This window comes from Cinclus cinclus, chromosome 2 (genome assembly GCF_963662255.1).
Source record: "Cinclus cinclus chromosome 2, bCinCin1.1, whole genome shotgun sequence".
NCBI lineage: Eukaryota > Metazoa > Chordata > Aves > Passeriformes > Cinclidae > Cinclus > Cinclus cinclus.
In genome coordinates, this window is record NC_085047.1 from 52,214,086 (window position 1) to 52,493,395 (window position 279,310).

Genomic DNA, 279,310 nt, shown 5'->3' on the forward strand with positions numbered 1-279,310 from the left:
ATTTGCAGTTATACTGTAAAGTGTGCTGTGTACACTTTAATTTGTGTGACAGTAGTACCTGGGATTTTTCCCTTTGTCAACAAATTCTTGGTATTCCTGTAAGGACACAGAACTAGGTAGGACGTTTGTGAAAATAGAAATTGCCACTACAGCAGGTCAGCATCCTGATGCTTCATCTTGTGCCAACAAGAGGAGCCAGTTCCAGAAGGTGAGACTTCTTGTCTTCATGCATGGAATGTGTTTTGCATACTGCAAGGGTCAGACAGAGTGAGACTTCCAAGATGATAGGGGGAGGTTTCCAAGAAACCAGTAATCACTGGGCAGAGGTGGCAGCAACAGAGAAAGCCCAAGGGATGGCTGAAAATGAGCCATGAGGAAATAAACCCAGGACAAAAGGGACAGTTGCCTACACATCTTTGTTATTTCTGTTTGTGTCACTCTATCACTAGGAGTTGTATTACTTGGGAAAGCAGTTAATTAGCATGGCCCAGATGTGAACAAAACCTGACTCTTCAGCATTCAAGAACTTTTCAATCTCTCAGAAGCATTCACTAATAAAAAGCCTTACAAAGCATCTTTGGTTAACTGATCACTGGTCACAACTTGCTGCTGTCATGAACTTGTGAGACAAATAAAGCACTTTGAGGTACTCACCCATGAGGCTGCTTCTCCAAAAGTCCTGTACATGCACTAGTGGCTTGGTGAATGTACAAAGATATGAAGCATGTGTTTCTCCCCCCACACTTAAAATAACCTTTACACATGTTAATTAATTACTGCTTCTGGATGCCTTAGATCTTTGCAATAGAAATTTAATATAAAATGTAGCAGAGGATAAAGGAAAGACACAGAGATATAAGGCAGTGCCCTAAAGTTGTTACCTTCAATTATCCCTAAAATTTGTTCTATGGCATTATACAAGCAAAAGTTTTTTAATGGGAAGCTAAACAATTAGTATCGGAAAAAGATTTTTTCATCAAGCATCTAGGCAAACATCCATCTCCACTAAAAGATCTATTCTCATTTAGAATGAGATGTCAAAAACCTCATTGTTCATGGAGCTGTAGGTTTTGGGCCTCTGGAAATCCTAACCATCACCGTTAAAGGAATTTTGGGCCTGAGGCTGAGGTACCCAGGAACATGGGAGGCCAAGGTTAGAAAGGTCTGGAGAGAGCAGTACTGGCACAGTGCATTGCCCCACTCAGCATCCCGTACCAGTCATAGAGCACAAGCCTTGCAAAATGGCCCACCCATGGAGCTGGGAAGCTCAGCCCCAGCTGCCATTAGGGTTTGGATTTGGGTTCAGAGAGCCACAAAGCCCACAGCTCCAAGAACCCGGGGGGTGGGAAGAGGTGCACAATTAACACTGTTCACCCCTTTTGAATCTGGGCCACCCATGATCCTGGGAACCTCAGCCTCAGCCCTGAGCTGTCATTGGGGTTAAGGTTAGAGATCACAAAGCTACAGAGGCTGCAGTTCCAAGAACATTGGGACTGGAAAAGACATGAGAGAGGGAGCATGCCACTGCACAAAATCATTGCCTCCACATTTTACCAAACAGGAAAACCAATGCTGCTGGAGACCTCAACCTCAGCTCCCAGCTGCCTTCAGGGTTAGGCTTCAGGAAGCCACAAAGACTATAGCTCCAGAGACTCTGGGGCTGGAAAAAGTACGCCAAGAGGAGCATGGCACTGTACCTACAGCATTCATCCTAACCATTTTTCCAATTTGGCACATACATGGTGCTGAGTCCACCGTCTCCAGCTGCCATGAGTGTTCGCCTTAGGTTCCAGAGTTCCACAAAGGCTAGAGCTCCGGGGACACCAGTGATGCAAACAGCACACCATGGGAGCACCGACACTGCTGTTCCAATGTTGCACTTCTGGATGCAGTGAGAAAGACAGAGGAGAGACAGACCATCTGTCTAGGGTTGGGGCTGACCCTGCCACAGGCCAGGGAGAGGGATGTCTGAACTTCCTTCAGCTCAGGCTAAGCAAAAACACAAGCATGCATTTATTCATAATATTCAAAGCAGACAACATAACCACAAATGTTTATGAAAGATGTAGGCAGAAAAAATAAAAGCAAAAATATGCTTGATCTGCTTAGACTAAGGTAACATGAGAAAGTTCCCTCATTCCATTATTCAGTGGATTTGCTGTTTGCTTCCTAATGACAGTTTCTGCCTTCACCCATGAATCCTTTTTGAACTGATAGCACAGCTTTTGTAGCCAATGGGTCCTTTGAAACTTCCAAAAGGATAAATTCTGGCTTCATCTGTCACTCCCAAATGCTTTTCTTTTTCTGTCTGAACTAGGAGACAGGGTGTTCATCCTTAAGAGCAGACTGAGCCATAGAATTATAGAATGGTTTGTGTTGGAAGGGACCTAGAAGACCATCTAGTTTCAAACACCCTGGGCAGGGAGCCTTCCACTAGACCAGGTTGCTCAGGGCCCTGCCCAGCCTGATCCTGAACACTGCCAGGGATGGAGCATCCACCACTTCTCTGGGCAACCTGTTCCAATGTCTTGCCATTCTCACAGTAAATAATTTCTTTCTAGTATCTGACCTAAACCTACCCACTTTAAAGTCATTGGTCTTTGTCAAATGTCCCTTCTTGTCTTACCCCAGAAGGCTGCTATAAAGCTGCTCTCCAACTGTAGCAGTGTTATGGCAACCACCATCTACTATGCTGCTTTATTAGTAATTTCTTGGATTAGTTCTATTCCATTAGTAACTATAGTACTAATTTTAATAATATTAAAATATTAGTTGAATATCCGTTGCTAATATAAAAATGAATTCTATTTGTCTATGAATAATTTCCTAGAGAGTACTCCATTAGGAGTCACCTGTTGCTCATAACTAGTGAGCACAGTACTGTGGCTAAATGAGGTCTCATTCCTTTGTCCTCTCCCTTTGGCAGCTTTGTGCTGGGACTCAGTGGGGAATGCATCTTTTATTGAACCCTGCATTCTAAACCACTTTGTTCTCAAGAACCTGTGTGATTGTAGCATACTGGCTGCAGATAATTCATTACTAATATTTGTCTAGAGGAGACAGCAATCAACCACTGAGGCAGCAAAACCACATTTTGGGTGGCTGGTCCTGAACCTCCACAGAGAAAGATATGACACATAATCATAAAACTGAACGTGGATCTGCAAAAGGAAGATGGGAATGGGGAACTTAATCTCTGTGTTCTCTGTTTTGTAGGTCCTTGTGGATCTAGAAGAAAAAAAAAATATTTCATTGGTTGTCTGTTTGCTTTTACACAGAAAACTTTAACTACTTCAATTATTATGCTTCCCTTTGTAACAAAGGCATGTTTTGTTGACACACTCATTTAATTACGAGAGTGAAGTTGGTGCTCTGACCTGTTGAACACCAGGATACAACAAGACAGTGACTGAGGGTCCTTTCCTATTAAAGAGTCTTAGTGAAGGACAGAAATAATTTGCTCAAATTGAGGGCCAAAATAACTTTTGTCTACTGGTTCATATTAGCTTCGTGGACCACCCGCCACCTTACAGAAGGTGGAATTCTTGTCTAGTTAGTCTATCAACTGATCAAAAGGGTAATTAAAAAAAAAAAAAAAGGAGGGCAAGAGAGGTAAAAGATACACTAAGCAAACACACAAACAAGAAAACATTTAAACTAGAAGTCACCAAATTAGCATGACTAATGGCAAGATGAAGTGATGGCAACCTACTGGCAGGAATGATTTCAAAGACTTGGATGTTGTCAGTCTATCATTCTGCAGATAAAAAAGCAGAATCATTAATATTTAAGAATTTGCTTTTGAAGCTCTGGATCATTCACATCCCCGACACAGTTTTTCTGTATAAACCACTGGAGAAGGATTGAATTACATAGCAGGTTATATAGATGATGAAGTGGGAAAAGGAATAGTGAACGTAACAAAACTTCTTAAATTTTAGTTCTTGTACACGAATGAAAGAGAAACATACTGCTTAAATTAGCAGAACAAACAAAGCAAAGAATGGATAGAAACCTCAAGTAGGAATGATTCAGCCTGTAAACCTGAGGGCTCAGCAGGAAAAACTGACAATGAGAAGAGGAGCTTTAAACTGGATTACGGCAAAAAAAGAAAATCTGACTCAAAAGGTTATTGGGCTAAAGACAGGCTGCCAAGAGAAATAGTTAAAGGTACAATTATTAAATAATTTAACACGGTAAGCAAAGAGCATTGACAAGCTTGTAACATGTCTGTATGGGATATATTCACCCTGCTAAAGTCAGTGGCCCAGACTAGACAGAGCTGTGATTTTTTTAATGCCATATTTCTCTCCAAAAAAACAGGAGTGGAATTCCTTTTACTCACTTTCAGTAAATTAAAGCACATCAAACAATCTTTTTTATACTTAAATGCTGCAATGTGTTTGTCCCCAGAGTGTTTTGTGCTGGTCCCAGGTTTACAAGGTTACAGCATTGTTGTCTGACACAAGCACAGCTTTAATGATCAGGGCTGAAGAACTGCTTCTGCCAACAGCAGTGGGCTTGGGCAAAAGACCTTCCAGGTCCAAGTGCCAGTGCGAGCTTCTGCTGCCTTATGGCATGGAGATAAGCAGCAGGGTCAGCATTTCACAGTGTGTTGCCTGGTTTCCTTCCTCGGGTTGATGAGCATTAGCCAAGGAACCATTTGTATAGGCTTGCAAAGCAGTATCACTTGTGTAGTCAGCCAGTGTGAATTTTTTATAAAAATTAAAATAATCTAAATGTATTGGTATTCAGGGGTTCTGTTTTCTGGGTTTCCCCTTCCTGATATTTTTCTTTTCTTTGTTAGGGCTGAGTGGTAGCTTCTAGGGAAAGCTAGATGGAAAATCAATGTTTCTTTCAAGAAGAAAATTAAAATCAGGAAAAAGGGAATGTTTTTATCATAAAAATACTCACAGAACACAAATATTGAAGAGATCTATCAACAAGAGTTGCATTCATGGTCAAAAAAAAAATCAGAACAGCACATTCTGTGCTGGAAAGATCAAAATTATACAATTCAACCAAGACAGAAAGTCCAGTAGCAGCTATTTTCACCTCTAATTTCAGCGCATCAAGATAGAAAAAAGGAAGGCATAAGAAAGGGTACTTCTCTCTTGCTGAAAAAGAGGAAGAATAATAACAGTGTTTCACACTCGGGGATGAAGCGGAAGTAGGAGAAGGACAAGGAAAAGATGAGTGAGTTGTTGCTTCCTCTCAGGCTTTTATTCAGTTATGTTGCAGAACAGTGAGACCAAGTCCTCCATCTGCAAGTGGGAAAAGGCTCCCGAAGGTCCATTGTACTGCCTGCTGCTCAAAGCAGCATCAAGCCAGCTTTCCACTCATCCCTTCAGCCACCAGAGCCCTGAAAGAAAGGCCCTTACAGAAATCCAGGTACAACCACACAGCTGTCCTTTTGGGCAGGAGCACTGCAGGCTCCCATGCGCCCCTCTTTGGCACAATAGCCAACAGCTAATTTAGGCTTTTCTCAGTACTGAGTTACTGGTTTTCAGAAATTTTTTATGTCCTTAACTATTTTTGAGAATCTTGCCTCTTCTCTCCAGATTGATTGAAATCAGCCAACAGACTCAGAAGTTGTGAGGCGAGGAGTGGGCGAGGATGACAGTAGGACATGAAGAGAGGAAAAGAGGTAAGAGTTAGACTAATAGTATTCTGGCACTAAAAATAGTGATTTTTTTTCCACAGATACAGGCAAGTGGTGGTACGTTGACAGCTCTGGAACAAAGGAGCCTCACTGGAGTGTAATTTAAGATACATGAAAGACAGCACACATGAGACTGAATGAAAGTCCTATGGGAGATTTTTCTTCCACATTTGGACTCCAAGTGGGTAAGTAAGTAGCAAAGAGTTTAATATTTGATTTCTAGCTATCCTGTTCAATTTTCTGACAAACCTAAATCTCCATTACCTTCAAACTCACTGGAGGGGTAAACATGCAGCCCTGGTGTCCCAGGGAAACAGCTACATGAGAGAGCTCTCTGCTTTTTGTGGGCTCACATTGAAATGCATGGCCATTGTACTGCTGTTTCACATGGTCTTGTATCAGTTCACTCCCTATTACCTTTTCCCTGTAATAGGTTCTGAAGAAGTACTTTGAATTTTTCTGGTCTCTAGGAATTTCAGTGCTACATGGTTATGTGTGCTTTGGCTTTCTCAATCTATCATATATATATTTCTATCTATTCACATCAGTCTCCATTTCATTCAGTCTCCAGTGACCAACTGAGTTCCTCTCTCAGGATCTTATAAGTGGCCTCAGGGCTGAACAAGCCACTTTTTGCCAGTCTGTGTTCCCACACAGGCACACAGTCTGGTCACTAAACCTTTCCAAAGGCCTCAGAAAATTTCCACCTATGGCAATTGTGATACCTTCAACCTTGAGTCCAAGGAGGAACCCACATTTTCCTTCCAAGTATAGCTGCTACAAGGAACACAGGCTGACACTTTAATGGCAGCCAGTGCATACTTCACACAAATTAGGCTGCTGAGCACATTAATACACTCAGTCAGTGATTATGATACTTAACAAAGCCTTCTGCGTTAAATGGGAAAGACCGCAGGGAACAAAGAACAGATTCCCCTGACAGAGGAAAAGGGAAGAATACTATACTTTCTCATTTGCTACAGACAAATTAGAGGAAAATACTGTAATTAATTACTAAAGGTGTTTTCTTAGCAACAATAAAAACATAATCCACAGTTTCCAAAAACTGAATGCAAAAACCATCAAAGTTTTCTGTCACACACAAGTGAGAGAAGGTTTGTGTTTTTGCCACTGATGCACAGAAAATTATGCAATTTTGGGGAAAATAGAAAAAAAAATCTGGGTTCTCTTCCCTGCTTCAGTCAATAGAAGGGATCACTGCTGCAGGAATGTGATGGGACATCTCTAGTGCCACTTCAACCCATCATTTCAGTAAAGAATCAAATTGCTGTGCCCCAGCAGTGGGACTGTGGCCCATAGCACGCTTTCTCTCTCCTGTTGTGGCTCTCAGTGCAGGGGGGACAGCTTGTCTCTGCAAAGCTGTGCTTTGCTTCCAGCTCTGCAAGGTCTACAGGCAGAGAGGGCCTGTGGGGCTCTGCAGCCTCTGCTGCCTCTTCCTCAGTTGCAGTTAAATTTAGTATTGCCTGGTCAAAAATGAGATATTTTATATTCTTAAGGAAAAAACTGGGAATGATGAATTCATTACTTAATCAGGCTAATGTAGTAAATTAAGAGATAATTCTGAAGAAATAATGAAAACACCCTAGTGGCATATTAATTATGGCTTTCATGTATTAATAATGGAGGATTATGGATGTGCCCAAGAATAAAAAGATATATTTTCAGGGTCAGTGAATTTATATTTTCAGGCATCTAACAGAAAAGAATAAATTGATCACACTCAGTGCAGGTAATTTGAGTAGTCTTGGACCAGATATGTCAGTTTTTTACTATATGGCAAAATTAAACTTGCTATATTTCAAACTTCATTATCTGCTCAAACCAATATAGGCAAATGCATGCTTTTGATTAAAAATAAGCAACCTCTGATAACAGACAACCATCCCAGTGCTAGAAGTTTACCATTGTAATTGTAATGTCATTTATTAATTTATTACCTTGGATTTTGTTTCTCCTACCTAGAGCTGGCATAAAAAGGTTGCAGTCTGGGGAGTATCCTGAAACATTATGGTATGTATACATGGTAATTGTACGTAAAATAGCAAGAACAAACTCCATGTTATATTAACGGAAATAAAGAATGAATTACTGATTTCCGTTCAGATGATTTCTCTGCCTGGAGTGCAACCTGTCTGCAGTTCAGAATGAGCAGCTGGACATATCTTCCTTATCTACCTGTTGCCCAAACAGGGGAACCATTATAAGACTTGGATAGTTCTTTGATGTAATACTACTAATTTCCTCCTCCCCTTACCCTGATTTCCAAGGTCCCATTTCCCTGAACATAATTGAAACAAGTAACAGGAGGCAAGTTGCAGTTTTAAACATGTTTCCTGTTTAGAAAAACGAAAGTAAAAGCCCAACATTCAATCCATCTGCTTTCCAGGGAAGACTTGGTTATGACTATGTACTGCTGATTTGCAAGCTGTCCACAGGGTTTCCATTTACTTCCTGATGCCTGCTGCCCCATCTGCTGCCTGGCAGCTGCTCATAGCCAGTACCCAGGCAACAAACCAGCACCAAGAGCTGCACTTTTTAGTCCTTTTGCAAAAGCACATCTTTTAAGATTATCTTGGATTCAAGTATCTTTCAAAAAGAGGATTTCACTGGCCCTCATTTAGCAAATGGTAAATGGTATTTCGGGCATCAGCAGAAGCTGCTGCTGACTCTGCAGGGCAGAGGAGCCTCATGACTGCTGCTGTTTTCTGCCAGAGACCAGCAGTGAAAATGCTGGCACACAGCAGGTCAGAGTTTCATCTCTACCTACACCGTAAGTGGAAAACATAGCCCAACCAGTGCAGCTTTGGGGCAGAGCAAGGAACTACAACCAGGACAGCATTTAGATTTAGAGTTTTAAGCAACTGTCTTTTCCCATATTGAAGGTTAAGTGGCAACATATAATAAAGCCATATGTCATCTACCACCTGGGGACAAGTGACTGCGAGATCAAGTCTGTGCATGACTTCCACTGTTGTCCTGTAGAAAGCCTTGCAAAAACCTAAAGCATGGTTGTAATTTGAAGATAACACATGATGCCTCCTCTCCACGTACTTCCCTTTTCACTGGGTGTATTCAATATTTAAAAATATTGTTCTCCAACTTCCTCCAGGTCTTTCTTCTTTTGTAATTGTTATATTTTTCACAGCACCCTACTCTTTCAGTTTATTCGAAACAAATTCTTTCAAATTCTTTGAAAGACCAAATATAAAGAATAACAGTGTAGAACTTAATCCCAAAAGACACAACACACAATTTTCTGTCCTTACCCCTTACTGTCATTTACTATTTAAGCCAACACTGCTGTTGAAAGCAGTCCCATCTTCCCACTGCAGTAGTCATTTTCTTTATACTGCACTTCCTTGCACGCTGGTGCATGGGAACAATCAACAGAAACAGGTAATTAATGCAGGGCAAAGTTTTTTATTCCCCTGGAGCAGTTTCCCTGCTCTGTTTTACACACAGATGTACAATATTTGCACCACACAAGAGAAGTGGAGTGTAGGAAAGGAGAAAGAAACAAGTGGCCTGGAGAGGCTGGAGATGTGTGGAAGGGAGCAGAGGAGTAAAGGGTTGACAATGAAGGTTCATGAAGGATTATGGTGTTCACAAATTATTAGCCTTCATTCTGGCATGCCAAAATCTTGTGCTACCAGTAAGATGGAGGACAAAATCTTTGGGATGACAAAATCCAAAAGGGAAAGTACCACATGCCTATAACCCTGCTGTCAATTAATAATCCTTGTGGAAAAAATATTCTAGACAGACAGACATCTAACAGACTCTCTAGTTCTGCAGCAATGTCCTGCATCAAGAATCATTCGATGAACTAGTGGTTAAATAGCAACTATTACCTTGTAAATGAAAGTAGGGTTAAATACTTTTATCAACATAGATAAAATAGCACTTGTCCTGCCTTTCATCAAAAATAATCAGAGGGCCCTGATGGGATCTCATATGATTTGTGATTTTTAAACTCCAGCACACTTGCTGATAACAAAAATACAAAATTAAAATTGAATTACATTTCAGAACAGATGAAAGAGTACACTACTCAATGCATTATCCTCTGGTCCTTTACTGTATTTCTTAGTTCACCTGCTAATTCCTAAAATCCAGCCATTTACAATCAAACTTCCAATCATTAGTGGGATTTAGCAGGCTTCCACTGTAAAATAGCATTCACATTTCGCGTGAGAGTTGGTATGTATCATGCCGAAGGGCACTAGATACAAAGCCTGTCCATCCACAACTGAACTGTATTTGATTTCCATACCTCTATACAAACTCACCTCCTGTGCTGGGATATTAATACATGAAGTGGGAATTTTTCTGACTAGCTGTATCTTTTTTTTATAATCATGTTCATCAAGACTCACTGTGGTACAGAGGTTTATGTTGGAAACCTAGGATGAGGCTGCGTGACTAATTTTTAAATCTTGTGCTCAGCTTCTCAGGATTGCATCTGAATCCAACTCCTTGGTGGCTTGCTTGTGATGACTGAATTTAAATATATTGTAATGATTCTCTGATCAAGAAACAAGAACTCATTAGAAGCTGAGGGTAGAGCTGAAGTATTAAGAGACTTTTCCTTTTCTACTTTTTATTACCTACTTGGAACAAATATTTTACATAAGAGTAAGCAGCAACTTTAAAACTTATCTCATAAATTAAGATGATAATATCAGATATAATTTCTGTTCACTCAAATTTTGAAAAATTTGTCTTTCCTCCTTACTTTTGCAGGAATATGTAGTGTATGGAACTTATTTATTTGGTACCTTAAAGATTACTTTATGCCAATAAAATACATAGCAATTTGATTTAAAAAAATTCTAAATTTAAATAACTTAGAAACTTGTTTGAAGGCCGCCACTTCCTTAGATGGCTTTTTAGCAGGCATGAGAAAAGTGTTATTTAATTTCACACTCCAGTAGTCCTTTAACAATTTCCTTTCAGGCAGAATATAAAATCTTCTTATTAATTCCTTAATAAAATAAAAAATAAGTTATAGTGGATATGTCTTTTACCTTGGGCCAGTTTGAGGAATTTTTTTCCCCCTCAGATAATACACCAAAGATCAGCACAAATGGCAAGTGATAAACTGGCCTTTGGGAAATACTCAAGAGTCCTCCTCCTCCCTTTTTTTTTCACATCAACTCTCTGGAAATGTCTCTTTGGAACTGCTTGTTTTAGTATCAGTCAGTCAATGTGAGTCCTCCCACCCCTTAATTGGCAATGGCAAAAGTTGCCAAGATCCAATGTTACCCACGTTAATTTCAGCTTCCCTATTACCATGAAGCAATGTCACAAAAATTACACCTTGCTAAGATTAACAATAAACACCAAATTATCAGAAGTTCATATCTCAAGGGCTTATTTGCATTTTCCTACGTGCTTGATGATGAAGACAAAAAAAAATCTATCACACTCTTTTGCAAGATACAGCACCAGGAATTCCCTTAGACATTGTATTTACACTTTATAAATAATCCTCTCCTTCAACATACCAATATCTCTCTTTCCAAATCTTAAACTCTCACTATATGATGGAACCCAGTTTTGATAACTGTGGGCATTCTGTTTGAAAAGAAAACAAATTTATGAATGCTCTTGTAAGACCTTGCTGGTCTTACTGGCAGGTTTGAAGCATTCCAGGAATCTAATGGAGATGCACAGGTCAAATAAAATAATTACCTCTGAAGGCCAATGGTGGTAGTAGTAAAATAGAATAGTAATAGCACCAGCAATAACCAGCAGTTACTAACCAGCAGTTCCTAACTACCAGCAGTTGTGGTAATAATGTTAGCTCTTCCTGAGAGTAACTCTAGACGAGTAAGATAAGCTTCTTTTTCATCACTGCTTTTTTTTTTTTTTTCTCCAAGACACCTAAAATTATATGTGTAGGAATAACTCATCATTGGCATTAAAATCTGTTAGACACACAGAAATAAAGCTGTATTCTGGCTTTTTGAGTCCAGAGTCTTCCTACATCAGGAAACACATATGAGGATGTATCAGAAACACCTCAAGAAGAAAGTTTTTCATGAACAGATCAAGTATCACTTAACAATCATTTGGAGTTTCTCGGTTCCAATGGTTCTATTGGAAAAATTCTCAAAAATCTGACTGATCAGTTGATCAGAAACTATCTTCCAGATGTCAGTCTAGCCTTGTCATGGCTAATCACTACCTATGTGCTTTTTCTGGATCTATCATTTGGTGCAAATAGTTATTTTCCCAATCTGATATTTACATGTGGCTTGACAAAATGTGCAGCACTGTAGCTGGGTGCCAAGAAAGTGGGTGCCAAGCTCTATCTACTGTCCCCTTCCCACTCACTTAGGTAGCGAGAATACTTCCTGACATGAGTGAGCACTGTGGATTATCAACCCAGTTGATCACTAAGAGAAAAATTAGGAAGACATCTTCATTACAGGTGGATCAATAGAAGTCTTCATTTTATAGAAACTTTGTCTCTTCCTGTGGTCCCTGTTTCAGAATACTTCAGTCAACATGAAACTTCAATATAGCAACTCAATTCTTACTGAAGTCATTTGGCATGGGTTATTCAAGTATATATGCACACTAATATAAAATGCATAGACATCACTTTTTAAAAGCTGTCATTTCCCAAAAGGACCCAGTGAGGTAGAATTGCTATTAAAAACAATTAATTTGCAGCCATATTTTAAACACCTAATTTCCCCACTAGCCTGTATGCAACACTACTTCAAACAGCTACACACGGTCTCATTTAGTGAATATATGAGGAAAAGGTCTGCATTATGTTTGCTAAAAGGACTAGGATTTCAATTCCATCTGCTGCTGGGTGTGTTTGATTTGTGTATTAATTATGCCTGTTTGTAGCTGTAAATTTGCTCCAGATTAGTAGGTGATTGGTTCCACGCATGGATTCACTACACTGCATGGCTCCCTTGTACTTTTGTAGCTTTCACATGGTTCCATACTTATGCTTTTTAAATTGCTTTTGATACCTATCTTACCTATCTTTTGATACCTATCTTACCTATCTTAGACAGAGCTTTCAACTCTGTCTTATTCAGACAATTTTTTTCCTCTTAAGAGAAAAGGGGGCATGTCTTTTTGATTTTTCTCTTCCTGGACCCCTTTCACTGGTGTATTGTCAGCTTCGTCCATGGTGCTACTATAAAACACAAGACACAACTTCTTTTCCCAGGCTTACAGGGAAATTCAGTACTTTCACATTTAGCATTTTCTTAATGGATTGACTCCAACTAGGAATGACTTAAATTAGGGTTTAGGAATTACATGAGCACTCAGCAGGGTGTATACATACCCATTAGTGTGCAAACTTTAAATGTCTGTCACGTCAAAATAAAACTCTCCTGCATGTGGAACATTTTCGCTCTTGATCACTGAGTTTTCTTCCTGGTCTTCAAAATGCCCAAAAATTCTGAGCTGTCACCTTCGTAGTTAAGACCTGTGAGATACGCTTGAAAACGTGACACATCTGAAATGAGCTGCATAAAAACCGCCTTTGTGTCTACGAATGTTTGTGTACACTTAGAAAATAAATGTTGAATAGGTCAAGCTGATTTCTCTCATATTTTAGGAAAAGAACCGCTCTGAGCTGAAAAATTGTATGCCAAGTTTCTGCCTGAAGCAAATTTTTACAATCAAATTAAAAACCTTTGAGACTAAGAGTTTATAATGGAAATACTAACACAGCCTTAACCATGGCAGCACTAGCAGGCACTGCAATAATATTGAGAAAGCTCTCCCTGCCCACAATCTAAACTAAATAAAAAAGATGCCATTTTCATATACCCCAGGCTAGCAAATAACAATGATTTAATGTACATGCCCTGTGGTAATATAGTACCACTGCAAACCTCTGAGCCAATTTTTCTTTTTTCTTTTCTTTATTTTTTCTTTTCAAACATATATGCCCCATAGGGAAAGGATTGCAATTTAGCTCTTATTTGTGGATATATCGCTTTCATTTCAACAATTCTTGAAAGCCTTCCTGCTGTCACATGCTACTGTGTGCGAGCACCCAACTGAATAAAGACCCACCAGGCTTTTTCAGGAGTTTATTCACAGGTTTGGCTCTGCTTATTGTAGTATGCACCACATTTAAATTAGATGAGGGCTACTGTAAAGCAATAACATTGTCAATGACTGGAATCTCACTTTCCCCTCTAACAGTCTGAAGCAAATTAATGTATTGGTTGTTCATTAACAAGTAAACAGTTTCTGCTACAATGTCAAGGAAAAAAGAATGTGTTCATTAATATGAACAATCTTCATCTACAAAGATGATTTACACAATGCATGTAATGAGATAGCTTTCCCCTAACTAGTACACTACCAAACTGAAAAGCTGATTCTTAGGACTTTCTTGAAATTACAATATTGTTTGTTTACCAATAAGAAAGACAGTCTCAGTCACCTATGCCACCATTGTAAGCTCTATAATAAGTACTTAAAAAAAGAGAGATTTCTGGAATCACTTGTGGAATTAATAAAATTGGTAACTACAGACTTACACTGCATCAATGATACATATTATTCCTGTGATAACTTGAGCTAAAAATAAGATTAATTTGGTTATAGAAATTCCTTAAACAACAACACTTAAATTATTTCAAACTTGAATTTTTTCAAGAATTTTCTGAAAAAATCAGCAAACACTGGCTAAAAAAGCAAAGCAGTTTGGATACACCAATGTAATCAGCATGCCTAGTGCTTTTCTGTTAACCCTCTGAGTAGAACCATAGTATTCTGGATTTTTTGTACATTAATGCTGTGAAAATTATAACTCACAGAAATACTAATTTATGCGTCATGACTTAATAAATCATGTTCTAAATATATTTGGGCTAGACACCTCATCTCATGAGTGATTAATCCATCCTAGAATTTTAATTAGAGAAGCCAGATTCTAGGACCTATATTGGATGCTTATATTACTGCCCTATATTAGATGCTTAACTCTTAGACAGATACATCTAGATGAGGCAATTTCCAGCTCACTACCTTTTAGCTCACCCTGTGCTATCCAGTACTACATTTTCACATCAAAGTGTGCTTACTGCACATAAGCTCAAAAGAATATCACACTTAGGTTAGAATCCATGTTATCCCCACTTATATTTAATTGAGAGGAATGAAACTGGAAGTGACCCTGTTCCACTTTCCTGCTAATACTAAGATCAGGCTCTCAGGCATCTCCAGAGACCAAACATTAGATGACCTGAGTCACCCTTCGGAAGTCCTCATCTCCATCTTCTTAGTGATAGATGGTGCCTACCACAACTGCCATCCATCTCTGCTAACTAAAACAATTGTTGTCACATTTAGCAGCAATACCAGCCAGTGATTCAAAAGGGAAATGAAGAAAGAAGTCAGAAGGACTGGTCTGTATTACAGTAAAATGACCATGGTGTGCTTTGTGCTCTCCAAGATGATCACATTAGAAATAGTCTAGTATGCTTGATTTCTTTTCTTCATTGTTTTTTCAAACATTTATAGGGCCACATATTCTGTCTTCACTGACTCCCAAGAATTCAGAGGTTAGACTAAAAAAATGGCAGTCACTGCCAAACAAGCCTAAACCATTATAACATTCATGAAACCATAAATATATATACATATATATGGATATACTAAAACATATATCTATGGGTATATGGATATATTTTGAATCATCATTGGAAACTCTTTTGAAACTGTTCAGATATTCAGATATCTTTCCTTGAAACCTAAAATAGGATATTAGCAATTCGAAACCCAGTCTCTCACAAACCTAAAAATAACTTAAAGAAATATTTTTATAGTTATGTTCATAAAACATGAACCAACGATCAGAAACATGAGGCGTTGAGGGTGAGTAGGATTTTCAGGATCTAGGATTATTTTTACATACAGTTTAAGTAATACAATATGGTCTAAGATGAAGGAGCCAAACATCTTATTTTAATGATAACCCTGTATTCCGAAGCAAAGAAAAGGTGATAGGAAAATCCCAGATGGGTTTTTGAATAATATTTCTCATGCATAAATTGAAACATATTTTTTTTTCTCCTGACTTCCCTCTCTAATTAAGAAGAATGAACATTGGCCTTTGCTTTAAGACTGCCAAATTTTCACAATAGTCAAGGAGCATGTGGATTAATGGTCACTTTTTTATTACCACATGTATGTCTTGCATTTACATGGCTGAGCTGTATCTCTTCCAAAGGGAAGGCTGTGATAAAATATGGGAAGGTCAGTGCTGGTCAGACTTGTGCCAGATTCTGACCTACTGTAAATTAGGGTAGGTAAGTGGCAAGGAAGGCTTTATCTTGACTAAGGTTTTGTTCCTACAGAAAAATAATCCTTGTCCCATCCAAGAGTTACAAATGTACAACCATTAAGGTGGCAGTGGTTGTTCCCTATCTACTGAGCATCTTCTGTCCACAATGAGACAAGAGCTGGATGGTTATAGTCAAGGGTCTGACACACAGATACACCTGTTTCCCAAAACCTAAAATCTGAGACTTTTCTTTTGTCCCTTCACTTCCAGCCCCAGTGGAGTTCTCTTACTTGCTTCACTTGCTTTAAAATGTTGTCACTCAGGTTCCAGACAGAGCAACTGAGGCCATACACAGGCTTCTGCAGATGGACATGCATTCAGAGATCAGTTTCCTGATGACTTAGATGACTTTCTAGTAAACTCATAATCTGAAGTTGGTGTCTGATGTAAGCTTCCACCAGCAGCTCCTTCTACAGTGGATAGAGTGAGACCAATAGGTTAGTCAAAACATGAGTCCTGCCTAAAATGTGTGCCCACGTCAGGTGAGATGAATCAAACCTGGAATGCTCATCTCTCTGTATTACTCAGGAAGTCTGGAGAACTAGTTTCTACTAAATATTTAACTTCTAGATTATCAATATTGGGTAGATTATAAAAATTCTATATGAAATACTTGTGTGAAGATCCACAAGGTTAAATTCTTGTGTTTAAAGTCTTCATATCTTTCAATATATAAATTTTCATGTCTTAGGCAATGAAAGGTGCGCTTCGTAGGATGGAGAAACAGAATTCTAATGTTTCTTGAACGACAGTTCAAATGATACTTCCACCTAGAAGTGCAAAAGAGCTTTACACTAGCCCCCACCAGCTCCAGGTATACATTGGCTGCCACAGCTGCTCAAAGGGACAGTTCCATGAACGAACACCGCTCAGAATGGGAATGATACCGTGCACAACTTGCCCTGTTTCTGAAAAATGTATTTATGCTTCCTGGAAAGCTGAGAAAATCTGCATGTCATTTTGGGTAGTACTGATACTTCTGGCTGTATAATAGAAAAGAAAAAGGAAGGAAGAAAGAGATAAAGGGCAAAGGTGGAAGGAGATAGAAAGAGCGAGAAAGACTGAAAGAGATGAAACCACATGTGACTTTTAAAAAACACTGTGAGAAAACTTTAACTTTCGAGAAGAAAACTTCCATTTTATATAAGCAATAAGAGAAACTATAAATTTCACAATGTTTTTTATTTTAGAACAGGATTTTGAAAGTTTCTTCTTTAATTCAAGTGAAATTCTGAGCCATCTTTTTTTTTTTTCAAATTATCACATCTGAAGCAAAAGTCTACACAGTGTAATATTTCTGTGGAAGTCAACTTCATGATAATGGTCAAATAAAAAGCTATAATGTTGTCTTGAGGTTTTAACAAACCAGTAATATATATATATATATATATATATATATATATATATATATATATATATATATATATATATACTCAGTGTAAATGCCCATTTTATTAAATATTACAAATAAAACTGGTGAATCATTTTTAGTTTCTCCATTCTAAAGACAAAACCTTTGCTATTTCAATTTAGGCTTTACATATATATTAAATGACTTGTATTTTCCCCGGGTTTAGAAGTACTCTATCTATTTAAAGGATAATGCTCATCAGTGTTAATCTTTTTAAATGGCTCTGCCAGAATAACCAGGTCATGCTGAGAGGATGCCTGTACATTCCTGAATGTGATGCAAAGGAACCAGGAACCTCTCAACAAGATCATTATATACTATTACATGGCAGAACATGTCCTCAAGCAATTTCCCAAAACTCGACATTATCATTAGCAGCAAACTACATGGAAGCAATCTTTTGTGGCCATAATCATGTCATCTTCTGCAAACCATGAGAATGCCCTAAACTGAATTCCCCATTTAGCCCTGCATCATATCCTCCAATAACAGTCACTCCGTGTAGAGGTATGATGCAGGTTTGGAATGAGCTGCTGCAGAAGATACAATTTGTTTGATTTTATTTTCATTTTTAAGCCTATATTTATAATTCCTAAGCAATAGTACATTTGATATATTTTTGTCCAGAAACAGGCAAGGAACTTCAGGATACTATAAAAGATATGTGCGTATAAAAGCAAAAAAGCCAGAATAAAACCCTAATATGGGTTGTCAAGATTCAAGGTGATCATTTACTCAGAGGGTTAACATGTGCTAAAATTACATACTGCAGTTCCTAGCTCCACTGATGAAAACATTCGCTGCTTCTATCTTTAAATAAAAAAAGCAAAATAGCCTTAACCCTTTGAGGATCTTATTAGCAGCAAGTTGCAATCGAAACAGAACAAGTACTTCAATCAATTAGGAAATTATTCTTACAACAATTCTGTGAGCACCCTTTTGTGTTCCACCATCCCAGCCTTTACGGCTGGATAGATCAGCTGTATTCACTCCACACAGGCCTGAAGTAGTTTCAGGGTCTCAAAGGGTTAAAGCCAAGACTTTTGAGAAAAAGTGTTTTATTAAAAGGGTGAGTTAGGTGAGCGAACAGTCTCGGATGAACTTGGTGAATAGTCTTCCGATTCGGAGTTGAGTTCGGGTGGAGCTTGCTGAGCCTTATAACGTCCCCTCACATCCTGGTTGCGTCTTCGTCGGAAAACCTGCCTCTCCTTATCAAGAGCGGTGGTCTGGCAGGGGCATAAAATAAGAATAAATGAAATTAGGCTGTGTGTGAAATGCAAAGGTAATGAAAACCATGAGGTTTTATGTGGCCTGCAAATACCAGGGATAATAAATGTTCAGACCAAATTAAGCCTGCTCTGTCTCAGTCAGGTCTGAAAGGTTGAGCCCACAACATAGCTAAACACTTTAAAAAGTGCATTTCCCAAACCTTCAGAGGTAGCGTGACATCATCAAGCAGATACAGTGCCATATATATGGATGCCATATGTTCTACTTCTGGATGTTATTAATTTCATCCTTTAAAAGGATCAAATTTCAAGCTAAACACCAAGTGACCTTCCCCCCACCCTTCTCAAAGTATAAATCTGTTTCTACAGGCAAGGCAGAGATGTACACTTGTCTCTGATTTGACCTAATGAAGGCTGATACACACTCACCCGTGTTCAAGTCAGTGCAATCAGCTAACAAAGATGGATTGTGATGAAGTTGTCAGACAAGAGAGAAAAACAAACACCAAAGGGAGCTAGCCTAGCTCCCTGACACATCATGCCGCTCAATGGATGTTCTTAGGGAGAAGGCTGAAGAGCTCTGACGGAAAGACCTGTTTAGCCTGACCACACTGTCTCTTCCTGTTAACCAAGGTCTGCTGAATTCAATACTCTGCCAATTTTATCCACATCTAGCTAAGGTATCCAGGAGTGGGAAAGAGCAATATTTACTTGATAGGCATTATTTTTTGATCATTCTGCATTACTGAGAATGCAATTCTTAATAAGATGGCTGCAACTTCTAGCCAGATTCTTTCTTCTGCTTTTCTTGCACATTTATGGGGTGAAACTTTAACCCAAGTAAGGGTAGCCTTAAGTTTGACTATCAGTTTCAAGCACAGGACTCGGTTTTGTTGTCTTCTTGATTATAGGATCTTAGACTGCAGTCCCTGAAATCACTGTTAAATTGTAAGTTCAACAGGATGGCCTTGATTCAGCAAGAGCACTTTGACACATGGTTAGCTGCTTCTGAAGCAGGGCTGCCCCCTTAAATACCCACCCATGACTGTTTTGGAAAAAGTGAAATGGGAAAAGGCAGGTTACCAGTAAGATGACATACAAAATGCAACCAAGTATCTGATCATGGCACTGGAAGCAAAGATAACTTTGAGAACTTAATAGGTTTCACTCTTAAGGCTTGTAAAATTTGTCCTTATAACAAAAAGATCTATTTAAAGGAATGCAGCCAAAAGGTTATTCTGCTTCAATGGATTTATTGTGTTCTCTTAAGATATGCATGACTGATTTATCTAGAAAATTTACCAGTTACAGTGTGAGCCTCATGGGAGAGCAGAGATGTATTTATAGTCAACATATTTTTGAGACTAAAATGAAAACTAAATCCGTCATACTGGTGCAAAATGGCACTACAAGAATCCATGCTTTCAAATAATGCAACCAGCATTCAATAATGATGTAACAGAGACAGAAAGATGGACGGGAGTACAGAACAATTATAGCAAATGGATTTAGTTAGGCTATATTGCTGAACTAGTATTTTTGTATCTAGAACCTATATAGCACTATTTTAAAAGGGTAAAATGATCCCTTTTTTGATAAGTTCATCCCTATTTTTTAGATAATAATTGCTACAAAATGCAACACTTTTCATCTGTCAATTTTTTTTTTGTTTACCGCTATCTTTTGGTTAAGAGCTCTAATTAGTATTTTCAATGCCTTCTATGCTTCTTAGCCTTGAACCAATTCAGTTTTTGATTATTTTTAATGTGGAAAAGAAGAATACCTATATATTGTGCACACAGTGAATATACTGCTTTCACAATGCAATTTTGTGTGAAAATTGAAAAGAATGGCATATATTACCCCTCTATAAAATACAGATTTCCATTTAAAGGGTATTTTTTATGCTTACAGGAAATAAGTATTTATTTAAAGTTTAAACCACATCACATCATCCTGTGGTAATAGATACTCTCCCCTGAGAAATTTAAACATTTCTTGTTGAATAAATAAAAATGCTTGTATTAAATTCAGAATTTATTTTTAAACCAAACTGCATGAGAATGGAAAATGTATCTGTAAAATCTGAAGGTATTTAAATGTATATAACTTACACATAAGGGAATGTATAAGAAAATTGGATTTTTAGGATATTGCTTTTTATAAAGAACAAAGATAACTAGGTATCAGGACATCTTTCCAAAGATGTCTTTAAAACTAAATCCCAAGATATTTTCTTTCTATGATTGTTGGAAAAGCTTTAGAGGCCCTTCTTTAAATAGATTTATTTAAATACACATAAAAGCACTCCCTCCCTCAATAATAAAAGACATCAAGCAAAAACTCCCTGACAGTCTCACCTAATCTAGCACCTTACGCTGCTGTAGTGTGAAGGGCCAAATATTTATGGCTTCCTAATCCTTCAGAAACTTCCTGAGATATTTTGTGACTTTTCTTCTTTACATTTTTATCCAGTGTTTCCCTTGGATTTGATCTAATCAGTCTTTGTAAAGACATACTTCTAGAGTCCGGGGCATTTTTGTGGTTACTTTCCTGGGCTGAGAGACAACCAGAGCCTTTCTCACCCAAAGAACTTATTGAATGGAAAGTTACAAAGTCACACAGAGTCAAAGAGGTCAGTATTTATCTAGTGAAAACAAAAATACACATGTTTAGTATTTACCATGTCAGAACTACGAACTGGGGCTCTTCTGGCCACAAACAGAGTGCTCAGGCCTTATAGAACTCATAGGAACAGGCTAATTTTGCCCTATGTTCCAATTATATTTGACACTTCCAGTGCGTAATACACTGCTGACAGTATTGTGGTTCTGCAGTATGAAAAGATGTGATTTTTTTTTTTAATTTAATTATGTCGTGGTTACTTTATACCTTGAAAGGATTTCAAAATATGACAGATTCATCCTTTGGAACACAAAGAAGATGGTAATATAGATACATATGATTATTGACTGCATGTGTTTTTTAAGTGCGGTTTTCACCTACTGTACTTTCTTGTGCACAGGGACATATTAAAAAAAACCCCTAGCTTTTTCATTATTAGTGATGTTTTTGCAACAAAATGCAGGTTATATGTGTATTATATACATTGCCTTGGTTCAACAGATGCATTCTTTCACCTGCTGTTCTTGGTGGTTCGCCAGTGCATGAACCAGTCCATTATGGATTTCCAGGGCATTTCTACTTCAAGCTGCTCTTTCAATAAGTATATAGAAGGATCTGAACTGCACTTATGCTTCACAGGGCTGCAAATCCCCGATTTTCATTATCACGTTTGGACATTTTATTTTTCCAGGCCCTAGTTTAGAGACTGAGAACTTTGAGAACTATATCGGAGTAATGGCAACTAAAATGTAAAGACAGCATTCTCATTTAAGATATGCAGCTGCCCTCCTGCAATCCATATGAGAAAATGCAGAGCTTCTTATCCAGCAGAAGATAAGTGGATTGCTTTTAATAAGGTGGTGATGGTGGTGGTGATGGGTCTGAAGTACTTCATTAAGCACTAACATATTTTGCATCAATATTTAATAATCCTGACACCCAGTGCCAAATGGTTACCAAGCCATTTTTGGAAATGCATTTAATTTGTAGTAACAGAGCATTATTTTAAAATCATTGTTTCTGTCATTGGCATATTAAGGTGCAGACAGCATTTTCCAGGATTTTTCCTTAAAGGGTGTCTTCATCCTGTTTTCTACCACTTGAAGTTACAGGACTCCCAGCCATGTACATTTATTTTTTATCTTGGAAAACACTGCACTTTATGCACTTTGTGTATTTATTAACAGATTTTCAAAAACTGCAACTGCTTTCATATATGTGGTGGATTTGCAATGGGAATAACCTTATTTTAGTTATGGGCTGGTATTTTTTGTCAGGTCAGTAATTACTGGATTAAAGTAACTGAATTTTATGCAAGTGAGCAGTGACTGTTATTCTTTTCACTTGTCTTAATTTACTGCTGGCCACCAAATATAGATATATATTAGTTTCATTAATAAAAGAACATTAATGTGCATTTTGCCTCTTAGTCCATACATTATTCATACCAGCCAGGAGACTAAACTTGGGATGCAGCTGTTCATGCATTAATCTAAGAAACCCTTCCCTTTGCTCGCTTTTTGTTTGCAGGAGCATACTTGCAGTTTGTCAGCAATTTTTGTGAAGCTTTGTTTAGCGTGTGGAGTTAGATGAATTTACACATTGAAACACTGGTATTTTTCTTCCAGTACATTCTTTTAAATCCACAGTTTTATACACACATTTAAATTCTCACACCTAGATAAGTTTATCTTATTTCCTTAAAATTCTGGCTAATGACCTTTATGTATTGACAGGTTTCCTCGCTGTAAAAATTACCATTAAACATTGGTTGTAGCACAAGCCAGGCAGCCCTTCAGTCTCATCTTTTTTTAAACTTCTTTTCCATGGGTTTCTCAGGTTATATATATGTATATATTTTTATATATGCACGATATATATATACTTATATATACATATATATGTAAGTGTGATTGATTTGTTAATCAAGACACTTTTTGAGAGAACTTCAAACTTAGCACCTCAGTCCAGGAGCAAGACACTCATGGGATTTTTAGTCCCTCAGGCACAAGGCATAACTAAGTCAAGTTACAAGGTGATTTGGAGTGCGCAAATGACCACATCGAGGGGACAAATTAATCGAGTGGATTTGAACCCAGACCTCCAAATACAAAAGCCCAATGCTTTAGCACACCATGTAACTTCTGGCATGAAATTTAGCTAAAATGAAAGTAAAAAAGAAAGAAAACCAAATCAATTTGATATATGCTTTGTACTGTATTGGTGAGTGAACACAAAGACAATTCATTCTATACACATAACTGTTGAATTCATGTTACTGTATTTAAGTTTGTATTTACTCTTTGACATCCCCCTTTTTAGAGACAGGATTCCTCAGCTGGTTTCAATTACACGTGGAAGAGAGTTAGTGCCAAATTGTTTGCATGAGTGAATTTTATTTATAGTTTGTAAATCAGTTGTGGGTTTTTTACTCAGAGATCAGGAGAAGAGATTTTAAATTATTTTAGTTATCTGCCTGTATTTACCAATATTCAGTTTACGGAGGGTTTTCTGTTATTAAAAATGGCACTTGACAGATTGCAAGCCTTATTCCCAGCTTCCTTGTCCCATCATCAATATGCCTGGCTGTAACTTTTGACTTTAAAGTGTGTTGTATCCACTTGGGACAGGTGTAAGTTATTCGACAGATGCAAAGTAATGTGAACTAGGAACCAAACGCAGAGGATGGAATTATGGGTTTTCAAATTAGCTATTTAGATATAGTTTTAACTGTAATAGTGAGAACTGTGTTTTAAAAATCTAGTATTTATTAATTTAATATTGACTAGATTGATAATTCTGTTAAGTATTTAATGTAACTCATCCCCTTTCTATTGTCATTATATAGATATATCATTATACCACACATACTGATATTTTATACTATTATTCTGTTGGATGCAACCACTCTGGTGCTCCTTTGATATTCTGAATCAATCTTCAGTCTGAACCAATCTTCAGGGTTTTATTTGGGGCCTCCAAGACTTGTCCCCTCCTGATGCGGCTTTGGCCTTTACTGCATCTCTTATTGCAGGGCTGATGTTCCAACGTTTGGTGGATTGGTTTTAAAACATATATTAATCTGGTGATGATTTTACTGTTTTGGTCCCTATGTTTTCCCTGATACTCATATTCAAGGAACTGTGAAAGATTTTCCAGGCATTGTAGCTCATGCCAGCTATAACAACTCCTGCTGTATCTAAAAATTCATGTCACTTCTGCATGCATTATCCCTCTGAAAGGGAATGAAAGAGGATGCAGAATACACTTAGAAAAATTAGGTTTTTGAAGGACTTTGAAAAAGAAGTCTTTTAGGCAGGAAAAGGACAAGGTTTTCTGGTTGTTGAAGGAGGAAATAGTGCAATTCAAAAAGTATTTTAAAGACTTCTAGAAACTACAGACAAAAACAAAAAGAGGAGCGCAGAAGAAACGAGTAGTTTAACACTAACAAAGGGAGCATTACATTTTCCCCGAGACATGGTTTCATTTTTCGCTCTACTTGTGAATTCAGATTAATTTTCACGTGCCCGTGATAAATTATTCGTTTTATAAACATGAATTTATGAACCTTTTCATATGCTTTGCATCTGCGCTACTGAAAACTAAACACTTACTACATCAAAATGTTTTTATTTAGACCAAAACGCTGGTCACCACAACAGCTGCATGTTTCTGGGAGATGAGAGGGGCCCAAACACACGGCAGTGCTTGGTCCACTGTACCCTCTCACAGAGGATTTCCTAATTAAGCATCCACGCCCAGGAGCCCTCATCTCCCAATTTGCCTTTCCACACTAGGTGCACAGTTTAGAAAACCCTAATTATAAACATTGTTGTTACTGCCCCCAGCTGGAAATCAGAGCAGTTTATGTATGAATAAGAGAGATTATCGCCCATCTGCTCCAGCCCATTATTCAGGGATGTGTCATTTTGTATGCTGATGGCAGCCATTACCAGTGCTTTAGTCAAATGACCTTTTTTTTTTTTTTTTTTAAATCTTTATAGCTTTATTTATTTACCGAGCTGCAGACTTAGAGCCTTCCTCCCAACCTCTTCAAAATGCATATTGTTTGTTTCAAAGCCTGGGCTATGCAGTTAAACTGAGTCAAGGCCAATCTGAGGAGATGTTCACTTTTCTCACAGCTTCCTGTTTCTGGTGACCTCCTGAGGCAGGGATTTTAAAAGATCCAAATACTATAGCAATATTTATATCCATATCAAAATATGTATAGCCAATGGAAAGACTTATTTTGCTTGCTTTTTTTGTTTGTTTGCTTTTGTTTAATATAAAATAAAAAATGTAAATCAGAAGAAGAGTGTAATTAATTAATTGCCATGGATAACAATTAAACTCAAGGAAGATAAATAAAGCTCACGTGATCTTCCCCACCATTTTATAGAGCAGGCATTAAAATTGCAGCTCTTCGTCCAAGTTCTGCTCTGCAGAAAATGCCATCTTTCCATCTTCAGCAGAAAATTCCTCTAATACTATCAAACCCACAGTCATCTAAAGCTGGGCAATGAAGTCCCATTCCCCTTTCTCTAAAACCAAGGGGCACAAAGAAGGTTGCCAAGTGACAAGACAGATAGGCAGGTTTTGCTCTCCCCTTGCAGGTCACAGTGGGTTTGTAGCCACCACCACAAGTGCAATAGGGTGGAATTAGATGAATTACAGGCACTGCTGCACACTCCAGCACTTGGAGTGAGAGTCTTTCTCAATTTTTGCTAGCCAGCGTTCAGCTTGTGAATTGGATTGACTTTTCTACTTTTTGCCTGAAAAACAGGCTTACTTTTGGGTTTGGGTTTGTTTTGTTTTTCTTTCCCCAGAACATCCATATCAGAAACTACTTAGCCCTCAGTGTGCACTCAGGGGGTGCGTTGGGTTTTATGGGAAGCGTGCTGTAGCCCGATCCATGCACTTGGTGAAATGATCCAGGGTGGGAGTTTGACTTTACTGGAAACACTCACAGTGACCATCTCTGCTGTTTTGCTAAGGTGGTTACTTTGCTGAGATTTTACAAACCCCTCACAGACAAGTTTTTAAAGCCGGTGTTAGAAAACACGGGTCTCGCGGTAAACTTACAAAAATTTCTCCAGCTATCAAAATATATGTCTTGCGAGTAATAAGGAAAGAGACAGCAAGTAACCACTTGATGGAAATTCCAGCACTCTGGATTTATTGAAGAGGTGTGTGGGCCTCTCGTGGGCTATCAGACCTGGAACCCCCCTTGCCCCTGCTCCAGAGTAAGCCCCCCCACCCAGAGCCCCATTTTATCATACAGGTTAAGCCGGCTAACAACAACCCTGGCACAGTTACACAATGAAGGAAAATATATTCAAGAGACTCATGCAATATTAAAAAAAAATCAAATCAAAATAAATAGGTATCAGAAGGGTTTTAAAAAGAAAGGAGAAGGAATGCATTGTTAGAAACACAAGCTTACCAGCACATACAATGCATTGTATTTCAGTGAACTTGGGAGAGTTTCTATGCCCGCGTTATGCAAATGCATTGTTCAATCTAAGGTAAGGATTGTGTTTGGTGGGTTTAAAATGACAGTATATAGCTCCATATCTTGCATGGAAAAAGGAAAATATATGCTGAGAGCCTGTTGCTGCTCCGTGTGTTTTGAAACAGGAGCACAGGGGAAGCAGATGCCTTAACAAGCAGAAGGGAGGGGGAGGGTGCGTACTTCAGCATATCTGTAGATTTTCTATATACACTGTCCTTTTAACTACAGGGGAGGTTGGTACTGAGCATGTGCGATGAAGAGAAAGCTGGCGATGTGGGTGTGAGGGATGGGTGAAGAAAGGGAATGAGGGGGTGTGGCATCTCAATCAAGATTAAAACGAAACTGATAAAGCAGCATATGGACCGGATAACAAATCAAAAAGCATGTTTATCCACTGAAGGAACTGGTTAATGGAGACTGCCAGCACGTTGCCATGGAAACACTGACTGTTGGCGCTGCACCATCTCATACCTTATCCAATACATTCCTGGTTGTTGGTAGTAGTCCAAAGACCCTGATCTCTTGATGGTAAACCCGTGGTCCAGCTGAGCAGAGAGAAATGGGGCAACTCAGTGGATCAGCATAAGGCTAGAGAATTCAGACTCCAGAGCAAGCTGTTCCTTATTTAGTGCATATTTACTGTATTCACTTTCACTCTTATCTAACATCCTAAAGCTATGTACCACAGAAGAAAAAGAAAACAAAAAGGTAAAGAAATAAAAGAAAAATATACTAAATCTAGATTTGGGCTTGCCAAATTGGAAGCCGATTTATTCAAACTAAAATGGAGTTTGCGAATAGGTTAGTTAGTGCATAACGCATCCATTTAAAAGTCTGAAATATCTCGTTACCTCCAAAGACAGTAGTGCCCTTTTAAGTTGCACATACCAGTAATAGAATATTATCTTCTGCAATTAAACTGAGAAGTTTAATAAGAATACTTAAAAAACCCTAAATGCAGTGCAACCATTACAAGGAGCAGGCTAGACAGACTACACAAGGCTTAAATTAGACTGCTTCATAATCATGGAACGTGTAAAGATGAAAAGAATCAGGTTTTGATACCCCATCAATCATGGTAATTCATTTAAAAAAATGCGTTAACCTTGGAGAGTAGGACTACTCAGAGCCATGAATAACATTGTTTATCATTTCAGCTTACACCTCATGCTCAAAAAGATAACAGAACAAAACTATTTGGTTTAAAATTGCACCAATTAAAGTCAAAATGGAAATGAACTTTACATTGTGTCCAGGAAATTGTGCTGGTGATATTTCTTAAGGAATACAGATCTTTCAAGTTTAGCTTATCATTAGCAAATCATGTGCATAGGAACAAAGAAAATGTGTTCTTCTCCCTAGCCCTTCTATGCTACACTAACAGACGGTAGAAACGTAATTTAGCTGAATCACATAAGTATTTTTTGGGAAAAAAAAATTCACAGAGACACTCTGACTGCTCTAAAACTGTTACGATGATTTTCAGATTTTTGCTCTATGAAGGGAAAAGGCCATTTTGTGCTTCAGTAAGAGTGTGGCCTATATATATTTCAATACTGATGACAGCTTCTAATTCTAAATTCAGAAAAGCAGTTCAACACATTTCCAGGTACCAACCACTCAAGGGGACTTAAGAACTAACTGCTAATTTAACTTTTTCTTGATGAGTCCCCTGTAAGTGTAGAATTTAATAATTTATTCCATTTTGTTAAAACAATGCCTCTTTCATCTTATTTAGAATTATTTAAAGGATGTTTCCGGTTTAAAACCATGAGAACCTTGTACCTAGAGTTAAATTTGTGTTGGCTTAACTACACCGGTCTGCTATTGCCATCTACTGGCTTCCTTGTATGCTGCACATAAAACACACAAAAGGGATGTTTTCCTAAAAAGCAGATCAAAAAATATTGCCCTAAAATTGAATGGCCAAAAATTAATTCAGAGAAAACGGGGAGAGTCGCTCCCTAACAAGAGTTGAAACAATTTTGGTGGTGTGGAAATCCTGCCACGAGAAACCCAACTGTGGACAATGACCACAGGACAACACAGACAATAGATGTGAAGGGATAGCCGAGACACAGATTCAGCTTTAAGACTCTAAGCAAAACTTACAGGCTAGGCTTGGCTTCTCCTCCACACCACCCAAGAAATCCCATGGCTAAAAATTCCACTTTGCATTGGTAATTTTACTGTAAAATCGGCAGAATGCAGGGCAATGACCCTCACACTGCCTGCCCATTGCCAGGGTCCCCAACCCAGGACCCTGTAAGCAAGAAGAGAGCTGCACCAACTTTCTAAGCAGCTTTTCTCCTTCTCTGTTCTACTTGTTTACTCTGCATCTCCAGATGGAGTTTACTCCCATTGCCAAGACAGAGACCTCATTCAACCTTAACAGCAGATTAGCATTAGTCTTTTTCTCCGTCTTAACAATGGCAAAAGTACAAGCGCCAAAGTGATGACATACAGGCTAAGATTTAACACTTCAGACACGGACATATATTAAACGATGCTCAGTTCATACAAGGAATTACAGCACACCTTTGGATTGCAGAAGCATTCTCAGAAAGTGATTTGCGCTCTAAGTCACTCTAGCTGCTGTCACTGAAGCTCAGAGGGTACAGCCACAAGGGTGTTGGTTTGTGGCCAAACCAAAATAAATGGAATTGACAACCTTGAAGAACTGAAGAATAAAATCTGCCCCCAAGTTTTAAAAAGGCCAGTTAATAAAAGTCTGGTTTTATGTTTTTACTGCGGTACCTTTTATAAACACCATCACTGGACTAAAAAATACTGCTCCTATTGAAAAGCTGTGTGAGAAACGTGATCCTGCAAATATTTTGGCACACACTTAACAGTAATGTGGCCATTCTGACACAGACTGTGGGCACTAGCCCAAACCGTCTCCCACAGAGACTGGTAGTCATCACCTGTGACAAGACTTTAAGATCAGGGCAAGTAAAGTGATATTTCTCCTACACACTCTCTCATCAGCAAGCAGTGCTTTTTAGGGACTTGCTAATTCTCTTGCTGTTTTAAAATCTAGCTCTCCAATTAAAATTTTGCTGGCTAAGTTGGTTCAGGGGAATTTTTTCCCAGCTGACATAGTTACTCTGGCAGAAGTTTTAATGATGTATTATTGCATCGACAGAAAAGTCTCTTTGCATGTATAGGTAATTTTGTTTGAGAAATCATTCTACTACATCAGCAAAGGATCTACTTTGCTAGGCATGCACATGTTCGTTAGGGTAGTTTGTCCAACTGGCAAATCGTTCCAAATGTGGACAAACTTGAAGTCTGGACACATGCACGAGAAGTAGGATGTCTCTGCCTTGGCAGACAGAGACAGCTTTTACTGAGATTACCACATCAATAAAGCAGACATAAGTCTGAACCAAAGGAATCAATGCAATTTGGACATCGCTGAAGGAAGCAGCAGACACAGAAGTTGTGCACAAAACACATGTGGCTTCAAACTTCCTTTCAGTCAAGCTGACCAAAGACACATCTTTAGGAACTTAATTTTCATATTATCGTTTTAATTGGTGCATATGGTAAATACTCCTTGAGATCTTTGAGGTGTGTTACTTTTTACCACTGGAGAAAACAGGCATATAATATCATATCATACCAATGTGAGGACAAACTAAGAACTAAATACCACATAATAGCAAGCTCTGTACATAAACAGAGTTATAATACTAAAAATAATTATAATATTTATCTTTCATACTATTAAGTAAGCTATAGAAATATAAGCACATATTAACACATTTTCACAAACACAGACACAGATGTGTTATATAATATATAGAAGGCAACTCTACATATTATATACACAAGCACTTTCTCAAAAAGTATGTAAACATACAGGCAGGCACAAACCCCCAGTATTTTTATAGCAAGTATAGTTAGTGCATGTCGTTAGTGCCAAACAATATGTTACAGCATCTATACATACTTTGAAAGTTCTAAATCTAGAGCAGTCTTTGTTAATAGGATTTAATTTTAGCTTATTTGAGATTTCACAGTTAAAGGGAGATTCCCAAACATAAAACTCTGGTGGCATGCATATCAAATGTGTATTAAATAGACTTCCCAATGCAGAAACAACATTTAAAGACATTGTTGTTTTGCTTTTGGCTTTCTTTTACATATTAAATTACTTTTGTAGAAAAAAAAAACCCCTAATTTATTCATAAAATGAAAATTATCTATCATTCTTAAACATTACCAAAACACTAAAGAGGTCTACACTTCACCATCTCTTCCCATAATCAAACCATTTTCTGAATTATGTAAAAGTATTCTAAACATTTCTACTTTATAGGCCAAGTTGCAGGATCAATCATGTCAGGATATGAAGTTTTCCCACAGAGATGATCACTAAAAATAATCTCTTAAATTTCCAAACACTAAAAAATAAAAAAAAAGCCATAAAGAATATGAGTAATCATACACTTTTTTTTTCCTGATGTTTTTCAGTGGACAGATTCACTACAGTGCCTTTTTCATTACTCAGGTGTTAAACTGCTGCAAACAATTCCTTGGCAAAGCAACTGGGGCAAAAAAAAAAAAAAATAAAAAAGGAGGGCGGGGAAATTAAAAACATAAAGGAGGCAAGGGATGGGTGAGGACAGAGGTACCATTTCTTGCTTTTAAGCTTTGAGGTCATTAGCATGGAGGATCTGAGCAGTAATTCTCATGGACAAGCGTGCTGGCAGTCCATTCAATAGGAACACGGTTTCAGCTAGTCTATAAAGAACATACCTGCAGTTCAGATGAGCAATGGGTATGTGATGTTTTAGTTGTGGGAGAGTTGCTGCAGTATTATTGCTCAAAAATGAAAATAAATAAACGCTGACTATGTTAGCTGATGACTGAGAAAACCTAGGAAAAGCATGAGGAACAACTTGCTTCCATGTTGAGGACATTCAGGGTAGGAAAGAATAAAGAAAAAATATGAGAGAGGCACAGCTTGAAATTTTAAGTACTTATACCAAGTAACTTTGAGAGAGTATCCATTTTGCTGCACAAGCACTTCACACCTGTGAGCCAGATTGCATGTGCTGAGCTGAATTTATTTCATGCTGATTTAACTCAACACTGGAGGGGCTGAGCTGAGAAACATGAAAGTGGAAACAGTACAAGAAAGTGTACATGTGCAGTCACACCACCTGCAATTTATGGAAGCTGGGAATGAACACTGAGTAATCTGATATGGGAATGGTTACGTTTAACATGTCACATTTTTAGTGACTCTTTGGAGTGTTCACAGTACTATGAGCAATAAAGGCAAGCTTACAAACACAAGCAGATGTATCAAAAATGTGAAGGATGTGCATGTTACTATTCAATGGTATTAGTATGAATAATCTTTTCATATGCTGAATATACCCCGTGTCCATGTATATGTAATACACATGTTCATCTGTGAGGAAAAAATACAATCATATGTGATGTATGCTCCCCTGAGGATGCCATTGAAACCTCACTAAAGCTTGGTCAAAATTTTGGCCAAGCTTTGTTTCAGACACTCCAACATGTTCAAACCTAGAATGGCTCCACTGGAATTACTACGTGACAGAAGGCAGCAAGAAGTTCCATTCAGTCTTCACCCCATTAAGTATATTAAATACAGGGAAGAAGGTTGTGTGTGGCACTACAATAAAATGCTGCTGCCCAGCTAAATCTGAAGTGGCTAGACTCATGTTAACCATGAAGGCAGCAGTGAGGCATCACAGCTTTCTTTCATGTCTTCGAGGAGGAAAGGCTAAGGCTGCCATAGAGATTTTCAGTTAAATTTTGAAGCAATTTCTATTTTTAAGTGGTGCTGCCCTGCTACAGTCTCTGTGTGACCTAAATCCATATGATGAGTCTGCTGCCAAGTAAAATGTCATGATCCCACAGTTCAAATTGTTGAATTTACATTTGAGTTAGGCCCACTGATCTTCTGGTAAAATGTGGAACTGTGTACTGTGTGTACGGTTATATCTCCTAGGGCTGTTAAATAACAATGTGACTCACAAGGAGAATCAAAGGAGAAGCTGTGCAGGATACCAGTCTAACTGTGCTTATATTAATTAAATGCTACAATTATCTAAAGATTAACCCTCTCTGGTTTCTTTTGGTGTCCTAAACACAAAGCAGTCTGGTGGCACATAAATATGTTTCATCTGTGTATTTCAGATGCTTACTGCTATGACAGAAACTCCAGCTGCTGTGCTGTTCGGCTTAGGGCCTGTGTTGAAATGCTTCTTTATCTTCCCAGCTACTGAGAGCTGATGTTCATTCTCTGGAAGCCCATCATCCTGCAGATAAATAAAGCAAAATAAAACTTCAGAGAGGAAAGATGAAAAAAGAAGGAATCGTGAGGTGATTCTGATGGCTCCCATTGATACAGAAAAGTTTACAAAATGTGGGCATTTAAATATGGGTCAATCATTGTCTCCATCAATATATTTAAGGTACTTACAAGATGAGAATCTTATGGCACCAAGAAGTCTCTCTCTTCTTCTTTACTCAAAATTTTCTTCTCAATATTTTCTTCTTACCAATATATAGGTAATGCTCATTAATAATAATTGTTAAATATTTCATTTTTATTTCTATCATATCTTAATTACCACTACCCCATTATATTTATGCCCATTAATATTTCAAAGCTTGGGGATTTCAGATGCGTTTAAGATTCTGTTTACTCATTACATAAGTTTAATGATAATGACCTCAAAATAAAAAGGATCCATGATACTACAGAAAACAAAAGATTGGGCTGGGACATTCCTCCCTCCAGCTGACATCCTATTTTCAGAGCAAACCTGGATACCTGCACCTAGACACGCTGGCATCCTCCATGTTCAAGAGAAACCCCAGCAGAAGGAAGGGAGTTTGTGGTTTAACATAAGTCCTCAGACTGAATTCCAGCCCAGGAAAAGAGGAGATATTTTTAGAAATTGTAGAAAAGATCCTTATGCCTGAACAACATGCAAAAAGCCACTGCTCAGTGAGACTTCCCCACTAGCAGAATATGCAGAATTTCAGGCAACAAATATGCAGAATAGGAAACAAAATGTAGAACAGGCAAAATATACCAGGTATCAGGTCACTGGCCATGTCATAGTCATACCTAACTGGTGCTACATGGTGTGTGTATAGGTATAAACAGCTGAAATAATTATTAAATTCCACTTAGGCAAAATCCTAGCAGAATTAAGGCAAACGAGACAAGATCAGAATAGTGAGAGATGACAGGCACTTTTTAAATTTTTATTTTTCAGACATTATGAGTGCCCTTAAAGAGTTACAGAGCTCCTGCAGTAAATCATGAGTTCAGTGAACATATGGGAATTGTAGGGAGGTTGGTAGGGTTTGTTATTTATTTAGCTTAGGGAGTTTGTGTTTAGAGATCCCTTACTCACCCCTTAACAAAATGTCTCAGCTGGCAAAATATGGTCAAGTGCACACAGCTGCAAAAAACAAAACAAAACAATACAACCAAGTAGCTGATTATTGTCTAGCACTGGGGAGTCCTGGCTCGATGGTATATGATCCCTAAAAATAACCTGCTTCCCACTGACCTCGGCTTTCCCAGAAGAAAGCTAGTCTGTAAAGTGAACTCCTCTTCACGAGAGGAGGGAAGAAAAATAAAATCATTCTCTTGGCTTTCTTGACATGAAAGTCTGCCAAGCGTTCATGTCATCTTGTCAAAAGACTAAATTACAGAGAAGACAATAGTTACCAAGACTGTGGGCATATTTTATTGGTGAAACACCACACCCACAGTTCCACTGGCAACACACCACAGACACATAATTTGGGCTCCAGCTTTTAGATTAAATATTTTCCAGCTCAATTTAAGATGCAGAATAGGGATATATCAGAATTCCTCTATTGTTACTGCTTTTATTACTACTGTTGGTGCCACCTGATGTTTAGTAGTTCTCTTTTATTCAAACACACTTTATAAACAAATCAATATGGATTAAACTAGCCTCCAGATTTACTTCAGTCAACAACAACATAGATAGCTAGAGGGTGAGAGATGACAGCTGTTTAAGTACAAAACAAGCTGCTCTGCAGTTTTAAAAGGCAAGAAGTGAGAAAAACACCCATCAAATATCACATTGATCAGAACCAGCAGGTTAAGTTGTAGAAGTAGAGAATAGAGTAAACACTGCCAACAAGAATTTCATTGCTGAAATTGGAGGGATGTCAAACCCTGAAGAGGTTAACTGTTCCTTTCCCTTATTTTAACTCTTTGATTTTGGCAGTGGGTTAGGATCACACAATTTCATCTCAGCTTTAGCATTAATCACAAGATTTTTTTTAAAGGTGACCAGTGATTTTTGCTGCTCCATCTGGGAACTTTAAAGAATAATGAGCTTCAGAAGATGTTGACTGCTAATAGCCTGAAAGAGGAGCTCTACTTTGCACACCTCAGAAGCTGAGCAGTGAAAAGAGTTCGAGAACTTCTGGCCCAGAATTTGGGTTTTCACATGGACAGTATAAACTGCTTGGAATGTTAACACATTTTATTTTTTTGTTTTGGGGTGTTTTGGTCTTGTGAGGGTTTTTTTGTGGTTTTTGTTTTTTGTTTGTTTGGGTTTTTTTGTTTTTTTTTGGTTTTTTTTAATCAGCCTCTACAAATTACCTTTCATGGTCTATTTGCAAGAATTCAAAATAAAACAATAAAAAAGAGGCACAAGTTCTTGGAGTAATTCCAGTAATTGATAAAAACTGTTTTCATATTTGCATTGTTCTCTGTAGCAGAAGACATTGCCACTCAAGTTAAAAAGAAGTGCTATAAAGATGCAATGAAGTTCAGGATTCCCAGACTCCTACTGCCCTGAAGCACTTAGATCCATTTCACAAGATGGTCACTACAGCTTTATTTTCCAGGTCTAAAGGCATCAGATGAATAGAACATTATACAAGTAACAGCAGGAAAGTAGAGTAAACAGAAGAGCTGGAAAAAGCTTTTGGACACTGTTTCCTTTAAGGATTCTAAAGATTTTTTTTTTTTTTTTTTGTGCAGCGTCCTAGGGTGTAACCAAAAGTAGTGCAGTTGCAAAATAAAGAATGTCTTTTAAAATTAATTTTCTTACAAATGTTTAGCTTATTGATGCCTATTGCTTGGTTATTAATTTCTTTTGTACACAAATTTCCAAGGAAGACATAGTGAGGGAAAAATATAAAAGCTTCAGATTCTCTAATTTTTTTTAGGCTGATGTGTGCCATCTTCCTCCTCCAGCTACAACACACATTTTCTATTGATTATTTTAACAGAGAAGGATTTACTGAATGCAAACCATCCCTTACAGCATTCACTGCTCAGTGATGTATTAGGGAACATTTCCTACTTTTAGAAAAAAGAATGAGTTTGTCCTGTAACTTTTTTCAGGTTATCAATACCATTAAAGTTTAAAATGCTAGACCTCAAGGTTCCTGCCTCTTTTATAATTCTTCAGCTCTGCAAAAAAAATTGAGCAGATAAAGTAAAGATTTGGGGTCCCTGTAGGGGAAGTATAAACGGATGGATTTGTTTCCAGGTCTAAGCGTACGGTATAGGAGAGATGACTCGAAATAAATGACATGGAAGGGGCAAAGAACTGCTGCTGAATTGCATTTAGAATTCAAGATCTCCATCTGTGGCAGTGGCATGTAGCCAACATCTTTTCAGGTTTTGTTTTTATGAATTGAAAACAGCTGGGATATTATTCACATCGAAACTGCTTTGCTAGTCTGACTCTGACCATACCAAGTTTTGCAGTTTCCAAGAGGATTACAGATATTTTTATAGCAAAAATTTAAACTGAAATGAGGGTTTGCTCCTACTGAAACTGTCAAAGCACATTCCAGGAATCTCAGCAATTTACCAAGTAATCACATGGTAAGCAGCTATAAAGTAGAATGGTTATTTACAATCTACAAAGTGGTTTTATACAGTGTAAGCAGTTACAACACTTCTATCAAAGGTTTGATCAAAGAGAGAAAATGTTCCTTAAAATTGTCAAAGAAAACACATGCCTGCGTTTCAAGCCAGCTGCTCTATCTAGTATTTTAGCTGCAGATTTAACACTCTATGAATAGGTTCAAAACTGAAACAAGGGAAATGTTGCAGTGAGCTCTATCCCAGCTGAAACTAATAGAGAAAATAAACTCCAGCATTTGACACCATGGAAAAGTAAGCATTTACCTGTGAAAATTCCATGTGCTATTTCTTCTCAGAAAGACAGTATACACATAACTGCTCAGGTAATTACAACACATTGATTGCAGAGCCTTTTGTAAAAAGGAATGAGTGCCTTAAGTCCCTGTCCTGAAGCTGGGAAAATGAGGTCCAGGGAGGTTGTGTGACAGACTTGCAGCTGATCCAGGGAGTGATGGCAGAGGGATGTGTAGCTGGATCTGACACTGTACGTTGTGCCTCTGTGCATCAGCGAGCTGCCACTGCTAGCTTATCTAGTGATACTGCCCAGACACACTTCAGGGAAGTGCTCTTTCTCATGGAACCATTTAAGCACCTGTTGCAAGTCAGCCATGTCCTTATTTCTTCCGATGTGAACTAGGATTGTAGTGCCATCTAGTTAATTTGATGCCCAGTATTAAGTGCTTCCATGTGTGATGCCTTGAAATGGGAGCAATGTTTGGAATGTGTTAAAACACTTTCCTGAACTGGTCCCAGTGCTAACCTTCGTCCTCCCAGAAAAAATATATGGAGGACATAAGAGAATAAAAAGCAGTTTTGATCTGCATTATGAACTATCTTTAGTGTAATGCTGAAGAGAAAATACTGACTTGTTTCAGTTGTTAAAAGCAGTAGAAAAAAAGGAATTACAGAATTGTCATGGAATACTTGTTTCACTTATAGACAGAACTGCTGCAGGTTTTGATTACAGAGGATTATTGCCAGCATAAAACTACAAGTGCAGCAGAGCTAGACCAAAGATGAATTGATATCACCACATGTTGTTTCTAACAGTGCATCACAGTCACTCCCTAAGAAGTAGTGTATTTAGTAGAAGGAAGCAGGTCTTGAAGTTTCCCTGGTATATCCTCTAGTTCATGCCAACCAAGTACTTAAGAATTTTGTGAGCCAGGAGTTAAATTCAGACCACTATATTTAATAAGCACCAATGGGATCATCCTCCAAAAATGTATTAAATTTTCTTTTGAGTCCATTTATACCAGTTCTCCGCATCGCCTTCTAGCAAAGGGTTCCTCACAGTAACTTATTGCACAGAAATTCAGGAATTTGCCAACATGCTTCAGTAACCAGAGCTCAGGTTTTTCTAGCAGAATTCTGGAGGGTTAAAAGTCTTTAGGTCCAAGCCCCTCTCCCCTGCTATCCTCACCAGCAGGCATTATTGAGGGCAGGGAAGCAGGTCCTCATGTCACTTGCCCACCACCACCATTAGGTTACTGCCAGAGAGCTGCAGTTCTTTTTATACATCACACTAAAATGGTTTTCTAAAACACATTATGATGTAACAATTAAAAAAAAAAAAAAAAGAAGTATCTGGGGGTAGCATTAACATTACAAATATATTTTTCAGAAAAAAATGGAATAGTGACCACTTCCTTATGTGGTGTAAGCAAGTGACATTTCAGTAATCTCAGCAGCAGTGACTCGGCCTCTCCATGGCTTCTGATCAGTCACTTCCATCTCTTCCTCCTCAACACTCCAGAAATCCCCACATGTCCTCCTCCCATGGAGATTGAGAGACCCCTCCATCACCACAAGGCGATTATAAATCACCTCAATTGCCACAAGGCATTATAAACTGTGACAGAACACTGTGTCCATGGACAGCCCCTGGCACCAAGGAAAATTAATATTGCAGCTGCTTGAATGTCATCTTCAAAATGAAAAGATTTTCATCAGACATTGTCCTGGATCCTTGCACTCTTCGTACACCACAGAAGGGCTCTGCATGTTAATAGCATTTACAGTTTTAAAAAGGAGGGGGTTGGGTAATAAGAGAGCCCTCCATGTACTTGGTATGTACTTAACTGATCACTATTACTCTGACTATGTGGAGGACACTTTCATAAAAAAATAATATCTGATGTGACTGTATATTTGAATTTTTAGAATAGTTTTTTAGGGTGAAAGGGATTTTGGATACAGAAGCTTAGGGACCAAAGAGTATTGCAGGGAGGACTGCACACTCAAACTTGCAACAAACAAAATGAAGCATTATTTCATCTTTCAATTTCTTGAATTGGAATATAGATTATACCAAATTTTTATTTCTTGTCATCCAAATATTGTAAAACATGTTAAATAGTCTGGAATAATTAACAAATCATAAATATCATAAGAAGCTAAATATCATCCTAAATGTTTCGCTGTTCCATTCTGGATCAAGTAGGCTTAACAGTATGGACTGCATTTCAGTAACTCTTAATCATGACTGTGAGGTTTTTGAGTCCACTTAATCTCAGGAGAACAAAATGTGTCACTGAACATGCAAGATGAGTGTTAGAGATATACATTTATCAAGTAGGATTGAGATTTGTTGAAAGTCCATTTCAGAGAAAATGTAGCTGAGCACACACAAAATAATGAAAACTCCAAGGTAGAAAATACACTAAATCAGCCTTATTTCCAGTTAAATCTTTGGAATGTGCTGTCTTCCAAAAGGGCGTGACAGAAAAGAGCTCAAAGGTGCCAAATTGCAAGAAGCATCTACAAATGTGAAAATACTTACATTAACCCATGGATGCTCAAGAACTTGCAAGGCTGAGAATCGCAGATCTACATCTACTTGAAGCATCATTGTGATAAGTTCCTGAGAGATTGAATACAGGGTCAAATTTAAAGAACACTTTTAAAGAACAAATCAATATTTCATTCACTTAAGAACTCTTTAACTGATTTTGTAAGAGTTGTCAAAGAGAGAGTGAACTACTGACTGCAGAAATATACTAGATTATCCACAAAATGGAAAAACTATGAACTGATGAACTCTCAGCTGAACTTTCAAATCAATATCTGACAGTACCTTAAGAAGCTAGAAGACAGTTCTGAGTTACAGTTCTGAAGTCACTGTTTAAGAGAAAAGCGCTTAATACATAATGTGCCAAACAAAGCTCCCCATGTAATTAGGTTAGCTTCCCACTATGAAAAAGCCAATTCCTCCATAGGAAAAAAAAAAAAGCCAGCAAATACAGTTTTACTTTAAACTCTTGTATAAATGATGTAGAAGATACTAAAAAAACCCCAACACTAAAACCATTCTTTTTCATCCTCTGATTTTCTCTGCAATTACCTAGATAATTTCATTCATGGAGTGCAGTGCATGGATACAGGATGGCAATATAAAGGTGCATCAACAAAGACTAATATTAGTAATTCTTAATTACAAGAATAAGTTAAATGGACAGACTAAGTCTTCAAACCAGAAATTTTAGACACAATTATTTGGCAGAAGGAGTTTCACAGAAAAACCCACTGGCAAAGGAATTGGAGGGTTCCCACTAGTGGTGCCATGAAATAATGCCTGCTACAACACTATGATTTGCTTTAGAGGACTTCCAACTCTATGACTGTATCTCATTCATTAACCTCATTAGTTAGCAGGCTAAAATGCTAGTCCTGATTACCCTTCACATACCTGTAAAAGCAGTATGTAACGCTCCAAAGAATGGAGATTCAGAGCTACTCTCATTACCCGCATCCACCTCTAAATTTCACTATTTGTTTTTCTTGTGATTAATCAGATACTGTCACATTGAAGGAAACAGAAAGACAGTTTTCCATAGATTTGTCTTACAGACTTACTTAGAGACTTAAAAGTCTCTACAGTCTTACAGACTTTACTTAGAGAAGTAAACAAACTGAAAGTAAGCACTTATCCATCTACAGAATGACCATATGATTTTTTTTTCTTTCACATATGTGTTATGGTTCTGTCCACATAAATTTATACATATGACTATAGTGAAAGTCAGATTCCTAGAAAAATCTTTGAGTTAAACTGTTGCCCTAATGCACTGGTGAGAGTTAAAAATCTGATCTGCTCTGCATGTGTAATGAGCTCTGTCAAGGTCTGTATCTGTAAATCATTATATCTGCCTTAGCACACCAAAGACTGTAGGTCAAGAGCTGTGACCAGAATAAGTCTGCATTTCATACCACTCTACAACAATAAGGCAATGGGAGGCCTGGTTCTTTGACAGAAAGAAACAAGAGACATAAAACCTAATGGGGTTAACAAGGGAAATCAGCCTCCCCATAATATTATTAAATAACATTCAAGGGCTCCAGGTTGGTACCTGGTCCCCTGCACAAGAACATTGTCCAAGAGATCTTTTGAGCTAAGAACTGAATTACTCAAATTTTTTCTTAATCAATAAGGGTTGCTGGTGTCTCTGTTGTGTGAGAAATCATATAAGATATGATGTCCATTTTAGAATGGGGTCCATTTCAAAACCACTTGGAATCTAAGAGACAGTAACCAAATGAAACATAGCTAGTGACCCTGAGGAATTTACAGGTGCAGCAGGAGATGCACAAGACATGACAAATACAACACTGTGAAAGGACAACATGCATTAGGCACCCCCACTGGAAATAATATTGTAGAAGAAAATACCATCAACTATAAAACTCACTTTTGCAGAGTCAGAAATGTTGTCCCAATATGGAGATGGAAAATCCATCTGTCCCATCAAAATCTGATCAAAAAGCACTTCTTGGTCATCTCCACTTCTGTAAAGTAAAAACCAAAGAAAGCCAACAACAAAACCCAAAGAGAAATTACTTTTGGATGTCGTTTCAATAGATTTATTAAAAGTGCTTTTAATTGCTTGTGCCTTAGTATGCTTTTGGAGGCTGTTGATTGCCCCAAACATGCAGCCATGGGCGTTAATGGTGAGATCATGAAACACAGTGCATTTGGTACACTCTTTCTTTCTGCTTATCTTTAGGCTTGTCCACAACTTTGCAATTGCTTTGAGGGGATAAAATATCTGACATGTCCTTATTAACTGGCTTCCATTTTAATTACCTATTACAAACCACAAACATGTTTCATTTTGTCCGTGAAAGAAGACAGTTTTAAATACATTGTATTTAAAACTTCAGGCAAAGAACTTCAGAACCTGTAATGAAGGCTCCTGTCTTGCAACGCAATGAGGTTTAGACTACAATAAACAAACATGAGACAGAGATTTTACCATAAAATCACAGACATTTATGGAGTTTGTGTAGAACACTATGCAGAGCACAGGAAAAACAAATAATCAAACCCTATGAGCAGAGAACTTCTACCAGTGGGAATCTCTGTGCTTAATGTGAAAGGAGCACAGGGACCAATTCACATAACAAGGATGGTTGAATGGATCAGTCCATACCCACGGAATGGAGGAAAACCACAGAGCAGGATATAAGTAATCACACCCGCTGCCCAGATGTCCACCTTCAAGCCATATCTAGAAGTGTGAGAGACATGGTTAGAGACATCTGATTCTAACAGACTACAATGCAAGAACAGAGGAAACGTTCAGAATCATTAATAATTTCTTACAAATTCTTATCTGAACTTTACCTACCAATCCTCATTCTGCTATCAAATATTTTTTACCTTTACATGTTAAAATTACATTAGATTTGAATGTATGAATGCACAGAATACATTGAGCTGTAATCTTCAGTTAATTAACTCATTCAAGTTGAGTTAACTTGAGTTAGTGATGCCTGTCAACATGAAGTCTGCAAAGGTGACATAGGCTGCTCAAGACAGCAGCCATTTACTATGTGGAACATATCAGAAGAGAACAGTGTGTGATAATAAAATAGAATTAAGTGAATGGTAGTTTGCAGTCTCTAGAGAGCAGAATTACTTCCATAGCATCTGCAAGTGGCTAGCTAGTAACTCAGTGTAAAGCTGAAGTTTAAAGCCAACAACTGGCAGAGGTTGACTGATAAAACTCCAAAGCCAGCTCACTCTGAACTGGTTTGGGTAAGATAACCTCCAGAGGTCCCTTCCATGTGAATTTTTTATTGAGCCATGACCATGACTCTGCATCATAGCCAACCAAAGGCAGCAAAAAGATCTTAATTGAAAGAACTCCAGTCTGGCACAATGGCAAGAATGTGCTCTGCTGAGTACACTTCAATGTATCAACACTACAAGTGATTTACCCAGTTTCAGCGATGATTTCTGGAGCTACATATGTTGGGGTCCCACAGACAGTATATAGAGGTCCATCCACAATTGTTGCTAGGCCAAAGTCTCCCAACTTCAGGGACTTGCTTCCATCTTGGTGTTCATAAACCTAAATTGGGAGGAAAATTGAAAACTTTACCAGAAAACCAAAAGGCAACTACTACAATCACTTGCTAACTGCCCAAAATAGTCCTTCTTATTTACAGTTTTTTTCTCCTCCTTACCTTTAACATATTTCGCTGCATGCTTTGAAAATTCACAGGTAATTTGGACAACTTCCCTCAAATACAGTCAGGATGTTTGGGAAAGATTTATCTCACTGCCTGTTGGACAAAAGATGAACCACTTGCTAGGTGCTAAAGGCCAGAAGCAAATCATGACCTTCCAACAGTGGCTTTCCTACGTCAACTCCCCACTGAATTCACAGTATAGGAGCGCTGAGTTTATTCATTACACTTGCAGAGAGCTTCAAGGTTTGCACAGGAACTACAACTACTTAGATAATACAAAAGTGGTTGTGCTGATAGCAGTTCCAGGCTCCGAGTGCTGAAGCCACAAGACACAAACCTAGCTGGAGTATTTCGCCTAGAAATGCTGTCCTGTCCTTGGATGACTCTTACACACCAATCAATGTCCTACTGGGATGGTAGTGTCACAATCAACAGGACATAAGCAGTTAGGGCTGCTAGTGGGCATACGTGAAAATCCTATCTTAAAACCCAGTCTTCAGAGCAGCAGCACAATCTTTCATGGGGTTTTATGAGTGCAAAGGGAGTTTAATATGTAGTCACATAAAAAAAAAACCAAAAAACAAAGCAGCTAGAAACATCAGAAAAAAAATGAAATATAAAAATTTTAAATGCTGGCTCAGAGTAAAAGAATGGCCTCAAACCTGCAAACACTGAGAAATAATGTCCTAGGGTGATCTTGCTGTATTGTATCCCCCACCATCTACTTATGCCAGATATTAGGTTCTGTGCCTTTAAGACTATATCCAATTAAAAATGTTTAAAATAAACACTACAAAAACGTATCTAAATTAAACACTAGACTATAAATCTATATTTACTCTATCAAGGTGCTGGTTTGAATTCTTTCTTCCATTTCTTTCTTTCTGTTCTCGAATGTTTTCTACAACAGCATCTTAAAAAATGGAAACAGTCTACAGGAGGCCCTGTTATAATACATATGCATAACTTTATTATTTTGCAACCCAAACCAAAGCTCTATGCAGTCTGGATCACCACTAGTGATATCATGTAAACAATTTGCAGCAAACCTGTGCAAAAATAATAGATATCATACTCCCTAATCAAAATCAAACTAATCCTTCATGTGCATATCTTGACCAGTTACTCCTACATCCAAAATCACATTTATTTACAACTGTTTTAAGAAGAAAATCCTAGATTTTTTTTTTGTTATAAAAATACAATAAAATCTACGTGGGACCCTTCAAGAGTTCACTTGGAGCAAAAATAAATTTTTGAAGTCTCTAACCACAGTTTCCTACAGATTTGCTATAGCTCATAATCATTAGTTATATTATACAGCTCCCATCCCCCAGTTTCTTATTTGCCAATGTAAGTTATGTCTAGAGAGAAAACCCCTCTCTGTCCTGAATCCCTGCTTACCAGGTGATACAGCAACAAGCAGACATTCAGAATACACAAAATTCTTCTCCTCTCCTTATGTTATTTTAAGAATTCAACTGGATCTTTAAGAGGACCAGCAATTTATAATGGATTCACATTTCTCTTCTACTAAGCCAGAAAAAAATATGTTTATAGGAAAGCACTGGGAAAAAAAAAAAGCAATTACAGTTTTATTCAAAACACAGATTGTTAAATACATCTGGTTCCTGAAACTAAAGAAAGTGCTCTCTGAAATGGCAGTAATAAATCTAATTTCAACAACAGTTTTAATTAAAGTCTAGAGACTAGGGCTTTAAATATTCACTTTCTGAAATATGTAAAGTGTACACTTAGACATCAAGAGCTGAATCTGGCCTAATTCGTATTTTATATTCTGTTTCATGCAGTTATTATTTACAAAGCCCTCTCTGGGCTGTGCTAACCTAGCATACATTTGTAACTTCCTTCCTTCAAGAGACCACACCTTGTGTGATTCATCCATACTAGAAGTTAATTACAGAAGAGGTTTGTTTGGCAGTATTTACCTATGCAGAAGGTTAGATACAGTGTATTTTCTAGTATTCTGCCTCATCTGTTTTCAGGAATTAGTTTGCTTGGAAAACTACTTCAAATGACTTATAAAAATGAAGAAAGTAACTTTTCCTCACCCTGTTATAACTCCATATAAAAAAGAACCCAATGTGAAGCTGTGGTATGTTACTTGCCAGTCAAGGAATGGGAAAGATAATTTAATGCTCATGTTATTCAGAATAAATGCTATATATGTTCCTGCATTTAAATACTGAAGGGCAATTAAAGAAATGGGGATTAGTGCAAATTGCCTACTACGTAGTGCTTTCACTGTTTTAACTAAGCTATAAAACTGTGTAATTGTACTACACTAATTGAATGCAGCCACACAAAATTGTATGCCACCATATGCATCCTATTAGTATAAAGACTGTCAGTATTTTCGAAGCTGCTCTTGTGATCAGTGCAGATGGCAACAGTCAGAGAAGTTGTTCTCTAGGGTTTATTGTATGGCTATAAAGACATCCCATGACTTGACAAAATAAACGTTCTAAATAGCAACAATTATGAAAATTGTTCCAATTAAAACATGGAAGACTCTCTAGAGAATAAAAAAAACAACCAAACGAAAATGCTAAAACATCACAGGTATTCAGCACACCCTAAACTCTTGGACAGTTGACCATTAGGTGGACTTTACATGCCGTGAGGATAATATGGAATATTTAAGCAGTTAAAAATAATGGGTGCTGCACACAGGACAGGTTAACATACACAGAGATTCATTAGCAGGATCAAGAGCAGGCCTCACACATCAACTCTAAGCCTGAAAGTTACTTTTGGGAAGAAGGAAAAATGAAAAGAGACAGAGGAGGTGAAAGGAAAGGCTCTACCAGGGGCTGCTAAGAGATGAAATAAAGTAGCTCCAGGTGAACATCCTCTTCTTATCTCCCTCTCCAGAGCAGCATGCTCCCCTTCACTCCCCACGTTTTCCTGTAGCAACTCTACAGCCTTGCTCATCCTTCCTGTTGTTTCTTTCCTGCTGATGAGGTTGTTTAGCCCCCGGACATGCTCTTCTAAACCTAAAGTTACAATCCGATGAGTAGGAAAAGGGTGGGGGGGACAGGGCTGATTCTCACACTAGTGGCCAGGAGAACCAGCTATAGCAACACAACCAGGGTTTGCATGTGCAACACCGTGGCAGTAAGAGGGAAAGCCACAGCACAAGAACAACAAGGGAAAAATACTGCCATGGCCACTTAGCTGAAGGGTTAAAGAGCTGCAAGGAAAAGGGTAGGCTACAAAAGGCAAGTAGAAGGTACCTAGCAAAGGAAATGCTGAGGCGCATGTTGCATTTTTTCAAGTGTTTTTTAAATGCCATGAAAATAACACTAGTTGCAGTTTTGTGACATAAGGCACCATGCATCCCATTTGACAGCTAAGATAAAAGCAGAAAGGTTCAGAGACACTGAGGCCACAGGCAGACATGTCAGAACTAGGGTCAGAGCTCAGGTAAGGCTGGTTCAAAAGCAGCACGTGTTTCTTTCAAGGACCTGATAAACCTTAGAGAATTAATGCAATTTAATCAAATGCTGGCTTTTGAGAATTAGGGTGCTGCAAGAGATTAAAAGCCGCATCCTTACAGCTCACTCTCAAAATCAATGGAAGTTTCCAGCACAACTCTGGAAAAGTGACTTGGAAATAGTTCGGCTACAATGTAAACACTGTGATCATTCCCAGTAGTGGGCTACTACCAGAAAAGCGGAGCAGGCAAATCTTATCCCTGCCCTGCTGCCTTCACCTCCTGCCCACACCTCCTGCCCACCTCTTTTCCCCCAGAATTTTAACTCTGACAATAGAGTTTAGGCATTTACAGACAAGTCAAGACAGCCAGCAAAGCTTGTCCCAGACCAAGACCCTCCTGCACACTCCAGGAACAGCATTAATGAATCCCTGTACCTGGGACTGGTACAACACCTGTATGCAGCCACCTATCAACACCGGTGCCAGAAATTAAAATGGAGCAAAAGGGCCAAGAAAGATGTATTGATCAGTGTCTAGTGAAACTTCCACCCAGTGTGTTTGCACAGTTTCTGGAAAATGAGGGCAGGTTACTTCCTCACCCAGAACCTGCCACTAGAGGAACTTCAGCTGTAAAAATCCCACTGCCTGGAAGTTTAGTAATATCTGCTGGAGTCAACTTTCCCATAAAACCTCTTCATTATCAAGCAGGACTAAATGCATTAAGTCATGGCTGAGACCACACAACTGAGAGAACGGATATTCTATGATTCTATGAACATTGTCTTACGGTTGCAGAATCTATGGAGAATTGGGACATCTTGATATTGGAACATGTCAGCAAATTTGTGAAAACTCAGAACAGTAAAATAATCTGGAGAAGCTAATTTCTCAGAAGAAATAAAATTATGTGGAGGATGTAACTGCTGCACTCAAGTGTGCAAAATTCTCATCAGAAAGACTAATTGCCAGGGTATGTTTTTCACTGTCTTCAGTGGATAAGGCTCATACAGATTTAGTCAGAGAAACAAAGATTTAGACTGTCTGTGAAAGTGGCTAAATAAAAAGTGCTGTATGGTTATTTGGGAGATGCAGTAGGGGAAGGACAATGAAGTCTCTTCCTGACTCTGCTCTGATGCATGACATGATTAGGGCAGAGCATTTACATGCACCATACTTGTAAAACTTATGGGTTGATAATTATTTAGACAGACAGAAGGACAGAATAGTCTGCTGAGGAAAGAAACACTTATGAGAAGCTTGAGATTATCAAGTTTTACTAGTTTACTAGTTTGCTAGCTTTACTTCTAGTTTACTAGAAATTTACTTCTAGTGATCCCAGGAATATCTTAGCTGTTGTGTCCCATGGAACAGTCTAGACATACCACCTTATGTTACTGTACTTCCTGTGACAGCTGTTATTCTTAGGAGAGCTTTACAATGCAAAGGTTAACATTAAAAGATCAGTGATTTAAAAGACTGAAATAAACTTGGCAGGCATATGGAAGGAGGAAGTGCAGACTTTTTCTCACATACTCCTAAGTTATCAGCAATACTGAAAGATGAATCTTCACTTACCAGTAGATTCTCCGGCTTGATATCCCTGTGGACAATGTTCAGGCTGTGAAGATACTTGATGGCACTGGCCAGATTGTAAAGCATCCCACTGGCATCCCGCTCTGTGTATTTGTTGGTGGAAGTAATAGCATCAAAAAGATCTCCTCCCTGGAGCAAAATTACCATGGGATATGAGCAACATTGTTTGTGAAATGACTGAAAAATTTAGGGAACATGAAGGAACATTTTTAGAGAAGGAGAAGGAGGAGGGGAAGGGGAAAGGAGCAGCAGAGTCTCCTGGCAGCTATGAACTATGGATACTGTGATGACATACCCCATAATGACAGGTAAACAGACCAAAAACTCAGAACCATTTGTCCTGGCTGAATTGGTCAGCCAAGAGAATGGAGTTTCTACTGCAAACCATTCCCCCCTGCTGCTGCTTTTTTAACATGTCCAGCACCTGCCAACCTGTGCGTTCAGAGCCTGCTACACATTTCTCACAAGACTACATACTTGCCTGTCATGATGCCATTTACCAATCCTTGGCACCCTTCATAATAATCACAAACAGACTGACATCAAACTTTTGCCCAGTACCTAACTGAACCCCAGACAGATGAAGGAACTCTGAGTAAAACTCAAAACTCAAAGTTACCTGTCCTCTCTGCTATTGTATTTTAAAAGTCTGTTTCCATCTCATAAAGCTTTGAAAATATGTATTTTAGAAACCACTTTCCCTACACAAGATGTGAAGTTTTTGGTAGTGTGATGGCTCCTGCAGTTAGTACTGAAGAACTTTACAACATGTATGTCAGGCAATCATACTGGCAGACAGGGGTGGTTACTCGTGCCATTTCCAGCCTATCTTGCTCCTAAATTCAGCTAAAAGCTGCAGTCAGTGAAAGAAAAAAAAAGAAAACAATAGAGAAAGAAGGAAAGAAGAAAAGAAGGAAAACTAAGTGGAAGTCTGCAAAGTTGAAATGATCTTCATCAGTGTCTGAGGTGGCCATGACTCTGTTTCCAGAGGTGAGCTGGCAAGTGGGAGGAAGGAACATGGAAGTGCTTGGAGATGGAAAAGTAATTTTAAAGATGAGATTAAGAAGAGAGTTTGACAGATTGAAGGAAAAACCAATGATGTTTTGAGAGATTCTACTCAGAGGTATTGAGTCCTTGGGGGGAAAAAAAAGAAAGCAAAAAAAAAAAAAGCAAAGGATTACTGCAAAAAAAAGAAAATAAAAAACGCAAAAATTCCCTGCTGCAGTCAAAACATCAAGAAAAAAGTCACAGAAGACTGCATTTAAAAGAAGAAATCAGGTATTTTCTGAAGGCAACAGAGGAGACCCAGCTTTGCCAGCTCTCACAGTTCTATCAATAGCTTCAAGATATTTTCTGTGGTTATTTAAAGGCTCAACTCCAGAGTAAACACTTTTTCTACTGTCCAGAGAAAGGAGGAGGGGGGGAAACAAAAAAAAATAAAAATTCCAGGAATCATGGCTACAGAGAAAAGTGTAGGAAAAGAGAACCACCAAAAGAGACTCAAGCCTGATAAAACAGACTTTAGTTGCCATAAAAAAAACAAACAAACTATTAAAATTTTTGCATTGCTGAGGTGCAGCTGAAGTATGCCAGGGCAGGTTTATTACCACTGTAGATGCAAAATCCCAGCTCTTTGGAAATTGCTTACAGCCCACCATTTTCAAATCTGGACCACATCGAATCTCTTGCCGTGGCTGGTGACTGTTCAAGACACATCAAGATACATAGTGTCAAGGAAAAGGAAGAACAAAAGGCCAAACTATACCAGATAGAGGATTAGAGAGAATGAGGCCAAATATCTGGCAAAAGTACAATACCATGTACTTCATGGCATTATCTGATCCCTAAGTATTAGATATCAGCATGTGGCAAAGTATGTGAGATAAATAATCTATCTTCCCTAAGCTCCTTCCTGTGAAACCCCTGTACCAGCTGCTTTTTAACATGAGGCACTGGATTAGACAGATCTTTGGTCTTATCTAATATGTTCCAGATGCTCAGAAGAAGTGTCAATAACATCAGCAAAGCATCTGCCTCCAAACAAAGAGAATAGTCTGAGCTGAGATATGAGGAGCAAAAATGAAAGAAGCTGAGCCTTAAAAACAGAAGGAAAAATTTTGGCTGGAAGTCAGAAGAAAAGGAACAAATGTTCATGCATAGGAGAAACATAAACTCCAAAAAAAAGATAGAGGCTGCAGAGCAATTTAACAGACAGCCAAGCCAATCTGAAGCAGAATAATTTTCTCCATTTAAGCATCTACTGTAGTCGGAAAAGTTTCTTACCAGGTATCCTGCTAAGAAAAGAGAGCATATATTTAGTCTGTGGGATTCTCTGCGGTTAAAAGAGAGGTGATATCCTGGAAAGAGTTAACAGACCTGACAGCTATATCAGGCAGAATTGCTTTCAGATTTTCCTCTCCCCAAAGAGCACTTTAACCTGCAAGGTTCTGCTAAGCCGATTCACACACCAGGTCACTATCATTTATTCAGGCACCAGGGGTGAGTTCAGGATGACATTTCAGCCTTAAATCCCCTGTTCTGGAGTGAAACAGGACCAGCAACATCTGACTGCAGTTTTATCATCTGTGCACATGAGGAAGTATACTTGGAACTACAGTAACCAATTATTTATTTATTACCTTGTTATGTAAATTATATGATCTCCTTTTTCTTCTGCAAAAGTGAAATCATATCCTGGAGCAGTAAAGGAAACTTAGCAATAAATCTGGCTTCCTAAATTGGCCAAACCCCTGTTAGGTTCAAATAACAATTTTGTTTCACTGTGTAAAAAGGCAGTGTGCCAGAAACCAGGTCTTTGCTTCCTTTTACAAGCACCACTTGCAATGTGTTTATATTTGTATTTATGAAGTGCTTTTTCTTACACTTTACAAAGCAATGAATGGCCTATCTGCCATGAGGTGAGGGCAGGAATTGCAGCAGTCACTTATGTCAAACATGTTACTGCCAATTAATGCAGGGTGGTATTAACTGAAACCGGGCTATGCACTATCAAGCCTTTTCTCCTTGCCTCTCTTTCCTGTCTGTGAGTTTGATTTAAAGTCAGGTCTTCAAAAGTCAGTCAATAACAGATGGTTAATCAATTCTAACAGTGCACACTATGAAATGGTAACAGTCAGCAGTTGGTGAATTAACAATTAATGTCTTTCCAGAAATGCCTTCCCTAGTCCCCAGAGAGTGCAACAAGGCTTTTCTTACAGCTATGTATTAAGGAATAGATGTTTGCTTCAGTGAAACAAAGCTGACTTCCTCAGATCAGGATATTATTTCTACATTTCCTCTATTATTCTACATAAAAGTAAAGACTATTAGAATAGTGTTGTCTAGGATATGAGAAGTACAGGGTTTCCTATAGAGCCCTTCCATAACATATCTAAAAAGAATATGTGCAGCAATCTTAAAGAGTAAAGAAGAAAGCGTACAAGAAAACAGATTTCTCCAGAAAGTGAATACAATGCATGTTTTTCTTATATTCATTTTTCAGGCTAGTTATTTTCTAACAGTTTTTGGTCCCCTCCTCTCTCATTTAGCTGAGCAGGACTTCAATTAAAAATCCATTGGACACTATAGTTTACACATTTTTCAATCATGAATAGCACAGCAGGTTTCACCCATAAAACCAGCTCTGTGCTTACATCTTGGCAGGTTAAACAAGGCACAGCTTTTAGTTCTCAGCACACCTCATGGGGCCAAGATGAAGGATTTGTCAATGCAGGCTAAAGCTGTGGCTATATGTGATTACAGTGCTGTGCAAGGGGATTGAGGTACCTTTGAACAAGCTCTTGCAGACACTGAGGAAAACCGACAGTCGCATGGATCTCATAGTGAGCTCACTTAGAATAGAATAGAGCAGTAATTATGATTAAAATAGGGTTAGATGGCTAATGGTATCTGATCTCAAGCTGTGCTATTTCACACTGCACACCTAAGAGAGAGGGCTGTGATTGTCAAGGGAGTGGGGAAATTATTCTGGGACTGGTTACACAAAGAGATTCATGGCATGAAAGAGTGTCAGTACTTTTGTCTTAGGATTTAACTTTTTCATCAGAGAAAATATGTCAGCTCCTTGCTACAAGCATCTCCCAGTGTGCTTCCTGAGAGCTTGGGGGTGGTGGACAGTGGGGTTAGGGAGACCATAACCTCCAAAGCACTACTTGAGCCAAATAGGGCATCTGTCAGGTGCAAACCTAGTAGGACAATGTTGCCATCTCCTAAGATGTGGGGCATGGCCTGAGCTTCTCATAGATAACAAGACTTCCCCAGACTGCTATGAGGACAGGGAAAATCTGTGTGCATCCACCCATGAGCCACACAGAGCCTTCCAGTTTTGGATTTGGAACATGGCTTGTGTCATTAGTGCTGCCACAGAGCATAGGGGATAATGGAACAAACAAAAAACCCTTTTTTTTCCTGCTTGCTCTTGTATTCCAGACCCAAGAGAGATTGAGAGGGTATTTAAGAAACATTCGACATAGTATTGCCCTATTTAACATCTCAATGAGGTGCCTCCATTAAGAGTACCCTCTAACCTCTACCTACAATCAGAGCAAAACAGATTAACAATCCTGTTTGCCAAAAAGAGCTTTCTCTAAGTCACTGTGAAGAAATAAATAGGGTCCAAAATAAAGATCACTGCTTTTGCAAATTTACTTTTTAGAATAGAACCATGCTTTAAATAGCAGGCTTTTCTTTTTTACTTTCCCTTTCCTTCAGCTTCAATTTAGATTGCTATTGAGGAGGCAGGTTTGAGACTGTTAATGTGTATAGAGAAAAAACACATCTAATATTGTTTAGACTTAACACCAATTAATAAAAACCCTTTCATCTTCTTGTATTTTGAAGGCTAGTATTTATGGCTATTCAGACTGGGTATATTTTCAATTCACCTCAAGGCGGATTATAACTTTTTAATGAGTCTTCTTTTGAGGAAGCAAACAAACCTGGTGGTATACAAAGTACTGTCAACAGAACAAGTGTGGACTACTGGAAGTTAGACAAATATTTGAAAGCAACTAAAAAAAATCTGACAGTGGGTTACACATCTTTCAGTAGGATGCTAGATCACTTCAGAGACCCCTTATGCTCTACATTATTCTGTGATCCCATGTGTTTTAATAAGCCTAAATGGGAATGGAATTTTTCAATATGGTTGATACAGCAAGCAGCTTGACTCCAAAACACTTACCTTTACAAGTTCCATGACAAGGTACAACTCAGTTGGCATGTCCATCTCCTCGATCAGAAGTACAATATTGGGATGCTTGACTCGTCTTAAAATAGATACCTCATTCTGGATCATGTGTTCCTGACACACAAAAAAAAATCTTCAATGAATATGGGTTAGTGGGAAAAAGATTCACAGTGGAAAAAACAGAGAAAATTGGGAGCTGCATGGATTCTCTGGGGAGCTTCATGGATTCTGTGCAGGTTTTGAAAAAACTAATAGATGTTGCCTCCAGCAACAGAGAAGGAACACATCTAGAAACATCAATGTGGAAACTGAAAGAGGAGAGAGTGGAACACACAAAAAGAAATGGAGGAAAAGATGCGTTTCTAATGCAGAGAAAAATGAAAGCTTTTTAATTTTTCTCTGATGCAGAGTCTTTAGATTTAACATGATAGCATCTTCTCACAGAACCTTTTGTTACTGATTTTAAAAGCTGTCACTTGGTGGAAAATTGGCATCAATTTAATTTACCTGTGCCTCACACATAGTAAATGGTGTTCTTATAATTATTTGTACTATTGTCTGCTTCCTATAACACCTGAAATTATGAAAATTAGAGGACAAAATTACATGTGTAAAGGGAAAGGAGTCACACGCAACCAACCAACTGGAGAATCATCACGCAGGTCTAGAACAGCACATGACAGCCTTTCCTCCTGAAACTCCAAGAGTCTCCAGAGGGCTGGCAAAGACTTCAACCAAAGAGATTCTAACACTTGTCAGGAAGGACCCAAATACCAACAGATTCTCAAAATGATCTCTCACAAAATATTTATTGGGAAAAAAAAATCTTTTTGGTCTCACAATATTTTTTGTACTTACTTTTCCTCTACATTTACTTTTCTTGATTATTTTCAGAGCATATTCTCTACCAGTTGATCTGAGGAAAGAGAAGAAAAAATTGTATGTTCAATCACATTGAATATTTTCCTCAGTTGAGTTCATATTTTTTACATGAGTACAATAAGTGTAGTGAAGAGTTCTAGTACAATATTCATATTTTTCATGAAAAAAAGTTGATTTGACTAGTTTGAGCCAAAGTTATTAAATATGCATGCCTGAGGAAAAAACATAAAATGTATTTATTTTAAAATAGAAGAAGTTTAATGTTTTCAAAACAAAAAAGAAAAAAGCTTGACTTCTTCTTTCATTTTGTGCTGAGAATTGTTATTACTTTTTCATTTTTGTGTAAAAACAATGTACAGTGTTCGAAGGTTCAAACATTTTCAAAACAAAGAAGTTTTGTTTTATAATCTACAAAAAAATACAACCCACGGAAAATACATTTTACTTAATATGAAAAATCATTTGTTTGCATATCTGCAGTCACAACTGCTGTCATAAAAAGGTCAGCCCTTGGAATAATTTTTAATGTATTCAGTAATTATATGATATTTAGCAGAGTTACATATGTCGGCTTTTAGGCAGAATGTGGAAGGTTCTGGAGACAGTAAGAGAAATTAATTCAGGATGAGAACATATTTCCTTTTATCTACTCTGTTGTTTTGAATCCTTATAGTATTTATCACTACTACATATATGTAGTTATCTATTACCTAGAATGCTAACACAGAAAAATTAGCCTGTAGACAAATTAACAGTACCAACTTCCATTCCTTAATTAAGTTACAAAACCAAAAGATGGCTGTAAGGATGAAAACAAGAAACTCTGCTTATAAGCCCCAGTTTCCCTTTAAGATTAAGTGGAAAATGGGTAATTTAAGAAAAAGATCCTACTGATATATTTTCATTTTGTAATACATACCTAAGCAGGTTACAAATGTCTATTACATTGCCTTTAGGCATGCTTGGTTAAAAATGAAGAAAAAAATAACCTTTGAAGAATACAGGGTCATTTTTTCATTCTTCATTTCACAAAAAACAGTAGTTAAACTGATACATTAAACTCATACAGAGTTATCTTCAACAGAGACATTAATGTGTCTAAAAATGTGTTCAGTGTCAAACAGGACATGCAAATTGAGTAATACACTGAAAGCATTGTATCAATATGTAACTGGGCATTTTCATTGCCAGATTAAAACATGGAGAACACCTCTGGCAATGATGTACCACGAATTTTTAATTTAAGGAAAAATAGGTAATTCAATAAAAACAAAAATATTCATTCTGTTTATGTTCCCAGGCAAAGAGCTAAGACGGCCTCTATTAGGACATCAATTTAAAAAAAAAAAATCACACAGGATAAAAAGGTTTATGAATTGGGGGCAAAATTTACAGCATATCTGTTCAAGATTTATGCAAATAAAAATTAAAGCTTCTCCTATGTGTACTCCCCCGCACAAGGGTTTAATGCTGAACTCCATGTGGGGTGCCCCTTCCCAGTGCTGCTCTTCAGTGGCTACAGTCCAAGCTCAGTGAGGGGACAGGAAGAGATTTGAACACTATTTTTGGGACTAGAAGGAGGAGATTGAACATGAAATATTAGAAATTAAGATATCTGGGGTTCAAACTCAGACAAAATATAGCCTCTTTCAATAGCAGTCTCTTTCAAGTTGCTTGGTTGCCCTAGGAATGCTTCCTTTCTGTCATGAGAAAGGAAATTGATGGTTTTTGTTGGCTATGGGAGACTCCATGTACTCCAAGACACTGGGAAATCTGAGCTAGTGAGGAAATGTCAGAATTTGGAACTATCTGAAAGTTAAAAATGAACACATACAAAAACACCGCAGGACAAATTGTGCATACGATGGAGCAGATATGTAACAAGCAGATGACAACTCTGACTGCTCTTTGTTTTGGTAAAAAGAAAATTAAAGCTAAGATAATGTAAATCCTTTCCCCTGAAAAGCTGCAGAACTGCGGGCTGTCAGCAGCACTGCAACTTACACACCACCAAAAAATATGCATGGCCATGTCAGAAACTCACTGTGAAACAGGCATCTCACCTCTCACCTATTGCTCACTCCAAACAATAAAAAAGGACCACAAAAAGAAGGCAACATGTAATAGCTGGACAGAGGTCTGGACCCACTGCACTACCACAGAGTTAGATCTCTGGCTCATAACAGGGCTTGGTGCCATGTTCCCTGGCTCTTTTAAACCTTCGCAAACTTCACAGAGATTTAGACTGCCCTGGAGACAAAAATCTGTCTTTGTTGTATTTGTGCATGCATTAAATATATTTAAGAGTGTGTGCCTGTGCATTTAGAGATGCTCAAAACAGGATTTAGAAGTCCTCATGTGAAAATATTGGAGACGGTTTTTGGTTTCTATTTGGACTGTTCATTGTCAGAGGAAAACGCCTGTGAATGTACTGAAGTGCTCATAGACCTGTATTATCCAGTGCTCACAGACTGTGCTCACAGCCAGGGAGAAGGACTATCCATGTGACCAGTGAATTTGGGTAGCAAGACCCATTCCTATTTGTTTAACACCTTATGGTGCTATTCCTTTGAAGTCTCATGCACACAGGAATTGTACTTCACAAGAATATGGAAAAGTCCTCTGTCCCAAGTATCACCCCATTAATTCTGGCTCTGCAGATGATAGACATATCAGACTTTGAAGTGAGGTGTTAAAGAGGCTTAAAAAGACTGAAAAGAATATTTTTGAAGGAGTTTCACAGGTGCTGGTTTAATTTGCCCTCTGAGTCTTTAATTTCTCCTTCAACACTTGTGATGGCAAGGGTATGATGCTTTAGAAGCTGAAACTAACAGAAATAGTTCCACTTTAATTTTAAAGATCTCCCAAAGTAGTAGCTCTCTGATAGAAATGGGATTTTTGGAATGGTATAGCTCAGAGACCACGTGACTCTATATCTGGGTAATCATGCTATTTGAGTACATTAGACACACCATGTTACTGGAGACTTCTGGGACCAGTGGGATAGACAAGAGGACAGGAAACAGTTTTCATTCAAGCTCTCAAGGATATTGTAATAAGCATTACTTTTAGGAGCAATGGGAGCTATATTTGATTTGGTTAATGTATTTTCTCTCAGACAGGGAAAGAATTGTGACACAAACACACAAGCACATTTATACTGTCTCTCAGCACAAATCGCTTTTTCAGCTGAATGAGTTTATTAAAAACCACAACTTTTCTTTATTTCAGTTTCTAATCTGCTTTTCCCAGACACTATTCACTTTACCTTAAGATGCTTTTTTCTCCTTTCTCAGTTATGTGTTTTCACCCATTTCTTTCATCAGTCATGCCCCTCCATAGGGTTTTACATTGCTTCCTTTCTTTCATACTGTTTTGCTTTGCTTCCTTTAGGTTTCCATACAGTTCAGTTTTCAGACCCTGAGGTTTGATCTGAACAGCTATCGCCCTCTGCATGACCAACTCCACCAAGAACTCACTCTGGCAGATCACTAAAGGCCTCACCAGGGCTTTGGTCAAGTCCTACAAGCACACTGTCAGCTGATACAAAATCCACTCTCACCCTTTTCCCTAACAGCTGTCTTCATGATCTCCAAGTTGCACTTTTGGATTCAGAGGTGAACCTGTATTTTTTCCAAGGAGACTAGTTTAAAACCAGCCAAGCTAATTTATCATTGTCTGTCAGGAGATTTAGTCTCAGTCTCCAGGGTTTATATCATATTCTTACAGGCTAATGAGCAGTTTTTTTCTTTGAGCCCAAAGGTGAGGTTATAGACTTCTGTAAGAGTCTCCTCTCCAGGATATGGTAATAGGGGATAGAAAATATAACTGATGAAATTTCATTCTCAAACCTTGACATCTCTATTGTCCTCTCTTTTGGACATCTTGAGCTCCAGCAGCTTTTTGTTTTGTCTGTACTGCTACTATCTAACATGAGGAATCCTACAATCGTTTCACATACAGGTGAAATACCTTCTGCCTTGTATATCCTATAGTCTCCTCCATTTTTAACAATACCATCAAAAGGCAACCACAGTTCTGCTTAGAACCCTTCTGCTCGGTTCCCTATTTTTTACACTTTTAAGGTAGGGTAGAGCCAGTTCAAGCCTGAACAGATTTAGAAACAGACACATGAACTAGTCAACCTGGACATTTTCAGCAACAGACACTTGAGGTGACTTGTGACTAATATGGAGTAGACATCTAAAATCAGTACTGCTTTCAACTCTTAATAGTAAAGGTCACTGAAGAAGTTAGGTTTTGGTGTCTGCAGTGAGGCTCATAAAGTTGGAAGGAGCAAATATAATGGCACAAAGCAGGAAAGCAGGAGTTAGACATCCATAAAATTAAAAATAAATATGGAAAAGACTACACCTCAGTGTCAGATGGCAGAATAGATGCATCCAAAATTACCTCTTTGCACTGACCATTGCCACTACACTTCAAACAGAGAACTTCCTTACATCTTTACAGAGTGCTCCTACATGTGAAATGGTCTAATGTAAAAGAAGAATTGCAAGAACATACTGCAAGAAAAGATGTTATTTCAGTGCAACAAGAAAGATTTAACACAAAGAACTGGTAAAATCATGTGGAGTGTAGCAGAAAAAAAACATATAAACCCCACGAAGAACAAATTCATAGATTACCACTTGAACTCACTCATTTTTAATTTGAGAGGACATTAGTTTTTCCATCTGGCATTGAGACATTACCTTATTACATTTCTGTATTCTACAAATAAAGATATGATCTGGAAAAAGCATGACATTAATGAGTATTTTTTATGGTAATAAGCATATTATCCTCCTCACCTTTCTATACACTCCTTCACAATAGCAAAATTTCCGTCTCCTATAGTCCTTCCAACTTTATATCGCTCTGCTATCGATGCTGGAACCTGGAAACCTTCCTCCAACACTTCTGAAAGAATCATTAGTACATTTTTATTGTTAGTGAAGGAAACACAGATGTTGCACATAACATGCATTTTAAGTCCATGGTTTAGGAGCCTGGAAACCATTCAGTCAGTATCTCACTTACTGTACAGTGAAACCATGCTGCTGACATTGTATATACTCAACAGGTTTCATGCAGATACACTAATGAAAAATAAGACTTCTGGGGGCTCAAACATACCACCATTTGAGTGTTATATAATTGCCATTGCAATATGCCCCAAGACAAAACCAAAATTGTATTTTTTTAATTACAAAAAGGCCTCTGTGATCTGCACAAGCGCAGACCAGCCTCCAAAAAGGGCTGGAACTCCTTGACACAGCATGATTAAATATATGTACCAAAGAAGTCCAACACTCAAGCACTTATTTTATTACATCCTGTAAACTGAGACATCCATAAAACTCCTCATGTGCTAAGTGCTAGTTCTCCCCATCCCCCAATATTAAATATTTAGTTTTTAAACAAATGTTCTCAATAATACTACCTCGCATGCAACCTGGGCACCAGATGTTTAGGTAAAATTGCATTATGCAGTGTCTAAGCATACAAGAAGCTTGTAGTTTAATGTGCTTTAGTGCTCATTCCTGTACTGTTATTTTTAAATGCATTTGAAATAGTGTTACAAATACCTAATATGCCTCTAAAAGCTGTAAACTGCAGCTGATACAAACTACTATATAAACACTGTAATGTAAAAAAAATAAAAAACCTCTGAGAAATGTGATTTGTGCTTACACTCTTTAAGACAGTGCATTTAACTGTGTATTTCTCTGACCTTTGTTCCAGTTTAGTATTAAAAGTGAATGCTAGAACACAGGGAGGCTGGGGTTTGTCTGAATTCACAGACAGCATGAAGAGCTATTCTTCAACAGGAGCACGTACATAGATGTGCATGTGAGCCGGCAGTGTTCGAGCAGACCCTGTCCCTTTGACAACTTGCTCAAAGCCTTAGTGTGGAGTAAGATTATCCATTCCTGAGTAAAGACCCAGGACTACAGCGTGTTCTTTAGTACTGTGGCATATAAGACAAAAATTCTGAAATAAGCCAGTCAGCACTGTGTTGCTTGCAGAAATAAAACCTCAAGTATTCCACAATAAAAATACCTCTGAAGAGCGATGTCCAGATCAACTCCGATCCGGAGTGAACCTAGCTGGTTTGCTAAGGCTGAGGAGCTTCCTCACGGAAAATTATCCGGCCTGTAATGCTCCCACCTTCTCTGGCAGGAAGAATGACTCATTTCCTACACAGCTGCTGTTATCACTACACTGACTGCTTTGAAACGTCAGCCTCCAAATGTTACCTTCTGCAGGGCCATCATTTTCATCCATAGAGCTGCAAACTTTGGTGGATGCTAATGAGGTAGAGGAGCCACTGTGTTGGGAGCTCTGGAAATGGAGACACAAATGAAAACAGACGATTTTTAAGAAGCACGAGAACCCACAGCATGTTCCTGCTGGACACATGTCCCGGAGAGGCTTCAGTGTTCCCTGTGTAAAGTATTTATTTACTTTAGTGGATGGATACATGGATGCTTGGGAAGAGTCCAAATTCTTCCACTGAAATTACACTTTTGGTAACCTCACATTACTGGAGAGTTCCTTGATCCATCGAGTGCAGCAATGTGCATGCAAAAATACTTTGAAGTATGCTCCAACAGTTTCTCCCTATTCCACACACATTTTGGCAGGGAAAACTGAGGAGCCATATGCCCTCTGCAGGCCAGAGACCATGCTTTCAGAGATCCTATTAACTCAGCAGGCTACTAGAGGAGCCCAAGTCTATAGCTGGCTGTGTTATGGGCAGAATTCCTCAATTTTACAAACATACCTCTGTTGAAAGCCTCCCCAGTTTTGTTCTAAAAGGGAAAAATCACTATGGCAATGTACGGACAAAGTAGAATATCAGGGTGAATAATGGCTGCTGTTTCATAAGAGTGTTTGATTGGAGGTAACCCACTTGAGGAAGTGACTCTGTTCTTGTGCTCTTTTTCAAGTACTTGTCCTGCAATTGCCTGAGCTTGTCTGTACAGCTAACGGGGGGAGGCAGTGGCTCTGTGGTCCCCCGAAGGGAACACCCAGCCACCCACCTTGGATGACAGAAGTATAAGAGGCAGGATCTCACATCCTGCTTCCAAAGCTCCTATCAATGCCTATCAGTTACCTACAGTGTGACTTTAGGCATGGACTTTAGGAAAACTGCTTCATCATGCATCTAGATGGATGGAGCTGCAGAGACATTTGAGATGGATTGGATTTCACCCAAAACCTTTATCCTGTGGTGCATAAAAATTACATAAAGTCATCTTCAGGATTCTCCTATCTTCAAAGAAAGCCAGAAGTTATAAATGTAATGGTGGCCCTTCAAACTTTAAGCCAAACTGAGCATTTCCTCAAGTCCTCCTATTATAACTTATGTGAAAAATATTCAGAGGGTTTTCAAAACAAAAACTTTATTGGGTTCGCATCATTCAGATGCTGAAAGTGCTGCAGTATTTCATTATCTTCTTCAGTCTATATATTACATAGATTTCAGGTTGTACTTCACGTAACAAGCACTGTCACTTCCCTATCAGTTTTAAAGCTGATAAAACCCTGAAACTTTAAAATCCTAAAGTTTTTAGATGCCCACAGTCACGGTGCCAATCCATTTTACAAATTAAATTCTACTACTTTGGAATGATTTCTTTCATCTGACACTGCAGAACACAGCTGCTGACTGGAGTAAGACTAACTAAAGGTGCAGCAGTTTGGTTATTTGCTAAGTACTGAGCCAGGGAAAAGGCAGTCAGCAGACTTAAAATCTGGCCAATATGCTCAGTTCATTTGAACATAATGACTTTTAATTTCTTCCACAACAGACTAAGGTCAGATGACTTAGACAAAGTCTGAACTTGGCACATTTTTCACTAAATAATTCTGAGAGCTTGCGCATCCCATCTACCATGAGATTCTTTGCCCTTGCTTCCTTTAATCAGCCCCAGCTCCCTCTTTTCATCCAGGCAAGTATTTCTTCTGAGCTTTGACCAGAGTTGAAGAATGCATTAATCAGTTTTTAGACTGGTTTTGTTTCCTCTTGACAAAAGAAGTCAGCACTGAGTGATTTTATGCAGTTTGCTAAGATATTGCTGCCCTTGTTTCATGGTCAGGACGTGTTTATATATGTGCTATTCCTGTGCTAAACTCTGCATGACATCCTAGTAAAAACTTACCTCTGGTTCATTTTTGAACAAATGAGCAGATGTGGATCAAGGTAACTGGAAAATGCTAGGAGTTCTCATGCCTGGAGAAGTCTGTCTCAAAGCCTATTTTTATTCTCATGTAATAAGAGACTTGTTTCCTTTACAGTCTGCTTGTAAAATAAGCAGAAAAACATGTTCTCTCTACTCATTCTGCTGTGTTTGTTTATTTTCCTAGAACAGACATCCAATTTCATACTTATTTTTCCACTTCATAGTACTTTCTGAAAGGAATTGCAATTTAAATATGTTCAATATTTGTTACTTTTATGACCAGGAATGAATCATTACAACATTTAAAGAGTACAATCACAAAAAGGTTAGTGCTAGATTTTCAACAGATTATTAAACAACTACTTTTTTTTCATTTTTTGTACATTAGATAGTGAGATTACACTTTTAAGTAGATGTTAGGTCAAGGCTGCTGACTGCACAGCACTGCAGCTCCCTTTAGCAGCCCAATGGTTTCTTTACAGTCTTGCAGTCACTGCTGTCATCTGTGAGAATGGGAGATGTGAAAATAGAGACCTAACTCAGTGGCCACATCTTCTCAGAATGGGTGCTTAGAGACACTCAAATTTCTATTTGAGGACTTAATTTTCAAGGACCTTAAAATAAGGCTTAGCTGAGAAGTGCAGTTGCTCTGTTCTTATAATATTAGATGTCTCCAAAGACCCATTTAAGCAAAGCGTTTTAGCAAATGCTAAAATAAATAAATAAATATGTATTTAACCTAGGCTTAATCTAATAGACTGAAAAAGAAGTGGCCTGTAGAAAGTTTAAAGGAAAAAATTGACCTCACACTGATGTTTTAAGTGGCTCTTCTTTTCTTATTGGCACTATTAAAGATGGGAAAGTTAAAATTATATTTTTTAGCAGAAGAACTGAAATAATGCATTAGTAGCATATCCCATACCAGACCAGTGGTCTGCAAACAAAGCATACAGCCCCTTTGGTGACATCAGCCTGTGAAGCACTGGCACGGAGGCAGAGGCAGAACTTGCCAGTGACAAGGAAGCAGTAGCTAGGAATATGTGCTAAAAATACACACTGAGACTATTAAAACTTTAAATAATTATTGAAAAATATATAAAAAACATACTCTTCATTACCTTTCCTGAAGACCTCCTATTAAAACAACAGACTGAAAATAAATCAGGCACTGGACATTTGCACACATTCACCAAGTCTGCTGGCAGCCTCCCTTTCACAATTAAAGAGATGTTACTGGATAAACATGACACAAATAGTTTTGTCTTTATTCAGTCCTCTCCAACAACACGCAGGCATTTATTTATTTATCTTTACTTCAGCTAGAAAGAGATTCCATTTGTTTAGGCTTTAATTAGCTCACTGCTCTCACAAGCTGAGAGCCCTGCGGGTCCAGCAATCCTTGTGGGTCTCAGTGTTCCTTCCAGTTGGCTTGCCAATCGCGAGGCAGTCTGTCATGTGCTCTGTTGCTCTCACAGATGTGGATCCCATCAGGGATCTTGCAGATGGGGAAGGGGGAAAACAAACCCTAAGCAAGAGCATAATCCCTTCAACACACAGACTTTAATGCAATTAGCTGTTTTAATTTTAAGAGATGCTGAGGTGCTTGGAATGTCATCACTTTTACACAGATTTAAAGGGGTCCAGTTGCACAGGTTGCCAGCACATGGCCAGTTTTATGGCACACCTTCATAAAAGCAATGGCATAAAAAAATCAGGTCTTTGGTGTAAGGATTTCAGATCCTATTCAGTTTTATATAACAGATGGCCAGCACAACATACATCTCACTTATGTGAATGGAAACATTAGTGCTATAGAGTTTCAGCCATGTCTCACCTGGAGATTTATTTAGCAACTGTTTGGTAAATAGTTTGTATCTCAGAGGAAACTGTGCTAAATCCACAAAAAAAAAAAAAGGCAGAAAAAGAAAAATTACTGTAATGTCTGTCTCCTGATACTCACCTTTGTCCTAAATTAATCTTAAAATCCCATTCCAGCTAAACAGCAGGAAGTATTCTTGTGGACTGCTGGTGCCAGCAGTTATGAAAAAAAGACTGAAGCAAGTATGACTGGGAAGTTTGTTAGTGCAATTCAGATTCCTGAATCTTAAGCTCCAAACACTGCATTCTGTTTTCCAAACCTCTCAAAACCTTTCTTAGTGCACGTGGAGTCTACAATGTCTCTCAACAATAGATTCCTTTGTTTTTTTCCAGTATGAAGGAAGCATCTGGATGAAATGTGAGTAACAGAAAAGCACACAGGTGTAACGCTAAGTTTGGATCTTATGCAGAGCTCTCCTCTTTTAGAAATTGGCTTAATGAAGTGAGGATTAAAATTAGTAAACAAAGTGTAAGTTCAGGAAGGAGGCTTGGGAGAAGGGAATTATTAATGTCTTTAAATTGTGCCTCTTAAGATATTGCTATTTCAAAGAACTCTGCAGAATTAAAATAAAAAATTAAAAAAAAGATACATCAGTAATGTGTGTAAGATGAAGTTCAACTCAGTAAGGAAAAATAGCTTTAAACCAAAACTAAGCATTTAAGCCCCCATGCTCACCTCTTTTGGAACCCATACTTCAGTATGGTTATAAAACAACCTTTGCAAGGTAGCTGTCATGACTTCTGACAGGCTCAGTTCCTTTGCCTAAAGATGATCATGAAAAATGGGAAAATAAAGACAACCATCCAGTGCAGGTATTAGCTTTGAAAGACTTTGAAGGAGATAAAAAAATTCCTATAACATGTAACAGTGTTGAGCAAGAAATAAGTGAGTCAGTGAACAGCAAAATGGTACATCAACAGAGAACCAAAGAAGAGAACTGCTGATTTAAAACAATAAAGTAATACAATTTGATGTAACTTTTAAGAAGATAAACTAATTTTTTTTATTATTCTACTTAGAGAGAGGAAAAGGGTCACACTGAAACTCCCTCTCCCAACTATATTCAGTGGAAACTTTTCTGATTTTCTTTTGTTTAATCTTACTTTTTTTTTTTTTTTTTTTTTTTTTTTGCCCAGCCAGCTGAGACAGTGAAAAAGCTTTCATGTAAACAGTACAGAGTTGGCAAAAAAATTTCTTCATGACGAAACATTAAATCCACAATCTTCATGCTGAAAGAATGGAAACTAATGGAGTTCAATGTATAGAAAGAGAAATAATGCAATTGTTTTCTTTTCCAGTTTGGATATTGCACTAAACCAGCACATCAGATTCAAATTTATTTATAAACGGTTTCATCTGGAAAGGAACAGTAAAAAAATGTATGCAAACCTGCTTACAAACTTATTCACAATTGTACATCCTGTACTCTTTTGTTACACACTTGACTTCAGAGAGGCCCTACACAGGGAACTGATTTTGTTGTTGTTGTTCATTTATGCCATTCAGGATTTACACAGCTTGGAGAAGAAAAGTTCAAATAACATAAGCAATTATCTGGCATATTATCAGGGTCTTGTGTTGGTTTTCTTCTTTGAGGGACAGAGGGACAAATGGGAGAGTTTGCAAGGCAATGGAGCTGACAGACTGAAGTTAAATTTGCAAGTTTGAAGCACTCTGTTTTATTAAGATACCCTCACTAAGCTGCAGCATTGGATGCTTATACACTCATTTGATTTGTGCAACAAGACAATTCAGAAAGACCAACATAGTTTCCTACGTGGTATTTAACAATAAATTTAACCTCCACTAGTTCCTAACAGCTGCTTCCAAAGTTGAGCCATAATTCACTCGAGGCTCACTCAGCCTTTGGCATCATTCAGAAAAGATTGATGATATAAAAAGTGAAGTATCAGACTCATGGTATCGGAAGTTATTACTGTCATTTCTGTATCCTTATTGTGGTTAACATAAAAAGTTACATGTGCGGTGATGCAATGGGAAGGTTTCCTTTTACCTCTTCTGAAGTTATATAAACAGGTAAAATTTTCTACTCAACTACAGAATAAAAATTGAACCACAGAATAAAAATTGAAAAGCTACCGACCAAAAGGAGGTTCATATTTCTTCACCTAATTAAGAGCGCAGCAAAATAACCATTTTATATTTATTTAGTTGCATTTATAAGCTCTCCTGGTATTTTTAACTGTTTCTCAGTAGAGACAGAAACCTCAGTTACTTTGTTTCTACTTTCCCCATTTCTATCATATTGTTTCCTTTCCCTGTGTGTACGCTTTTTAGGCAGACCTATTTACCGGTAACCAAGAGTACTTCATAACTAGAATTTTTATCAGGCCCACGGTTCCTTCTAGTAAAGTATAAACATCAGCTGAAGCATCAGGCTGGCAGATGACATGTCAGAATTTGTAACATCTCTCTTCCCCCATCCCTGCCAAACAAGAAATAAAACTAGGCTATGGATATGTAGATATGCATTTTTAGAGTGGAAAGATGTATCAGAAAGTTAGGTACTTATTTTAAAACACACCAGGTATGTTTCAGTACCATTAGCTTTTCACAAGCATATTTTCCTAATACTTTTCTTATGAGAAGTGCTGCTGGGGCTCAGCTCTTGGCAGGGAGCTGGTACCTTGCTTTGGATATTCTACTCATTCCCCGCTTCACACTTCAAATCTATCCCATCATGTGCCCACAAAGTTACCCATAAGCAATCCAAGGCAGTTATACTTACTGTCTTCACAACACCCACTAGAAATCAAATTCCTCCTTGATGCATTTTTTTTGTATCTACACACAAAATCTCTGCTTTTATTTCTTAAAAAAAGGACACTAAATGCATCTACTGTTTAAAGGAACCTATTAGGATGCATGAATCCCATATGCTTACACTAAGGTTAGATGGACAATATTGATCCAAAATGAACAAGCAATACCAACTGCAAGAATTTTGTTAAAGCCTGTTAATCATGTTTCCAAAATAAATTCTCTGAACAGTGTGTATTTTTAATATATATTTATTACATCACTTACATTAATCTACATTAATGTTAAATCTAGCAAAAATAACAAATTGCAACCAGGATGACACGGTCAAATATGAAACACGAGTACAATACAGTATGATGAAACAATGGCACAAAAATGAAGGTGATTTTTGTCAGCTGATTATAAGAAATAAAACATTCATCAGTGTTTATTTTCCAAGTTTTACATGTTTTGTTGATAAATCAACAGCTTTCTTTTTGGTTTCCTGCATCACATTAATACAAAAATGGTATACTTTTAAACGCAAATATCCAAGCACTTTTCATTAAAAAAAATAAGTGTACGCATAACTTTGTAAAATCTTAAACTTATGTTGTAAATGTGCCAATATTTACAATATCATAGTGCAACTAAGAAAATTAAGAGGCCTTAGCACATTAAGCTTAACATTGTTAGCTCCTCTTTCACTAGAGCCCAAATTCCAAAACACTGTATTGCAGGGCAAACCACAACCTAATTACCCCATATAACATCAGACAACAAGTACACGCTGAATCTAGTACGGCTTTCTTCACACTTCACTGCCGAGGGTTAACTGAAGCGAACTGGAGCACGATCACCGGCACAGAGCCGCACAGGAGCGCGTGTGCCCCACGTGTGCGCGCTCCGCTCAGCCCCGCGCTCGCTGCGCTGCGCGGACACGACGCGGCCGTGGCACCTACAGACCCACTGCCTGCCACGGGGACTCGGGGTGCCCTGCCAGCCTGGGGGAAAAGGCCAACTCAGCTGGCCAAAATTGTCGTGGCAGCAAGCACTGCTTTGCTCTGCTCAGCAGACCCTGCTCTCTGGATGGAAGGGCTTTCCGGGGGGAAGCATACCCATTTCCAAAGAGGGTGACAACCACTTGCTTGCTTTGCTCTGCACATAAAGGTATTGCTCTCTGTGCTTCGTAAAGTTACTTTTCATCACTCATAGTTACAAGCTCTTGTCACTAGCAGATAGAACTGAAAGTGAAGATTAAATACAAACTGATCTTGTATAATGGTTGCATACCATTAATTGGATGCAAGAAAAAGCACAGACATCAATCTATGCATAAATCAAGTGGTGAGGTTATTAGCACCATAAAGGTTTTCTGTCTGTTCGTTTCTCTACATTTTTGACAGAAACAGTAAACTTGAATTGATCAGAGGTTCTTTTCTATATTATTGTTAATTCATTTTACATTCAGAGTGTGGCTTTTGTAAAAGATGCACTATATAAAATTCGCACTGCAGTGTGAATTATGAAACTGCAGAAAAAAACACTATTATTTAATCTCAATTTTTACTACACACAATTTCAATCCAATTGCTCTTCTAGGGTGCTGAACATTATACATCCTTTCTTGTAATATAAATTTATAGCCACAATATTAATACCCCAGAATTTTTATCTTTCAGCCAAATATGCTCTGTAAAAATGAATTAAAGAGAAAAATAATTAAATGTAATGTGCTGTCTCTGAATTATTTTACAAATTGGAAAGCCATTTTCACATTGCATAATGAATGTTAAAGATTTTACCGATTTCAACAAAAGATCTAATTTGGTATGACTTAATGTATTGCAGAACAATAACATTCAAGAGGAGGCTTAAGACTGAGCATGTCAAAAGAATACCATTTCAAATATTCAAATTTCAATTTAGGATTAATGTTTTGTCTGTTTGTATGTATTTGTGCGTAAGGTTCTATCCTTCCCACCTTGGAGTCAATGGTGGGTTTGCCACCAACTTGTGGTCAGTTTGAACTTAGCCCTTGCTTGTAGAGATGTGATCTCTTAAAACTGTACAGAACTCCTTGGGGTAGCTGCTCAGCAAGGTATGGTTGGTGCAGCTCCACCGACTTTAACAGAGCTGTAGTGAATACCACCAGACGAGCGTCCTCCTGTCAAAACATTTTTCCCACTTATTTGTTTAAAGTCACAAATGTGACGTAACAGCGCATGGGTTCCAAAGCCATTTAATCTATGTACGTGTGCATGTGTGTGTAAATATAAGCATATGTGTTCTGTGCTTCACATGTGAACTGCTTGTTGCACAAAAGAAGAAAAGAGATTTAAAAAACAAAACAAAACAGTTGCAGAAAGCATTAGGGAAATAATCACAAGTATTCATAAAGCTCAAAGGCAAAAAAAGCTTTCACAATCTATACAAGACTAGCTACATCATAATCACCTTGGAGTAGGCACAAATAATGCAGCATACAGGGAACTATCAGAGGTTCAAACACTATAATGTTGCTTAAGCTATTCTATTATTTAATGCAGTTGATGAAATCTAGGAACAAACTAAAAACTGTGCTGTTGCAAGTGGAACTACAGCATCAAGGGACTCAATTTCAGTTTCACCCACAAACTGAAACCTTCTGGTCTTGCTCAAAAGAAACATTTAATTCTGCTCATGTATAATGGGAATTACATTCCACACAAAAAAGGATCTCAAAGTCTATAAACAGTGTACCTTTTCAATCTCTAAGGGACTTTCATTCCTAAAATGAAATATTAATGATGCATCTTGCCCCTGAATAGCCCCTTAATACAAGTCATATGTTGAAATGATTAAATGTTATGGACTAGCATATTCTTTTTTAAAACAGTCTTGATGGAGAACTCACTATGATAACAATTACTGATATTAGGTCCATTTTTCTTTTCCACAGCTAAGCAAAGCTGTGGGATTCAGGTTTGCTGGCAATCTGTGCTCTCTGCACAGAACATTCTTAATAAATTGCCTAAAGCAGCAGTAGCCTATATGGGAGAAGGGAGGGAAAATACAATTCCTGGAATTTATTCTCTTTACAGGAAAAAAAAAAATTCGAAATGTCAGTACATATTTCGCTCAATCTGGTCAAGTTGCCTGAATTTTTGGAAACTGATCCCAACTGATCCAACCTTTATATAATATTTATTTCTTAGGATCAAGTAATAAATTTTGCAAAGACATTTCCTCACAACAGCTGAAAATGCAAGTAACTTCACAGCTGTGAACTTTTTCAGTAGAACAGGGCAGCCTATGCATTATGGTATGGGGTAAGGGATGGACTGTTCTTATGGCTGGGAAAAGTTTTAGATTGAAGTCTAAAGCCAGAATGACAAAACATACATTGCAAAAGAGAATAACCTGACTGCTTCAGCAAACCTGCCAGATCAATGACTTTCTCTCCAGGTGATACTGGAACCAGGTATTGGAAACAGAGAAGGTAAGTTTTGTGTTCTGCTGCCCTTTCATTTCTTTTTGCAAATATCCTCTGAAAAGAAAAAATATGTTGATACAGTAAAGCCATAACATCACATGCCAACATTTTCCATCTGCTGAATTTTATTACGGACAAATTAGTTTAACGAAATTATTACACTACATTTAGAAGTTGGCATGTGGCAGCTAAACCTCTTCTTCAATTAAGCAAATTTTCCTGGTTTCAAAATATATTAAATCATCACTAAATACCTCAAAAATATAACCTCTATAGATTTTTGCTGAGAATCAGAACCACACTGAGTTCTAATTCTTAAATTATTAGTATTTAAGAAAATGAAGGGAAAGGTATAAGATTTCAAAAGTGTGTGTTCACTATGGACTTAAATATAACATATGATAGGAAATGTTGCTATTATGTAAATTAAGTAGACTAAGATTCTCACAATAAAGCAGCAGAAAACAAACAAAAATTAGTAGATATTTGTTAAGCAACTGGTTATAATGCATGACCTACTTTTACACTAAAGGAGTTTTGCATATTCATGCTGTACAAAAAGAGCACCTCTAGATACTGCGAAAACAGAAAAATTAGGTCAATAGGAGGATGATTTACAGTATCAGCATTTCTGTAGGTTTTCTTTTTAAAATGCAAAAGAAGTCTTCTTATAAGAAATAAAAAAATATGTTCCCATTCTTAACATAAGTGAAAATAATAATTATTTTTATTTTTCCAAAAGATGTCATCATATGTATGTCAGATGACACTGCTAGCCAGCAGGCCCTCATATTTCCTCGGTCAGAAATCTGTCCCTGTTCACTTGCAACACATGGATGATCAGCATTAACAGCTTTTGCCAGGTAAAACATTAATAATGCCTGTGAAACACCCTGCTGTTTACAGTCATCAGATGGCAATGCAGTGAAGAGAATTTGAACACTGCTTTGAAAGAATTACTTTTGCCCTGTGACTGCACAGGATTTCTTCACTTTCTTTTCATTTGGATAAAAAGACTAAACTTAGAGTGTTTCAAATGTGCGTGTTGGGATCTCACAGTGTGGTGCAAGCAGTTTAATATGGCAGTTTTTTTCTTCTTTGCATTTTACCTATTCGTTGGTAAAAGCAAAGTACCCATTAACTGTTCATATCAAAATGAATAAAGACACATATGGTAAAAACAGAACATATAATCAGTACCTTAGATGATAAAAATAGTGCTATTCATAAATGTGCCCACTATGGATTTGTGCGTTATATTCACCTTATCCAATCTTTGTGCCTTTAAGTATGCACAATGCTGTTCTGGATTTGATGGACATATTCAATGGCTCATTCATTACAAATTCTTGCATTAAAATGCAGTGATAAAGCCAAAAAAATACCCCCACACACTAGAATTAATTTGGACCCATGTTGTTAATATTAAATATGCAAAACTCTTTTGTGCGATTCACTATTACTGTAAATTAGTAGCTATTTTCTTTAAAAATGTTAAACCTTCATCAAATCACAAACCATAAACATTGTTCCATTTTCTCTTTTACACTGAGTCTCCTACTGAATCCATATCATCCGAAGAGAGTGGGCGATACAGGTCCTGTAAGATGAAGTGCAGTATAGATTTGTTTATTCTGTTTGATTTGTTGCACTGCAACTGTCTTATATTCATTTTGTTACTGTGGACCGGAAGACATTGTTTAACACAAAATATACATGTTCTATATAGTCATATTGTTGTCTTAATGTCACATTATTATTTTTTAATCTAAAAAATAGATGGTTAGGAAATAAAGTTAAGTTTCAATGTACAACATATTCTCAGAAGCAATTATATTTTATTTGAGTCCTTCCTATTAAACACTGTGCAAACAATATTTGTCTGTTCTGGAGAGTCTCCTAACGGTTTGGAAATCTGGAAACATTAATTTAATCCCAAAGGGAATGTATTTTCTTTTTGGCTGTTTCACAGTGGCAGAGTGAGTGCTTACCTTATATAATGCAATAAAAACTTGTCGCCCAATAGTGATACAGCATGGATCCAGCAACATTTGACCCCTGGACTGCTGACATTGAATACTGCTGTTGCCTATGTCGTACTGACAATGGTATTCCTCTCCCACAGCTCCTCTGTGCCCGTGTGTGTGTGTATAAAAAGACAGCATGTTTTACACTTGTCCCCCCACCTCTGTCTCTTTCTGTCGGTAGCCAAGCAACCAGCTCATGACAGCAGAGGGAGAGTCTGAGTGGATCTGTACACTTCATTCTTTCAGCACTCTGTTCCTCTGATGGATCAGACAATCCTCGAGTGCCAGAGGTGTTATGGGCTGATACATTGCCCTATCCCACCTACACAGTACAGCAACCCTCATCGAGACACACAATCGCACGGAATGAAAGTTCAAAAAAGAGAAGTGGTAGAGGACAGGGCATGGTCTTCTTAAGGTGAACTAAGCATAACTGATGGTTCAGAGGAGTTCTGATTGGGCATGTGCCCAGCATATCTCATAGTCATTCTCTGATATCTTAAAGGTGTTTTGGGGGGGTCCTTTCCATATAGAGCATTTGAATAAATTGCAACAAAAAATCCCTATAAGGCAAAGTACAAGAAAACATGAGAATGGGGAAGTTGATGGGGCTAGCTTTTGGATTGACCTTGAATGGATTTGTTTTGATTTTTTTTAATCCCAGTAAAATAACCGAGACAAGATATGAACAAATTGGAAAGATATATTACAAAAAAGGACCAGATCAAATGAATGCTTCACAAATTTCAAACTGTGATCTCAATAAACAATGCAGGTTTATATTTAACCTGTAGGCATGATGTAAAAGGGATTTAAGTACCTTAAAGGAGTGTTGATTCCCTAGAATGCTTCTTCTGTCTGTATTGTGACAAAGGGCATGCATACACACAGTAGAAAACATTCGACTGGCAGAGTGAAAAATCAGATCTTAAATACATTTCTATTATGTTGTAAACAATCTAGATAAGAGAACAATATTAAACAGACAAGAAAATCTTATTCTGAATACTAACTAGTTAGTTAATTATTAAAATTTATTTTGAGAATATCTGGTTTGGGAATTTCTAATACATACTATGGGAGAAAAGAATATTTTGATTTGCTAGAGAGGGCAACACCCCAAAATTTTGAATAGTATCTCCCAGGTGACTGCTCTTGCTTCTGAATATAAAAAAGATATATGCATTTGGAACTGAAAAACAAGACGTTTCTGAATTTTAATATTTAGAGAATATTTTTGTGTTTATTTTCATAACTCTGTGATTGCTTCAAAGCAAAATCCTTCACCAGATTTCAGTGTCTTTTTCTCTGCTTTTTCGCCTGCCTTTAAATACTTGCAAGTCTTAGAAAAGTTTCCTTTCTGAAAGAATTTTTCTTGCCTATAATTAGCCAGAGGCCTGGTTTCTTGAAATTTTGAGGTGAATCTATTTATTATTTTGCATAGATTTATAAGAAGACAAAAATTGCTGAATGAATTAGACTTCTTGGATAAATACAGCTCAAAAAATCCTTATATACATAGAATTCAGCCTGTCTAATCAGTCAAGAGGTACCTTAAATCTAATTTTTCTTTATTCTATAGGTTGCAACATCTAGGAACATAGAAAAAATATTTAATTTTTTTTCTAAATGCCATGGCACCTTTTCTGAGTCTGCATAGTTAACTGCACTCTGTTGCAGTAGGAACAACATTTGTGGCAACACAGTAACTCTACTTCAATCTTCAATTTCAAACCTGAATTTCAAATGTGTTAATCCTCCGGGGAAAAATAACACCAAAATTTAATGACGTTCATAACAATTTAAAAACTAGAATCTTATTTTCCTATTTAAAAATAAAGAAATAATTAAACTGCAAGAAAGAGTAACTATAGCACACAGCCTGCTAGTTAAAATATTCAGAAGCTGAAAATTGGTTGACAGTTAGCTAAGATAGCTGATAAATTGTTCCTAGCTCACTTTCTACTTCGTGAATTACACCCATGAAATTAATCTTTCAAATCTTACTTTCTTCAAATATAGACTGAGTTTCGCACAAGATTATAAAAATATAACTTTCACTGACTTCTGAATTTCTGGAAACAACTCAGCCACATACATAGCAAATGAGAAAGGATACATTTCGTCATTTATATTTTGGCTTTTGAGGGTACAAAATTTTATCTACAGGGTTACATGACTACTGTTTTCCTGAGTATGTACCACAGCAGCATTTTTGGCCTTATTTATATCAATGGAAAGCCATCCTTCAAAGGCCAGAATTTATTTTTTTAAAAAGATGAGTGATGAAATGGCAGTAAGTAAGATGATTAATCCCTAATTTAAGATGCCTAATGCATTTTGCAGGTCTTCACTATTCCCAGGAAGAAATCTCTCCCTTGTGGAAGTACCTTGCTTTGGTGCTTCTGTATTCAAAAGCGTGACCTCCTCTCAGCCGTACTTCCCAGGAAAAACAGTGGCAGCCTGCCTGGACCCCTTGGCATTGTGATGTCCCAAGCCTACAACTCCCTCATAGCACTTGATGGGGATGCTGAAGAGCTGATTGATTCATTAACTAAAGGAGAACCAGGCTAGGATAGAGGAAGTGTTCCTATCACCTTCCAGACCCAGTAGCTACCACTGGAATTCCATGTACCTGATGGCATGAGAGAACAGGAACTCCTGTAACTCTAAGTGCAGAGAGGGATGCACAAAATACCACAAATTACAGAAATGAGCTGGTCTTCCCAGGACCCAGCATCTTATTTCAGTTCTAAACCAGTAGCTCCCTCAAAGTGCAGGTAAAGAGAGAAAGGCAGAGTAGTCAGAATACCAGCCATCACCTTCAACTCCAGATCATGGCTACAGCAGCCAACACTCTTCTTTCAGGGCAGGAACACTTCACCTCTCAACAGTGGGGACAAGATGGGCACTTAAATCCATCTCTTCTCCCTTCTATGTCTATCACATGATACCAGCACTTCAGCAACCTCCTAGGGAACAAACTTCATCCTGCAGCTGGCTTGTCAGTGCTGTAGCTGAAGCCATTGAAGACAAAAACAAAACCCTTTAGGTCTAACTTTGGTTCATTATGGTACATAAAATAACCTAAGTAAAATTACAATGAAAAGACACAAAAAACTGTACTAAAACTAAACAGAACACCATTCATACTGCTAACAAGGAAATTACGATTTTCAAGCACTGCTTAATGCCTTATTTACTCATTGGAATGCACATTATAACCTTTAATGACACAATCATATGTTTTTACACTGAACTTCTAACTCATTCATTTCACAAGCTAAACATGGAAGCAGATGAAATAAATTCTCAGACTGAGTGTTAGGTTTCCATCTCTGAACTTCTGAGTTGATTTTGTAACCTAAATAATGTTATTGCAATGCATTTTACATGATTGCAATCTATTTTTACATGAACATATTTCATGTTTCATCAGGTAATAAAAATAAATCTGTCTAAAATAAAGTCAGACAAGCATAAAGGTCCCCTACCAAGGTCAGAATACAAATACTGGAGAAGAGAATTCAACTTCCTAACAATGTCTTATCTCTCTTGTACATTTCAATATTTATTTTCTCTACAGTTAGCAGTCTGATTTTGTTACTGCTACATAGCACTTTACATCCATGGTACTGCCACTCGGTGATCCTATTGCACTTACACTTAAAAAGAAGCCCATCTGCTCTCCTCTTCACATTTGAAAGTCAGAAATCTTGTGCCTAGAAACCCCTTGTGTCTAATGGTGCTGATCACATGTTTCCCACTCACCCATCCACAAACGTTAGCAGAAAAACATTTCTTCACTGTGAAGAGCGAAGCATCAGTGGTGAGAAAGAAAGTTTAGGAAAGTTACCAATGAAAAGAGACAGCCTTCCAGCAAATGCAAATCCAATAGAAACTGGTATCATCCATCTAAACAGACGCCCTCACATCACCAATGTATAATTCATTTGGAAGACTCTTTGTTCCCTCTCCAGTGACTTATTAATGATTCATTAAGAAGCCTTGAGAGCAAGAACAAACAGGTGGGGAAGACACTGCATTTAAGAAGTTTTTAGCACCAGCTTACCCACTGGAACTTACATCTTTACTCTCTGTGTGTTGGATGATGAAAACCATGACACTACTCTGAGGCCCCAAAGCTGCTGCTCACTGGCTGTCCCTACACTGCAAGATCACAGTCAGCTCCCACGTCTGTAAACAAGTCACAGCAGAAACCCATAGCTGTATCCCAGATAGAGGTAAGACTTGGACATGCACAATTCCTCAGCTCCCTGGCATGCCTCAGATATGAAGAAGGGTATGCAGGCTAGAAGGGAGCCATGTCATGCTACAGCTATTCCTGATCTGGGTATCTGGGGAATCAGGTCTTCACCAGCTCCTAAAATCAAGCAATGTCAATTGTGTATATAATCCCCTTATTTTGAGAGACACGAGTTATGTCTTTGTTTAAAAACTGAAAAGGCAGAAAAATCATGTGTTCAAACTCTCTTTATAAACAAGTTTGAGATACAGAGTACTGCCTCAGGGATGCTTTCATTGAGAACTTACCACAGTTTAGAAAACAGCAGAAAATACACGGACATCTGCTCTTATTTCTTTTAAACAGATAAAATTAATTAAATCAGTATATGGAGCTTGTGGGTTGAACAAGTAATATTTTATCAGAGGGTTGCCGCAGTAACATAGGTATTAGCTTAGTTCTGGATACTTTGGAATATTGTAGCTTACTCCATACAGGATAAGTAGGGGGAACCTACAGCTGCTATCAACTCTCCTCCAGGAAAGTGACTGGCAGGTCTCATATTGCCTTGGTGCTGATAATACCTTCACTGCACAAGGGTGTGATAAAACAGCTAAATTCCACAGTGCGTTCTTTCACCTTGCTTCAAAATCAAAGCAGTCTGTAGGTTTTGCAAGTGACACAATGCCCACAGTGAGCTAGGAACAAAAGAGATTTCTCTGACATTTTCTTTCAGTTGTGAAATATTTGGAAAAAGAAAGTAAAACAAACAAAGTTTTGTGAAAAAGGAGAGAAGCCCCCGTGTTTTCCCCTCCAAGGATAAACCAGTTCTCAGTATACTTAGCATTTGAGAGACACAGAACAGTTCAATTCCATTTCAGGATGTTTTACAAACACAAGGATTGTAGCTGGGCTCTTCTACCCTATGGCTCTACACACACACAAGGGATCAGAAGGGAGAAGGCTATCGGACAATGGCTATGCTGGATTCTCCCCAGCCATGCTCAGAAATCTGTTTCCTTATTTCCTTACCCTCTGTTTCCGTAGGCTTCCTGGGCTGGTGGGAGATGGGCTTGGAGACTTCCCAGAGCGGGGAGTAGAAAGTTGGCTACCAGGGGTTCCATTCACTAAAAGGACAAGGAATGGAAAAAAATAAATACGAGACATTATTAAAAGAAAGAAATAGTTAAATCAACTTTTTTCCCCCAGTCTTTGTTGAACAGATTAATTTTATTTTGTTTTATGTTTTAAACATTAAATAAGGTAATTAAAAATAATTATTAATAAGATTTTTGGCTCATGAAGATGATCTTAATACAGAGTGAAGGCAAATAATGAAAAAACCTGAAAAGAGTTTAGTCAAAGGCAGATAATATGATCATTTTTTTTAAACTTCATTGTTTCTGTACTTGAAAGTAATGGGGAGCAAGGTGCTTTGTTTTCCTGAAAGGACATATATATAAACCTTTTCATTCCATTTAACTATGGCTTGAAGTGCTGTCCACTAAAAACAAAGCACAGTATTGCTTGCAAGAACAAATCAGCTGTCTGCTTTTCCTCACTCAACAATTTGAAGAAATATTTGCAACGCTATCTGCCCCAAACATCACCTCAGACTTAACCCAGAAGGGCTTTCTGGAGGCAAATAAATTGGATATAACTCCTCCAGTCTGACTTATAGAAAAGCATCACTTTCTCAAATAAGCAAGTTTCTTCCCATATGTCAGTGCCTATATCTGTCCCTATCTTTATAGAAGCATCTTCACAAGCACATGACATTATCCAACAAATTACCAAAACAATGCCAGCAGAGGACAGAATTCTACTACAAAGTAATCACACAAGAAGATATCAATAATGTTCACATTGAAGCACTGACAGAAACACTGTGAAGCGTGTATCACAGATACATGTAAATATTCTGAAACAAGCAACTGTTCTATCACAGTCTGCATTTGTAAGTGCTAGGATAAAAAGAACAGACAATTAGATTCCCAGATTCTGAATCTTAGGAGAATATTTACATACTAAGGATATCAACAAGCCATTTGACTTACCTTCTATGAGTTCTAACATGGACAAAATCTGACTGTTTAACCTGATAGGAGCAAGCAGCAAAATTCCTGCTCTGTACTAAGCCAAGCTGCAGCCAAACTGAGAAGCAATGGGATTAGTTAAGGATAGCTGGGGCTGCTCACAGAGTGAGCTGAACGCGATGCAGGATTCATAAGCAGAAGCCTTTTCTGCGTAAGGCTGACGTCTTCAGAGCAGCAGTGGGAGGTGCAGGTGCTGTCTTAGGGCTACATCAAAGGTGTCAATTAAGCATAATGCTACTGCTTCACAACGCTGAGCCACCGCAACCCCCACTCACTTTCCATGGAGCCCCGAAAGCCCAAGCAATTTTATATGCTGTGCACTGAATCATAATGAGGTGCCTTTGGGGGCAATGTACCAAATGACTCATCTGAAAATCAAAATGACAATAACTCTTGTAAAACCTTGGCTGACTGGCAATCTAGCAGATGCTAATTCCTTTGGATAATACAGTAGGCATTTTTAAAAGATTCTTCTTACTTTTTACATACTACATTGTTATTGCAGGTTAATACTGGGCCCACGCATTATAATGAAGAAATATGTATACATACCACCTCATACACATCAATAAAATACATTATACTGCATGATAACGGATGATCACTTAGTAGTGTTTAAGTGCTATGAGTGATCCAATCCCAACATCACTTTGTGCAGGGCATTGTTTAGAGTAAAGGTGCAATATATTTGCATAACTGTAGAAACAACAAGATGCTCTAATTGGATTTGAATAGGCTGTTTTTATAGAAAAACATTCCACTCATCCAGGCTTCAATATATCTTTATACAGAGGACGATGATTTGCATATGTCAGCACTCATTTAAATATCGTACTAAGTAGGTGAATGCACATGCATATCTACCTACATATGTTCATATTCAGCATATACATATTCTACATATACATATGTTCGCATTCAGCAAATCAGCCACAGATCTGTCCAACAGTGACTAAAATCAAATTTATTACCAATATCACCAAAATAATTTAGGAAAAGCGCAAGATGAGGACATAGAAAATTAGCTTTCTGGAATCACAAACTTGTCAAGTTGTAAAATGTATCTTCTAAACATCGATGGCATAATTTAGAAACAAACACTAAACTCCTACTATTCACACAGAGCTAGTCCTCGAGACTGCTGAGAAACAGGACTAGTGCTTGGCCTCCTCTTTAAATCAAGCAGGTACTCTTAGGTCTTATTATCGTAAGTAAATCTAAGATAACAGATACATCTCAATATACCTTGTAGCACTAGGCATGGGTTCCTGTTCTTTATAGGTTGATCCCTTCCCCATAACTTTCAACAATGGCTCTTTTCAAAATTACTGTAGCAATCACTCCATTCTGAAGACAAAAACTTGAGGCTACCCAGTGGAACCAGACAAATAGATACAATGGTGTATTTAACAATTGACATATTTCCATATTGATGCTTATTATGTCAATTAGTATCTCTTTAGGATGAGAAAACTAAGTATTATTATAAATTCTAAAAATTACTTGCTTGGCACCACCAAAGTGTCCAGAGTGTTTAAGCTAAGTTTGAATGGTCTCTTCAACCATTCTCTTTGTGTTATTAAAAAGGAAAATTATGATAGTTGTGCTTATGTTGGCCATCTGTAATATGTGAAATCGAGAGCATAATTAATGAATTGAGCCCTCAGCAGATTTAAGTGAAGTTTTCTCACCTCTTTACTCATATCCATAATATAAAGGTGCCAGTACATAAAGCATGTGCCAGGATTTTTGAGAGCTTACATGGACTTCCTATAGAGAGCTGAATAGGAAACTCTAGAGATGGCAATTAGCTCTGGAGATGGGATTCCTTTTATCAACCTTTATGTACCTGTTGTATTGGCTTCTACATCTGAAGTAGTTTTCTAGAATTTATTTTAACCAAGCTGTTGTCATAACACAAGCTGTATCATCCCACAGGAACCATCTAAACTTGACCTGATAAATAATCTACTAGGAGCATCCATTGCAATGTAAAACTTCCAAAGAAAATTATTCCTTCTGGATGCTCTTCATACCTGGAGATATATATTGCTATAATTGTTATTACATTATTCTTACTACTGATATTATTAATATAATCCTTAAGATAGATATCACAACAGCACACAAGTGGTATTTTCTGATATTTTCCCCGTACATTCCAGGAGCCCTCATTTATTACCTTTTTTGTTTATGGCTTCCTGTGCTTGTGAGTCATTATACAGAATTTGCAAATAGAGGTGATATTAGGTGCTGTGTAGCAGGAAAAGACTGCAGTGATACTGACCCCCTTCCTGAACTCTATTTACACTCATTACACCTTTCTTACATAAGCTGTTCATAACCAGAAAACGTGACAAAAAATATGAGAATAAAAGCTACAAGATTTAATAATAATACTACATTCCTGATCACTAAATTGCCCTAAAATCCATTTCTAGGTGGAATGCAGTTTTGTTGGAAACTGCATTTCTATCCAGTATCTGCACTGCATTTCTCACTGAGTGATACAGCACATGTTCCTAGAGGGAGCCTTGATGTAGATAAAGACATATGAAATTGGTAAATCACTGTTGTGACCGATCATTTTATTGAGCGAGGCAAGAGGTTTTTTGTCACTTCTATTCATAAAGTGGCAGGGGTCACAGACTTCAGCTTAACACACAGTGCCCTCCCATCATCTTAAGAAAAAAGATTTATCAGTTCAAAATTTCACCAGTGAAGTATGTATTAAAAAGCTGCAACAATAACAATATAATTGTGACTGCTCAGAGCAGATGTATGCAACTGCTAGGCTGAGAACTCCTTTCCTTACTGTCCTCTCTTCATGAGGATGTGCAACAGGACAAGGACCTGTCTTTGTATTTTCTTTTCCAGCACCTGGCACACACATGAAGGTGGGAAAACCCATAAAATAGAACACTAAAGCTGGATACCAGCATCTACTGAAATAAATGCAAAAGAGGTTTTAATATGATAATATGAACAATGAATATGATAATATTTATGAATAGCATTATTATAATAAACCAGCAAAAATGGTTTTGGCATTCTAATAAATAAATTTTGATAGGGCATATGTTCATTAAGTCATAGAAAAAAAAACAAGAAAAAAATGAATTAAAGCATCAAGTGCTAGTCTGAGAAGCCACCAATACCACAGCAGTGTATTAAAATCACAGGCTCCTATAGAGTTGCCTCTTGATGTGCAAGTGCACTGTACTCTATATAACACATAGAGATGACTTGGTGTATTTAAAAAAGTGGTTTGCCAAACACAAAAGTGTGTGTGTAGAAGAAAGGGAAGACTAAGGCAATGGAACAGTGAGGGCTTTTTTTTTTTGCAGCCACAACTTATGTATGGGAAAGTTAAGCTAAAAAATTATTTACACAAGTCATAACATGTGTAGGTCATATTCAGCAACTGTTAGCAGAAAATATGAGATTACTATTTGACCTTGCCTCAATTACTTCTACAGTTTTTCACTGTCCTTTCCAAAACAACATTTTTGTCTCAGTAAGATTATGTAGTTACAAAATAGTTTGTAAATAAACCATATTTTGCCCTCTTTTTTTCATTCTGCTTTGGTATTTTTTCATTTTTGTCTTAGCACCAAAAGACAGAGTGTGTACAGAGCACCACATTAGGCAAGAGCCCTCAATATGATTCCCCAGCAGAGACAAGGCTTTAGAGGTTCCACCTTGGCATGCAACTGGTTGAGAAAAAAAAGCCCAGATACCAATACTGCATTCATTTTAACTGGTGCTGAACTGTCCTTTTTATATTCAATCTTTTGTAGAGTTTATGCCAAGAAGTTAAGGAGATAAAAGAATGTCCCTTGGGCACTGAAGACAAGGCCTGACAGACCCACACAGAATTTTCACCTGATCAACAGATCAATAGATTAAAAATGTCAGCAGAAAGGATCACCTACAGGTCAGGTGTACCTTGCCACCAATACACGAGTCCCTGTTAGTCACTGGTACCTGTGGTAGCCACACAGTCTAACCCAAGCCTTGCAGTGCTCAGCAGGGACTGTAAACCCCACACAGGCTCTTCCACCTCAACCCAAGTCACCTACATCTGCACTGTCAAGCAGAGAAGTGCTGCAAAGACACAGATATTGCAGACATTTCTTGTATCTCAGACGAAAGGCGACTGCCTGGAAAATGCAGCTCCCTGGTATCCACGACTATTTGTTTTTTTCCCATAGTCTCAGAAGGTAAGTGCCTCTTGGGTTTTTCTTTCCTCTGCACTTCAGCTGATATCTATGATGCTGTCTGCTAATTTCATGTAGTACCTAATCAAGAGAACATTTATATGTATGTAAGATTTAATGAAAATCTCTCTTTTGGACTGTTTTGCCTTACTAGAAAGACTAGGATTCTCAAATCAGTGTCTGAATAGAGTACAATTTCTGAGCATATTTCTTCATCCAGCATTTAACTTTTCATCCTTTAAAAAGGTTGAACTACTCAATATAACCAAATCTACTTCTCTTACCTACTCTTGTTTTTTTACAGGGTATAAAATCATGAAAATTATTTTTGTACTGATTAGTATGAAAGACAAACATCATAAATAAAAAATTAAAAAGAAGCCAAGATCAAAGCAAAAATCATCTGGAAATCCCTGGGTCCACAAGATGACTCCATCACGCCCATGGGTGTATGCTCTTGGCTTTAGGAAAATTTTGCTTCAGTATATTTATTACAAAATCTGTCAGCAGAGTATCTGTAACAGTGTGAATAAAGACAGGCAACCTCACCAAAGACAGTATGATAACATCATAGTTTTTTCTCTAGGATACAAAAGACCTTCTTGAGCCAGTAGTTGAAGGGGTGCTGTTTCTGGATAATAGCTTAAGGATGAACCATCAGACTAAATGGAAACATATCCTACTGCAGAGGAATACCGATACTTGTTTCGTTTTGTTTGTTTGTTTGTTTTTTGTTTGTTTGCTTGTTGTTTTTTTTTTTTTAACTAGCAGAGAAAAACACAAGCATCTGACCTAACTGCTGTAAGATCTTATTTGCATATCCACTTTTTTCTTTAGGGAACATCTAGAGTTTTGATCAGGCTTTAGTTTAACAATATGCAGTTTCACAATATCTTTGCCCAGGTACAATTTAAAAAAGAACCCTCACATAGTCTTTGGTAATATGACCTATTCTATCTATTCTTCACATATGTTCCCTTTGTCATTTGGAATAGGTACATATCAACCCAGGTATTCTTGAAACAGTCACTTATCACACTGAATAACCCAAACTCATAAATAACTCTTTTTAAAGCCAAATTTTAACACCTGAATTGATACTACAAATAAGATTTCAAACATCTGACATATTCTGAGCAATAACTTGAGGGAAATTAGATTCTTTACAAGGGAGAAAAATATTCTAATTTTGAAGAAGGTGCTCAAACTGGAAAAAAAATTAAAAATAAAGTAGCTACTTTTGTTGAGAGTGAGTCTTGAAAATTAGAGTTGGAATTTCAGAAGGTAAACCAGAGTTCACCCAAATGCAGCCTCTTTCCTTAATTGAATGGACCAAGGCTACAGTAATTCCAGTCATCTCATGATGCTCTTGATTAGATTAAAAATAACGATGATGAAGATGTGTTGCCGCTTTCTTTGAATTTACTACCCCTTCACCCACACTGAAGCTGCCACCAATGGTGTTAAATGGCAGCTGGACAGAAGCCCCCAGCTACTGAATAGCCATCAGACATTCATAATTTTCAGTCACCAGCAATGGGCTGATACCCATTCTCACCAAAATTAAATGTGTCTTTTATTATGCCCTTTCCCAAATATTATTTGATGCCAACAAAAACACATCAAAGTGGTTTACAGGCTCTAGGAAGACATCAGATAAATTGAGGTAGGATTATCTATTGCACTTGGAATCAGACTTCTGCCTTCTGCCTACCAAGAGGTCACACTATCTTTTCTCTGCTTCTCTTCCTTGCCTTGTTCCATGCTTCTCTTCTCTATTTAGACTGAAAGCCTTTTGAAGCAGACAATACCTCAAATACATTTGAAAAAAGCCAGGAATCAATCCTCCTGCAGTGAGATTTCTCTCCGGTGGTACTGTTTTGAAACAGTGTCAGATGTAAATAACAAACTGAAGAAAACATAATAATGGAGAAGTCAGCCCTTACACAGTTCTTTCTAGCTTACTTGTACTCTTGGAAGAAAAAAATTATTCTGTGTTTTTATATAAAAATAGGATGCATCTGCTCTCAGGAGCCAGGAAGGTTATCAGGAAAATATAAGTACATTAAACATATGCTCTATTATGAAAAAAAAATGAAGTGAAAAAAGGTGAACACCACCTATGTATAGGCATATGTGCATTTGAAATATGCCAAGAAATTATGTAAAGGCAGATGCAGTCCTTATTCTCACTGCAAACTGTATAGCTCAAGAAGCAACAGGGAGTGTCTGTTTCTCACAGGCTGATGCATTTTACTTTGTCCTCAGCTAACCAGAGCACAGATTTGAATCTTTGTGGCCCTGAGCACTTCTTTAGCCTCAGGTTTCATTAAGGGTCTTTCCCTGCTACCCTGCAGCCTGATTTCCACTCACAGGTTCCCCACTGAGCCCTGTGTTGCCATAGCAGTGTGTCCTAGAGCTTGTGGGACAGTGTTTTTCATCCCGTTGTTCCCATGGCCATGTATCTGCAAAGCCTGACAATATTGTTATGGTAGGTTCTGTAAAGGACTTTCAGGCTTGCCAAGGAGGATGCTTTTAGAGGCAACAGAGGGCAAAAGGCACCTACAAAGTGTGGAAGTAATCTAAGAGCATTGGAATTGTCATTAAGAGTCCTTTTCCCCCAGTAGAAGATGAGACAATGAGGGAAATGGCTCTCCAGGACAGTGGCTGGTTGCTCCCCAGGGAGAGGGAACATTCAGGGTCCTTTATCTGCTCCTCACCGAGTCAGGGGTCACCATAACAAGGTGAGACTGAAATGGAAAGCAAGGGCCTTCAAGCAGAATTTACTCAAAAATAATTTAACACTACTGAGTTTATCTTCAAAGCACAGGTTTTGGTAAAATATTATTGTTCCAGGCTTATAGACGCAAAAACAAGACACAGAAAAACAACAAATTACCAACCCCTCAAAATAACCTCTTTGATTTCTGTAAACAACTTCAGAAGCTATTGGGATGAATTTGGGAAAGTTTATCACCCTGAACCACCATTTGTTCAGAAAAAGGAACTCAGGAACTTTTTGCTTAATACATTGACCGCTTGAAATTCTGTGTGAAAGAAGGGAAAGAGTTGTTGAGGATTGCATTTAAGTGCTTAAACCAGAATAGACAGCCTACGTGTCTTAGCCTCATTTATACATATATTTCTCTAACAATGGGAAAATGGCCCAAGACTTTGCCTTCATTAACTCTAAAAATGATTAATCAAAAACAGCTCTCCTGTTGAATACCTGCATTAAAGACTTTACCATACTACAGATGCTCACACAAGACAACAAAACAATAAAAATTAACTCAAGGATATATCTTCATTCTACAATTTTATCAGTTTTAATACCCAACTTTTGAGATTTTGTTAACATAGTCTTTGTCTGTGGAATTTTCTTTTTTTGGCCTATGCAATTATCCATGTGTATTTTCTTGATATGAACATTAATTCAATATGATCCTTTTGTGCAGTTAGAATGTGCAGACTTCTTAAAGTGCAGAAAGAGTCAAAAAGAAACAAAAGGAATCAAATTCTTTCTAATTAGCAACACACCCTTTTTCATTCACTACTCTCAGCTTTTTATCAAGGGTACAGTATCAAGAATGCTTTCTGCTTCCCTTTATCCTCCCTTCTTTTAACTTTGCTCTATGATAAAGCTCTTCAGAAAATTATACACCTTTAACTTTTTTTGTAATATGTATGCCTTGTCTTTGATCAGAGCAAAGAATCTATTCTTTTTCTTATTTTCCATGTTTATTGCTAATGAAAGAAAAATCCCTAAAAGTAGTTTAAAGGTTATCTGAAAGAAGTTTAAAAACACACGATAAAAATACACGTACATACACTTAGCAGTAACAACATGACAACAAAAGTATAACTTCCAGCTATGCACAAGTCATTCAGGAAATTCTCTAGTACTGAGATATTTAATGTAGACATCATGGAAAAACTTATCTGCTCATATGTGTGCTAGCTGGCAAATTCTCTATTCTGCATCTGTCACAGGTACATGAATCTAAGAAACAAGCAGCATTTTTATGCTTGCTGGGGGGCGGAAAAGTGAAATCTGTACATACTGTTTGCATTTCATGGGAGAACTTTGCATTTTGTGTAAAACCATCTAGGAGTCAATGCTTCTCTCTTTCTACTGCTGTTTTTTTTAAATGCAAAGTCTCATGAAAAACGTGATTTAAAAAAACACTGACTGGTTTTAGCTTTATGTGATTTAAAAACAATTCTTGTTAGCAAGTGCTTAGTACAATATTGTTTCCTAGTTTAAAAATAATATTGATCTAAATACTCATGCATGTGTATTAGAAATAGGCTTAGTGTAACATTTACACAATTTGACCTCTTTGCAAAAAGGAAACACCAGAGATACAGACAGCCAAATCAGAGCCATTCCCCTCACTAAAAAGAAATGCTACAGAAACGCTTTCAATTTTTTATCCTTTTAAAAGTTAATAAATTTAGAATAGAATAGAACAGAATAGAATAGAATAGTTCAGTTGGAAAGGTCCTACAACCATCTAGTCCAGCTGCCTGACCAGTTCAGGGCCGACCAAAACTTCAGCATGCTCAGATGAGAAGTGGAGCAATTGAATGGCTTTGGTGAGCACCTGGCATCCAACCAACCACACAGTATTTCCTGGTGAAGGAATCTTCCTAACTGTAGAATCACTGAGTTGTTTAGACCAGAGAAGACCTTAAGGATCATCAAATCCAACTGTTAATCCAGCATTGCTAAGTCTACCACTAAACCAGGTCCCTCAGTGCCATGTCTACACATCTTCCAAATATCTCCATGGATGCTGACTCAACCATTTCCTTGGGCAGCCTGTTCCTATGCTTGATAAACTCAGAAAGAAATGCTTCCCAATGTCCTGTCTAAGCCTTCCCTGGTGCAGCTTTAAACCATTCCAATATGCCTTGTCACTGGATACCAGAGAGAAGAGCTCAGCACCTTTGTCTCCACATGCCCACCTCAGGAAGCCATAGAGAGGTCATTCAATCAGGTTGTTCCTCAGTCCTTCCTTTTCTCACAACAAGACAAGCCCAAAGTTTTTAGCTGCTCCCTATAGCCTTCCAGCCCTTCCAACAGTTTTGTTGTCCACCTCTGGACACATTTGAGTACTTTCCCATCCTTTGTAAACTGTGGTGCCCAGAACTGTGCACAATGCTCAAGGTGAGGCCACACCAACACTGAATACATTGTGACAATCACCTCTTTCACCTGGCTGGTGGTGCTGTGTTTGACACACCCTAGGATGCAATTTGCTCTCCTGGTTACCAGGGCACACAGCTGACTTGTAATGACCCAGCTGCCAACTAGCAGCCCCAGATCCCTGTCTGCAGGGCTGCTCTCCAGCCACTCCTCTCCCAGTTTATACTTGTGCCTGACATTACTACATCCCAGGTGCAGAATTTGGCATTTGTTCTTCTTAAAACTCCATCCCATTGATCATTGCCCAATCCTTCAGAGAGTCATCAGCACCTCCCAGTTTGTTATTATCCTCAAAACTGTTAATGACGCATTCACCTCCTCTAAGCAGATCATCAATAAAAGTATTGAACAAAACTGGCCCTTGACCTGAACCCTGAAGAAATGCTGCTGGTGACAAACTAATACATGCCTACTTCCTATAAATGTCTTTTCATATAAGAGATGTCGAAGATGGTTACATCTGTCATCAGCACGGCATCATCCAGAATGGTTTGCATTTTTAATATTTTCTCTACATTGTGTAATTTATTGCTACAAACATAATGATATGTTAATTATAGTAAAAACATTCTCTTTTTTCCATAGGCTGCAAAACAATCTCCTGATGTTTTGAAGTATGTAATATATTCTGCTCAAACTTTTACTGAAGTGTACTGCAAGAAGCTAAAGTTTACTCAGGTACACTTCCCCAGCACCTTTAAGTAAAAACAGTACTATTTCTTTCAGGACCAAAACTAACATTGCATCACATATTCAACACAGAAAAAATGTTGCTGGTCCCATAGAAATCCCATAGATTCTTTATTATTTGCAGGACAGTTATTTCACATAGATATGAGCATACACAGTTCAATGTTCATTACCTGTACTCACAAATTCATTAGGAAAAGAAGCCCAGAGTTTGCAACATTCACATACCAAAGAGGGCCTCCCTTGCTATAATTTAATTTAACTCTGTTCCACCTAGCTACAAAGAAAGTAACAACACATTTATGAAAGAGCTAGTCTGGACTCCTTCCTCGCAACCCATACTTCATCCCATTACCTCTTTTCAGGGTTGTGTATCTCAGCTGTTCTGCAGGATGTGTAGAAGGCAAACTGCCCCCCAGCCCTTCTACCTACACCTACACCTCTGTCTCTCATTGTGTCGCTCCCACTTTCCTCATTCCCAGAGCAAGAAATATTTTTTTTTGTTCTGTGCTACAACAACAACAACAACAAAGTTCCAGTTGGTCTATCTCTATCCTCTTTGAAACCAGCACTGGGCCATTCTGATCACCACCTCCCCACAAGGACCTTAGGGTCCTGGGTGCAGGTTCAGTATGATATTTGCTTTCCTGTTGGCAGAAGACTGAGGCAGAAAGGGATGTGGCTTTCAGACAGCAATAACATTCGACTCTTGCAAAATCTGTATTCACAAGCAATGCTGCAAATGCTCGAATGGGTCTACTCAACTGACTCACACCAAGGATTATTTGTACCTTCAGGCACCAACACTGGCAATCTAATGCACTTTTTAATTTTATTTTTTTTTTTTTTACTGCTTGGGAAAAACTGCAGGGGTGAACTACTCATCAGCTATCTAGTGGGAGCTAGTGAAAAGGCAGCCAAAGGAAGGCCCTTCAGACAGAACTTTCTAAAGCTTTTTGCTGTGTCTTCTCCAGCCTGTATCACTGGTTTGTTAGGTCAATTCTGACATTACTTCCACAGCTATCTTTCCACCTCACATTCACATCTTTAAGTGCATTCTTTCTCTGCCCTGCCTTCCTTTTCTAAATATCTTCATGATCTTTAATCAATCCTTTCCTCAATACTGCCTCCTCGTTCCCTCAGAAACAAAATACAAAAAAATTGTGAAATTAACCTTTCAGCAACAGAGATCTTATGCTGCATAACTTGGGCTATTTTCTGGATTGTTCTCATTCAGTTCCTAGTACAAAGACTAGCATACGTTTTTTCCTCAGTGTTTAGGTATTGGAAGCAAAAACATGCATGAAAAATGAAGTGAACTGAACTACTGTAATGCCAGAGAATTATTTATAAGAAGCTGAACCTTTATTTTGTATTGGGAAGACACTTGATCTCAGATGTCATTGACAAAACATATGAATTTTTAGTATCAGCTGTTTTATACACACAATGTTTTTCCACAGAAATGTGGAATTTTAAGTGCATTGCCCATTCTGTTGGAACAGAACAGTTGCTGCTGTTAAGAAGGATTGTTTGCTTTACCTGAACTAGTAGAAGCAGGAGATTTGCTGCGTCGGGATGGACCTGGGCTCTTGGTGGTGCTCCTACGTGAACTTGAAGCTATTTTGGTATAGGAAGTAGATTTCACCACCCGACATTCTAGAAGACAAAGAAACTGCATAAGTTAGCAATTAAGAAAGCCAGCAAGATTCTGTAACAGAAAGAGCACTGAGAAGTGAAAACATTTAGCCCACGCCTGTTTTCATTCACCTTGAGGAGTTTTATGAGAAAGTATAAAATCGGTACAAATGGCTCCATTACAATCCAAGTACAGTATGTACCATATCCCAGACAAAGAATTGCTGCAGTTATCCAGACTTTTAAATACCATGGTTACTGCTGGTACTTAGGACAGCTTAATTTAACAGTGCTGAGACTACACATGAAATTTCTTTGCTTTTGAAGATTTCAGTACAAGTAATGTAGCAAATTTTTGTAAACAATCCAGATGCAATGTAAGCATTTTTGTCAACCTAGGCAGTCTCCTTTAGAAAAACCGGAAGCTTTCTTTACTGTATCAAAATTTTATAATTGCACAGAATGACGCAAGTGTCTTCCACTGATGAAAGGTTTGAAGAAAATAAAGCAGGTTTGTTGCTCCTGCTTAATCCTCTGATGAGCAATAGCCCACATTGTACAGCATACACAATTCATCACAGGTGAGGGAAACGGCACTACTCGCTCATAAGAGACATCAGTAAAATCAATGAAGAGGCGAAATTACCCTCCCACTCGAGAACACTACAAGATGTTCAGGTTAGAGTTTATGTACACCCACACAGATCTGGAGGCATCCTTGCATTACGCCTGCAAAATGATTTTTGGCCTGGGGATGAAAGAATTTATTGTGCATAGCACTGATGTCTTGCACTCCTAAGGGATACTAGATTAATCACCAGACATATTACACAGTTGGGGAAAAAAGATCCAATTCTTAGTCAATTTACAATTAAAACTCTGCAGCAATGTTTACACTGTCTTCACCTGACAAAGTCAGTACACTTCACTTGTTTAAAAATACATTAGTAAACATTTAGTTCTGTACCAGACCTGTTTCCTATTTTATTCCCATGGTTAAGGTTCCTCAAGAGAGGTTAAGAGAAATAAATGAGTTTTTTCTTCCTAGTCAGAAAATACTGTGTACAAGCCTGCACATTATTTAGTCTTCACAGATCAATGGAGCCTGTAACATAGTTTAGACAGATTAGAGAACAAAGAAATAAAATTGAGCATAACTAATTAACTTAAACGTATACACCCGAGAATGATGTCATGAAATTTATTTCTCTTGGCTGCCCTAACTGTTTGTCTTTCATCGAGTTGTTCAAGGCAATAGAAGCAGGAACTGATGTGTTACTGAGCGAAACATCCAGCACAGCTGAGAGGACCAGAGAAATGCTTTGGTTTTCCCAAATAAGCTTTTCTTCCCAAACTCTCCTATTATTCCTAATTCTCCATATTCCCAATGCCCAATAGTAGCTAGCTTCTTTCTGTTGACATTTTTTTGATTCACAGATTACTTCTCTTTTTTTATATACTGAACAATCAGTGGGAATGGAGAAAAACATTTACACTATAAGAAAATTATCTACTGAAAACAGGAGGAACCAGATGAAAGCTTCCTATTAGGTGCCATTGGGTAACTACAGCAGGAATCTTGCATTTATTTATTGGCATAAACAGCTGCTCCAGAAACGCTATACAATGCAAATGTAAATAAGTTCTTTATCTTCCTGTAAACAAAGATGTAAAATTTTCAAACACCCAATAGTCTGTCAAACCTGTGAGGTAATACTGGTGTGGGCCTCATTCACAGGGAACAGTCAGGAAGGGGAACTGCATATTCCAATGGGCAACAAGACTAAAGCAGAATGATCCAGCCAAGGTAAACCCACTAGAATATACCATTTGCATAGTTGAAGAATTTAAGAGTCCATGAACAAAACAGCTACTTTATCCAATATGTAAAAAGCTTCATATTTCCAGCATGTAAAGAAAACAATTATCTACATCAGTCTCCTTACCTGTTACAAGTACTAATACTCATTTAGGTCCTCTCAATACCTTAAAAACACCCAGAGTCTTAAATATGTTATCACAGAGGCATTACCACCATATCTAATTGGGTCAGCCCTTCTGGAGCCAGCTGGTATTGGCTCTGCCAGACATGGGGGAAGCTGCTGGCAACTTTGCACAAAAGCCACCCCTGTAGCCCCTCCCACTTCCAAAACCTGGCCATGCAAACATAGTTCATCTTCAAATCATCCTGAGGGGATACATACAGACCCTGACCTGTGAGTAACCCCACACTAATGGCATATTGCCCTAAGAGGAAGTCATCTCTCACAGATAAATGATCTCTCTCCACAGGAGAGAAACACAAATGATCATATAATAATCCAAGAAATGTACAAGCATCACAGGTTCATAGGATAATCCAGTTTAGACATGAGAAATTCCTAGTCCAGTTTCCTGCTCAAAGCTTGATGTAACTTTACATTCATAGTCCTGGATGATTTGGGGGACACTTCAACCCACTTGGGGCATACACAGTGCAGTAGGATCTTGGAGAACATCAGTGAAAAATTCCTGTTCCAGGTGACAGGAAAAAACAGTAAGAAGAGATGCTCTACGCAAAACAAAAGGAAGACGCTGGGACCACGAAGGCAGAAGGCAGCCTTGGCTGCAGTCACCATGAAAGGGGAGTTCAGTATCGTTAAGGGACTGGGGGAGAGAAAAATGCAAGATCACAATTCTGATAAGCAGATTTAGGACTCTTTATGTATCTGCTTGGAAGTGTCCCATTGGATAAGGCCCTGGAGAGAAGAGTGACCCAAAAAAACTGAGTAATATTAAAGGATCACCTCCAAGTTCCACAACAGTCCATCTCAACACGCAGGAAGATGTTAAAAATTGCCAGGTCTGCATGGATGAACACGTTACTGTTGACCAAATTAAAAACATAAAAAGGAAGCATTAAAAAAGTGAAAGCAGAGACAGGTAATGCAGGAGGTTATACCTTGGAGGTATATAGTCTAAGTCCAAGCATGTAGACACAGCTAGGAAAGCCAAAGTCCAAATTGGAATTGAATCTGATGAGAGACATCAAGAGCAATACAAAGTGCTTCTTTACATACAAAGAGAACAAAAGGAAGACTACAGAGAATGCACACTGATGAAATAGGGCCCCAATGACATAGAATGTGGAAAAGGCTAGAGTATTGAATTGCCCCAGTCTTCACTATCAAGACAAACCTTCAGGAATCCCAGGTCCCAGAAGCAGGGTGAAAGCCTGGAGAAAGGAACACCTATCCTGGGTGGAAGAAGATCAAAATAGAGAAAACTTAAGCAAAACTGGCACATGTAGGCTCATGGGACCTGACAGAATGCACCCTTCAGGTGCTGAAGGAGTTGGCTGATGTAATTGTGAAGTCACTCAATAGTCTTTGAATGATAGTGATGACTGGGAGAGCCATTTGAAGATCCAGCAAATCTCACTCCTATCTTCAAGAATGCCCACAGAACTACAGACAAGTCAGCCTCAAATCAGCCTGGGAATATATAGATAAATGAATCATGAGATTCAAGGTACATTAAGGACAATAAAATCATTAAAAGCAATCATCATGGATTCACCAACAGGAAGCCACGCTCAACCAATTTGATACCTTTGCAATGAAATGACCAGCTTGGCAGATGCAGACTAAACTTTTGTTTCAATTTATATCTATCACCACTCATTCTCTTACCCAGCATCACTGTGTGGAGCCTGACTCTACCACCTTGATGGAGAAGAGATTCTGCCCCATGGACACTGAAAGCTACTGGCAGGTACCCCTGAAGTAACTCCTTTCTTCAGGCTGAAGAAGCCCAGATCCATCAGCCTCTCCTCACACAGCAAGTGCTCCAGCTACCCCCCACCATGATTATCCTCTTCTAATTGCCTCCAATTAAATGATTAATCTTCCTTGAACTGGGGGGTTTTAAATGGGACACAGTATTCCAGATGTGTCCTCACATGTGCTAAGCAGTTGGTTCCCTGTCTCTGCTGAGTCCTATTTAGTCTATGTCACAGAAATATTCTCTTTTTCCCTATTTTTCTTTTTGTATAATCCCTTTTGAGCTCAATTATCAACTTCTTTGGCACAATTTTCTTGTTTCTCTCAAAAATAATTCACAGGCTGTGAAACTTTAAAAGGTCACAGTTCAATTGAGCATATATTCTCTTCAAGGTAAACTTGTCAAGTGCCACCTTTCCTATGGGTTTACAAGTTTATTATTAAAGGACATGGACTGTGGTATGGCCTGTGGAGAGCCATGTAGGGAAGCCTTCAGTGCTGCACACACCAGGTTCAAGTAATTCATGCTTTCAAAGACTAGGGCAAGACTATTTAGAGTCTAAAAGGATTTCCAATCATGGGCAGAATGTAACCAGGCTGCTCGTTGTAAATAGGTCTCAGCTCCCAGAAACAGTTTATGCATGCAATTCTGTTGTCACATTTAGTTTGTAAAGTAAGATTTTACTGCAGGCAAAAATCCCACTCAGTAACCACACAACCACTGCTTGTTCCTCTAAGACATTACCATAATTTGCCTTTTACTGTAGGAGAGCTCCTACATACAGAGAAAACATAACAAAAATTCATGCTTTATTGAAACCGTGTTTTCTACATAGAATCTAAATGGGTGAGCAAATAAATACATACCTTCTCCTCATAACAGCATTTGGATTCCTACACAACAGGTCCTTTGCAAGCTATGAAACAGAAGAGTGCTTTCCCCCCAATTTTCTTTTGATGCCAAAACTGTAGCTGAAATAGATCTGAACTCCTGACAGAAGACAGCTATACTGCCTTTCTAACTCGTGTGGGCATGGCATTCCCAGTCAAGAAGAAACACCAAGTGTTTCTATATTATGTTCAATTAAGAAAGAAATGTTTCATGAAACCCCAGTTCTTCCTCGCACCATTGACTGACTGAGATTAAAGGAACAAAATGATGACACCCATGGTAATGCAAGACAAAGCAAGGTCAATTTTACATTTTGAACTTAACAGACCTTATTGTTTTCCAACTTAAAATATGATATAAATAAGAATGTTTTTCCAGTGAAAACATCTTGCAATTAGATGTTCTATTGTATAACTACATACAAAGCTACATAGTGGGAGAAAAAAGTACAGACTAACAGCAGCAAGGCTAAAAATGTAACACTTCAGTCCCTTTATAGTATGGAATATTACCACAGAGTTCTGAGGCCTTTATTGGACATTAACAATAGGGTTGAGGCAAAAAAAAAAAAAGAAAAAAAAATACCCCAAGGCTACAATCTGACATAATTAAGACTGTAGGGACAAGATAAGGAAAACAGAGTTACTGAGATTGTACAGTGGTGTCAAAGAGCAATAGTGAACCAGGAAGGAAGCCTAACATACATACTTATGAGATCTTGACTCTTCCTGTTGCCAAATGGAGAAAATGAGGTAAGCATGAGGTAAATAAAGGATGCTAACACTCAGTATCACAACGTCTGCAGTCTCCAGCTCCATGATGTTTCATTTCCAAAATGTTACATTAGCTTCTACGCTCATTAGATTTTACAATGGCAAAAAAGCAGCAGAGAGAAACTAATCTGCAATAAATGTGTCATAAAATGAAAAAAGTTTAATGTGCTTCTAGAGAAGACTGTGAAAAGTTATTTAAATTACCAGGAGATCAAAAAGACTTACTTGTCAGCAACTCAGAAGTTGACTGTATGGCCTTCATGAGTTCTTTCTGGGCAAAAATATCACTCTGCTGTGTTTTGCTTTTCTTTGAGGTCTGTGCATAGGGAATAGATTTTATATTTTCAGTATCCCTGCCAATCTGTTTCTCTAAGACGAGAACATTTAACTTGGTTTCAGCAACAGCTGTATCCTGCAGATAAGCAAGGAGGGAGGATCAAGGATGTCTGTGGTTGTTGGTAAGCCACTTTACTGTAAGCCTCAGGCTGGTGCCTTTTACTACTGCTTAAAGACATCAGCATCACTAGCAATGTCCTCAGGCCAATCAGTGGATCATTACCCCAAATGCAGTACCAATTTTACTTTTTAATGTTAGGGGTAATTTTCTCCATGCTGCTAATTCGTAATGCAGCTAATAAGATTTTACTTTTCAGCTGTATTCATGCCTTCAATTAATGCCAGTAATCTGTTTGCAGAACTAAGTTTCACTCTGTTCAGCAAGAGAAAGGGTAGTCTCCTGCCTAGTGGCACCGATATACACTGCAATTCACCCTACCCAACTGATCAATCAGTGGCAGCTATGACTTGCAATTACACATGTTCAAAAGGATAACTATCATGCAGTTTCCAAAAATGAAAGGGATATAGAGTGAGGTTTAAGTAATTTCAAAGCTTCTATCATCATGGCTGTGCCTACTTTAATTTTTTTCTGCATGCCTTCCTGTTCAGTGTGCTCCTGAACGTATTGCAGATGTGAGTGGACAGTGATGTATGCGTAGAATGCAAAATCCTGAAGTTTTATCCCATGCACTAAGCTCTATGTCACTGTAAATGCACGGGATTTTGAGACATTGCATCTTCTGATTTGATTTCTTACCAGTAATTGGTCTTCCACACATGATAAAGATTAGGAGTTCTATTTTACTGTGTGCCAAGTACTTGTGGAAGCAATTACCTAAATCTCCTCTTTTTTTTTTTTTCTGCAAAGAAATATACTTTGATTGGGGCATAAAATACAGAAACACACTTAGATTTTCTTTCATGTGAAAAATCATTCTCCAATTTTGAAAGTGGGGTAAGTATATACAATAAAATACAAACTATTAAAGCTATCTATGCCTTATTACACATCAATAGAATAGAGAATCTTGAAAGATTCACTTCAAATCACTTCACCCAAGCTACGAATGCTTTCAGATGTATGTACTACACCAAAAATACCTTCTAAGATAGAAATAAGGAATGTATTTGTGAATTCACATATTATCACTAATATCTCATTCTGCTGTAATGTACAATCTTCAGATTCTGAAGTCAAGTATTTCTAAACTTAACAAAGTCTAAATATTTACTGAAGAGGTAAACAGATTTTATGTACAAATCAAAATGTTGCTTCAAGTATTTGCTACTTTTTCTTCAAACATGTTCCTGTTTTAAGGACACTCTTGGGAGTATAGAACACATCTAATGCTAGATAGCTAAAAATATGAACTATTCACCCCACAGTCCTTTTACAGTGGAACATGTTCATTTCTGTGACTTACCTTAGGAATCTGTAAGCTAAGATGAGGAAGTAAAGATGAATCTTACTCATGAATTATCAGACACAAATTATAGATTTTGAGTTTTGGTGAAAGTACCCTAATTAGAAGCAGCATCTTTGGGCTGGCTACAGGCTTTTTAACTTAATTTACTTAATTATATTAACACAAGATTTTGCTGTATTTTGTAACATTACCGTGTACAAGTAGATTTTATTCTCCCCATCTTCTCCAAGTCCTAACCTTTTTGTCATGTTCATCTCCCACAAACCTCCACATTAATATTTACCTTACAAAAAACATTATGTTAAATCTTGCTTTACATGAGAAAAGAATTCTGCTATAATGAAAGATTCCAGCCCTCAGCAGTGGAAAAAAAGATTGAAAGAACACTTTCCATCACTGCAACAGCTTTTCTGCATTTGTAGGCAGACAAAACTAGATTACTTCTTCAAAATCTGCTTTTCTAAGTGAATCTGAAATATTTCTGACTGAATTAATGTGAATTAACTTGCATGTGTAAAATATTAATTTCTGAAATTAAAACTGGAATATCAGAAACTAATTTAAGGTATCTGAAATAAGGGTTGAAATAGGAATCTTGTCATTAGCTAAAACATAATCTTAGCACATGTTCTCTTTGACATGTCTTGAGTATCTTGCCACATACTCTGTTTCACTCCCAGAGATTTAATTGTCACTCTTTGCTCAATATACTTCAGCCGAGACGTTCCAATGCTGATACAAATGTTCATTAGTTTGTCCTTGTATCAGCAAACACCCTTTTCCTACACCTCTGCAGATTTACCACGCTAGCTGCAGTGACCAAAGTATCACAAAGCTACTTTTAACTGGAAATGTTTAAGATGGCAAGAGCACTATTCTTCATAAAACAAAGAAATGTGAATGCCTTTACTTAGGGCTTTCCTTTTCTTTCTATAACAAAAGATGGTTTACTGGGCATATCACAGGAAAACTTCAACACTTCCTGTGCCTTACTTTATCAGCACTGTTTGGATGGCACTTTTCTTGGCATTGTATTATTCATTCAGTTGGAGATGAAATGAGGGAATGGTATAAATTAATTAGTTCTTAACTATTCTGTTCATCAAAATCAATGGCTTGTTTCCCTGTTCAGCACAAAGAGGTAGTATTTGTCCTATTACCCATTAAAAAGAATTTTGTTCTTTACTTTGAGAATAAGCAGATCTCCTATACAATCCATATGATAAATATTAACATCATCCTAAGCACCAAGTACAGGCATTCCATCATATATTTTTTTTCAATTATGGTCTAAGAGAAGTGTAAGTGTTGCAGTCCAACAAATTCTGGGATTTTGGTATTACTACTTGCTGTCTGAAGAGTAAAACTTGTTTTCAATTGTTTACTATTTCAAATTATTCTTTTGGTAGTTTACAAGCTCAAGCCATTTCCACAGTTACAAATATAAAGCATCATTAGCAGAACATTGTCTTCACATAGAAAGTATCAGCTAAAGCTATTACTGAGAAACATCCATTCAAAACAGCTAATTTTTAATACACTTTAGCAAGCTATCCTGAAGTTACAGATTTTTCTGTGCAACTGATTGGTGGTGAGCAACTAAATCTGTGTTTTTAAACTGCCCTACTTATTTCTGCTTTGATTTTTTTCCATTAAATCTGCCTACTTATAATGCACTTACTACTCTAACAACTTTATTGTGAAGTATTAAGTTTTAAAACCCTTTTTGTTTTCTCTTCTTCAAAGAAATGAATTAAACTATATTGGGATAAAGATTACATTTAAACACAAATCAGATTCCCATGGCTTACACAGCTGATTAGTTAGATAAGCAAGGAGTCTTGCACAGAACAAGGGGTACACAAATATAAAATATCCATTAAAAACAGATGAATATGAGAAGCCAACTGTTGTGGAGAGCTTTATTATTTAAATTATCATTAAAAAGATTGCAATCAGGCAGACAACATAAACAACAGTGAGACTAAAAGACAAGACACACAAAGAAAGAACAAGTCAGAGAGAGTTTTAGATAAAAATTTGAAATTAGCGAGATGTGAAGAATATTTAGAGATACATCTAAGATGAACTCTGACCCACCAGTAACTCTTTTATGAGGATTGTGAAGAACAAATAAAGATCCAATAGAAAACGTCAAAGCAAATGCCTGTATTTTAAACTGGGACACAACAGAAAACTAGGAGTTGCAGAAAAGACACCCTTATTTGAGATTATTGAGAAAAGTTTTCCAGAGGGAGAGTATAAAGAAGACAGAGTCAAGTTCTTGTCCTTTCGGTTGTGGCAAGACAAGAAGAAAGGGGCATAAGCTGAAACACAGGAGATTCCCCCTGAACAGCGGAAAACATCTTTCCACTTTGAAGGGACCAAGAACAGGCATGGGTTTCCCAAAGAGATGGTGAAGTCTCCAGCCTTGGGGTTATTCAAAAGCCATCTAGACATGGGCACCCAGCACTAGATGATCTTTAGAGGTCCCTTTAAAGCTGAGCTCTTCCTTGTTTCCATGACAACACAAGGCCATTAAGGAAACAAAATATTTGAAGCTTTAAAGATATTAAAATTATATACAATAGTAAAAATAGTTTTGTCAAGAATAAACTGTGTCTAGTAGTCTTCCTATAAAGGATAATAGAAGAGACAGTAGTAATTACAAGGTTTTCTGCTCAACTTTGAAACTCAAGCTACGATTCAAGAAAATACCATCTATAGAAATTGCTTTTAAAATGGGCATTGGAAAAGCTAACCATGGTAGTTTGCTGTCAAACTAGGAGACAATAAGCAGAGCAACTCACCAGAGTTTTGTTTCTGATCCAAATATCTATTTGTCTTAATATGCAATTAATGCAATTATTGAAATGCATTTTAAATCTGTAGATGACACTGCCATAGGTAAAGCTGTAGGCATTGTGGAAGAGTATAAATCTGAAAACTGCAAAGTCATCAGAAAAAACAGACAAAATTCAACAAGTCCATGAAAGAAAAAGCAACAGAATAAAGGTTGAAGTCATCACCACAAGAGTCAGTTGCTTAAATGAAAAACAGCAGTTCAGCAAAGAGGGACATAAGTTTTGCAGTGGGTCACAGGCTGAATTTGAAGAAAACTACTACAGTAAGTGGAATCATCACCCTGCTGAAGGTATCACCTCTGTGGAGGCCATCTGACTTAAACCCCAAGGCTACTGTGGTGTTAGCTAACACATCAAATCCATTTTAGTGTTTCCCATTTATAAACATGAGGATTTCACCTTCAGAGGATTAAGAGAATACTAAGGAATATTACAACATAAGGATATATGATTAGTGAAGGAGAGCTAATATAAATGGGATCTTCCTTTTCAGAAAAGAAGTGATGAGATAAAACAGTAGCGTTCCATACTTAGTAGACTGCCAAAATGAAGAAAAACAAAATTCCTACTATTAGTTTTATCACAAATACAACAAAGCAGAGTGATCTTAAGTTTCCAAAAGGTAGGTTAATTCAGACATGAGAGAACCTGCTTTCAGCTGCAAGGAAAGGATGTACTGGATCATGTGGAGGACTTGTTGAATTTCCCTAACTACAACTGCACACATACATGTTAGCCAGAAACCAATCAAGTCAAATTAGGTAGGGCAGGTCTTCCCATGGGACCTCTCAGATCCCTTCCATGACTCTTTTGACTAAGTTTTCCTAGTATGACTCATAAGAGGTACTCCAAAGTTTTTCACTGTCAACACTTCTGCCTGAACTTAGTCGAAAGATAAGTAAAAGGAGGAGGTGCACTCTAATGTAAAACTGAGTGAAAGTCAGAGAACAATTTAGCAAGGGAAAAGTGATTGCTTAATGGGTGAATTAAAATCATTATAATTTCTTGAGTAGGGAGACTATTGAGATATAAATCTTTTATTTGTCTTCAAAAGCCAGAATGATTAACTTTTAGAAGTTTTCTTAGTAGGACATTAGCAGAACTGATATCTCCAAAAAAACAGACCTTCTCCTTCACAGACAATTCAGAGCCTGGTTGGCTAACATTGTCTCATACCATTAAAATACATGTACTTTTCCTCCAAACCAAATGGATGACAAAACTTCATACTGAAAGAAGACATTTCTTATTGGCTTCATGGATCAGATGCTTTTGTACTTACATTGGACAGATCTAAACTGATTAATGCTAGGGTAATTAGAAGTAAAGCTAGGGTTGATCAGAAGGCATGATGTCTCTACATTTTCCACAACTTAATCTGCTCTTGAAATACATCTTTCCTTCTTAAGTTCACAGGCATGTCTAGATGAAAAAACCTAGATGAAAACAGAAAAGCTCATATATTCTATGTAGTTCAAGAAAAGCTGTCATGAAAAAAAAAAATAAAAGCCAACCAATCAAAACCACATTAGCCTACATCACCTTCTGAAGCACTCTGGCCTGTAACCATGAGAAGCAAGGATCAGAGGTTAATGTGCAGCCAGTGCCTAAATGATAATCTACAAGCAGTGTGTAGGCAGGGGGCACAGGAGGAGTGCTAACTATGGATCAAGAGACTATATTTATATACATTCCTGAAGTTATTGTTGAAAGCAATGCTTTATACTTTACCTAAAAAGTTATTATTTTTAGAAATATTTTCTGTAACCTTATTTCGCTACTGAGTTGCACAGTAACTTAGCTGATAGTAGACAAATCCAGTTTGAGTTGATTTTTTTCCATGAAATGAAAGCCATTACTATGATTGAAAAAGTTTGGTAACCCTAAAAATGCAGTAGACATTTTGTAGGGGTGCTTCATTTTTCAAATTCTTTAACCCATGTAATTTTTTGGTCTGCAAGGTGGTGACCAAGAAATATATCTCCACCATTAATTTGAAAGAAATTTGAATGTGCAAGCCTATCAACTTTCAATTTTTTTAAACAAATTTGATATCCTACTAAGTGTCTGAAGAGGGCTGTCATGTGAATTGACAAAATATTGTGCTGCTTTTGAAGTTGTGTAGCAAGTATGAAAGATTAACAAATAATTAATGTAACAAATTCTGCCACGTTATCCTTTGTGAATCCCCCACTATTTTCTCAGATATGTTTTTTATTTAAAGTCTTACTTCTTGAAAATATTTATTTAAAATTTTGAGACTACTCCATATTTAACAATATTCCTAGTCTTGGAAAGAACGCAACACTCTTGAAGCTGTTTCTGAACAGATAAGGAACAACTATCACTAAAGACCTTATGCTAACTTATCTATAAATATTCTCAAAAAGCTAGTTAATTTCCTTTGAAAAGTCATTAAAACTTACTCCTTTTTTTTTTTTTTGCAGGAGTATTAAAAAAAAAACAACCAAAAACAAACAGAAAAGAAACACAGAAAATTCCTAACATGGTTGAACCCACAAGTTAACTTTAAAAATGGGTTTATTCACAGGACCTACTCATACCTTCCTCTAGATATTCTAAGAGAGAATGTGACTTTTTATCACCTACTTAAGCATACCGATGACTGTGTTGTTCAAAGCCATAAAATACCGATATAGACAACAATACCAATGATAAAATACAGTCCCTAGAATTCCTAAGTTCCATTCTTCCATTATCTGAAACACAAGAATCTCTTCAAGAACATCATAAATCCACTTCATACCCAAAATGTAGAAATGCTGAAGACAACATATCCTTGCCTTAACTTTCCAATTTGCTTCTAACCTCCCCATGGTTTTGTGTGTCAGTCCCAGCCTCCCATATGTCTGTTCCTCCCACAAAAAAGCCTCTACACTTTCTCTGACACTAACGTCTATGAATAGAAAGCTCTCTCTGAGGCAACCTGAATAAGGCAGCTTCCCTCTCTGTATGATCCCCCGATGATTTTATAATTTAACTATTGCAACCAAGATGATGTAACACAATGCAAAACAAACAGATGGGCAAGAGATATAAAGTGTGGCAAGGCCTATGCTGGAAAACATCACTGCCAGAAATGTTGTTGGGCTCGCAGCTGCTGACATTGCTCCTGGGACATGTGCACACTGAGGATTTGCTGGCAGCTGCGTTGCTGGCTGAGATTTGGAGCATGTGGTTCTACTTATGTGCCACAAGCTGGGCTTTGTTTGCTTACTCCACATTAACATGTGCCTGCATGCAAACCTGCAGAGATAAAAGGTAATTCTGGATGCCAAAACCCTGTTGTGTAGATCAGGCAAGTTTTCCTGTGCTGAAAGAATATGATGAACAAATGGGGATTTTTTGATGAGGCACGTTTACTCTGTGATTGCAGCATAAAGATCTGGAAGTATCCTAGAACTGATTTGAGTAACAGCACCAGCCTAGCTTTGTGACAATGGAGATCAGAAGGGTAAATTAGCATATCCTAACTTCTGTTCTCCTGCAACAGGCTGCTTGACTGTGTAAGAGGATTTATTTAAATCTCACTTGGGCATCTCTTGGACTAACAGGAATTCTGTGAAGGTATGGAAAAAAAATAATCAGCCCCTGGAAAATTTCTCACCTAATTATTATTACTCCATGCTATCTTTATGTGACAGAAGGTACAGCTCATCAAACATACAAAAGTAGAGGACTAGAGTCGTTATTTTGAGGGAATGAAAATTAAAAATGAAGAAATATTGGGAAAAGGATACAAGTATTATAAGTCAGTGCAGAATCAGTGATAAAACACCAGAGAACATAGCAAATCAAACCCTCAAGTACTCTGATTATTCAGTCTCAACTCATCACCCTGTAGACCGTGACCAAGCAATGGTGTTTCCACTGCAGTTATGGACTAAAGCCAGGAGCAAGAAACACTTGTGGACTGAGCTATACAAATTAAGTGATCAGCTGAAGAAGGGCAATAGGATTCCAGTTGCCTGAACTGTTTTGAATAAGCAGCATCTTTTAAGACGTCACCAGTCTCATGGGAAAATTGCTTTACTGTTCAAAGAGGAGCTCCTTCCCTTAAGACATCTGATGAAACCAAATATCTGCTTTCTCACAACATACAAACTAAATAATCTGTGCACCTCTCAGACGTGAGAAGAATACAGTGCAAACAGTAGAGTCTGAAATTAAATATTGTAAATTTGAGATATTTATAGATACAAAAGCAATAGATATGGATGCAGAAGTAATGTTTCAGATGGGTCAAAAGCCATTATGGGGACAGAAGGCATTTTCAGAAGAGCATGAATACTGAATTCACACCTTATTTCCAGCACAGTAGGATCTGTAGAATCTAGAATAGCTGTATTAAAATCTGGACTGCTTTGAAATACAAAATGCAAACAAGTGTTTTTATTTTGTTTGTTATTTCTTCCATTCCTTCACCAAAATGAGTATTTTTATATGGTAAATATGACTTTAAAAACAGAACCAGGTAATAGAGGTACTTGGAATCTATTCCTAAAAACCTAACTCTTTATCCTAACAAGCTTGTAAATTACATACTGATACATAACAAAATAACATAGTTGAACTACACAATTATTATCTGCAAAGTTGGCCCACTTTCAATTACTATTTAAATGTCATAAGGCATGAAAGGAATGGATTGATGAGGCAGGTGGACACCATGATCCATTTATTTTTTTTTATTGAAGCAAAAGATTTTTTCTGACTGTTGATGCAAGGATGATGGAAAAATTTATACAAATGCTCCCAAAACCAATCAGAGATTTCGAGGCAGAAGACATCATCAGCCACAGTTCCTACTCACAGGCACCTCATCAATAATTTAATACGACAGAGGGGACTGCAGCTTCATTATCTGGTGATATTTTATTTATTCATATTTAATTAATGCATATCATAACAATTCGGAATTTGACTGCATTGCAGAAGACGAGAGAAGGAATGAAACTGTTCTACTGCCTGTACTAACACATCTGCTTCACAGACCTACAGGGATTCACTCAGCCACAATATATAACACAAGTGAAAAAACACTTATATTCTACAAATGAGTTACAAATTCTCCATATTAAAACTGGGTGAAATAAACAAAGATGTCTTCAAAATTCATGTAGTGGACATGAAGAAATCTATTTATCTTCATTACAGGCTGAAAGTGTTTAGGTAAAAGTCTCCAATTTAGGTGAACCATGAGGAGAAAAAAAAATGATGGCAGAAGAAGAAGAAAAAAAGTAACATGACAAATTAGCAGAACCAAACCTCTCCCCCAGTGGGAGGGAGAGGTGAAGGCCAAAGGGTAGATTAATCTTGCTATATCATATGGTCTTGATCTTAAAAATTTCTCTGCGTGTTTAGCAGAAATCACATGCACAATGGGGAGACTTTGAAAAGATCAGGAGCCAGAGCAGATTAAGATGAAATGGAGCCAGATCCAAAAAGCTGTCAACCTCCCACCCTTTCCTGCAGACTCCCATGTGGGCAGGAGATTGTTTTGTGGCTCCATAGTGCTGGTCTGTGCTGAGTTCGTTGATGAGTGCTCTTTCTCCCCATGCCTCTAACAGAGAAGGACTTTTGACTTCTCTTTTCACAGCAGTATGAGCCACAGCTGTGGACACAGGTTTTACTAAGCCCACTTACTTTGTGGCCCCAAGCTAATGTGCAGAACCTGGATGATTCAACCTCACAAACAAAAAATGGATCCATGCCTAGCCAAAATGGAATCAGTATTTTTAAAAAGCAAAATAAATGACAAAATTCGCTATGTCTGTTTTGAAACAAACATTTTAAAAGAGAAAAGGGGCTCAAGCAGATGACCAGATTACTGCATCTTACCCAGCCCCTGAGTGTCAGCTGAGTCAGAGCCATTATCTGCATATATGCATAATAAAACTGACTTATACACAATCCTTAAAGTCAACCAAACAAATAATTTAGTCTTTAAAAAACTAATTTAAAGGGTTATAACATAATCTATTTATTTAATCACATGATAACAAAAAATGAAGAAGAACCCCGAAAAAGAACCCCTAAAACTCTTTTAACACTCTTTTAACTATTTTAACTATTGATCCAAAAACTCAAATGCATCAGTATGGAAAGCTGTTTTACTTATTTTCTTTCAGAACATCTAGGTGCAAAAGCATATGTTCATTCACATAAATCTAACAGCAGTGTTTTCACTCTTTTTTAAGATAAAAGATAATTTGTTCCGTGATTTACAATCTCACTGACTTCCCGTATTGAATCAGGCAGCTGAAACAATCCCTATCATCCTGCAAATTATTATTAATGTGGTAGCATACACACATACATTGACTGATACATTTTATTTGAATTCATGGCGGGTGAGGATAACATACTAATTTTATGAGAAAGGGTCATACATCCACTTATGACAAACTATTACAAACATCCACTCAGAACTTCCAGAAAAAGCATGCCAGACACACAGAGATACGTAATTCCCAGTTTTACACTGGCACAACTATTGCAGTCTGCAACTTGAGAGAAACCTTGTGCAAATCAGATGCTGTGCTCCCCATTCTTCATTATGAAGAGCAACTCAACAGATGCTTTTATAGCTGTTTCTGTACATGCCTACTTCAGTTTCTCTTTTCTTATTCTTGCTATTTTTTTCTCGCTTTCCTAATTAAATGACTTACATTTGTTTGTTCTTACAATATTACCCTATAAATGTCAACCAATCAAATTATTACTCACAGAACTGGGCAGAACTCTTTCTTCTTCCCCATAAATTTTCCCTGCAACCATAACTTCATGCTGGTTTCCCCCTAATATTTAGATGTGCTTGAATGAAATGCATTGGCTTGTACCTAATGCAACGCATGTGTTTATGGAACACAGCGGGCACTACACCATTTTCAAAAGACATAACAAAAGAACAGCCATTTATGAAAGTTTTACTGTTTCTGACTTCCTCTTCACCCTCCACCTCTTCCCCGAGTCCAACTAGAACATCTGGGTGCACTGGATTAAATAATGGACTCTTTGTTTGAAGAAAATTCACAGGAAACATTAAACTTCTCTTAAGACAGGCGAAGTCAATGCATGGTAGCCAGGACAGGAGGAAGTCAAGGAATCAAATGGAGAACTGTGCTTCTTCAGGACAGAAAAGTACATGTACCCCTCAGATGTGCCAAGTTCCACCACAGATACCAGAGTCCTGGTGAAGAACAGAGCAACCAATTGTCAAGGCAGCAGGGGGATCCTCGGCCCTTCCTCTCCTTGAGTGAAAAGGCAAGGCTTTTGTTGACGGACTGTACATCAAAGGAGACTTTAAAAAATTGTGTCTGATTTGTTATCTTTGTCTATCTCTGCCCAATTTTAGATATGTTTATGTATCTCAAGAGGATGTATGCTACATTTTCTTTTGCTAAATTACCCCAAGGAGAGAATAAAGTAGCTGATAACACCTGCAGAAATTATGCAAGAGATAGGCACTGTTTCTCCAGTTCAGCTTGGTGAAAAAGCTTTTTTTATATCAATAGAACTCTATAACCACCCTAGATTTAATACAATGCATTGCTTTTCATTACTATGGCAAATGAACAATTAATTCAATTGTAATCTGAAAGTTAGTTTAAATAATACAGAAAGTTCTACAACATTAATTTTAGTCTATAGTTTTGATTGGCTTACAGTTTTGATTTTTTTTTTAATTTTCATATATCCAGACCCCAAAGTTAACTGCAGATCTTCTATATCTGGACTCAATTGTATCCAACAAAAGATTTCTACAGACGTAACTATCTAAATATTTTATGGCTCTCCTAGCAATTTGAAATGGAAAATTAATCTCTATGGAAGCAATGGAATTTGAGGAAAGCAACATGCTGCCGATCTCCACAAGATTAATTTTACATCTCAGGCGTAAGCTATTTTTTCTTTAGGTACGTAGGGTGTGGGAAAATATGTGGTGATTTTACTGTATTGGTACTATAGAAGTGGAGAACACCTACATAAAGCAAAAGCCTTGTATCTTACTTCTCTGGATTTATTCTACAATCTACTAAGCAGCAAAAGAGACAAGGGACACTCTTATCTGTCTTCCCCTTTTTCAGCTTACAGGGAAAGAATACTAAACCAATTGGTTTAAGCTCTTATCAGATACAGAACCTAGATTCACACTGTAAGAGTCACCACAAAAACTGACCAGATGCATGACCTGAAGATAAGCCATGCTCCACACAGTAATGAGAATCTCTGCACTCATCCTAGGGAAGCTTGAACTTCTCTAAACCGGGTATATTTTTCTGCAAATTTATCTGATCCAAAAGCTAGTAATCTGGCATCTTTGTTCATGTAAACCAGTATGAAAAACAGAGCTAAGTCCTTCATCCTCAAATTTTGGAAAGCAGTGCAAAGAGACTGCAGCAAAAGATTCTTTTAGCATATGCATCAATAAAGAAAATTTATTCTCAAAGCATGCCATAAAAAAACCCAAGAAGCAACCCAGTTCTACTAATTTTCTTTCCATTTTTTCTTAAAAACTTTCCCTTGTTTCTTTCAAATTTCTGTAACTTTCTGCCTGAACATCACGTTGAGTACCCAAAAGAAACTGATGGGATTGGTTTAGCAAATAGCCTTCTTTCAGTACTGTATCTCATATCCTAGGTTTTATGATTCCCATAATTAAATGGCCTTAGTATATCAGGAATTTTGCATATGTAATCTACAGGGCTAAATGTCTTAAAAATAAAACAACAAAATGTAAAATGGTCACAGTTTATTTCCCTCTACAAATATTTTTAGACTTTTTTTTTTAAACAGCGGATGTCTAATATGCACACTTCAAGGCAAATTTGCATCTTGAACATCTTGATTTAAATTGAGTTACCATGAAGGAATTATGACAATATATAGTAGCTGATTATGTTCCTCCTGGATTATATCTGACCACACAAAAACCTTCTAATAAGACTTCCTAATTTTTCCATCTTTTCTTGCATAAATTGTACATATCACTGCAATGATATTTTAGGGTTCGCTTTAAATACGTTGATTTGTATTCTTTCTTTTTTTAACTCTGAACAGGAGATAAAAATAGAATTTTGAAATAATTCTTATTTAAGAGGAAAGAGTGCCTAAATATCACCCTCTTCAAATATTCCAAACTTGTAATCAAGGTTTTGTTTTTTTTTTCTTTTTGGACAGTGAGTTTGCTTGTACCACAGGCAGTACAAACACTGTAATACGAAATTCTAATGGTCACCCCTAACATGTTAGACCATCAAAGCCAAAGCATAAAAAATAAGGAAAACCCAATCTGATTTGTGTTACAAGAAGAAAAAAAGAAAACATTGTAAGACTTTGCTATAATTATTTCTCCCATTAATGTAAATACATATCTCTATAATTCCATTTTCACATTTGCAACAGATTAGTTTTCTTTCAGTAAAAAGAAAGAAACGCAGGATATTTTTGCTTCAAATGTCAGTAAAATCTTAAAATGAAGTGGTCTAAGACACAACATTCATGAGAAAATCTCAGGACAGAGAAGCTTTGACTCAGTAACAATTTTGAACATCTTTAAATCGGCTGGAAACAAAAATACTGTCTATCAGAATCTTATCACATTTTGAGGCTTATTCTGTCTCTCCCCTCTCTCCTCTCTCCCCTAGGAATAGGTGTGGGGGGGGGAGGGGACGTTGTTTGTTTTTGTAATGTTCCACTGAGGCAATGAAGGAGTAGGAAGAGGAACTGGGAGGGGAAAATACAGGAGCTAACTGTGAAGAAGTTACTGTGGAAAGTGTGACCAGATGTGCAGAAGCTGAAAAGAGTGAAAGAGAAGAAAAATGCAAAGGACACTTTGTGATGCAGTCAGGAATGGACAATTAAGAACCCCTGACAAATCATATTTGAGGGGCTGGATATAACACAAGCAACTCTGGGGCTGAAGTTGGAGAACAAGCAGATGACAACAAACAGAGGATTTGAGAAGATTACAGGAAGGGAAGCCCACCAATACCAGATGTAAGAACAGTGATGACCTGACAAAGAAGAGTCACAGAGTAAGACTAGTCTTTTCATTTCCAAGTCAAGAAAGCTGCAAGCATCACATTTTATACTGTTATTTGTCACTGTTATTCTTGTTATTACAGCATTTCTGACTACTTTTTGTATTGTTTTAAATCCTCCAGGTTGTCATAGATATTGCTGTTCAGGTTACCTTTAGCAAACACATGATGCTAGAAAATAGCCTCCCTTCACCATGGAGCTAATTTCTAATTTCTGTTGCTCCAAACTTGTCATATTGCAACATGTATGCTGGCATTATGAGAAGAAAGGGTACTAAAGACAGTTTCAGCAGAGGGACAGATGTAACTTACTTTTTCAGTCCAAAGATGTCTATTGGCTGAAAACCAAATGCCAGGATTGCATTCTATTTCAGGCCTCATATTTAATAACATTAAGTTGCACATCTCTAACTTATCTTCTCATTTATACATTTTTCAAAGGCTTTTAGCACAATGAAACTTGCTTTTAAAATGACCTTTTCATGAACAGTTCAAATATCAAGCTGAAGTTTTTCCTCACTCCAAAAAGTAATAAAAGATAAAATATTTTAATAATATAAGTATTTTTTTTGTTCTATTTTTACCAAAGCCATCTCATACTCCTAGGTTTTGATAGCACGTTAAAATTTTTTGAACAATTTCACAGAATTCTTTGGCACAAAAGATACCTGGTAAATTCTAATGTGTTGTTTTGGGGTTTTTTTGCTTTGATGGTTTATGTGTTCAGACATCTTCAAGCACCTGAATATTATGAGGACTTTGGCCCTCAGGCTAATGATTGCAGGAGAAGTCCTAGTGGCACCTTTGCATCATTCTCCAGACACCATACTTTACTGGCATTACAATATAAAATACATAATTATTTTCTTGCTCTGGTAATTGGTAGCATAATTTAAAGTAATTTTTTAAAATACAATAAAAATTTTAAAATTTTGTACTTCTGATGAAGTGCATGTCAAGAGATGTACAAAGAAACACCAAATTATTCTCTGACTCATATTTATCACATTGCCACGTTTAAAAGGTAAGATATTTGATGCCAGAAACTTTTGTTTCTTCACAGCTCACGTGTACAATGTTTCCTGTACCACATCATGAGCCCTTTTTACTGCAAAACACATTATTGAGATTACAATAAGTGGAATATATCAGTTCAACTGAGCATTCAGCTCAATGTTACAGTTGAAGCTGCTTGATGCCTCCCATTATGAAATGTTGTTTATCAGTTCCTTATAAATCTTCATAAGCACTTTAAATGTGTATTGAAATCTTCCATGTTACTGTCTGTCAGCAGACTGACTTACCCAATTTAAAAGTCCTCAACTGATTCCTAAAAGGTAGAGCTGGTGAGGGGAAAGTGCATTATTTGTCAGGTTAAAGAAACTAGAAGGAAATAGAACCAGAACTTTCCCCAAATTGATTCCCTAAAATGTCTCACTGATAAAGTTCAGTTTTCATTGATTTACATAGATATGCAGAAAAGCAAAGCTGTGGTCAAAATACAAACCTCTAGAAGTGTTTTCATGTGATTAAAAGCCTTCAAACCTTACAGAAATACTTTCTGAAAATCCTGCCTGCATCATGGAGGATCCATCTCATCTGCAGCTTCTGCTCCTTGGCTGCATGGTTGGCTGTGCCATGTCATACTACCACCATCGAGCATCTCTCATTTGGAACTACCAGGTGAGAGGCAAAACTTTCTTTCCAATTTCCCTTTTCTGATAGTCTGGGGCTATGGTTATTCCAGTGTGGAAAGGTGACCTGGAGCTCACTGTTTCATATTCTTGGCACTGTCCTGTAAGGGACAGCAGAAGAAGAAGGAAATAGCCATACTGAAGTACTGAGGGAGCCAAATAATTATGAAGTAAAACATAGTTTGAATTCCCTTATATTTGTGAGTCTGATTTAGTTAATATTCATATGGTACCACTGCATAGTGTTTTGGATTTCTAGAGGTTTTTGTTTTGGTTTGTCTAGTTGAAAAATTGTTTAAATTTTTTTTTCATTGTCATCTTTAAAAGGGATGTTTAAAAATAGTAAAATTTTTGCCAAATACTAAACAGTAAAGAAATAAATTACTTCTGATCTTTAAAAAGCAAAACAAAAACAAACTGCAAGAAACCTTCTGGAAAGGAAAGTGAAAATCAATAGATCATTGAGGGCATAAAATCCTCCAGCAATGGAATCTGTATACTGGTCATTAAATTTTGTTCCCATTTGTGTATGCACACACATGTACATCTGTCCAGAGAGTATTTTTAGTTCTTTCCTTATAGTGTATCTAGTCTCACAATAGTCCAATTTTAGCTACTTCCACACATCATTTCTACTGTTGCCCTCCTCTATCACAGACCACGCATTACCACTCAGTTTCATACAACATGAGGGTAAAGGAAAACATGTGAACTAACTGATTCCTTTGGAGAAACTTGGAAGGTAAGGAGGACAGGGTAAAATTATTAGTACAAAATTTCTTGAGCATCCAGCTCCAATGGCTCCTCATCAGCACTTTTAAACAATCTGAATTATCCCTTGTCCTGTGATGAGTCAGCAAAGATGGGGCACTTTCCTTGGGTGAGGGGTTATTTTCTAAGAAGGCACATCTTCAAAACTGCATAAAGAACATTAGTATCTACTGCACCACATTTGGTAATCTTCTGGCATCTTACAGCTTAAGTATCTAACAGCACAGATGTATCAACCAACATCTATTAAAATAAAATCCTTCTTATACTCTGTTTAACTGGCCTCAGACAATAATATTTTCATTTTGCCCCTGTTTATCTGTGAAGTTACAGTTTCTGGGTAACCTATGCACTGTTTCATACCCTAAGGATCAGATAATTAAGTCTGAGGTTTTTATTAGTGCTCTCTGGCTTTGAAATACCCAGGAGATACATATTACTGCTTAATTTCATTTCATTTTCCCCTCTTCATTACTGGGTTTGCAGATCACAGGCAACTTTAAAGAAAATGAGGGCAGCTTCAACTACACTAGCAAGGATAGAAATCATATTTTGCCTAGTTAGGCACTTCTAATACATAATATATGGCATCTAAAACACTTTCCAAGCACGAGGCCTGACACCAGTGCTACTTCTAATGATGAATGCACAGCAAGTGTATGCTGCTGTAGGAAAAACGCACTTGAACTGTTAAAAATCATGCTTTGGGCTGAGGATCCCTTTTCCTCTCATTCTTCCTGTTCTCCTGGAAACCATTTTACTGAAGTTGTTCCCATTTATGAGGTGCTAACCCCTCCCACAATAATGTGCAGTCATTGTCATGAAGAATTTGACAAAAAGGAAGTATTAAGATGTCTAGACAGAGCCATACAGAAATATGGGCAGCATGTAAGGACTTGAAACTAAAAGAAGGTAGATTTAGACTAGATATAAAGCAGACATTTTTTACAATGAGGCTGGTGAAACCCTGGACCAGATTGCCCAGAGAGGTGGTAGATCCTCCATCCCTGGAGAAAATCATGGCCAGTTGGATGGGACTCTGAGCAACCTGATCTAGTTAAAGATGTCCCTGCTCATTGGCAAGAGGGGGTTGGACTAGTTGAGCTTTGAAGGCTCTTTCCAACCCAAACTATTCTATGATGCTAAGATTCCAAAGTTTCATGTCAGCCACACGTGAAAAACACTGACATCAAACAGCCGATGTCTAATTCAATACTCCTGTTTGCCTGAATTTGTACAGGGTGTAAGTAAAGGTATTTTAAAGTCTCATTGTCATTAAAAAGGACATTGTGAACTCAGTGTAGCATCACAAACTATTTCCCAATGGGAAGATAAAGACATGAAAGCAGCTTTAAATAGTTTTGAGAAATATTCATGCAGGTTATTTAAAAAGGAGAAGGATACTTTTCCCCTCATATTGATCACCAATTATTTTCTGTTGCCCATCCACCTAACTGCACCATCAGGATTACCAGAAGAAAGTTAAGTAATATCAATGAAGAAAGATGTGAGACCTTAGTCTTACGGATGAGTTCAGAAAGTCTATTTCATATGTGTGTGGGAGGACAGGAAAAGTTCTGGAAAATGTGGTGAAAAATGGCCACCAAAGTTAGGAATACCTATGGAAGAACACGTAAAACTAGGAACTGTTGAGATGAAATGCAGCTTTTCTTGAGGGACTTCTGGGCCATTTTAAGGAGAATTATGTTTTAATCTCATTCAGAAAGCATCCATTATGTGCTTGTAATGCAAATATGCTAAGAAATTTTCTCTGTTATCTGTTGAGGAGAGAAACTGCTCACCTGAAATCTCTGCCATAGCCAACATACTACCATGATCTAATTAATCATGGACATTCTTTCTCAAATTATGTCTACAGGTGACTTTTTTGCCCCAAAGTTACCATATAATCAGAAAGCATTTTTCAGAAGCTTGTTCTCTTAGGAAAGAAGGAAAGTTCAGAGCCTTCCTATTCTATTCTATTCTATTCTATTCTATTCTATTCTATTCTATTCTATTCTATTCTATTCTATTCTATTCTGTTCTGTTCTGTTCTGTTCCTGAACAACTTCATCACAGAGTCATTGTTCCATTCAAATATATAAAGGGATATGAACATCTAACATGAAAACACAGATATAGATATTGCTATGCATCACAAATAACTGGTATGCTGCCATTCATGTGAGAGTTTGGAGAAGGTGTGCCCTCCTTATAATCTCCAATGATGAAGCAAAACCACCATGCAGGCATGTCAGTATCCTGGGACAACCACAACAACATTCCTGTAGTTTAATGGAGACTACTTACTTTAAAAGGAAACCTCACTTACATCCAACCACAGCAATATCATTTGAAAAAAGTAACATAAACAGAGCTGCTGGTAAACATCACTTGAAGATTTTCCTTCACTGACAATATATATGCCTCTCTTTTCTTGATAACAATCACTGAACTTTCTTATTCAGGTTTCCTGTTGCAACAAGGCCTATCTATTTTCAGCATTGTGGAGGAACTCAGAATTCATTCTTAAGGAATGGTATGAAAGGGGCTGAAACAAAAACAGTAATTGTGAGTTTCTCTATAGTCTTTCATATCCTATGATTTTGTGTATTAGATCTTGAGAGAATTAGCCTGGTACAGTCCCAGGCTAGAAGCATCTGCCCTTATCTTTAAAAAGAAGAGCCATAAAAATATGAGGATCCCACTTGATCTTACAAAGATTCCTGTTTTGCACTGTACCCATAAACTCCATTTACTTTTAAACCATTCAAAGGAGGTCTATTATACCTCTGTACTACAAGCAATTGCTGATACATACAGCTGTATGTCCATCAGTAAAGTCTGCCACCTCTATCAAGTTCCAAATACCTAATAAGAACTTGGATCAAATTTAGACTCAGAAGTAACGACATCATACAAGTAACAAGAGGAAATACTCAACATCCTATCTCACTGAAGATGCACAAAGCCATGCAAGTTATATTAGTGTTCAACACAATAAAAATCCAAGGAATGCACAATCTCAAAAAAATCTATCCATTAGGTTTACTTCTAATGCAACACAGAAATACACAGTATCAAGGAAACTCTTATTTTAGCTAGAAAATTTCATCAGCACTTCTTCAATGTGAGTTAACCCCTTTGACCTCAGCTAGAATCAAACCTTGGGGCTAAGAAGGGTATGCTTAAGAGAGGACCCAGGAAAAGGATTGAGATGACAAAAAAAGCGTGTTCTCCAGAAATCCTGGGGTCCCTTGATGACTGAGAACCTTTTAACACATTCCTGGAGCCCAGACACAAAGCACTTGATAAGACTTTCATCACCAGAGCTCATGAATAACCATGGTTCACATATAAGGAGTCTGCTGATATATCAGCTCATGAATCACTTTATGAAACTCTCAGCCCTGACATTAACTGACAAAGGCTTGGCTCCTTCCAAAGCTACTTCACTCTTCAGACCAGTTACCAGACACAAATGCAACACAGTAAGAATTTTATGTCTTTTAACAAGGCCATATGCTACTTCAGTGCCCAAAAAGTTCTGAAGATTTAAATGCACACTGCATTTTTCCATCTGATCCAGATTCTGAAAACTCTAGGCATAAATGAGGACATGAAGAGTAAAGTATATATTTAAATGCCAAAAGGCAGAAAAGGAATAACAGCACACCATTTGTACTGGGTTTGGACTCTATGTTTTATTTTTCTCAGGGCTTGGGCACAAGTTTCTTCAAATTACCTACAAGAGCTTGTTGGACTATCTGTACAATACCAGCTTGTAAGGAAATCCTTCTTTGTAATGGTAACATCCCAGTGAGTTTAAGAACAGTTAAGTAAGTGCTGTAGTGACATTCTTGTTGCACAAGATGTGATCATAAGATGTGAAACATGGTCATTCTTAAGTAATTTACAAGCTATAATTTTCTATACTTTTATTCTATTTTGTTCTAATAAAAGTTATTTTCAATTTGGTATAGGTTCACTGATATCAAAACTGTCTGACTCACAGAGAATTGAGAACTATATGGGTAGATCATAAAACTCCAGAAAAAAAATTAGGAATTTAGGAGAAAAATATTGCTTTCACACAGTATGAAGGATACTGTTTAATCAGTTTTAAAAGTAAAAGTAACCATAAATTCTCTTTTCAATCACATGCTATCAATAAATAATAAAAAACGCAGGAACTGAACTAACTGAAGATTGCCACAATGTATATGAAATGTCTGAGTTCATGGATAATAAGAACAAAGATACCTCTTAAAACAAAACTGAAAGTACTGGTGTGATTAAGTAATGTAATGTATGATACGTAATATGCCTATGGCATTTTGGTTTATGGATGCAACCTAAGAAAGGGTGAAGCCTCTTGGCTCTGGATTGTCATTTTTGAAGCTCAAGCTTCTTTCATTCTCAAAGTGGTTTCATGGATACAAAGCAGATTCCCAAGACTGTGGTACACCTAGGTGACAGAGTGACACGTGATATGGCCGTGCCAGTCAATGGGGCCAGCACGAGCACCCACAAAGGTGCTTCATTCCATTACCTGGCAGTTAGGACACTTACCTAAACAGATGACAATTAATGTTTAATGCCTGTCTATTTTTGCTTGTAAGGGATGGTGGACACAGACACTGCAAACTATCCTAGGAAGCAAAGAGCTGAATGGAACTGCCTTTTCTTCCTGATGCATGTCCTTACTAGACTGTAGACACATGTACCTTCTTGCTTCCTAACTCTTTAGTTTCATGTGTCTTGCATTCCTGTGTGCAAAATATCAGGACACTTGTTTTGGAGGTGGAAAATGTGTACCAGTGCCAGAAAGAATCAGATTATTTTTGTCTACCAGGAAGTCATTGGTTCTGGCACCTCGTATAGCTCCATCCATGTGTAGGGCTTTAAGCTATAATTAGAGATTTGTCCATGACAAGAATATCAGGTAGTTTAGAACCCTGTCAAAAATGTTGGCTGTTCTGTGCTACCTTGCTGTGTACCTACAGACAGAACTTACTATGAAACTACTGTTATGTTTACTTTGCATTTCCTGCTGGATTTCCTCTCATCTTGTCCCTTATCAAACACCATCCATCTATCCACCCATCTGGCCATCCATCCATTTAAAAGAAAATGTTATATCCCAGTGCAGTGGGGAAGGTGTGGGTGTTGTGTAGACAGCTGTAGCTCTTTTTGCACCATGCCTCTGACTTCCCTATAAAAAGCCGTATCCAAATCTAGACCAATTCACCAACCACCAAACACACACTTCTCCAAAGAACGCAATTATTCCAAATTCTAACATGTGTAACTGGTATGAATTTGGTTTGGGTTGGCAGGAACATGTAAGTAGGTGTAGATTGCTTGTAAGGGGTAGGAAAAGGGGATGAAACTTTAAAAAATTGATTTAAAAATAGAGAAGGAGTTATAAAATTTGGATTTTTGTTCCATTTAAACACAAGCTGTTATGTGTCTGCTGCAGTAGGTCTGGTTTTAAAGAAAGTTAAAGAGGCACATGCTGGCTCTCCTACTGCACATAAAGTTATTTAACATACCTCAAGGAATTGAAAATACTACAGGCTGATTTTTTTCTAGTTAGCATTGCAAATCTTCCTGTAATAAGAGTCTTAAAAGCTAGTAGGCAGAAATTTTTAAAGAACAAAATCATAAAATTATGTTGTCTAAAGAAATTTAACCACCTGCTATTGCAATGGCCTTTAAAAATATCAGCAATACTTGGGAGGCCCTCAAAAAAAAAAACGTTTAGAGCATCAAATATTAGCATGTTTGAATGTTTTTATCAAATTTTCACACACATAAGAAAAAGTTTTGAGATGTAACATCAGAGAAATATCAAACCAACAAGACCCTAAGGAATCTACAAATGGATACAGGAAAAAAAGCCAAACTGGAGATTCAAATTTACTACAGTATGGATCTTCTCAACAGTTACTTTTTACAAACGAATCCCCATGAACCAAACAATTAAAGACAGCACTCTTACTAAAACAAAGCACTTTTATATGCTGATATTAAACCAATATTCACACCTGGACTCTCATGCCTCACACCATGAGCTGCACTTCAAGGTGGGCAACAAAACCCACCTGCCATCTACAGGCACACACAATTTTTCAGACCACCCACATTTTTGCTTCTTCAACCTCTGCCACAGTACCAAGCAGACTTATCGCAACATTGCTTTACCTATCAACAGGACACCCAGAAATTAAGTCTCCCAAGTTAAAAAATGTCAAGGACTCCAGAGCTGTCTCTAATTTAAAAATCCCTAGGCAGCTTTTGCCTCTAATATTAATGGGTTCTCCTTGAACGCTATCTGGTTCAGGCTATTACATTTTACTATAATTATTTAGATAAAACTAAAGTAAACAAGCTGAGTCATCCTGGCAATAGGCTAACAGTGGGATATCTGGAAAATGTGGCTTTACTAAGAACATCTGCTAACACCACAACACTTACTGAGGTGTATAACGTCCCAGTGACCGGGTTTTTTTCTTCTGAGAAAAGTTTAAATAATTGCAGATTGAAAATGCATGTTGGGTTGGAAATAGCCCATGAAACCATCTTTCATTCTATGTACCACAGCATTCTTCAGAGATTGGTCAGCAGAGTGTTTTGAAGTTTACATGTGAGTTTATTCATAGGCTGATATCCTCTCTGAAAACTCAAAGAGACTATTTTTGTTCAATATGGAAAGTCAGAGCAACAAAAAATGATGGACAGGCTTTACTAATATGAGTAAAATATTCTCAAGAAGGTGCAGAGCACTAGAAGCTGTTACTGTCTTAATAGCCTGTATAAATTTGTTTTTTCTTGAACAGTGATAAGTCTTGTACATGATACACTTTGCAACAGACTCAACTTCTGCATTCTTCTCTGGGACAGACATTTGCATTTCTCCAAAGATTCTGATTAGAAAGAGGGCTTTTCTCCCATTATGGTTTTTTTTTTTTTTTTTTTGCTAAATAGAGAGGCCAAAAAACTGAAATAATAGATCTGACATTCCTACACTGTATCATGACCCCAGTTTGTTGTGGGTTTTTAATCTCCACATCTGGGTAAAACCTTTACTCAAAATCAGTATAATTTTTGCATATGTGACTGCATGACTATTTCCTTGCTAGTTTTGGTATAGACATCTTTATTAAGCAATTCTTTTTAGGCTTTCCATTTTCTTCCAATTGAACTTTGGACCATTACCAATATACTTTGGACAGATGCAAACCTAAGACAGTTTTGGCTTGCTTTTTGGCTGATATTCCAAACCTCCTCCAACATTCAAGTCTTCAAACTCTTAAGTCTAATCAACTTCACTGAATAATTCTTTTGAATTTTCAAATTTATCCCTCTTAATGTAATAAAATGTTTAATTATTGGACTGGTTTAGTTTTATGGTCAACATAAATGAAATCAATATATGATTACAACATCTAATGCTCATCCTAAGACAGCTTTTTCTTTGTAATATTGTTATTTTTAACAGCACTGAATCTAAATAGATAAACATTTTCAGATAACACTAGTAGCATTTTGTCTGCAATATTCACCTGGGAAGTCTAATGCACCTCATAATATGCTAGATTTTCTCCAGCTGCTAAGAACTATCACAACAATCTATCTGCATGTAGTCTGAGCTATGATCCCAAAAGACTCCCATCAGAATCTCAGGAGAGAGATCCTCCCCAAAGTGATTTTTCAAAAGTATCCTGTTTTATTTATGCAGATTCTTCATTATTAAGTGCTTAAGTATTAATTTTAAAACTCCATTTTTAAAGTTGATTTCAAGCATTTACTTGATCCCAAAGTTAGGCTCCCTGTTGTATATTCCCTATAGTTTCCTAGTTTATATTTTTAAGCAGAAAATAATATTTCCTATCTTACAGCCCTGCAGTATACAGCAGCTGCTGTGCAAAAATAAATCTATTTCATTTTCTGAAGTCACTTATTCTGCAGACATTAATATGTGCTTGCAAAACAGAAAGAGCATGTACAGTTTAAGACAGAAATTGTTTGCATAAAATTTCATCAATTTTTTTCTCTTCCAGGATTTTATTTTTTCCTGAACATGGTGTCCTCATCAGAAACTGCTTTACTCTGTAAGTTGTTTTCTTTTTTTTTGGTAGATAAGCTTAGCAGTTCTAAGTAGCTGAGAAAAAAAAAAATCTGTTCTAGTGTAAGAGAAAAGACAAAACAATTTAAATGTCTTTGTCTTTTAACTACTCCCCACTCCATTAGGAATAATTGGCAATCATCTACAAACTTTCCTTGGGCCAGATCCTTCATTTGAAAGAATGAAATATCATGTTAGCTAGCCACCTTCTTGCTTTAATAAATTCTAAATCCCTAGAAGATTTTCTTTCAAAAGGAAAAAAAGAAACAAGACCATGGTTACAATTCCACTAGAACAAAATTTTTGAAAGCTCTGACTGAAGAATAAAAGAAGCCAAACCAGAGCTCCATGACCTACCACCTACAGGTGTTCAATTCCATGGCAACATGAGAATTCCTAAAGATTACTCAGCCTTATATTACTTTACACATATTATTAGCATCCAGTTCTCCAGAGCTATGCTCTGAAAAAAAGTTTATTCAAAGGTGAGTCTTCATAGAAGCAACCAGAGCTGTCAGGTAAGACTTTTGAGGTTTTCAATGGGAAATTCCTGTAGGCTGCATTTTGAAAATAACAACAACAAACCACTCTTGCAGCACACATTGTGAGCCACCAGTTTTGCAGCACAGACCAACACAGCCATTATTCACAAGTCTTCTACTGACATTTTTGTGTCTGTATACACACCATCTCAATGAATATGTGTGACTATATAAATACGAATATCTGTCACTAATGTACTCTACTTTCTGACTTTATTGCTTTGAAATATTTTCCAGGTTGTGTTTGATTCTCTCTCAGCTGCTGTGCTGATATTTATGTTTGATAAGACTTTAAAAGAAGGCTTTTAATGAGAATTAAGGATGAAGATGTTTTCCTCATATGCCTTCAGAATGTTTTATGCTTTCTAAAAGCTAAGTAACTCTGGATTTTGAATAATTATGCTCTTTTAAAAATATTTTGCCAGTAAAAAAGTATCTGGACAGCTCTGGCACTAAAAAAAAAAAAAGTACACATACTTACTCAAGACATGACCGAACTCCAGGTATAGGGCCTGTATCTATAATGAAAAGTGGAAAATTAAAGCAGTCAATTTAGCAAGTTAGTCCAATTTTACTGCTGGTGAGCCTCATCTCCAGCAAAATCTCCAGGCTCACCTCTCACAAAATCTGGTACAACCATGCCACCCAAAAAACAGGCAGGTCTCCAGGGCACATCACTAATACACTTTAGGAGTTGTCACAGTTTGCTCAGGTTCTCAGACTGAATGATGAAGCACTGATGCCACAAGAACTATTTGTCTCAAAGCTGCATCATACAAACTTGTAATGGGACTATGTTGCTCACCCAAATGATCTCCTGCAAAAGAACATAGTTTCAGAAATTGATCAGATTCTTAATTGTTTCCAGCACTATAAAGTATCTGCAAACTGTGAAAAGTACAAATGGACTGCCAAGATTACCTGACTAATTAACAAGACAAGAAAAGTAATTTCTAAACATCTCTGATGTGAAAATTCTTTATGCTCTTCATGTGACTACTCAACAAACTTGGTGGAGGAGGTTATGATACACAGCTACTATCTTCTACTTCCATCAGCACTAGAACTGGAAAAGTAAAACAAAGAATCTCTCCTAAAAAGAGCTGAAAGTGAGCTCCTATTTTGGAAGCTACCGTCTTCTGAGGATCAGACTGAACACACAAGCTCAAAACTGAACCTGTGATCTCTAATGGAATATTATACAAGCTGGAATATCATCAAAGGCTGCAAAATAAAGTAACTTCCATAGCAAAAGAATAGATATGAGACAGCCAAAGTAAGAGCTTGAGTCTCAAGATCTACCCTGTTGTGTGTATCAAATTTCTGTATTTATTCCCCAGAACTGAAAATTTGTTTAAAAAAGTGGTCATAAACATTGGAATTGCACCTTCTGCATTTGTATATACAACTGAGATGTTCACAGTTTTGGAAAATAACTCTAAATATTCTGTAAGAATAATGTTCTGCTGGATCAACTAATTAATCTAAATATTCAAGAAGTTACAAGAAAAAATGAAAATAAAAGAGCAAAAAATCAAGCTATTGAAAACCAATAAACGTTCAGTCTACTCTCTTATTTAGTATTTAATAGCACTAGCAGTTATGATTAAATTCCCTTGTACATTAGACAATGGTATTGATGAGGTTTAATAGCAATTTCTCTTTTCTTCAAAATAAGCTGAAGTTTTATAAATTCCCAACATAAATACAGTCTATTCTATGTAAATATTATTGGGGAAATCCTTGATATTTTTGGGCACAAAGTTTTTAGCACTTTTATATCCAAAATCAGCTTTACTGCTGAAAAAGGTTGAAAGAATATGCACACTCAGACCTCATTACGCAACTGAAATGGGAATTTCCACCAGTTCTAGTTTATTGGATATAATTTCATTCATGCTATTTTAACAGACATCAGGGGAAAGCAAACACTGCAAAAACATATAGAAGAACATTTGGTTCAATGAGCAGAAAGAATTAACATTAACTGCAGTTTTACTGTTTGGCGAGTTCCAATGGCTGTTTTGTGAGCTGTAAGTGACCACAATTTTTCCTGGCTATACATACAGGAGACTTCTTCACTGCAACATGTATGAAAAGTGGTAACTGTGCAAATATACATGCATTTCAGTGTAAATCTGGACTGGAAAGCACATATGTCATCATCTTGAAAGATCTAACATCCCTTATTCATGTCTATAAATCTGCCAACTGGTGGGGGGGGGGGGGGGGGAAGCAAAGACTTTATGATTTAAGTGGCCAAGTTTCTCTGCTAGAGATGGTTAGGCAGAAAGGTGACAAGCAGTATCTCAAATAGGTACACCTGCGAGACACAGTGAAGAATACTGAAAGCAAATTTGCAGACAACAGATAAAGAAGTGGGCTTTTGTAATCAAGAACATAGCTATAAAAAACACATACAAAAATAGAAATGCTGCATAGAATAAAACTGAAGTTCTGTGAATGCATTTTTCATGTGAGCTGCTCATTTGACTCGAGCGCTACTACAGCTTTTATTTAATGAACGCCACATGATATATTAACAGCCACCTGACGATCATGCTAACAGCCTCTTCTGAGTATTTAACTGCAGATCAGCATCCTCCTTTCAAGAGTTCAACACAACAGAAACAAGTGAGTCACTCACACGCTGCCATACAGCCAAACACGTCCAGGTGCCAGAGCTGAGCTGGGTGCACAGGCCTAGGGAGGGAGGTACTTCCAGCACAGCTGGGCACAGGTGGTCTCAGTGAGGGGTTAGAGTTTTGGGGAAAGCTGTGGAATGCCCCACTACTGGATAAAAGAGAGACCCTCTCAGTGTACTTATTGTGAAGAAGGCAATGAGGACAAGTACTGATGTGCCAAATGGGAGGGAGATGAGGGTACTGTGAAGCTGCCTACGACACTAAGACAGAGTGCAGATGAAAACGGAGGTCCTGGAGTAGGAAGGTAGAGCGGGCATTGGATGCAAAGCCATTGGAAAAACAACTTCGTTCCCTTCTCCCATTTCTGAACCATCCAGCCAGAGCCTGGCCTCTCCTGCCCCAGTTTGTTTCTTCCTCATACACAGAATATCTGTTTCCAAGGCCCAGCAGTTGTTGACATTTGAAAATATCACACTGCAGTGGAATACCTTATATTTATGCCTCTGTTGAAAGCAAAGTTGTATCTCAAAGCCCCCAGACCCCACCATTACTATCCAATTGCCAAAGCATGAGTTTCTGATGAGGGCAGAGTAAGTCAGCCAGCATGCTCTCCACTCCTAAATCCAGCCAAAGGCTGCTTAACACATCAGTCTCTGTCCTATAAATCAGGGTAGAATGAGGACTATAACCAGTTTCCCCTTCCTGCCTCTTTTAGGAAGGACAGATTAATGAAGGTTGCAGAAACATGACAGCTATTAATAGGGATAAACACGATACCCCTGACCTCAACCACAGTTACTGGATAAGATGCCTGTGCATGCTTCCATGCACACATGCACGTGTGTGGACACCACAGGACTCAGATTTTCCTGGCAAGTTGTCTGCTGCTGGCAAGATGAAGCAGTAACGCTGCTGGCACAGAGATGCTGAGCTGAGGAGTAACACAGGCCAGCAAAGTCAAAGTGAAATTAGGTTTCAAAGTTCCAGTCTTAATTTTCCCCTAAAAGAGATTCATTCTCCTCATTGTTTCCATAACAGTAATATGTGCTTTTGACAAGCAATCTGCAGTTGTTTTCACATCCAGACATTCTATGTTGATTACACTCTCTTTGGAGGGAGAGACACTGACTTTGGCCAGCTGAGATTGCAGCTTTTGTACATGATGCACCTCAGTACGTGATGAAGTCTGCCATCCATACTCTCTGTGAAACTCTCATGGTTCCAAAGCACTCAGAAAACATTGACAGAACATAAAAAGTAATTTAATTAAAAAAAAAAATGAGTCAGATACTGCCAGCCTCAAGCTCTCTTATTTTACAGTGCTGAGAAAGAAGTATCTGTATAAGCAAAGGAAATGTTCTGAATTAGGGCAAATCTCATGAGTTATTCACATTGCAAAATCCTATTTAGGTGCCTAAATAATAAGTGATTACAAATATTTTTGTAAGAGTGGCCCTAAAACCTTAATCTTTGCCAACATAAGCTAAGGGCTATTGAAAGGCATCCTCTGACTTCTTCTTTGAAAACTGAACAACCATCAGTTAAAGAAAACCTGGGATTTCTGGGAGAGTTTCCAAAACTGCAAGCTAACAATGCCTGAAGCAGTCACTGCCATACTCTACACTGAGGAATTTTTCTTCTTGCAAGCTGCTTTAATGTGTGCTTCATTCATGTAATGCTTTTGTGCTTACATATCCCATAAAAACTTCCTACGAAAATAGCATCACCACTGATTCTTGACAAAGAGTATTCACTTCTTAATTTTACGGTCACTCACATGCATCCTTATGTCCCATCTGCAGCTCTCATGATGGAAGTGTGTGTGGCTATCGTATCTATTGATCATGTCAGATATGGAGATGATTGCTAGGATTTATGATGGTGATGGTGCCTATTGTTTCTGCATTTCATGCAATAAACAGTGTGTTTAGCAAGAAAACCATCTGTACATCCAGGCAGGGAAGAAACTGCAATGTAGAGTGAGGACTGCTTGTTTTTTTCTCTTTGACAGATCCCTAATTAACTGACTTTTCTTAGCTGATTGCCAAGGGGATATACAATGCCTCTTCCTGAAAGACATAAAACAGAGAAGGGAGATGATATAAAGAAGGAACACACACCCTCATTCAAGGGCAGATTTGAGCCTCAAGTCAAAGCAAAGCTGACTTAATTGTTTGGCTTAAAGCAAAGAAAATTCGTAAGCCCACAGATTTTTTTTTTTCAAAGAAAAAGGAATCATCTGTTTCCCATGGTAAAAGTAGATAAGAAACGTAGTAATGGATTTCATTTATAGCAAGGGAATGTGGGGAAGATAGCTGTAAAACAGTAAGAAGAGTTTACCTCTGCCACAAAATATCTTGGGTGGATACAGATTCTTCCTCATCACAGGCTTTAAAGGGGCTTGTTAAACAAGTAAGCCAGAAATTATATGTGGAATGTTAATCCCACACTTAGATGGGGAGATTGATTCACTGATTTCTAGACTGGTTTTTCTAAATTTCTGATTCTATGGCTTTTAGAATGTGCTACCCAAAGGCAAGAGCAAGCCATGGGAGCAGGGGAAACAAAGGTGACCAGAAATAATACAAACTGATGAGATTTTAGACTTTTCCTTTCTGATAGGGCGGAACTAATCTCATCTTAAAAGCTTTTAAAGCAACTTTTAAAACAAAACGTAGACAAGAACAGCTGTATCAGGCATATAGATGCCCTTAGAGAAGCAAACCAGACATTTCTGGAGCATAATTCATATTAACTATCTGAAACATCCACTTTCAACTGAGTCAACCAAACATCTACCATCTACCTTGTCAGTAGGTCTAAATTTGATTTACTGGGAAAGATATCTACTGGGAATGGCTCAGTCCCAGGCAAGTACCTACCTGAAGCTACCTAGTGTTAGTACAGTGAATCCCAGTAGATGTGACTGGCTTCCCAAGCCCCAGCTTTGCCTCTTGCTCGTCTCTAGTATCAAGAGCTCTGAACCCAAACCAAAAACCAACAGCATTCTTCTTCCCCCCTAAGAAGTAATTCCCTAAAGACCAGATTATTTATATATTTCTTCTCTCTACTTTTCTTTCCCGCCTGCAAATTTGGCTTTTCTTTACTCCTCCCACTGCAACACCTTAACTGTTATTCTCATTATCTGGCTGAACCTGGAGAATACTGGAGGGATGTGGTGACAAACCAGCAGTGTTGCTTCAAGATGCTTTTCAGGGAAGCAGAGACAAGCTTTATAAGCCCTGCAGACTGGGACAGCAGTTCCTAATAATTGTAATGTTCTTAGATTAACTACGAGGAACACACAGACACACACTGTGATCACATAAACTTCATTTGCCAAGCAAAACAAGTTAAAAGCTCATTTTTAAAACAAATATTTTCTCTCCAACTCTTGCTCCTGCTCAGAGAAGGCTGACTAGATGCTTATCAGCTGGTACATCAGTATTACTGGCAAGCAACCTAAACAAGTTCTCTGATACCAAACCTCCTGAAAAGGAGAGAGCAAAGTTGATGTACACTTCTCAAAGGAATTAGAAACATAGTCTGAAATCTGATTTTCTCCCCTTTCTTTACTCCTGCAGTAAAAAGCAGTCAATGTTCATTGAATCTTTAGCTGAAAGAAAAGCAACACTACAGAAAGAAAACGCTACAACAAATAGCTAAAGGTGTGGTCTCAGCAGAGATTTTAAGGATTTCTCTTTTTTTTTTAAGATCAGTAAAATATAGTTGTAAGTACCAAAGTTTCAGAGAAAGATATTGCTTACTCAAAGAGATGTTGATATGTCAAAGACTAAGCAGAGTCAGGCTACATCTGTACTTTGGCACTAGACCTCCAAAAACCAGCTACATACTTCCAAAAGGGATTTAGATAAATCTGTTGTCAGCATTTCCTGCATCTTTGCTGGAAAAACTGCCACAGGATTCACTGTGAGCAGACACTGGGCAGCCACCAGTGCCAGCTTTCAGATGAGGGAAACAAGTGAATCCAGACTACACAACTATCCAGGTCACCTCTCCTCAAAGGCAAGAACCTCCCTTCTGAGCACAAACCCACTTGGGAAACTCCTTTGCTGGTCAAATGTCCCCCTCACCTTTCTAATTCCCACTCTAAAAATGGCTAAAGCTATTTTTTCACCATTAGTATATTTTGCCTTAGAGTTAACTATGGCAATTTCATTACTGCAATGAGCAGATCTGGAATTCCATTTTGATTTTTTATTTCCATATCATAAGGCCCTCTAGAGGAACACAGAAGGTGTTCTTGCTGCCTGTCTGTGCCTGACACAAAATGTCATTCCTGTGTCCAGAAGACACCTCCTTTTTCAGAGTCATCCTTCAACTCACAGTCAGGTGTGTGCAAGTTTCCACCTTCTGCTCCTACACCAGCTAATGGAGCATTCGTCTAGATCTGGGTAAACCAGGAAGCCCTCCACCTTCACAGGTTAGTCAGAAAAATAAAATTACACCGTCTTGAACTGTGAGAGTATAATTGCATCAAAAAACAAGATGAAGTGGTGAAGCTAATGACTGTGAAGTGATTACTGCAGAAACAACATCTTCTCTGATTTTTCAGTCAACTGTTCTTCCAGACCTTTGATAGTTTGAAAAAATATTGGAGATTTTGATACCAATAGATTCCATGGACTGAGAAAGAGTGTAGGAGCAATAAAACTTTTGCTGTGTCTTTTTCTACACAAAAATAAATTCAATGTTGTTGGCAGCTTTGTTTGTTTGTTTAAATGCACAAAGCCTATAATTAGTTTTTTTCTTCTTTTTCCTTACAGCTGTGATTCCCAAGTCAGGAATATTCTTTGCAACAATAAAGGTATCTGAAAACAAAGCATGTATTTTCCTTAGAGGATTACATACATTGATTTCATTATTGTATTAGTCAACTTCTGAAAAACAGAGAACTCCTTGAGTTTTCTCAGGTGAAAACTTTGCATTTACTGATTACATTTATCTTCCATATAGAGTTGCATCGTTCTTTCTTTATCACACTACCTGTGAATCATTAACTAAATCTCCGTGGTAGGTACTGGGAACCCGAGAAATTAAATAAATTCAAAGCCAAAACATAAAAAACCTTACAAAAAAAGGAATTCCACCAAACACAACTTTTCATATGATATGTGAAATTCAGGCTGAAGTCGAGTTTTTGCTGCAATAGGCAGACAAAAATTGTTGCTTTCAATTATCTTCAGTATTTTGAATTAAAACATTTCTTCTATTTCTGAAATCAATCCAGGTGATACTACTTTGGTTTAATTAGCATGATATGGAAATCTGCCCTCTACTCTCATTGTAGACATCTAAAAAACTACATCTTACCACTTTCATCCAGCAAGAAATCATCCTGGTAACGGAACTTTTCTGGTCCACATGCAATAAAAATGTCATCATCGCCAAAAAAATCCTGAAGGCACATCACCTGCAAGCAAAAAGGAAAGGAAGGCATTGTATGAAATACTTCATCAACAGAATTGTAAAAATAATTCCCTGTCTCCATCTGCATGAAAATTCATCACTTTTAATGGAATCAACAGGGCTTCACCTCCAGATAAATTTCAAAGCTGTGCTCTGACCATCTGTTAAAAGTGAGAAACACCTTTATGGACACTACAGGGAAAGATAAGACAAAAAGCCATAACGGTCAGATTTATTACATGATGCACCTATGGTATGAGGTAAATGCCTTCTGTTTGTGCACAAGGTACCATTCAGTAGTTAGCAGGAAATTAATTTGCTTTTTAGTTCACATCTCCATCGACTGGCTGCAATGAAACAAGGTTACAGCTTTATATGCAGAATGAAATGGAATTATTTCAACAAAATCACCCTGACAGGGAATCAAACTCACACGGGTGAACTAAGCCTCCTTCACAAAGACTCCCTCTATGCTAGAGTCAATGTGAAGTTCTCTTTGAAGGCACCAAGCTGAACAGTCAAGTCAGATGAGCTGGGAATGATTCTTCTAGTACTGAGTAAAATAATAATCTCTTTCTACTCCCACATAAGAACAGTCAGGATTACACTGGTGCGCTTTTATGTCCCTACAGGAGACTTCAGAGACTTTATTGCAGCCTTTCAGTATCTGAAGGGGGCTTGGAAGAAAGTTGGGGAGAGACATTTTTTGGGGGGGCTTGTTGCAATAGGAAAAGGGATAATGGTTTGAAATTAAAAGAGGGCAGACACGAGGAAGAAACTTTTTACAATAAGGATAGAGAAACACTGGAACAGGTTGCCCTGAGAGGTGGTAGATTCACCATCCTTGGAAACATTCAAAGTCAAGTTGGATGCAGCTCTGAGCAGCCTGACTTACTTGAAGATGTCCCTGCTCATGGCAGGGATGTTGGAACTAGTTGAGCTTTAAGTCCCTTCCAACCTAAATCATTCTATTCTATGATTTCCTTACAGCTTTTAGTTATTTGACAATTTCTTAACAGTTCAATCTTTCGAGTTGTATGGAATCATATTAAACAAAGAATCAGTGACTTTTACCAAAAAACTGACTTTGGACTTACTGATACAGCTTTGACAAATTTTAAAAGCAAATTAGATGCCTATCTATCTTTAAAAAAACTAAGATACTTAATAAAGTCTGTTTTCACTTCACATTTACAAGAAAATTCTAAAAGAGTAGGCTTGCTAAAAAATTTTTATATCAAATTTTGTTATTAAATAGTGCACAGATGTTTGAACAGGCTAATTTCACAAATAGAGTTTCAAGTCTACAGTCAGCAAAGCAACACATAAACAGTCTCTTAAAATTGACAAAACACTTGAGAGCAGTCCAGCTCATCTAAACAAGCCCCCTCAGAAAAAGCATTTAAACTCTATAAAAACACGAGTGAAAGAATTACCTAATGAGATTTTGACAGATTTTGGCATAAAAAGTACCGCCATCAATCTGAAGTAACTGGTACCTAGGGATTATAAAATTCATAACATCCTTCCCAGAAACATGCCTGAGGGCTTTGACATCCATAAAGGTTCTGAGCCTCTATAGCAGAAATGCCATAGGGAAGAAAAATAGCAGTACATGTCGTGACTTGCTTGTAGACTACTATTCACACTTAAAACACTTTTAAAGGTAGAACATTAGCAAATAACAAAAACCAGGATACTGAGAAAACAACAACTAGATTAGATAAATACCAAAAAATGGACAAAGGTTCTTCCTAAATTATTCTTTCCTTAGGCAATGAATGTACTTCTAAATTCAGATCCACCACAAACCTATTTCTATGACCATTGTCATCTTAACACTACACAGTACCTGAGCACCAACATCAAAAACGTAAATATTTGATAGAGCTTTTTGCCATGTTCCTACTCAGTTTATGTTCTATTAGTGTATCAGCCTCAGCAACCTTTAAACAAACTCATTTACTTTCCATCTTTCTTTTTTGTCCACAAGACATATCCTGCCTATCTTCCCACCCCATACTCCCACCAAACTTCAAACATCTTTTCCTTTCAGTCAAGTTCCTCTGAAATTGCCACCTCTCCCACTGCATGAACAAAGCTACTAATTTGGAGAATAACATTAAAAATCCTGTGATTTCTTTTTAGCTTCCCAAGTTTGACACACTTCTGGGGAGTGATAACTTTTACAATTGTCTTTATACCAAGCAGAGTATTAGAATCAAACCAAATAAGCAACTCTAGGCACAAAGTTGAGCTATTTTGGCAACAAACATGAATACAAATTAAATTCATGTTTGAGACAAAAAACAAACTATGGATTTAATAAAACTCAAAAAGGCTTGGCTTTGCTCAGTTAAGAGGGTTTCTTTCAAGCCTAAATAAGACATTAAAATTCAGGTAGCAACACTTAACCAGGCTAAACTACACCAATTTTTAAAGCATCTCAGGTTCAATCAGTGCAATTTAAATGCAAATAAGAAAGAATATAGGATTAACACGCACACAAAAAAAGTGTGCTTATATATCTTCGGGTGTCATTGAACTTTACACTTATAATTTAAAGTGTTCTTATGCTTGCCTTTTTTCTCCTTGCCCTCAGTTTCGTACTCTGTATGTAAAATTACAGCTTTTCTTCCCTCCTGAAATTTTAATAATTTTGGAATTATATTTCTAGCTCCTAGAAAGGTTGCAGAGAGATCACAATTTCCTTTCATATCCATCTTCTTCCAGAGTAACTTCTCTTAAGGCTTCTAGTACCTTTTATATATTACTATTGGGAGCCTTGAGATGTCCTTCACTGTCTGCATTTTCCATCCTTTCTGTTTTAGCATCCCTGGCCCTCTGTAAGTTCACACTCCTCAGCAGTTAAACTAAAAGGCATCTGACATATACACAGCACCCCCTTCCAGGCTTTTTTGGAAAGAAATCTGCAAACACTTTCTATTCACACCCAGTCTTCAGCTAAGCAGCAAGACCTGTTTTTTTACTACCCATTTTCACCTTTGGAGAACATGGCTCCTAAAAAGTTACAGTTTAGAAGACCAAGAATTTTTATCAAGCTGGATGATTTTAGAGTGCTCTGTTGCATGTGATCGACTTTAAAATTAGTCAGTTTTTAAATCAGCAAATTACAAAAGCCTCCCTTGGACTTTTACGTTGTTTTCAAAGAACAGAATCCATCTCCATTTTTACAAATAAGGTCTTATTTCTCACAGGGGGGGAAACAAAGCCAGTTCAGGAGCAGCCAAATGCACACCCTAAATAAAAAGAAAATGAAAAAATATTATCTGCCACACACATGGTACTAAATACTCTGTGACTCTTTTTAACAAAAACCTTTCTGTTAAAGATATTTATTTAACATGAATTGTGTCTCTCTTATACTTTGTAAGGGAACAAATAAATAACAGAAGCATTAGCAGAGGCCAGGGAGTGCTTGCACTGGCGGTGAGAAAGAGAACAAGCATCAGAAAAGAAAATCTATCACTTGTGCAGGCTTTGGTTATAGGCAAGCCACATAAATAAAACTGACTCTCCTGGCCATAACCACAAAAAACAGAGAAAGCAAAAGAATTTGTCTTGCCTAAAGTCCCCTGAGTAAGTTGTACACAGTGAAGCCTGGATTCCACTCAAATCATCATTGCCCCAGTAAACAACTCAAGACACCCACATGCCCTTCCAGTGGGAAACACAGGTGTTTGCCTAGGAAGGACCACAAATTATTTTGTACCTCAATAGCTGCTACTGTGCTTTGACCCTCTAGTCAAAGCACCACAGCAGCTGTGTCCCCAGAAGGAATCAGGGTGTGGGGGGAAACCAGGATGGGCCAGGCACCCACAGCTGCCAGGGAAGCTCAAAGCAGATCAGTGGAGCTGTCCCAGAAGGAGAACAGGGAGCAGGAGCAGCAAACTTGTCTTTCAGCCCAACCACAGGACCAGCTTTGCACCATATATACTACATACTATAGGCATTTTGAAAAATTATCTTCCTTTTTCTTTCTTTGCTTAAAAAGGCAAGCATTTGGAACTAATGAGAAATCCCCTAATTACTATGGGGCCTTTTCCTTTGATTGGCCTGAAACATTTTAGTTCACTTCTTTGGAGATGGTACCCTTGGCATGGAGACCCTCCTTTTTATCAGTATAGAAGACACCAGAAATTGTGGAGTGCAGATGGCCCAAGAAGAGCAGTTTGTAGAGCTAATATGTGGTTATATTCTCTCACCACAAGTAAGAAAGGGCAGTCAGAAGTGGTTTGGAGGAGGTGCAGGGGGAGGGAGAGAGGGAAAGGAGAAGACAGGGGAAAAAGAAGGAAATGCAAGGGGAAGAGAGGGAGAGAAAGAAGAGGGAGACAGTCAAGGAGGGAGGGAGGGAGGGATGGAGAGAATCGTTGGATCAATCCTTTCACTAAAGGTATGAAATGAAAGTCACAGATGCAATCCTCTTTTATAACTGCTGTATTCTGGCTGTATTCAGGGACCTTTTAAATTCACATTTTATAACACATCCACAAAAAACTCAGGAGAACTAAATTCTTTGTGTATATCAGTCACAGCAAATTGAATACTTTTCTATTGTTTTAAAGTCAAACTTGACCACACATCAAGTTAATACTGAAACACTGATATTTTAAAGTAAAAAATATTCAGAAAACTTTTCTACTGCATTCAGGAACAGTTCATAGCACCAGCACATTACACCACAACCACCTCAATTACTATCTTACTTCTTTTTTACAATGTTCAAAGTGCTGGGTTCTTGGACAGAAAAGGAGGGGGTGTTCTGTGAGTTTGTCTTCTTTAAATAATGACTTAATTTGACTTAAAGCTGAAAGTTATTTTGGATGAGCAATGATAAAACCTCAAGCTGGCATGTCCTCAGGCATCACAGCTGTTGGAGAGCTGGAAAGAAAGGTGAGGACAAAGAAATGAGATGGTTAAACCAGAAAACATGCAGAAGGCTCTAAGGAAAACTCAAGGGATAAGTGGGTATAGGGGTTTATGGAAAGCAAAGGAGAAATGAAGCAGGGCAAAAGGAGAGAGAATATGAGGCATTAAGGAAGAAGGAGACATGGGCTGCCAGCCAGGAGCACACACAGAAGGGTGACAGAGAGATAATTGAGGCTGGTGAGGAAGAACCATTTCAAAGGAGGGAGCAGGCAGAGAGTCAGTGGCAATTGCCTTCCAGACTTCACCTCATGATCATCCAGATGGGAAATTTTAAATCTGTTTTAAAGTAGCCTTTTTGAACCTTAAGCAATCTCATGTTGAGTTTGATTACCATTTCCCTGATGGTGAAAAAGACACTAAAAACAGTTTCATCCTTGGAAAAACCTCCCTGTTTAAATGACTCAGGATTTTAGGACTCTGACTCATTAATTCTGTGTCAAGTTTTATGAGTTTTATTACAGAGCTCATTTTCATTTTCCTGCTACTTTTGGCTTACTCAGACTCAGTGTTTAATTCTTGGGCAGGTCTCTTCAGTTATTCATGTCAAAGGAGCTCACTATACTCTACTACTATTTTTCTTTTTTATTTTGCCTCAGGCTGAATTTTCAAATTAAAAAAAAAAAAGAAATTTAAAAAGTTTCCCCTTAAGATTCAATTTGATCTTTACTGGTATTTTCCCTTCATTTTTTTCCTTAGCCAAACTACATTTTCCACTAACCACTACCTTTGCAGTGCTTATTTTTATCCCTTTCCCCACTCTCTATCTATTGCTTCATGGAGGAATATCTCAGATGCTGAATTTATCTCACTGCCATCTACTCTTGGAGTCAGTAACAAGTCTCATGACAGCTGTGAATATTCCCGAGAGCTTATAAATAGTAGAATCACAAAATTATTTGGGTTCCAAAGGAATTCCCTGGAAGTTCCTCTAGTCCAACCCCCTGAGCTGGGATATCTCCCACTAGACCACGTTGCTTAGAGCCCTGCCACTGGTCTTTAACATCTCCAGGGATGGGGCATCCTTAACTTCTCTGGGCAACCTGTGCCAGTGCCTCACCACCGTCACAGTAAAGAATTTCTTCCAAATATCTAATCTAAACCTACTATCTCTTAGTTTAAAAAGTACTTTAAACTGTTTAAAACTGTTTGTCCTATTGCAACAGGTCCTGCTACAAAGTTTGTCCCCAGACTTCTTGCAGGCCTCCTTTATGTTCTCAAAGGCTGCTCTAAGGGTTTCCCCAGGGCTGTCCCTTCTCCATGCTCAACAACTCCCACTCTTTCCATCTGTCTTCATGTCATAAGTGCCCCAGCCCTCGGATCATTTCTGTGGCACTTCCCTGCAGGTCTCAGGAGAGTGGAGTAGAGGGGGAAAGTCACTTCCTAATCCCAGGAGAAATGCAGCATCAGAAGAGACCTCCTGTACTACTCCATTTATCTCCCAGCATCCCACATTAGCTTTCCCAAAGCTCTGACCAGTTTTGTCCCATGCTGTTTATTGTGTGGAGCTTCCCTCAGAAGACAGGCCAGTAAAACAATCCGCTGTTACTCACACAGAAGGATTTCACGGCTTCAGGAAAATCAGAAATTAATCATTCCACACTTCTTTTTAGGTAATTTCTGTGAAATGAGAAATCCAAACATATCGATAAGGCCTTTGGGCATGGGGAAGGAAAAAGACTTGCTCTTTCTAAATGCATTTGATAGCAAGACTTTTTTTTTTTCTTCCCTTTCCTCAAGGAACCTCAGGCTCTCCCTTCTTTCTGAGGGAAGGAAATTATACCTCAGCTGGAATTCACAGACCATCATATTTTAATATTTCCTTCAAGGCTAAGGCAAGTCTATTTCCTTTCCTTTTGGCTCAGGCTCTGAGGCTTTTATTCATACCCTTTCACATTTATCTGCCGTTACACACATGCCATTTCTTGAGACCCGGTCACCTACAAAAACTATAATTTATCATCAGTGTATATGTGCTTCCTCTCTCAGCTTCTGATCCAAGCTCTCTCCTCAGGAGGTGGCTTAGCTGAAGCCATTGGGAAGTATCTGCTACACATTCCCGGAGTTAAACGGCACCAAATCCATTCTTTGCTGTTGGAGTGAAATCTCCATGGTGACAATAGCACCTTCAAGCTGTGAGAGCTTTTCAGTGAAGAAGAGCATTTTATCATGAGATTCTCATTACAAGAGTGCCCTCTGTAAATGAAGAGGAGATGGTACCACGGGGGTTTCTGTAAATAAAGAGATGTTACCGCAGGGGTTTGAGCTGGCTGGAGCTGTTCTTTGCCAATTGGCCTGGGTGCTGCATTGCAGATTAATGCCTCCGATCGTGCGTGTGTGTTTGTCCCCAAATCAGATGAACACAAGACACCATCGCAGTTAAAAACATATGAATTTTCATCCTCAAAAGCATCAGAAATGGCTTGTTCTCCTGCTGCATGGCAGGAGCAGAGGGAAAGTAACCCAGCATCCCCATGCCCTAGGGAGTCCTTCACCTGCCTCACACACATTCTCCCCTCAGCTGTGTGTTTGTCAGTGCTGGCTCAGGACTCACTGCTCTTCATTTTGCTTCCTCTGCCACCAATACAGAGGTTTCATTCCCTTTCTGACTGCTGAAGATGTGGTATCAGTCTACTTCTACAATACGTGTATGCAACAACATCCATTCTGTGATATATGCAGCTCAGCCTGTAACAGACTTAGCAAAAAACTGACAGAAAAATCACCTACTTTCTCAGTTAAAAAGTGCACTCAGTAAAATACGTCTTTCTTGGTCAGTAAAGTATTTCATAAGGACAAGAAAACCTTCCCACACTATGCTTTATAAGCAAATTTTAATATACTGTCTTATTTTTCTGGGTTGCACTAAATTATGGCACACCTAAAAAAACACAGACAAATCAAATTAGGCTTTTCAAATGTCCCATCACATTCCTGTTGAGAAATGTGTTCACTTTGTGACAAGCCCTTCTTCAAAGCTTTTACCTTAATCCATTAAAATTCAGATAAAGATGGTAGAAAGTTTGCATGCTAACTACCATATTTTGTTTCAAAACCTTATGTGAAACCTAAATAATTTCTCTGTTAGATTCAAACTAATTTAGTAAACAAGCATCTGTGTTAGAGAAATTGAGGAAAGCCACAGACACCTCATGGGTTTATGTGTGACTGCAATACTGAGAAGTACAAGCATTCAGATTCATGAAAGGTCTCTCTACAGGAACCACCAATATGGCCACTTGAGGCTCCTCCTGTCAGGAACTGCTTCATGGCAGACAGGACAAGAGCCATGGGAATGTGGCTTTTTCAGTAGGAGACTGAATCCTGCTAGTCACCATAAAATCCCACAGCAACTGCACAAGAGATCAGCACGCTGTGACGGACAATACAAACACCAGGACAAAGTTTGTACAGGAACAGAGAAGAAAAAAATCTCCTCACACATCTAAAATAAATTCATGTTATGCAGAGAATGTTCTTTCAGCACAATCAACATTGATAGGACAGCTGATTTAACAGCGGAAGATGTAATTAATGGGCCAATGGAAATACAGTTAAGACTTGATGGCAGAGTTCAACTAGATCTGGATTATTTTTTCTTCTGCTGCATTCATGTATTTTCCTTTACCAGCTGCAATACAACACTACCGTTTAGTGGTCAGACATGCCAAGTGTGGACTCCAGCAGCCCACCTGGTTTTTCTGCCCAAACAGGTGGCAACTGTTTGCAAACACTGTATTCACATAACCCCAAGAAACAGGAAATTAATATTCCTCTAATTTCTGATCACTAAGCAAAATAAAATCTCCCTGACTTCAGATGCTTGAATAAAGCCTTGTTAGAGGTATTAAAATAGCTTTGGAGACTGAATTTCAGGATGTGTATGTACAAGGAAAACAACCTACCCAGGTTGAAAAGCTGGGTTTTACTGAAAAAAACACAATGCCCCTGTGAGTTTTTATTTTTTTATTATGACTGAATTCTACTCTTAAATACTCAGAAAAGAAAAACTAAGCACAGAATAAGTTGTCCATGATTTAACAAGCAAGAAATCCTAGTATGGCTAATATCCTCTTTGTCAAGACGGTGTTTACTATTATTTCTTCATCATTCGAATAAGTGTACTCCTGCAACTGAACTTGCACAAAAGCTGCTGGTTTCAGAGCAGTCTCTTAAGCACTGGTCAGTGTGTTCTTCAAAAAGCAGTGACACATGCAAGATCATTAGCTAAAGAGGTCTTTGCATTAATTTCTTTCTTATGAAAGAAAACTGCCCAGTTTGAGGACCATGTAGTAGAAAACCCAAACTGCTCTTCAATTACCAATTATGTTATAAGTTAAAATATTATGTTTTACCTCAGTTGGAATAACACTACTTTCTAGAATAACACTGCATATATATATGAAAGAAATGAAATCCACAACTTTGTTCTGTTTGCTGTGAACAGCAGAGTGTTGGGCTACTTAGGCTTTTCAAATATGCAAAAAGAACCAATTATGAATTTTCATTGTTCACATTTCATGACAAATTTTCACTGATGATCCTTCCTGTTGCTTAAAGCAGCTAAATGAGGAGGCAGAGACCAGCCAGCTGAAACAAATTCACTCAAAAGAAAAATGCAGTCAGGTGCCAATTTCTGAAAGTTATAATTATAATTTTGGAGATAAGAAGAAAATATCTTTCTAAAGTACAGACAAAAATATTTTTCAGGGCTAGCTTCTAGTGCTAGGTGAAATGAATAATTTTGCCCAGTCATGTTCACTGTGTTTAGTAAATGTATTATATTGGCCCATTACATGAAACAGGTAATGCTACTTCTGAAGTAGTTTCTTGCATTTCATCCATAAATCTCAAAAATAAGGTGCACACAATCAATGTTTCTCAAAAACCCCTTTTTCAAAGTACTTGCATAACAGTAAAGCCTTCTGATTGCAACTTCTCCCTGAAATCAATACAATTTTCCAACAAAAGGCACTCTCACCCTTTTACCTGAAAGTGTTCAACACTCGGATTTCCATTCGCAAATAAAAGATCGATCAAACTCATGCTATAAGGCATGTATGAATCCTTGAATTAACTGTGAGTACAGAAGCATTTGATTAATTTTTTACCTCCATCCACTATGTATTTTTCTAGAGGTCTGCTTATTTTTGTGAAGCTCTGCTCAGCAGGAGGTTGTAAGATGTGTCCTGCTCTGCTTGACTGGCTAGATGCTGCTCTCTACCTTCCCAGCTGGGAATTGTGGGAGCAAGCTGCAATCATTTTTTGAGACACTGGGAGATCACACAGCCTTCCCTTGGAGACTGCAGGAAACACAGCTTCTCTGGGAACTGGTCCAAATAAAATTTACTGGCTGTCTGGATCCAAATCCAGATGGAAAGCTCTGATAGGTAATTTTGCTTCAGGTACTGCAATCCCTCTATTACAGAAATGACATTATATATATATCACTGATACATTAAAAGCTCAAAGATATAATCTACACACCATTACGATAGCATCCAATTTAGAGACTACCATAACATTAGGTGGCATTCCCAACAGGAGCAGCTTCTTGAAGGACCTCTAAAAACAAGATTTCCTTTGGTCTTTCAATTCAGATCAACCTGCCTCAGTACAGATTTGTCAAATGTGGGAACATTTCTGGCTTTCTTGTTCTTGTAAGAGAGTGTGCACTACAGAAGCAGGTTGAAGCATTCAATTTGAAAGAGTTAACACCTGAACTGAACCCATCACACCTTGTGCCTGCAGCAGAACCAGATTTAAACCACCGATTTCAAGTAGCAGATGGACCGTGCAAAAAATACAAAGCTATCCAAATGCATTCAGAGATGGGAGAGTTATTTTCCCTTCTTTGAAAGCATTTTAATTCCAAAATTGCAGGGCATCACCTTAACATCTATGACACAATGTTCTCATGTTAGCTTACTAATTGTGGGCAGTGGTGATAATGCCATAAACTCCATTTCTTTCAGGCATAATTATTAATAAAATGCATGCAGGACGGTGCTCCATCATAAAGTGTCTGGAACGTAACGGAGATGTGTAATGGCTTTTGGCTGCACACACAGGCTAACTTAAGGCTCAGCATGCAACACCAAAAAAAAAGCTACATGGCTGAATTCTGAAAAAAAAGGAGGAAAAGGGAAAACAGATGTCAAGGTTTCAACAAGTCACTGCACACTGCAGCTGGAACCAGTACAAAAACAACACAAGTATGATGATAATGTAGCATTTTGTGTAATGATAAGGGCAATAAAATAGCACAAAATGCAAAAGCTCAAATGGTTAAACACCTTCCTCAAATTCCAGAGGGCTGGTTGGGCGGAACAATAATAGCAATCCTTTCAATAACCAGATCAAATGATTCAACCATTAAAGCTCTTTATGCTCAAGAAAAGTGAAAACTGAGAGATTCCCTTTCTTCTAAGTGCAGAATACGGACAATAAATCTAAAATCCAATCCAAACAGACATTCAGACTCACAGTATCTCATTACCATCACTCTTGAAACTATTTGGCAATAGTTTCCATTATTACAACAGATGTTAACAAGATGGATAGAGAGCATGTTAAATAAACATTAATATTAATATATAAGTGTCTATGCAACAAAGCCACTGTTCAAATTATTTATTTTCCCATGAGCATTCCTTGGGAAATTAATCATGGAATTTTTCTTGCTATAACTATTAAAAATTCAAGATATTTCCACTGACAAAGACTTTATCATTCAGGAAAAAACACTAAGCAATATAAACATGGTCTACATGTGTAATCTGGACTCTTGTGAAGTGATTCTTGTAATTGCCATTCTCCCCAGGCTTTGGCTCCTTAGGACAAAGCAGCAAAGGAAGGAAATGTCCAGAGAGAAAATCCAGGCTACAGAAATTTACAATGTGAAAGAGTTCAAAAGCTTAAGAATGAAGAAAGAGCAGACACAGACAATAATCACAGAACCCTGGAATTTTAAGTCCAGCTCTGTGACTAAGACACCTTGGTCTGAACACTGTCTCTACATCACAGGCAGACTGGTTACAACTGTTGAGATTTATCAGGCATGTTCAACATGGGGATTGTTTTCTCATGTAAGAGTTTCTTACTGGAACACAGCCTGTTACTTGTGAGTCTTTCAGTACAGCAAGTCCTGGGACACTGCTAAATCTAGCAAGCAAAAAATAAGCAGAGTTTATAAATCCATGAATATGACATGAACCATCAGGATTACATCTGACAAAAAAGAAATCAGTAAAAGTAAAAACCTCAGGCTTTGGGATTTTTCAAAATCCTTGGGAAAAGGATTTTTTAAGTAGTGATATACACAGAGTCACAACTACTTCTGAAAGATCTGAGAATTACAAAAACAAAATCTGCTAAAATGTACCTACACTAAAAGATGCAGTGTTTCAGATAAATAATAAAATAATTACAATATACTAATACTATGTCTTCAGAAATACTTGTTGCCTAATAAAATATAAATGAACTTTTTTTTTGCAGCTATATAACCCCTCCACATTCAACACTAATCTGACTCCTGCGTATAGATTGTACAAGTCAAAAACATTGCATTTATGCTTGATTTAATCTGTGCACTCTTAGGTTGACTTATTTTAATCTGCAGCATAGCTCGGAGGAAGGATGTGGAGATGTAGTAAGTACCAAAGGAATTTGTTTTGATTATTTTTGACATAATAAGACATATCAAACTGACACCCTGATGCACATGCACGTCTCTGCTGGCATTGCAGCATCACTCACATACAAAAGCCATACCAAAAATACCTGCCAGATGTGTTTGGAAATGTTATGCTATTTAACAAACATCTGAAGAGCTGACTCAAACCCAAAATGAAGTAAAAAAGATGAAGCAATCTCTGCTCAGGCAGTGCAGCCCCAAATAACTTGCTGAACTGGATGTCCAGAAGCCCAGCAGGTTATTGAACTGTTAGGGTTGTTCCTTACAAAACTTCATAATCTTTTGAATCTCATCCCCTGTGTTCTGATCTACTACCTCTTATGAACTCAAACTTAATAGCCTTTAGCTACAATTCCTTAATAGCCTTTAGCTACAATTCCTTTACTTCTGAGATACTACATCTTGTAGGGAAAGGTGTGATAAAGCAACATGAAAGAAGTCACATTACAAAACATAGGAGAATTTAGCACATTTGCAATTCAGAAGGCTGCAAGGCACAGATAAGTTCACAAGAAAAATACAATAACAGAAAACAGCACTACGATGGAAAGGGAAATTTGCACAAAAGCAATTTTACCTGTGATAACACCTTGCTATATTTCTGAATTTCCTTTTCACTTACAGATGCTTTTCTACAGCACAAAGGGCCAGATCCCTAGGACATCCAATCTCTACACAGCACCAAACTTCATTTTTTGCATCCAGAACAACCCAGGAAATGAAGTTCTGTCTATATACCTGCCTCTACATATCCCATGTGTATCAATATAAAGATCCAAGGATCAATTTGTAGCTGCCAACATAATGAAACAGACAATGTCTGGCCTATGAGAAGAGGGAAAAAAAAGTTTGTCCAAACAAGGTTATCTCTTCTAATTTTAGGTATATCTGTTAAATGTCATAGCCTGAATCTGTCGCTTTTGCTTGTATATGGGTTTGGTTTGGTGGTGGTGGTTTGGGGAGTTTTCGGGATTTTTGTTAACTGAGAAATTGAAAGAAATAGGTTGCCATCTCAGAAGCAAAGCAGAGGAAAAGGTAAGTATCTTAACCCCCTGAGAACAAAGATAGATCTGTGGATATGTTAATTATTAAAGCTATATCATTTTTGCAACACTAAAAAAAAAAAAAAAAAAAAAAAAAATTACCAAGTGAGGCAAAAGCAGAAAGAAGGAACTGAATACACAGCCCACACAGTCACAGATGGGGACACACTCTGATGGGGATGGAAGCAATTATGAGCCAGTCTTAGTCCTGGGACTATTCAAGGAGCCCTTGAATGATATTCACAAACATTAGGCACGTGACAGGGGATAAGCACTCTCATATTAATGGCAAGGCTCCAATTACTCCAACTGGTTTCATTAGTTTGGAGGTGTTGTTAACTCCTTTCAGCAAGTGCAGGTAGGGCTTAAAAAAAATGAGAGCATTTTCTTTCTTAAAAGATAGTGAGGTCATAACTTGATATTGGAATCCAAATTTTAAGTCTTTTTATTGCTTAAAGGAAAACTTGGAAAAGGGGAATGTGAACACAGAAAAATAACTCACAACCACGCTTGCAGAGTGCTGCCAGGTGCAAAACTGCTCAAGGGCTCTCAGCATAGCTACCCCTCTCAATGCAAGTTAGGCAACAATGTCTATGAGAAACATTTGGTTCATGTTCACTACATAATTACAATTTTCTAGCAAATTTGTAACAGGCAACAGATTCACTTTGCCTCAACAGATTCACTTATCTCAAACGTAGGAGTTTCCCAATAATTTAAAACAATGGTTAAATTCTGCAATCCCCCAGGATGCTTCCTTCCACCCCTTTGCATTTTTTTATTGAGGTACTTCCTTTGCCTTTTGTTCAAGCCTTTGGCATCATCCTTCTTTGCTGAAGCTAAAAGGCCGTGGTCATGCTTTCCTTTCTTATAAGAAAAATGAACCTAAAAGCGTATAAAATGCCTACTGCCTACTTCAGAGCAGTAACCTGGTACAGAAATAACCCGCAGAAAGGACCCAGAATAAGCTTTCAGTAGGAGCCAGAGATGTTTACCACCACCAGTGATGGATCTGTATAAGGCCAGAGTTAGGATCCAGAGATGTATTACAGGTCTTTTTACTTGGCAATGTATGATTTGTGCATATTCCTTTTAAATAAAGATACAATAAATCATATTTCTTTTTACCTGCCATTACACACAGAGGGAATGCATTCACAAAAGTTAATTTCATGAATATTCTCTCTCCAAATGGAAAGAGATTTCAGAAGAGGCAGTTCAGAGGAAGAGTACACCTTTAAGCGTTTTGAATTTTCAAGAGGTGTCTCACTGCTGGTAGACATAATAGCTTACAGTGTCAATAAAAGCTTCTAGGTAACCTTTGCAAACACATTTACTCAGCATTCCTAATTGTCTTAAGACTTCCTAAACCTGTGAATCAGTGTGGAAGAGTGACAAAACAGACACAACACCAGAAGAGAGCACTCACAGAGATTTGTAAGACATAGCCAAAGATCCTCCAGAGTACATTAGAACTTGTTTCTGCAAACAGAAACTTGATCAACTTTAATTCCTTTAAAGTGACCCAGAAGTTAATGGAAGAATAGTCACGGGGGGAAAAGCCACCCACACTTGAATGGCACAATGACTCAACCAACTTAAGGGCTCAGGACAACAGGATTCAAATCATTGTCTGGGGCATCTTCTGAAACATTTCCTGTGCAAAGATTACCGTGTACCTTGCTGAATTCATCAGTGGCCACTTCAGGATGAATCTATCACACTAATAGCAGGCAGCAGCCCTGCCCTTTCTCTGAACCAGCCTTGAATATTCAGAGAAATGAATACTGCCTCCAAATGAGGCTAAACACTTTTTGGTTGGTCTTCAGCGGCTCCAGAGATCTTCATTAAATCTTAACCACCCAGAGCAGTCCCCAGGCTCTCAGCAAGGTGTGCCGAACGCGCTGGGATCGCGGTGCCTAGGGGTTAGTTCAGCCGGCAATAGAAGTCAGCTGGCGGCAGCGGAGCGGGTTCGAAGGCAGAGGCGCAGGCGGAGGAGGAGAGAGCAGCCGGGAGCCGCACGGAGGCAGGAGCGGAGCTCGCACACACGGGGGAGCTGCGGCCCCGGCACAGAGACCGGCGGCATCGCCCCCGCCATCCGAGCATCCAGACAGGCTTACGGGGCACGGCAGAGAGTAAATGCAGAGGTCAAGGGGAAATACGGATCGTAAGTGAACTCTCCTACGGCCTCAGCGAAGCTGTCATTGCTGAACTTCAAAACTGATGACTGGCGACTTCTAGTTTTTTAAGAGTGAGAAATCCAAGAGAAGGCTTTTCTCCCTTCCTGACATTTCAGGTGCATGAACTTAGCTTTTCTTAAAGCTACACTTGCTGTGGGCAATCACCCAAGCTTTTATTATTTTTTTTTCCCACCCATAGCATGAATTTATTCTTCACACTTTCTCACTTTTTTTCTGAACATCAGGAAAAAGATTTTAATGTGAGAGTGACTGAGCGCTAGCACAGGGAGGTGTTGGAGTCTCCAGCCTCAGACACTAAAAAGCCATCTGGACACTAAAATATCCTGGGCAGCCTGCTCTGTGTGACCCTGCCTGAACAAGAGTTGGTCCAGATGGCCTCCAGAAGTCTCTTCCAGCCTCAACAATTCTATTAGTCTGTGATTTTTTTTTCCCCTTCAGCTCACTTTCTCCTGTCATCACCCTCCCACTCTTACTCTCTTTCCCATTAATATCTGCTGCCTCAATTGCCTTACTCCCACCTTGGTGTCGCACTTCTTTCTTGCTCTTCAGCTATTTTCTTTGCTCTCAGATAGTGGGAGAATATTTTGTCCTTGTGAAGTAATTGGGTGCATGTTTGAAAACTGGAGCAAACAATCAAGTCCTACTGAAGCACCTTCCTTCTCCATAGTAACATGGGACAAGAGGCAGTACTGGAGAACATCATCATCATGGCCACAGGACATCAATTCAAGTGTACACACAATCAGACATTGTGTAATGAGTAAATTGCACCATTTTTGTCAAAGTAAGTATGTTTCCCTCTCTCACAAGGGCTGCTTACATGCTGGAATTAAATGTATGCCTCATTTTTGGGACAGCCATATACATTGTAACTATACTGCAAAATCAAGTTGATTTTTTTTTTCCCTAAAATCCTGATTTTTAAAACTAATTGTAAGGGGTAAAAAAAGAGACCTTACATAGGTTTAGAAGCCAAAACCACAACAGGAATCTATGAACGTGCTTCAGAATAGTTCATTCCCTTAAAAAGAAAACAAAACCAAAAACAACCTCAGTATAAGTCCCTTTCATAAAACTGGAACAGAAGTAAATAACTGAACATTATGTGTCCATAATTTACCAGAAACAAGTTTCACCCACACTAATCCCTCTCAGTTTTGTCCTATGAACAAACGCATCAGCAACTTTATTTGGACATCAAATTACAAACCTATATGTCTTGACTACCTGTCCCAGAGGCCAAACTATTCCTGGCCATGTACTTGAGGAAGAGGGATAACTATTTCATCTAGCTGTGGAAACTTCAGCCAAACTCTGGAGGGAAGAAAAGACTGTTTTCCTTTCTTCATCACCTACCCCAGCGAGGGCATGAGGCATTCCTGGGGAAGAGGATCATCACCTCAGGAAAGCTCTTCCCTGATTCAAAAAGCTGAAACACACCAAAAACAGAAGTTAGAAAAAAAGCATTTCATGCTCCTTCTGTTGCCTCACAATCTCTGAACTTACAATGAAGGCAGTTTTAAGAGCACAAAAATAATATATATATTCTACTATTTACATTCATAAAATTAAAAATTCAAGCCTGTTACAAAATGAAATATAAAACAGTGTTTCAGGATTGCACTATTGAGACTACTTAAATGAAAAAAGAATCATCTGTCTGAGAGAAGAAAGAGTGATCCCAATCCTGAGGAATGATACCCTACTACACCTTTGGGCCTTTTCCACAAGCCTCCTACTTCTCACTAAGAGATTTAACCTCACATGTGCCTCACAGAAAATTCTTCTGCTAAGCAGCACTAGCTGTTAAATTCAATTAAGTTTATAGCTGTCATGTTATATGGAGGGGGCATATGTTGACATGCAACTCTGTAGCTTTGGAACTTCTCGAGAGCACGTGGGCCACAACAGGTGACAGTGGGAGAGACTCCCCAGGATATTTTTGTTCCTCATTCTACTGATATTTTTCAGCATTTCAAAACACAGCAAAATTCACATCCTTCAAGATGAAAGATTTATGTATTCTTAAAAATAATAATAAATCCAATTTCAAAAATAATGCCACAGTCCTGAATAATCCTATCTTTTGTTTGCTAAGTCTGCTTCCCAGAAAAAGCCCTGCATTCCAATGATTGCTTACTTTCTTGTTACAGTCTTAGCTGCAGTGTCTTGATAAATAGATGTTTCCATGGAGATGACAAATGAATATCATCCATGTTGCAATGAGATTCTGATTTCATCTTGAACCATTAGCTTTCAAACCACAGCTTATTCATTATTCATTTGCAGTAAGGAAATGGCTGAAACCCAGTGCATTACAGCAGATTGAAATCTGTGTATGCAGTCTAGAAGAAAGTGCATTTGTCACCATAAAAAATGAACAAAACTCCCAGGGATTAAAATAATGATCCCAGAAGCTGTCCTAAAGGTCTAGAAAGATTTTCCCCTCAATTAATAGGATGCCTACATGAACTATGGAAATTGAGACATATTTTAACTATTAAGGCAGGCAGGGGATTTTCAGGAGGAGAAAACTCAGCAGATGACATTCAACTGTTTTTGAAACTGCTAAAATTACACCAAAAGCTTTTCAGAAACAGGCTTAAAAACACAAATGATCAAAACTTATTAGCTCAGTAGGACATGTAAATATGTGCACTTTTTGACTGCTCTGTATGAAATCAGTATCTGCATTCCATCCAGAAAATGCCTTTCTTTTATGACTGGCTGACGGATGACTGGAGTCTTTGGCATCTCTGAGGGAGATGAAGATGGAGAAGAAGAAAATGTTTTCACTTTTTTCGTAACTAAAAACTTGCATGGTGGATCAAGTTATTTTTAAAAAGGATCTTAAACTTCATGGAAGCTTTCCACTCAGCAGGAATGTCTACTTTTTTCTGCTCAACTTAAGAGAAATATTTGTTCTTCTATATTTAATAAATTAAAAGCAGTACAGTTATAAGATGACCAATTAAAATAATATACAATATCAATGCAGTCTATTAAAACATTTTTTCAGTGGTATGTCCTGGGCTAGAAGGAAAAAAAAAGTCAGTGCACTGTTATTGCTACAAGTAACACTGAAAGAAATTACACGCTGAAAGAAATTATGTCTTCCGCACTTCCGCATGTAAGGGCTTTAAATTTATGGTAATTTTAAGAATATGAAACAGTCTTTCTTAAATGCTGGCCTAAGACTGGCCTGCTTGGAAGGAAGGAGTCTGATCTATGCTTTAAAGGCACAGCAGACACACTGCATGGCTGTGTCACCAAATATTTACTGGCTGCTGTTGTCATTGCTTGTTAACAGCATTCAAGTCACTGTAATTGAGGTACACAGGAATTTTTGGCTGATTTTGAGGTGACAGCTGTCTATATGTGTATTACCTGAAGGACATTTTGCCTGGAGGAAAGTTATTGTGCATCTGATCCAGGGAAAAAAAAAAACAGGACATACAAAAGTGGGACGTCCTTCGCACTTGCCCTGGTTAACAACATCCATGCTCCAGCTGTCTGAGCACTGGAGTTGTCCTGGGAAAAGCATGTCAATTAGAGTAAGTTATAAGCAATTACATGTCTCTTCATTTGAATTATTGTCCATTAAGAACTGACCTGAGTTTACAGAACATATCTCATCCCCACAATAGGCTTAATAACAGTGTGACAAGAGGTCGAAGGGTAACAAGAAATGATGAACCAGGATTACTTTGACACATAGGAAGGAGACAGTGAGCAGCAGTTTATTTTTTCCCCACTAACATGACATGCCATTTTCACACTACTGTTATCTCACCTAGTTCCTCAGATTATCGTGGAGCTGGAACAACCACACGCTCCACTGCACAAGCAGCCATCTCCATAATACCTCATCCTGTCTCACAGATGAGGCTTTATCCAAGCATAGCATAGGGATGAGATGAAGCAAGCAATAAAGGCCAAACCTTATTCACATCAAGAAATATGCTGACAGTCTAGACAAAGTGCTGAGCTCTTCCTGTGCAGGTTGACTCACGTGGAGTCGGACTTCTACTAAACGACCTTTTCTGCAGAAGTGAACTTGCCAGGGTCAGTTTTGTTGCTGCAGTGGGGGGAAAGAGTTAACCACTACCCAGCCTTTGCAAACCTTTGAGGATTTGATCCTCCACTTGTAATTTAGAGATATTTCTACTCTGAAATCAAAGTACAAGTTGCCCTTGATTTTGTCCATTATTGTAATTCACAGTCATAAATGCCTGGAGCTGCCTAATGTTTGAAGTGAGACATTTGGGACACTGGCTGTCATAAAATGGATTTGTTTCTCAGACCTAACTCTTTTCTTATTTGGCAGGAAATGCTCTCTCTTCATCATGCTCTTCATTTGCTTCTGAGCACAGATTCATAATAACCATGACAGCGTGTTTTCACTCACAAGCACACATTGTAACTTTTAGAGGAAATAAAAGCAACAGGCAGATAGACAAAGCCGTGGGAACCTTTCAGCACAGCACAGCGAGCATCCCAGCAGTGAGCTAGATGACCAACAGAGTGGAACACACGCTCTTTTCCTTTGAGAAGAAAACAAGAAACCCCAGGATGAAACAAGATGTTTCACATACAATGTCTTTCAGTACTTTTTTTCTTTTTGTAACTTCCTAAGATAAACACACAAAAAACCCTAAACTTTTGGTGATATTTACTGGAGCCAAAATGACTTCTGTGAACTCACTGTAGAGTACACTGGATCCTCTGAAGGACAGTGTGATGTTAAGTGTAATGCTTGAAAATACTTATTTAACCTATAACATCTCTCTGCTTGCACTCTCACACATTTCTATAAACCTGTCACTGTGTGTATCACCTGCTACAGCCTTAACCTTCCCCAACTGATATGCATGTGTAACTCTGCAGGCAGACAGCACAAGGCACTTTGAATCCATTAAGAAGTCAGCACACATGGTCCTTCAGCAGAAGAGTCACTGCAGCCACCTACTTGACCTGGTGCAGAAGGAACTTTTGCTGTCCAACAGCTTCCACTGATATTATTTTCAACTAGGTGCTGTCATGCACAATACACTTGACCTTTTGAAATCTGCAGCTTTCAATTCATTTAAGAAACATAACCCTGTATTTGCTACTGTTTAAAATACCTTAAAGAAATTTAAAAAACCTGGAAAATTAGCCAACGTCCATGGGAAAACAAGAACACATACAATTACATAACTGATAAGTTATAAGGTGACAGTAAAGTTTGAAAATCACATCCCTGAAAGTACAGAACGGAAAATTGAGATGCAGGAAGGGCTAATTAGCAGCCATAACAGACTAATTAATGCACTAAGTCCCAAGAGGGAACAAAGGTTCATACCCTTGTAGCATTTGGGCTATATAGATTTAACTCCTAGGCCTAGGAATAAACTCCTGTAGGTTCAGCTCCCAGCTCAGTTTCAGTCAGACATTCCAGAAGCCACCACATGTTTTGTTCTGGTTTAGCCAACGTGTTATAATACAGATAATATTTTTGTACATTTATACATTGGTCTGAGTTTGGATAGTGTTGAGTAAAAAGCAGAATACAGACAGGGAAGTTAATTTTCCTTGAGCATTGAAGGAGAACCTAAATCTTCTAATTTAAATCTAGAAAAATATATGAAATGTTTATCGATGAAAATTATTTTGCCTTGTTCAATGGCATGATATTAAAGCAAGAATACATAATCTTCAGAAGAAGTCTGCACTAACATCATCTCTTTTCCTACTAGGAAATAACTGAAGTCAATGGAACAGAGTTTTTACTCTGAAGTTGCATAATACTGTGATCCCAGGGCAAAAATCATCATTTCAAGCACAGAAACTGATTTATTTGAGTTGAAGTCACATTACAAGGGGAGATGCGAGTTTATTCCCCTACTTCAGCCAAGCACAGTTAACTGAAAGTAGAAGATCTTTACACAGCATGGCCCACGTGGCACGTAGGACACCCCAAAGCATCTGTGTGACACCATAGGACAATCCTGCCACTACCTGAAGTCAAACTCAGTGTGCAGCACCATCAAAATCGTGGGCCATTGCCACCAAAGCCTTCTACCAGTGTCTGCTTAGCAGAAAAAGACTCAACTATGTCTTCTTCCCAGCTTACAAACAGAGGAGAAACAGCAAAAGTAGAAACTGCTCATCTACAGAACCACTCTGCAGAATTTCTTCCCCAATATTATATCTAGTGCACCTTGTCTACTTTTCTTCTTTCTTTCCCAGCTTCCCCTCCACAACCTGACAGCAAGTAATGGACTCAGGGATCTTTCAGCAGAAAAAAATTGGAAGAAGCTGCAGTAGGATGGAAAGGTCAGGACTGTTGACCTGTTATGTTATTGTCCTGAAGCCCCTAGAAGGACCAGGCTTGAAACCCTCCTGTCATCTCATGGTGGCAGAAGACCAACAGGGAGTCAGGGGAGAGAAGCTCACAATGTGTGACATTCCTGTGAGTGCAATCATGAGCCCTCACTCATGCAGTCCATATTCACCAGGTGAAAGTGGGGCCAAGCACACAGCTTTTGACCATTGCCTTTTGTCAGCTTTGAAATCAACCTTCACGGCTAAAAGGCTTGTTGGGCGTTTTCAGCACGTACATATAATCTTCATAGTTTTCAATCTGTAGGATGATGAACTGTAACCAGAATGGACAAAGCACCACTATGCTACCACTGCAAGGAAGAACCACATTGATTTTAAATTATTACTCTCTTCTGAAAGAGATCTTACTTTGGTCTCATGAAACCTGATTTTCCTAGTTTCTTCTCTGCAGAAAGGAGAATTTATACAATGTGTAGAGCTGGCTGCACTAGCCATACACAGCATTTTGCATCATCCTCTTCAACGATCATGTTGAGTTCTTAAACCATTTGCCATCATTTCACATCACTGTCAGTCCAGAAAACAGCAGGGAAATCAGCAGCAGCAGCTAGTCAGCCATTTCTCTGTTTACCAGGTAAGATACAACCCAAACAGCTCAAGTGCTTTACAAGGAAGATTAAGCCCTTCAATATTTTGGAGAAGGGACTACATCCAAAGTCAAAGAAAAGCCTTACTTCACTCTCTATTAAACCCCAATTTGCTTAGATTTTACGGGGTGTATGCACTGTTCAAATGTGCATCCCGTAGAAGCATATTTGAATCTAATAATGTCTTTTTCTAATGCTCTGCCTCCACAGGGCAATTTCCAGCACCAGAAAGTGCACAGCAGTGTTGAGAAGGATGTGCCCCTCCCAGCTGTATAACTTAAGGAACTGAAAATCCGTTTTTTTTCCATGTGCAATTGCCGTTCCAGCCACCAGATGCTACTGCGGCATTAGAATGGGAGCTGGGAGCTGCGGCTCCTCAGTCCACTGCTGCAGAATGGACAGCACACAGCCTTTGATTATATGGTCATACACTGCCTCACGCCCTGAGCTGCTGTTCTTTTGAAGAGGATAATGAAGAAAGCTTAGTTATCTGTGGAGCCCTTCATTTGCTGAGAAAGCTGGCAGGTAGTGAACAAAACGAGACGGCGGGAGAAGAGGAGGGCGTCGTGACTGAACACAAAGAAGCTGAGCTGTTGAAGAGACTGGTGAAAAGGGCTGCATAGTTGGGAGCCTGAGCACAGACACACCATTCTGGCTGCCCAGAGTCAGAGGATGTTTGAGACACTGTATTTCATCTCTCTATGCCTCTGTAAAATGGAGATAATGCCTGCTTGCCTCTCTGAAATGACTTTATAAGTATTAAAGAGTGGTTCTAATACATTAATGCATTTACACATGAACTATTAATAGCATTAAGAGTCAACACCGGACAGTATAGTTAGCTAAAAAATGGCTATTTAATGCATGGTTATTCATCAACAAAACCAAATACGCACAAAACTCAAAAAAGCCACAGTATCCAACATGTTTTAAAGATCTTTGATGTCAATATATATTAAAATGCAGCAGCACAATGAAAGTTCCAACCTCCTTCTAGCTTCATTGAAAGAAAAATTCGGAAGCCAAGGTTAAGGAGAGGTGTTCCTGTAGGATGCCTGTAGAAAGCCAGCACACCACGGTAACTGCTCTGGCTGTCTGGAATGAGAAAGATGGCGATGGCATCTTCATGGATAGCCAGATCACAAGAATGAAGACAAACAGAACAAGAATGGATGAGGAAACCTAGGGTGAAGAGTTCAAGCAAGTGTCCAAAACACACAGAAACCCTAGATTTAACACTTAACCCTTCAGCCATTTGCAGTCATTTTCCCCTTCATGTTGCAGCCCCCCTGAATGCCTGATAATCTTTGCATTATCTCCCTCCCCATTTCATACAATCAAAACATGAGTCTGCACTGTCAACCAGAGGGCTGGAATCATGAAGAGATGTGGGAACTGAAAGCTCCACAGCTCCTCCTCCCTCTATGGCCAGACCTGTGTTTTGGATAACAGTCACTACCTGCTCCCAGTACAGCAGCACAGCAGGACAGCAGCAACTGTCTGCAAGGCTGATCTCTGCCACCACAGCATGAAAGGAAGGACAGAACAGGAGTACAATTAGTACCTTAACTTATTCAAAGCAAAGTCGTCTTACCACCAAATTGAAGGTAATCATACCACAAGAGAGAGCAATTAGGATTTTTTTCCTTTTTTTTTTTTAATCTTTGGATTGCAGTGTCCTGAGAAGCAATCAGGCTCAAACATTTAAGCCCAACATGAAGAATCTACAGCCCCTTTCTGTGATCTCATTTCCTCTAGATAGTACTTTTCCTTCATCAAAGTAAGTCCTTATCCTTCCCCGCTTATTCCCAGTTCCTTTCTAGAATCACAATCAGTACAAGAAGATCAAAGCAGAGCTTCTGTCCTACTGCCCACTGCTTTCTAGCAACTGTCCTGCCCCTGTCAGAGTTTCAGCCTTGCCTGAGTCATTTAAATGTATGGCACACAGATGCTTCTTTCCATCTTTCATTTTTGCCTTCTGTCAGAGAAAACAAGAACCTGTGAAACAGGCCAGTTTTCCTCCATTGCTTTATTCTGCAGAGCATTCAGACATGTCCATACAGGGATATGGCTAAAATGGCAACACTAAGCTCATCAGGCATTGCTTCTGTCTTTACAACTGCCAGGAGTGCAGTGCTGAGGGGTGCAGATCTGGTATGGGATAAAAGACAGGAGCAAGAAGGCCAAAGAGTGAGGTAGAAAGTGATAAAGTGGGAAAGCACAAAAGGATGCAAAGGCCAAAATTTTTCTGGATGAAGATTCCAAGGATTGGTAGTTTTACCCAGTTATTACTCACCTAGACCTTATTTCCAGGACTGACTTGTGGGCTTGTGGTTGACTAAAGAAGGAAAGTGTTTGTAATTTAGTCTTCAATGTTACCAAAGTTTCATAAGATTTTTTTATGCAATGGGAGAGTTCTACTCTACTTTAAGTAAATTTTGTAGACTGTTTTTCTGATATAAGACACAGTGACTTTACAAAGACAAAGGAAAGGGAATGAAAGAATAATATAAATGTGTGTTCACCTGTGTTTGAGAGAGAACAGCAGCTGCATCTTAAAGTTTCCTGTATATTACCACAACTACATGCATCATATGTTGTTTTGATTATTGATTAACCTACTAATTGATTATTCCACTCATGAATAACTAATAGAATTTATTATTAATAGCAGAATAATAATAAAATTTATTTTCTACTAATTCACAGTTTACTGAAAACTTATAGGTAGCATGTAAAGAGTTCCCTGTTTTGCTCAAGTAAAACCCTGAACCAGTCTTAAGGATCTTCAGAAGGTTCAAAACTTGAACACTTCTCTCTGTGGAGAAAGTCTATTACACTGGTCTGGTCTTGGTTGTTCCACTATCTTAGAAACCAGACAGAGTAATTGCCAAGAACCTTCTGTTGACCCAGCTCTCTAAGTGAAAGCCACTTATCCCTCTCTGGGGTCTTGATCTTTTGTCAGTGTCTCCATTTTCCTTGTATTGCTGGATTATAAAGCAATTCTCCTGACCCACCCTTCCAGATGTGGTAAGTGCTGGGCTGAGAGGGGCAGCTGGAGGCTTCAGGAGAGAAGAACAAACACTGCAGTTTCCTCTGCCTTGTGAGAAACAGGCTGCAGTTCTCAGACTGCGTAGGTGCCTCAGAAGATCTTCAGGCCTGGAGGAATCTAGAGTTCTGCTTATCTCCTAAAGTAGGGGTACGTCTTCAGAAAATAGTGCCTCTAGCTTCATTACCAAGCTCTGAGAGCTTCTCGAACAGTGTGATTTGAGGAATGTAAAATTCCAACACTTCGCAAAGAGAGGGATATTAGAAGCAGCAGTTCTGTTTCTTGTAAAGACTTTGCTACTCTTAAAAGGTAACAAAAGTGATGAGAAAAGAGATCATTTCACTAAGTTAAACTTCAACAGAATTTAAGCACCTGACACAAAATCCTGCAACTCCCAGCACAGTTCAGCAGGAGTATTTTAAACCTGTTTCAAGCAATGACAGAAGAAATTTCACTTCTTGCTCTGAGCTTCTACCATCACACTTATAGCAATCACATTTTAATCATGGAAAACCTTTGAGAAGCAGTATTCAGCAGGCCTAAAAACAGCATTGCTGATTGCGATGAAACTTGACTGCCATTTTCTATTCACAGACCCTTTCAGTTCGTGCAGTGCATGGTGTTATGCAAGACAATTTTCTGGTTAGTGAGGTTTAAAATAACTAAGAGACAATCTAGAAATAAAAGAGCATATGCACTAGGTATTTCTTATGCATTTCCTCTTCAATACAAGTAAGGCCTCCCAGCTACATCTTGATACATTGGTAGACAAATGTGACATTTTTAATACAATTAAGCACAAGATTTGGATTCTAGACAATTCACTCTGAACTTAGAGCCATTTAGATTCCTGAATGATAACTATTTTGCTTCAGAAGAATTTTCTTCTTTAATTTTGCCAAGTATGATAGCACAATAAGGTGAATAGGAATTGCCAGGAACCTGCAGCACACAGCATTACAACTGTCTGCCATGGAAAGCAGGGACATGCATGCCTCTCCTGAGGAAGTGAGGGACTGCCTGAAAAGGCAAAGTAGCCCCTGATGCTTATATGCTGCTGCAAAGACACTGCTTCCAATGGTACCTTGTAAGCTTAAAAACAACTGTGGAAATCTCTACTGTGTATTCTTGTGACAGCAGCACAGAACAGCAGGCTTTCACACGTGTCAAAATATTTTCCAAAAGGTACCCTTTAGAAGAAACAGAATGGAATCCTTTTGTCTACTTCAATTTTCATGCAACAGTAAAACTGTGGATGAGTGTGGAGGCAAGCTGGATTTAGATAGGATTTGCTGGTCATGCACAGGGATTTTTTTCCCTCTATGACCACAAAACTAATAAAGCAGGATATGTAAGATAAAGCCAGAGGAGTTCTCCTACATATCAGTGTATTCATGGGAAATTATAAACTCAAAATACCTAAACTTTCTGACTTTCATTTACCAAATGACTATTCCATATCGGATAGACACGGGGAGCACCTGCAGATTTTCAGCAGCTGTCAGTGAGCCCCCATTCCAGCAGAATACACTATTGCTTTGCTTTAGTAGGGCATGCTAAATTACTTAAATGCTGGTAATTCTCTTCCCTTCCAAAGTTCCTACAAGGTGCTGAGTTGGTGCTTGTGAAGGACAGACACATCCCATTAGAGTACTGGAAAGAGCCCCAGAGCAGCAGCGAGGATTGTCCTGTGGGACAAGTGCTGAGCAGCAGAAAGGTGTCTTGTGCCCTTCCAGCTCCTGAAGGACTCCTCTTTCCCTCTTCATCTTCACAAGCTTTTGCTCATCTGATGGCTTTCAAATAGTTGACTTGCAAAACAGTGCCACAGAATTTCCCACTTTCCAAGGCAACAATCTCATCCATGCATTTCAAGGAAAAGTCATATAGGTGTTACAGGCCTGACTGCTTTCTTATATGAGCTGCCTATTCCATGTACTGGCAACAGGAGCTTCCTATCTGTGAAACGTTAGGAAGGCTGCTGTGAGGGCCTCAATCATCTATACATTAAGAGAGGTTTAGTCAATATTCTTTGCACCCTTCTTTGTGCAGAGGGAAACTCCAGTTTTAAGTAATCTAATTGCATCCCTAATTCTAGCTTCTGATCCACCCTACTGAAAACATGTATTTAAATGTTACATCCACACAGAAAGAAAGACAAAAAAAATATTAGTATCAAAAAACATAATTGCAGGCAACAAAGCATTATTGAAAAGCATTTATCATTCTCTTTTTCTTTTTTCCCATGTGCAATATTTCTTCCAGAAGAGCAGTTAAAATGCCAAGAAGTGCCATTCTAATTCAGGGCCTCTCCAGGTACATTTGACATTTCAGAGCAGCTCAACCTTATTTGCCCTTTTGTCTGTCTGCCTCACCAGCCACCCAAACATTCATACTGCAGATATCAGTACAGAATCAGACTTTTCCTCAACTGTCATTTTCTCCTTCTTCCCTTCCACTAGAATGAACCCTTTCCATCACTGCACAGTGACTGGGCTTTTATTTTTCCACACTTCAAGACAGGAAATGTATGCTTGACTTTTGTTGAAACCAGAAATTGCATTTCACTGCTTCTGTTTTTAAAACCTTCTATGCAATAATGTTCAAAAAAAGAAGGCAAAACTACTGACAGAATTCTAAATTTGTCTTCTGGATAAAGAACAGGACAGTGGCTACATATTTCTTCCACAACTACGGACATAATTGATTAGGAAAAAAAAGGGGGTTTTGTTCTCCAGAACATGTGACTTGGACAACTGAGATAACATGGGCTAAAAGCTGCCCTTAGTTTGGTGGTTAAACAAAAGCAATTTATAGCATCCTTTATCGAATCCCACAAATGGAAAGGAGATGACAAAATAGTAGCTGTCAAAGAAAAAAAAAATCAAACAGTAAAGTAATAAGATAAAGTAAAATTTCCACTTCCAACTCAGGATACTAAATATTAAGAAAAGTAAGAGCAAAAAAGTAGTATGGACTCTCAATGGAAAAAGAGGGCAAATTTGTTAGTGGAGAGGCGGAAAAGGTTTGTCTATCCTCCATTTCAGAAGTGGCAGAAAAGCTAGTGCATTAAGTCACAACAGAATGTGTTCCAGTCCCTTGAAAACTGAAGAGAGTATCAGGACGTAGCTACAACCAAAAAATCATGAAAACCAAAGCAAACCAAAATAAACCCCACCCTAAAAAAACCCTACACTTTTAAAATCAGATGATCTGGATAAGTATCATCCGAAAATCAAGATGAAACTGAAAATAGTCTATCTTGTTGAAATATAAATATCTGGCTGCTATAGAATCTTTTAAAGCCTGGAAAGGTACCAACAAAAAGTATCATCGCAGATAACATTGACAGATCAATTTAGTTAGCCTGACACTTCTCCTGATAAATGCAATTCACTGAGGAAATTAAGAATTAGAAGATTGGTATATGATGAGTGTTGGTCGATGCAATCTGTGGAGAAAAAAATCTATTTTGTCAAATAAACCTGGTTTTACTCTCTCATGCAATAACAATTTGGTTGATTAAGGTAACTACATAGATGCACCTGACAAACTTAGATTAGATACCTGAGTTGTTATAGCATGGCATTCTGATTTAAAAAATCAGCAGTACTCAGCATCACTAAGGCATAATAACTGGATTAAGGTGATAGATAACAGCTCCCAAACAGTAGCTGCAGCTGGGAAATCATCTTGAAGATAAAGCATTTCCAGCAGGAATCCACAGGGACAGGGCAGCTGGGCTCAATGTTTAACAGCATTTTTTTATCAGTCAGTGACCCTGAAACAAACATAATGAAGGCATTGCTCTTTAAAATTTTTGACAGACAAGGATAGGCATAAGTAAGAAGCACCTTACAAACAATATTCTGTAGATTTCTAATGATTCTGGACTCTTGGGTGACATCTAAACAAGTAAATCAAACATTTCCTTAAAGCAGGAATGTGCTAGACAGCTCAGACCAAAAAGCATTCCAGGAAGACTTCAAACAATTTAATGTCATGAACGACAGAGCTCTAAGGACAGAAGATGCTGTAGAGTCCAAGAAAGAAAAAAAAACCAAAAAACCAAAGAAAAATGTATAAAATGACATATGGTATAAAACTGAGCAAATCAGGGTTGTTTAGTCTGGAGGGGGAAAAGATGACTTGGTCATAAACATTTGTATATAAAAAGGTCTACTGAGTGGGAAAAAGATATGCTGCTAGGACAGGAAGAAATTTAATCATAAGCAAGGAAGATTTAGGTTATACTTAGGAAAAACCTTTGGCTGCAAGAACAGTAAAATACTGGAAAATGCTCCCTAGAGAAGTTGTAGAATCTCTTGGAGGTTGAAGTTTTAGGCAAACCTATGCCAAAGGTTGGTCTGGCCCTGGAAAACGGAGTCTGTCTCAATAAGCAATTGACCTTTCTGAAGTCCCTTCAAATATTTTTCTCCCACAATGCTATAGCATGCACATGAAAAATGAACACAGTTCCCCACTTCCAGAAGAACAAATAACCTTCTCCCTCTAATCCTGTCAAAACATAATGTATTTATGACATATCTTTAAACCAGCACAGATAAGAATGTTTGCAGTCAAGGAACCCAAGAGCCTAAATAGAAACTTGTGAGTTCTGCTCAAGTATCCTCTTATCTTGATGAACTGTAAACACATAAGCAGTTTTCTGGATCATTAGATCTCTAGATGCTCCAGGTCTTGTTGTACAGAGAAATTTCTACCTCCAAAACTGTCTATTGTGATGTTTTTTTGATAAAGATTACAATCCCTGTAGCAAAGACAATCTTCTTGTTTTGCCTGGTGTCAAAAATAATTTGTTTTTACATTTATATTTTCTTGCCAACACAAACTTTTTAGATATAAAGAAGATGGGATGCCACAAGTTCTATCTTCTATATACAACGTGTATTTTTCTAGTAAAACATAGATTTAGAAAAACAAGATTTAGAAAATATTTATTACATCGCTTAAAAGAACTGTTATAAACTCAATATAACTAGCATACTCTGCAAAGTTAGAATCTGTTTCTACATTTGGTCTCCTTTCTCTCAATATATCAAATACTCCTGCAAGGTTCTTTTTTACAGTTTGTCTTTAAAAGAAAAGGAAAGAACAGAGCCAAGGGTTAGATCATTCTGTCATAGAGTGCATTAACAACTGCAGCATACCCTTAGCCAGCATGCTTACAATGTCCTAAGAAGAGCAGGAATTGTTATTTTTCCTTCACAATACCCAACCTCAATTAAAAAAATGTTCTTCCACTATGATATGACACTAATGAGAGAAATAATCTCTCTGAGAGACTGATTATCATCTCTGAAGTATAACTCTAAACCTATTTGATGCTGCTAACTCTGATAGCTAGGGCAGGAGTCCAGACCCTGAGAGAAAGTAGCTTTATATTCAAATGAAATTTCTTGTCTTTTCTTTAAATAGGAAATGAACTTTTAACACACACATACACTTGCTTGTACATACAATACTAACTTCCAGGGCTTTTCAAGTTTCTTCAGCTCAAATAACAGATATCACTTATGACCTTTATATGGTCATAACATTTTAATTTAAAGTTGAGATGGAAACTAAGAAGGAACTGAAAAACATTATCAAATCTGCTAGCTCAGAGCAAAAGTTATCTGTCTGCTTGTCACATAGGTTTAACTCATGCATTAACAGTGCACAGAGCTTACAATCTAGTGACATTTTTAAGGGTTTCCATTTTTTATGAGAAGTAACATTACACTTGGGAATTAAGTGTAAAAACTGTTTTCTATTTCTATTTGAGATCTATAACCTCTTGCTCATGTGAAGAAAAACAGCAAACTAACTCTCTATTTAATATACCCATGTTATTCATGGCTGTATGGACCTCCTCTCCCTGTTAAAAAATCTTAGTCTCGAAGTAAGTTCCAGGTTTTATTTACCATATTCTCTATTCTTCTCGGTACATCAGAGAAAAAACAGGACTGGGCAGGACTACACACACAACCTGAGGAGTGTGCATGGCTCTCCGGTGCTGTGGGCATCAGCAGCATCTGCTGTTTTGGCTCCAGGCCACTTTTAACATTCCATTTGTGTGCTTGACCACTGCTGAGTGTTGAAGGTGAGGCTTTCAAAGTACAATCAATTTCAACTTTCAAGAGATTTTTTTCCTTAAGAAAAGCAGCTGATTTAGAAATTATCACATGCCTTGCTAGGTGCATCACTTTTCATCTGCAGACACAAAGTTATATTTGTGTTTCTTTGTGGCAGCTGTTTAATATCATGAAATATATGTGTACATCTTTGCTGCCAGTTCTAACATAGCCTTTCCCAATAGGAATCACGATGACAACCCAGCACTGACCCCTCTGCCCAGACATTTATGAGCATAATGAAGTTCTAGCACAGAACCCTCTGAGACTTCATTATGAATATGATCTTACTCCTGCCATCTGTTTCTCAGTTTTTCATTCATTACAAGCCAAGCAGACATTTTCTTTCCATGATTCTTCCTTACTTATCCAAATAATTATTACTCCAGCCTTCTGAATCGAACTCAGATCATGGTTTCTTGCACACAGTGCTTCACAAAAATTAACCTTAAAAAGAAAACTTAGGGGTAATTCATACTGCATATTTCATTTACAAGAAATGGCACAGTCATAAACAAAATGCTGTGTTTTATTCACGTGTGCTAACATGGGGCTTCTGCCGGGGTAAGCATGGTCTTTTATTGCATTTAAGTCTGCTAAACTTTGACACATTTTTATTCTCCAGACTTATCTGAAGACCTCTTGGGCATCTTCTCACACCTTACACCACATGCCTGTGATTAAATTTGAGTCAAGTGAAAGCAAAAAGGTCAAAACAAGTCCACAAAAAAGTGCAGAGGATTGCAGGGAAGTGTGAGATAGGAGTCAGTTCTGCAAGTCTAACTTGTACAGTAGAAGACACAAGAGCCCTGTTTATATTCCACTTCTTTATCTCACCAGTCTGTGTTCCAGTTTAGTCTGTAAATGGTTTGTGAAAAGACTAAACTGCATATTGTCCAAAAAGAAAAAAATCTAGCACAGTAAAGTTAATACTGCTTGACCCACATACAGCAGAGTTCAGCTGAAAACTCTTTATGAACAGATCATTGCTTAGAAATGCTTTCCTTAAGGCTTTCTTCTTCCTCTTGACATCTGCAGAAGCTATATCCATGTACCTTAACATCCTCTCACACATGCTGACAGAAAGGAGGCAATTGATCCATATGCCAGCACCCAGTGTCTAAGCAACAGGTATTGCAATTCAAAATGCCTCAGTTAGAGCTGATCCATGTTCAAAAGTCAGAAGCTGGCTACCAAAATAGTTTATTTTCAACTTTTCTTTAAACAGCATAATGCACAATGCTAAAATTGTATATGGGGACAACAAGAAGATAGACACCTCTCTGTACAATTTCCAAAACTTCCCTGTTGTCACTGCCACCAAAGTATCCCGACCCCCACAAATTTATCCCCAGGGTTAAAGAATTCGGCTTGAGTGGGAAGGACATTTCAAATCTTTCCTTCTGAAGGAGAAACTTTAGGAACTTCCTTAAGGAATGGATGCTAAAAGACTATCGTGACTTCATTTCATATGAAACCCAGACTGGATCCTGACTTAAGCAGGAGTTAATGAGTTGAACAGTCTGACACGCTCATTTGATAGGGAGTGATGAAAGGCCAGCTGTCAGATTTAATTTGTTTGAAGATAAGCTGATTTATTGCTTACAAGTAATATGCTTGGCACAGGGCATGCATCTCAGTAATGGTGTATTTCAAACATTATCACAGAAAAATTCAGTTCTGGTAGAGTACATTCATTGTTAAGAAAATAAATGCAATTTTCAAAATGACATTTTAAGCTGCCACTTTTTCTGTATCTTCCCATGTGAAGGAAAAAAAAAAAAAAAAAGGAAAAAAAAAATTTCTAATAATTTAATAGCCAAAACCAGGTCTGCTAAAGGACTTGGATTGTTTCACTGTTTTTCAACTAATAATGTAAAAGGAGATTTAAATAGGAAAAAGATTAAACAATTTGTCCTTACAGGATAACCAATGAAGGGAGAATCAAAAGCAGCAGTAGTAGATAGCTGAAGGATGACACGGTACAGAGCAGCTGAGTGACAAGATAAGCAGCAGAAGATTGATAGGGGATACCAAGATAAATCCCAACAATCAGAAAGGATGGATATCATTACAATGAATTTGGACAATATACAAAAATCAAATGTACTGCTCTTTTTCTCAGGAGAAATAGTAACTAAGAGTTAAACAGAGAAAGTTTGCAAGCTGTTTCATAGAAAAGAAAGGGAGAGAGGAGGCAGGGGCAAGGAGGGTCTAATGGAGAAAGCAGGAACAGCCTGGCATGGCTGAAATGGGGGTGAGCATCTATCACTGCCTGCCCACTCCAAGGCCAGGTGGTTTTGAGATGGAGACGCCTCCATAAGGAGCAGTGCCAAAGGGGGGAGTTTAGACACAGCATGGGACAAAAAGCACTAACCTCATGTGAACAGAAGGCTTTGGTGTTAGTATCTAAAGTGGACATTCCAGAAAGACCAAAAGAAGAAAAAGTAGGTAAAATCAGACTTCCTGGCTTCTCTTGCTTCTGCAGCTACTGGTCTATTTTCTGCCCTTCTCCATATTCAAAGGCAGGAAGTAAGACTGTGTTCAGTCTTGGAATTCCCATCCCCATCTCTACTCCACTTTTGATCATGCCTCTCCATGTCCACTGAAATTACTCCTGCCAAACTCTCTCTTCCTTGTCCTCACCAGTTCTCTACACATCACTGTGTAAAGGGGCTATAGAAGAGATAGAAATGAATTTGTATTTCACTAATACCTTCTTTTTAACAGACAGCAAAGCTCAAAAGTAGATCAGTTATTCATTAAAGAGAAAGGACTCAGTATGGTAGTATTTATTTTGTAAGAGTTATTTAAACAATTCCAGGTATACAGATCAGGAAACAATGCAATGGCATTTTATCTTGCTCAAGGGTACATATATATATATATATATATATATATATATGTGAATGAAAATGAAGGCAGAAAGTGTTCTTATGAGGCATGGCTGCAAAGAAACTAAATAAGTCCCAGCATCTGCAACCAACAGGAAGCTTATGTTTCACATTTACCCAAACATTTGTAGAGATGATTTTTCAGGGAACAGGACTTGAATTGTTCTCATTTTGCTTGGAAAGAAACAGCTACAGTCTTGATACGAAGAGGAAGCTCATGAGCCATTCAGAATAGTGACACACAAAAGAACACATTTATTGTTCTTTTAAATAGGAAAAGAATAAAGAAATAGAGGTTTTTATCAACTCCTTTTGCTCTCGTTATAAGAGCTGATGCAAAGGTGGAAAATTAAAAATTGGTACTGATCCTGAAGTTCTGCCAAGCATATTCTGAAGAATTATTAATTATCTCTTTGACAGAGACTGCACATCCAGGAGTACCACTCCTCCTCATCTGAAGTAACAACAACCTGCTGGAAAGTCTTCAATCACCTCTAAAACACAATACAGAATTCTTATGGAAGAACAAAAACAAACAAAAGAAAATTCCAAAAGGACAGTCCTTAAATTTAAGCAAAAACTTCTTCTGTATCTCCTAAAACTGTGTTTTTTCGTTACTTAAATAGTAACAAATGACTATATTCTTCTATCAGTGCTCATATAGGGGATATATTCCAAGGATATAAACTCACTGGCACAGCTTTTTCTGCCTTAAGTGATAGCATTTTTCATCCTATACTAGGATTCTTATGTTAAGCAGGTAATACTCCATAATATTCTGCTGGATTTGTCTCTATTAGCTGTCAATTTCTGTCTCCCTTGCTTAGGATCCATGTCCTCCATGTTATATCTCTAATTATTTCCTTACATAACTCAGTCTTTAAGAGCACTTGTCTATTTTTTTTTTTGTTTGTTTGCCTTGGGTATGTCATGTGCTTCAGAAATACAGGCATTCCTAAACAGAGAGAGAGAATCGAGATTCTCCTGATTTCTTTACTCCCATGGTCATTTTAAGAGTCTCTAGTTTAATACCCTTCATGTCTGTTACAGACCTATGGCATCCTGTAAGCTGGTACATTTGGAGTATGTCAGCAAAACAGCTTTGTCTCTTGAATCTTTTTAATGGGAATTTTTTTCCTAAATTCTTTTACTACGGTTCTAATTCTAGTTGAAATTGCTGCCATTACATGAATTAATCTAATGCATTAACAGGCCATCTTTTCTTATTTAACTTTTAAATTGCTATTTACTATTTTTTGTTTATGATTCTTTCAAATTGCTAATTTACTCCAATGATGTTTTTCAGAATGCAGCACATTTCCAATTAAAATAAAAAAATAAACCCAGCACATTACTTTCATTTATCTCCAAATTAGTAAAGTTCTATAATTAATTCAAATGGAGCCAGTAATACCAATTTTTTTAAAAAACTTAAAGACCATTCTCCTACCAGTGACATTGCTCTTTGAGGCACCATAAGCAAGATGCCACAGAGTACATAGTTCGCCAAAATCAGATCAACCTTCCTGAAGTGCACAGATGGAGCAAGTAGCCACCACACTTTGCACAGGCAACATACAGTGAAATATCTCTTTCCCTCCTGGAAGGTAGTTTATTCTTCCCCAAATGCACACTAATATATTTGACACTTGTGTTCTGGCTAACAGACCTAGAGGCAGGTATGAAATGAAATGTTTATGAGTAGAGGGGTGGCTAACACACATTTTGCAACCCATGAGAACTCAGAGCACAACAGGGGCAATGCTGAACGCTGATCCGAAATTTCTGGATGATTGCCAAAATCCCTCTGCTGAAATGCAGTATATGATCCCAAGGAAACATACATAAAAGAGTAGATTTAGTTTGGTTTTAAAAATTTTCAGAAAAAAATTTACATTTTTCATCATCCCATTGACTTCTACAGATTACGAAAACCTTTGTGATAGAATCGAATGGAAAAATCCTTTTGCCTTAGAATATTGACCTTCTATGCCAAAAGCATTCAGCTGCTGTCACTTGGAATGCAAAACAATTGGCATATCAGCATGATCCTGGATAATAAAAAGGACTAGCTGAATTTGAGCCGAGCTCCATGTGGTGGGTTGACCCTGGCTGGATGTCAGGTCCCCACCAAACTACTCCATTACTCCCCTCCTCACCTGAGCCGTAGAGAGAAAATATAAGGACATAAGGGCAGGGAGAGATCACTCATCAGTTATTGTCACAGGCAAAACAGGCTTGACTTGGAGAAATTGGTTTCATTTATAACCAAGTAAATCAGAGTAGGATAATGAGGGAAAAAAATCATAAAACACTCCATTCTTACCCGGCTCAACTTTACCTCCCTTTCTCTACCTCCTTCTTCCCCAGCAGCACAGAGGGATGGGGAATGGGTGTTCTGGTCACCATCATACATTGTCTCTGACACACATTCCTTCACAGGGGGAGGACTCCTTACACTCTTCCCCTGCTCCAGTGTGAGATCCCTCCCACAGGAGACGGCTGTCCCTGAACTTCTCCAATGTGGGTCCTTCTCTCAGAGCTGCAGTTCTTCACAAACTGCTCCAGTGTGGGTCCCTTCCATGGGGTGCAGTCCTTCAGGAATAAGTTGCTCCAGTGCCCACACTGCCCCCACGGGGTCAGAGGTCCTGCCAGGAGCCTGCTCCAGTGTAAGCTTCCCACAAACCTCCTTCAGGTATCCATCTGCTCTGGCATGGGGTCTTCACTGGTGTAGGAGGATCTCTGCTCTTCTCTGTGAACCTCCATGGGCTGCAGGGGAGCTCTGGCACTTGGAGCACCTCCTTTCCCTCCTTCTTTTTACCTTGATGTTTCTCTCCCATGTTCTCACTCCTCTCTCTGGATAAAGTTGTTGTGTACCCTTTCCCCATCTCCCCAGCTCCATTTTCTTAACACTGCTACCCAGAGGCACTACTTTGCTGATGGCTTTGGCCAGGGATGGGTCCATCTTGGACCCCACTGGCATTGACTTTGTAGGACACAGAGGAAGCTTCTGGGAGCATTTTACAAAATCCAGTCCTGTAGCCCCCCTGCTACCAAACACACAGAAAAAAATACACCCCAACATCATATCATTAGCCCACTGCTGTACATCAGGTAATTGTGTATTTGCGACAACATGCACAGCAAAGCATTTAAATTGGGTTGGCACACATTTCAAGACCTTTCGCCAGTAATGCAGACAAGCAATCATTCTAGTTGCTTTCCCACTATTTAGATGTAAAGTCATAATTAATTAACTACATTACAGATAAAAAAGCTGAGGTCACAAATAGTTTTACCTGTAGGCAGAAACTAGGACTGAAGACATCAGTACAAAGGTTGGAAGAGAAGTAAAATTAACCAAATGAAGAACAGTGTTTACATTACAAACACATTATCCTGCAGCAGCATTTAATTTAGTTGCAGGGGAAAGGAAGATGTAGGAAGGAGAAATAATATTCATTTGTATATTCTTTATTAAGCAAAACGAGGCGAGGTAACTCAGCCCAATGCAGTAAAATCAGATGAAGAAAACAACACTTCAATTAACATTTAGATTTATATATTCCATGTATTTAACTGTGACAGGTGAGTTTATCTGACCTTCAGAGAAGAGAAAACCCTATGGACACTGGCGTTGACAGCACTAGTGACTGGAGACTGTGCTAGGTGTCAGCTGTCTTGGTGACATCCCAGTTTCTGTTTTACTCTGGATTTTTAAATACTAGGGAAAGTTGAAGAGAAATTTTAATTCCAGAGATTATGACAGTTGACAGTAACTATCAGCTAACTGATTTTTTTTTTTGGTTTCAGAAAGAAGAATAACTAAAATTTTCCAAAGTTTAGGTTTGTAGACCTCATTAAAATGATGGAAAACTGCAGCTTTAATAGACAGCCTGAACAAAACCCTGTAAAACTGATACTTCGAACAATGACCATGACATTTGCACAACCTTAAATATAAACTGCAGATGTTGCATTTTAGCAGAAACAATGCAATCAACTTTCTGCAATTCAAACTATGAAGAAAGTCCTTGTGATACCCAACGCATTTCAAAGCCGCATGTCAAAACAGAACCTATTTAACTAACTGGGAAAAAAAAGCAGGAGTTTTAGACAAGAATTACAAGTCACAGTAGGTTTTTATTTTAGTATAACTTCAGCTTAGCCAATGGCTTTTGTTATAGAAGGTTTTCCCTGGACAACATTGCAGTTCCTGACCCAGCCATGAACTAATGTGTTCTGTCTCGCTCTGGACAGCCCTGGAGAAAGCACTTGGGGTTGTGCAGTTCAATGAATTGTTAAGGTGAGCACCATATAAAGCAGTCCTAAATAATCTACCTCCATTATGCTTTACAAAAATGGAATCTGGTCAGAGAATAGCACTCCTAGACATAACTTGAGAACAAATCCCATCCATGTCACATTATCAGTTCATGGTAAAAAAGAAAACAAAACAAAACAAATCAAATCAAAACAAAACAAAAACAAAGCAAAACAAAGTAAAAACAAAACAAACAAACAAACAAACAAAAACATCTGGAAGAAAAGGTAAAAAAACCCCCAAACCTTGCACATCACTGAACTAGAAATATCCATGCAATCATTTTTATATTATGATAGTATTTTAAATTCTGATAGAAATACATAGGACAGTCCCCAGACTGTAAAGATTACCTTTTGTATGTTACCTAGGAAACAGAAAGACAGATGAACTTACTGAGGAAGTTTGTGCCATGAAGTTTCCCATATTTTGCCCAGTTCAGTGCTTTACCTAAAGCACTACTTTCTGAAAGCAGACACTTTTTATAGAAAATGTCTCTTGACCTTTTAAAGCATGAGGAAAACTGAAAACAAAACAAGGCCAGGACTCATAGTGCTATTTTTCATTAAAGGCAGGAAGCTGTTTTCACCTTGCCATCGACTGACTTCCCATCACCGCTCCACAGAACGTGCACAAATACTGATTGAAGCAGTAAAAAGTCATCAACAACTCAGTAAAAGTATTTTCTTTGTTCCTAGAATGAACATCAAGATGCGTCAAAGAACAGGTGGAACTGCGTAAGCTTTCACCTCTCTCAGAATCAACTCAAGTCCTTCCACAGACTGAGGAATGTTAATAATAAACCTTGTCTCATAAAGAAGGCAGCCAGTGCAAACACAGAACTTTTTGAATGCCTTAGAAAATTGTTAGAAACAGTTTTTATTTGGCTAACAGCACCAAGAATGCTTGGCTCATCCCTCCCTACAAATGTATTCTACATTCAAAAGTCCTGAAAAAGCACTAGGACCTACAAAAAGATGTAGAGGATGACATTTCTGTTGAAAAAAAAAAAAATCTGCAAAACAGGAGGAAGACAAAGAAAATAAAGGCACATGGGAATGAGGAATGGTTAAATTTTTTTAATCATTGTAGAGGCCAATAATTTTCTTTTGCAAGGCTTTCTTTTTCACTGCCTGTTACAATTTTTACTGTAGCTTCAAAGGTGATGATAGCAAAATACTTCTGTAATGAAAATAATCTAGTTTTTCAACATAGCTGTTGGCACAGAGCCTTCTTCTGGTGACCCCAATTTATATAATCTAAGAATCTTTAAAATCTTGAAACCAATCATACTCCGGGCTTAACTTTAATTTAATCTCGTCCTGGTCTGAACTTCTGACTTTAAAATCCAAACTAAACTGTTTTAGACTTCATTAGTCCAACATCCAATTCCTTAAGAACTTGCCACCTCAGAGACAAATCCTCTGCACAGAGAAAGATCACAGAGGTGAAGGTCTTTGGCTTGGATTACTGTGCTATCTCAAAGAGAAATCCACGTTAAAGGCCTTCTTCTAAGTTCCTTATTCCCCTGTTACCTGCTCACTTCCACTTAAAGCTTGTCAGCAACTCTGCAGAGAAGCCTTCCTTTTCTGCCTCTCCCCCAGGTTTTCTTCTTTCTTTGATCTTTCACTATATGTGCCTCGTCCTGCAAATGTTACTCAAATAGCCCTCCTCAGACAATGGTTCCCAGCAATTTGGGGAAGTGTTAATGACAGATTCCTTTTAGCATTAACCATCCTGAGTTCCATAACTTATTTGTATTTATCTTTAATTAATGCTGCAGCACTGAAATTTGTGTTTAAATAATGTGCCATTGTATACAGCCTGTTTCTTTCAAATGCTACAAAACTTGCTGTATGCAACTTTCTAAAGCATTTGATATATTTTTATAGTCCTCCAAAATATACTAATTACAACCTACAAAATATACTAATACAACCTTCCCTCCTCTGCATCTTTGCCTCCTACAATAAGCCTGAATAGCTGAAACATCCATTTTAATTGGAACTTCCACTAGTAATTACTCTCTAATAGCACCTTTCAAAATCAATTAAAAATGTGTAGTTCCCAGAAAGAAGTATTTAAAAAAAATCCTAAAAACTCTACTAGCCAGCTATAGTTTATGGATTCTTGAAAGTGTTACTTCTGTTGGCCTCAAATTATATTTTTTTCTAGGGCAGTCAACAGTGACCAATAGTGCGAACGGGTAACATGTGATAAGGTAAAAATAAAAAGGTATATTAGCAGACCCCACATCCTTCATATATTTGAACAACTAATGGTCTACCAGGACTTTTCTACTTCCACTGCACACAGAGATTTTGGATGAATTTGCCTTGAATTCACTTTATAAAAATCCTAGCTGTTAATTTTGACTTGTATTGGATTGGTTAAAGCTCAAGTCTAAAGCTGCTTTAAATTTCCTGAACAGCTCCCCTTCACCTGACAGAACACTGCTGCTGGCTGTTGCCCTGTAACCATAATTTATAACCAAACTTCAGGGCACAGCACAGCCGCAGGTGCACGGCTGTGCCACCCTCACTGTGCCTCTCCCAGATCACGGGAGGGCTGGGTCAAGCCCTGAGCTTACCAGCCAAAAGAATACAAAGAATGTACTTTCAGTCTGCAAACACAGCAGGCACAACTCTGAGCACATCTGCTGTGGATGACTGCTGAAGCAGCGCCTTCAGTAAGAACAAACTCCAGGAGGAGCATCAAGTGACTGCATTTCTCTGCAATATCACCAAGTCTAATGGTGAGGGTCCTACTCCTCTGCCTTCCCTACAGCTCCAAATCAGGCTTTGCTGAGACGCTTCCTTTGCTCCACTTACTTAATTCTTGATGGAACACATTGCTGTACTTTATTTTCAGGAAAATTCATTGCATCCATGTACAATCCCTAACCAAAGGGGCCCAGTTATCTTAATCGATTCAGTAAAGGACTAAAAATATGGATGTAAAACAGATTGCAAAATCCTCACCTGGTCATATGAGTTTTGCAAGCCACCAACTTTGTGACAGAATGATTTTCTTTTCATCACAGAAGGACTCTCATTAAGTAACCAAAATCCAATTCTGTCATGCATGCAAAAATTAATTCCTACTGTAAAAAATGGATTTTTAACTCAGTGTTTTGTGCTGTTGTGTAAAACATGCTGAAAAAGAAATCAAATTTTTCTCATTGGGAAATGAGAATTTGGTTTAATTCAAACATTTTGTGAGAACATAGGCATTCCATCAATATTTTAAACAAAAACCGTGATAATGTTTTTGAAGTACTCCATCCACAAATGAGATTGATATTTCATCCCAATTAAGCACAAAGTTCTGACATATCAGAGTCTCCCACAGAATGAAAATCCCCCATGAAGACTTACAGGCTTGAAGCTTGAGTCTGCAAGCAGATGTCATGATCCATTTTAAAGGCTACTTTTATTTATAGCAGAAACATGCTTTGCAAATATGAACTGAAAAAGTTTTGGAAAAAAACACGACAAAGATAATAATTTATTGTAAACTTGCCACTTCTTCAACAGTAACTTTATTGTCCTTGAAATTAAAAATGTCCATAACCCTTTTGCAGCAAAACTAAAATTTCTTGAAAGGAAATCCACAAAAGTGTATATTTTTTTAAAAAAAGTATTGACTCTTCAGTTTCATATATACATAAACAATATTGTTCAGTGAAATTACGGAACCACTCTGAATGATCAGGTTGCAGAAGCTGTGAGGATCAACAGGGGCAAGAACTTGCACAGCCATGCAATCTTCACAACAAAGCATGTGAAGAGTTTTGTGATAATGGAATTCTCTTGAAGTTTATAATTTTTTAAACATTTCAAATATCAATGTCTAACTTCAGGAAGTCTTTTTTCTACCTTCCTGTACAAGTTTTTACTTGAATCTACCAGAGGATTCAGTACCAGTGGCATTAGAACAGAGGTGAGGCATGAAGTTCTTTTACCCTTCTCCATTTTGAGACTCCACATGCTCTTAATATTCTGAGCAGTACCTCTTCAATTATGTAACTTCTTGGGATTTCTTTTAGGACTTAAACATAGTCTATGTTCAATTCTTCCAAGATTAAGAATTAGGTTTTAATATACACTTCATCCAGCAAGGAACACATTGGTATTTCCTAATATTCCTGAACCTTGTGAAATATACTTTATATCCTGGTAGCAAACATTTCTGTAACAAACTGATAGAGGAAGATTTTAAAAATATCTTTCCATGTACACACATGACAGAAGCAAAGACAACATAGTCTAATCATTGCTGAACTATAATTTTGTTTACCCATATCTCCAGTTAATTGGGAAATGCTTTCCTTAAGGAAATTCCATTTCTCAAATACGTATTTGGTACAATGCAACACACAAATCAGAAACATCCCTGAGATTCTGCACTCCTGACTACTGCTCACAATGCTTAGTTACACAAAGCTTAGTTACTGAAGTGTCTTCAGTTGTTCATCCCTTTTGGCATGAGCAGAGGGATGGGAAAGACCAGAGAACTTTGTCAACAGTATTGTGAGTGATATCCAGAACTGGGGGGCAGCAAACAGCTTAGTGGGAGAAAGAGCTGGAGGCTTTCTCTCCTCTTCTGTGCTCAGTGTGCTGCTGACCAGTAGAAATTCCTATCTAGCTGACAAAGACGTAACCGAGCCAAATTACTGCAAGTTGGAGCTGGATAAATTCAGATCAAAATGTGCACTGTATTTCTCAACAAAGGGAAATATTAAGCTACTTGTAGCAACTGCCATGGGTTATGGCAGATTTTTTTAATCACTGGAAACTTTCTAAATATCAGTTTCTGTGCTACAGTGGATGGTATTCAAATATAGCTGCAACACTGGGAGTCAAAATGAGAACATTAAACCCCTTCATTCTGCTTTACATAACAGACTGGGGATAGGTGACCAGAACAGATTGTTCTGGTCTTTTCATCTCTGCAGCCATGGATAACTTCCCTTCATTTTTAAACAGATAATCATTGTGCTCTGTTACAGAGAAAACTCTCTTATTGGTTCAAAAGACACTGAAAATAGTATTTAATTTGTACCTCACTGCAGTTTTGAACTAAAGCCATTACAGTAACTGCTCAGCACCTCAGCAGGCTTTAGGATGCTTATTTGCTTTATTCTTTTCCCTCAAGAAAGCAGCCCTAGTTAGTTCAGAACACGACCTACATGACAGAAATATAGGTCCAGCAAAAGCACCATCAGCAAGTATTGCGCCTTTCACAGTGCTGTGCGCTGTGCTCACAATGTGCCGCTCTATTATCCCATCTTCTCTTTCCAACAGAAAAACAATACCAGGACAAAAAAAACCAATACCTTGCCACAACAATGCCTTAACAGCAATGGCCATGGTCTCTTCGTTATTCATTTTCAGGCCACTGAGTGAACAGATCTAATCAGAAGGACATTGTTTCCACCAGTAAATACTATGTCTTGCTTTGCTACACATCCTGATCATTCTCCTTTGTTCAATCGCTGCATTAACCTGACACAGTGCTGGCTCACAGCAAATCCTGGATTGTCTGCAGGTGTTGGAAAGGATAGAAGTGGCTGCTCTATGTTTTGCCACTACATTAAGGACATTGTTGGGAAATATCTTCCCGTAGCTTTAAGCACATCTGTATGCTGACACGAGCAGTTGCCTTGGAAACTAAACTGCTCAAAATGTAATAAGGACAGAAGATGTGTCAGCCAACGGCTTCAAAATTATTCTCATCATTAAACTACACCACTCGTCAATCTCTGCAATATTACAGGAGCTGCTGCTAAGTAATTCTATCAATTTGCCTTCCTTCCAGTAAGGTAGCTTCTACCACTTATAGGGTTTCAGGTTGTGTTTTTTTGGATAGAGTGAGTTAGATTTAGAAGAGAAACAGCTCAATCCTGGTTTTAGCTAATCATTCAGCACTCCAATATCTGTAAGATAGGAAAACCATGCAGTGATGGCTTTTACTCTCCGGGTTCATGCAAGATGAAGCCACAGCCTTCGCTTAAGCATTTCGGTGTTACTGACTGCAGTTCAAGATGTACATACCTAAGTAACTGAATGACAGCTGGTGAAGAAAACAACTTCTGGATTTGTGCATACAGAGTTTAAAAAAAAATTAAAAGGTCTACCTGTTCAGAATCATGGTCTTGCTCCTTCAGAGATCGAAACTGTAAAATATTCACTAATAAAAAACTAGAGTTCAGATGATTGTTCAAAACATACCATGCTGGCAAACAAACAATATTTGTAATACCATTGTGGTTTATTTCAACATGGGGACAATGCATACAGGCACTGAAACACAAAACTAACGTATGAAAAGTCATTCCTCTGACTGATGTAAAATCCTTACAATATTATATATTTTTAATTATCTGCAATACATCAAATATGCCCTAAGTTTTGAATAAGGGATGCAAAATCCCATGTTAGCATATAAGAGAAGAATTTTCAGAAGCTTTCAAAGTCATCTTTCCTAAAAGACATCTTTTTCATGAAAATAAAAGTAAGCATTGCCTTTTAAAAATGTCTGTGTAAGGATATCTTGCATTAAATTCAGGAGCAGAGTCACTTGTGCCCTTCTTTCAAACACATCCCACAGACCCAGAGGCAAAGCAAGGACAACAGAGAAGCAAATTTGTCCTTAGGAGAAATTAACCCATATAACACGATAGCAGCAGTGGCAGGTATCATGCCACGAGGGTTCACAGAAAGATGTATCCATGTTCTTTTGCTTACTGCTGCAGGAGATTCTTTGTGTAAATTTATATTGCAGGTGTCCTGCTTCTAATTAGAACTGTCTTATCAATGTGCTTCTCAAAGACTATTTCTTCTGCCTTCATGTCTTTCTAAGTACCAGCTTGCACCCCCACAGTTATGGGGGAATCTAAAAGCCTAATTCTAAGACTTGCTTAATCATTATCAGTCACTGCTTGACAGTTCTAAATAGCAACTTCCTTCCAAATCAGCATTGTTTATTCTCCCCCAAATCACTCAAAGAGCAGAGGAAAAAAGGCTAAGCACATAATTCTTGGAGCTTGCTTCCAGCTCACTGCCTTTCTTAGGGCTTAGATGACCCTGGATATCCCAGACAACCAGCAGAGCCCCTTGCCCTAATCCACAGTACTGCTCTTCAAAAGCAGCTTTCATTCCACTGCTTTTACTACATGCTCTATCTTGGAAATGTTCTCTTAGAATTATTTATGTAATTTAATTCACTAATTATTTCCTACTAAGTTCCAAACAACCCTCTTATCTCCCTATAATCAGCCAAAATAATATGTGTAATTTTTACAGTTAATAATTCTCCAGCACATTTTTTTCTCTTTTGTTTTTAAGACTTTCAGATGCCTAAAGTCAATCTGTGACAAGAATCTGATCAGTGAAGATGAAGATCCAGAATGATGAGTCAAGCATGTGCATATGAGATGGCTAGATCATGATAACTGATTCAGTATGAGCTCCCTTCTATCCTTCCTGGCCTCCAACATGGCTGCAAACATTACCTCAAGGAGAGCAGCAGCATCAGTGCAAATTTACCTCCAGACTTTTCAGCCCAGAGCTCTCCATGCAATTATCCATATTGAGCTGACAAGCTATGAGAAGTGATTTCCTCATGCCCTTATATTAGCCTCCAAACTGTCTTTTGTCACAAACTAGGAAGCAGCAAGAGATACGTATGGGTAAGCCACAATCTGCCATCTTGACTGCATGTACAGAACGGGTGAAACCTTTTCAAAAATATGCCAAGGGGTTGTAAGATGGCATCCTAGCAGGTAACTGCATTGCTTCATGCGGGTAATACAGCTTAATTATTCAAGCAGCTTGATATAGAAGCTGTACAATCTCCAAGACTTGCCTTGTCCAAAAAAAAAAAGGAGATAATACAAGCAGGTGGTAGTCTGCAGGCTCAGTGGGCTCTGAAAGTTCTTGTTGTCAAATACTATTTTGTAGACAGCTAGTGCATGAGCTTGGCTTGCATAATTATAATCATAATCATGAAATAATGATTATGAAATTTCTCTCTGTTGCACAAAGAAAGCACTGAAACTGCTCAGGGTCTTTGCACCAGTTTTGCAGCTTGTTGTAATGTTGAGAGAAAACTCATCTCTTTATCTCAAAAACAATAGCAAAAATAAGATTTCTGGATGAAGGTAAAGAATGTGACTTAAAAGTGACTTAGAAATGAACACACAGTGATCCAGCTTTGCATTTGTATGTCTGCCTAGAGAAATGCCTTGTTCTTGCCCTCCTCAGCTCTCCAACTACCCCTTAACAAAACAAAAAGCCTGCCACTAAAAAGATGGAAACAAGACACGCTACTCACTGTTAGAGGACCAGTATTCCATTTTAAGCATTCAATTCCTATAGAGCTTGCACAAAAAAACACAGTCATAGATTCTAAGACTTGTTTAATACTTTCTCTACTTATATGGCCCTAGATGAGAGGGTTGGGCAGAGTATTTTGGGGGTTGATGGGGAGGGGGTCAGTCAGGTTATTCTTGCAGAATGAAAAAATTAGAACTTAAAAGACTACCCTGTGATTTTAAAAATAAATATATTATGCAAGTCAAGAAAAGTTTCAGGTTGTTGTCTGAAGACAGACCATAGTTAATAGAGAAGAGCAGACTTGAAAGGGTAATTCATTGCATCAGTCATATCAGATTATTTTAAGAGGAACTGAACTGCCCTATGGAAATATCTACTTATGTCTAAACAATTAGCTTAGACACTGAATTTCAGACACTTAGTGCTAGATGAAATGAATCACACTTTCCTTTATTCTTTTCTACCTCTGTACCTCCCTTTGCCTGCTGGTACATAAGGGAAATAAGTCCCTTACTGTAAATCATGTAGAGCTGATACTGTTCTACACTATCCAAAATCTCAAGTTTCTTATTTATTAACCTCTAGGAGTCTCTAGCCTATAGGGAAACAGTAGGATATTGATGTAGTTGGTTTTCATAAAGCAATAATCCTAAAGCATAAAATCCCAAAAACTGAGTTTTTAATATATTCATAGAATATTAACTTATAGGTGTTCTCTCACAATGCCAAACATCACAAAGAAAGGGGAAAAAAAAACAAAAAACTTCATACCAGAGACTTCAAATGGAAGTGCCTCTCCAAAGACTGTCAATCAGTGAAGACTTTCAAATGAGGCACAGTACATAGCTGAAACAAACAAAACTTGAGACAAACAATCTATCTTGCTCTTTTCCATACAAAAACTTGCAATTTCAGCAAACAGAAAATTTATATACCTACATCCAAACCTGGCTATCTAATAAATTCCTTGATGAATTTTTTACTATTCAATCAATATACAAATATGTATCTACTGGTAAATAGAGATTAAAAGTCATACATTGATTTTGAAATTCTGTGGCCCTAGCTTCTTTTCCTCTCCTTATAGCCACCTTTAAATTTTGCACATTAAAAAAAAAAAAATCACATGTAGAAGGTGACAGATCTTCCATTTAGGAGGAAAAAATGTCATTGATCAAGTACCTGTAGGTTCTACTTCCTTGTTTTATCCACAATGAAACCTTTTCTTATTTTTTCACTAAATGTCGGCATGAATTTGCATTCTTGTCTAAGCACTGGACCACTAAAGCACAATACTGAAAATGTTGTCCAATTTCTTAGTGAAAAGCCAATGACGTTTTAAAATAATAATGACTCTTCACAGCCTGCATGGCAAACCGACTAATGCACCTGGGCTTTGGAAAAAGAAATGCTTCCAATGACACAGAAAGGAAGGTTACAGGATTGGGTATGTCTTTTTAAAATACAGTCACTCGGTGAGAAATTCAGGACAGGGCAAAAAGCTTGTCAGACTACTTTAGAAGCACTATTTTAGAAGTACTACTGTCAGATGATTTTAAAAGTGGAAATACAGGGGGAAATCTCTTCACCAACCTCACATGTATCTGCATAGGCAACAACAAGAGAGTTTGTCTGGGGAGACTGCAGATCATGCAACTTATGTTTAAGTATAGTGTGTACATACAATATACTGATTATAACAAATTGTGTGCAAGTTGTGAGACAGTTGTAGCTGGTCCTTCAGTTGAATAACAACCATGCTGTGAATATTTCAGCTCTGCAGCACTCCTGACAGCAGAAAACAAAAATTCTAAGTTGGCACTAGACACTCTGTATGAAAAATTACCAGCCTTAGAAATTATGATAAGTGCCTAAGCTTTATCAAATATTTCATAGAATCATAGACTCTCTACAATTGGAAAAAACCTTTAAGATCATCAAGACCAACCACCAGGCTGGCAGCACCAACACCACTATTTACTTTAGTGCTCAAAGTTATGGACAGGTACAAAGCAGAAAGATCCAGAAGAAAAGCTGTAAAATTTGACATAACACCAGAAGTCTTACTTGACGCCACCCCAGAACAAAGTCAGCCTGAGCATGCAGCACGCTTACACCTGGAAACATTGCACATCTTTGCTCAAGGCTCAGCCAGCTGACAGCTGGCTGACAATCAGCACTGAGCCCCTGTTCCTGTTCCTGTATCCTGTTCCACTGAGCTTTTCAAATGACCCGTTATTCCAAGAATTACTGTTTCCACAGCATGGCCTTGGATGGAAGTGTGTGTTTTTTACAGTATGACTGCAGAATATCCCAGCATTAGGTTTCCAGGAAATACCTTCAGCATTCATGTAAATGTTCAGCAATGAGCAGTGCCATGATCTCTTATGGCTGCTGCCCCCTCAGGTCCTGGTGTATCTAGTCCCTTAGTGATGCAAGAAGCCCCAGACCAAATACACGATTCAAGTTCTTGCCAGTGAAAGCCTCCAAATAACTGACCAACCACCTTCACTACTTCTGACTCTCTACAGCAGAGAATCAAAGTTGAGAAGTAGGCATAGTTCTCCCTTCCTCTAGAGGGAAGAGGAACTTTTGGTCTACAGAAGCTGGGAAAGGGAAATATTTAGCAAAAGTACTGAGCAGCAGTGAACTGAGGCTGTGTAAGCTGAACCGTGGCTGGAAAAATGCCCAGTGGAGATGGATCTGGTCACCAGCTATGCCCAGGTGTCCAAGGAGGCCAAAGACATCCTGGCCTACATCAGCAATAGTGTGGCCAGCAGGACCAGAGCACTGATCACCATAAAGTGCATAAGCATTTCACAGAAAATTATAGAAATACCATCTTTAGAGTTTTATCAAGATCTGTGCTATACTTCCAATATCTCAGAACCAGCCAAGCTTGACTTAACTGCATTTTCACAAAGCTCTTAGTAGGCAGATAAAAATAATTAATAGAGAAGTAACCTCAGGTGTACTCAAGAAAGGCAAAATCTTGGACTAGACTTTTGAGGCACTCATATTCCAGAGTGTAAAGACTGTATGATGTCTGCACAGTATTACAGCAGATCCCTCAGTCACAGGGTCTGAAATTACTACATGCACTCAATGGAACACCTGAGCAATTAACAGGAAATATGAAGAACTGGGGAAGGGAAGGCTGTACTTTAAGTATCACCTCTGCCAATCTTAAATGCTTCACCCCAAGCATTTACCCACAAGCCAAAACCTTTCTAAAAAGGAAAAGAAACTTTTTGCTCTACTCCAAAAAGTGCTCTAACCATCAGGTCAAACTGTTCTGAACAGCAGCACTTAACCCCATAATGAAACTGGTTCACTTTGCAAAGTACAGGATAGATCATCTATTAGTTTTAGAAAGCCAACCAACATGAAGTGCTACAATTTTCTAGTCCAGATGTTAGCATACTCAAGAGCAAGGAAAACCTAGATGTCGGTTACTACAACCTTGTCATTCTTTTGCTGTTAGCTTATAACTTGGTAAAATCGTGGCATTCTGGTCATACAGAGAAAGGCAAAACACCTATTCTGGGTGACAACTAGGTTGAAGAACTGAAGAGGGACTGCCTTTCTTTTTTTTAAGTTGTCCCTTGATCTTAAGGCAAGTATCTGATTTTCACAGTTGCAACTGATGATTCGTCTATGAAACCACAGTAAAAAACAGTAAAACAAGCAGCATCAGTTTGCATTATGTAATTATAAAGTATGTTTACCCCATAAGTCCCCCTGACCTTGCAGTCCTCTGCCTCTGCTTCACCACACAGCTCATGCACAGCTCATAAGCTTGCTGGTATGACCCTCAGGGGAAAACTTCATCTCTTCCTTTTCCTGTAATTCCATTAAGCAGTCCTTGAAATTAACTTTCAGTTAAAAACTCTTATGTTAAAATGTAGGGTTGGTAACAAATCACTGAGAAATGCTCAGCCCTTGGTATCAAGTCTGCAGAATTAGGCATCTATGAAATGCACAGTAAATTCACTTTTGCTTTATGCTAGGCAAGGTAAGGAGCTGATAAAAGGCAGATATAAGAGCACTGACTCATACCAGAGTACTACTTAAAATGCTGAATTTAAAAAAAAAGGGGGGGGTATGGATCTAAGATGTCTAAGACATCAAAGAGAAAATCCTGTTAGTGGTCCACTTCCTGGCAGAAACCTAAAAGACATGAATGAAGAGAAAGTGAATAATTCTCTCCACTCTTACTAATGGCAAGGTTACTTACTAAGAGACACATTTTTCTGAAATATGACAATAACTTTTTACCCCAAAGTTTAATGCAGCTAATCACTGATATTTCAGGTATGGACATATATGTGATCCAGGAATGTAAAAGTATTCCTCCACACACATCTCATCCTAGTCTTCCCCCTCTTCTATTTTGCATTGTAGTCTCCAGCAGAAACTATCTCTTCACAGTGGTAAGAGCCATAATGAAGAACACAACTTCTCAGCATAAGCTACCTTACTTAGCTCAAGAGGTAGATTAAATACTCACAGTTGCTGATACCATATGTATTTCTTATCAACAGAATTATGCATTTCCTTTCTTTCAGTTTCAACTGCCTAATCCCATGAATAAGACTGCCTTAGTGAGGGCATACAATTCTGGAAATGCCCTTTGACCAGAGGTACCAACTGTAAGACAGCCTCTACTGTTAAAATGCTTCACCTGTATCTAAACATGAAAGCAATGGCAAACACATGTGATGGTCTAGAATGTACCATAAAAAAGGCCAACCTGACATGACTGAAAATGTCTTACAACAGTACCCAATGTTAAACGGTGATGAGAAGTTCACACAAGCTGCCACCAATGGACAGGAGCTTACAACTCCCCTGCCACAGGCAGGGAGATCTTTCATTAGATCAGGTTGCTCAAATCCCTATCCAACCTGGCCCTAAATACGTCCTGTGTGACAGGGGGCTCCAAAGCCAGCTGTGAGCAGTCTGAAACACAGTGCCTCAAAACTGACTGGTGAAGGATCTTGCACCTTCAGACATACACAAAAAGTATGTTTTGGAGGTCAGAATAAAGATATTCAGAATTGTAAGCTGAAAAAAGACAGTTGTCCTCTCCCTTCCCAAAACTAGCAGGGACTGGGAAGAAAAAGCACAACAGTATTTCATGTTGTCATTCATTTTTTGAGCTGTTTTTTTTTTTCTATATTGAGGCAAATTAGGACAGAATATGGAGCAAACACACTCCTTCAAAACATGTAGCTCCTATGTCCAATTTTTATTTCATTCCTGAATTAGTATATATACCTCATTCTGGGACTTAAAATTATATGAAAGCTTTTGTATGGGAAAAAAAAGGCATCTGATTAGACCTAACAAATCTTTTGCTTCAAAATAAAGATTTTTATTTCCCATCAAACACCCTGTATATTTTTGTTTTGGCTCATTAACCTGGGCTGGGCAAACTGTAAATAGAAAGCTCTGTTCTCATTGATTCATTTTTTAAATTAAAACAATGGATTCAGTAAAGAGGCAGAATGTTTACCATTAGAAAAGAATCACTCCAGCCACTAACTAAAAGACAAATGTTGCTGAAAAATAGTCTCACAATAACACATTGTGAATAGCCTGAATTTTACTCACAGGCGTACTTTTAATCATAAAGGCCAGATTCTGCCTGTTAGAAAAATGTACTTCAGCCAAAACTGTCATCATCTTGTATATGCTTTAACAACAGCAGAATTTCTACCAGATTATGCCCTTTTACTTTCACATCTCTGTGTGTGCAGATCTGGGCGTGGGAAGGACTTGCAGATTCACAGTTTCAGAAAACCAAACATCGTTAAAACCTACTTAACTTGAGAATAGGTGAAGCTTGTGTTTTCCTACACAAAAGCTACTGATTTCCAAGGCAAAACTGATAACTCCCAGTGAAGTTGTTTCAGAGAAAAGAGAATAAACGTATTTGCACCTTATTGTTTATCAATTGTATCTCAAGGTAATCAGAATCTGAAAGCTACCCTCAATACTGTTTTATTATCAGGGCCCACCCTCCCTGCCTAAAATGCTCAAGACAAATTTATTAAATGCATGCAGTAACATGAGTTTTATGAATCCTGCAAAAGATGTGTTATCCACAAGTGGGTTGACTCTGTATCAGCAGATAAAAGTCTATCAACAAATTATATAAATGTAGCAAGTAAAAACTTTTACACAGCATTAGTAGTTTTAGTACAATATAATGTGAACTTCTTGTGGATAAAATTACACTTCTACCACCATGGGTTTTTTTTCAGTACTATACTGCTCATTGCAGTCTCATTGCTCCCTTGTGAAGGGGGGTGGCAGACACTGATCTCTTGTCTATGGTTACCAGTGGGAATGGTCTGAATTTATGTCAGGAGAGTTTTAGTTTTGATACTAGGAAAAGATTCTTCACTGAAGGGTGGCTGGGCACTGGAACAGCTCTCCAGGGAAGTGGTTACAGCACCAGTATGACAAGAGATTGAGAAGAGTTTGGATAATACTTTCAGGCACATGGTGTGACTATTGGGGATGGTGCTGTGCTGGGCCAGGAGCTGGACATGATGATCCTTGTGGGTCCCTTCCAAATAAGCCTATTCCATGATTCTGTGATACTATGTAAAAAACTGCACTTAATCATGATATAAAGGCCAGAGTAAATCATTATCACAGTCTTCTAAAGCATATTTGCAGAACTGACTCAGATATTGAAGAAACCAAGGACTGAACTATGTTTGACCAATTTTTACTCAGAATATGAAGCCAAAGAGTCTGCAAGTCATCCTCTCCCAATATTAAATCTTTTCTGATGAGTAATTCAATATAGGCAATGAATGACAACTTTATTGATCACTTTGGAATCACAGAACCATTTAGGTTGGAAAAGACCTTTGAGACCATCAAGTCCAACTCTTAACTCAGTACTGTCATGTCCACCACTAAACCTTGTCCCATGTACATCTACATTACTTTTAAATATTTACAAAGTTGGTTGTTGAAACACTATCCTGGGTAGCCTGTTTTTCCATGAAAAAAATTTTCCCAATATCCAATCAAAACATTTCCTGACCCAACCTGAAGTCAGTTCCTCTTGTTCTGTCACCTGGGAAAAGAGACCAGCCCCTACCCACCTACACCCTCCTTTCAGGTTGCTGTAGTGAATGATACCATCCTACCGGAGCCTCCTCTTCTCCAGTCTAAACACCCCCAGCTCCCTCAGCTGCTCCTCAGCAGACTCGTGCTCCAGACCTTTCCTCAGCTCCACTGCCATTCTCTGGACCTGCTCCAACACCTCATCTAGTGAGTGGCCTGGAACTGGACACAAGATTTGAGGTGTAGCCTGACCAGTGCCAAGAATAGAGGGACAATCCCTGTCCTGCTCCTGCTGGCTGATTGCTGATCCAGACCAGGATGCCATTGGCCTTTTTGGCCACCTGGACACACCCTGGGTTTTGTTCAGCCAGCTGTCAACCAGCACTTTTTCCATTGGGCAGCTTTCCAACCACTCTTCCCCCAGCCTGTAGTGCTGCCTGGGGGTGTTGTGATCCAAGTGCAGGATCTGGCACCCTGGCCCTGTTAAATCTCTTCCATCTGATCTTGGCTCAGCAACCCAGCCTATCCAGATCCCCCTGCAGGCTCTTCTTGCCCTTCAATAGATCACCACTTTTGCCCACTTTGTTGTCATTTGCAAATTGACTGGTACTGGTGTCCCAGTACTAAGCTTAGGGATACCACTGGTATCTGGCCACCAGCTGGATGCAACTCCATTCTCCACCACTCTCTAGGCCCAGCCATCCAGCCAGTTTTCTTTACCTAGTAAAGCATGCACCTGTGTAAGCCATAGGCTACCAGTTTCTACAGGAGAATGTTGTGGGGAAAGTGTCAAAGCCTTTACTAAAGTCTAAGAAGAAACTATTCACTAAGTGAGGTTATTTTGTCATGGATCGTGTTGACCAAGCAAGACCTGCTTTTCATAAACCCATGCTGGTTAGGCCTGATCCCTTAGTTGTAACACTCAAGCATCTCAGTGTTCATGAGCTGATGCTTAAAGCATAGGGCTTAGGAAGCAAACATTGAGAACATAAGACAGAAAAAAACCTGAAGTTATCACTATCAAGTCATGCAGAACAACTTCTCAATAGCCAGCAAATTTGGAATACCAACACACATGGAAATGAGACAGAATGGGACCCTTTCTGTTCATGGTATTTAAGGGGAAAATTAGGTGGGTTTAATAGATTAACATCTTTTCTTTGAGATGCACTGAGGAAGATGGATTGGATTTATAGACAATAAGACATGAAAACTCCTTTCACCCCTGTGACAGGCTATTTTAATCTAAATGTTATGGCCAAAAGGCAGATGTGCAGACAAGCAGCTAAAATGCTTCATCCTTGCCTCTGAAGTCAGGGCAGTCAATCTCAGATCCAAAACATTCACTACACTAGAGAAAACATACAATGTTAGTAAATCCTGAAGGTAGCAAAAGCAGGATAGAAATCATCTATATAGTAAATGGTTTCATAGTTTCCTCCGAGTTACTTTGAATCCAATAAGGCAGTACTGATATATATTCCTTTTTAATTATATTGCAGCAAAATAGTATCTACAACAGAAGAAATAGTTTTCAAAATATCCTGATTCATGATTAACACAATAGGATGTAGATCCTAAATCCTTAGTCTTTTGAAGACTGGCACTGGCCTTTGGACTCACTTTTAATAAAGGCACATTCAGGCAACTGGACCTGTTTAATAATATCTGAACTCAGACAAACTGACATAACTGGAGTTTAATGTCAGAGCTGTCTGCAATAAAATAACTTACACCTGAAATGTCCACCTTCTACTGTATCACCCAGTCACGCTTGCTTTGCTTTTATGCAATTTTACTTCTTTGTATCAGAAATATTAGCATAATTCTGCACAACCTTTGCACAAAGCAAACACATTCAAAGCAATCAGGAAATCTGAGTATGTAACACACTGGTCTAGAAAATCAAAGGAGCCCTGTCAACTCAGATTGTCCTGAAAATGAGTTCATTATCAGCCGTAGGAGTAAACACAAAGAACAAGTACTCATTGCAATGTTACTTAATGAAAAGAGAAAGCTACCCTCAACAACTGGAAAACTGCAAGCATGCTTTCACTGGAGTTTAGATGATAAGCACAGAAAGCATGAATTACAGCAGAAGTCTTGAAAAGCAGATGAAGATATTCTGGGTGGCTTAGTTTTGTTTCCGTAAAAGCACAAGCAATCAAAGTAGATCTGTTTGCAGAAGGAAGAATAAACCATAACTTCTGTGAGGATCTATCATCATGCCCGGTGAGAAAGCCTGACACTTATATTCCTCACATTCAAAAAGGAGTGACCCATGCAAAATGCCCTACTTTTGACACTCATTCAATGGGCCTGGCTCCTCCCAGAACCTCCCTTCAGCATATTTTATAAGGGAACAAGGGAGTCTGGAAGAATTTTAGCCAACACTTGGCTTTGAAGGGTTGAGAAACAAAAGCTCAGAAGGTGGTTTGGTCTGAGATGCTTCACAGAGTAAGCACTTACAAAACCTCAGAACAGTCAGAAGGTTCCCAAGAAAAACAAACAGCACCTCTGCAGCACCAGGGGACACCCACTAGGGTTTTTTTACCACAGAGAAAGCTGAACTTTCATAAACCCCTCCCCAGGAACCACCAATGCTCCCCAGCTTGCATGGATTCTTCTGAGAAAGGATTACATATCAAATCCTGCAAGTTCTTTTATCTTTCTCCTTAAACTTTTTCTCATCTCCAGATCACAGGAATCTTGCAGCAGGTATCAGTCCTGATGTCCAAAGCAACACAGAGAACTTATCCTGCTGAGGTTCTCCATTCTCTTAAAATCACAAGTTGTTACATATGCCAAATGATCAGGGCCAGGTGGAATAGAAATTACAGGCTGGGTACATTGTGCTTTCCTGAGCACAACCAGAAAGTCCATTTGGAAAATTTAACTGAAACACTTCACTTGAAAGGAGGAGAAAGCACTAATGACTTACAGACTGTTCCTAGGGGAAATGTATCCATGTCTGAGCTATTGAAAATAAACTCCAACATAGAAATAAACTCAGTTTGTAAATGGTTTCTTTATGAAGAAATATAAGGCAAAGAAAGAACTTTGAAATAAGATCAAACAAACAATTAAGGCTTGTTTGATGAGTTTGGTAGATTTTTTGCAATGTCACCATTCTGTGACAAATGCCAACACTTTAGAGCATGACAAGGCACCCTGGGAACTGCAACTGCATTACACTATCAAGAGTGCTGTCCCGGCTAAAGTTCACAAATCCTCAACATAAAGCATTTGCACAACTGCACTGCTGCACTACCACTAACTTGAGTGTGCTACCAACTACAGTGAAGAGTATGCCCATTGATTCAGACAACCTGGATATGCGTCAGGGTAGCTAACCCCTTTTTGCTGATTTTCAGGAAACAAACATTTTTTCATTTGAAAACTATTTCTCCAGAATAACAAACAAAATAAATGGGACATCAGATATTTGGATGTTTTCATCTGATACGCAGCATTTTAAAATGTTTTTCTGACACAGAGTTCAACACTTGGAAAGTCTAACTGGCATGGATAATTATGGAGACACCATTTTCCTTGGAGAAGGAATCAAGTTTTTGAAGTATCTGATCAGAAACAGAGCTGCAATCAACATCAACTGCACTCTATAGATCTCATTCTTTAATGCAAATAAGAACTAGCTTGCAATTAAGTGGGCACAACAGAAATAAAATTTTGTGTCTGTCCAAACTACAGGATCACAAGAAGATATAAGTCATATCTTCTTGGTGCTAACACAGAAGCACAATACAAACTTTCTAAAGGAGCAATTGCTTACTGGATTACCTTTTGAAAAAGTCAGAAGCACTGCAGGGAACAAATACCATAATATTTTAGCCTGAGCACGTAACTGATACACAGCTCCAATGCTGAAGGACATCAACCAGGGCCAATGCTGAAAAGAATTCTCATGGATCTACAAAAATAGTCAGAATTTATCAGGCACACAGAAAATATGCAGATATTTTACATTAAAATCAACATCGCTTTGAGCTTTTTCTAACTTCTATATGTTTCTGTGCAACTACTATTTGCAAAGGTTTCTGCTCACAGCACTATAAGCTTGTCTGGAAAAGGTTGAGACTGGTCTCATGAGTTCCTGGACAGACTATTCACTGTAGACCTTTGATCTATGCAGGTAAACTTCCTTTATGTTTCTCATCTCTGAGGTGGCAATATGATGGATTCCACCTAAATACCTACCAAACGTAAGAAAAAAAAATAGAATATATAGTTGCAATATTTTTTTAATGGAAAAACACAAGGAAGGTAAAAAAGTTTAAAGCAAGTTCTAAACTGCAAATGCTCTATATTTTGCATATCTGCCTGATAATTCTGAGACCAAAACTGAACTTATTTTCTTTATGAACACTGCAGGACAGTCAAACATAGTTTTGTGTCTGATACTGCAGTGACCATCACTAAGTTGTTCTACAGTAGCTGGTAAGGAGATATTTGCTACTGCTTCAGAGTGAAGCTACAGTAAATACTAGGCAACACACGAGACACCTTTTATTGTCTTTTATTCATAAATGCCAGTCAATTGGATCAGTCAAATCTCACCTTCAGTATTCTAAGCCCACAAAGCTGGTTTCATAAATTCCTCATTAAAGGATGCACTGATACAGTTCTGGTACATGTTGCAATAAATATGCCGCCTTGTTTAATTCTGGTATCTTACAGGAAAAGCCAGATCATTGAATAATCAGATTTAGCTATCAGCACAGCAGGAGATCTGTGTTTTAAACCCATTTAAGGACTGCAGATACCATATGCCAGCTGACAAAATCAAGCAACATAATTGACTCAAACACTATCCTCTTCTGTTGGGCTGTTTATTGCACGACAATCTACGAAGCTGCCCTACAAGAACAGCCACAGCTCCTTTTGTCAGAGTCCACACAGCTGACAGGCTCATTAAAATGCCTTTGTACACAATCTGTATGAATAAGTGAAGCTTAGTATTTAACCATTAAACAGTTTAAACATGTTAGGGAGAGGGTGAATGAGAGGAAACAATTTAATATGCAACCATTTCTAGTTCTTTCTGCCAGAAGAGATTGTGTGTGAAGTCCTCCATTGCATGCTCACTCCACACCCATCGTTAAGAAAGGGGTTCCAGTCTTCTGTTTGCTGCCTCTTACTCCCTGCACCAAAAGCAGTTTACTGAGAAGAAAGAAATGCAGAGGCTGCTGCAAGGACTGGTTATAAACTGTGCTGTTATAGCTGCAGAAAGCAGCCTGGACCAGGCTTAAGGCTAGCTCGGTATGCACAGGGAACTGCAGTCACACTCCTGACTGCATTGCAGACACACCAGGAGCCTTCATCCCTACAACCCCCTGGAAGCTTACAGAGAAAGACTGCAGAGGAAACATCCACAGCTGTGACTGCCACCACTGCTGAGATTTTCAGTCTGTGGATTTCAGTTTGACAAGCAGAAATCAAGTAACTCAAAGGTTTCACAGGAAAGGCATCCCCTAAGCTACTCCAACCCTCCTGACAAGCAATTACAGCCTCTCACTGCACAGCTCCTGTTTGAACCTGGCTGGCATAAGAAGGGATAAGGAGAAGACAGATTTGCTTTTTGCAGTTTTGAGGGGGTTTTTTGTATGTTTGGGGTTGTTTGGTTGGTTGCAGTTTTTTTTCAGATATGGCAATCCAGCATTGCTGTGTACTATAGATATGCTGCTTTCATTTTTTTTTGCACAGACTAGTGTGCATTCATGATAATCTGAAAAGCCAATGCTTTTTGCATTTCTACAGGTACTTTAAGAATTTTGGGGGGCTGAATGGCACAATGTAAGTACAAATAATTCACTTTTACAAGGTAACAGAAAATTCTCTCTTCTGTAGCAAATCAGACTGAAACAGAGAGCTCAAAACATGGCAGTTCAAGAAAGTCACATTCCAAAAATACATGCCACCACCCTTCAGTACACACTGTAAGTGCCTCTTACAGTGCTATCCAACACAAAATACAGACCAAGACTTCTTTCTAGTTACACTGGAGTTACACCAGCTGAAAAGAGATCAGAATAAGATCTTTCTCACCTATGAGTTCATATACACCACTTTAATCATCTTTTTATTAGCATCGTATATATAAATCAATTTCCTTATAGCACAGTAATGAAATATTATTTATGGCATGAATGGAAAGAAGAAAAATCTGCCATTCTAAATTCACCTTCTGCAAGTGGTGAACATTCTGTTTTTAATGCTCTCTCTATTGAGTTTAAGAAATACATATCACCAGCTATCATGGAAAACTATGACAAGCAATAAATTACAGGTAATTCCATCTACTTGACTATATTAAGGCAATAGTTCTTTAAGTATCTTCTCATATCAAAGTACACTGGGAATGCAAACAAATGAATATTAAACCATTCAAACTCACTTAAACTGCCTTGCAGTAAGCTGAGAGAAGCGACCCACAGTGCATCCTGCACAAGTACAACCATGACTTAAAAGCTTTAAAAACACTGGACTGCACTAAACCAAACACCAGCAATAGCAGATATGTTTAGGATAAGCACACTCATTTGCTGGGTGTATGAGAAAAAAACCCCTCTCAAGTGCACAACTAACGAGCCTGCACATGGAGGCTGAATAGACTTATGGCCTTTCTCAATTTCTAAATACTGGATTTTACAATCTAAGTAAAGGCATTTTCTGAATAAGAACTTCCCTCAGCCCCTCCTCCCCCACCTTTTAAATGTAGTTTTATGAATATTATATAAAAAGGACAACGAAATCCCAATATTATAAGAAAGATTTACTAAAACTGACAGTAAACAGTAGCCTAGGCAGTACTGCCATGTGAACAAGAGCTGCAGACACAGACTGTCACAGCCATGGGCCATGTCATGGAAGTTTTCTAGAACTTTGCTCATTCTTGGTGCTCTTGCATTTAGGTTATCTCCAACTTGTCAAACATCTTTTCTGGAGCCTGAAGCCCCATGCAGGGCACATTTCATTACACTCCATACTTACTATCTTCTGAGGCCAAGCAGCACTGCAAATAACCACTTTGCTTATAAAGCCAGTAGCAATGTTTTCCAAATAAGATGTCATTCCTAGTTAGTGTTCAGCTGAAATCAACTACAACATCAAAATTATTTTATTCAAACCTGCTTAGACAGCAACCAATTCCTACGTAATACTAGGTTATTTTTCTCAACTTCACCCTTAGCCTCTACAGTGTTAAAAGAAAAAACCCTCAATTTTAAATATCTCCTCTAATACAGTTTTCACTTTGATTAAATTTGCAGGACAGATCTTAATTAAAAATTCTTCCTGTTTCACAGCATTAATATGAATTTGTAGCAAAATCAGAAAATTCTCTGCAGCTAGAAACAAACCAGCCTAACCATACACTAAACCTATTTCTGTATCTACTTTGTACAAAGCTTCAACTAGTTAGTATTTTTACACCCTGTTCATAGGAGTCCTAGAAAAGTGTCAAAAGTTTTCCTACAGTCAAGATACATCAAATTTATGTCTCCCATATCCAGGAGGCATGTTGCTCTGTCACAGAAGGAAGACAAGCTGATTCAAAGTGACTTGTCTTTGCCAAATCTATATTGATTGTTGCTTACCCACCCTCACTTTCTTCCAAATACTTGTCAATTACTTTTTTCAGTATTTTTCCAGGAATTAATCTGCCTGGACGACTGTAGTTCTACATTTTCAACCCCTGATCCCTTTAGAAACAGACACTAAATTGGTCTTTCCTTGGTTTTTCAGGATTTCTGTTATCTTCTGTTTATTCTCAAATACGGTCCCTAATAGCACCAACCCATTTTAGTCATTTGCCTAAACTTTCTATCCGCTATAAGAGTATTTAGGAAAGGACCCCAAGCTTTAGCCTCCACGGGTGTATGCTAGGTTGTGTTCTGCGTCTTAGTCCCTGTGCTTGTCTGTTCACAGCTAATCCTGCTCAGTAAAGTAAAAATGGTGCTTACAACCTCTCCAGCAACATCTGTTGTTAACTTTCTTGTCTTTCCGCCTGACAGACAAGGTCTTTCTTTAGTGATTTCCCTTGCAACTAACATATTTACAGATTTTTTTCTTGTTTTAGCTTTGCCAGCTCTTTCTTGTTTTGTACCAAGTCCTCCTGCTAATGTCGCTACACACGAGCACCACTCTTTTTTAAGACATGTTCAAAAGCTGACCTAGTACCCCTTTTTTCCATGGCTCCTTCAGTTTCTGCCTAATGAATAGCTTGTAATTAGGCAGTAGCAATTATGGCTATCTATTCTTCCCAAAGAAACAGCCTGTACTTGTGCCCTTACAGCATGTCTTTAAGAAACCACTACATCTTCTGTCCTCAGACACTGAAAAATTCTTTGATTGTGTTAAGTATGTTTTCAAGGCCATTGCTAAATAGCTACTTTCATCCAATTCACCACCCTCCTCCATCCCTTCCTTTCTTTCAGTCAGAAGCAAATACAGAAGATATTCAATACAAGTTGCTTTCAGCATTGCCCATCAAAAGAAGTGCTGAAATTTTGCTAGTCTTTGCATGTTAAAATACTATTTTCTGGAAAGTACCAGAGCAGCTGAAGTCCCCCTGAATACTTGGGAACACACATAAATAAGAAATAGTCTACTTGAGGAATATAAAGAGAACTAGAATCACCTTTTTTCTTTAGTGTATCTTTAATGGCTTTTCAACACTGCCCAGTGGATTAAGTAAAGACATCTTCAATACAGAAAGAATTAATCCTCTCAGCTGTCCTTGTTTTACCTTTAGTTAAGTATTTATACAACACTTGTGTCGTAAAAACTACTGCACTTACTTGACTTGGGTGGCTGACCAGTGATTCTCCTCCTCTGCTCTCATGAAATCCCACCTGGAGTATTGCATCCAGATCTGGGGTTCCCAGCACAGGAAAGACATGGACCCCTTAGAGCAGGTCCAGAGAAGGGCCACCAAGATTATCAGAGGAAAGGGACACCTATCCTATGAGGACAGGCTGAGAGAGTTGAAGCCGTTCAGCCTGGAGAAGAGAAGGCTCTGAGGAGACCTCATTGTGGCTTTTCATTACTTAAAAGGGGGGAAAAAATAAAGAGGAAGACAGACTTTTTATCAGGGCCTGTAATGATCAGAAAACAGCAATAAGATTTAAAATCAGTGGGTATAGTTTAAATTGGTCATGAGGACAGTTTCATACAATGTGTGTGGTGAGGCACTGGAACAAGTTGCTTAGAGAAGCTGAGGATGCTCCATCCCTGCAAGTGTTCAAGGTTAGGTTGGATGGGGCCCTGAGCAACCTGGTCTAGTAAATATCCCTGCCCATGGAAGGGAAGTTGGACTAGATGATCTTTAAAGGTCCCTTTCAAACAAACAAGAAAAAAATCTAGGATTATGCTAAATAAAGTGCAACTTTAATTTACAAGTATATTCATTTCCCGTAATTTCAAATATATCAACAAAGCAGCATACTCATGTTCTTGATTCCAGGCTAAAACAGGAAGGTATTTGGTCCTCACTACCCACTTAATAAGAATAGCAACACAATGTAATATGATGAAAGCAAAGCATCATACTAGGAGACTGCAGCTCACTTCCTTTCAATATAGATCACAAACATCCTATCATATCAGGATGTGACCCTTTTTTGCATTAAAACGGTGACTCTTTAATGGAGCAGATGATTAAGAAGCCTGCAAAAGAAAATGCAATCCTTGATTTAGTCCTAAATATAGAGTGGCTCTTCAGCTACAAGATTGTGAAAACTCTTCCATGCAGTAACTTCCCAATTGGAGCAATGGAGATGAAAACTAAACCTGTAGTTGCATCCAGCTTCAGACACTGCAAGCATGAGATGTAAGGATGCTTGTTAAGAGAAGATGAAAGGGCCAGATAAATCTTTGCAGGCACTGTGGAGATTATGAACAGAGATGACCACAAAAAATGCCAGGTAGGTACATATTTCCTATTAAGTAAAACTTAAGAAGGAAAGAAAGGAAGCCAGACTGGTTAGAACAGCAGTGTAGGAGTGAGGTTACCTTCAAAAAAGCTGAAGTCAAATGCAAATATTAAAACACAGCTCAACAGATCTTAAAATATGGCAAATCAATGTGAAAGCACACCAAGACAGGCAAAACAAACAAAAGATATTATGAACAACTGTCAGGCACTAATGACAAATCTTTTTTCAAGCATATCAGGAACAGGAAACCTGCCAGAAACTCCAGGAGGCAACTCATCATCACAGTAGTAAGGGAAGACTCAGAAAATAAAGGTCTTACAGAAAATACATCAGGCAGATTCACTGCAGTGATGGTGACAGTATGGGACATTGGGGAGTCTCTGTAAAGAACCTTAATAGAAATATGAACATTGGTATGAATCAAGGATAAATGTTAATGTTTGAGCCTGAAACACTGGGGGGGGGGGGGGGGGGGGGAGGGGGGAGGAGGAGGGGGAAACACAGAAGAGGCAATATAATATATTAATGGTATTTGTGGATGTTATCTAGATTAGCAGGTCAAAAAATTCCAGTGCACTTACATGTGATGCATCAGGATACTCAAATCTGGAAGTCTAAAACAAGACACTGAAACTAATTTTAAATGATGCAGGGGTGAGAACAGATGAAGGGAATACCATACGCCTGCCAAACTAAGGGTCCACAAGTTGCAAAGCGAACTCAGAAGTTCAATTCCCTTATCTTCACATCACTGCAAGGAATCTTGGACCAATGACTTGGATACACACATCTCAGTGCCTGAATGCTAAACTCTGTGGACTGAAGTATCTTGGTGATTTCAAGTACACAGGTGTGACAGTGTGGAATGAAACCCATTTCATATTAAAATAAAATCACTTTTCCCTGCTATAAAGCCTTACTGAGTTTTGTCACACGCTCTGATATTGCAACACTATTTCTCAGGATTCCCCTACCAGGACCCCTCTTTCTAGGGGTCTCCATGGATGCATTTGAAATTGCAATGACTACGAGCAAAACCAGCAGGAATCAAAAAAACAAAAAATAATAGCTCACCGGGACCAGATGGCTCAACCCAGGCATCCTAGAGAAACTCAAGCATGAAATTAGTGAATTACTAACACAACGGTGTGTCACCTCTCAATTAAAACTTGGTAGTAGATGACTCTGTGGTAGAAAAGGTGACAGACTTTTAAGAGACAGTGGGAAAGACATTAAGCCTTAGATTTGTGCTGCATCTACTACTAATAAAAACTGCAATGAAGAATGGAATTAGGAGCTATGTGGATAAATATAATCTTTTCAGGATGAGTCAGCATGGCTTTTGAAATGGAGTATCCTGATTTACATGGCTACTGGAGTTCTAGACACAAGTCAAGGCAGAAGCCTAATCTATTCCTCTACTTCAACAGACTAAGAAAGAATTTCAAGCTCTCAAGGCAATAAAAAAAAGAGGCAAACTACACAATTTTTTGTGTTTGACTGAGATAGAATTAATTTTCTCCACAGCATCTAGCATGGCGCTACGTTTTGGATTTGTGCTGGGAACAGTGTTGATAATGCAGGAATGTTTCAGCTATTGCTGGGCAGTGTTTACACAGAGGCAAAGACTTTATTGCCTCTCACCCCACCAGCGAGCAGGCTGAGTGTGCACAGGAAGTTGGAAGGGGACACAGCCAGAAGAGGTGACCCCAAGTGGCTAAAGGGACATCCCTTACCCTATGGTGTCATGCTCAGCATATAAATCTGGGGGAAAGTTGACAGCAGGCTGCTGCCCAGGGACTGGCTCGGCATCAGTAGTTTAGTGGTGAACAACCAGTATAATTTGTCTTTCTTGGGGTTTATTTTCCTTTTTTATTACAATTTATTGCCATTATTACATTTTAATTTTTCAACTCTTCCTATCTCAACCCACAAAATTTTTACCCTTCCAATTCTCTTCCCCTATCCTACTGGGAGCCAAGAGGAGGGACAGTGAGTTGTCCTGTGGTGTTTAGCTGCCAGTTGGGCTTAAACCAGGACAAGGAAACAAAGATTTTATGAAAAATGAGTGAATAGACTATAAAATGGCAGGTAACATTCAGGGTAGTTAAATCAGGCATAAAGGAAAACCAATACTAACTTCACAAAGATGACTGTGAGCTTGAGTAAACAATTACCTGTTATGAGCAAGATCTGATGGTTATGATAGACAGATGTATGGAAATAATCAGTCTCCTGCTCAGCAGGCAGTTAAAATAGGAAATAAAGTGTCAGGAGTCATTAGGAAAGAAATTTCAACAAACACCTAATAGAATTTCAGAAGGATGAAGAAAGACACTTTACTCTCCAGAATAAATGAGCCCTGTAGGATGCTCAGAACTGCTTGAAGGAAAGCTTTCAAAAACTTCCCCCAGAAAGGCTGGGTTACCAGAGCATCTTCTCTTACTCTCACCATGCAAAAATGGAGCACAATCTAGCTTTTACCAGATTTCCTCTTCCTACCTTTCTCCCTTTCACTACAACCACTGAAATTTCTGAAGCTATCAGCAAGAGTGTTTCAGAGGAGCATCTGCATGAGCATCATTCCCCAAGTCTTCCCCAGAACAGACAGATTTCATAAGGATTGTTATATTGATCTGTCTGTATGCATTTTCCTATCACACGATAAACAGTGAAAATAATTTCATCAGCATGTTCCGTGCTCTGACAATTTTTCTTTTACTGCAAGTTAACAAATGCAATTAGATGTTCATAGGCCAGAAAAACTACCAGAAAATCTAATTCTTTTGTTGTCAATTACTCTTTTGAGACACACAGTCAGAATGAATAAAAACTGAAGCCACCCTGCTAGCTTTGATTTTTCCATTGAAAATAAAACTTTTTCCAACTTTTTTAATCATAAGCATAAGACATCCCTTATCTGCATTCTGTTCTGTTATACTTACTTTTGAGTGGTCTACTCAAAAACATGTCAAAAAAGCTTCTCTATATATGACAACATAACAAAAAAAAAAAAAATCAGATTACATCTGAGTAAGCGGAACTTCCTATTTGACTGTCAAATCAATGCACCCAAAATTCAAATAGTCACAAATGTGGAAAGAAAGAAAGAAAAATATATGGAAAAATGATAAAATGCTGTGAACCAGATTTGCCATTTTTTTTTTCTAAAGCATATCAAGCAGCTTAGAAAAAGAAAAAAAAAAGCATTACAGATTCTCACATAAAGCTGCAAGAGTTCTGAAGTCACATTTTCAACACAGACAATGACTACAGCAAAATTAAGGGCAGAAAATTAGAACTGCCATCACCACAACTAAACACCTCTGAGCAGCCCATTTTTAAAAAAAATTTCTGGGCAAGCAGTACCCTTGGTTTGCTCTTCTTTCCCTGTAACTGTGTCGCCTCTGTTGGTGTGGGTGTGCCAACACAGTTGTTATATAACTCTCTCACTCCAATGTGGAATTAAAAAAAAGGGAAAAAAAAGAAAAAAAAAAAAACACAAAACAGGAAACCAGTAGTTCTCAGATAGGCTGTGCTCCTCTTAAGAGCTCTATTATGACATTGTTCCTGGCATGGATTCCCAAGCAGCAGATTCCCAGCTCCTTTCTCTTCCTTTTGCTTCTAGTAGTGTCCAGTTCCAGGCACGTCCCCCAGCACTGTGCTGATGCTCTGCCCTGGCTGTGGCCCTCATGACACAAACATTTGCATGGACTCTGGTAACCTGAAGCTCTACTCCACAAAGGAACAATCCTGTCTTGCAGGTCCAGTTCATCTCAACTTATAAAAGACCACAAGCCATGAATGCCAAGAAATGCCTGTGTCTTTTCACTATCACAACAGTTTAGACAGTGTTAAAGAGACTGTTAAATCCTTAAACATCTGAATTGAGGCAAATGAATCTCACCTGAAGACACAAACTCATGGCTATGCAAGGGTCCTTCCCTTCCTATTCAGGGACAGGCTGCCTTAGGTCCTGGTTGCATTCTCCTTAGGTCTTCAACATATGTCAGTTCTCACCCTACAGACCCTGAGAGGTGAATTTTAATTCTTAATGAACTCTTTGATGAATACATATGTACGTAACTTCATAAAAATTCCAGGTCACTAGTCATCACAAAGAATCAAGTCCCACAGAGCAGCATAAATGCAGAACCATACCTGGGGTTTTGCTGTCTTTGAGTCAACAGTATCCAACCACCATCCCATGCTTTGGAGTACTTTAAAAATTATCAAATTGAAGTAAAAATTTGACAATATGTAGGACTTTGTCAGTGTGTGAATGTGGGTGCTTCCAACCAGCTGGATCCTTTCAAGCATCAGTAAGAAAGTAATCCTATTCTAAACAAAGGGGCAGAGTTGTTTTGTCTCCTCCTTATACTCAGTAATCCAACACATACTGAGGGGTTTATCTAGTTCTTCACTCATAACTGAGTCAAATCCAGAACTATCCCGTTCCTACCTTTTGCTCTTTTTCACTTCTTTCTTGTCTCAGTCAAACATCACACAAAATTAACTTCTCAACTTCCTCTCATTCACTAGTATCAGTCTTTGAGAAAGTGAAACAATGGAAGATTTGGGAGAAGGTACTCCTAAATTTTTTTTTCACCATTAACTGATCCTTTCCTCTCATCTGTCAAAAACATAAACACCATTTTCCACTGCAGCACTGCCCTGTACATAAGTGTTTTCTGGTACCTCTAATTCAGAGGATCCTTTTTCTCCACCCACTGATGCAGAAAACACCACCCATTGCCACTTTAGGTTTCCTCTTCCTGATCTAAAAAACATCTATATTCAAAACAGAATTGTGAACTCTATTCCAAAGGCCAGAAAGAGTAGCAGCACTTTTGTTAATTCCTGGTGTGAACAGTCCTTTCCCTCCTGCCCAGGACTGCAGGAGCTAGCTTCCTGCAGCTTGGTGTGAGGCTATACCAAAAGCACACCAATTAAATGCCAAAGGTAGTGAGTAGCACAACCTCAATGCCTTTGTTTTTACAGCTGTAAAAATAACACTTCTTTCCATTTCAACATAGATATATTTTCTACATTTTTGCAGATACCATAGGTACTGCTCAGGTTTCAGAGTACAAACTGGTGATATTACAGAACAGACATAGTATTATATTCTGAACAATTTGCTAAGGGCTATGCCTCAGTGCTCCAGAAATACAGTAAGTGGAAACAGCAAAATCACTCTGCATTAGTAGGAATGGCTTGATTTAAGAATGAGAAGATCAGCATGGGATCCAGTTTCAACACTTCCTCCCCCACTCTACGTTTTAGTATCACATATACAGACGGCAAGGAGCAGAAATCCCTATGGTTTGCTAGCCCACGTAACTCTCCACAAAGGCATCAGTCACTGGAGCTCTGTATTAAAACACTCCTGACCCAAAGGGACAAGCAGATGCTAATGGGACAAGCAGATGCACCAGCCTTCTGGCAGCTGGTATAGAGAGAGAACAGACACCCTAAGAGCTGGTCTGCCACAGCTGTGCCAATGCCCTTTACTCCATGAGTTCTGCTCCAAAGAGAAAGTGGGTTTTCCACAACAGCAAAACAGTATGTAGCATTTGCAAAGTAGTAGTTCACAAAAACTGCCCTAAAATTTACCCTACTCTGATATACATCTAAGTGGCTGAGTGTCATTAGCTCATTTCCCTACCTAAACAACATTATTACCTGAAATTAAATGGGAATCATCTTCATCTAGGAAACATCATAGCCTAGCACCACTTTTTGGGCCCTAATACAATATATTTTCTTACCTCCTTAAAAAAATAGTTGAAAAATGAGTTTGCTGGAAAACAGAAAGAAGAGCTATCTTGTAAGATTTTTTTCTGACCATCATACATGGCAACTGTAGACTTATGCAGTCATCTGTATTGTAACTTATCCCTGGCTGATGAGACTCCTAGATGTGCTCCAGCCATTTAACCCTCTGGTTCTATGTTTACTGATCCTGCTCACTTGAATTCCAATTGCACCAAAATACACACAATGTGTTTTTCAGTCTCCAATATTTACAACACAGAGATGATTTTTATCTGGTTTTAAAATCCCAATGTGCTGCAGTAACACATTCAGAGTAACAAAGTCAGAGGTGATCAAGTGGGATTAAAAGCAAATAACAAAATATGAAACCCTGACATTTTATGCCTTTAGTTACTAGTGATTTGAAGCACACCACTAATCCTGCCATTGGCCAGCTCTACCACCCAAGGCAGGGACTTGCTTTCCTGTCTAAGCAGAAAGAGTATTCCCATGGGCTAAAAGCTCCCTGAACTTCAGGCAGCACTAAATGCACTAAATCTAAGGACTTTTCTCAAGGCATTTCTATGAAGCCATAGAAGACCTATTGCTCCTTGTTTATCACTTAAACACAGTTTTATCTTGAGACAAGGTCACAACTATGCCCATCCTTATGTTACTTGCCTGCCACCAAAACACCATCTTTTTAGAATAAGGTTATTTGCTACTCCAGTACAACATTTTACCTAGTATATAATCTTCATTTCAGAAGCTGAAAAGATCCCTCAGCAAAGAGAGACTGCTGAATAACCTTTATTTGGTTTGGAGTATCTCTAAATTTAAGTCCTCTCCCCTGGAGGCACACAGTGGCAGACAGATAAACAAGCTGAGAATTTTTTGAAGGCAGATGAAAGGAAACCAAGAAGCTTCTATATAAAAGGCAAACCCCACATGACTTCACCATACACTGAGCATTACTAGTCACACGGGAACTCCCTCCTCAGAAGCTGTGGTTGAGGGGAATGGAGCTGGAGGCACATCTCCTTCCCAGCAGGCACAGTCTGCTTATTCCCCATACACAGAGGTGAGCTGTTACATACCACTGTGATTGCATAGTAGTATGTAATGCACCATCAGGTCTAAGAGATCAATTACCATCCTATTCTGACCAGAATCCTGTCCTTCCCCCTGCCTTTTCTGCCTTTTGTTTCCCCTTTTTCATACAGAACAGCAGTATTAACTCACTTCTATAAATGGAAATGTTCTTCTCCAAATCTTGGCAAGGAATGATACATCTGGAGTAAAACTCCCCATGCTATGTAGCAGTCTCACACCACCTCGATGTGGAAAGCCTCATTAAGTACAGCTCTGACATGATGAGATTTCTCCATAGGAAAATCTTCAATGCTCGTTTCCATAAGTTCTTATAATTCCACAATCCGGAGCACAGATTCACTATTTGGTTAGGAATCTACAGCCAAGTTCATGACTTTAGAAATTATTGTGAAAAGCCTCTTAAATCTGAGCAAACGAACACAACTCAGATATACCCTAGATATCTGCTAGGATGTGATTTCACAAACTGCAGCCAGCACGCATTAGTGCTGCTCTCATGTGGCTAGTCACATACTAGCCTTCCACCTCTGGCCAGCTGTAACACTTTCTCCCCATCCCCCATTTTGCACTGGGATTACTGGGTGTTTGGATTCCAGTCAGCTGTCTCTGAGTCCTGGTGCTGGCACAGAAGAAGCAAAGGAAACACAACTGCATCTTTTGGCAGCACTGCTAGCAGAATCCCAGCCAAACAGGAAACTGCTTTTTAGGATGCTGCTCTGTGTTGACAGCAAAGCTCTGGAGATTTGATCTGGATGAAACATGTTAATTATACCCCATGAACTTGAGCCGGTGATAAAAAAATCCCATCTCTCTATGACACTAAATATTACCATCTTAAAAATTAGTCTCAGTTTCAGAACCAGGCAAATGTCTAGTAGATTTGTAATGACCACCACACCTGCTCAGAGATGGAGAAAAATAGGAAAATACCTAATTAAAGATAAGCACAAAAACAAGAATATACTGAAAGGCAACAAGAATAACATGAAGGGAGAGACACAAGTACTATTTTATGCTCCAGATTTAGAAAACTAACTAGTAAATAGCTAGTCCAAGAGACTTCTTTGAAACTGTTTGGACTGTGCTGTGCCAGAAGGCCATGTTAAAATGAAAAGATTTACATATATTTGTCTTTAATAACAAATACCAGAAACTCATTTATCTACAAGTCAAATCTGCACTGAATATGAGCCTTGCAGGCTCATCTATTTCAGTATATCCAACTCTTCAGGGAAGTAATCCTTACATTCTTGTCCCACAACTGCTGGATGCTCCACTCTCTCCCAAACCACTTTGCCAGGAAAGAAGTTTTGTCTACAAAGACTGATGGGAGAGTGAAAGAAGACTTCAACCTTTAATGTGTTTCCTGTTATTGGGCTGCCTTCTTCCATCTGTGAGCAACACCCCATTCTCCACAAACTTTCTTTTTGCAACCACCATACTTGCAGGATCCTTTCTTATTATCCTTGATTTCCCATATTAAAAAAAGTTTCTCCAGCAAACCTCTCTAAAAATGGTCCAGTGATGTGGTGATTTGTGAAATGTTCATGGTTAGGGATGGATCATGAATCTTAATGTACAGTGAAAAAAATTACAAAATTATTAATTGCCTAACACAACATATAACTTCTAAGTTGTAAGCTAAGGCACTTTATATAGTAGAGAGCATGCAGTGCCCATTCATGTTTGACTTGAGGCTCTGGAGAATGGCTGGGAAGGTACACAGCAGAGCAGAGAAGCTGAAATGTAGGATGGAAGACATCAGATTATTCCAGGAACTGCTTCGTAGAAACCAACTGAAACTATCATGAAGGCAAGCATCTATCATAGGTCCCTTTGTATTTGAACAGATTCTGCTGCTCAGCCTTATGGGGCTGGGTTGTTTTTTTTTTTGTTGGTGTTTTTTTGTGTGTGTTTGGGCTTTTTTTAATTAATCTCTTCTTTCTATTTTACTATGTTGCTGCTAAGATTAGGAATTATTTGTTATGGTGAAAATGTCAAGCAGAAGGCAAGAGAGTCCCTAAACAAAAACAATGTGATGCACACTCATTCAGAATATTTGAACCAGAGCTAGGAACTGAAGTGAATCTCCAAGGCCAGTCCACTTTCCTACTGGCTTTCCTTACTTCCTTCTCTGAAGTGAAATCTTTATATGGCTTACTGAACAACTGGAACAACTGTTTAACAATCTATTTTGAGACTTGCAGATCCTGTGTCTTTCCCCAGTTTTCATATGAAGTACACCCTGAAAAAAACCCCATCATATAGATCTCAAACTGTCTCTGGTTTGACTTATATGTACTTTCTGCCTGACATTACCTGTCTTAGCACAGGCTGAGAAACCTGAGCATTAGAGCTGAGTTTAAAAGAACAATCCAGCAAAGTTTGTGAACCTTTTGGCAAAGACAAATAGTTTAAAGGTATTTAGGCAGCTAATGATGTTGTTAAGCACCTAATAAGGCTTTCAGATTAATACTAGCTTCAGGCAGCCAAGTACACATAAATATCTTTTAAAATCTTGCCAAGTGTGCAGAGGTGTTTCTGAGAAGTAGCTATAGGAGTCCCACAAATTCCACACTGCCTCGCAGCAGAGAAGCCTAGCCATTAGTTTACAGGCCACTAACCAGAAGATTTGCTGTCTCCTACATTAGCCACCAGATCTGTTTCCAAGCACTATGTTGCCTGATAAGCATTTACTTCTGGTGCGTCCTAAAGTTATCAATTAAAAACCTCTCTAATCCACAGTATATTTTTCCTGACTGGACACTAAATTTCTTTCTTTAGAGAAAAATTTTAGACAAGCCCTGGGAACAGGGGATAAACTTTGGAATGAAGTTAAAAGCTAATAAATTTTGGAGATAAGAGAAAAAGAAGCCTCATGGAAGTGCCAACTGCTCTATGAAGTGAAACTGCATCAAGGGGGGAATGTACCAGCAGGAGCAGAGCAAACACATTCTTATTACACACATTTTAAACTCTGCTGCAGGCTCACATGTTCTCACTTACAATTGTTTCAAGGCACTGTCAGTATTACGTATGGTTTTCATTTTTATACTGTACATGCACAATGCTTTGTTTTTCATACCAAAATCCTAGCTTGCACTTGAGGGAATCTAACTCCTTCCCAATGCAAAATTTCAATCAGGAGTAACGCAATATTTCGTAATTTTCCCAAACCTCCTGCTTCTGGTCTCAGGCAATTATGCAATACTTGTTCAATTTAGATTTCAGCATACAGTGTGCAGTACCAGGGAACAATTAGCTAGTCCCAGCCAAAAGTCTGGAAGAGCATCTGGTAGGGTAAAAAAAAAAAAAAGGTAGAGGATGAAGGGGATGACAGGGAAAGGAAGTGAAAGTTCCTTTTTTTTTTTAATAAGCATACCACTTTGTAAGCTGATCATGATCATTTGCTCTTTCGTTTTCATGTGCCTGAGATAAAAGAGATTGATGTCACTACTAGTTTGAATGCTGAGAAAGCAGCCATGCTAAAATAAACAGCTTTTTGTCCTGGAGTTGTATGTGAAGACCAATACAACAAAAGACATTATATATTAATATATAGCACAGACACTTTATTCAATACAATATTTTTCCTAATAACCCCAAAACCAAGAGTAAAAGCTTGTCTAAAATATCACACAAGACTCAGAAGACCTAAGTACAAGAGACCACCACTGTTATGTAATATGGCCAAGATCAGCAGGTTGTGGAAAGTTGTCAGTTTTCAGCTAGATCCTGTAGTTCTCCATGTACCTGCCAAATAATGATTCGCAACAGAAGAATTCCCAAAATGTTGTAAAGCAATCACGAGAAAGTAGCCAAGAGAAGCTTTATGGTTTGATGCATAGGTCAAAGGCAAATCAAGGCTGAGTTATTGTAAACAACTAATTGATTTCATGTAGAAACAGGATGACTACCATTCAGTACACAAAGTAACAAGTTAAAATGTTCCCCCCTTTCTAGTATCAGCAACCAAGAAATTTTAAGCCAACTAAATAGGAGAGATCCAGCTCAGATTCTGAAGATACACACATAATCCATGTAATTCAACTGACAAAATAAGAATCCCTCCAAGGATGACTATCCCAAACACCAGAGGCAGTTGCAGACACCTTGTCAAGGGACATGCAGCTGGCTCAAAACACGCTGCTATTCACAGCCTTTCAACACTGGGCTTCTTGGCCTGAGCCAACACCAGCCTTCCAAAGCTGTCATTTACTGATGGTGAACAGAATCTGAAATTCATGCCTCCCAAGAACTGCCTGAAGCTGGCTGCAGCTCTTTCAGCTGTGCTTATTAAGATGCAGAAGCAGACACACCTAAGAAGAAGGTTGCCCAGCATAGCCACTGGGAGTAACCTGCTGCTTATGAATGTCAGCAAACTGAGCCAGTGTACCAGCCTAGCTTCCTCTTCAAATTTAAAAGCATGATTAAAAAATTCCATCGACTTGAGAAATAAGGGGCAATGAGAAAAGGGAGAATTTTGTCTGAAAAAACTCATTTCTTTCAAGACTCCCCATTGGAAACAACCATGAATAATAAATACAGCTTCAGTTTCAAATCACAGGATGGGCTCTTGCCACTGCTGTTGTAAATTAGTCATACCTGTGCATGTTCAAAAGAAATCAAGTATCTCTGAAGTCTGGTCATTACTGCAACCCTTCTCTGTTCCCTTTCAGAGAGGGCACAGAATCTAACAATATCATCTGTTGATCCCTCAACCAAAGCAGCAGGTTTGTGGGCAATCTAGAAGCTCCAGATTGAGTGGTTAAACACAGTGGGATGATACCCTACCCTGGAGCTTTACCCCATATATACACTTTAATAAACTGTGGAAGTTGAACCAAACTAGACTTAACACCTCTAAGACCACTGTGAACCCTAGGAAGCATATTTTCCTTGTGTGTGTTTTAATTGCCATTACTATTAGACATAGCTTTTGTGATTAATGAGCCAGAGCCATTAAGGTCTCACAAAGTATATTAAGAAAGCCCCAAAGGCAAAAAATTGCACAAGTTTATATTACAGAAATAAATGTCTATCCTCCTGCTCCTTACTTGCTGAGGGCATCCCAATTTACTATGAATTGTCTCTGCTAATCAGAATAAGATGTCAAGCTCAAAGCAACCAAATATTAGTTACTATTTTAAATGGCAGGAAAATGAGCAATAGGTAAAAAGGTACATCAACATCACTACATGATAGTTAAAAACAGCAAGACCAGCACTTACCTATATGCTGTCATTGGAAAAACTTGGTTTAAGGAGGTCATAAAAGGTATTTTTTTTACAGAATACCAAAGAAGTTCACCACACCTTTGCAGAGCATTAAACAACAAGGTAGCACACAGAACAGAAAAAGAAAAAATACAAATCTAAGGATGACTCGTGAGATTTTCATCAACTCATGCAGAAATGCAGGCAAGATATTTTCCCCAAAATCCAAACACCTGAGGAGCCAGGCTAAAGAAAGGGTGAGTCCCTTTCCAGGAGATGAACAAAACAGGTAGTTTTTGGAGCCTATTTTTTTGCATTAGATTGTAAACATAATATCATATCCCTAATTTCTTCTAACACAAGGCTTATTGGACTAATCATTCAAGGCTAAAAAGGGTCAAGAATCTGTTAAGTGTATAGACTCTGCCATATCACAAAGCTGATGCCAATGTCACTAAATCAACAGTGATATTGTATGAGAGTAACTTTCTTTTAATGGTACATTATTTAGATCTCTAGGCAGCAAGTACTGGCAACTTCCTAAATGAAATTCCAGTCACCTGCTGTTTCTTATTGGTATTTCAGAAGAGTCTCAATTCTGTGATAACATTCTTCTGAATTACACTCATGGGCAAATTTACCCAAAGAGATTTCCAGGAAGTTATTTACTTGGTCAGATGAATGCCTTTCTTAAGGCAATATTAGTATGCTTACAGAATTTTCTCACAGCTCAGCTCCAACACATGGTACAGACCACAGCTAAGCTTTAGTTTTCTGAATTTTAAGATGTGCTGTGAAATAGTCATGGTTAAATTCATCACCTCTTTTTCTTTCCAGATACTTTGGAGGCAGTGTAAAAAGAGACTTGTTCTTACACCAGACTGGAATGACTGTAAGCTTCATTAGGTAGAACAAACACCGTAAAACCTTCATTCAGTTCCTTCTATGAGACCGAATTATTAGAAAACTGGACTATTGAACAGAGGCACTTCAATTCTAGAGCAAAACAAGAATACATTGATGGCACCAAAAGCTGGGAGGAGCCAACAGGATAGGGCTGGCTGATGCTCCTTTTGTGCCAAGAGCTACAGAGCCACAGGCAAGCCAGGAAACACATCCTGCCAATGTGAGCACACCAGACAACATCAGCAAGGTACAAAGCAACCCCATCACATGGAAACTGCACCAGCCCGGGCACTTTTTTCCCATTCAAGCCCTCTTCTGGAATACATTCTTTTTGGCCATTACAGAAAATCTTTAGAAACTGATATTCATATGCGAATTCAGTAGTTTGTTCAATTTTGGCAGGGTAGGCAGTAAGGAGAGATGGAATATAGGACATGCATTTTACATATCCACATTTGTGTGGATTTGCTGCAACAAATCAGGATTTTGAAGACTGTTATATAAGAGGAGGAATAAAATAAAAAGACAATTCACCCAGGTTCTATACAATCTGCATGACTGATCTTGTTTACGTAAAGATCTAATAATAATTCAGAAAGTGGCACTGAATTGTATTGCAATGTAATTTGCTCTCTTGTAAATGGCATTTATAACAATCATCCTTATTTAATAAACATTTAAGCAATGATCACTGACTCTTCAATCAACCTGGTCTGGTTGGAGATTACAGCATAAATCTACAGCTTGAGTGCTGCCCTGCATCTGGTTCAAAAGGACAAGTTTAGGTCAAATACTTAATCCTGTTGCCTGGATTTGATCAATCCATGTTGTAACTTTTACATTAAGCATGTTTTAGCATGTAATTGATTTATATAAATTTTAGGTAAATCACGCCTCAAGTGACTTGTAAATCTATTTGGCCAACTGCAAATCATTGTAAGCACATTATGCAGAAAAAGAATGTTTAATGTTTCCCACTTAATAATACCCAAATGGTTTTTAAACAACATTGTAGGACTAGTCTGAAAGAGAGAGCAAGCACCAAGAACAGGCTGTTATTTATGGCATTCATTAAAAGATATACAACTTCCTCCTTTATATCCCACTGCACTCTTCTTCTCTATTCAAAGCCTTCAGATTATAGCAAACTAGGAGCAAAAGGTGGTTGAGGACTCTGTTTTGCCCTCTGAAATACCACCATCACACTGCTTTATTCCTAACTTACAAAATGTAGTTTGTTTGCTTAAGGTGCAATATCATACCTGAAATCTGATATCTAGCTTTTCAAACAGATTATTAACTTACATCAAGTTATTGCTCACTCTGATTTACAGCAGTTTTATCTGTGCTCACTGCTCAATACCTTACCTGATAAATATCCTTGCTATGAAACAACAGATTATTTTTATTAAAACAGCACAGGAAAGGTTTGAGCACTTCTGCACTTATATTAGAAACTAAAAAAAAAAAAAAAAAAACAAACCCAATAATAATTGTGATAACAGAAGTTAGAGATAAAAATGCACTCCACTTAGTAATCCATCAAGCTGAGAGGATGATGCACAGGCACCAACTTGGCTTCAGAGACTTAACTCCAGTTTTCAAAGCCAAAACATTTCTAAACTAAGCTAAAACAAGTCCAGAAGAACTCTTGAGAGTCATCCTGCAGGCATGCCAATTCACAAAAGGAGGGCTAGTATTGTGAGATAAAGGACTTTTTAAATTGTCCAAAAACTAGAAAGTAATCACAGTCCCTTTTGGCAGCGCTTACCTTAGGAGGATGTATTTTGTTCAGTCCTTGGGAAAGCTAAGTGGCTGCAGGTAATGCTGCTTTCAGCCTAAGCCATAGAACCAGAGATGCTATCAAATTTCTAACTGCTCAGCTTTTCCTTTTACTTTGTCAACTGCCTTGAAATTCCACATTCTGCCTGACATTTTAGCTAAAACGGTAAACAACTGCTCTTGGCCTCTTTTCTTAAACACCTGTGGACAGACAATGCTATGCAACAGCTTTTCTCCTCCACCAGAGTATCTACGTTTCTGCATACAACAAAGTACTTTGTATTTTACTATTCAACTCCCTCTCCTTGCAGCTATTGACTCAAATCCCAGTGAAGAGTAGCACCCATGTAACACTGTACAGTAATGGCCCTTCTTTATAGTGAATCAATGAGAGGAGCAGACTAAATCTGAGCTGTAGATTCTATTCTAAGATCAGAAGACCCTATTTCTGTCTCTACACCAGTCTCCAAGGAAGTCTCCAATTCTCTCACTCTTTCACAGAACAGGTTTCATTAGTATGTCTATGTGTGATGCACAATATTTTATCCTGATTACCACTTACAAATCTAAAAGGCAAATGAATATTCTCATATGCAAGTATTTGTAATATTTTTTAACAAATTCCAAATTAATTCTTTAGTTAATTTGAGACTGTGTACTCAGAAATTCACAGTCATAGAACTGACAGCTGGAAGGCAGCCTCAAAAATGAAATTATACGCTAATGCAGAATCGTGACTCACAATATGATCCCTCTGTCTGCATTCATACTCGAGAACTGATGACAGGTGTCAGTTTGTTCTTCTTAAAAGAAAGATCAGATGGGAATCCAGATTGTAGTCCTACCACAGGTTATATTAGGAAAAAGCTTTTAGAGCTCCAGAGGGCCCAGGATGCCATGTGTCCAGGAGTAATTCTAATAGTGCTCACCTTTAATCCTGTCTTTGCTGGGATATGTAGAAGGAGAACATTTAATAACTGACTACGTGATAGAATTGGGACTTACTATAAAAACTATTTTTTAACCAGAGGATCACATGATTTCCTGTATGGCCAGTTAAACTGTTCTCAAAATATGTGTTTTCCAGTGCTTTTGTCCATGCTGCTAGTACATCTTTCCAGAGGAATTCTGTAATAACAGGAGGTTTGTGACATCTTAGTTACAATAAAGAAGCCAACACCTCCATTACACTTTAAAAAAAAATAAAGTTCTAACAGTCAATATGGAGGCCACACTCCATGGAATATCAAGCTTTTGCTTCCACTGCCTATTAGTGCCAAGAATGAAATCACTCCATAGCAGTGTCCCTGCCCTTTGTGCGGCAGAAGCTGTTTCTTGGCAACCAATGCAGACAACTGAGTTGCCACGGAAACTGGAGAGACTAATTTATAAAAACTCTGAAACAAAGCAACTATAAAGGCAATCCTAAATAGGGTGGGTGTATTCTGTATTACTTCCTACAGCACTCCCACCATTAAAAGAATCAGAAATGAAAATCATAAATTATTAGTTGCAACTTTCATTATTTCTGTAAAACTGAACTTACAGGGGCTAACATCTCATTGCATCAGCAGCCAGTAGCTTGTTTCTCCCTTTGGTTCAAGCTGACAAATACACCTGAAGATTTATACTGCAGTTGAAAAGGAATGCTTTCCATGCCAGCCAGTGTTTTCTCTTTCAGGGAAGAGGAAGGCTGAATGGCACAGAACAACTGTTGAAGAATGTGCCCAGAATATCTGCAAGCTGGATAAAACAATTGTTAACACAGTGAAAAGGCAGAACAATTGTGTACATCATAGTTCACTTGAGCTAAGAAATACATATTCAAATTTCATATTCATTTATGAATATTTATTAGTAGAAAATATTTTCTCTTTTTTAGTAATCAGAGACATGCCAGAGATGCCCACCTCTGAATGCATTCTATGCACAATCACATTTTGACTATTGCATATGTGGAGAGCACACTCAAGGCATATATTTTAGTAGTGAATAAGGTGGAAAAACCTGACCACACACTGCATTTCCCAGGGAAGGAAACCAATATGACAGCAAGTTCTCTCTTCAAAGAGCAACCTAGTTCATTCAGCTGCCTAGGCAGGCAACTTAACTCCCCAGATTTAAATATTCCAGAGAAAGAAATAAAGAGAGCCTGCATACATTTGCTCAGAGAGAGCAACACACTGATGGCAGGTGCCCGTCAATGGGCATGGGATGGATTCTCCTCCTGCCACATTAACCTTTCCAATTCACCATGACATCTCCTCAGAGTTCAGGTTAGGTAGTAACTATTTTTTTACTGACCATCTAACTACTGCAAAACCCAGCACCAGTGACAAGAGTCCTGGCTGCCTCACCTCCTCAAGGGGAAGTCCACTTGAAGCACTGGGGGCATCAACCAGTCTATTTTCCTCAGCCATAAAATTCCTCAAAGTTATTGGAACTGCTGAACAGTAGAGATTTTCTATTGCTCTTTCAAGTTTGACTTAGCAGACTCACAGGTACAAAACAGAATAAGTGAGGACTCAAATAAATAGTCCATAGACTCTTTCAATGGGAAACTAGACCAGAATCTCAGCAGTTTAAATGAAAATGCATCCTCTTAATGCTTTCTGCAAATCAAAATCAGTCACACAACTGCATTCATGCTCAGCACTTCAATGAACTGTGAAAGCCAGTGCTATCAGTGGTGATTATCACCAAGATTGTCAGGTGTGGAAAACCCAGTGGAGCTAAAAGAAAGCAGCTGCTCTGGAGAAATGCTGCATATCAATCAGTTATCATAAATTATAAACAACAACAACAAAAAAAGCATCCCAACTGCACAAGTCCCCGCATTCCTTTAATTTAATACCTTACCTATTATGTAAACAAAGAAATTCTGCACAGATTCCATTAATTTTCATGGAATAGTTAAGTCATTTTTGAGCTATAAAGGCTTGGAAGATGTTTCTCTAGCGTATGATATTACACACCAACAGCCTATTTCCTAACACAGACAGGCTCACCCTAAGAACCTGAAAAACACTACTACATACAGCTTCTCCATAGGGTTAGAAGTAAGTAGAGGATAAAATTTAATTCTTATAGCTTGAAGGGTTGGTGTGCCAAATATTGCCTGTGAAATTCTCTGTGGTATTCTAACAGAGCTACCATAAATTTTGAGTTATCCTTAGAGAAACCCAGAAATATCAAACAAGACAGAGAATGTGAATTCTTTTAACCAGACACTGAACAGACTAAATTCTCTTGACAGAAGTGTAAGACAGTTTCTCACATATCTCAGAAGTGGCTTTGTACTTCAACTGCTTGTCTATTCTGATTCCTTAGAAGAGTCAGAGGCACTGTCACCATAGCGAAGAGCCAAAGGTGGTGAGTAGCACATTCTTTGCCCTTTATAACCTGTGTCCTAAAGTGTAAGAAGTTTTCATTAGCCTGTGGGCTGTTAACTTTTTTCACTGAAACACAGCATTGTATGTTCTCTGCTCTTTGAAGAGGTAGATAAAAATATTCTATTTTTACAGCCCTAATTTTCTTCGACTGAAGCCATAGCCTGGTAAATCATCTTAAACTTCCCATCATCTCATGAAGCCAGTCAATAAAATGGCACCTAGATATCTGGCAGCATTATACCTAAGAAGACATTTTCCAAACATTGAGTGAAAAATCCATTCTTTACCACTTACATGAATTCAGTTTACCCAGCAAAGAGGTTTCATCTCCAATTTTTCATCAAATTATTAATTTGTTGGAAGAAGGAAGCTGTTGTGATAAATGCAGTTTGCTGCTCATTTTGACAACTTCTTCATTCTCAATTCAAAGGCATCCAGTGGATTAAGAATATTTTCTTATTCTGACACATTTTGGCCAACATCCAGGTGAATGTGATTCCAGGTGGCCAAGAAGGCCAATGGCATCCTGGTCTGTATCAGCAATAGCGTGGCCAGCAGGACCAGGGCAGTGGTGAGGCAGCATTTCAAATCCTGTGTCCAGTTTTGGGTTCCTCACTACAACAAGCACACTGAGGTGCTGGAGCAGGTCTGGAGGAGGGCAATGGAGCTGGGGAAGGGTCTGGAGCACAGGCTTTATAAGGAACAGTTGAGGTAGTTGGGAGTGTTTAGCCTGGAGAGGAGGAGGCTCAAGGGAGAGTTTATCACTCTCTACAACTGCCAGGAAAAAGGTTGTAGCCACATGGTGGTCAGTCTCTTCTCCCAGGTAACAAATTATAGGATTGGAGGAAACGGCTTCAAGTTGCATCAGGGGAGATTTCAATTGGATATTAGGAAAAAATTCCTCACAGAAAAGACTGTCAAACATTGGAATAGGCTGACCAGGGAAGTGGTGGAATCACCATTTCTTAATCATCTATTTACAAGACAGTCAGGAACATCGGTTAAGTGATGGACCTGGCACTGCTGTGCAATTGTTGAATTGAGTGATCTTCAAAGGCTTTTCCAACCTAAATGATTCTATGATTCTGCAAGTAGTAACAAACATTAGCTCAGTCTCTCTGAAAATGAGGACTTTCAGATTTTCATATGAGGGCAACACACTTCTAAATCTCTAGAGATCAACAGCAATGGTAAAATAGCGACTGTGTTGGTGACAATTTTTTCCACAGCCTGAAAAGATTTTAACAAATATTTTAAGCAAGTGGCAGATTGTTTGCTTTTATAAGTGACAGAGCAAGATCAGAGAAGAACCAACCCAAACTTCCCAATAAGTTTTTTCTCTCCAAAGACAGATGCACATGCTATGCCATATATGAAACTATTTCCTTATAAAGCCATCTGTCACAGTTAAAGGACTAGTCCAGATGGGTTTTGCTTTGCTCAATACTAGTTCCTAGATGAACCAAACTCCACAAATCTAAGGGAAATCTGAGCCATCACAAGACGTAGGGAGAAGATGGAGGGTGAAAACCCACATGAAAAAAGTAACTGGGATAGCACAGGGCTTTTTTCACAGATAAGACTCACTGGAAGAAAGAAACAAACAAAAAAAAAATTCAGGACAAAACCTTCTTCCCTATTTGTTCTGAAGAGAACTGATGTGCATTTTGGATTGTGGGTGTATGTGTACATAAGCACACAAAGGAGCTCCAATCTGCCCTTCCCACATGGGCGCATTACTGAGTAGAAGAGATTGATGCAAGCATCTCAAAAAAAATGAAACCTGTATTACGCAAGGCCTGTAAAAAATTTCTGAAATATCCTTTTTTTTTTTTTCTGTAAACCAATTGTATTATCATTCAGGAAATAACTTTACATTTCTTGGGGGAAGGAAATAAAAACCCTAAGCCAATCTTCTCTTTGCTTCCTTGCCTCTTCTCTATAGGATAACATCTTTCCTATAGAAAGGGAGAGAACTAGGAAGAGAACAGCTTGCTCAGCTGTTTTGCAGTGTTGGTAAGTAGCTGAAGGTCTTGCTTTTCCTCCATATGACAATTTAGAAGCAAGTGAATGATGTCTGAAGAAAGTTTCACAAAAATTTTGTGAATGACAGTAATACCAAAAACGCCTGGTTAATTTAGTTGACTATTCTATTGCAGGATGTGTCACAATACCTGACACTTGTTCACATTAGCCAATTGACTCAGAATGAAATGATTCACAGCATTTATATCTTTTTTGAGAAAGAAAGGCTGATAGCATGAAGATTAGAGAATATTTTAAAGCCATGTAGAACACAGCTGCCTAAAGGGAAGAACTCAAATTATGGCTGCACTAACAAGACAAAAAAAAAGCTGGGCTACCAAGCCTTTTGTCTGTTGATTTATTTTTTTTTTTTTTTTTCGAATAAAGCCCTTACTTAGCTTCAGCTACAGCTTCACCAAAATCACTTGTGATGTGCCATAAATACCTGGATATATGACAGCTCATGTTGATGGTAGATGACTCTCCAAATTACTTGTTATGTTTTTGGAACCAAGGGAGCATCTACCCATCTAGGGTCTAGAGTCCTTCCTCTCTTCCTTCTATGGGATGCATTATTTGTGATTTGACATGAGACAGCTGCTTCATCCCCCTGAAGGGACTACCAATAACTCTTCTACACCCAAGGCTCCTGTGAGTTTTGCAGAATTGTAAATTGGTTCCTTTTACTGAACTACATTTAACAGAAATTCCTGTGCAAAAAGAGAGTCATCTTTTCATGTCTCTTCAGTAGCCGTGTGCTGCTTTCTAGAATCTTCTCTCTTCCTACTGTTCCTCTGTGCTGCATTTAGCTTCACTCTTGCAGTCTCCTAACATCATCCACAACAACTTCATACTGTCCTTTCAATCTCTGTCTGTTATCTCCTCTCACAGAGGGCAATTATCTAGTCCCATGCTCAGCTTCATATCCACTCCTTAGTAATCAGCATACCTTTCTCTACACCCCTATTTTTAAGTGATTTAAATTAAATACTAATTTAGAATGGAATTATGTACACCTTGATAAAGGTAAAATGTCTTGGGTTTATTTTGCTTAAGCTTTCTATTTATGTGTTATCCATCATTTTCTGCCTAACACTGATTAGGACTGCAAAGGTGGAGAAGTGGGATCTTTGCTCCTTCTAGTGCAGCACACCCACTATACCTTGAAGAACAGTTCCAGCTCTACTTGACAAGCTGAAAATTACTCGATACCTTTCCTTATCTTGGAGGGGTTTTGGTAGTAAGTTAAAAGGCTTATTTCCAGGTAGCAATCTAAAATAATACAGAATAAAGCAAAGCAAAGTTGATAGACTTTTTTAGTAAGGCTTTGTTCCCAAAGAACAGAAACACTTACTATACAGACAGACTACCATTGATTTGGGATATAAAACCTTCCCACACACTCTACCTAGGATATTCCAGGGGAGAAAATTTGGAGCTTTAAGTAAAGTTGCCAGTCACCTCAGGATTTCAGAAGCCATGACAGACTGCATGAAAAAAACAAAACAAAACCAAACCAAAAAAAAAAAAAAAAAAAAAAAAAAGGTAAGCATGAGGACTACATAATAATCAAAATGTTTCTGTTTCAATCCTGCAGCGGGAGAAGGTGCTGCAGTTTGAAACTGAAGCCAAGGGAGAGCCTCTCCTAGCCAGGAGAGGAACCAGGAGCAGTGGTGAAGAGCCTCAAGTATCAGTCATCTTTTTAAGAGCACCCGCCTCTAATTTCAGTAATCCTTCTGATTATTTGCCTGTAAGTGAAGCAGGCAAAGTTGAAGCTTTCCTCTTCCTACAGTGGTTTGAAGTGGCATTCAGTTGTTCCTCTCCTCCTCCTCCTGTAACATTTAAGAGAACAGTTCCTACTGAATGCTGTGAAAAATGACTGGCATTCAGTTGGACTCGGCACAAGAGAAACCAGAGCTTCATTTTCTTTTCTAGGACAGCCCTCCTCCATCTGCAGATGGAAAGGTTAGGTTTTTACAGGGATGCTGTATTTAAAAGCTGCTCCTCCTACAGTGTCATTGAAGACTTGCCAGAGAAATGAAAATCTCATCCTTTCATTTTCATCACCTCCCCCCACAAATAACCAAAGAATGAAGCATAGCAGGCTCTATACCAGGCTACCTCATTTAGATACTGCTGTTTAAATGGGTTTTAAATCAAGCTGCAATATATTTTTGTTGGAAAACATTTTTTAGCAAAATCACATTCCTACAAATACCATTAATCTATAACGATTCCCATACATCTTAACCAATTTGCCTTTTTGATCCCACATTTAAAACTCAGTAAATGTTTTAAAACTGCTGTTAGCTTCATAACATTATTTCTTGCTAATGTCTTCATGAAGTTGTCTGATTAAAAAGACATTCAACTGAATCACTTTTTATCAAGAACAAGAGTTCTTGAGTAAGTGTATTCATTCTGACAAATACTTCACCTCAAAATATCACACGCTGACTGCTGGAATACCTATACATAATTATAAAAGATTTTATTTCATTTCACTCTTCTCTTATAGAAATTGAGCCAGAGAGAGACTTTACCTAGTTAGTTGGCATGTCCAGAATGCAGATATCAAATTTTCATTTCAAGTTTATTTGCTGCTAAATTCAACAACAACAAACAAACAAAGTATTAATGTTCCTGGTTCTTAGCCAGTTAGAATAGCCCAAATCTTCCTATACCATCCCTTGAGATATTATGTTTCTCAACTGTTGCTCATAGCGATCAATTGATGGCCAATCAATGCTAATATTAGTCCAATTTTCTTTACATAAAGTACAGAATTTTTAGTTTGCCTATCCCTGATGAAAAAAGCAGATGTGAACAACTGCACTCACAAGTATGCTAATCAACTGCAAAAGCACTGCACACCTCTATATGCATGGTTCTCCCACCACCTCATAGCAATGCAATGTTCAACACTTCTTGTGTTGAAAATCTTCACATTGTGCTTACTGCTCTCTCATCTGGTTCCTGTTCCTCTAGTACTGACAGGCCACTTGATTATTCTTTCCTACATGAACTGCTTCATATTTGCTTTATTAAATTTTACACTGATTGCAGTTCTTGTTCCTAATTCATCAAGATCACACTCTGTTTAAAAAGATTACTCCAGAGTATTCACAATGCTCCCCAGTCTGCCCCAGAACAGATATGTTCTGGTTCAGAAACTGAAACATCCAAATATTACTTCTTTTTCTCTAAGACCTATAGGCAGCCTTCTTTTTCACAAATGCACAGAACAGGGAAGGTGCTGGAGCTCAGGAAGTATTTTTATGCAGCAAGAATAAAAGAAGTACAAAAGCATTTCAGACAACAATACGGGCTACTCAGATGACAGGAGATAATAAACCCTGCTAGTACCACCATACCCACACAGGGGCACTGACCCTACACATGCTTAGGTAGCTAGAGAAAAAAGTGGATGGAAAAAAAAAACTATTCTGTATCGGAGTCAAAAAGGCCATATATGGACTTTTTTCATGATTGTGATTGTCTACATTTTTAACCTTTTTATTCTTAATCAGTGAGACAGAATTACAGTATGCATGAATTAATTCTCGTGTGAACACAGGGTTTCTCATTATCAGTGCACAATGTGCCAGGACCATTCCCACAACACACTCACCTCCTTCTCAAAGTTATTTCCTCACTGAGGAGCACGCAAGCATGCCACTTAAACACTCCATAAACTGCATTAGCTTTAACTCAGATTTTGTGTGGGTGCAAATGCAAACAGATTTCATACATAGGAAACAGCATAAGGTTAAAGAAATCTTAGTTATAAGCATACAAGATATACTAACAGAACGAAAGAGCTGGACTACAGAACTGAGATGTGCTCAGGAAACCATTTCACACAGAAACTCCACAGAAAGCACTATTTTTCAGAATTTGCTAGCTTTTAAAGAAATTTTAATTTTTTTTTAATTTTAAAATTTAAAATTTTAACGAAATTTTTAAATAAAAGTTGTGACAAGAAATGAAAAAATGAGATAATACTGAAAGACAAGAAGTTAAAATAGAAAAGAAAATTAAGGAGACTCCTAGAAAACCTTCAGAAGCAGTTAAATGATTCAGAGGTAAATACAAAATCAAGAAAGAGAACATGAAACAGCAGGATATTTCAAGGACAACTAGAATAAAGGAAGAGCTAAGGTTTAGCTTCTGCATGCATGGTATATAGCAGCAGCTGCAGTTTGCAATTCAAATTACTGTAAAACAGACATAAAACCTGTCTGCAAAGGAAGACAGGTGCAGGTATTTTAAACAGCAAACACTACTCTATATTAAAAGTCAGCATATCCATTTTAAGCAATGTCTGGTTTCCCTCCCTTTTAATCAAAGCCATTCCACCCTGGCTATTCCACCAGATGCCCCTAGTTGTCCCCTATTGCCTGGCAGCTTTGAAAAAAATCATTGCTTATAGCAAACCAAAAAGATAATTAAAAGCAGTTCAAACTGAGATTTCATTCTCTATTCACTTGATGAGTAACTGTCTCTTACAATTTTAAGCTGTTAAAGCTCAGAGGAGTTTTATTTAAAAGAAGTTTCTGAGATTCAACATTTAATGGAAAACTAAATCCACTAAAACAACTGATTTGGGAGAGGCAATCAGCCTTAACTACTTAACATGAGTTTTATTTTCAGAATCATCCAGCTGAATTCAAAACACTATATAAAGCTTTGCTGCTTCCAGTGGGAGCATACTACAGTCTTCTGCCTTGCTTTCTCTAGTTAGACTCACTTATCTCTGATAATTTCAGACCCATTTGTGCTCATTTTTACCATGTGTAAAGTACTATGTCCTGTCCTCAAGTCCCCAAACACTTCTTTGCTCTTCAGTCCATGAATTCAAGGATTCAATCCTATGGAAGAAGCTTCATTCCCTCTCTAGCAGCTTTGCCAAGCAAAATCACCTGCTTGTAGCAGATAGTCTGACCTACTTCAGAAGTTTCTTCATTAACCAGTGACATCAGGAAAACCGTCTCAAAAGAGTTTGATTTATATATAAAAAAAATCTAAGCCATTCTCAGAGCACTACTGCCTTCATTCAGTACAATGGAAATATTTTCACCTACTGGTAATTGTATTAGTTTCTAAATCTGATTGAGTCTGGACAGTCTGGCCCCATGAACTGGCACACGGTACTGGGACATAGATCAGAAGAGATTAAGTCAATACTTCCTCCAGGATTGAACAAATTAGTTTCAAGCTTAAAGAGAAATGGAGGGGGGAAAGAGGCAGAATACATGGTACATCAGTGATTTGATATTACATAATACTGTTTTCCCTGAAGATCCTCTCAGTTTCAGCTCCAAAATTCACATCTAAGAAAATGAATTGCACCTCCAACATAGGAAAGAATTCTTCTAGAGGTAGAGACCTGAATTCATCTTGAATACCTTGATGAGCACCTGAAAAGTATGTCATTGCCCTAGACTTCTTTCTGCATAAGAAGAATCACAACAGACAATTCCAGACTAACTAGGTTGAATACTCAAAAGCATTTGTGTTTCTTGCCACTCACTACAAGCAACAGCAAATTGTATGGCTTAAGAAGCTTCAAAGTATTGAACGCAAAATGTTTCGCAGTTTACTGCAGTTTCAGAAAAGAATCTGGTTTCATAAAAAACTTAATTAGAAAAACAAGGTACAAAATTGGGCTGTCACTACCATTTCCTCCACTGTCATTAATTTATTTACTTTGCCAGTATCAATTGCTTTTTGAAGCGTTTGAAAGACCTTGGCTTGTATAAATGCAAGGATTAGTTTTTAGAGAAGAACACAGCTAATGACAGAATATTTATGTCATTTGTCCTCTCAGTATTCATCATTCACATAAGCATTTTCTTCTACACAACAGCTTGCCAAAAGGTGTTGAATAGGAAACTAAGTGGAAAGAAACAAGTAATCAAGGACACACTTGCACTAAATCTCAGGTAGCTGCTCAAACTTGAGTTTGATTAAGGTATCATCCTTTAGTTTCATTAACTCAACTTTTTTCAAAAGAGGCACTAACAAGGTTTTCCAAGTGTTTGTGTAAGAATTCAAGGCCCAACATCCAAAGACATAATTACAAAAATACTTACACTAAAAAGGAAATATTTAAGTTCTCATAAGCTACACGGCAGAATCAAGATTTTTTCCTATGAATACTATAATTTAATTTCTCAGGAAGGAAACATGTTACAAAAAATTGTGAGAGGAAAATGCTGGGTTTTTTCCTTAGCTGATGCTTAAGATTCTCCTAAATGGTTAGAAATTCTTAGTCCTCCTGTAACAAGTAATTTTAGAAGGAACAGAAACAACCCAGCAAATCCAACATCCATTATAATTTTTTCAAGTATTATTACATTGTACCACTTAAGAGATAGGAAATGCACACTTTGCCAACAACAACAACAACAAAAAAAGCATTACTAACCATAAGAGCTTCAGAGAGTACTAAGAAAATCATCCCACTGAATACAACTGTTTCACAATATACCATGAAAATCTTAAAACCAATGACCTCATTTGATTCAGACAAAGTTAAAAGGCAGGGGGAGCAGAACAGAGAAAGTTTAGGATGGCTACTGTTTGCAAGCATCACAAAGAGGTTAAAGGTTTCAGCTGTTCCCAAAGAACTTATTTGGTCCCAAGGATTGTGTTTCACTGAGCAGTGGAAACTCTTCTCTATGACCACTGGTAATCTCATGCCTGTCTCCACAAAACAGTCGTACAGCATCATCAGAGAAATCTGTAAGCACTTCTCCAAACTCTCTTCCATGAAGTAATTAAGAAAAAATTCCCCACAAACTCTCCATAACAAGATCAGAGTTGAGGATGTTTTATTTTGCTTTTCTTCTCCTCCCCCAGTCATCAGTAAAACACAAATCAGAATTTAACTGGATAATAAAAAATAAATTATATAAAGCTGTTCTTGGTTACATTGCATACTTAAACAGCAAAGTCCAGATGCAGAGGAAAAGGATCCTTACTGTAGAAATGGATAGTTCTGAACGACACCACCATCTTCTTTCCACTAAGAAACACTTCATCACACAATACAAAACTGCACCTTGAAGACTTAGAAATTACTCTTCCTTAAGAAAGGCTTCTGACAGTACACAAACTCTCTAATGAGTATCTGGATATCTTTAAAGACACTAAGATCAACTTATGTGATATTTGACACATTCTGAAGAAGGTATGCAAGTTATCAGTCTCATTCAACCAATAACAGCTCTTGTTTTGCACAGCAAACAAAAACTTGAGAGAAAAAGTTGGGTTTTGCACAGCAAACAAGTCTCTCCAAAGGATGCAGAAGATGGCATCTTCTTAATTTTCAAAGTCAGTCTACAGTTCCTGTGGGATGCCAGTTGGCAACCATGGAAACTCCTATTGTGAGAAGCTTTTGGAGACAGAGCAACACAGTTGTCAGTCTCAGCTTAATAAGAACCGACCCTAGACAAATGAATGAGCACACTGCTTTCAGTCAGGAATGGGCTTCTGTTCACTCCTTCACATGGAACTTTATCTGAGTAACAATTAAAATTGTTAGTCAATGTCATAACATGACAACGAAACCGCCTATCCAGAAGCACAAGAGTTCAAGGACCTCACATCTAACACCAGGATAATACCAATTGCCAGAAAATTTTCTACCCTAGCACAAATTATTTTAAACCAGTTTTTTATGCTTTTTTAAAAGTACAGTCTAATTTGTAGTGGAAATCCACTTTTCTCAACAGTAATTGCAAGAATTTTCCAAGACCCCCAGAACTCATCACAACTTGCTGAAAAACACAATTGTCAATCATCGATATTTTTTGTTTGTTTTTCAGTGTCTTCAAGAAGGGGCCTTTTCCTCAGTAGTGAGAAACAAAAACTCATATTTTTAATCCTTCCCCAAAGTCATTTTCAAAACACCAAAGCTGGAAATTTTACATCTTCCAGAGGGGAAAAAAATTTAGATTAAATATACTGCAGGCAAGAAGGAGGGAAAGTGAGGGGCATTACAAGCTGGAAAGGTGCTCTTTTAGGGTTTTTTTAATGTGTCTCACAACTACATAACATGATGGTCTGTCAGCATTGCCCAGACAGGGCCTAAAATTCATGTCTAAAATTAGCAGCACAGGTATTTTCTGATGGGTATGGCCTTCTAGCATTCACATTAGGAGCCCATTAGGAAAGAACAGCTCGTACAGTGTAAGCACAATGGGTTTTGGGACCCCAGATTGTAGTCCTGTATTAAAGTACCACCTCAAGAGCCATTGCTTCCCTGTTAAAATGCTTATGTGAGCTGGAGAAGTCATTTTACTTAATGTTTTCTCACAATGAGTCAGGATCTGAACAGTTACACCTCACAGATAATTCACCATGGTTCTCTGGTCAGTCAACATCACCCAAGTGCCCATGGCTGGCAGGGAGCTCCAAAGCCTTCAACAAAAGGGAAAAGATAAAGTTACTGTGCTGAGATACAGAAGATTAGATGCACTCAACATTTTTCCTGTTTTTGAAAGATGTGGACAACAAATGCTATTTTGAGTGGATTGTAGCTAAAGTTTCACAAATAAAAGAATATGCACAACCAGTCACCCTTAAAATTAAATGAACCTTCTATATTAAGAGTGGAATTGATTACAAATGCCAATGTGAATCAAAATTAGGGGCACACACAAAACGAGTCACTTGCTGCACATATTTTATTTTGGTTAACATTCCTTTGGTCTAAATTGTTGTACAATATACACTACCCAAATGCTCAGGTGAAAATGTTATTCTGTGAATGATACCTACCTTCAGTTATGCAGGTGTTTCTGTACCAAGGAAAATCCAGGTCTAGAGAAAGATATTTGAGACGTTTAATATGTCCTACAAAACAGTACCTTTGGCCACAAACAAATTGTGCAATACTTAATGTACAATACAGATGTTATTAGCAAATATTTCTCACTTGTTAAGAACAAAACCATGAAGAAATGCCCATTTTTGGTGTAGGTGCAAATACTTTTGCTTCCTTAAGAGACTATTTTTTCTACAACAGCAGTATTCCTTTTAAAAAACTACAATACCACATATCTTCAGAAAGAGAAGTCCACAGGAGAGGGACTTTTTTTGCATCACAACATAGCCAATTCATAGAGGGTTTCCACAAAAAAAAAAAAAAAAAAAAAAAAAAAAAAAAAAAGTATTACACTCAATGAAGAAGCTTCAAGCTTTCCAGCACTGTGATGTTCCCTCTCCTTCCAGCCACAATTCTTTAATAGCTATTTTAATGGCTTAAAACAAGGTTATTGAGGAACACTGAGGGACAGCCTATGCCTCACACTGTACCCTCTGTAAGTTGTATGTCTTTAAGTACCATGGCTGCATTTCATACCTGTAAAGATTATTTGATTTGTGATAAAATAATTATGAGGGAAAAAGAAAACAAAACAACAGCTAGCGACTTTTATTCTGGTATCTCTGGCACTGATCATTTACCTGTCTGGAGTCAAATCAACAGAATAATGCATAAACTGAAAAATAATTTGCCTGATTGCATCTTGTTAAGCTAAGCAAACCACCTGTTCAAATAAGTAGGCGCTATTATAAACCAGATGTTTGCTCTGCCAAAAACAAACAGAGGATGTGCAAGGTAACAAAGCACTGCTGTCCAACCTTTAGTCTTTGTCAAAACATGCAACCTGTAAAACACCCTGCACAAATATACACATCATAATACTTTTAAAAATGGCACCATTTCACAATACTGCTTTTAAATGTGACCTTGATTAGTTTTCTCCTATTCTAGTCGTTGTTATTCTAGAAGTGCACCAAGCAAACAGAAACCAGGAAACAGCTTGTGACAAAGCAACTGGGCTCTATCTCCACATGCAGCTTGTGTCCTCAGTGTCTGCATTGTGTCCACACACTACCTTTTAGAAGGCCATTTTTTAATGCACATGAAACTAAAAATGCCACCTTCTGTCAGGGAAAGGTTAGAAATCAAACAATGCAGCTACAGTAAAGCAAGACATTTCAGTCATGAGAAAGTATTTCTTCTCTGTGCAAGTATGTGGTGATATCAAGGGTCCATGCTGACAATAACTCTTCATGAATTTAATCACCAGGTTAACCTAAAAAATTGAGTAGTCCTCATAGTAAGAGCATGCCCTCATTATCTGTATTCCTACAGGCAGCCCTTACACCTACTCGTTCTATTTTTATTTTCCTTACATAGCAAAGTTGGCAAGGAAAATGCCTCAAGATCTCCCCCTGGAAAGCTTTTGAATTTGGCCTGTGCTCATGAGACTGTTAAACACTTCTGAGAGTCCCACCATCTTCAAATGTAACACTGTGGTACAGGGAAGTAATTCTTTCTCTAGAGTACAAAGACCCTGGTACTAGCAGAAATTAAGTATATCTATAGAAGTATACATAAGCTATTCCAGACACTGTGTGAAGCCTATCCAGCTCTGAAGAGTCATTAATAATTAAACTGCAAGAGTATGCTAAATGTGGGCCACTGATGTGCTTTATGATCAGATTGCAGATCAGATTGTATATTGTGCCCTTTTTAGCACAAATGAAATTATGTTCTAAGGCTTTGGAGACCTCAAAGTCAAAATACAGATTTTGATGGGCTATAAGGAAATGCAAATAAGCCACTAGTTACCTTGTTTGTAGTAAGGAGAAACATTCTTTTTAAAAATAAAACTCAAGCAATGCATGAAATCCTAAGTCAATACCCACCCAATATTCAAAACCATCAAGTTTTTGTCCCTGAACTTCCAATGACCCAATGAGACAGGCTGGTTAAATTTATTGGGGTTTGCTTTTTTGAGGATTGCTTTCTTGCGGTTTTTTGTGAGTTTAGTTTACTTCTTTTTTTTTTTTTTTTTAAATTTGGTTTCCCCTCAACCCCTTTCTTCTGCTATTCCAGCATTAAAAAGTTGAAATGGCTAATACAACATACCTACTTAGGTCCTGGAGTTCTAAGAAACACTCACAATGTAAGATGTTCATCAAAAGTTATTACATTTTCCAAAACCAGGAATGAATTTTTGAGAAAGGGAATCAACTGGATGTCAAAGGAGAGCTTTCTTCCTAACAATTAAACTTTCTTCAGGTTCTGATTATCCAAGTACTACCTCTTTCATCAAGACAGGCTCTTTACATTGCCATTAAATTTTATAGGCCATCATTCACATTAATTCTTAACTGAACAAAATATTTATTAACATCTTTTAGATATATAGATCAAAACATTACAACTAACAAGACTATTGGAGGACAAGTATTTAAGAGTACTATTTTTCCATGTGTAGTGTCAGTATGGGACAACCACCTAACTTGGATGCCCAGTTAAGTCTCTAACTCCTGCTACTTTCTTCTTATTAGACTGAGGCGTCTAATTATAGTACCCAACAACAATATACATACTACCCTGTCCACCTGCACTAACTATACAGGGGGCTCCCTATTGCTACAGAAGGGCAATTTCAGTCTTGGCCTCATAAAATAACTTAGAAGAGAGGACAGTACAAAACAGCCTGTCTCCAAGTTATATTCCCAAAGAATGATCCCAGGAGAGCTTTATTCTGTTATCCTTACAGTAAATTACTTTTCTTGATTCAGAGCTATAAGATTTTATTGCTTCTTAAGTTAGCTTCTTAAGATTTAATCACAGATTTGTGAGGTTTAGCCCCTCAGCACAGGCTTTTCCAGAACCTTCAGAGCTCCAGCAGGAGGTCACAGTAGAAGTTCCCAACTACAAATAGTACTGGAAAAATTTTGGATTTGCCATGGATTTCCTCCCAGTAATAATTCACAGCTTGAATTTAGCAATCAAAAAAAATCTATCATCGTGTCCCCAATGCCATCTGGGAGATCAGGCTTTTGGCAAACTAAAATGGAGCAGCAATTGCCTAGCAGCACAGGAAATCAATGACTTCCCTGCTCAGAGCTGAGCAACAGGCTGCTCCTGCTGAGCACGGAGTCATTCATTTCCCTTCCAGCCAGCAAAGCTGCTCTGTACATGGAGAAAGCAAAGTCTCTGTTACACCTGCAGGATACACACACCCCGCTTCCTCTAAACTCTGACCTTACCAGGAGGGTTAGACAGCGAGCTACACCAATTCCATGTGTATATCAAAAGGGGAAGGAGTGTGGAGATTACAGTCTCTTGGGAGAACTTCTGGACACAAGAGTTTCACATTACAAGGTAGGTAAGAAAAATACCACTGATTTAAACTCAAGTCATACCTCATGAGTCGACAAAGATTCAACTGAACTATGCCAACATAAGGGCCAAGAAAATCTGGTCATCCCTTTTGCCCCAGTAGTAGGCTAATACTAGACAATTTCAGGAATTACAGCTCCAAAACAGGTGTAAAGGGTTTTTTGTTGGGTTTTTTTTTGTTTGTTTGTTTGTTCTAAACACAATCATTAAAGGGGAGACAAAAGATAAAAGTGAACACATTATCCAGGATGCAACACTGGCATCCCTCCAGGCTGCACTTCTTCAGATCTAAATCATGAGTTTATTTACATATAAAATACAAAGCACATATATTCCTTTTCCATTCCTTTTTTTACTGAGAGGGTTTGCAGGAGCTGGAATTATCACTAAAGGTCTTCTGTCAATGTCATAGCAGAGATCACCACTGACCTCTGCAGCTTTAAAATCTCAACTCCTTGCCCAAATTTACTAGTGTTAGTGTTCCCTAGAGCATGAGACAAGGTAAGGGAAAACAGGAACTGAGAGTTTCCTCCAACACACACTTCACCTTTGCTGCACACAAAAAGAATTTTACATCCATATTTTCCTCCAGGACAAAGTTCCCAAAAAAGTCACAGTAAGGAGATCATTGCAGGCATGTACACAGTCGCCAAGAACAGTACTACTGTGGGTAACTGGTGTCAGAGGTTACTGATACAAAAAAACAGATGGAGGGGACTTCTGGTCAAGCCAGACTTGGCCCTGATTTGAACCAATGCTCTGAATAAGCAGCTTGTCCTTTAAACAGCCCTCTCTGAGATCAGAGAGCACTGCTGTAGCTGTTTCCAGAGCTATGCCTGCACAACAGCCCCAGTAACTGCAGATGTGTTAGGACATCACCAGATCATGCAGAGCATTTATTTACTGTATCAGGCAGACTTGGCAGCATCTCACAACAGCAACACTGTTTGCTGCATATCTGTGAATCATTGAACCTATAGCTGTGTTTTTACAGATTCTATTACAGCAAAATTACTGTGGTCTCTAGCAGCTTCTAGCTTCTCAGGGAGACTTCTTCATTTTAATAAGTTACATCTGTAAATGCAAATATCTGCCTTATTTCTCTAGAGTCACCATTGCCCTAAATCAATTCAGGTCATGCTGAAATTAGCCTTGCCCTTCAGCAGGTTAAGAGCTTCTCCCATTTTATTATAATTAATACACGTCCATAGAAAAATTACAAATAAAGTGAAAGACAAAATCGAAGTAGGATTATTCTGTAATTTTGGGGTTTTTTTGTGTCCCTCTATCCCCAAGCTCAATAAGAAGCTACTCAAAAATCTCACTCTGCTGGAATTCAATAAATCAGCAAAAATGAGACACTGCCTGAAGGTATTTCACAGAAGAAATAACATGTAACCTACAAGAGACTCCTCAATAAATGTGAGCACCACACGTAATCCTACCTGTATTCCCGCAATAGGGAAACAAGCTCGTTCATTTTCTAAGCTTGCACCTTCTTCATTGTCCATTTTAGGTGCAATAAGATTCATCATTTAGTCACTCTGGAGAGCAGTAGGTCTGCATTTATCATGGTGAAATGCATCCTCACTGTTTGTTGTTACAGTTTACGGAAAGCCAAGTACAATGACTCATAAAACTGCTGCAAGAAAAAGCTGAAACAAGTTAACAAAATGAGCTTCTCTTAAGTGACATTCTTCATCCTACATTTCCGGTATGCAGAGCCAAAACCACATCACACTTTCAACTAAACAGATTTAGAGCGATTATTTATCATAAATGGCATGACCATCACCAAGGCCAAGTAATGCTTCATGGTGTTCCTGAGCTGCTCACAGATCTTAGGTACACCACAAGCAGTAGAAGATTTGGCTGTACGTTCTAGAGCACATGGGACTATTTTCTTGTAACGTACTATTCTTTTCCTTTTGGAAAATAGTATTTTCTTCACGCTGAGAATGGTCATCATGAAAATGCTTACCTGCTTTCCATCTAGTGTGTACAAGCGTTTAACCACCCCTGAATCCAGCTTGATGGCATCGGTTATATCAGTAAGAACCTGTTCAAATGAATGTGCTGTCTTCTTGTTGAGCAGAATCCGGACTGCTTTCCGTGGCTTCACTCCGCTCCTGATGATAGTGACCAGTTTAGGCCTAATGAAATCCTTATTCTCTTTTGTATCTGGAGTACCTCCTTTAGCAGTGGCAAGAGATGGCACCGAACGAGAAGTAGAAGTCGTCTTAACATTCACTGACCAGTTTGGGTTTACATTCTTGGTGTACTCCAGTTTCTTGAAGGGTTCTATGGAACCACACACATAACTCTCCCCTGTGAAAAAAGCAAAAGTCCAGCAAGTCAAATTGGAGAGGGAAGGAAAAAAGAAAAATGCAGAAAAATACAAAATCAAATCCTTCTCAAATTATTAAATATTATTATCATTCTTGATCTAAAGTGCATAAATACTGATCTCTTCCTTTCTTACATGCTACTGACTACAAAATGAGTGATCTTCTAAAGATCGCTCTTCAGCTAACTGTTTAGTAAATACTGTTACAAAATCCTTGAAAGCAGCAGTTTTCTTATCAGAAAACACTATTTGCAGTGGGGATCACTGCTGTTAGTAAACACAGTAAACAGTGTTTGGATTTCACCAGCTGCCCAGCCCCAGCACATTATCACAGTACTCCCCCAGCCTTCATGCTTAAGTCACTCACTCTGAAAAAAACAGCAGGCCCCAAATACTTCAGAGGAAGTACTATGGAATATGACCAAAAAATACAGGCTATATAACTTTTTATAAAAAGGTGGATGAAAGTGTCATGGAAATTTGTTAGCATTTGATTTTTTCCAAGCTTTAGGCATCATAAACCCAGGATATGTATAGACAAGAAACCTCCCTGTATTATTTACTGACTAAATATATAATATGTGGGGAAATGAAGATAAAGATTAATAATTACAGACTTCTCATCACAATAAATTTACCATACTTAGAAGAAAAATAGTGGCTATTAGTTTGTCTTTCTGTTGGAGCATTATCTACAGTAAAATAGTTTTGCAAATACCACACCCCCACAACTTCTGGGGAACTAGAAATCAGCCAGAAAACTCAGCACCCTGTAGATTAGCACCTGAATCCAGTCCAGCTGGAGGCTGCTGTGTAAGGTGCACCTGCTTGCGGACTCCCAAACTCTCCCTTGAGCTTGAATCTGTGGCTGTGCTGGTAGCAGCACTGGATGAGTTGAATCAGCTCAGTGAATATACCAAAGACACTACTAATTTTGCAACATCAAGCTGATCCAGTTCATCCTCTGTCTGGGCAAAAACAAACAAACAAGCAAACAAGCCAAACAAAAAATAAAAATCTGCAAAGAATCCAACACTGGATCCAGCAGGACTGTGCCTTTTGGCAGCCTGCAGTTAAATCACAAATAATGCAAGATCCTGTCCTGAACAATACCACAGGGACATCCGAGATGTTTTAGTTTCTTCTGGGATCAAGAGTTCACTGCATGCTAACAACACAGAGGCCTTCATGTCAGAAATTTAGCCCAGGGTAACACAACCAGAAGAAATTTCAGTGGTGCACCTCCTATGCCAAAAAACATGTAAGAGCCAAGGATTTTATAATGAGTCCTTCCCCTAAGGAAAGGGGCCTCACAGTTCAATCATTAAAAGAAAAGTAAGTATTACAAATTTACTTCTGGACAGAAATTTTAAGGTTTCAAGGCACCCAACCCAATTCCACATATATTAGAGCACACAAGTAATGCAGGCAAGATACAGAATCATCACATTTAGAAATGGAGGAAGGGAACACCGGGACTTGAGGCTTGGATAAAGGTAGGCTCTTCCTTTTAGCCATTGCATGTATATATATAAGGTAGATAGATGTGGATATGGAAACATCAGAATAGAAAGGCCCCCTACAGTAATGAGTGATTAAACAGTGCAAGTTCTCTTTTATCCATCTCCCTGTCCAATTGTTCTAGTATTAGCTACTCTGTCGCTGCCAGGTCAGAACACACCCACAGAACCACATCCACAAAATTAGTTTTTAAAACCAAAAAAGTTTCAAGGGAAAAAAAAATAAATCCTACTATGAGTAAGACTGCTCTCAATCCAATAAATACCTGCTCTATAAAATAATTTGCAGAAGTCTATTTTATAAATTTTTAAGCAAAATTTATTCTTGTCTACACTTTTGCTGTAAGACCCAAAATCCACCAAGTCTTCAAATTAAAACTCGCTTCTCAATGGGTAAGCTCATAAATAAGTGTCGATACACAGTGTACTCAGAAGATTTACATTTAATTTATTAAGTCTTTTGGTTCCCCTTCTTGAAAGGACAGCGTTCCACATGATTTTTGATATCAGCTACACTTAAAGGTCAGATGTATTCCTTGTAGCATTTAACTGCAAATCAGCTCTTCATTACAAAGCTAAATTTGTATGAATGATCATTAAAAAAGGACCAATAGAATCACTGAAGGTTCAGGATTGTTTGAACATAAGTATTTTTGCTCTTTCCTCATTTCCAATGGTACCATATTACATCATTACATTAAGATATTTTTTCCCTTCAAAAGGCTTATATTTAGCTACAGACCACCTTAGAGGTACAGCATCCAAGGCTACTAAGATGAAATATCTTTGGTAAGAACCATTTTATACAGGCTAACAGAAATACAGATACTTCTCACATAACGTTGTTTTTTAAAACTATTGTAGATGTTAGCCAGGGAACGCAATTTTCATGCATGCTGCTCCTAAGGGTCAGGCCTGTAAGAATAAAAATCTTTAGCACCTCTAGTGTTTGTATACAGAGGAAATCTCAAAGAAAAGGACAAAAGATCTTCATCTAGATTTTCATTATCTTTTTTTGTCCACCAGTACCTTCAGGAGAGAACACTGCAAAGAAGTTTCACAAGGGGCATGACTTAAAACTCCAATAAATCCATCTCCTGCTTTAGATATTGCTTCCTCATCATCAGCTTTAATTGGCAGCTGGAAGAGGAAAGTAACAATCTCCAGACACTAGATTCCTAACAGAACAAGTGTTGAGAAGGATTCTTTGAAGAAACTGGATTAAGCAAAGGGCACAAACAACACAGCCCATTTAAAAGTGTAGATTTGATTGCAGCTCCTCAGGAGAGGGGAACAAGTGTTTCACATGTCACTAATGGAATTTTGACTCTTGATTACAGTATCAATATCCATTAGGAAAATAAAAGGGGAACACCCAGCTGCTTTGGGAGGTCTGGCATCTACAAAAAAAAGTGATAACTACACCTTAGAAAGTACCCCTTTCCTGAAAGCTTCCTCACAGCAATAGTGCAAATGAAACACACAACACTGGAACCCTTCAAAAAAGATGCACAGCACTTGTTGGTCAATAACCCTACAATTTATTTTGTATAAACGCTCAGTGCTTCAGAAAATACCACGTGGAAAAATGAAATAAATCTTAGCACTGAGAAATTAATCAGAAAACAAATCACATAGAGTGGCAGATCCCAAAATATTGTTTTATGCTTAAAAACAACACAAAACAAAAATAAAAAATAAAAAAGAGAGAAAAATACCTACTACCTACAGTTACACATCTGTCAAAATTCAATGCATGTGACTTATTAGAGACATGCAACATTGGACGATAGTTCTTACAGGTCATGACAGACCTTCAAGACATGCTTCACTTATTAAACATTTTTTTAAATAATATCTGTGTGTACAAAGTGGTTGCTAAGGAGACATTGAATCACTTCACATAAGTATTGGAGCTTTCTTGATGCAAGTGTCTCCCTGTTTTCCACATTGGTATTAGCAGTTAGTTTTCCTTCTTCAGCTTGCTGATATTCTCCTTATAAGAATAACCAAGGCATCATCTCTTAAAAGCAATTTTTTGTGATGCTTTCTTGTGCTTAAGGTGACTTGGCCTAAAACAGCTTCATGAGGAAGCCAGTTAATCTTAGTTGGAAACCCTGGAGAGGGAAGAGAAAACCTGTCTGAATCACACAAGCAAAGAGAGAATATAAACCATTCTTTGTGGCAGTCAGGACTTGCCAATTTATGGAAAATAGCGTTGATTCCTTAGAGTACAGCATGTAGTAGGAATGTAAAGTTAATAAATTAATAAGCAGTGATTTATTGGGGTCCAATTCCCCAACAGATAGTCCAAAAAATACCTTAAGAGGATGGGGGAGGGACCAGAACCCTCAGCAATCCATGCCTAGGCATACCTGCCTTTTTTCACTTCTACCCATTGGTTTTATACATACAAAAGGAAGAATCTCAGTCTCTCAGGAAAAAGGACAAAAATTCTGACTGTGCCTCACCACACAGAGCAGATTGCAAAAGAAAGATGACCTGAATCAAATAAATTACTGATACTTGATAGCTCCCAAATGTGTTAGTTAATAGAACAATAACCTACTTTAACTACATTGCTGCTGCCTTGTCTTTCTGCAGGGTGTGAAAAAATACAACAGTCCAAAAGGGATGGAGCAGCTACAGGAAATAAATCTGACCCACACATGTTCACCTAGCAATCAGATCTCCTTTGACCTTACGAAGAACTTCTTTCACAAGCTTTCTTTCTACTCAGTTTAGACTAAAAAGTTCTTTTCGTCCTGATCAAAAGCCAAATAAAATACTTCCTCTGCCCCCTTAAATTTCTGAAATCCTGTTACAAGTAAGATAGACACTGTACACATATAAAAAACCACCACACCAAAAATAATGTAAAGCACCTAGAACAAGAAACTACAGGGACTTCCAATAAGCTGTTAAGCAAGACACAAAGAAAATCAACTGGCTAATGGATGAACAAAATAATCAATAAACAGTGCCAGAACAACCCTCTACTATTTTATGCAACAGGATCATTCAGCTGTTTGTTTATTAAACAATATAAGGATTGCAGCCATTCCTGCCACAGGATTCAGTCCAAGTTTCCCTAAATTTGATAGCCCTGGATCAAGTCCATGGTAAATACCCAGTGTAAATTTAATCCTACAAACAAATGTCCACATAGATTCAGCTCTACAAACATTTAAACAGATACTTTACTATTATTATTTTGAGAGCACATTACACATGCATATGAATCCTTCCAGCCCATCAATTCCCAGTTGCTGAGGTAGGCACGATCTAGAAGAAAAAAGCCATTAGCTCTAGAGAGCATCAGAGGCCACGTCAACCAACTCCTACAGTCTGGCCTGGATGGGCTTCTCACCAGCAACACCTGAGTTGTTGGCAGGGGCAGGCAGCAGGAATACTGGGAAGGAGAGGGACAAACTGAGATACGAGAAATGAGGTGACAGTAGGAGTGAATAGCAAGACCCATATACAAAACAAGTCAGGAACACCCGCAGCCCATCACTTCAGCAAGGAGATGCTGCCTTTGGAACCCTCCGCTGGCAGGCAGCTTCTCTGCTGTTCTGAGAACAAACTGCCTGCCTCCATCACGAGAGCCTTCCACAGTCCTCATGTGACCCAGCATTCTCTGCCCTGCAGCGAGGTTCACATCTCCCAAGAGTTATTAGCTGGTTACAGCTATTACTGGGTTCTAAAGCTGGTATATCTGCATCCTTTCAAACTGCTCCTTCAACAAGATTTCCAGCTCTGAGATGATCCCTCAGAGGCATTCATTTTTCTTTTTCAGAGTATTCTTTAAAACTGTTTTTGCCGTTATGCCTACATATAACATGCACACACAGATAGAAGTCTTTAGAATTGTTTGGCAGTGCACCCAATATTGACATGTGACTAAACTGTTTCCCAGTATGCTCTCAGCCTTGTGGTCTGGGGTTTTTGGTTGGTCTGACTGCCAGCTCTCGGCTGCAGGGTTAACTTTGTGGTAGGTATTGTAGTAACCTGAAACAATCAATTCTGATTCATATCCAAGACTCTGAGGCAATATTATGATAAAAATTAATGAGAAAGGGATGCAGTTCTGGCTATGGACGGATTCTGTGGTCTTTGCTCCACATAGCAGGACCCCAGGCATAAAAAATGTTCTTTTAAATATTCTTTGTTTCAGAGCTACCTTGCAATGTTCATGAGTTATTTTAGGGACAAGACCCCACTACATTCAGCTTTAAGGCTGAGACTTTTTTGGAGAAGCAAAGTCCTTTCCTGAAACTTGCTTTACAACTAAAAAATTTAGCCTTCAAGAGCAACTTCATCTTTATTGTTTCTACACGCTTTGATTGCGTGCCATGCCTAGGGAATAAAGTCATGTCACATTCAGAATCCACTCTTTAAACATAAGAGGGTCCTAACATCAGAGCTGACAAAGAGAAGGAACCTGAATCTATTGCATTACTTCCTTCATGTAGGGTGACAGAAGTTACAGACCATGTGAAGCTTTTTACAACAGTACATACCCCTTGTTATCAAATTCCAACAAATCTCACATGCATAAGTCTTAAGAAAAACAATAAACAACCAAACAAAAAGATGGGGGGGGGGGGGGGGGGGAGAAAAACAACCAAAATCAATTAAACTACAGAACACACAAAACTGCCATACCCAAGGATGTCATTACTTTCAAATCAAGAGAAAACATGTCCATGCACCTCAAAATAATCTACAATGCCAGCATACAGCCAATGCCAGCTCTGAACAGTATGCAGAATGAAACTAAATACAACTGAAAGAAAACAGCTCTTTTACAACCTTTCTCCTTTGGGACTGTCTTTCATGCAGTTCTGTGTATTTAGCTCTGGGATGAAAGACAGTAGCTGCTATCTCCTTTCCCCTAAGAGCCTCTCTGCCTTTATGTATTGCATGAGAAGGTAAGAGTACAGGAATTTCCTCACAGGCATAAAGGCAAAAACCAACTCTAAATCAAGGCTTTATACTTTTGCTTTACATTGCAATCACCAAATCAATGCCCTCCCCCCCCCCCCCCCAGTCATGTAAATTCGTAACAGTCTCAATAAACTAATTACTGAATTCACACAGGAAGGGAATAGTCTCACCATGAAGAAAGCAATGCTTCATATTTCAGTAGTTAGAGCTCTTGTCATTTGGCAAGAGGCAAAAATCAAGTGATTTTCCAGCTATTTAAACACAAAACACAGCTTCAAGCTAATTAATGCTGTACAAGACAAGCCAAACTCTAATAATTTCATATAGTAAGGATTGGAAGGGCCTTATGTAAAAAAAACATCATTGAGCAAGTAACATATGAACCCATGTTCCACTGTGAAGTTCTGTGAGTGAAACGACCCACCCTGCAGTTTTATAGGAATAAACAGAAGCCCCTTTTCAGATAGACTGAGGATATAGCTCTCCCTCACAAAGACTGACTTCTGTAAATCCCACAGTCTTAATGGGACAAGAAAACAAGACTGTTCTCCTTGAACTGTACCAGGAAGGGAAGATGTATTCATTGAAAGGGCAAGGGATTAAGTCCCACAGGATGAAAAGAAATTCCAAATGCCTTCTTTAAAACGAACCTAGGCTCTCGCGCTGTCATTCATTTTGACTGACTGTTTAATAACTGGTATTATTCTTCACTAGGATGCCAAAATATACCAATCTTACAGGTTGCTGGATTTATTTCTGAATTCACTTCTTTATTTTCAAAACTGGTTCTGACTGGCTGCAAAAGGACTGTGTTAATCAACATTAACATCAATGAAACTTGTTTCTTGTTGAGCATACCAATCAAATATGCAAATGCACAAAGATCACTTTTAACCAGATGTTGATTAATATTGGACTTTCCTCCAGGGAATGGATTTTCTCTAGCAATTAAATACTGTCCTGGCAAATGCAGTTTTAAGTGTGCCCCAAAACTGATATCATTGCTCCAAAGACCAGTTTCCATTTCACTACACCTCTGGTCCTAACCCCAAAACCTGTTACTTAGGCAGACAATCCCATCTCTTCAATTTTCTTTCTGAAGCATCTCCATGTTGTCCCCTATTTTCCTTTTACACAAGGAAGATTATCAAGAATATCAAGCTCTCAATAATTAAAAAGCTTTCCTGTGCTATGACACAAAAAGGAGACAACCCAGTGGTGGCTGAACACTTGCTATGCAAAGCTGTACTCCTCTCTCAGGAGCTACACTTGGTATTAAACTTTTATTCTTCTCTCTCCCTATTAGCCTTCTTCTGATCCTCTCATTACATCCTGATATTGCAAGTTCCCTCACCTGGTGCTAAAAATGAAAGTCATATAGAAATTACAATCTCTGTTGCAACTCTAAATTGGCTGTCTGGTAGCTATCTATGCTTTCTTTACTGGTTTGTCCATGACACACTGGGGCCAGGGGTAGGATGGAAGCACAAATGAACAAATTGTTCCACCTTTATTTTCTTGGAACAAAACCAAGCACCTGCATTTAAACTTCACAGGTAAGAAACACTCATTTATGGCCATGTGATAGTCAATGACTTCATACTCTGTACATTCTGATGTTTTACACTAGAAACCCACTGCAGTCCAGAAGCACTTCATGTTGGAAAAGCTACTTTTAGCTATTCATAAAACTTGTGAAAATTATTATTAATTTTTTAAGTTTAATATTCAAATTGATTAATGCTGACAGCTTCTTTTGGCAATAGAACTATCACTGAAGGAGTGATAAATTAGTTCTCAGTGGGCAAATTAATGACTGGCATGTCTGACATTTCACAATGGCCAAGAATTGTCAGTTCTGACCAAATGACTGGTGATGGTTTATATTGCAGGTACATGAGCCTTATGAGAAAACGTTAAGATCTCTACAACCACCCAAAAGGAGGTTGTAGCAAGGTAGGTGCTGGTCCTCTCCTCACAAGTAACAAGACAAGAGGAAAGGCCTCAAGTACTGCCAGAGCGGGATAAGATTGAGTATCAGGAAAAAAAAAATTCATGGAAACAGCTGTCAAGCACTGGAACAGGCCATCCCTGTAGTTTTTTAAGATGTGCAGATGTGGCACTTAGGGACATGATTTAGGGGTGGCCTTAGCAGTTCTGGGTTAATGGTTGGACTCAATGTAAGATGTCTTTTTCAACCGTACCAATTTTATGACTGGGGAAAAGGGATACGCTGCAGAGGAAAAAAGCTTACAGTCGAACCCAGCTGAATCACAGTTACTTTTAACAGGCTGTGGACATTTATGCCACTAAATGAGAGGCTAGTATTTTACTTAAGGCATATTTATCTGTAGAGAAGAGATAGAGCTCTTCACCAAGCTTCACAGACTTAAAAAATAAAAAGTCTGAACTGAATTTCACATAAGTTTCATTAGCACCACAGACCTTTTGAGGTTTAACACACTAAACTCTCATTGGTACTTGACCTTGCATCTTTATGAAAGGAAGGATTAGATGCAATCTTCAGGATCTAGGGCTATGAACACTGTGTTCAAAGGAAAAGGTTAGACATGTTCAACAAGAAGGAAATAAGTAGCAAGGCAGCAATATTTCAAGGCATTATTTAAGATATTCACAATTCTATTCAGATCACCGAAAACCCTTCCTTTATCAATAAGAATACCACTATCTCTTTTTGAAAGACTTAACAGATTACACAAAGGCTGACTCAACTTTACAACTCCAGATCTTACTGCTCACCTTCTACAAGCTGGTCCAAGGAAGAAATCTTCTTGGAGCCATCGATTGTGTAGATTGTTCTCACTCCCTGGGGCAGGTTCACATTGTCGGATAGAGTTCGGGTCAGGTCAGCCAGGAGAGCTTCAAAGGACCTAAACCGGTCAGGGGAGATGGCATATACAATCCCTTTGAAATACCGGTCTCCATTACGATAGAAACGAACTTTCTTGGCTTTCTTCTCAGAGCTCAGGGTCTGTAGAGTACGGGTTCGGTAAAAGCTGCAGTGGGCACTGTGAGTAGGGCTGGGTAAACCATTCACCCGGGACCCTCTACTATACCGCTGCGCTTTATCACGCTCGTCAAAATGCTCCAGCTCCATATCTCTCCCCAGGGACATCTTGAAGTTGAGCCTAAAGAATGCACAAGAGGCGAGAAAACACTTAAGAAACATAGAAGTTTCAAGGGAGCTCTATTTATAACTTCCTGTTTTATATGTTGTTCTTACAGAGGACTACCTTCTAGGTCGAGAAAAATGTTTGAATAAAACCACGCTACATTCACATAGTCACTTTACACATAAGTATCTTGCCATGCCTTAAGAACCACATTTAACTTAGACATTGTAATGACATCACTCATGAACCCAAATGCTAGTGATATGCAAACACTGAGAAGTGTTTTATTCAAGTTCAGTATCTTGGAAAATGAGGTGACAAAGGTGACCTAATGGAAAAAAGCAACAAATGCATCAGCTTTCTACTTTTTCTCATGTTATATTCAGGTGCTATTTGAGTCTGATCTGCCTCTTAGACTGCTTGCCCCCACTAAACTCCAGGTTCCAACTGTGATCTCAAGAGGGGTTGTTTCAGAAGGGCTGCCAGGTGCCAACAAATAAGCAATTAAGAAATTTTCAGAGGAATAGATCTGGCAGGCTGATAATTAGAATCAGGATTATCACACATAGTGGGTCAATCCCAATGTTGAAAACTACCTGCATACTCCAACCACTGGTTTCCTCACAGCCTAAACTTTGTAATAAATTACTTCTGTTGTCCTTGCACAAATGCTTTACATACTCTGAACCAACAGAAGGGCTCAAATGGCATGAAATTAACGGAAAAATAGATTAGAGGGAGACAATGAGCAAGCTACTTCAGTTCTCTCTGTCTTGCATAATGTATTATTAATATCCTAAGCCTAATATTCTAATTTATTAAGGCAAACAGTTTCTTTTGCCATCACCAAAGGAGTGATAAAATCAGTGTCACTGAGCAAATCAGCAATTGGTATCTCCCATGTCTGACAGTGAGAATCACCCATCAGCCTTGACCAAAACAATCCCAGTTGTTCAATACAATTTACATAAACAGAAGTTCATATGTTCTGAAATAAAATCAAGGAGGCAAATACTTCTGTTCCTTTTTAACAACCAATACAAAACTAAATAATACAAAGTGCACATTAATCTTCACAAACAGAAGACACAAGAAACCAAAAAAAAAAATCAAAAGATCATGAGGTTCAAAACATATTCATTTTCATTTAGGAGCCACCTAGATTTGCAGTTGTCTGCAGAATCGTAAAGCACTCTAAGTTTATTTATAGCACAAATACATAGACCTAATTTAGAAGTGGCCTCTCTCATTGATTTCCAATAAAAAGAGAAAAACCAGCAAGCACTAGCTTTGTTTCAACCACTCATAATGATGTGACCATTAAGAAAAAAGCTGTATGCAAACCAGCTGTAGAACAGTGGGAGGAAATAGAGAGAAACTTACAGATGCTCTTTGGCTTGCAGAAGTTTGTATGAAACCAGCAATCATACAGCTGGACCCTGATGCTGCAGAGCTGTAGATGATGTGCTCAGCAACTTAGAGCAGTCCATGTGCTGGACAAGCACCTAAGGCAAATGTGGGGCCCTAGTGGAAATTATTTACCCTACTTTGGTTACAGCTCACAACTGACTTTGTTACACTGATACAGTATCATATGCTTATAAATGCAAGATTTTACTTGTAAATACTTTAGAAGTACCTACACATGGCACAGTGCAGGTGTGTGTGGTTTCTTATACATATAAGAAAGAGACTAATGTCAGCTTTTCATATGCACACTACATCCCACTTCAGTGAAATAAACATTTGCTGTGGCATTTCACTGATGCTTCTCTATAGGTTAAATGCAAAATATAGCTTAGTGGCCACATCTTGGGATTGAGAACACACCACCACCGCTTCCATGCTAAAAAAAATTTTGTCAGTTATTTTAATTCACGTCCAGTCCCAGTGAGAACCTGTTATTCAGATTTAAACCGTTCCAGAATGCACAATTCAGAAACTGTATCTCTGAAGAAATTCCCGTGCCAAGAAAAATGGATTTTTCTTAGGTCTGCTGTTTTCTTTGCTCAAATCATCTCAAATAAACACCCTCCAACCAAAAAAAGAAAAAAAAAAAAAAAAAACAACGACCAAAAAACTTTAGACTAAGATACACTCTTTCAGCTGTGTTAATTTTGGATGAGAGGAGGAAGTGCGAGTCACTGTCCTTTCTTCCACACGTTTATGCTTTTATCAATAATGTCTGTAATTCCCAACTATGTCCTTAAAACCGAAATAGAGCTCCCCTTTAGTTCCACAGTCCTGGTGTGTAGAGAAAAGCGTGTTTGAACCACAAGGTCAGAGCAGACAAAGAAATCCTAAACAATTTGATCTGATGTTTCCGTTTGTGTGTATTAATATACAGTCTCATACAGGCAGATACGGAAAAACGAACAGACACGCCCCTGAAAAACCACCATGCCAACACTTCACACCCCAACATCTGTTAAAGAATTATTTATAATACAGGTGTGGGTGAGCATTTCCGTGGAAAAAAACACACTAGCTGATTAAAATTAAAAAAAAAAAAAAAACACACCACGCCGCGATGTGACTGGGACCCAGCGCAGATCACACTAAGCAGCAAGGATGACCACTAGAGTCACGGGGGGAGGGCGGCGGGTTTGGTGGGGGAACACGGATGCATGCGGCAGCGGGTTCACGAAAAGATGGGGTTTATTCTGCTGGGGTAGGGGAACCTTGTGTGAAACACCCCCGTTAGCACCAGGCACCTCAGCTCCCCGCGGGCTGTGCCGTGCGACCCGCAGGGTGCCCGAGCCGCCCGGGGCAGGGCAGGGCAAAGCAGGCAGGGCAAAGCAGGCAGGGCAAAGCAGGCAGGGCAAAGCAGGCAGGGCAAAGCAGGCAGGGCAAAGCAGGCAGGGCAGCGCCCGCTCCCCGGGGCCGGACCGCGCTCCCGCAGCCCGGCACCTCCCGCAGAATCCGGCAGAAGCCGCCGCCCCACACAATGGGCACAGGTGCATCGCTCCGCTCCGAGCCGAGCCGAGCCGAGCCGAGCCCGGCGACCGCGCCCCAGCTCCCTGCACGCCGCAGCCCCGCGCAGGACGGGACGGGGCAGAGCAGCCCCAGCCCCAGCCCCAGCCCCAGCCCTTACCTGCTCTCCGCAGCCTGGCGGGCACCTCCTTACTCAGACCTGCCGGCCGGGCGCGGAGGGAAGGCGGTGGCTCGGAATGGGAAGCGGCCAAAGAGCGGCGGCTCCCGCCCTCCCCCCGCGACCACCCGGCTGTAGCGCAGGAGCTGCCGCAGAAAGCGGCTCTGCTGCCTTTGTTACGCCTCCCCTGGCTGTAGAGCGCTGCTGGGGAGCCCGGGCTGCAGCTGCTTCGCCTTTCTTCTGCTGCTGCGGGTTGCAGTGATTTGCATTAGCCCGGCCCTCATTGAAATGCGGCTCTTCACACCAGCCTCTCCCAGGCGCTCTCCAGAGGGCGGCGCCGCCGCCGCTGTCTCCCCCTCTCTCCCTCCCGTTGCGGACCCGCTCTTCCATCGGCGCTGCGGGAATGCCGCCGCCGGAGCCGGGTGCCAGCGGACCCCGGCCGGGATCATCGAGCGCCATCCCGGCGGGCGCTCCCCGGGGCACATCCCGGCCTCCCCGCTTCCCTCCGGCCGGCGAGACGTGCCCGATCCGGAGCTGCCTCTGCCCGGGGCAGAGCTGTGCGCGGCCAGGGGAGCAGCTGGCCGAGTCGGGAAAACGTCTTGGGAAGTAATTGTAGCAAATGTGTATGTTGCTAAATGTTCCTGTATGCTCCAGGAGGTTCGCCTGGGCGCGAGGTACTGAATATCCACCGACTCCCCAAAGCCCCATGACACAGTTTGGGTGCGGAAGGTGGGATTGATGTGGAATTTAGGTATTAAAAGCAGTGGAGCCATGCTTATTCACACCACTCTCTTAGTTACAGCTGGTCTTGGAGGTGGCTAACATCCATAGATGCCAGTTTTTAGGCTGACATTTCTCAGAACATGTATTCGGCCAAAGGTATTTCGGGCTCCCTCTGACTGAGTCACTCAGGCCTTGGGGCATCACCTGAGCCCATCAGGAGCATGTTTGCTAAGTCAACCTTCAGACAAAAATTCAGCCGTACTTGATGCATTCTCCTCATAGGCTTGTTATTCTTTAATTTAATGTAAAAGAAATCAGTGGTGATATCCTCCTCGATGTGAAGGATCTGGTTTGCTCTCCTTTGTGCAACAAAGGCTTCAGCCCTCTTCTGCTTGTCAGGTAAACAGCCGATGGTCCAAGGGGACATGGAAGGAAGAAAACACAGTCTATCCCTTCTGCTGGAGCTGCTCCACTCTGAAAGAATTAAAAATGCATTAGATCAGAGAGAGGGAATTAGTCCGTAACCTCGTGGCTATGGCACTCATTTGAGAAGGACAAAAGATGGCTTTGTGTGTCGGTATTACAGACAATTTATGTGTTTTATATCCATAAATCCAGAGACAATCAGTGGAGCAGGGACTTAAGCTCAGGACACCCTTCTCCCTTTGACAGACCTTTAATCAGAATTGAGGCTCCTGTTTAATGTGTCTGAAGGCAAACCAAGCCTTCCATCTACAAAATATGTTAAGACTCAAAAGAAGAAGGGGATGGAGCACTCCCTTTTTTTTCCCCTAGAGAAGTTCACATGTAGGTTCTCAGGAGACGGCAGATTCCCTAAAGGAGAAAAAGGAATTGTTGCCCTGTCTTCAACATCCTGGAGGAGTTTTTTAATCACCGAAGAACAGAGCAAACAGTAGTCTTCTGGCTACACATTTTTTTCCTAAGTTTTTGAAAGAGAAATGAGCACCTAAAACCTTCAAAATAATCTCTGCACAAAAGAGTAATAGTATTAAAATACCTGAACATCAAAAAGAGTGAGAATTCAATGTACAAGTGTGTCCTCAGCTCTCACCACCTAGCTTTGTTTTGGTGGATCTTGTTCTAAGGCACTTAAAGCATCCCCTATGGACAATGAGGTGCAGAGTCACTTTACTATAAAGACTATTGCTTTTCAGGTGCAAGTTCCTAAAAAATGAGCATGTCCATGTTGAGTATTTAGCCATCTTTTTAGTCTGTTGGGTTTGAAAATGTATTGGTCTATGGTTAGACAAAACATACCAGTGATACTGGTAACTTTGGTATACTTAGAGGGAGAATGGAAACTAATATTAAAAGAATTCTGGTAGTCTTATAACAAAATTTTATTCTTTAAACCACTTCTTCTGTAGGTCAACAATCAAATAAAATATTCATTACAGTCTTAAATGATAAGAAAAAACAAGCAATCACAAAGATTAGAGATGGAAAGTACCATTACGGTCCTAAAAAAAGGAGTGTTCTTTAACATTCTTCAGTGCTATTTTGTTTGGTTCCTTTTAAATATCTCACTTAAATGTCTTGGGGCTTCTGCTCCCCAGAGGAAACATCCCTTTAAAGTTGAATTCCTCCAATGATAGGAATTTTTTTTTCTGATGATCAGGTTAATGGAAGTTTCTTATGTTTCAGCTCATTACTTTAGCTATAGTGCCCTGTATTCACGTACATAATTTATTTCTCCCATTGGTGTTTACATCTCTCTGACATATATTATTTACATCTAGCCTAAGTGTTCAAAATATCTCACAGATGTTCAAGAAAGACCTTCGATCTGACTATATAAAAAAAGGTAAAAAGAAAAGAATACTGTATAAATCAAGGCAAAACTATAAACCCAGTAGGAAAGTATCTTTTAAAAAGTGCTGTTTTGTTCATTTGAAGTTTTGTGTCTAACATGAAGACACAACACAGTAGTGTAGTCTGATTTCAAGCATTCTTACCATGCTTTTGTTTTTAAAGCACTTTAAAATACCTTTACCTTTTTTTTTCTTGTGTTTGTTCTCCATTTGAATTAAAGCAGTGTGATTCCAAATGGAAACAAAGCCAGAACAAAACATCTCAAAAGTTATAGAATCATCCTTTTAACAAAGCATATCATTTTCCTAATAGCCAATTGTCTTTCCTCGTTGGATAGACTTCGAAATATTTTGTACTTCTGAGACCTCTGTAAATGCATCTTTATAAACCACAGTACAGTCATTTCACTTTGGATAAAATAACTAACTTTGACTTCTCATCTCTATTAATGTTGATCAAGTTTTTCAGATATAAGAGTCTTCTAACAGTTTGAGCTTTTCAGAACATTTGTAGTTTTTAAGCACCTTTGTCAAAGTAGAATTGGATACAGCTATGTCACCACCCAACACTCCTGTATCTGAAGGGTGTTCCAAATGCCTTGGAACATTCTTCTGGGAGCTTCTCTTTAGTTGGCTAACCACTGTGACCCCTAAATCCTTTTCAGAGTCACCACTTTCCAGGACACAGTCTCCAGTCTTCTAAACGTGACCTACATTCTTTGTTCCTGCTGAATGACCTTGCATTCAGCTGTCTCAAAAAGCACGTTCAAATGATCCTGGCTCACTAAAGGATGTCAATTTCCCTACAGAAAAACTGTTTTTCCTTTGCATTATTTAGCACTTCATGCGTTTCACGTCATCTGAAAATTTTACCATTAATGTGGTTAAATATTTCTTCAGGTCACTCATAAATTTATGCAGTAGCAGAGGACAGCATTTTCTGAAATGGGGGGCTCAATCCCCCATGGCAGCAGTGTCGAGGGCGCGTTTACGGCTCACTCCACTTCCCATCAGAGAGGCACTCAGCTCTCAGGATGCCACGCCAGGCCAAGAGAACTGGTGTTTGCCCAGCTCAGCAAACAGCCTGTGCCAGCTCCCAGCAGGGATCTGAGCAACTGGAGCGGCACCAGCCAGCTGGGCACTGCGGAGCCGTGCGCCATCCTGGGCTGGGCTGCGCTGGGAGTCCTGGCACCAGCCATGCAGCAGGAAAAACTCACTCGTGAGAAACAGCAGAACTCCACAAATTCCTCAGGAATTACCCAAGGGATGGTGGTTAGCTGTTTATACTTACATTTGCAGATTGGCCGTTTAGGCATTTCACAATTAATTATTACATGTTGCACTGATTTTGTGCAATGTTAGTCACTTAATTAGGTTGATATACTGCTGTGTGTCTGTCGCTTTACAGAGGCGCATGTCAATGCAGCCATCTTTATCAATCATATCCAACAATTTCACCCTCAAAGCTGCTCAGCTTGACATGCTCATTGTCACTAATTACACAATCACTTTTGGTATTGACTACATCACGTATCAGGACTCCATTTGTTTTACCTGCTAGTGATTCCATCATATATAGAATTATAAATTGGTATTTTTTGTGTTGTCTAAATGTAACCCTGGCTTCATCCATGTTTTTATTACAGCCTTAACATCCTAGAATTTATTGAATAGCAATATTAATTGGTCGGGCAGACCAATAATAATTTCTTTTTAAACTACTCATGTACTGAAAATTATTTCCATATTATTTTAGGCAAAAACATGGCATTCATGACTCGGATGGGACCATATTATGAAGAAATATTAGTTGAATATTTCTGTCTGTTCTGTGTTGTTGCTGAGGATTTCACCTGTTTCCTTCTAATAACAGCCCTATGATTTTGCTAGGATTAATTTTTGTCGAAGTATTTTATTTTTTAAAATTCCTCTTGCTCCTTAGTGTTTCTGGTTGTAAAATTTCTCACTGATAATTTCTCATTGTCATTGTCAGTTTGTCATTGCTACTTCACTCGTCACAGACTTACAATAATGGACAAAAGTTTTTGCTAGATTATCTGTCCTGTATTTCTCTACATTGAGGCTGTGTTTAAAAAGAAAAGACAATATTCTCTCTTACTGCACAACTGGATTTTTGAATCTAGTAGAATCATTCACTGTTACAGACTTTTTTCCTCATTTATTTTCTTAGAAGTGGCTTCCCCAAAAAGTTCGTATTTTTAAACTGCAGACCAAGAGTTAATTCTCTTTACATAGAGCAGATATAATTACACACTGGTCACTGGATAAAACATTATTAAAGTTATTTCTATGTCTTTGTCCACTAGAAAGGGGTCTCATTGTAAAGGAAACACATTCAGTATTGGAAGGTTCTCTCGTTTCATTTTCTGATATTCCATGAATGCTTTAACTATGTCAAACAAAGAACTTCAGCATGACGTGTCAGACTTATGTCTCTTATTTTTCTTTCAGATATTATTATTTCAGGTATGAATTTAAAGACCTGTTTTGCTGATTTGATTTGCCCATATTGGTTACCAAATTAAACCTAAAGCCCTATCTTTTGGGTTTATAAATTATAAATGAACCATCCGTGTAGCAGGTCAAATCCTACCTGTGAAACAATTCTATCCATCTTTTAATATTCTCCATCATGATGTAGTATAGAAAGATACATATTTGGGTAAACTCTTCCTATGATTTTTCTCCTTTTCAGGTTGCCAAGAAGTTAATTTAAATAATTCTGAAATGTAGGGTCAGAATTTTTGTTGATCTTAGGTTTAAACTATTTAAATGGAATTTATATTCTTTTCTGACTGATAACCTTTAGCAGAGGCAATTTAAATAATTTAGAATATGTATGTTAACAATAACCCCAACTCAATCTCAGTGGTATTCATATGCTCTAGGGTGAAGATTTCAGGACTGTCTTTTTCATTTGGAGAGACAGCTGGAATGTTGTATGAATGTAAATGCACAAACTGTTGTTTTTTTTAATGACCTAAGAACAGCATATGTGGTGGGTTTTTTTTATCAGCATTTTAAAAATAAGTTAAAGGGGCTAGGGTTGGGATACAATTTTTATAAACATTACTTTTAAAAAGGAGCTGCTTCTCAAAAGAATTTAGAGTGTGAAATTCTTCAACTATTGGCACTTTTGAAGTAAAGCCCCAGATAACATATTTCTGCGAGTGGGTCTTGTCAATCAGAAGAGGGCTGGAATATTGCAGTAGCTCAGGCAGGATTTTATGAGGAGAGGGAGGGATAGATGTAAGCTCCTCCTCAGGCAGGTAATCAGCCATGTGTGTCCCAAGTTCCTAAGGGATGTGTGAGGGGCATAAACAGGAGACACCAGGGAAAACCTCAGGTCATTCAAAGAGGAGAAATGAAGTGGGAAGACTTTAGTGATGCAGGAAGTGTCTCAAATTTTCACCGCATAGGAATTGTTTCTTCACCTTCTAGATACTATTCTTTGTGAAGCACTGGCCGTACAAGGTTGTCAAGCAGTGTCTGATGGGTTACACAGCTCCTGTTACAACTCAAATCAGATCCTTTGGGCATTTTCCTGAGTCAGGATATGGATGCCATCCTCTCACACAGTCCAATCCCAGGTTAGGGGTGTAAGGCAAAGCTGTTGCTGTAACAACTGCTGCTCCTTACATTGTCTACATTGATGGTCCTTCCACTCAACCACCAGGTAAAAGAACTGCAGCAGGTAGAACTAATTGTGTTCAATTAAAGATTTATCTACATTATTGCTGAAAGTAAAATTATTATTAATTTAGAGGAGATTCAACCTTCAATCTATCATGGTAATCTAAGAGATTTCAGCCTAACTGTTTAATACCATCAGTGCATGCATAAATAGTATTATTTTAAGATGCTGAGCAGGAAATAATTTTATTTCTGAATCACTTAAAACATAAGATCTAGAGAAATTCTCTTTAATAATATCTCTGGTGACATTAATTTGGCTATTCTTAGCTACCATAAGGTTGGGTACTGCTGTAGTTTTCATCAGGTAAAAGACAAACAAAATGATCGCAGATATCAATCCTAAATATTGCTTAAAAAACCTTAGGTAATATGCAGGCAGTAAAATTTTTGTGTCTGATGGAGCAGATTGTTTTAATTAGCAGTGTTTTAATGGAGTAATTGTGACTCTTGTGGTAACATGGTTTAAGGTAAAATCAGATCAAAATGTAATATTCCACAGTCATCACAGATTGTGTCAGGGATGCACAGACAATTAAATCAGCGCGCACAAAGGAAAGTGAATGAAATTTGGAGACTCTGAGAAAAACTAAACAGCCAGTAAATGGAGAAGGTACCTAAATGTAGCTGACAGTCTTCCCATCTTCCCCCAGAGAAAGAACTTAAATGCCTAAAACTGGACTCAGATACTTCAGAAACTTTAGAAACTTCAATACAAAACTGAAATCAGCCCAACATATTACTCTTCTGTACAGTTCCAGGCACCTTCAGTTCTACTGCACCAAACCAGAATTAGCCCAAAATTTGTCAAAAACTTGACCTTGAAAAGTCTTCAGCCAGTCTAAAAGACAATGATCTGGCATGATTTAAAATTAAATATCTTTAAGAGTTGCTATTTCAGAATTACTTGTTAAAAATGTAAGGCAAAAGCTCTGGGCTGGTATGGATTGATGTTTTCTGTAATTTTAAATCTCTCTGGATTGTCATCTCAGTACTTTGATAATAAATAGAGCCATTGTAATCTATAGGGTAATCATGTTTATGGGGGGAAATTAAGGAGGTCTGGAAGAGAACAGGGTAGCTGGCCAATAGCTCTTTTTCTGCTTGTCCATGTAGGTAGTTACATTTTGAAGGTTTAGGTGCAGTCAATGTGAAATAAATTCACATATAACTTTACAGACAAATTTTGATATAAACATGCTGTTACCATTAATAGTCATAAAGAAGTCAAAGAGAAATCTTAAGATTTCATTGAAATCATTGTTGATAGAAAGGAAATTGATATTAGGAAAGTTAATCCACATGCTCTTAGAGAGTAACAAAGCCAAACCTAATTTGCCATGAAAGTGAAATTCAGAGTCCTCTGTTCTGAAGACTAATTATTTTTGCTTTAGTACACAGAAGTTTAGTGTAAGATATCCCTTGAAAATTTATAAGAAAGACTGCTTTACATAAACAGAATTACACCTCATTAAAACTTTAAAAACTGTAAATCATGCATAGTTTAAGTTTGTGAAGCTTCAATAAACGAAGTTATTGTGGAAATATAGCATTTCTTTAGGGTTAACAATTTAATTGATGATATTGAAGTAGATAGTGGCATTAAAACTTGGCTTTTCTTTCTTCCTTTTTGGGTGGTGTAGGCCTAGGGGAAACTGTCCCCAAACAATTATTCTTGTTTTCTTCCCTCAGTTTAATTTTACCAGGGTTATTACATTAAGAATTATCAAAACATCAGAAAACCAATTTCTAAGTTTTAAAAAAGGGCTGCTTTTTTGCTTTGTTTTGTTTTGCTGGCTTTTTTATGCTCTAGAGTGCCATTGTGGAAGGAACCAGACATTAAGAAGATACATGAAGATTCCATGGAACCAGAAGTTGTCACACAAACTAGTTCCAACCATTTTTCAATCTTGTTAATTCCACAATTATCAGAGAAGAGGAAAATCTTCTTTTTCATTTGTCAGCCTTTTTTTAAAGTATTTTGAATTCTTTAATTAAATTTCCTTTGTTAGAGATCTCTCACAGTGATGACAAAATTTCCATGATAAATCAAGGTTTCCCTGTAAAGCCAGGAGACAAACACTTGTTTCTCAGTCTGTAACATAACACTGCTCTCTGGTGTGGTGGTAACATCTCACTTTTCTAAGTGGCAAGTTATTTTGAGAGTTGAAGAGTAGCTAATGTCAAGGTTGCAGAGAAAAAATCAGCTAAGCTTTTTTTTATTTGGTCACTCTGAGTCTGCCTTTATTTGTCCTCTGTGGAATCTCGCAGTCCTCCTATCCCTCAAGCAGCCTTGGAGCTGAAGCACTCTATCATCCATGACTTACCCAAAAGGACTGGGTGAATTTGAGTCAGTAACCTGTGAAGTGTCACACAGTGAAATGGGTCTTGCCTCTCCTCTTTATCTCTGCCTGTCCCTCATGCATTTGTGCGGTGTAGCCACTCTCCTTTCCTAGTCTATCACGCTTCCCAGAGGATATCTTAACTCTGGAGTTCCTTTCTTCCCTCCCTCCCTCCCTCTGCTCAATCACATGCTGTAAGGTGCCAGACACATCCCACACCATACCCCCATCTGTACTGCTCTCTCATGCACAGCAGAAAACACTTAAGGAATGTACAAAGATGTGAATCCTTCTTAAAAACAAAATATTATTTATTTTGCAGGAGGAATAAAGCTCTTAGAAACATTTTTTTTAAACAATCTAAAGATTTGTTTACATTACTTAAGACATAAAATTTTGCGATAGTCATCCATGAAGCCTCAGCTTTATCCAAATATATCAAGAAATGTTAACTTTGTCTCAGTTTTGTCTTTGCAAACTTGTTTTTGCCTCTGGCTTACAGGGTCCATATTTGCTCTGCTATCATTCTTTCAGCCTGTGTTCCCAGGCTATGACTCTTCTGGTCTTGTTTTTTTAGCAAGAGTCTTCAGGACCTATGGCTGTGGTCAGTGACCCTTAACAACTTATATGTCTGTAAGAGTAGCTATTCTGATTTTCTTTTCTGCCTGTTTCCTCAGGCACAGTGCTGCCAGATGTCTGAATATAGCAAGCATCCCATTAACCAAGAAAAACACATAATTTCTCTCAGAACAGCACTAAATTTAACATGGTCATTAAAAAAATGCTGCTAGGGATTCATTTCATAGACCTGCTACTACTCTGCAGCCTACAAAATAAAAGACTAGCATGCCATCTTAATTACACCAAATAATTATGAGTTGCAATCAGAGACTCTTAAGATACATTTAGTCCAGAAACTGAGGGGAGCATATGAAAAGGGGAGGGAATTAAAATGAAGTTGATAATAAAGCTGAGATTTTCCTTACTATGCATGTTACCATGTCAACCTGAGTTATGCAGCATCACATTTGAGATCTATTCAAGACTCCTTCAAAAGCTTAGCAACTAACCAGAATATTATAGATGGATTTTCAGCTGATTTTGACATCTTTTGCATGATAAATGCTACTTAACCACATTCTTTTTCTGGTTTAATATCAAATACAACTGAGCAAATGTTTAATTATATCCATACAGATGGTTTATTATGTAAGAGATAATTACTTGTCCCACTTTTAAAGTACTAAACCATGCAGAAAACATGAGGCACAATCATTTTAAGACAGCAAGTAACTTAATATAAAGTATTATTTCTTGCACATAGCAGAGAAAAACATGAAACCTCAATATCCTGTATAAGTCTCAGATGGTTTAACAAGGATTCTTTATGTTACTGTGTGAATATTTCTCCTGTTCTAGCTGCCTTCTTAATATCAGCATAGCTTTCCCCTGCTGTCTAAAGCCTTTCATTGAAAATTGAAGCAATGTAAAGTTTGACAGCTAATCTTTCAGAAAATGCACCTTTCTTTATTTTTAAGTACTTAAATATATATCATGTTCTTTTTAATTTAAAATACCTTACATATGTTATGAGAAGTATTAGTTACAGTTTCAGCATAGATTTGAGCATTATATAAGCTGGTACACAACAAAAGTTGGTAGACAGATGGTATTAAAAAATTACATTTTTACCTGTTTCTCATGTTAGTTGGGCTACTTAAATGTTTTGAGGAACAAAAGATGCAAAAAAATATTACTTAAAAGCAAAATAAAAGTATCAGCCTGAAATTGTTTAAATTTTCACTCTTAGTAAAGAACCTGGACTTATTTTAGTAAAACAGTGTACTAAACCTGAAAAAGGGAGTAATTCCAGAAGTGATAAATCCATTGCGCAATATTATGATAATCACTTAGCTTGATGAAAGTCACCAGTAATGCAAAAGTGATTAAACACAATTTGCCATCAGATGCAGAAAGTTCCCTCACTCTTAAGACAGATGCTGAAACAACTGTTCTCAGAGCAGCAGAGCAAATGGAGTTTAGACAGCTGCACGTCTTGCCTGTATTTTTTCTTGGATGTCCAGTGGTGAGAGAGTTTCTTAATCTTTTCCTCAGCACAGACACAAATACCCTTTCTCTTTTCATCAGGTGTTTTATTTCATAACATTTGCAGGAATTCAAAATAGTTTAGTTCTCTCCCCCAATTTGATTACAGTTTCCAGTTCCTGCAGATAATCAGGAAGCAGTTGATGGATAGGACTTGCTCAACAAGGGCAGCGAGCTGGCAGTGATCCTCCAGAAGTGGGAAGAGTCTCTGTGGGAGAATGGATGGTTCACACCTTATCACTGCCAAAGACATGCTGAAAGTTCAGGTAGGTTCTCAGTTTGACAGTGTTTGCTCCTTACTTTAGTGGAAAAAAATTTTAATTAAGGATCACTGAATTTTATGCATTTCATATCTTTAGCTAAACCAATACAGAAAATCTCTGTCTCAGCAAATGTCTTCCAGACAGATCCTTATATGCAATCCTTGCATGTTCCTTGGGCAGCTCATCATATTCCCCAAACATCCATAATCTCAGTAAGAAAATTGTCTTCCTATACTGCTTCATATTCCAGAATGAAACTAGGACTACAGAATAATCAACACTCCCCTCTGGCTCATTTATATTACATTTGCACACAGAAAACATGCAGGAGCATAACCATACTGCCTACTTACTCAAACATGTAATTCCTGGGCTGTTGTTTCCAGGGATCCCATCTTTTATCTCATCCCTGATGATGCTGGATACAGAAATAGTCCAGCAAAAAGTGAGTATCTGAACCCAGGATTACTTAAGTTGCTTTCTTTTTTCTCCCTTTCCATTAGCAAACAAAATAAGGGAGCAAGAGGGAGAAAAAAGCAAAGGGCAAAGGTGGATTAGAAAGAAAAAAAAGAAAAAAAAATCAGAATAATAATTTTCAGTTGAGTGAATAGTTTTGGAAAATGTACCTATAGCAAAAGCTGTGCATTTGTCAGGCTTATGAGACAAAAAAAATAATATTGTTAGAAGTAGATAGCTTTATTTTGTAAGAGAACTGAAGCGACCCTATACAAACTAAGGCTGAACTCCATATTAAGATGAATTCTTGAATATCTGGTTTGAAAAATGCTTTTTCCTCCTTTCTCATTAAACAGGGATTGCTTTGTTGTTGCTGGGTATACACAGTGGGTCCTTCAGTTTCCCCATGGCCACATACTGTATAGTGTAACGCTGGAAGAATTGCCCTAGATTCTACACCTTTTCTGCCATTCTGTCTGTGTAAGAAGCCATGAAAACTGCAGAAAGAAATATTGTAATAGCGATTTTCCTGAACTCCCTGCAGAGTTTTTGGTATTCATACTTTATCATTCTCCAGCTGGAGAGGAAACACAAAGCTTCAGGTTGAGAAAGGATAAAACAAGCACAAAGCTGGATGAAGAAAGAAGAGGAAACAAAGTAAAGATAGGCTTTAAAATGGATGCTGCATGCTTCAGTATTATAACTGTGTGTGATGATAATATGCCTGTAAAAAAGCCACTGGCCTAATCAGTAGGAATGTGTGCTCTTATGTTATCAAATATCATACGCTCTCAGAGACGCAAGTTAAAATGAAAATTTTGAGTATAGGTTTTAAAGAGCACTAATTTCTGCCCATGCTGGGCCAGCCCAATCTATATTTCACAATATGCCAACTTAAAACAAAGAGGTGACGTGTGTCTCCCAAACTTAAGTAAAGTAATTTTATTAGATGATACTCTGAATAAATAATGTACATGATTGGTTTTGTTACAAGATGCTGTAGATAAAAATAGTCTCCCTTAGGTACATAAGGAGTCCTGGCATGTTTTCCCACAAAGAGGATCTAGCAGACAAAAGCAGAACAGGTATATTCCTGAATTTATGAAAATTTAGATATGTGGTTTTCTGAGAACTGAGGGACTGCATATCTATATAGCAAAGAGAGGGTGATTGCCATATGGGGGCTGGGAGGAAGAAACAGGCTTCTGTGTTAAAAACTGAGGAGGAGAGTGGTTATATAAAGATGAAACACAAGGTACTGCCTACAAGCCTGATATAAGAAGATATACTTTGGGAAGAATCAGTGATAATGAGACATAAACAGGAAGAGGAAAGGATATATGTCTACGCCCCTGTACATGCACCAGACACAATGAAAAATAAGACAAGAAAGGTTAACTGTTTAGTATTTGTACAGACACTCTTATGCTGTACATCCTAGCCTGTCCATCCTTTTTATTGTAAGCTTCTTATATGTGTATTTTTTCTCTTGGATACCGGTATGAGCTAAAATTCAAAGGAAAGCAAATTGCCTTGTTTGGGTGTTTTGTTTTTTAAATGAAATACAATACAACAGACTTAAAAGGAATTTAGTTTATCCCAAGCAACAACAAATCTACCCCTCTCAGAGCCAGGGTCAAACCTATAACATGTATAATGTATGTGACATATCTGCTGTTTGAGAGGTACAGCCCATTGGTTTCTCAGCCTTTCATTTGAAAGTGTTTGCCACAGTGTGATTTATGCACTACCCACAAGCATATGTTTCCTATTCTAACAGAAAAAGAAAATACTGAAGAAAGAAAAATAATGCTAAAGAAAAGAATGCCATTTATTTTATGATTCAGCATATTGTAGTGGGGACCCTTTTGCATGTGACTGTAATACAAATGGCACATAAATAACCCCTAAAAGCAGAGTGGGGTTGTAATGGGCCACTGGTATAAAATATTCTTTTACACTCTTAGTCCCAGTTTATGTTGTATTCAGGAAGTACTTATTCTCACAAGTATTAGGTTATGTGTCCAGTATTAAGGTATTTATAAAATTAACAGTTCTATTATACCAACAATAGGAAAGTGGCATCAGTTGTTAATCAGACCAGCAGCCTGTGGAAATGAGAACTGTGTGATAATGGGAGAAGGGTCTATATGTGCACATTGATCTCTGCCTCTCCTTCCTGAACACTCTGGAAAGCTTATTGCCACAGAATGCCCAGGCTCTAGCAGAGGGAACATGGCTGTGTCTTGCCATGACAAACAGAAGGCAAACCCCTTACCCTTCTGGCCACACAGTTCTGAGCTGAAGGACTCAGTACAGAATGACAGTACCAGGTCTGCCTCAAGTAATGATAGACAGCATCTTCTCAGCTTAGTTTCTACCCTAGATCCTCCTAAAGCTTTAATCCTAAATCTTGTCCTTCACCCTGGTGTGCCTCTGTGGTCATCAGATACTGTCTAATTGTCTCTTTTGCTTCTATTATCTTGGCAGAATATATTCATGAAGCATGTATCCTTGTATCCTATGTATCCTTGATGGCAGGCTCAGAGTCTCTGCTGCATTCTTTGCAGACACAAATTTGCAATAAAATACAAAAAAAATGAAGAACTGTGATGACAGCCTCTGAAGATTGTCTTACTTTCCCCAGAGGGACAAATGAAAACAAAATAGGAAATGAAAGTTTCCACTCCCCTCTAAGGGTTGTTCTTACAGTCTTCAGTTATGAAATTTCAAGGGCTGGAGGTGTGTGTCTGCAATTGCATTACAGATTTCTATAAAGTGTCTTCAGAAGATCTTTGTTGAATGTTTTCTTTCTGAGATTGGATTTGAAAAAGAGGTGAGGAGATACATTTTATGTTTATGTTTCATGTTTTATTTTGACTTCAGGAGCAAAAAGCCACCATCAGTCTGAAGATATTTGGAAAGCAATATTTCTGCTGATCATATTAATTGTAAAATACAATCAAGTAAATTATCCTTAGATTTGAAGCATCTTCCTCAGTAATTACAGATACTGAACTTCGATGTTGAGCAAGAGATAGAAAGACTGCTTAGGTGGGGAATCTGTAAAACAAAAAGGTTTGTTTTCTAGAAAGAAAAAAACCAGTTTCTAAATAATGAAAAAGACAAATAGAGAACAAATATTAGAGGGATAAGATGAAGAAGACATCTAAAAGTAGAGCAGCACATGGGTGAGATAGTGTCCTGTCTAATACAGGACAGATAATGCAATTACTAAAAAACAAACCAGAATTATGACTCAGCAGACATTTACCTATGTGCTGATTGAAGTATATACTTAAGCCTGCTAGAAATCAGTAAACCTAATTACTTACTTAAATCTTTGCCTTTAATTAAACCGTACACAGAATTTAACTTTGTTTAGAAATAACATAATATAACTTGTATGCCTAGTAGCTTTAAGAAAGTGATAGGGATTGAAGAAAAAAGAGTAATTATATAAGGAAAGATTATATGTGCTGCTCAAAACTGTGAGAACATCTCTGATGAATGAACTCATCTTCTCTAAAGCATAGCCAAGTTTGCAGAGCTGAAAAGCTGTGTCGAGCTGTTCATCTTCAGTTTGCACATTTATATTAAAGAAAATCCCACCCTGATTCAGCACATTGCTAACAACAGCAAAATTCTTAATAAAATTTCAAAGGTTGCAGGAGCAGTATACCTTTGCTATATGAATGAAAGCTGGGGATGGATATAACAAAATACAGTTTAACTGTACACTGTTTCCCCAGATCCAAAAAGCATCCATTTTTTTATTGTTAAGTATTATGAACCCAGAGGACTTTGAAGTCACTGGACTGCAGACGTTTTTATTTAGAGGTCATGGTGGAACGAACCTATACCACTTTTACTCTGAAAGTTTGGGACCCAGTGCAGAAAACACCTGAGTACACAACTAATCACTGAGGCCCAGTGGAGGCGTATGCATTAGTAAAGCAATATTATTGCAGAAGTGTATGCCAAAGACAAATACTTTCTCTGGAATGATACCCAATAAAGCTTGTGGATACCTCATCAAGGTAAAAAACCTATGAAACACACTCTGTGGGACCAAAGCACATGTCTTTTCTGCAGTAGGGTGGAGCGGTGGAGGGGAAATTCTTCTGTTGGTAGTTTGATGCCAACAACACAATGGTGGGTTTGCCGTCAGCTGCCTGAAAAACTGATAAAGCCTAGTACCTGCATTGCTAAATGCATTTCCTACAGGGAAATAGCCCTGCACCACCAGATGCAGGGTGGCTCCGGTCCACACTGGGACTTCCCCTGCCTGAACAAGGCTGGTTGCATCCAAAGTAGCCCTGGGCTTCCTCCTCAGGGACCTACGTGGTGTCCTGGCTGCTGAGAAACATAATTGGTTTTTAATAGGTTGCGTATTCTAGTAGAAATTGAAAAGAAAAATAAAAGTTCCAGCCTATCAAGATCTATATTTTTATAACATGAAACAGAATGTATTACCACTTTTGGGGAGAGATGTTGGGCTGCTTGAGGCTGCAAAGCCTTCTGAGAGTGGTTTGCAAGAATGTAATGCAGGAGTTAATAGCTTGTGTAGGGTCATATCATCTTTGGAGAGCATTTTCCAGACTGAATTATCCCCAGAACTGCACCTAGATTTTATTTTGTGGGGAGCTAAATGTTTCAGTCCAAAGGAGTGTTTACCTTGAACCAGTGTACATGATACAGATGGTCAGGGAGCCAAAACCCAGAAGACAACTGGAGGACTAAGATATTTGGTAGTTCTGAGTACCCCTTGAGAAAAGGTTATGAATACACAATTCCCCATTAACTGTTCAGAGAGCCTAATAGCTCTCTGAAAAAAACAGAAACAAGTCACCTGTGAAAAATGACAAAATGAATCTTATTGCTTTTTCTCATTCAACTGCTGCCATATGAAATGTTTTTTGTTTGACAATCTCTCTCGTATGGTATCCCTCTAGTATTAAAAACAAATGCATTTTAAAATTATTTTGCCGTCTCCTTTTATTACAGGCTCAGACTGACTTTTAACAAGAAATAGGATTTCAAAAAAATATAACTCATTGGCTTTCTCTAAATTAATTATAGTTGTTTGCAACTTTCCTTTTGCACCGCTCATGTCACTGGAACCAACTGCTAATTGACACATGGGTTACAGGTTTCAGCTTCACCAATTCTGTAATTATGAAAGGCAGTGTTTTATCTCCTGTTTTGAGAAGTAAAAAAATGTAATTAATTATACGAGTATGTATGAGGAGCACAGAAACCTGTGAGCTGGGTACTAAGTGATCCACCCTAGACTAAATTCAAAGCTGTTGGAAGAAGAACAGTCATAAGAAGGTGAAGTTTAAAAATGTTGTTTGTACTCCAGGCATCTGAACCCTTTCACATGGGCCTGTGCTTCCCATGAAACACACACGGGGAGCGAGGAATACCAAAACAGGCTGCAAAGCTGGGTGAAACGAATGTTGTCCCACATTTCTAGATCTCAGCAGGTTTTAGTGGTAAGCACTGCAGAGTGTTTCACCTATGAAGACTGACTCTCCTGGACATGCAATGACACAGGGTATTATATGCACAGAAAGCACTGAATGCCAAAAATAAAGGATATCAGTCAAGTTCAGGTGCCTCAGTCCATAGTAGGGAGCTGTATAGGGAGTTGCTGACGTAAGACTTTCTTGCTGTCCTCCATATACTCAATGAGACGAGAAAATTGACTAAAAAGTCATTGTTATCTGTGAGAAAATGAGCAGCAGATTGCAGCAGAATACAGAAGATTTCAATCTACCAGGCACACTACAAAATAAAACGCATTAAGATGCCTTTAACTGCATAACGCAGGTGCAGAAACACTGTATTCTTTGATAATCTATTTGACCATTATATAAAAAATGAAATTAACAAGTCTTCAGGCTCAGGAAAACTTAAATATTAATATTTCCTGTAGAACTGTAATCTTATTAAAAGTACATCTTTTACAAATTAGGTTTTGTGAATGAAGAGCAAATCAATTCACTTATTTCAGTTACTTAAAATTTATTTCTTAATGGAAGCTGTTATTATAAAATTGGCTTTTTTAGCAAAGCAATAATTTGTTTTATAAAGGCAAGTTCTACTACAGCTACTCCAGAAATCATCAAAAACTAGTAGAGTACCATATAAAATTATCATATTTAGAAACTAAAATGTATGGCATTAGAAAGCTAGATGGTGCTGGAAAAAGTTTCAAGAGGTAATTGATTTGTTTCAGTAGAGCTCTAAAATAAGTTCCATTAGATCAAGCAATATTTATAGAAAACAACATCAACAGAAATGGCAAAAACCATTACATATTACACAGCACCTTGGGAACCTCCACGCTGTTAAGCACTGTTTGAAAATTTTGCTTTCCATCAATTAAGTCTCAGATAAATGAAGTTGTTCTTGAGCAACTTTGAAAATAATTTAAAGAGTTGGTTGTTTATGTCAGATCACCATAGGAAAAAAATATTCTTTACTGGGTTATGCAGCATATTCAGGGGCTTTTGCAGTCCCAAAATCAAGAATGGGTCAGGAACGAAATGGAGTAATAAGGAGTTACATGGTATATGATGGTGTTCAACCTCCAACCTTGTGACCAGGTGTGACACCGGCAAAATACCTGTATTCCAGATGAATCTGGAATTGCAAAGGCAGAGTAAGTTAGATGGCTCAAGGTACTTCTCAGGTGGCTGAGAAGGCTTGGATAACAGATAAAACTGTACTTCAGATTAGCAGAACCCCTGCATTTCTCGTGTTTCTCCACCACAATGTTCCTTAGCGAGAGATCAACTTTGTTCTCAGAACTCTGAACTGTGATGGTGTAACCCTCATAGAAGAAAGAACAATTTCAACTTTGTAAAGGAAGACCTGTAAACAATGGGTAGCATAGCACTGTTGCATGATCTTTGTATTACACAGAAAAAGATTACTGAAACATACACAACAATCTGGCTGAGATTCACCAGCCTGAATTTGGCCCATTGCTTTTGTCTAATACCCTGTACATGTTGGGCTCTGCACATTGATGTTCACAGTGTAATGGGCACAGAAAAATATCTGGACAACTAATTAATATTTAGAGAGCATTTGTGCATTCCAAATTCCAACAATTTAAAGTTCATGTTTAGTGCAACAGGTTAATTGTCTGAACTGCCCATAAATTACAAAAAATCTTAATGTTTTAATAATTATTTCAGCACAACGGTGATTGTATGTCTCATTTACTTCACACAGATCTTTAGAAAAAGTATGAGAAATGCCTTATTTATATATAAAAAAGTGTGCATCCAACCAGGCTCATAAATTAATTAAACTGATTTTAAAGGACAGATAATGCTCAGTTTAGTCTTCCAACCTGCATTCCAGATGGAATCTAGATTGACTTCTGTGCTTTTCTGATGTACATGATGATTCCCACAGGATTCCATAGTGACAACACTGTGTGTATTTGTAGACTATCTTCAGATTCCATTTTGGTCGCTTCTAGAAGAATCTGCCTCTAAATGTGCATGAATCTGCCAATTACACCAGCACTGACAGTCCACAGTCAGTCTAGTGAGCTGAATTAAATAGGAAATGTTTGGGTTTTTTTAAAAATTCTTCATTTGTCTACTAAGTAATTTTGGATGCTCTTAGGCATGTCACAATATTCTCAGACAAAGCAGACAAGGTTTTCAGCACTGTGAGATGAAATCTGACCTCTTATTTATGAGTTAAAACTTCTATGTGATTATTTGCTTCACTCAATACACTTATTTATAAGTTAATTTTGTTAGTGTCTTTATTACATACACTTCCCATTTTGGCAGTGCCCAAGATCTACATGAAATCATTCCAAATTAATATTGGGCTTGGTGTGTCAAACAGATTAGTGGTTGTTACTACAATTTTTTATTCCAGCACTTTGAGCTCAATTGTTTTCCAGTACATTGCATGTATTATTTTATAGCAAAGCTTCAAGGACTTTTTTGCTGCTGAAAGCCTCTTGCAGATTCATTCTGTTTTGACTGGACGACAGGATATCAGCAGGGGATGACTAAAAACCAGGAATAAGAGAAGAAAGTTTCCCTCTAGGAGACTCAGACTCAGCTGGAATGCAGAGTTCCCTTTGGATGGGGAAGAATTTTTAATTATGTAGAAAGAATGACTGACAAAAAAAAAAGAAAATGTAGATAATTAATGACTAGCTTCACCTAACAACAGCAAGCATTCTTCTGATTATTTTCAAACAGCAAGTAATTATAACAATATTCAGAGTATCAGCAATAAACTGCTTCTTCAGGTACTCTCTTCTCTTCCCCAGAATAAAACACCCCAATGTGACTGTGCCACTTAAACTTTTGTAAAGGGAAGAAAATCTTCTGAGTCTTCTTATGCATATTCTGATCATCTCACAGAAATGTCAGAATCTTCACACAAGTAACTGGTGTGTGAAAATCTTCAGCATTCAAAGGAAAAGGGAAGAAAAAAGCCTGGATAGTCTGCCTGCACTGTAATCACACGGGCTTGTAATCAAATGATACTATCCCACTACTAATTTGAGGGACTTCCCTCTTGGAACTGAGGGACATAGTTTAGTGGTAGTCTTGGCAGTCCTGGGTTAACAAAGATCTTATCCAGCCTAAAAAGTTGCATCATTCTATGATTCTATGGTTCTTGGAAGCATTACAAACCTGCAAGGCTGCATTCTGCTAACTGCTGAGTGATGTCTGAATGCAACTGGTGATCCTAACAAATAACCCTTGGCTAGAGAATTATTTTCAAGAAACAGAAGGTTAGTAACTCACACAATACTTTGGTTCATCTTCAGACCCACCATTTTGCTTTGACAGAGCAGCAGTGTAAAGATTTCACTTTAGGAGGAAATGTAGGGCTGAACGAATCTTCTCAATATGTTTTTCAAGCTTCAGGCTTCTTAAATCAAAAAATTTTCATACTGAAAGCAGACATTCTTACTTATGAGCTTGATATCTCTTCCTTATGAAACAGCTTTACTTACAGCCTGTAGGCATGGGCAGCTACAACCATTTCAGGGAAAAAAAGTTACTGGTATCTTTATCATGATTATGCAGGTATTACTGGTAACATATTTTGCTTTTAGGTTGTTCATGGACCATAATTGATGGCAATCTAAACAGCCTTTAATCTTCTTATTGGCAAGAATTATACTTCTCTGGAAACTGACAGTGTTCTGCCTGGAATAAAAAAAAAAAAAAAAGAAATTATCTTATTACTGTTATTATTACTTGCAGCACAGTTTCTCCTGCTGGTGGCAAGGGTAATCAAGGTGATGGGAACCCACACACTTGATTGACACTCAGTACATTAAAAGATGTAAAAAGGCAAGTCCTGAGCTCCTTAAATTAGACACACTTCAACTGAAAAAAATAAGGCACCTGAATAGTAATTTACACTTAAGAATAAATTAGACACATAGCAGCCATTTTTTAATCTGGGTCTCAGTTTATATTTATGTTGCTTATAATTATATTGGTCAAAAAGAAACTGAGTTAAAAAAGAAAAAAAATTTAAAATCACATTTTTCCCTGACCAGATAACCAGACATTTAACATAACATATTTATATGACGTGATAGAAATTTCATGTCATGAAGTTCAAAATTTGCTTTACCCTGACAAACTCTCTATATACAGATGCATATTTCAAACTGTTCTGCAGTGCTTCCAAAGAGTAACTGGGAAAATAGAAAGGTTTATTTTAAGGTATCTTTATATATATATTTATATCTCTCTATATTTATTTTTAAAGGTTAGTGATAGATAAATTCCCTGAGGAGAACAAAGGCATAAGGAAGGTCCTTGAAAGACACTGCTGAGGCATTTTCAAATTACAAGAACTATTGGTAGCACCAGAACAAGCAGAAATAAATGATCTTGTAACCTTTTATTAATGCTTACATGTTTGTGCCTAAATCAAGCCTCAGGGCAGAGACTGCATGCTTTGGTTAGGTTTTGTTTGTTATTTCACTTTTACTGATTTCCTGTTGTTAAGTAATCCAGAGCAAACTATACACACTATGCTAGAAATAATGTCTGTGATCCATTCTGTGCACACCACAGCAAGAAAGGAACTCTGGTGTAGATGGTCTAACCTATACAGAACATCATCCCTGATCATCATCCTCTCCTAAGACCCCTGAAGTCCAGTCCTGGGGCTGTTCTGACTGTGGACATCTGGGCTGTGGTTGATCGATGGAAGCTGGATCTAATGGACGATTGCCTTTCCATTCCAGTTAGCTACATGGCCTTTACTTTCCCTGAGTCATTCACCTTCCATATATTTTCTCATTCCACCTATCCTTACACACATTCATGACTCTTAATTTCAGGCACTCAGCTGGGTTTTCTCAAAGGTGAGAGGGAAATGTCAGTGAAAATGCACTTGCCTCAAAATGGCATCATTTTCTAGGAGAAATTCTCTTGCTATCTTGCTCTTGAGAGGGGATCTTAAGAACATTTTCCCAACTTAAGGAGGGGTCATAACTCCTACAGGCTTATAATTGGATAATGAGAAAAAAACCCCCAACACTAAATCTCCCCCCCCCAACAGATTGTCTAAGTCTTTCTAAGACTTCTGGAGCTCACTGAAGTAATACTAAGAACATGATTTCATGTAACAGCGTTAAAAAAAAAAAAAAAGTCTTGACCAGTCAGATTTTGTCATCCCTGACAACTGTATCCTCCTGCATGCATGAAGTGCTTTCACTCATGAAAACCTGTCTTAGCAAAGCTCAACTTGCAAATATGGAGAAATGACAAGGTTATGCTTGGTACTTCTGTGTGTTTTAAAAACTGTCTGCAAGACAGTGGTGAGGGCTCAAGTTAAGACAGTCATTAAGGAAAGTGAGATGCTGGCATGAAAAACTTGCGCAACCTGCACTCACCCACCATCACAGAAAAGAGTAACTTTTTTAACTGCAACTGCTTTACTCCTTTTTCTGTGTCTCCATGGAGCTCAGCTGTAGACTGGCTGGCTGACCTGACAGGAAGGGAAAGATGGGCAACTGTATAAAAAAAAAAAATACAGTCACATACTGCCTGTAAACCAGGCCAGCCAAGCTCTTCAGCAAGATCCTCGGGACAACTGGAAGCCAAACCCATGCTCAAAGCATCTTTAAATTTTAGTTTTTGTTTGTGAATGGAAATCTAAAGGTCACTTAAGTCAAATCTGGTTTGAGATTGGTGAAGTAGCAGTGCAAACTATCAGTCTTTCTTTGACAAGGGTACTGCTAGAGGCTTGCTGCAGTCTTGCATTGACTCTCTTGTTGGCACAAAGCTCCTTTGGCAGCTGTGAGGGGTGAAAATTCTCCCTCAGTGGCTGTTGTGTGGCCATTTCTACTGAGTTTCTGAGCACTGTATTCTGGTGTGTTTTCCATCTCATTAGAGAAGGTGACATATAATCCTGGGACAGAAGTCTGGACCTGGTTGCTGGAGACCAAAGCACTGCACAACATAAATATAAAACTGTCAGAGCTTCTTGTGGGAATGCTTCCAGGTAGCTCAGAGCAGGGTGCCAAGGGACTTGGTCTCAGGCACCATTTATGACAGATCTACATACACTTGGTGCCACTGTGATGACACGTAAAGCCACAAAAACAGCACTCAGAAGAACAATGCCCCAGGCTATTATAAGATTAAGAAAAACTACAACTGATGAGGGACAGGTTATACACTTGCCATGGTCAAGGAATCATTGAATCCTAGAATGGCTTGGGTAGAAGGGACCTTAAAGATCATCTTGCTCCAATGCCCCTGCGATGGACAGGGACAACTCCTCTGGACCAGACTGATCAAAGCCCCATCCAACCTGGGCTTGAACACCTCCAGGGATGGGGCACCCACAGCTTCTATGTGCAACCAGTGCCAGTGTCTCACCACCCTTGCAGCAAAAAACTTGCTCCTAATGTCTAAACCTAGTCTCTGACAGTCTAAAACTATTACCTCTTCTATCACTACATCCACTTGTGAAAGGTCCCTCTCCTGCTCTCTTGCAGGTGCCCTTTATGTTCTGGAAGGTTGCTATAAGATCCTCTTCTTGTCTAGGCTGAAGAACCTCAACTCTCTCTCTTAGACTGTCTTCTTATATAAATATGATTATTATATATGTATATATGAATATAAAGGGAAATACTTTTAGGCAGGGTCTACAATACTGTAAAATATCTAGAATGAGTTCTGAGTGCCTGAAAAATTCTATTTTGGATATACTTTGTATAACCAGATGATACTTAGAGAATTACTAAAATATCATTTCCCCCCCACCCACCCACCCCTTATTTGCTTCAGGAGATCAAAGTAATGACTTCATAGTAATATCTCCAGTTGATCATAGTTGGAATACTAATAACTTTATTTTCTAGTTAAAATAATCAGAAGAGTTTATATTCTTCTGGAAAGCAAGCTTTGTTGCAGTAGCTGCTTAATGAATTAACAGCACTCACCATCTTGGCTTCTTCTGGCAGGGAGAAAGCAGCTCAAGTTCTTCCCAAGGAAAATAATCTCATTTCACAACATGTGTCGTTGTTTTGTACCAGAGTGGAGGACTTCAGAGGCAAAACTGCTGCATTCCTTGAAAATTAATGTTCATAAAGTTGTATGTTACATCTCAGCATGATCCAGTTAATTTTTTTTTCAGTTAAGTCAACCTAAATATATTGCTTAGTCTTCTATGTCCTTTACAGATGCTCATATGTAGTGTTTGCTCTTTACTCTTTTCATTATTAAATTATGAGATTGTAAAAACAGATTCATAAACTTGGTAAAAGAACAGACAAATAAATGATGAGTTTGAAACGTTTTTGACCTTCACTTTAAGTGCTCCATATGGGAGTGACAAATCATAATCTGATAGTGGGAGACCTTTCACTGTGTTGTTTTTGGGGTTTTTCTTTCCTAGAAATCCTGCATATTGGAAGTGATTTAATTGCACTGCATCTTTTCCCTGCCAACATGTGGTGGTTTCAAACCAGTCAGTCTGATGTGCCTGGCAGTTCTGCAGGGAACTCTGCAGTGGCAGTCATGGTGTTTTGTTTCTGACAATAAACTCCTTCTAACTCATTACTGGAAATTTGAAAATGCCTTGAAAGAAGACAGGCCTGTGCTTTCATCCTTCCAAAAGATGGGAGAGAAAGAAAGTGTGCTATCATTACAGTCATGCAGTATTTATTTCCCATCTAGCTAAATGCCAACCTTTTAAAAATCCAGTTTAAAGGCTCATTACAACAGCATACATCAAAGGCAGATTGTCAGGTGAGCTGGATGTCGTGGAAAAGTAGATAACAAACAGTGATTTACAGACATGGAGAGTGTCCAGCTGTGAAATCAAATTTCTGTGTTAATCTTAAAGGGAGTTCAAGGAAAGTTGAGAGTTTTACATGCTCTTTGTTCTTCTGGGCTATTTTTGCTTTGGAATGGGAATAAAACTGGTTTCACCTTTCAGTTCTTATGCAATAGAACAAATTTATAAAAATGTTTACATTTTTCCCTGGAGGTTTTTGCTCTGATTGTGCCTATTACAGAAGTGTTGTAACAACAAGAGCTTATAAAAATGTTTCTTGGCCTTAGGTTGTGCAAATAGCAGCACTGTGTGTCCTCTGCCAGCACGACTCAGTGACTTTTAAGATGTATAAGAGGGCCTTTACAACTCGATTCTCCTTCCTTAATAACTACATTTTCCTAAACCTACCAATTTTATCTGATAAAAAAAATTTCAAAGATTAAAAAAAAAAGAAGAAGCAAAGAAATGGAGGAAAGCATGGACCACAGGCACGACTAGTTCAGTTTCCAGCTCTTTGAGGAAGGGAGCAGAAGACATAAAGCAGAACTTCGTCATATAATTTTTTGTTACTTCCTCTGCTTTTCAAAGCAGCTTGGCTATTTGATCTCTAGCAGAGAGGCATTGTAGCCCATTTTTACACCAGAGGCTTGTCTTCACATACCCCTTTTAGAACTCTATTTCACAGTGAATGGCAAGGGAAAGCACCGACTGATCTTCAAAACCACTTGCAAGCAAAATGGCAAGCCTATCACACCATTGTTCTCTTAATTCTTTCTGAGGCTCAGTTTAACTTATTTTTTCTTTTTTTCTTTCTTTCTTTCTTTTTTTTTTTTGGATTATGCTGTCCCAATAAATGAGGTACTACTTGACCTTTAAATGTCAAAATCACTTTGAATGGCATTACTGTGAATTCTGGAGCCTTACACCACATGTGAATGGCTAATAAATGTAGGAATCAATATATATATTTCATGATGCACAGCCGGGCTTATGAATTCATTTTATTATTCCTCTCACCTCCCCACCCCCATGAAAACAAATTTTCAACTAGCTACTGCTATTTTAAGAAGAGAGTAGGGAGAGAATATAGCAGGAATATATGGCAGGCTGATTGACATAAGTCAGCCAACTCTTCCAGCTAAAGGTCTGAGTCTGCAAGCTGTTTCTTGTGGGTGGATCTCTGAGCTTAGATTGAAAAGCCTGAAGAAATCAGAATGAAATCAGCTACAGCTAAGTTATAATCCATAAACTCACACTTTAAAAGTTATTGAAGTGAAGGAACAGAGTGAAGTCACTTTACATATTATTATTATTATTATTATTATCATTTTCCATTTGCTTCCAATCAGTTTTAACATACAGGTGATCTCATTTTTTGTGTATTTTTTCTCTCACTTTGGGTAGTAAGAAAAGGTTTCCATCTCTACATCTACCTGGATAAAATCCAAAATCTGAGCCAAATATCCTATCTCTTTACTTGAAAATGTTTGGAGAAAGTCAGAGCAGGGGAGCCAGAGATGAGAAGGGAACTGAAAATATTCCCAGAACAGTTGACAGTTTCATTCAGGCTCATGTCTCTAACCCAAGGGTGTTTGGCAATGATTCAGTCATAAGGGATGTTCTGTACCAATCTCAGACAAAATAGCAGATTTTGTCCAGTTCTCATGCCAGTAAAGAAAGGAAGACTAAAGGACTCTTTCCTCCATCAGTTTCTGAAGGAGAACATGACAGATTTTGAAATCATAAATTCAAAGTAATGCCCATGGCACTCTGCAGAAGAGGCTATGGATTTCTAATGGTGGCTGTCCTTTTGCCTGCAAATTTGGACTGCTCTGTTTTACCCTTTGGAGGATCCTTGTCCCTGCAGAGATGACATTTAGCCTTCAGGAAGGGAGGATGAAAAACATTATTAACTTGCCATGATTTCTCACACTTACTTGGTCTAGACTGGTGGAAGTGGCTGTCACAAAGAATCAGATCAGGGCTCTGCTGTGCTGCAGAAGCAGTCCATGGCCTGAGCAGCCTGCAGGAAACTAGGCACTGCAGAAACCTGGGTATTACATCTTTCTGGGTGGCTTGCCAATAAACCCAAATAATACACCCATTTTTTGGTGTATGATAAATATAAGCAGGCACAGTTTCCACCATTCATTCAATTTTCTTGTTTCATTTTTCTGAGTTAGAGGACTGTTGCAGGATTTAACTGGTAACACTTGTCATGTTGAGCTGGAAACACCTCTAGAACATGACAGAATTATAGTGCTTACAACGCCCACAGGAAACAGTTGTTATCCCACAGACAAGTGAGAAATTGAGTCACTGTATCATCATCATCTCCTACAGCCCAGCTGAGTGTCCTAATTATAACATCATTCCATATTCAGAACTGTCTAAATAAAATGAAGCCTTAAAGGTAAGTACATCCACATACTTCATTGTCTTGCTGTCTCACATTTGAATTACAGACACCTAGGCTGGATCAGGACCTGCAGGGTCACCTTAGGGGGTGGTGTAGACCAAAGTAAGGGCTGTTCAATATTCACCTAATGAGATAATAATTCACCTAATATTCACCTAATTATCCTGAAGAGAACAGGTCATGGCCATCACTGGGAATTTTCCACTCAGCCATGCAAAGCTCCCTCCTGTGTTCTCGCTAGTACACACGCTGACCCAGCACTATCTTGGTTTACTGAGCTTTCCTCCCCATCAAAGGACCTAATTTGATTACTTAATGGCCCTTAGAAAACAAATTTAGAAGTAATCATCTATTCTTAGTTCTACCACTTCTCATTTTAAAAATCTTTTCCCAAGAGCCCAGCCCAGATGAATGGGACATCACCCACGGAGCTGTGCAGCTTGCCTGCAATTTCTATCCACCAGCCTGAAGAAGGTATCAAATAGTTAAAGGTACAACACAGAAACAAGAATGAAACCCCTCCTTTCATGAACCCAAGAAAATTAGGTAACTGTCACCTAGGTATTGCAGATTTTTGTGGTTAGCCATACTACTAGCTTCAAGTTTTCTCATGGAATGCACATCTCCTCCAAGGGGGCAGACAGGCTGTACATTCACTCCCAACCAAGCATGATTCCACTGGTAATAGTGATGGCAATAGATAATCCCAGAAAGCAAAACTTGGATTCCTCCACACCAAAACCACTGCTTTCAGCAGCTGAAATTGTGCCTTCTACCTGAAAATTCAAAGACAAAACCAAGACTCATAAATATGAGCCATTAAAAGTCATTAAAAACCATTGGTATGAAGTACTTTCCAAAGATGTGTCCATTTTTTTAGTAGAAAATAAATTACATATGTTAGAAAAATATGCATTAACATTTAGTAGTATAATTTTTTAATATTTTTCCTGATATTAAATAATGTCTTTACTCCAGAAAATCTGCATGCATGTTATACAGACTGACTTCAATTTTCTATCTTTTCTACCAGAAAAATCAAGCAGTTTTTCATTAGAACTATTTACATTTGTCTGGTTTGTGTTTCCACCACCCAATAGTCAGATGCCACAAAATAACTTTAGATATTGTCACCTTTAACACTTCTAGCACAGCCTTGGTTTAAAAATGCAGGACAAGATGTATACAAATAGTAAATGCTTATTTGATAACAGTGTCATACCTGGAGAGAAAATCTTCTGGCATTTCTACACACACTGAAAAAGCCTCAACTTATCAAGGGTCATCAGCCTGACTAATCAGCTCATAGACAAAAGACTTTTGATATTACTGCTTTGTTAAAATTGTCAAAATCAAAACTTCAGGCTCTTAAACATCAGTTGTATTTAAGGTCAGTGAAGAAATAGGAGACTGACCCATTATATTTTAAATGATTCTTGGGAAACAACAAAGTGAAATAACTAAACTGGTAAGAGCATTGCTCCCAGAGATGTGCCTAATCAAAATGTTGATTTGCCTGTTGATTTGAGTGGGTGAAAAGGTTACACAAAATCTCTTCAGCACTCCGTAATAAGGAAACTTTTTTCTTTCCCTTGATTAAGATTACTCTCAGTGTTTTTATACACATACATTTCAAAATGTGAAATGGTACTAAAAAAAATTAAAGCAACTAATAACCTAATTTATTTAACCATTTCAGCAGAGCATTTTCTGTTTGCCAAGCACCAGAGAATTCTGAATGACTGTGAAAAGCATGTATGTTGCAATGTACATGCAATTACATCAGACATCCATTTGTTTCTGCTCTGTAAAAAACTCCAGTAACAAGAAACCCTCTAAAGGCTCTAAAAAACTGTTCCAAGGACATTTTAGTGTTCTGAAACTGATCACAGTGCAGAATTTTCTGGTTAAACTGCATTTCATCATTAAGTGGCCAATAATTGAAAAGGAAGCTCTCCCCACTTGGGTTGGATAAGATAAAGCAGAGTTGACAGGAGTTCTTCACCATTCCCAGTCATCATCCTGGACTACTGGCTGGTTGGCTTAGGCTTCCCCCCATTCAGCATCTGCATACTGCAAATCTCATCCTACAATTTTTAATTTTTCCCATGGAACATACAGAGTGTCAGCAGCACGTTCCCTCTGGAAAATAACTTGTCAGTCCTATATAATTCAGGCCCTCTTTGATTCTACTCTCTAAAGTCCTTTGAAAATCTGGCTCTTAACATAAAATACATTCTATATTATCTGGATCATTTTTTTTCAGGGGTCCAGGGAGCATCCTACTAGATGCTCTTAGGCCATCCACACATTGTTATATGGGGCAAGTAACTCAGCTATGCTTACATTCCACAGCTCAAAAGAATGCCAAAAGCATGCAGAAGTACTTTAGAATATATCTTTTCTCTTTATATAGGAATATTACCAGTCCATTAAACTTGTTAAACTTTATCTGTACAAGTAAAGAAATTATGACCTCAGAAAATTTCTTTTGTTCTGTAGCAGAAGTATCTTCCTTGCCTCTGAGATATTTTAGATTTAAAATAATTCCTCGAAGGTATTTTAAGTATATCTTTGGCTTTTATAGGGCGATCTTCCTCCTCTTCCCTGCTTTGTATCAATATTTATTTAAATTTGAAGTTTATATGAATTTTGATACTACAATTTTTTGTACAGTCATGCTGAACTTTTCCTCAAAACAACTTAAAACTTGTATGGACCAGTTCTATCTTTCACTGTATAAACCTGTTATTTAGATTTTAGGGGGGTTATTTTGGGTTGGGGATTTTTTTTGTGTTGGTAGGTTTCTTTTGTTGTTGCATCTCATCAGAGCACTAGCTGAGAAAGCTGCAGGGTGCTTTGTTCTTCTGTAGGGTTAGCATGTTCTTTTTTTCCATTTTCTGTATCTTTGGGCACAGATCATTCATCTTTCCTACTTAGAAATAACATAGGCACTGCTCCTAAGTGATAGTTGCCCATACAGCCATCCTAAGCAGCACAACTCAAGTAATTTCCAGTGAAAGTTTTGATGGTGAGAGGAGACAGGAAAGACAGTTCAGAGAGGACATAGCAGGCACTGCTGTGGCTGGTGCTGGCATGAGGAAACAGATGGTTACCAGGCCATAAAATAATAAATGAACTCTTCTATGGCCCAGGCTGCAGGAGACCAATTTCAGTAAGACAAGTTGAAGCTCTAAGTCTGCAGCCCTATGAAATGCTGCAGTGAGAAAAGATGTGCTGCAGATATCAGAAAAGAGAACCAGCAGTTTAAGTAATTAAGTAGGCAGGGGAGATTACCAGGAGGAGGGAGACAGCTATTTTTGCCAAGAGTTTTGGAATATGTGCCCTAAAAACTATTATAACTTCCCCCACTGACTGCCAGCCCGGGGGAACAGTGTGAAATGGCAGATGTCTGCAGAGCCTTTAGCACAAGCTCCATCTTTGCATCCTTCTTATCCTTCTCAGGAAAGGCTAATCACAATGATATCTACATAGTGACAAAATGAGTCAATGGAGGAGAATGTGCTGCTATCCTGAACCATGAGATACTGTCAGATGCTGATATCTACCATTAAAAGCCTTCATGCTGATTTAATAGTTGATTTTTTTTCTGACTGTCACATGTCTAAAACGTGTGGCTTCCATTTACATGAGAGACCTTAGCATGAAGCAGGGTCATGGAGAGGACAGAGCAAGTGCATGAACCCACCACCCCTGTAAGGTAACTCTTACACACGTGCCATGTGCTAACACAGTAAACCCCGGACTGCCAGGAACAATCTGGGGCATGATAATCCCATAACGAGCAACAGCAGGTGCTAAAGTGCTTAAAGTAAATCACTCCCGCAGTCAGCGAATTGTTATTTATGTCAGCACCACCCAAGACTGCAAATCTGACAGGATGGGTGGCAGCTAGTGACCCCTGAAACTGGGAGACTGGGAGCTGCTGGGGATCCCTGGGCAGGACAGGACAGGGCAGGGCAGGGACCATCTCACTGTCCTCATCAGAAGAGGTACAAACTGGGGACAGAGCACCAGAGCCATCTCCCTGGGGACAGGGACAGCCAAGGCTGGGGCAGAACACCTGCCTGCAAGTGGAGCTGGGGATCAGGCCCTGCGAGGGGAACCAGGGTCAGCCCAGGATGGCTGAAGCATCGACACAGAGCCAAGAAACTGTGTGGTTTTATAATATCAAGTTTGTTGTTTTCTAATTTTGATTAGGTTGGAATGAGAGATTTCCTCTATCTCTTCAAGCTTTTTGTTGATTTGGATTGTGAGAAATTCCTATTACTTTTCCAGCTCAGCATGTCTGTGGGTACAGCCAGAAATTCCAGCAACTGGAGGTATTGATACATTATTGGCCAAGGCAGCAATGAACACAGAACACAGTATGTTTCCAAAATTGGTGCTTTGCTCCAGGTGTCTGGAGTAAAAAGATCAGCACAGATGTATGATCCTCTCCTCTCCTCTCCTCTCCTCTCCTCTCCTCTCCTCTCCTCTCCTCTCCTCTCCTCTCCTCTCCTCTCCTCTCCTCTCCTCTCCTCTCCTCTCCTCTCCTCTCCTCTCCTCTCCTCTCCTCTCCTCTCCTCTCCTCTCCTCTCCTCTCCTCTCCTCTCCTCTCCGTGAAGGACATGGGGCTCTCACAGCTCTCTGAGCCATGGCACAGGAGCAGTATCCATCCTCACTGCACAGGTGTCAATGAGACTCAAGGTCTGGCCTGATAAGTGCTTTCTGATGGGCAGCCTAAGGCAAGGTAGCTGATTTCATCCAAATATTTAAAGTGCATTTGGACAAATTATTCTTGCCCTAGGAACATATACTAATGAAATTATACTGTCAGCCATTGCAGGCCTGGCAGGAATCTGAAACAATTTTAATCCTCCCAGAACATATTTGCCTAGGTAATAATTTGACTTGTCATCAGTAAGTTCTTAGCTCAGCTTTTTAAGAGACAGGAACCCACAAAAAGGGATTGATCTCTGGGTTATTGATTCCTATCACAATTGCATCAATTTTTTCTTCTAAAGTCTGTAGCAAATTGATCTATGGAATGTATTTTCCCACCTGTATATTGGAGGTCTACAGGCTTTAGGGAGGGCTTTTTAACATAATGCAGCAGTTTGTTGGTTTGATTTCAAAAGAACATGGAACTTGCCAAATGTACTCAAAGGGGAGAAAAAAAAAGAAAGGTAATTTGTCCTTGTAAGTACTGATGCAACATGAGAATAGATCTGTGGGCCTTGTAAATTCAATGCCTAAAGAACAGGTCCTCTGTTGAGTGCTGGGCTGCTGCGAGAGAAAAAGATCAGCCCAAAGGAGAGTCAAATTGCAGCTCAGTATCACTTCTTGACTGAGACCCTCTACTGGTCTTGGGTGTCAATGTCCCTAGCCAGAGCAAGAAAAATAAAGAAATTTACAAGAACAGGGTTCAGCTTACCTTTCTACATGCTGGACAGGTTATCCTGAATTTGTCATCCTATATTCTCTTTCTAGTCAGGGGAAAGAAATCCAGTGGATGTGTCATCTGATCCATTTTAAGCATCTCTGCTAGAATGAGAAGAGCTGAACTCTGAAGGTGTCTGGTTTTGTTTCTTTTTTTCCCATTGACTACTCACTGAGTACACAGTGATTAGTTCAGACTTAGGTGTATGACTTCTAAGCTGCAGACTGGGACAGATGATTCCCAGGCTAATTTTTTCTTTTAATCTTTTTTTTTTTTTTTGATTTCTCAGTATCCTGTTCCTAATCAGCACAGGACGACTCAAGAGTGAACAGCCTTGCTGGTTCATCCTTTCCCCAAAATAACCCTTCAGCTGTGCCTAATTTTTCTGGTCCCCAGTCTTCACTGCTCTGTTATACCACATCATTCCTGAGCAGATTCCCCACAGGACACTTGTTGTGTGGAGGGACCAGACAGATGCAGAGGGAAGCACCTGTTGTAGGGTGGTGTGGGAGTGAGGCCTGTCCTGGATATCACGTGGGGTCCGTCTCTTTTCAGTGCTGACATTTTCCCCTGTGACAAGACATGCACAGCAACTGGTGTCACTGCTGTGTCATACTGGGTTGTGTTCATCAGGAAATACCCTGACATCAGTCTTTACTGGTAAATCTCTTCAGTAAGGTGCAGCAGTCACAGCTGTTTCTGCACCAACAGAGCACCAATATTATCCATCTTCATTTTAAGACCAGAGAAAACCCATTTGATTTAGGTCAGACTTACTCAGATTCATTGTGGTTTTACCAGCTGGCTTCTCTCCAGCACTGGAGTATTTATCTTTGTGTCACTTCTCAGCACCAGAAACACTGTTCTCCCCAAATTACAGCTGGGTTCCAGAAGCAGAATTCATCTTCTCCCAGGAAACGAAGCGAGGGGTGAGAAGTTACATGGGAACCAGAGCAGAGGAACTTTACCAGCCTAGAAATGGAGCCTGTGAGAGGCCTTTCCATGGGGTTATGCACTGAGTTGCTCCCAGAACCACAGGCAAAGCCTGTAGACATGAGATATTCATTTGATCTTTACATGTTTCTTAGTTGGTAGTTTATGACACAGATTAGTGAAGTGCAGGAAAACTGGATTCTAAGATGTAACCTTTAAAGAACTAAATCCAACGTTTGTATTTTTGGAAGAGAGGGTTAGACTGATCTGCCAAGTAAATAAGGTACTGCCACCTTAGAAATGCCTCATTATCCAGTCTGGAGCTGTCTGCCATTAGTGTGACACCTGTGTGTAAAGAGATAAAACTGTGGCAACTAGCTATAATTTTAGTCCGTGCACATTATATCAGCTTCCAACTAGAGTTAGTTCAAAGTACAGTTTGTTTGACACCAGCTTGGCAAATTACAGCAGAAGCTTAATAACAAAGAGGTTCACTTGCTTATTTATTAATTTATTTATTTGCTTGTTACTGTGTCTGCATCACATTTGTAAAAAGGGCTGCATAGCATCCTCCTCTTCTGGAAATGTATTAAGACTAAATTATGTGCTTCATCTTTACCCGTGGAGAGGGAATATCATAGGAATCAGGGAAACTGTCAGCTGTACCACCTAGTCAGTTTAAATACAGAGAACCCATTAAAGTATTTAAGCAATAAAATGTCTTCCTTAGGATGAATGACATCCTGAACATGAGGAAGCTCATCACCCCTGTACTCTGCAGCCTGTGGTTATGCTACATAGTTACATAATAATCAGCCACACAGTCAATGCCTGTCCAATAAACATTTTAATTTTATTGCATCATAGAAGAGTATAGTGATGCTAAAGTGATTAATTAAAAACAAATATAAAGACTCAATACCATCTTTAATCATGAGACTTTAAAGTAAAAAAGAAAGGGGTGGGGTTTTTTGGAAATAAGAAATGTGTGCTTACCAGCATTTTAGATTTTAAATTTATATTTTCCAGAACTATGGGTAAATACTTAAAATGCCTTAGTTACCTCAAAATCATGAATCATCTGAAATTAGTGGAATTATATGAGTAATCATGTAAAGGAAGCATATTCTCAAGTGCTGAATTAGGATCTCAAATTTCCCAGTCCATCAACTAAAGCCACTTACACACTACAATCAGTATATCTGGAATCCCAGGTACATTCTACACTGAAGGAAGAAGTTTGGCCAGACTCAAACCTTCACCTCTGATCTTGTCTTCCTCTGATGTTTAGCTCCATTCATTCACTGACCACAACTATCAGCAATTCAGTTTCCCATTTTTGGTTTCACATTATTTCAGGGTCATTTATGATTAAGAGAGACTTAAGAGAAGGCAGGCTTCATTTTGAAATGGTTGGCAGCTTTACAAAAGATCATCCTGTTGTGAAATCAGGGGAAAACCAGACATCACTACACTCTCATATCCCCTTTAAATAAACCTAGTTCAATTCTGTCTTCTAGGACTAAAATAATACTGCATACTATGCTTTGAAGGATTAATTAATCCTAAATGTGCTGAAATATTAATAGAAAAGATATTGTATAATGCCATCTAACTGTTTATTGCCACAAATGTCAACAAACTGCATTTCACAGGACAACACAAAGAAAAGCCCACACAAGATAAATCCAGGGATTTTAAAACACTCATTCACCCAAACCCACCAAATCAAACAAAATAATTCCTACATGTTTTGGGAAAGCTGAAAGTGTGAAAGTTTTATTTAGATCCAAAGAGACAGTACACTTTTGAAACCAAAACCTCTCTTTTTGCTGTTGCAAAGAAATTGGAGTAATCAAATATAATTATAAGGTTTGTTCTTATTTTCAGAAAACCAGGAAGAAAATGAAATGCCAAGTCATTCAGAGAGTATGAGTACAGAACTATAGTCATTTTGCACAACAAAGATTACAGCTAGATATATGATTAGAATGGTCAAATACCCCACGTTTTAGCAATTAATTATCATACTGCTGCACTTCGAATCCCGAATCAAGTCAAATTTGCCCTGGCAAGGTGAAATAGGGACTAAATAGGACATAATCTGCTCTTCTCCCAGGTCATTCCTGTACCAATAAACGTCTCTTTTAAGGCTTCAAAAAAAGTCTCTTTTCAAGTCCTCGGTGAGGACTATCCTTGAGGGAAGCATCCAAGTCTCCTGTTGTGAAAAAATGTTGTCGTATCTGTGCCATGTTTCCAGTAATTCTGAGGTGCTACACACACCAGACTTCAGTGCACTAACATTTGATTAAGAGACAGCAGTAGGAAATGTTTGCTGCATGAAGCCAGGAACTGGATCTTCTTGACTACTGCAGATGTCCCTTGTCTTTTATACCAAGAGAACCATTCTGATGATTTTTCCCCTATCCTTCACCCCATTGACAAATGCCAGCACAATGAACATTTGGAAATTTTTTCATGTGAAAAACACAAGCAGAAGAGTGCTAACCTAACCAGGTTAGCTATGCTATGCTGTGAGGAAAAAACTGGCCATGCAGACCACCTTGCTTATGAAAGAATGATACCACATGCGTCATGGTAATATGACAAGCATCTTCAATGAATTTCATACTATGTAAGAGGGAAAAAAAAGGGATTTCCATACTGAATATGCTGTACAATGCTGCAGGTCTTTTCTTTCTGCGTTTTAGAATGACACCACTGGTTTGTCTTCTACTGTGAGTTTAATTACAGTGTCACTTTAATGCTGCCAGTAATAAGGAACTGTTAGTACTGCTCTTAAAGAGGCAAAACACTTTATTGCAAAGAGTTAGGAAGGCTCTTAAAATAATAAAGGGCAGTCAAGCAACCACATTTGCTTGCTAAGAGCTTTTAAGATGTAACCCAGAGGACTGAAGCTTCATTACCAAAACATTTTTATCATTGCCACTTGAAAAAATTTTCTCGAATTTAATGACTAAAATGTAGACAATAAAACTGCAACAATATGCTTAAGAATGAAAAGACAAAGTAGTTCTACTTTCACTGAAGAGATGACTTTTAGGACTGGCACTATTTTGGACCCTAATAGTACAAGGATCGATGCCACTGAAGAAGACAGAGATTTTTATGAACCCAAGACCATGGATACAAGGGTTCATCTAACAGTTTAAATTCCAAAGAGAAATGAACTAATACCAGGATACGTGTTTCTTTACAGCACATATATAGCGTTCAAAATAAACAACCATTCCACAAGACAGGCTCTGAAGATTCCTTAATAAAAAGTGCTCAATTTCTCTGTCATTTCTATCCATTACTAGTTCCTAAAGCAGCTGGAAATGGTGCTGTGTTTCTAAACCATACAGACAGAAAGTAGTAGTCAACACAGGATCTGTGGCAAGCCAGTTTTTTTAAAAAAATGTTATATTTAGACAATACTTCAGATATGCCTTTTTCTTCTTGGTTGAGAGGTCAAAAATACTAGAGGCTTGTTTGTTTTCCATGACTGCATAGTTCAAGGGTCTACACAGCATATAAAGACACTAAAT

The 279,310-nt window shown here is 38.3% G+C and overlaps 1 protein-coding gene across 5 annotated transcripts; it reads right to left on the bottom strand.

Moving 5' to 3' along the window:
- Window positions 1–18,494: 18,494 nt before the first annotated feature.
- Window positions 18,495–239,128, bottom strand: DCLK1 (doublecortin like kinase 1). Of its 5 annotated transcripts, XM_062514709.1 has the most exons (17): window positions 238,753–239,128; window positions 229,157–229,503; window positions 130,026–130,125; window positions 90,690–90,806; window positions 77,962–78,056; window positions 60,611–60,695; window positions 59,162–59,270; window positions 54,324–54,381; window positions 53,460–53,579; window positions 48,239–48,385; window positions 42,950–43,083; window positions 42,160–42,237; window positions 41,419–41,515; window positions 39,513–39,593; window positions 32,994–33,107; window positions 27,271–27,344; window positions 18,602–18,659 (listed from the first exon to the last, which is right to left on the bottom strand). In XM_062514709.1, exons 1-17 carry the CDS (start codon window positions 239,126–239,128, stop codon window positions 18,602–18,604), a joined length of 2,190 nt encoding a protein of 729 aa, XP_062370693.1. The 5 variants fall into 5 exon arrangements, with proteins under 5 accessions (XP_062370692.1, XP_062370693.1, XP_062370694.1 ...); XM_062514708.1 differs by lacking the exon at window positions 27,271–27,344 and having other exon boundaries at window positions 18,495–18,659; XM_062514710.1 differs by lacking the exons at window positions 18,602–18,659; window positions 27,271–27,344; window positions 32,994–33,107; ... (7 more) ...; window positions 59,162–59,270; window positions 60,611–60,695 and adding exons at window positions 72,200–72,256; window positions 89,725–89,739 and having other exon boundaries at window positions 90,696–90,806.
- Window positions 239,129–279,310: the final 40,182 nt, after the last annotated feature.

What these genes read in the sequence shown, in the direction of transcription:
- DCLK1 (XM_062514708.1), bottom strand. Translation starts at nt 239,128, where the DNA reads ATGTCCCTGGGGAGAGATATGGAGCTGGAGCATTTTGACGAGCGTGAT. An exon ending in CTTGGACCAGCTTGTAGAAG is followed by an intron (nt 229,504 to 238,752) that starts GTGAGCAGTAAG and finishes CTTTTTTCACAG; the next exon opens with GGGAGAGTTATGTGTGTGGT. An exon ending in TCCTGCTTCTACTAGTTCAG is followed by an intron (nt 78,057 to 90,689) that starts GTAAAGCAAACA and finishes TTGTCCTTTTAG; the next exon opens with TGAATGGAACCCCTGGTAGC.